General features: G+C 46.5%; 20 protein-coding genes, 2 long non-coding RNA genes and 1 pseudogene across 47 annotated transcripts; 13 read left to right on the top strand and 10 right to left on the bottom strand.

Moving 5' to 3' along the window:
* The first annotated feature begins 3,204 nt into the window (after positions 1-3,204).
* Positions 3,205-4,185, top strand: LOC102092787 (mas-related G-protein coupled receptor member H). The gene has a single exon (XM_021299233.2). The coding sequence runs from the start codon at positions 3,205-3,207 to the stop codon at positions 4,183-4,185; it is 981 nt and encodes a 326-aa protein (XP_021154908.2).
* On the top strand, positions 4,060-8,907 carry LOC102096877 (mas-related G-protein coupled receptor member X1). 2 transcript variants are annotated; one of them, XM_065065595.1, is made up of 3 exons: positions 4,060-4,209; positions 6,189-6,263; positions 6,431-8,907. In XM_065065595.1, the coding sequence occupies exon 3, from the start codon at positions 6,469-6,471 to the stop codon at positions 7,459-7,461; it is 993 nt and encodes a 330-aa protein (XP_064921667.1). In that variant the 5' UTR covers positions 4,060-4,209; positions 6,189-6,263; positions 6,431-6,468; the 3' UTR covers positions 7,462-8,907. The 2 variants fall into 2 exon arrangements, with proteins under 2 accessions (XP_064921667.1, XP_021154907.2); XM_021299232.2 differs by lacking the exon at positions 4,060-4,209 and adding an exon at positions 5,738-5,959.
* A 596-nt stretch (positions 8,908-9,503) lies between these two features.
* Positions 9,504-10,824, bottom strand: LOC135579704 (mas-related G-protein coupled receptor member H-like). Its single transcript, XM_065066528.1, has one exon. It carries the CDS (start codon positions 10,654-10,656, stop codon positions 9,685-9,687), a length of 972 nt encoding a protein of 323 aa, XP_064922600.1. The 5' UTR covers positions 10,657-10,824; the 3' UTR covers positions 9,504-9,684.
* A 968-nt stretch (positions 10,825-11,792) lies between these two features.
* LOC135579703 (mas-related G-protein coupled receptor member H-like) lies at positions 11,793-13,365 on the bottom strand. Its single transcript, XM_065066527.1, has 2 exons — positions 13,206-13,365; positions 11,793-13,007 (listed from the first exon to the last, which is right to left on the bottom strand). Exon 2 carries the CDS (start codon positions 12,955-12,957, stop codon positions 11,983-11,985), a length of 975 nt encoding a protein of 324 aa, XP_064922599.1. The 5' UTR covers positions 12,958-13,007; positions 13,206-13,365; the 3' UTR covers positions 11,793-11,982.
* Positions 13,366-14,001: 636 nt separating this feature from the next.
* Positions 14,002-15,572, bottom strand: LOC110365147 (mas-related G-protein coupled receptor member H). The gene is made up of 2 exons (XM_021299184.2): positions 15,415-15,572; positions 14,002-15,216 (listed from the first exon to the last, which is right to left on the bottom strand). The coding sequence occupies exon 2, from the start codon at positions 15,164-15,166 to the stop codon at positions 14,192-14,194; it is 975 nt and encodes a 324-aa protein (XP_021154859.2). The 5' UTR covers positions 15,167-15,216; positions 15,415-15,572; the 3' UTR covers positions 14,002-14,191.
* Positions 15,573-16,221: 649 nt separating this feature from the next.
* LOC102093330 (mas-related G-protein coupled receptor member H) lies at positions 16,222-17,804 on the bottom strand. Its single transcript, XM_005511092.3, has 2 exons — positions 17,626-17,804; positions 16,222-17,427 (listed from the first exon to the last, which is right to left on the bottom strand). Exon 2 carries the CDS (start codon positions 17,375-17,377, stop codon positions 16,406-16,408), a length of 972 nt encoding a protein of 323 aa, XP_005511149.2. The 5' UTR covers positions 17,378-17,427; positions 17,626-17,804; the 3' UTR covers positions 16,222-16,405.
* A 1,575-nt stretch (positions 17,805-19,379) lies between these two features.
* Positions 19,380-21,349, top strand: LOC135579632 (proto-oncogene Mas-like). Its single transcript, XM_065065593.1, has one exon. The coding sequence runs from the start codon at positions 19,489-19,491 to the stop codon at positions 20,686-20,688; it is 1,200 nt and encodes a 399-aa protein (XP_064921665.1). The 5' UTR covers positions 19,380-19,488; the 3' UTR covers positions 20,689-21,349.
* A 562-nt stretch (positions 21,350-21,911) lies between these two features.
* Positions 21,912-22,891, top strand: LOC102093517 (mas-related G-protein coupled receptor member D-like; annotated as a pseudogene).
* A 623-nt stretch (positions 22,892-23,514) lies between these two features.
* On the bottom strand, positions 23,515-30,327 carry LOC102097000 (proto-oncogene Mas). Its single transcript, XM_005511030.3, has 2 exons — positions 29,889-30,327; positions 23,515-27,657 (listed from the first exon to the last, which is right to left on the bottom strand). Exon 2 carries the CDS (start codon positions 27,634-27,636, stop codon positions 26,680-26,682), a length of 957 nt encoding a protein of 318 aa, XP_005511087.2. The 5' UTR covers positions 27,637-27,657; positions 29,889-30,327; the 3' UTR covers positions 23,515-26,679.
* On the top strand, positions 24,501-41,003 carry LOC102093693 (olfactory receptor 4S2). 2 transcript variants are annotated; one of them, XM_021299222.2, is made up of 3 exons: positions 24,501-24,626; positions 35,093-35,229; positions 36,071-41,003. In XM_021299222.2, the coding sequence occupies exon 3, from the start codon at positions 36,091-36,093 to the stop codon at positions 37,018-37,020; it is 930 nt and encodes a 309-aa protein (XP_021154897.2). In that variant the 5' UTR covers positions 24,501-24,626; positions 35,093-35,229; positions 36,071-36,090; the 3' UTR covers positions 37,021-41,003. The 2 variants fall into 2 exon arrangements, with proteins under 2 accessions (XP_021154897.2, XP_021154896.2); XM_021299221.2 differs by lacking the exon at positions 35,093-35,229 and having other exon boundaries at positions 24,504-24,626.
* Positions 41,004-41,544: 541 nt separating this feature from the next.
* LOC102093875 (olfactory receptor 4E2) lies at positions 41,545-42,682 on the top strand. Its single transcript, XM_005511094.3, has one exon. It carries the CDS (start codon positions 41,651-41,653, stop codon positions 42,596-42,598), a length of 948 nt encoding a protein of 315 aa, XP_005511151.3. The 5' UTR covers positions 41,545-41,650; the 3' UTR covers positions 42,599-42,682.
* Positions 42,683-51,677: 8,995 nt separating this feature from the next.
* Positions 51,678-60,159, top strand: LOC135579630 (olfactory receptor 5F1-like). Its single transcript, XM_065065592.1, has 2 exons — positions 51,678-52,290; positions 58,032-60,159. Exons 1-2 carry the CDS (start codon positions 51,699-51,701, stop codon positions 58,412-58,414), a joined length of 975 nt encoding a protein of 324 aa, XP_064921664.1. The 5' UTR covers positions 51,678-51,698; the 3' UTR covers positions 58,415-60,159.
* LOC135579631 (uncharacterized) lies at positions 52,329-58,051 on the bottom strand. Its single transcript, XR_010473185.1, has 2 exons — positions 57,477-58,051; positions 52,329-53,121 (listed from the first exon to the last, which is right to left on the bottom strand). It is a non-coding gene; the product is annotated as an uncharacterized LOC135579631 (long non-coding RNA).
* A 44-nt stretch (positions 60,160-60,203) lies between the features above and the next one.
* LOC102094069 (proteoglycan 4) lies at positions 60,204-63,818 on the top strand. Of its 2 annotated transcripts, XM_065065591.1 has the most exons (4): positions 60,204-60,570; positions 60,653-60,713; positions 60,841-61,747; positions 62,837-63,818. In XM_065065591.1, the coding sequence occupies exons 1-4, from the start codon at positions 60,463-60,465 to the stop codon at positions 62,964-62,966; spliced, it is 1,206 nt and encodes a 401-aa protein (XP_064921663.1). In that variant the 5' UTR covers positions 60,204-60,462; the 3' UTR covers positions 62,967-63,818. The 2 variants fall into 2 exon arrangements, with proteins under 2 accessions (XP_064921663.1, XP_021154870.2); XM_021299195.2 differs by having other exon boundaries at positions 60,841-63,814.
* Positions 63,819-66,920: 3,102 nt separating this feature from the next.
* On the bottom strand, positions 66,921-67,857 carry LOC102094256 (olfactory receptor 2D3). The gene is given in 2 exon segments (XM_005511096.3): positions 66,921-67,782; positions 67,784-67,857. Coding segments are annotated over 2 exon segments (936 nt in total).
* A 5,325-nt stretch (positions 67,858-73,182) lies between these two features.
* Positions 73,183-74,148, bottom strand: LOC102094437 (olfactory receptor 5AR1). The gene has a single exon (XM_005511097.3). It carries the CDS (start codon positions 74,146-74,148, stop codon positions 73,183-73,185), a length of 966 nt encoding a protein of 321 aa, XP_005511154.2.
* A 4,536-nt stretch (positions 74,149-78,684) lies between these two features.
* LOC102097177 (uncharacterized) lies at positions 78,685-86,453 on the top strand. 4 transcript variants are annotated; one of them, XR_010473182.1, is made up of 3 exons: positions 78,685-79,168; positions 82,404-82,484; positions 86,056-86,453. It is a non-coding gene; the product is annotated as an uncharacterized LOC102097177 (long non-coding RNA). The 4 variants fall into 4 exon arrangements; XR_010473184.1 differs by lacking the exon at positions 86,056-86,453 and adding an exon at positions 83,390-85,206; XR_010473183.1 differs by lacking the exon at positions 86,056-86,453 and adding an exon at positions 85,213-85,372 and having other exon boundaries at positions 78,686-79,168.
* Positions 86,454-89,322: 2,869 nt separating this feature from the next.
* FTH1 (ferritin heavy chain 1) lies at positions 89,323-93,926 on the top strand. Its single transcript, XM_005511031.3, has 4 exons — positions 89,323-89,646; positions 91,369-91,515; positions 92,512-92,637; positions 93,582-93,926. Exons 1-4 carry the CDS (start codon positions 89,536-89,538, stop codon positions 93,744-93,746), a joined length of 549 nt encoding a protein of 182 aa, XP_005511088.1. The 5' UTR covers positions 89,323-89,535; the 3' UTR covers positions 93,747-93,926.
* A 600-nt stretch (positions 93,927-94,526) lies between these two features.
* BEST1 (bestrophin 1) lies at positions 94,527-106,110 on the bottom strand. Its single transcript, XM_005511032.4, has 10 exons — positions 105,835-106,110; positions 103,537-103,696; positions 102,397-102,491; positions 101,679-101,912; positions 100,559-100,713; positions 99,467-99,544; positions 97,953-98,105; positions 97,442-97,522; positions 96,664-96,815; positions 94,527-96,517 (listed from the first exon to the last, which is right to left on the bottom strand). Exons 2-10 carry the CDS (start codon positions 103,686-103,688, stop codon positions 95,320-95,322), a joined length of 2,298 nt encoding a protein of 765 aa, XP_005511089.2. The 5' UTR covers positions 103,689-103,696; positions 105,835-106,110; the 3' UTR covers positions 94,527-95,319.
* Positions 106,111-112,643: 6,533 nt separating this feature from the next.
* On the top strand, positions 112,644-130,600 carry RAB3IL1 (RAB3A interacting protein like 1). Of its 17 annotated transcripts, XM_065065576.1 has the most exons (13): positions 112,674-112,806; positions 114,434-114,515; positions 115,970-116,204; positions 116,648-116,743; positions 118,213-118,290; positions 118,892-119,107; positions 121,695-121,814; positions 123,312-123,440; positions 123,549-123,661; positions 124,976-125,083; positions 126,436-126,535; positions 127,492-127,558; positions 128,187-130,600. In XM_065065576.1, the coding sequence occupies exons 3-13, from the start codon at positions 116,031-116,033 to the stop codon at positions 128,267-128,269; spliced, it is 1,284 nt and encodes a 427-aa protein (XP_064921648.1). In that variant the 5' UTR covers positions 112,674-112,806; positions 114,434-114,515; positions 115,970-116,030; the 3' UTR covers positions 128,270-130,600. The 17 variants fall into 17 exon arrangements, 16 of the variants coding, with proteins under 16 accessions (XP_064921649.1, XP_064921646.1, XP_064921651.1 ...); XM_065065577.1 differs by lacking the exon at positions 114,434-114,515 and having other exon boundaries at positions 112,644-112,806; positions 125,060-125,083; XM_065065574.1 differs by lacking the exon at positions 114,434-114,515 and having other exon boundaries at positions 112,644-112,806.
* A 10,295-nt stretch (positions 130,601-140,895) lies between these two features.
* Positions 140,896-161,951, bottom strand: LOC102098615 (acyl-CoA 6-desaturase). The gene is made up of 12 exons (XM_005511040.3): positions 161,408-161,951; positions 155,994-156,104; positions 154,437-154,634; positions 153,881-153,982; positions 152,847-152,972; positions 150,960-151,020; positions 150,660-150,736; positions 150,374-150,471; positions 149,162-149,258; positions 147,645-147,724; positions 146,753-146,878; positions 140,896-145,417 (listed from the first exon to the last, which is right to left on the bottom strand). The coding sequence occupies exons 1-12, from the start codon at positions 161,612-161,614 to the stop codon at positions 145,366-145,368; spliced, it is 1,335 nt and encodes a 444-aa protein (XP_005511097.1). The 5' UTR covers positions 161,615-161,951; the 3' UTR covers positions 140,896-145,365.
* On the top strand, positions 160,578-184,185 carry LOC102098315 (acyl-CoA (8-3)-desaturase). Of its 2 annotated transcripts, none has more exons than XM_021299199.2 (12): positions 160,578-161,362; positions 175,197-175,307; positions 175,593-175,790; positions 176,814-176,915; positions 177,086-177,214; positions 178,669-178,729; positions 178,847-178,923; positions 179,969-180,066; positions 180,414-180,510; positions 181,097-181,176; positions 181,585-181,710; positions 182,478-184,185. In XM_021299199.2, exons 1-12 carry the CDS (start codon positions 161,303-161,305, stop codon positions 182,527-182,529), a joined length of 1,191 nt encoding a protein of 396 aa, XP_021154874.1. In that variant the 5' UTR covers positions 160,578-161,302; the 3' UTR covers positions 182,530-184,185. The 2 variants fall into 2 exon arrangements, with proteins under 2 accessions (XP_021154874.1, XP_005511095.2); XM_005511038.3 differs by lacking the exon at positions 160,578-161,362 and adding an exon at positions 172,039-172,383.
* An 11,769-nt stretch (positions 184,186-195,954) lies between these two features.
* Positions 195,955-210,650, top strand: LOC102098790 (acyl-CoA (8-3)-desaturase). 3 transcript variants are annotated; one of them, XR_010473179.1, is made up of 13 exons: positions 195,955-197,109; positions 200,235-200,345; positions 200,792-200,989; positions 201,994-202,095; positions 202,711-202,839; positions 204,719-204,776; positions 205,160-205,236; positions 205,700-205,797; positions 206,153-206,249; positions 207,289-207,368; positions 207,540-207,665; positions 208,007-208,108; positions 208,470-210,650. XR_010473179.1 is itself a non-coding variant. In XM_005511041.3 (12 exons), exons 1-12 carry the CDS (start codon positions 196,891-196,893, stop codon positions 208,056-208,058), a joined length of 1,347 nt encoding a protein of 448 aa, XP_005511098.2. In that variant the 5' UTR covers positions 195,962-196,890; the 3' UTR covers positions 208,059-210,650. The 3 variants fall into 3 exon arrangements, 1 of the variants encoding a protein (XP_005511098.2); XR_010473178.1 differs by having other exon boundaries at positions 208,408-210,650; XM_005511041.3 differs by having other exon boundaries at positions 195,962-197,109; positions 208,007-210,650.
* Positions 210,651-213,393: the final 2,743 nt, after the last annotated feature.

Genomic DNA, 213,393 nt, shown 5'->3' with positions numbered 1-213,393 from the left:
CCAACCCCAAATATTCTATAATTCTGTGTCCTTGAGGCTCTATGATTCAATGATTGCCCGTGGCCCTGCAGCCGGTGACTGCTCCCAGCCAGCCCAGCACATTTTTCCACCGGGTGGGGGCTTCCCGAAGGATTCTGCACTGGGACGTCCCGTCCCGCCCTCCAGGACCGGAGCAGATCCCGGGAATGTGCCCAGGGGAAGTTCGGAGCAATCCAGCCCAAAGTGCTTGTGGTGGGGAGGACATTTGGGGCAAAGGCGGCGAGAGAGCTGGAGACAGCCGCGGTAATTATTGCAAGCTTCGTCAGCGGGTTATTCACTTGGACACTTTAAAGCTCATCATCTTGAATTTATCTTAGGCTACTTAAATAATCCTGGGTCAAAGGATTTCCCTTTGTTATCAACCATCTATTTTTGTTACAACCCTGTTAGAACAGTTTATAATTTTGCTCTAATTTCCTGTAATCGCACTGGTTCTTTTAGATCGCTGGGGGGGTTGTAAGGCGATGGGAGATCAGCGTCTCAGCTCGAGCCCTCGCGGCAGCTGCAGGCAGAGGAATGCCGGTTAATCAACTGCAGCTCACCCATATGTTCCTGTGGTTTGGTGATCTGTCCAGCTGGCCCTGGATACAGCAGAGACAGTAAGAGACTCTCTCCAACTCTGCTTTCTGCTTTTTAAAAACAAATCATTATTATTTATTATTTCCTGGAATCATAGCGATCTAAAAGGGGGTAGGAGGCAAATCAGATACTCCAGGCTTAATTAAAAACTGTTTGTTTCTGAATATTGCCCCTTTCACCCCGCATTTACCATAGAGAGAACAAACTTAAACATCTAAAATGATGCCAAAAAGGCGCCTTTAGGGACAATGACATGAGGGAACCTGTCACCTTTGTCCCCAGCACGACTATCACCATATTGGTGGGAGTTATTAACCCACCCAACCAGGTGTGCAACCGCTTGACAGGAGGTGGCTTCCCCAAGAGCAGCTGTCAACATTATTTATGACATTAATGCTAATAACAACTATTATTTATTATTTACTTCTTGCTTAATTTATCTATTTTTCTTTGTATTTGCTATTTATATTTATTATTTGCTCATCTACAGCTTATCATTTGGTGGCATATATTATTTACTCTTTGTTATTTATTTATCACATTAAGATCATTTAACATGTAACAAATCTCTGATGTTATTTACAAACAACTGGAAAACGTAGCCAAATAACTGTCGGCTGCATTTATGCTTATGCGTCCTACTACTCTCTCCTTTAATTGGATTTTGTGTTGAACCTTCCTTTAAATAGGAGGACCAGAGCCTGGAGGCTGCTGAGATGCTCTCCCAGCCATCTGCATCTCCTTCCCCTTGCTCTGGGTGTCTCTGATGATTTCTCCTGAGCTATTTGTTTGAATTTGCTGTACAGCAGACAAGGAAGCGAGACAGATCTGCCTGGCCCCAAAAAGGGTGCGAAGGGATGGAGCCGCTGCCATGAGAAAGCTCCTGTCCTGCAGAGGTCACCTACGAGGAACAGTCCCCTCCTAGGACTCATGTTGTGTCCTGCACCCTCAGCCGGGGTGGGACGTCTGTGTCACCCCTGGGCGTGGTGACCTGATGTGTCACACCATCCTGCTGCCCTCCCCATGACACAGGGTGATTGTAGAATCACAGAATCATTTTGTTTGGAAAAACCCCTTGAGATCATCCAGTCCAACCGTTACCCACCCCCGGCACTGCCCCATGTCCTGAGAACCTCATGTCCGTCTGTCCAGCCCTCCAGGGATGGTGACTCCAGCACTGCCCTGGGCAGCCTGTTCCAATGCCCCACAGCCCTTTGGGGAAGAAAGTGTTCCTAAAATCAACCTCAACCTCCCCTGGTGCAACTTGAGGCCGTTTCCTCTGCTCCTGGCGCTTGTTCCTGGGGAGCAGAGCCCGACCCCCCTGGCTCCAAGCTCCTTTCAGGCAGTTCAGAGATCAGGAGGTCTCCCCTCAGCTCCTGTTCTCCAGCTGAACCCCCAGGTCCCTCAGCCGCTCCATCACACTTGTGCTCCAGCCCCTCACCAGTATGGATGATGGAGGTGTCCAGATCAGCTCTTACAAGCGGGAACGTGACAACTGAGCATCATTTCCCCGGGTTGGTGGAGAGCTGGGGGGCTTTTGTGTGGCAGCGAATTCACGGAAACCACGACACATCTCAGGGACGTCACAGCTGGGCACAGAAGAGAAGCAGCAAAGGAGAAGGAAGATGATAATTTCGGGCTCAACACAACAGGTTTGCAAAGAGGAAGTGTTTGAAGCAACCAGCAGATGGGCCTGCAATGCCTTTCCTGTGAGGGTGACTCTTTGGCAATCCACTTCTGCTGCTCTCAGAAGTGATGACCAAGCCCTGGCACATCTACGTGCCCGCGGCCACCCACCCCAAGCAGAAATCCAGGACCGTGGTCCCAGAGCCCATTTGACCTCTAGCAGAGGAAGAGTCAGGGTGCCGGAGCCCTTGGAGGAACCTCATCATGGAGTTACCTTGTTCCTGGTGGCCGGATCTCTTCTGGGAGGGTTTTGGTATGGCAGCTTTGTAAAATGTCATGTGCAGGTCTGACAGAGAGGACAGGAGTCTGCAGCTCTGGGACACCGAGGCTGTGCAAGGACCTGCCCTCCCTGGACACCCTGTGCCCGGTGAGAGGGGTCTGGGTCTCACCTCCACTCCTGTCTCTGGGACATGCTGCTCTGCTCTTCTGTGCTCTTTCCATTCCCCCAGTCACCTCCTCAGCCCTTTTCAGTCTTTAAAGACCAAACTTCTTTTTCCTTCCACTCCTCTTCCAGTTCACTCTTTGTCTCCTGTCACCCTGGGCCCAGCCTTTTCCTTCCTATTCCTATTCCTATTCCTATTCCTATTCCTATTCCTATTCCTATTCCTATTCCTATTCCTATTCCTATTCCTATTCCTATTCCTATTCCTATTCCTATTCCTATTCCTATTCCTATTCCTATTCCTATTCATCATTTGTCTCTCCTCTCTTATTTTGTTTTCTTTCTCTTTTTCTCTGCTCAGCTCTTCTCCTGCCTGGGTTGCAGATGTTGTTACCTGTGGAGGAGGGGGAAAGACTGAATGACCAGAAGACATTCACAGTGCTGGGGACCTGAGAGCCACTAATTTTACCTTCACCTCTTGCCTTTCCCCAGGTGAGCACTAGAGAGGAAGGAGGAAGATGGATCCATATCCCAACATCACGGTCCGTGGCTCCGTTACAGTGTCCCCAGCGCCTGTGGAGAGCATGGTCTACAAGGATGGACACAACGAGACCACGTGCTTTGCAGAACACATCCCTGAAATCGTCACCGGTGCCATCACGCTGCTCATCTGCCTCTGTGGGCTGGTGGGGAACGGGACCATCCTCTGGCTCCTCGGCTTCCGCATCAAGAGGAACCCTTTCACCGCTTATCTCTTGAACCTGGCCGTGGCCGACGCTTGCCTTCTGCTCTGCACGGCGGCTTTCCTGGTGATATACCACATGCCCATGCTCAGCTGCTTCCAGCCTGCGCTCCTGCGGGTGCTGCCGCTCTTCCACTCCATGGTTCTGCTCACCTACAGCACCAGCCTCTATCTCCTCACGGCCATCAGCGTGGAGAGGTGTGTGGGTGTCCTCTGGCCCTTCTGGTGCCGCTGCCACCGCCCGAAGCTCCTCTCAGCCATCACGTGTAGCCTGCTGTGGGCCCTGGCCGGTGTCCTCGCTGGGCTGGTGTACTTTGTGTGTGACCTGGGTCACTCCGAACACTGCTGGATGGTCCTTGGAACCTTGTGTTTCCTCAATTTCTGCTTCTTCACTCCCTTTATGGTTCTTTCCAATGTGATCGTGTTCATCAAGCTCCGACGTAGCTCTTGGCAACACCACGCAGCGAGGCTCTACACCGTCATCTTCTTCACCGTTCTCTTCTTCCTCCTCTTTGGCATCCCTCTCAGTGTTCAGATCTTCCTCAACTTCTTTGTCTACACGAATTTTGTCTTTGAGATCTGCCTCTTGCTGGCCTCTGTCAACAGCAGCATCAATCCAGTGATTTACGTCCTGGTTGGGAGCTACGGCAAGTCTGAGTCCAGGGGATCCGTCAGAGTGGCTCTTCAGAGGGTCTTTGAAGACAGGCCAGATTTCCAAGAGGCGGGTGAGACCCCTGTGATGGGCATTGCTGCCTAAACCCCTATGGATGCACCTGGAGAGGTGAGTGGGACCAGCAGTGGATGGTTGTTCATCCCCCACGACATGGCCACACTTGAGATTTCCACGGACAGGGCTGGTTCCCACCTCAAACTTATTTTTTAAGTTATTTTAATAAAAACATCTTTCATGTAACTTACTGTTGATTGTAGTTTCTTCCCTTGGGGGTTCCATGAGGTGCCCTTGCTTGGTCTCAAAATGACAGTTGTGACAGTCCCCTTATGCCGCCCGCTGGTTTATAATGCTGAAATGATGTGGTGCAGAAAGTCCTGCACCATTTTTCCTCTGGGCTTAACATGACCACACTCTTGGGCACCAATTTGTGGCTTGGTTGCTTCCCAGCACAGAGATGTCCCAACTCCTCCTGCCTCCACTCTCTTCCTGGGACCTTTGTGCCTGATATTAAAGCACTGATCACTCACCGCCTTGATCCTCAAAAGCCCCCAGGTCAAAGAGCATGATGATGATGGACAGAAATGGTGCTTTCAGCTCCCTCTGGCTTGATGTCCCCTGTGCCACCATCTGACAGAGAAAACCCATCTCAGTCCAACGCATAGAACCAGCAGCATGAAGAACCCAAGAAAAGAGGCAGAAATAGAGGTTGGGAACTCTTGCAGGCAATAGCTGGAGGTTGAGTTCTGCCTGCCAGATGTTTTTATTTGCTTTCCTGACCCACAACAACGGCTACCCGAGCCATAATATTTACAGAACGTAGCACACAAGCCTAACACTATACAAACAAATAACTGATGTCTGTAAATTCCCTGTTGGAAATCAACATTTTAGGTGAATATGCTCAGGATGTTGCCCACAAAAGCAGAAACTAAGAAACCCTGGGTGTTTCTTTACGATGAGGGTGGTGAGAGCCTGGCCCAGGTTGGCCAGAGAGGTGGTGGATGAACCATCCCTGGAGACATCCCAGGCCAGGCTGGACGGGGCTCTGAGCAACCTGAGCTGGTGAAGATGTCCCTGCTCTCATGGGAGAGATTGGAATAGATGAGCTTTGAGGGTCCCTTCGACCCAAACCATTCTATGATTCTATGAAACTATGATTCTATGATTCTAATTCTGCTCTTTGGTCAAGCACATGGGTGGATCAGGCAGCGAGTGTTGTGTTGCATGGCATTATCCTGGTGGACCTTGATGCTTTCCTTATCAAGTGTCTGGTTCATTAAGGTCAGGTATCACTGTGAAACTGCAGTATACAAGCGGCAAACTTAGATCTCAAATCAGAAATAGAAGTTTTGGAGTAACGCCAACTTATAGCGCAGGGTCCTAAAGATACACCCCTGGAATGACAGGAGAAAAGTTCGACCGGTTCAAAGATATGAATATTTTGGGAATGGGGTTGCTTTAAAATGAAATTGAAGAGGAACCTGACTCGGAAAGAATCTTCTTTTCCCATAGGTCTATTCTCTGAGACTCTTTTTTGTTAGTCATTTCCTGTGCAAAACTGAGAATAGATTATAACCAGAACCCTGGTACAGTCAAACGCAATGAAATAGTTCCCTGTTTGTGAGAACCCTGGAGAACAAGACCTGCTTGTCTAACACTGCGAAAAGTGGGTTGTGAAAGGACCCGAGAAAGACCCTGTGCTGGATGCTTCACAGCCTCGCCAAGGCAGAGGTTGGTCCAGTTTTCTTCCAGTAATAATTCCAGGAAACCTGAGGAAGATCCCATCTCGGGGATGGCGAGTGCGAGGTGATGCAGTGTCTGCTCCGGTGAAGTTCCCCAGGCTGTGCGAGGAAAGAAGGTCAGACTTTTCTGGGTGTTCTTTCTTTTTCAGCCTCCCCTCATTGGGATTGAACCTGTTGATGAATTTGCGACAAATCTGATTGAGGAATAGTGGTTTCTAGGATATAAAGAGCTATAAATATTGTGGGAAAAGGTGGCAGGGGAATACTGAAATCAGTGTCCCACTGAAGGAACCCAACAGCTTAGCAATATCAAGTGTATATAATGTCATTATTTTCCTGTTCCAGATCTGTCCTGTCCAAAGCCAGGAAGGAGGCATCTCCCCAGCTTTTGCTGCACCTCTGTACCTGCTCTTGTGCCAGGTGTGTCATAGCCATCTCCCCACACCCTGTCTTCCACCTCTCCTGTCCCTCGTTCCTCCCTGTGCTCCTCCATGTCCAAGCTGGGGCATGGCTGCAAACATCTGAAAAGCTTTGCATGGGGGACAGCAGAGTTGCTGACGTGTCTCTGTGTCATCTTGTCCCTCCAGCTGCGTGAGGGGGAAGGAGAAGCAGCAGAGGTTTCGTAATGAGCACATTGATCTTGGCCATGGAAAGAGCCTGCGCTGCCTGCTGGAGCCAGCTCGGTGGGACGGTGTACAACGGGACTTGGCATTACGGGTTGCTGGGGCCGGCTGGCTCATACAGGGAAGACGACTACAGCAAGACAGACTGTGAAGATGATCATTTGAGCAAAGTCCCTATCACGCTGATCATCTGTTTCTGTGGGCTGGTGGGGAACGGGGTTGTCCTCTGGTTCCTTGGCTCCCGAGACCGCAGGAACGCCATCATCATCTACGTCCTAAACCTGGCCATTGCCGACATCACCTTCCTCCTCTCCATCACCATCGCCCTTGTGATATTTTATGGCTCAGAGACCCTTTGTCACAGGCTGGACTGGCGGGATGTGGCAACTGTGCTGAACATCACCATCCTCTTCAGTTTCACCGCCAGTGTCTACCTCCTGACAGCCTTCAGTGCCATGACGTCCCTGTCCATCCTTCCCCTGGTCCGTGGTCCCTGTCACCGCTCCCAGCACTTGCCAGTGCTTGTGTGTGCCCTGCTCTGGGTCCTCTCCTTCCTGCTCACCATCACCCTGTACTTCTGCCCTGCAGCACTCATCGTCTTTGCCCTGAGCCACCTCCTATCGGTGCTTATCCTGTTTTTTTCTGGTCTAACCCTGCTTGCCAGGCTCTTGTGCTCTTCGTGTCAATATCCTCCAAGGAAGCTCTGTGTTGTGGTCCTGCTGGTTGTCTTCTTCTTCCCCTTCTTCACTGCTGATTTTGGTTACTGGCTCTTGTTAAGACTGTTTGATTTTTCTGTTTTTGTCTCTGACGCCTCTTTCCCGCTCGCCTGTGTGAACAGCACTATCAACCCTGTTATTTACTTCTTGGCTGGGAGCTGTGCAAAGAAGTTCAGGCTCTCTGTCAGGGTTGCTTTCCAGAGGGCTTTTGAAGATGGAACAGAGCCCCAAAACAGAAGTGAAACTCACAGAGAAAACACAGTGGAAGCAGCTGTTTAAACCCCTGCAGCCCCTCCCTGAGAGAAGATGCTCAATGGTTGGGGTTGGAAGGGACCTCTGGAGATCACCCAGTCCAACCCATGCTCAAGGGATGGAGACATCCCATGAGCCAAACGGAGACAAGGAAGATGGCTTTGGTGCAGGTCTGGATGGAGCTGAAGAGCATGAGCTGCAGAACAGCAAAACACACTGGGTGGCATAAGAACTCCTGCCTGGGGTGAACACTGAGAAGTGTGATTAAAAACCCATCAAAGCCTTTGAAATCTCTGCTTTGAATCTGTTCCATCCAACAGTTCAGAGCTTTCAGTGTCTCAAAAATGATCTTGCTCTACCCCGCGCACTGTTAAAACAAAGCCATGGAGGTTGGACTCGATCTTGAGGGTCTCTTCCAACCAAAATGATTCTATGATTCTATGACTCTATGATGCTTAGATCCTGCCAGTGTTTATTTTATTCGATGCCTATGACCACACTGTGGGTAGAGAAGACTTGGCACAGCAAGGCAGAATAATTCGTGGGCAAACCCTTTTGTGGGCATCTCTAGCGGATGCCAGCACATGTGAAGAATATGTGGAGGTTTCCACATCCAGACTTGTTCCCAAGCAAGGAGGCAATGTGTTTTGGATTGCCCCCGGAAGGCTTTCCGTGAAACACATTGCTTCTGCCTCAAAATGAGCTTTGTCCTCACACCACGTGGGCCGCCTGCACGCAAGGGTTTCCGGCTGGAGCCGCCTCTTGTCGTTCCCCCCGCTTTTCTCTCTGTCTGGATGGTTATCCTGAGCAAATGCTATTTCGCAACCATGACCTGAGGTCTGTGTCCATTTCTGGTGTGCCTGTTCGTTCCTCATCTGGAAATAAAAGACGAGGAGCAGAATTAAAACGAAAGACCACCAAAAGCACAGCCCTGCCTGAAGGCTCTGTTAAACGCTGGGTTTTCTCTGTGAAAGAGGATACAGGGAGGGGGGAGGAAAACAGTGGAATTTTTATGGGAAAGACCCTGTTGAGGCCGTGAGGACTGAAAATGAAACATCTTGAAATCCTCTCTCGGTTTTCCTGTGGGGACTGATAGGAGCAGGGCTGGAGCAGATTCCCTGTCCCCTTGCAGGGACATTACTGTGCTGTTGGGTCCCTGAGAGACCCCGCAGGGAGGCCACAGCCTCCAGGATGCGATGTCTCACCATCCAGCTGTCATCTGCTGCACCAAACCGGGTGCGTCTGGAGCACAGCTGGAAAGCAGCACCTCGCGTGAACTTCTTGGCATGAACATGGTTTCAAAGGTCCTTTCCAAACAAAGTGGTTCTGTGATTCTATAATTCTGTCATTCCATGAGCACCGGGAACATGCAACTCATAATCCTCTGCTACTATCGAACTTGTACTTTACTCAGACTGATTTAACCCTGGAATTAAATGGTGTGACACTTGAAGTATAAGAGTATGTTCTTGTTTCTCCTCCAGCTCTGCAGCCCTGCTTGATTTTGGTTTGTTTCTCTTTCCAGCAGTTGGGAGGGCACAGTCGGCTCTACTGACCCACTCTTTAAGCAGAACAAGGATGCTCGGTGCGATCCGCACCGCTCTCCTGCCATCTAGAGGCATCAGCCCCACAGATACGTGTGCAACCATCACCAGCCCCATGCTGGAGGTGTCCCCGCAGCCCTCCGAACCTGGGGTGTGGGTGAGCGCCTTGTTTGGGGGAGGCCACGCAGCCCTGGAGGAGGAGGAGGCAAAGGGGTTCGGATGGGTTGTGAGAGGGGGATTTTGATGGGGGTGAGCTGCCAGAGGGATTCTCTTCAACAGTGTATCCTGCTTGGCTTCCAGGAGTGAGTAGCTCTCCCAGGTGTTCTCACCCTCCACCTCCCATCGGGGCAGGAGCAGATGGAGAGGTACGGACACCTCTGTCATGGCAATGTCCCTGTGCCAAAGGAACATGGGCTGAGGGGGCTGCACTAAACTGAGGATGAGCTCTCCCAGGGACTAACGTGTCAGACCTTCCCCAGGAAAGAGATACCACAAAACACCACAAAACTCATCTGCTGAGCCAAAGGAACCAGAGTTTATTCGCTGGGTTCGGGGCAATGAGGGTCATTACAATGGGAACACAGCCTGGAGAAGGACCCATCCTGGCTGAGCTGGGCTGCACTGGGTCTGTGCCACCAGCCCCCGGGCCTCCATCCCAGCCTGTGTGCCAGGATCCTCAGCTCCAGGCACCATGGACAGCCGGACCTTACAGAGTGGTCACTGCCGTAGTGACCCGAGGCACGTGGATCTTCTCCTCATTCTTCACCTTCTCTTCAAACACTCGTCGGAAGGCGTCGTTCAAAGAGCCATGGAAATGGCACTTCTGGCAACTCCCCACCAGAAAGTAAATGAGCGGGTTGACGCTGCTGTTCAGTGATGACAAGAGGTAAGAAACAGGAAGGTAGAAAGATTGCAGATAAAAAGGACCAAGCAAAATGGCCACATTGAGAGGAAACCCAAAGAGGAACAAGAAGATGGCACTGAGCAGGATGGCAATGTAGAGTCTCCCTGGGCGTCGTCTCTGTGAAACACATCGGAGTTTGATGAAGAGGAAAAGGTTGGAAAACAGTGGCAGTAAAGAGAAAATGAAAGAATTCCCAATGCACACAAAATTTAATACTTCTAAATATGTGTGAACAGAAGTGCGATTACAAATAACAAGCAAAGAAACAAAAAGTCCAGCGAGAGCCCAGAGCACCCCACACACGATGCCTGACAAGTGCCTTGGGCGGCGGTACCGGTACCAGATTGGGAACAAACCAGACAGACACCGCTCAATGCTGATGGCTGTCAGGAGATACATGCTGGCAAAGTACCAGAACAGAAACAGGATTGGCATGACATCAAGAGTCAAATCATATTCGGAAGAGAAAACACAGGAGAAATTTGGAATAATGAATAATGTAAGTATAACAAGAAGGAAGAGGAGCAGAGAGAAGTCAGCGATGGCCAGGTTCAGGACATAAACAGTGAAGGGGCTCTTCTTCATTTGGAAGCCCAGGAACCACACGACCAACATATTCCCCAAAAGTCCAAACAGGCAAATGACAACACATACAAATGCCATTATCAGCCTCGCATCATCTAGTATGAACTGACATGGAGTAAACGGCCAATAGTATGCATATGTATAATCCGTGTAGTCCAGAGAAAGATCTGATCGGTTGGTCTCCTCCATGGCGAGTGAACCTGCTCTGGGTGGGCGACTTCTCCCTCTCCCAGCAGCTCCTAGGAGAGACGAGGGAGGAGAAGGACATGAGGGGCATGGGCGCTCCCAGCACTTGCCATCTTTCCCCACGGCCCCACGCCAGCCCCAGCCTGCACCAGGAAGGTCCCCGTCCCCTGCCGTGCCCAGGACAGGCTGTCACCCCTCATTCCTGTCCCTGCCAGGATCCATCTCCCACCTGCCCGTCCCCAACCTCCTACCTCCTGCTGCTCCTGGGCACGGGGCTGCTGCAGGAGCCCCAGCACACGGGACCAGGCTTGTCAGGAGAAAGGGGCTGGGGATGGCTGCTGGGCCACCCGCTCCGCTTCTGCCTCCTCTCTTGTGCGTGATGAAGCTCAGGTCTTTAGGTCTGGAAACTCCTCTCCCAATCTGATCACGTTGGTCACAGCTTCCCCTCACGTGTCCCATGGTTGGGGATCTTCGCAGAAGGAGTCATCCACGTCACTCCCCCCCTCTCCTCCCACTCTACTCCAGCTCTGTCCCGCCATGCAAGGGGCTTCTGGCACTGGACCAGGAGACCCTTCACACTGGGAAACCACCCATGTGTGGACATGCAGCAGCACAAGGGCTTCACCCGCTGCCTCGGATGAAGCTCCCCAGACGTGTTTATTAGAGATTGTGCCTGTGGTTTACACAGGGCTGCAAATGGGTTTTTCTCTGCAAGATTCTTGTCTCACCAAATCTCATCCATCAGCACCATAGAGACAGCTCACCTTTCTCTGTAATTATTTTGCTTTCCCATTTTCTCTCACTCTTTCTCTTTCTCTCCCTCTTTTTCTTTCTTTCTCTCTTTCTTTCTCTCTTTCTCTCTTTCTCTCTTTCTCTCTTTCTCTCTTTCTCTCTTTCTCTCTTTCTCTCTTTCTCTCTCTCTTTCTCATTCTCCTACTTGTATTTCTATCCAATCTTTTATTCTCTACACCAATAAGGCCCATCACACGTGAGGACCCCTTGTCTTGACCATGTTTGCAATCCTTTTGGCAGAGCCCATCCTTGCTTCGACAACAGAGATGGCCAGAGCTCCCCCAGGGACTAACGTGTCAGACCTTTCCCAGGAAACAGATCCCCACAACACCACAAAAGTCACCTGCTGAGCCAAAGGAACCAGAGTTTATTCGCTGGGTTTGGGGCAATGAGGGTCATTGCAATGGGAACACAGTCCGGGGAAGGACCCATCCTGGCTGAGCTGGGCTGCACTGGGTCTGTGCCACCAGCCCCTGGGCCTCCATCCCAGCCTGTGTGCCAGGATCCTCAGCTCCAGGCACCATGGACAGCCGGACCTTACAGAGTGGTCATCACCCTGGTGTCCCCTTGCATGTGGATCTTCTCCTCATTCTTCACCTTCTCTTCAAACACTCGTCGGAAGGCGACTTTGATGGAACCCTGGAACCGACGCTGCCGCCAGCTCCCCACCAAAAAGTAAATGAGCGGGTTGACGCTGCTGTTCAGTGATGCCAAGAGGTAAGAAACAGGAAGGTACAACGATTGCAGATAAAAAGGACCAAGCAAAATGGCCACATTGAGAGGAAACCCAAAGAGGAACAAGAAGATGGCACTGAGCAGGATGGCAATGTAGAGTCTCCCTGGGCGTCGTCTCTCTGAACCACATCGGAGTTTGATGAGCAGGAAAAGGTTGGAAAATAGTGGCAGTAAAGAGAAAATGAAAGAATTCCCAATGCTTACATATCGTAATAGTTCAAAATATGTCTGAATAGATGTGGGATTATAAGTGACAAGCAAAGAAACCAAAAGTCCATCAAGAGCCCAGAGCACCCCACACACGATGCCTGACAAGTGCCTTGGGCGGTGGCACCGGTACCAGATTGGGAACAAAACAGACAGACACCGCTCAATGCTGATGGCCGTCAGGAGATACATGCTGGCAAAGTACCAGAACAGAAACAGGATTGGCATGATTTCACGGGTCAAATCATATTGAAATGAGTAAATAACACAGTAGAAATTTGGGAAAATGTATACCATAAGTATAGCAAGAAGGAAGAGGAGCAGAGAGAAGTCAGCGATGGCCAAGTTCAGGACATAAACGGTGAAGGGGCTCTTCTTCATGTGGAAGCCCAAGAACCACAAGACCAACATATTCCCCACAATTCCACACAGGCAAATCACAGAACAGACAAATGCCATTATCAGCCTCGCATCATCTAGTATGAACTGACATGGAGTAAACGGCCAATAGTATGCGTATGTATAATCCATGTAGTCCAGAGAGAGATCTGATTGGTTGGTCTGCTCCATGGCGAGTGAGCCTGCTCTGGGTGGCCGACTTCTCCCTCTCCCAGCAGCTCCTAGGAGAGACGAGGGAGCAGAAGGACATGAGGGGCACGGGCGCTCCCAGCACTCGCCATCTTTCCCCACGGCCCCACGCCAGCCCCAGCCTGCACCAGGAAGGTCCCCGTCCCCTGCCGTGCCCAGGACAGGCTGCCACCCCTCAGCTCTGTCCCTGCCAGGACCCATCTCCCACCTGCCCGTCCCCAACCTCCTACCTCCTGCTGCTCCTGGGCACGGGGCTGCTGCAGGAGCCCCAGCACACGGGACCAGGCTTGTCAGGAGAAAGGGGCTGGGGATGGCTGCTGGGCCACCCGCTCCGCTTCTGCCTCCTCTCTCCTACCTGATTAAGCTCATGTCTTTTGGTCTGGAGACTCCTCTCCCAGTCTTATCACATCGGTCACAGCTTCCCCTCACATGTCCTCTAGTTGGTGATCTTGTCAGTAGGAGTTGTCCACGTCACACCCCTCCTCTCCTCCCACTCTCCTCCAGCTCTGTCCCACCATGCGAGGGGCTTCTGGTGGTTTCCTGGTGCTGGACCAGGAGACCCTTCACACTGGGAAAGCACCCATGTGTGGACATGCAGCAGCACAAGGGCTTCACCCGCTGCCTCGGATGGAGCTCCCCAGACATGTTTATTAGAGATTGTGCCTGTGGTTTACACAGGGCTGCAAATGGGTTTTTCTCTGCAAGATTCTTGTCTCACCAAATCTCATCCATCAGCACCATAGAGACAGCTCACCTTTCTCTCTCATTTTTCTTCCCATTCTCACTCTCTCTATCTCATTCTTTTACTTTGTCTTTCTCCAACGTCGATTTCTACCCTATGTTTTATTCTCTACACCACTAATCCCCCCTCACCCACCAGGACCCCTTGTCTTGCCCATATTTACAGTCCTTTTGGCAGAGCCCTGCCCTGCTTGGACAACAGAGATGGCCAGAGCTCCCCCAGGGACTAACATGTCAGACCTTCCCCAGGAAACAGATCCCCACAACACCACAAAAGTCACCTGCTGAGCCAAAGGAACCAGAGTTTATTCGCTGGGTTCGGGGCAATGAGGGTCATTGCAATGGGAACACAGCCCGGGGAAGGACCCAGCCTGGCTGAGCTGGGCTGCACTGGGTCTGTGCCACCAGCCCCTGGGCCTTCATCCCAGCCTGTGTGCCAGGATCCACAGCTCCAGGCACCATGGACAGCCGGACCTTATGGAGTGGTCATCACCCTGGTGTCCCCTTGCATGTGGATCTTCTCCTCATTCTTCACCTTCTCTTCAAACACTCGTCGGAAGGCGACTTTGATGGAACCCTGGAACCGACGCTGCCGCCAGCTCCCCACCAGAAAGTAAATGAGCGGGTTGACGCTGCTGTTCAGTGATGCCAAGATGCAAGAAACAGGAAGGTAGAGCGAATGCAGATAATCAGGACCAAGTAAAATTGACACACTGAGAGGAAACCCAAAGAGGAACAAGAAGATGGCACTGAGCAGGATGGCAATGTACAGTCTCCCTGGGCGTTGTCTCTCTGAACCACATCGGAGTTTGATGAAGAGGAAAAGGTTGGAAAATAGTGGCAGTAAAGAGAAAATGAAAGAATTCCCGATGCATACAAAATTTAATACCTCTAAATATGTGTGAACAGAAGTGCGATTACAAAAAACAAGCAAAGAAACAAAAAGTCCAGCGAGAGCCCAGAGCACCCCACACACGATGCCTGACAAGTGCCTTGGGCGGTGGCACCGGTACCAGATTGGGAACAAAACAGACAGACACCGCTCAATGCTGATGGCCGTCAGGAGATACATGCTGGCAAAGTACCAGAACAGAAACAAGATTGGCATGATTTCACGGGTCAAATCATATTGAAACGAGTAAAAAACACAGGAGAAATTTGGGAAAATGTATACCATAAGTATAGCAAGAAGGAAGAAGAGCAGAGAGAAGTCAGCGATGGCCAGGTTCAGGACATAAACGGTGAAAGGGCTCTTCTTCATGTGGAAGCCCAAGAACCACAAGACCAACATATTCCCCACAATTCCACACAGGCAAATCACAGAACAGACAAATGCCATTATCAGCCTCGCATCATCTAGTATGAACTGACATGGAGTAAATGGCCAATAGTATGCATATATATAATCCACATAGTCCAGAGAGAGATCTGATCGGTTGGTCTGCTCCATGGCAAATGAGCCTGCTCTGGGTGGGTGACTTCTCCCTCTCCCAGCAGCTCCTAGGAGAGACGAGGGAGGAGAAGGACATGAGGGGCATGGGCGCTCCCAGCACTCGCCATCTTTCCCCACGGCCCCACGCCAGCCCCAGCCTGCACCTGGAAGGTCCCCGTCCCCTGCCGTGCCCAGGACAGGCTGCCACCCCTCATTCCTGTCCCTGCCAGGACACATCTCCCACCTGCCCGTCCCCAACCTCCTACCTCCTGCTGCTCCTGGGCACAGGGCTGCTGCAGGAGCCCCAGCACACGGGACCAGGCTTGTCAGGAGAAAGGGGCTTGGGGATGGCTGCTGGGCCACCCGCTCCGCTTCTGCCTCTTCTCTCCTACCTGATTAAGCTCATGTCTTTTGGTCTGGAGACTCCTCTCCCAGTCTTATCACATCAGTCACAGCTTCCCCTCACATGTCCTCTAGTTGGTGATCTTGTCAGTAGGAGTTGTCCACGTCACACCCCTCCTCTCCTCCCACTCTCCTCCAGCTCTGTCCCACCATGCGAGGGGCTTCTGGGGGTTTCCTGGTGCTGGACCAGGAGACCCTTCACACTGGGAATCCGCCCGTGTGTGGACATGCAGCAGCACAAGGGCTTCACCCGCTGCCTTGGATGGAGCTCCCCAGACATGTTTATTAGAGATTGATTCTGTGGTTTACACAGGGCTGCAAATGGGTTTTTCTCTGCAAGATTCTTGTCTCACCAAATCTCATCCATCAGCACCATAGAGACAGCTCACCTTTCTCTCTCATTTTTCTTCCCATTCTCGCTCTCTCTCTCTATCTCATTCTCTTACTTTGTCTTTCTCCAATGTCGATTTCTAGCCTATGTTTTATTCTCTACACCACTAATCCCCCCTCACCCACCAGGACCCCTTGTCTTGCCCATATTTACAGTCCTTTTGGCAGAGCCCTGCCCTGCTTGGACAACAGAGATGGCCAGAGCTCCCCCAGGGACTAACATGTCAGACCTTCCCCAGGAAACAGATCCCCACAACACCACAAAAGTCACCTGCTGAGCCAAAGGAACCAGAGTTTATTCGCTGGGTTCGGGGCAATGAGGGTCATTGCAATGGGAACACAGCCCGGGGAAGGACCCAGCCTGGCTGAGCTGGGCTGCACTGGGTCTGTGCCACCAGCCCCTGGGCCTCCATCCCAGCCTGTGTGCCAGGATCCACAGCTCCAGGCACCATGGACAGCCGGACCTTACGGAGTGGTCACTGCCGTAGTGACCCGAGGTACGTGGATCTTCTCCTCATTCTTCACCTTTTCTTCAAACACTCGTCGGAAGGCACTTTTCATGGAGCCCTGGAACTGGTGCTGTCGCCAACTCCCCACCAGAAAGTAAATGAGCGGGTTGATGCTGCTGTTTAGCGATGCCAAGAGGTAAGAAACAGGAAGGTACAACGATTGCGGATAAAGAGTGCCAAGTAAAAGTGCCACACTGAGAGGAAACCCAAAGAGGAACAAGAAGATGGCACTGAGCAGGATGGCAACGTAGAGTCTCCCTGGGCGTCGTCTCTCTGAACCACATCGGAGTTTGATGAAGAGGAAAAGGTTGGAAAATAGTGGCAGTAAAGAGAAAATGAAAGAATTCCCGATGCTTACATATCGTAATAGTTCAAAATATGTCTGAATAGATGTGGGATTATAAATGACAAGCAAAGAAACAAAAAGTCCAGCGAGAGCCCAGAGCACCCCACACACGATGCCTGACAAGTGCCTTGGGCGGTGGCACCGGTACCAGATTGGGAACAAAACAGACAGACACCGCTCAATGCTGATGGCCGTCAGGAGATACATGCTGGCAAAGTACCAGAACAGAAACAGGATTGGCATGATTGTTCGGGTACAGAAATATTTTGGTGAAAAAAAAAAGTAAAATCGTGGAATAATATATAACGTAAATATAGCAAGAAGGAAGAGGAGCAGAGAGAAGTCAGCGATGGCCAGGTTCAGGACATAAACAGTGAAGGGGGTCTTCTTCATGTGGAAGCCCAGGAACCACAAGACCAATATATTCCCCACAATTCCACACAGGCAAATCACAGTACAGACAAATGCCATTACCAGGCTAGTATCACCTAGTGTAAAATGTCGTTGAATATAATCGCAATAGAACACATATGCATGGTCTGTGTAGTCCAGATAGAGCTCTGTTGTGTTGGTCTCCTCCATGGCGAGTGAGCCTGCTCTGGGTGGCCGACTTCTCCCTCTCCCACCAGCTCCTAGAAGAGACGAGGGAGGAGAAGGACATGAGGGGCATGGGCGCTCCCAGCACTCGCCATCTTTCCCCACGGCCCCACGCCAGCCCCAGCCTGCACCAGGAAGGTCCCCGTCCCCTGCCATGCCCAGGACAGGCTGCCACCCCTCAGCCCTGTCCCTGCCAGCACCCATCTCCCACCTGCCCGTCCCCAACCTCCTACCTCCTGCTGCTCCTGGGAACAGGGCTGCTGCAGGAGCCCCAGCACACGGGACCAGGCTTGTCAGGAGAAAGGGGCTTGGGGATGGCTGCTGGGCCACCCGCTCCGCTTCTGCCTCCTCTCTCCTACCTGATAAAGCTCATGTCTTCTTTTCTGGAGACTGCCCTCCCAATCTTATCACATCTGTGACATCTTCCCCTCACGTGTTCCACGGTCAGCAAACTTGTCGGTAGGAGTCGTCCACGTCACCCCCTTCCTCTCCTCCCCCCAGTTTTTCACCAGGAGGTGCCTGTTTTCTTAAGAAAGGCACTCAGAATCTGTAAAGTATCATTTTAAACAGCGTTTACTAGATTTAAAACTATGGAGGGAGAGGAGAGGAGAGGAGAGGAGAGGAGAGGAGAGGAGAGGAGAGGAGAGGAGAGGAGAGGAGAGGAGAGGAGAGGAGAGGAGAGGAGAGGAGAGGAGAGGAGAGGAGAGGAGAGGGCAGATAATTCTATGCCCCCTCAGGCGCTGGGAACCACAATTCTTGCAGCATTAGACAGGCCTGTGGTTCAAGGCATGTCCCGTCCATGGAAAGGTTACCCCATTACCATCATTTGAGCTACTACAGGCTTTTCTTAAGAAAGAAACCCACTCATTTTACTGTTAAACGAAAAGGATGTTGACATGAGAACCATTGCAGCAGTCTTAGATAAAGGCAAAGACAAGCATGTGGCGCAATCACTAACACCCAGTGTGAGCTGCCAGCAGGGTCCCTTCTCACGGCTAACCGGCCAGGATTATCCCATGGCCAAGAGAGACACACAAGCACCGGCCCGGGTCTACTCTGGTTGAGCCTTTTGTGGATTGCTAACTCCATGATGTGTTACAGTCTTCTGGTCATGCACCCTCCACCTTCAGCTCACCGTGCTGGGGTCTCCTGGGTGTTCCTGTGTGAAGCTGGTGGTGGAAGACTTCCCCTAGCTGACCCTAACTGGAGCCCCAGGTCAAATAAGTGGGATCAAGACAAATAGCACCTGCTGTTGCTTTCAGGACCCTGGAAGAGAGAATCAGAGTGCCCCACATGGACAGTTTGGTGTGCTATGTTTTTCAGCCATGCTTCATGAGATAAAGTCTCTTTATTCCTCTTTTGTACAGATTTGGGCTTATAAAAAACAGCCCATCATTGTCCTCTGGTAACAGCATTTGTTTTTCTTTCTTGACCACCACTGTAAAAAATGTTTCCCTTTATTGATTTCTTCTTCGGCTTTGTAGCATCAAGTTTCTCACAAGTATTATGTCCCACGCTTTGACACGTTAAACCAAAGCCTCTATCTGATGGTAGTGTGTCCCAGAAGAAAGCTGACAAAAGTCTTCGAGGACCAGTTTACATGTCACTAGAGGCACTGAGCAAAGCCCTCACACTGTTGCACGTCTGCACGTCGGTGATTTCCCATGTTTAAAGGTTCTTGGCTTGTTTCTCTCTCACTCTCACCTTTCTGCCACCCTCTGTCCTTGGGAATGATTTACGCACCCTCCTCTGTTGACAAATGGAGCTTTCCTCATGCAGTCAAGTGGTACTTCTGAAAAGTTGACATGGCCAGCTATTATTGACAAAATCGGTGACCATGGGACATGTGAGGGGAAACTGTGATTGATGTGATGAGATTGAGAGGGGAGTCTCCTGACCACGGGAAGTGATCTCTGAGCAGAAATCTTCTCCTCAGGCATGAGGCCAAGGCAGAGTGGGGTGGTCACAACAGCCACCACCAGCCTCTTTCTTCTGGCAAGCCCGGACCCGAGGAGGCACCGTGTGCTGGGGCTCCTGCAGCAGCCCTGTTCCCAGGAGCAGCAGGAGGTAGGAGGTTGGGGACGGGCAGGTGGGAGATGGATCCTGGCAGGGACAGGAATGAGGGGTGGCAGCCTGTCCTGGGCACGGCAGGGGACGGGGACCTTCCTGGTGCAGGCTGGGGCTGGCGTGGGGCCGTGGGGAAAGATGGCGAGTGCTGGGAGCGCCCATGCCCCTCATGTCCTTCTCCTCCCTCGTCTCTCCTAGGAGCTGCTGGGAGAGGGAGAAGTCGCCCACCCAGAGCAGGTTCATTCGCCATGGAGGAGACCAACACAACAGGGCTCTATCTGGACTACATGAGTTTGGGATATGTGGACTATGGGGAAAGTATCGCATATGAATGCTCACCAATACCTTATGGACTTAAGATCTTTGGAGCTGTCTGTATGGGGATTTCTCTCTGTGGACTTGTGGGGAATATGTGGGTTGCATGGTTCCTGGGCTTCCACATGAAGAAGAGCTCCTTCACGGTTTATGTCCTGAACCTGGCCATCGCTGATTTCTCTCTGCTCCTCTTTCTTCTTGCTATACTTCTGTTACATATTATTATAGAATTGCATTGTAATTCCTTATGGAAATTGCTTACTCAGATAATTTTTATTATGTCAATTCTGTTTCTGTTCTGGTACTTTGCCAGCATGTATCTCCTGACGGCCATCAGCATTGAGCGGTGTCTGTCTGTTTTGTTCCCAATCTGGTACCGGTGCCACCGCCCAAGGCACTTGTCAGGCATCGTGTGCGGGGTGCTCTGGGCTCTTGACGGACTTTTGGTTTCTTTGCTTATAAATTCTTTTCTCACTTCTCTTGTAACACATTTAAAACTATTACGACATATAAGCATTTGGAATACTCTCATTTTCTCTTTACTGCCACTATTTTCCAACCTTTTCCTGCTCATCAAACTCCGATGTGGTTCAGAGAGACGACGCCCAGGGAGACTCTACGTTGCCATCCTGCTCAGTGCCATCTTCTTGTTCCTCTTTGGGTTTCCTCTCAGTTTGGTCATTTTGCTTGATAGTTCTTATCATGTTGACGTAATCTACCTTGATATATCTTCACTGTTGGCATTGCTAAACAGCAGCGTCAACCCGTTCATTTACTTTCTGGTGGGGAGCTGGCGGCAGTGCCGGTTCCAGCGCTCTGTCAAAGTCGCGTTCCGACGACTGTTTGAGGAGAGGGTGACAAGTGAGGAGGAGAACCATGAGCCTGGGGACACTACGGCAGTGACCACTCTCTAAGGTCCGGCTGTCCATGGTGCCTGGAGCTGTGGATCCTGGCACACAGGCTGGGATGGAGGCCCAGGGGCTGGTGGCACAGACCCAGCACAGCCCGGCTCAGCCGGGCCGGGTCCGTCCCCGGGCTGTGTTCCCATTGCAATGACCCTCATTGCCCCGAACCCAGCGAATAAACTCTGGTTCCTTTGGCTCAGCAGGTGACTTTTGTGGTGTTGTGGGGATCTGTTTCCTGGGGAAGGTCTGACACGTTAGTCCCTGGGGGAGCTCTGGCCATCTCTGTTGTCCAAGCAGGGCAGGGCTCTGCCAAAAGGACTGTAAATATGGGCAAGACAAGGGGTCCTGGTGGGTGAGGGGGGATTAGTGGTGTAAAGAAGAAGAAAAGAAATGAAAAAGAAAGAAAGAGAGAGAGAATGGGAAAGCAAAAGAAATAGAAAGAAAAGTGAGCTGTCTCCATGGTGCAGATGGATGAGATTTGGTGTGACAAGAATCTTGCAGATAAAAACCCATTTGCAGCCCTGTGTAACCCACAGAATCAATCTCTAATGAACACATCTGGGGAGTTATATCTGAAGCAGTGGGTGAAGCCCTTCTGCTGCTGCATGTCCACACACGGGCAGTTTCCCAGTGTGAAGGGTCTCCTGGTCCAGCACCAGGAAACCCCCAGAAGCCCTTCGCATGGTGGGACAGAGCTGGAGGAGAGTGGGAGGAGAGGAGGGGTGTGACGTGGACGACTCCTACTGACAAATCACCGTCCATGGGACACATGAGGGGAAGCTGCGACCTATGTGATGAGATTGTGAGAGGAGTCTCCTGACCGTGGGACTTGATCTCTGGGCAGAGGTCTGCTGCTCGGGCAGACAGGGGGAGGCAGAAGCAGAGCAAGTGACCCAGCAGCCATCCCCAGCCCCTTTCTCCTGACAAGCCTTGTCCCATGTGCTGGGGCTCCTGCAGCAGCCCCGTGCCCAGGAGCAGCAGGAGGTAGGAGGTTGGGGACGGGCAGGTGGGAGATGGGTCCTGGCAGGGACAGGGCTGCGGGGTGGCAGCCTGTCCTGGGCACGGCAGGGGACGGGGACCTTCCTGGTGCAGGCTGGGGCTGGCGTGGGGCCGTGGGGAAAGATGGCGAGTGCTGGGAGCGCCCATGCCCCTCATGTCCTTCTCCTCCCTCGTCTCTCCTAGGAGCTGCTGGGAGAGGGAGAAATCGCCCACCCAGAGCAGGTTCACTCGCCATGGAGGAGACCAACACAACAGAGCTCTATCTGGACTACATGAGTTTGGGATATGTGGACTATGGGGAAAATATCGCATATGAATGCTCAACAGTACCTTATGGACTGAAGGTCTTTGGAGTTGTCTGTATGGGGATTTCTCTCTGTGGACTTGTGGGGAATGGGGTGGTGCTGTGGTTCCTGGGCTTCCACGTGAAGAGGAGCCCCTTCACAGTCTACATCCTAATTCTAGCTGTTGCTGACTTCTCTCTGCTCCTCCTGTTTGTTTTGCTCACACTGGCATTTTTGAGCTTACCAGCAATTTGTTCTTATTTGTATGAATTTATTTCTTTCTACACAGGTTTTTTATTGTTTGTTAATTCCTGTGCCATGCCTTTGACCGTGGCAGCCTGGGTCTGCTCACAGCCGTCAGCGTGGAGCGCTGTGTCTCTGTCCTCTTCCCAACCTGGCATCGCTCCTCCACCCAAAACATTTATCAGGTCTTGTGAGTGGGATGCTCTGGGCCCTCGCTGGATTATTTGTTTCCTCGGTGCATCTTAGCCTTAAGTTTGCTAAAAGCTCTAAGACCATATTTGCAGACATAGACATCTGCAATTTCCGTCATTTTGTTGTCAATAATGTTGATTTCTGACCCGTCCCTGTTCATCAGGGTCTAACATGGCTCACAGAAACGCTGCCCAGGGAAACTCCATGTTGCTGTCCTGCTCAACGTGACCTTTTTCTTCGGTATTCCTTTCAGTGTAGAGGTTTTCCTCAATCTTCCAAGTTCAGGTGAACAATTTCCCTGAACTACCTCTTTTCTGTTGGCATCGCTGACCTGCAGCTTCAGCCCATTAGTTTATTTTCTGGTGGGGAGCTGCTGGCAGCGCCGGTTCCAGGGCTCTGTCAAAGTCGCCTTCCAATAAGTCTTTGATGAGAAGGCAACAAACGAGGAGGAGAACCATGTGCCTGGGGACAGCGTGGTGGAGACCACCCTGTAAGGATGGGCTGGTGAGGAGGCCTGGAGATGTGGAGCCTCATGGACAGGCTGGGGATGGGGACGCAGGGGCTGGTGGCACAGACCCAGCATTGAGAAAGTGTTACTCACCTGCCACAGAGCAACTGCAGCTGTGAAATACCACACTAACAGCTGGAATTATCTGATCTAAAATGCTTTTCTGTCTTTTTTCAGCCCTACTGACTTGAAGGTTCCTCCGTCTTAAATAAAAAATTATTTACCTGCTCCCATTCCCTTTTTCTGTCTTTATTTTCCATCGTCATTTTCCCCTTTGTGTATTTTTATTATTATTTGCCTTTTACTTAGTGCTGTCTCTGACAGTGATTCAAGTATTATTTCCTCTACCACACATTCTGTACTGAGTATTCCTGGTTCTTCCTGGATCCTTCCTTTTTGTTAGGAGCTTCCCATAAAATGGGCGATGAATATATTGCTGCTCTAATGCAAAGCACAGCTATGATGGAAATGCATCCCAAGGAAGCTCTGGAATAGCAAAATGGGCTGAGGTAACGAAATGTGTTTTAAGATGGAGTAAATCATATTGCCAAATATCGATGGAAGTCGTCAATTAAAACCAGATAACAATAAAAGGAAAACAATTAAGTAGGTGCCAATATTTATACAGTTACCAGGACAGAAAGATTCTCTATAAAATAAGAACATTTGTCAGTGAAAAATGATATTTTCTGTGCTGCTTATCTTCCGAAGGTTCTTTCATTTCCTCTACTCAGAGATTAGGAGTCACGAGTGTCACTGAATGCCCTAAAACTTGGTCTGTGTTCAGAAGAAAATGGACTTAATGAGCTCATTCCTCCTTTGGTTTGAGGTGATGCCAAGACAGCCTCTTTGTAAAAGGTCCCAAGAGATTCACAGGAGACCAAATCCACACATGGTGCAGCTGGGAATTATTAGATTCAAGGTCCCTTCCAACCCAAATCATCCTATGATTGATGTATCATGGCAGATGCTCAGAACACAACAGAAGTCCTCAGTTCTCTTTAAAACTAAGGGAGAAATGTGTCCCTAGGCTCTGCTCCCAAGGAACAAGCACCAGGATGAGAGGAAACAGCCTGAAGTTGCACCAGGGGAGGTTGAGGTTGGATCTTGGGAACAATTTCTTCCCCAAAGGGCTGTGGGGCATTGGAACAGGCTGCCCAGGGCAGTGCTGGAGTCACCATCCCTGGAGGGCTGGACAGACAGACATGAGGTTCTCAGGACATGGGGCAGGGACAGGGGTGGGGGAACAGTTGGACTTGATGTTCTCAAGAGTCTCTTACAAACCAAAATGATTCTATTCATCTAGAACCTTGTATGTTCCCCCTCTGTTCATGGCCAAAAACACCCTTAGGTTGTGTCCCTGTTGTTAGGTACAATAGCCATTTTTCTGTTGGGGCTGATTTCCACCCTCCCATTCCTCTTTTCTTGGTCATCTTTGAAAGGATGAGGTTTCCAGCCTCCCCTCCCCTGCCTTTTTTTGCTGTTGGTTCTCCCTCCGTGCACCTGTTTCCTCTTGCTGGTTAATGCGATCAGCTGCTTCTCGTCTGGTTTCAAAACTGTGAAATCAACGGTGCTACAAAAGTTACGTGTGGCGGCCCTGAGGGGAAATGGCACTTTGGCATCAATAATTCCCCTCTTTGGTCCAGCGTTGAGTCCACCAACCCAAGAAGCCTATTGTCTAATGCTGTGTGGAGCAACGTGTTCTAACAGTGAAGACACAGGTGGGTCCATCTTCACATCAGATTTCCTCATTTGCTTACTTTTACTCCTGATTTTTCTCCATTTTCCCCACATCATCATCTAAAACACACACAGAGCAATATCAGATCTATGTTCTTCCTGCCTAATGTTCTCCTCAGGGAGAGGAGAACCCATATCAAACCCCCCAAATTTTTAGCTTGGTCACCACATGTCGCACCCAGCGGTTTTATTTCTGCAAACAGCGGGATGTTTGTGTTTTACCGCAGATGCTTGAGGGTTTGTACAATGGTGGTTTATGTGCAGACATCACCTTTTAAACGTCCAGGGTTGGACGTAAAGTGTTCACGTTAATGTGATGTGTAATATGCACTCGCATTGAATGCTTGGAGTGTCTTCATGATGGGTCTGTTTAAGGACAAACTGTTGGGATGGGAAGTTTTCCACAGTTTATATTCTGTATATTTTTATCAGTTGATGGCTGCTTCTGAGCACAATAATGTTTTTAAAAACAACACATTTTCCTTTAAAAACAAAAGGCTTTTGACATTTTAAATAATAACGGAAATATTTCAGTTCTTCCCGTGATAAAATCATTACAGATATTAAAACTAAACCATTTTAATGTGTTTTCTGATAAATGGATGCTCTCTTCCCTTCAGCGGTAGAAATTAGAAGGAAAAAAAAATCCTTACTAAATATAATTGATGACAGAGACCTAATCTAAATCAACAATATGTACATTGCAGAACAATAGCATTAAAAATTAAAGAGTAGTAGGAATGCAACTCAAATTTTGGCTTTCAGGAGCTGTAAACAGGAAGGAAAAGGCAAATACAGACACTAAGGTGAATCACAATTTTTGAAGTGATGCTTTTCAAAATTAATTGAAAGACAAATGAACAGGAGAAGAAAACAGATAATAACAGAAGAACGCAGCTTCACTTTAGGAAAATATTTGCAGATGAAAGCATGAAGAGGAAATCTTAAGGTTTCTCTAAGAAAATTACCTGTCTTGGCTTTTTCTATCTATTTAGGTTAGAAGAGCAAATGTTGTGTAGCCTGATCATACAACACTTCCAATAATCACATCTTGCATCTCAAGGGATTTAATCTAGAGAATAATTTGTTGCGTATTGTGATATTTATTTACCCTTCTTCTGTTTCCTACTCTTTCCCCCATCCTTGAATTTATTTCTATTGGTAGAAGAGATGTTGGAAGCCATGGTTCTTATCATTTTTTCTTCTTAAAAGAAGAAATAACAACGCGATGTGTGCTGTAGTTAGATGCAGATACTCTGTCCTGGACTGGAGGAAACTAAAATAATATGTAACTCCAGCCTTGTATTTCTTTGAAACACAAGAAAAGGGAGCATGCAGCTCAGTTCTTAAGGTTGTAAAGCAAGTAAGCAGGGGTTGGAGCCCTTTTCTACTACATCACAACTCTCTGGCCTGGAAACCTCCCTAGTTAATAGAAGAAATGGGCTTCTAGGGCATGAATCATGTCATTATTTGAAATGCACACATTAGGAAGCCGAGAATCATGCAAAAGGCTGCATGTGGTGCTGAGATGCAGGTATTGGAAGCTAAGCGAGATAGATAGGGTCTCCTTCCAGGAGTTTCATGGCTGGTTTTAACAGGAGGAGGATGGGTTCCCATCTCGTCTGCAGAGATCTGAGTAAAAAGCAACAGAGAATTTAGGAATCTGATATTGTGCTCTGAAAGGCAGATTTACTAAGCGAGTAGCATTCTCTGGCTGGGATTCCCTTGATAAAATTCAGACATAAAGACATTTCACCTTGTCAAATCCAAGTCATTTAATGGCCACTGAAAAGAAATAGGCACTTTCAATATGGTCCTGATAGAGGTCAGATAAATTCTGTGGTCCAGGTGCTCATGTGTTTTCACTGACCACAGATGGAGCTTAAAATAACCAGTTGGAGGGTAGAGATCTACCCTGAAGACACCAAACTGTAGGTGAGATAAACCTTCCCCAGTACCTCAGAGTTCTTCAATTCTGTAAACTGTTGTCCCTCAGCCCCAGACCAATGTTCCTGTGTTAGGCACAGCGGGGTGTTAGGAGGACATAGTTATTGTGTCACGGGTTTCCCGTTCGTCTTTGTCATCTGCTGAATCTTCAAAGGCCCTCTGGAATGCCAGCCGGAGGGTGAACTTGATTCTCCGATCCCTGTAGCTTCCCACGAGGAAGTAAACGATGGGGTTGAGAGTGCTGTTCACGCAGGACAGCACAAAGCCGATCTCCGGGGAGTAGAGAAATTTGTAGCCCAAGAAGTCAAAAAGGATCAGGACACTCAGGGGCACGGCGAAAATGATGAAGAAGAGGACGGTGAGCATGATGATGGTGAAGAGCCTGCCAGTTCGGATGTGTTGGGAGCTGCACTTGACTCTGAGGAAGAGGGTCAGGCTGAAGAGCACCATGAGGGGCGTGCAGAAGAGGAAGTCCAGGGTTCCGATGGTGATGAGCAGGACATGGCAAGTCTTGGGAGAGGGGCGAATGGTGCACAAAATGTACCCGAGCATGTTCAGCATCAGGGAGAGACCCCAGAGCAGGCCGGAGATGATGCCGGACAAGAGCTTTGGACGGTGGGTTCGGCACCAGATCGGACAAAGGACAGACAGACACCTCTCAATGCTGATGGCGGTCAGGAGATACAAGCCGGTCCCATACATGAAAAGATCCAGGAAGAGGAATAGCCCAAACTGCACCCCCACGTTGAACTGCATCAGGTACTGAACCGTCTCGATGGCGATGCAGAGGAGGTACCCGAAGTCGGCGACGGCCAGGTTCAGGATGTAGACGGTGAAGTGGTTTCTGCGGATGCGGAATGCGAGGTACCAGATGACCATGCCGTTCCCCACCATCCCGCAGGCCGCGCTGATGAGGCAGAAGCTCTCCATGAACTTGAGGACCGCATACGACGCCTCTGCCTTTCCCACAGCCCCACTTTGGTTAGTCCCATGAGCCTGGCCGGTTATGGTTGGAGGGAAGATTGTTGTAGTTGAAATATTCATAATGAGGGATCTCAGACAGACCTGTAAGGAGAAAGGAGACTTGTGGTGACTCTCCCTCATGGTGACCTGGTGGTGGTTCTGGATTCATTCCAGCTCTTTGTAGGGAATCTTGATTTAGGGAGGGCTTCCTGTGTTTGGACTTGGAGCGCAGAGCTTTGAGACATTGTTCAAAGTACATCTAAGGCCAAATTCTATACAACATGTACGAAAGGTTAGATTGCAGTGCATTTCTCCCTTTTTGAAACTCATTTATAGAGGGTCCTTCTTGCAGTCAGTATAGGGAAATAAATATCTTTAAAAAGTAGCTATGTCTTAGGCTAATCATGTCTGAAAACTACCTGTTCTCTAAATAAAAAGAGAACTGAGGGTTAACCACTGTGAGATAATTTTCTTTGCTTCACGTAGCTGGGATTAGGTGAGACACACCTTGTGAAAAGTGTGTCAGAATTCTAGGTAATCAGCACACAGGTTTAATCGACAGGAAATGCAATTGAGTGTTGTCCTATGCATATGCTCAGAAAGTACGGTAGAGAGTACTCAGAATAAGTGGTGGCTTTTTATGTGGGTGACTGATTTCTATTTTAATAAAGAGTATTTTAATATGGTTGGTTTGTTTCCTTGAGCCCTGTGTACAGACAATATACAATTTTGTCTGACGCAGTCCTTAAAAACTTTATTCTCAGGAAGAAACAGTAAGAACCACATGTGGGACAACATGCCTGACAATCAGAGGATATTGCAATTACAGCTCAAATAGTTATTTCACCCCGTTTCCAGCTCACCCAGTTCTTCCCCCATGACAGTGGGGTCTGAATGAGAATCTTTAAAGAAAGTTGAAAAATAGAATTCACACCTCTTTTTTTGGTCTGATGAGGTCAAACAGCATGACTCCTTTCTCTCCACCAGCTATTAATTTTGACATGGGAAGGCAGAGAAGAGTCTTGAAAGGCAGCAGGAAATTGTTAAAAAGAAGAGAGGAACAAGTACAAACGGGGAGAGAGCGTGGAAGATGTGAATCATAGAACAGTCCAATCAGTAGATCTAATCCTAGTAACCAGTCTAACCATAGAAGAGGCTGTTCTCTCTTTATAAAATGCTGCAGCACGCATGGAGTCAAACTTCCATAAACACGCAAAATGTGACAGACTGAATTATTGTTTCCTCCCAGCGCCCCAGACACACAATATTCTGTGCAAGAAAAATGCATGATACAGGTTATTTCCTTGGCCAGCTGTTGTCCTGGAGCGGTGGAGACAATCTATCTCTATTCCATCGGGGGTACATATGGCAGCAGTGCTTGGTTGGGAATCCAGCTGGGACTGTTACACCGAGCTTTCACCATTAAAAATGCAAATATCTCACTTAAAATTGCCATCCTCCAGAAATGTCTCTCTACCAGCCATCCAGGGAATGACAGGTGATGTGCTGTCTGACTTAAGCTTGTCAATCAGATTTTCTAATGTTAAATGACATTCTCCTGTGCCATTGATCATATATGCATAAAGACCAGGTACAGATATGGCTGCAATGGGTGTCCTGTGGGTAAATGACAAAACATCAATGATTTTGCCTTCCACTGCAATGGAAGTGAAGGGATTCTTCTCCAACTTCTGTAGACTGTGGAAAATAATACCGAGAAATTCACTCACAGTTCTCATATATTTGTTGTGTGATCTAGGAAAGAATGATTTCCTGTCTCCAAGAGACATTCAAGATGCAAGTTTACTTCCTTAATGAAACTAATTAAGGAAAGTTTGCATCAAAGAGCAGCAGACTGAGTCTTAGTGGTCTTTTTCTCTCTTGAAATTAAGTGTCCTTCCCGTGGTTTGTGTGCTGAATACCACATCCTTCTTGTGACAGGTGTCAGTCTAAGCGACCTTGACACCACAAAGACGTTTTAGACTACGAACAGAACGTTATGCTGTTGTATTTTCTTGGCTGATCTTTAGTGATCATCTAAGACCAAAACTGCTATTGTTTGGTCTCTGAATAATGGCATCTTAATATTACAGAAGTGGATTTAGAGCAATTAAATAGCACTTGTTCGTGGAAAAGGGTCCTCAGAATGAAGCTCTCCTTATCTTGAAATGATCAAGACCTATAGCCGGTTTCTAACCAGCAGAAGAAGAGAATGTTTGATCTCTTTTCCTCCTTTTTTCCCCTCCTTGCTTCCCCTCACCGTTTCTCCAAAACCATGACAAAAGGCATTAGACAGAGTGCAAAGGCAAATATACCATCCAGGATTTTCTCACCTTTCTGTGGGTTCCTTGGGATCTCAGTGACTGATCTGCAGCCGCTGCCTGGTGTGGATCCGCTGGGTAAAACTGCCACCGAATTCCGTGACATACAGTCCAGATAAACTCCTCGTGCCGTACTGCAGTTCTGGGCCAGCTAGGCGCTGCTTAAAAAGCCGCAGTCCTTTCAACATGACATCCGACAGCCAATCACTCTCTTGGCGAAATCTCTAGTTTGTTGTGTGTGGTCGCTTAGACTTGAACCACTTCCCCCTTCCCTCTTTGCACAGCACCTGTCGCTGCCGTGGCTCTGGAAATGTTGTTTTTTTAAATTAGTTCTCCCTTTTGCAGCAATATGAAGAAAGCAAGAACTGTCTGTACAAAATGATACCTTGCCTCTTGCACCAGTGCTTTGCTTTCTGCTCGGGTCCCTGCGATGTTGTAGTTTCACAGTTCCTGAAGGGGAGCCCCTACTGCTGCTCACGGTCAAGTAGATTGAGAAATCGTCTGTCCTCTTCCATAGTGTCTGCTGACGATTTCACAACCTCCCTCAGTGCAACTTCTCATTCCCCGAGGGCCTATTGTCCCTGTCAAACTGACTTTAGCATACCCACGGCCACAGAGTGTCCTCTTCTGACCCACAGCCTCTCCCAACACAGGTTACCACCTTACATTGTCCCTACTGCTTCACACAACCTTTCCCGGAGGAGGGTCTACCCAAAGTCCATCACCGCTCAGCAGTCACAGTTGCACAACCTTCACTCATGCTGCCTTCAACATACAAAGCCCATTTTAAGTGACACAAGTTCTTTCAATGCAACTTCACATCCCACAGTGTTACCTGTGGCTTCGTACTGTCTTTCAGCACAGACCTTCACTGCACCTCAGGCCCTTCTGATTCCACAAAATCCCTAAAGAGAGCTTCCAGCCTCATGCCTTCCATCTCCAGCTTCGCAGCTTCCCCCAAAACGGTGTCTCAGCCCCATCCTGCCCACCATCAAATTCCCACCATGTGTCTCCACCAAGATAGCCCCTTGCCACCCACAACACCTCACTCATCTTCCCACCAAGTGCAGACCCTCCATGTGCATGAGCGGCCACCACCGTGGTGTCCAGATCCACGTGCCAAGCGAAGTGGAGTGAACATGGAGAAGCTGCCTTTCTCCTTGCCTGGCAGTAAGCACATCTTTACGGGGAGGTATTTTTCAACAAGAGACACCACCAACTCTTGATTTGGGCTTGTGTGTTAAGTCACTTCTGCTAGTCCGTTTGGCTAGGGAAACAAAGCCAAGTTGCTGCCATGTGTGTCTGGCAGATCTGGCCCAAATAGCTTAACAGGCCAGATACCTGATGGTTCATCTGCAGCTTCTTCTGTCATTTGTTGTTCCTTTTCCTTTCCTAAAGATTTTAAGACTGTTTGTACTTTCTTGCCCAATACTCTGTTTCCTATAGTGACTACTGTTAACCTTTATTAACCTGGCCAGCGTTCCAGGCTACAGTGTAAAATGATATTTAAGTTAGAGGACTATTTTCACCCAGAGCAGTATTTACCCTCCTCATTAATTTGGGATTTCCATCTTTACTGCATGAATTGCTGGTGTTCTGTGTCAGGAGATGGCTACGTTACCTTGTTTGTTATTGGGCCATTCTAAATTTCAAGAAACGTCAACAAAACAAAGCAAAGCTATTTATTGGCACCCACAAGTCACAAGTTAAAAATACAGAGTGGGCTTCAGAGCAGTGATGAGTCTGAGTTGAACTGATGCACAAATTGACATATCCATTTGCTTTATTGTGTTTTGTTTCATAGATTCACCCTTGGCTGCATAAGTTTAATGTTAAGAAAGATGAAGCTCTTCTTGACAGCAAGACTGCGTAGAATCATTGAGGGTCCCTTCCAAACCAAACCATCCTAAGATCGCTTAGTCTGAACCCCCTTTCTCTGCTCAGGGACATCTTCCACTAGACCAGGTTGCTCAAAGCCCCATCCAACCTGACCATGAACACTTCCAATGATGGGGCATCCACAGCTTCTCTGGGCAGCCTATTCCAGAGTCTCACTACCCTCATCATTAAACATTTATTCCTTGTGTCCAATCTAAATCTATTCTCAGTTTATAACTGTTGCACCTTGTCCAGTCTCTACAGACTGTTGAAAAGCCTTTTCCCGTCTTTCTTATGAGTCACCTTTATATATTGAAAGGCCATAAGAAGTTCTTGAGGAACCTTTTCTTCAGGCTGAAGTCTTTCAACCTTTCTCCACAGGAGACGTGTTCCAGCCCTTGGACCACTTGGATCACTTCCATGGTCTCCTCTGGACTCACTCTAACAGGTCCATGTAACAGGTCCGTTTCTTTCCACAGGAAAGCCTAGAGTGACAATGACTCAACTCAGCTGACTTCTATTGGCATAAATTATCTGACTTCCTCCTCCAGTTTCCCCGTTTGTAAAAGAGGAATTTTTTTTACATTGTAATTTGCTGACCTTCACTAAAACGTGCAAGTTCTTGCAAGAGGCTTTATTCACTGGGTTGCCAGTGATGAAACCTCATGCAAAATAGGACTTGAAGCATCATCAAGAGGTAACTCCGGCCATCTTCTACCTCTGTGAAAACTAAAGCACCACCACTACTGAGAGAATTGTGCCCAACCTGCCCTTTAAAAGATTGTCATGAGAGGTGACACTGAGCATGGCACCTCTCTCCTTACCACTAAAAATCTTTTTTAAATGAAGATTCGTGTTTCATGTGTTTTCTTTTTGTAATACACAAAGATGTGAAGTGGTGTTTTATTACTCCCAACTCTCTCAAGCCCAAGTGATGGATCTAAAGGACCCCTATGCTTGGGAAAACCACTAAAAAAGGATTAACAAAGGACTCTGAAAAGGTTTAACTGGACGAGGCCACATCACGTGCTTGTCCAGTTTAATATTCAGCTAATCCACTGGCTGTTATTTCTACCGGACAAATCCTGAAATGCCTTCATAATATCATCATCTGATGGTTATTTCTTTAAAATATGTTTGCTTAAGCTTTTCAGCAAGGACAGAATTAATTTCTCCTCCTTTGCCCCTTCCTTTCATGCCTCCCCTTTGCTAAGGCCCCACACATCCCTCCTCCATCACCAAGAGCCCCTCAGGTGGGAGATTTCCTCAAAGAGCCTTAACAAGAGCTATTTAAACAGTTTTCTTCTCCATTTCTCTCTGGGTTGCGAACACATCCAGGTTCTCTGGATTCCTTGTGTGTGTGTTTGTTTTCTTACTTTAAAAGATAAGACATAATTTGTGGGAATCCTCTACTGAATTGGTCACTCTGGTCATCCTCTTAGAGTCAATAGAAAGAAACAGCAAGTAATTAATCACATTTTTAAGCAGCCACCTTATGCTGGTCATGAATTGCCCCTCAAAGGCAGAAAAAAAGCGCATGTAAGCGGCTCAGATGTAGGTTTCTACATGATGTAAGTCAACAAGATGGAATGAGGCAGATGAACATATTGTAAAATGCAATTTGGTGGTGTTGACAAGGGCCTCGCCAAGAGGGACACAGAGTAAAACTGTCTGTTGTGAATGGGCTGTATCTTTAAAATCCTTTCAGAAATAAACACCTGGTTTTAGCTTAGGAGCTCCCCATCTGCCGGTATTCAGGAATACACTTTTCCTTGATCGTTTATTTCTTGGTCGCTCCTTTCTGAAGAGCTGATTGACTAAATATGACACCGCGACCGGTGGGTTTTGCTTCCAGTTCTGCTCTGGTCTGGATGGGGCGCAGCCGATTCTTTTCCACTGGCTTCTGCACAGCCAGAGATACGTACCCATTCCTGTCCTTTCTGTTTTCTTTAGAAAACTATGTCCGTGCTAAGTGAAAAGAAAACGAATGGGAAGGATCATAACTCCGTAAGACTAGGCAGAAATCAATATCACATTGTTCTTATTGATTTTTTTTTTTTTTTTCTTGGAAGTACATCAGAAAAGAAATTATCCATTTATGTAAATTTTACCCCATTTCTTGAATATCTTTTACCTACTGTTAGTGCAGCTGCAATTACAGGAGAAGTCCCGAGCTTTCCCAACTTCCTCTCTAGGCTTCGCTTTGTGGCTTTGAGAGCAATTCTGGTTTTTCTCCGTTTCACTGTTTCCTGTGGATGCTCGATCAGGTTTTTTTTGCCTGCACAAGAGTGTCTGATTTTGCTGTAATTCTAAACAGACGCCAGATAATTTGGATTGACTGAGACACTCCAGATCTGCTCAGATCACCGGCACAAACAGGGACAACTGCTTGTGTTCCACTGGGCAGGACCTGCAATGGTGGGTTTTAGCAGCAGTTGACTGGGAAATTGTTGGTAATAGGTTGAATCCTATAGAGCTGATAACTTGTTTCTAAGAGGTGAATATTTTAATTAAGTTAACCCTCGATAATATCTCACAGAGAGTATCGCAAATCAGTATAAAGTAAAATTCATACCAAAGTTCTATGACAGAAGATCTGAAGAGATCCTTTATTTCTCCCTTTCTCTCAAAGGAACATTGCTGAGATATAGAGCAAGCTAAATACTAAAGCAAGTCATATATGAAATTGCTTGCTGTTTTCACCCTGATGGATAATGTCCCCAGAACCCATTACTGAGACCGTGAAGCTGCAAATTTATGTTTCTAAATGTATATACACAAAGGATTTTTTTTCCTCTGTGGGTGGTTTCATTTCCACTCTGAACAATTCAAAGAACATTTTTACTTATAAAATAAATCAGCATTCCAAGAAACATTTTCCAGTTCACGAAAATACTAACCCTGTCTATTTCTAATGTTATCTAATATCTACCCAAAGCACAATTTTTAACTCCTTGCCCACTGACAATTTCTGACAAAACTTTGTATGCCCCCGGGATCTCATTACTCCTGATAGTCTTGTGGTTCTGCTGCGTGATTTACTTTAAATATTTCTGCGATGATTTCCCCGTCCTGTGAGAGAAAATTGTTCTTGTGGATGCTCTGGGCAGTTGTTTTTTAATGCAGAATGAGGAATGCAGGTGGAGAGTCAGGCTGATCTTTGCAGCCACTGCAGGTTTCAGGATTGGGGGAGATATGAGCTGCTTTACAGCATCTCAGCAGCAACGTGTGGCCGAGAGATTTTGATGAAAACAGGCATTTCAGGTGGGTGACTTTTGTGAGGTCCATTTTATGAATTAGAATAAACTCTATTACAAACACATTGGTCTTCCCAACAGTGCTTTCCCTTTGCTCGTGGAGAGGTGTGGACATAGGGATGGAGACACCCAAGAGCCTCTTTTCCCCTGCTGCCCTGGTTGGGGAGTAGCCAGACAGAGCGCTCAGGAGGAAGAACGGGCTGTCCTGTGGTTGTCAGGTAAAATTCAGACCCCAAAGGGCTTGTTGGTGTCGCAGACAAGGTCATTGCACATTTGGCACCTCTGTTTTCATGTGTAAATTGAACCCTGGTGATACTCGTGTACTGCACGGGAGTGCTGCAAAGGTGAATTCGTGGGTGTTGGTGAGTAAAGGGTCACCAGCAGTGTATTTGTTACCCCAGTGTCAGTACCAGTGTATTTATGAGGTGTTCCACACTAAGTCCAGCACCTGGGTATGGTGTACGAACCCCTGCTAATGCACCATTAGTGCAAATTAGCTCCAGATTTACTCCTTCATGTGCTGTGAGAAAGGTGGTCCAAGAAAACACTGGCCAGTTCTGTGACTGGACTTACTCAGGTCTATCCCAGTCAGAGAGATAATGAGAGTTCTGTTGCAATCGTTTAGAGGACTGAAACGGAGAATACAGTCACTGCTTGTGCAGAGATCTTCCTCAAGCCATGATCAATGTGTTGAAACTTGAATTACAGCCACACTGACTCCTTTGGTCAACTTTCATTTCCACATTGTAGAGTAAAAGTGGGTCTTGAGGGGACCTGGTAATTAGTCTTCTTTTTTAAAAGAGGCAAAGGTGAGAACTAGGATTTGTGAGGGTATTATTTCTACCACCCTCCTCAAATAAATAATCTGAGCTTGTTGTTATATATGTCAATAATACATTCTGGTTTTAATACCACCTGTTTTTCCTTTATTGACTTTAAATGGAAACTGTCTCAAAAAGACAGTAAAGGGAACATGCTTAATATTTATAACAGTATGTGTGTGTACTGATAATGTCCCATGTCTAATGCCATTGCTGGTGTCTCTTTTCTGTGCTTCAGGTCCTGTCTTCAAGGTGTCTATGGAAGACAAAAACAATGTGACGGAGTTCATCCTCCAGGGACTGACGCAAGATAAGACAGTAGCAAAACTGTGCTTCTCATTATTCTTAGTCTTCTATGCCAGTATCATTCTTGGAAACCTGCTTATCATCGTTACCATAAAGACAAGTCAACAGTTGAACTCTCCCATGTACTTCTTCCTGAGCTACTTGTCTTTTGTAGACATCAGTTACTCTACTGTCACAGCTCCCAAACTCATTCATGACCTCCTTGTTGAGAAGAAGACCATCTCTTTTGTGGGCTGCATAGCTCAACTGCTCGCAGTCCATTTCTTCGGGTGCACAGAGATCTTCCTTCTCACAGCGATGGCCTATGATCGTTGCATCGCCATATGCAAACCGCTTCACTACACAGCTATTGTGAACAAGCGTGTCTGTGGCTGGCTGGTGGCGGCTTCTTGGGTGGGAGGCTTTGTACACTCCCTGGTGCAGACCTTGCTGGTCACTCGGCTACCATTTTGTGGGCCCAATGAGATTGACCACTATTTGTGTGATGTTCACCCCCTACTGAAGCTGGCCTGCACTGAAACCTACATCATTGGTGTCACTGTGGTTGCCAACAGTGGCATGATTTCCCTGAGCTGTTTCGTTGTTCTTGTTGTGTCCTACGCTGTTATCTTGGTCTCCTTGAGGACACACTCTTCCGAAGGGCGTCTCAAAGCGCTCTATACATGCACTTCCCACATCACTGTTGTAGTTCTGTTCCTCGGGCCGTGTATTTTCATCTATATGCGCCCTCCCACCACCTTCTCAGCAGACAAGATGGTCTCTGTGTTTTACACAATCATCACTCCTATGCTCAATCCCTTGATCTACACCCTCCGAAACCAAGAGGTGAAAAATGCCATGAAAAGGTTATGGAGCTTAAAAGTGAAGAGGAGTGAGAAATGAAACAACACGGTGTACGTTTGTAAGACGATGTGAGCTTAAGAAACCATGGGGAGTGAAAGACAAGTGTTCAGGAGAGACCTTCCAGTAATGTTGCTCTGGTTTTAGTGCAGCTGCTCACAATAGGGCTGACACTAAATTCAAGGTTTTATGTAACCCTTCTTTGGAAACTGTCAGTTGTGTGCTTATTGTTAACTACCAAACCCCAGAGTTGGGGTGGCATTTACCTTCAGGCACCTCACAGCTGTATCTTGGGTATTTGAGCTTCTCCTGCCATTATGAGAAACAACCAAGTATTTTGAGCGGTTGTTCTTTCCTACTACCCTGTTTCCCCGAAAATAAGACCTACCCCAAAAATAAGCCCTAGCATAATTTTTCAGGGTGCTCAAAATATAAGGCCTACCCTGAAAATAAGCCCTAGTTACAGTTAATTTTAAAAAGTCAATTTAAATAGTGTCCAGGCAGCTATACATGTAAAAAAAAGGCATCTTTTTGAGCAAAAATTAATACAAGACACTGTCTGATTTTGGGGGAAACAGGGTAGGTCCTAAAAGCCTTGGACAGTAGCATCTCCTTACATTTCTGGATGGTGGTACCAAGCTTCCAAGAGTGCACTAACATTTCAGTATAGCACAGCATTGGCAGCTTTTATCTCAAATATTTTGATGTGCTAACATGAGGTGTCCACAGCTGGGCAAGGAAAACAGCTGGGCAAGGAAAGTCATCAGCCTTTAGGTGGATGGGACTCATTTCATGGCAAAATAGGACCACGAGAGAAGTAGGTGGTTGTATTAGGTCTCTGTGTGACGGGGAGAGATAGCAGATTGTACTGAAACACCCGCAAATGAATAAACGAACACCATTATGTAAACATTTAAGAAGTTTTCCAGGCAGAGCCTCCCATTCAGTCCAACAAACCGCAGCTGCTCTGTGGCCCGTTCAGCTGGGAAATGGTGGCCCAAGGTGGTTGTAAAATAGGTTGTTGCCTGCTGCTGGAAGCAATCACATCATTTCTACTTGTGATAAATGCCTTGCTATGAATACCACATTGTCATATTCTGAATCCATGAGTTAGCTATTAAAAATCTGCTCCTAGGTGCCAGTTCGGTTGTTTGGTAATGCAGATAACAGGAGGGGAATTTTCAGTAATAATAATTACTGTGATTATAGCTCAATGTTAGTACCGTGATTCAAAAGCTCACCAAGCCAATAACTAAAAGTTTTCCTACAATGCTGAATCTGAATGTTCCCATTTCTAGGTATTTGGTACTTTCTGGTGAATGTGCTATCTACTTCAGCTTTCTTACTTCTTCCTCCTGCCCTTGGTTCCTCAAACATTCATAATCTAAGCTGTACACCGACAACAAATGTAAGACATGCAAACTAATGCCCAGGTCCAAAGTTGACACTTTCCTCAGCCATTTCCAGTATGGGAATGCAGAAATGCCCCTAGAATCTTGTGATTCTGGGCAACACTCTTCTACCGCAAATTGACTCTAGTCAAGGCACGAATCTCCTACAAACTTCTCTTGGCACTAATATTCTGGGAAGAGAAGCAGAGGAACAGGATGTCCTTAAAATAGTTGACAGCTCACTCGTTTGCCTCAAGATAATTGATGACGCATGGAAGTAAAATAGAGCAGTGAGTCCTTGTTACTTTACGATGACAGTAAAATTGGAAATAAACCAGCACCACTTAGACAAAGAATTTGTATAATTTCTCCATATTTATGAACAGAATAAGAAGAGAAAGAGGCAGCAGAAGAGGAAGGTTTGTTTTCCCAGCTGTTAGAAGGTAAATACAGGTGTGTAGTCACCAAGATTTCCCTTCTAGATTTCCAGGTTCTTCCTCACCTCCTGAAGATGTAGCAGAAATGGTCCTAAAATTTAGCGATTGCATTTATTCTTTTTCTAGATTGCATGTTTTTGGAGACTGGTTTCTCATCTCTGGAGCTCCTGCCATGTGGTGGGTTTAGCTTGGTGGGCTCTGGGTTCCCACCCAGCCCCTCTCTCACTGTCTGCAGGAGGATATGGGGGAGAATATGAGATTAAAAAGCATGTAGGTTGAGATAAAGATAGGGGGATCTCTTTCCAATTAACATCATGGGCAGAATAATCAGTTCAAGCTGATTTGAACTTGAGCCACAGATCTCAGTGGCGCATCACCACTGACGTTTTGGTCTGCCCAGACCTTCCTTTGTCTTGGGGAATGAACATTTACATTAATTTATCTTTATATCTCATCATTGATCCAGTGTACCCCTGAGGGACGGCAGTTTCCCACCAGTGTTACCGTCCTAGGTCTTCAGCTTCTCTGATCTCAAGCAGCATTTCCTGGTGCCCAACACTTGTCTCACTGCAGGGATTGGTAGCACAACCCTACATTTATGTTTTTATTACTGAAGACTCGTTTTTTTTCATACAAATGGCTTCTGAGTGTTTAGAAGTGTGTGGTGGCTCATCCTCTCTTCATCAGCCTTTGGGACTCCATGCACAGAAGGTGATTGAGCAAATTGATGTGCTGGGATCCAGCCACCAAAACTGTTTAATAAGGCCCTCGGTGGCTGTTTGGAGTTTGGTAATGACACAGTTCTTACAGATCTAACTCCACGAGCGGAAAATTATCTTTTGCCTGCTTTTAATACCCAGTATGTTACATGAGTATTTATAGGTTGTGTGGGATGGGGAGACTTTAGGGAGAAGGAAGATGCAGGAAGCACAGAGATCAGTTCAGAAAGCCTTGGAGATGTTGCCTCATTGGATCTTTCTGTTTAAATGATAGATGGAAAACAGGACATCAATACCATCACCATAAAACGTGTCTGTAACCTATTAGGAAAAGAAAAATCCCGAAGCAAATCTCTATACAACAAGAAACTTAATCAAGAGCAAGGATATGGCAATGACAAGCAGGAGAAAGGAGAGTGGAACAATGTCCAAACCCGTTAGATGAATAACTTCAAACAGGTTTGGAGTGAGTGGTTTAAAATGTTGTCAGACAACAAGTGTTGCAGAGTTCAGAATTCAATGTTGTGTCAACATTTAGTAACTGGGTACAGTAGGAACCATTTTCTCCTCTTCTTTGCTTATGATCTTCGTATCATCCATGGCATATTAAAGCACAAGTGTGTGGTTGTGTATGTTTATGCAAAAGGCAGAGAGAAATGCTTGGAAATCTGTTGAAAAACATACAGAAATATTTTAAAAGTATTGTGACATTTTGGTCATTTGTGTCCTTCAAGGCAGCTTAATTTAATGTGGGTCGCATCATAGACATTTAGCATGGGGCAAGTATCTGCTCTGCAGTTATTCTCAAGGACAGATGTACTATTTTCTATGGTATAAGTCATCTTACTGTAGTGTAATGATCTAAACAGGGTAAATAAAGTGTTTATTCCTCTTTTTTGGGTATACAGGGGGCCAGGATGCCTGTTGTGCAGGTCTCTGTCCAGTACAAGGTCAAGCACAGACATTTCACCCTCTCTGCAGCTGGAAGGGCCCTGAGCCCTTGGGAGAGGCAGAGGCGAAAAAGCAGGATCGTTTCTAAACTGCTGCTGTGATTTGCAGACATATATTCTGAATCATGCATGAAGCAAACCTGTTGGATGGGAAAGAAAAGCAGGCTTTGAGAACTACCAGAAAGTGGCAGAGAATAGAGCAGGACGTGAGGAAAGTGTTCAGCAAGAGGCGTATATGAAAAACAGATACTGCTTTCTTAGTAGTAATCTCCTGCTTGCTGATTTACCAACTCTGAGGCAGAAATTGGTAGCTAAAGAATTTCCTGGCGTGATTGTGAACAGAAGTGAGCATTGAGCATTCCTTCGCTGGTCACATTTTAACCTCCACAAGACAGTGAGTTTATTTGAACTTAAAGAATTCCCTGGAGCTACAAAGAGGTAGAGAAACTGTGCAGAGTTTTGCAGCTTCTGGTATGTTAGAAATCACAGTTTCTTCAGGAGAACACGTTCTGCTGACAGCAGGTCTAAGAGAGCACTCATGTTGCCAGCTCAGTGGAGAGCAATACAGTAAAAACCTCCAGGACCTTGTTTCTGAGCATGTATTTCTAGTTTCAGAGTGGACAAGCTACCTGGAGAACCCTTTAATCAAATTAGAGGTCTGCAATTAGAACATGGCACAGCCCCTGGTGGAGCCACGTATCATAGACACGATGCTTGAGCGTGGCCAGGAGTCGCTTCCACTGCAGCACTTTACACTCCCAGCAGGTAAACAAGGACAGTGTTGTGTCTTTCCAGCACTTGTGGCTCTTGTCCTGTGGGAGTAGGATGTGATTTCTCCATGACATAATGAGAACACACAATTTTTCACAACTACAACGCAGAAAAATAGTGGTCAGAGTGAGTTTGGGGGTGAGGGTCAGTGTGGAGGGACCAGAAGCCTGAGAAGGGGGTGGGAAGGCTGGAGAAGAGGACAGTGGACAGTGGTAGACAGTAGCCAGAAGTGGACAGTGCTCTTTGCAAACACTGCTCACCATTGTTTATGGTGTGACACTGTGCTTTCTGTAGCAGGTGGAACAGCAGTGAATGCATCCTGCTCTCATCGTCCATGAACCCTGGAGCTGCAGCACATCCCCTTCTTGTCCTGGTCAACCAGTGGCTCCCCCCACACTTGTGCTATGGGAGCCCTGTCTGAAGTGATGGCACTGGGAAACTTCTCCCGGGTGACAGAATTCATCCTCCTGGGGCTTTCTGACACAAGGGAGCTGCAAGTCCTCTTCTTCGCCCTCTTCTTCCTGGCCTACACCATGGTTCTGCTGGGGAACCTTCTCATCATTGTGACAGTCAGGACCAACCCCAAGCTGTCCTCACCCATGTACTTTCTCCTCTGCAATTTGTCCTTCATAGACATCTGCTGCATCTCTGTCACCTGTCCCAGGATGCTGGTGGACCTGCTCTCCCAGAGGAAGGCCATTGCCTTTGAAGCCTGTATAGCCCAGCTGTTTTTTCTGCACTTTGCTGGGGCATCAGAGATGTTCCTCCTGACCGTGATGGCCTACGACCGCTACACGGCCATCTGCAAGCCCCTGCACTACACAACCATCATGAGCCGGCGGGCCTGCTGGGTCCTGGTGTCTGCCTGCTGGGCAGGAGGCTTCCTCCACTCCATCGTCCAGACGCTGCTCACAATCCAGCTCCCTTTCTGTGGCCCTAACACCATCAATAACTTCTTCTGCGACGTGCCTCCCGTCATTCGGCTTGCCTGCACAGACATCTGTGTCACCGAGTGGCTCATGGCTTCCAACAGCGGCTTGATATCCCTGGTTTGCTTCCTGGTGCTGGTCACGTCTTACACATTCATCCTGGTCACAATCCGGGTCCGCTTCACCGAGGAGCACTGGAAGGCGCTCTCCACCTGTGCCTCGCACGTGATGGTCGTCACCATCTTCTTTGTACCCTGCATCTTCATCTACCTCCGGCCCTTCTCTACCTTCCCCTCCGACAAGCACATCTGTGTGATCTACACTGTCTTGTCCCCAATGTTGAACCCCCTCATCTATACCCTGAGGAATCACGAGGTGAAGGTGTCCATGTGGAAACTGTGGAAGCGCTGCAGAGTCTTCTGAGACCAGGTGGGCTTGCAGCAAACCCACAGTTACCTTCCTATGGACCCATGGCAAATCGGGCTGTGGGAACAGCGTTGGAATCCAACAATGTCTGAAATCCAAAGGATGTTTAGTTCCATTTAAGGAATTTACCTAACCTGGGTTTCTTCAGAGCCACAGTTTTCATCTGAACAGCTGCTTGGAACTTGGAACAGGCTGCCCAGGGCAGTGCTGGAGTCACCATCCCTGGAGGGCTGGACAGACGGACATGAGGTTCTCAGGACATGGGTGGGTTAATGGTTGGACTTGATGATCTTAAAGGTCTTTTCCAACCAAAAGGATTCTATGACTCCAACTATGGTCTTTGTCAATGTCTTTTTTCCCCTTATTCCCTTTCACTTTTCTGTGTTTGTTTCCGTGATGTTCCTCTGTTTCTCCTCAAAATAAATGGACTCTTCCCGTCGCCACAGCCATTTCTTTGCCACGACGAGTGATTACAACCTGCTCAAAAACATTTCACATCCCTTCTTAAGATATTATCTATTGTTACCACAAAAATGTGGTGTGACAGAATTCTGGAGCCCGCGCGACCCCTCTTTCCACATTGTTAGTGAAAGAAAATAACTTCCTCTACTTCAGCTCCGAAACCCTTAGGTGTGTGGAAAGATACTGTACTGTCCACAGCGACTGCCTTTAGTTTTCAGGCTGCTTCTTGTATGCGTTTTCTGATTCATCTGAAATTACAAACTCAGCTTATATTTAAAACTGGGCTTACATTTAGCAGAGCACCATTTCAGGACAATGTGGTCCCAGCATATTACAGTCTAGGAATCCCGAAATAGCCTTATTGCAGAGGTCTGCAGGGAAATCCAGCCCTTACCAGAGAGAATTACAATCAGTTACACAGCAGCTTCTGCTCGGGTCGTACAAGAACCGCTGAAACGCACACCGGGCTTATTTCCCAATGCAGAAAACAAGCAACTCCGCCTGTGTCGAAATCGGCTGTGACGAACCATTGGTCATAAAGAACAAGCTGCAAATGGGAAATGAGGCTTTCACCACCGATTTCTAAAACCTGAAGGGCACAAGTTTCATACATAAACCAGCGTAACCGCTGAATTCCCTCCGCAAAAGCAGGAATTGGTTGGTTTGGATCGGGGTTTTTTGACCTTAGTATATATTATATGTCAACGACCTTTCTTACCCAAGCCCAGCAGAGCAGCAGGGTTATACCTGACACAATCAGTATTTTGGAATACAGGGGAGAGTAATGGGGTTATGTTTACATTCAAGTCTGATAAATCAATGAGATAAATCAATATGCTTATCCATATTTGCAATAACTTTGGGGCAGCCTCTCCCTAAAACTTATAACTAGAATCATGTTCAGCTATTTGAACTGAGTATGTCTTATTGTCACCACGTTAATATATAATGTAACGGTATGGTGTTCAATACAGTATAACACAAGAGGATAACACATTATCCACAACTAGCAGCAGTAAACAATATATAACACTAAGTCAAGTATCTACAACATATAAGCCCTCCAAATTATGGCGATATATATATATATATATATATAACTGGTAATATTAAAAAGAAATGTTGAAAAATTGAAACTTTCTAAACAGTTTCAGTTGTGTGGGATCATAATTTTCAAAGAAATAAATGCAGAACAGGCATTTCTCCCTGTCTGAGATGCTGTTACGGTGCTTTGTCACCAGATGGCAGAGGCACGGATGTGAAGTGTCCCTAACTGCACACACTGAGGTTTCCAGCTGTGGAGATTTTGGCTGTAGGATTTTCCTTAGACACACGAGGATGTGATTGTTTTAACCTTTCAGGACACAGCAATAATTGTCTCACACAAGTGGATTATTAAATTCATACAAGCGACAATATATAAAGGAAGAAGTGACACGATCCGGCATTCTATGTGGGCGGATAGCAATGGTGTTTGGGGAAGAGGACTAAAGAAAAGACAACAGGATTTTGTTCTGCAAAGTGTTTTTAATAACTGAATTTTCTGTCTTGCAGTAATGAGGTTTCCGTACTCCTTCAGCAAATTTTACCCTTTATGGGGGTATCTAAAGCCAGGACAAACACCCACATCTCCAGCTGGAATGAGTGATCAAAGATCATATATCCAAGGTGTAGGTTAGAGAAAATCACCCCAGAACACACAGAGGCTGGTCACCCAGTTTTGGGGTAAAAACATTGGGTTCCATTGACATTTCCCAGCTCTGGTGAATCACTGCCACCTCTAATGAAATCCCTGGGCTGAATAGTACTCTATTGCATTAAATTTTCCAGAATTGCTTGTGTTGTAGAGTGTTAACGTCTCCACTGAAGGTACCGGGTAAAAACATTTGTGGTAAAAAAATAATAATAAAATAATAATAAAAAACCAACAACGGTTTAAGCACAGTTCTGGGCAACAGGTGGAAAAGGCTTCAGCTGTTGTAAATCAATGTGAGTCTAACCAGACCCCAGTTACTCGGCTGATGTTAATTTGCTTTGCTCCATTGGTTCAGCAGGGATAAATCAGGGACATCAAGAGGCTGGAGCTGATGGAGTAAATTCGTGTCTAAAGCAACCAGGACTGTTCCCAGGAAAAGGTCAGAGCTTTGGGTTTTGGGGTGTGGGTGATAATGGCCCTTGGCCAAATATCTCAAAGTTTGGGAGGCTTCTGTACCCTAGAAATGCTGCTTTTTGCACACAGCTAATGCCAACTGGCAGCGGCTTTTTTCTCAGCTCAGGGACCCATTTTCCCATTTGCAATGTGTCTATACAACTTAAAACCCCGCCACACACACCAAAAAACCACCACCAAAGCAAGCAGTTCACTCCTATCACCATTTGGTCTCTCAACTGGGCAGTTTTAGCAGCTGTGTTAAAACTGCTTCAGGATCAGCAGATTTTTAAAGTTTTGTGTGTTTTTTGAGGTGAATGCAAAGCAACTTTACAGATTGGGCAGCAGGATCAGAGGAGATTGGGATGGGTGACTGTCCTCCCACTCAGAGAGGCAGTAGGGATGTCCCCAGCTGTTTTTGCCACTACTGTTATTCATGAGCCTATTCACAAATGCAGGTTTAGATATTTACGGGATATTTAATTAGTTTTAAGCTCTCCTGCTAGTCAGCTGCTGTGACCTGTATCCTCACAGTGAAACTGGCCTGCAAAGTGCGTGTTCACCTCCCTAAAGACATAGACATTTGGCACGTCCACTCTTAGTGGTAGCATTGCTTTGTGCTGAACTTGCTGCTGGATGCTACAGTAGAAGCAGTAAATCCAATAATGTCTTTTTGTAAAGAGGAAGAACCATGGCAAATGTGAAAGGGGAAAATGTGAAATTTAAGCAGTTGATCTATAAATAATTCTGCATGTATGTCTGCCACGGTGATCTTCAAGCATGCGAGATTTATCACCTGGAAATAATTGGGAATGTAATTCTGTCCCAAGAACGGCTTATGGGAAAGATGTCCCTCTGTCTTCACGGGGGTGAGGGCAGACTCACTTTGGGTCCTTGTTTTGGTTAAACTTTTGCCTTCTCCTCCCCACATGTTGTCACGTCTCCTTTACTCCTCCTTCCCCTCCTCTCCATTCTCCATCCTGAGCCAGGATCCCCCCACACAGTCAAACCCAGACCTGTAGGTTCCATCACCTCCAGCCTTGCAGCAACACTCAGATTATCCTTGTCCCTGAAGCTGTTTGTTTGTTTTTTCAGTCTGAAATATACTGCAATATAATGAGGCCAGAGCTGATGTTTGCTGGTGGGGGCAAGTGGTGTCTCTGTGTGGTCTGTTGTTTTGGGAGTATATTCTGAGCTGCCAAAGCTCTTTTTTGGACGGGGACCCGACCCTTGCATTTCCAAGTATCTAATTAGCAGCCTTCCTTTGGGTCTGTGGGTTGGGAGATGTGATGGAGATGACCTTGGTTGTTGATACCGTAGGGAAAATGGGAGCGGAAATGAGGATTTGGGAGCCTTGACTGAGCTTCGAGGTGTTTGTGGGGCAGGGTTTGAGGTCAGAGCTGGAGGGGCTGTCTGACCAGCTTCTCAGGAGTTGCCTTTGGCTGCTAACCCTGAGGGAGTCATGGTCAACCACTGGAAGAGGTCGCCCAGAGGGGCTATGGAGTCTCCATCCTTGCAGCTACTCAGAATCTGGCTGGACAGCTGCTCTGGTTGATCCCACCTGAGCAGAGGCGTTGGGCCGGGTGATCTCAGGAGGTCCCTGCGGTCCCTGCCAACCTCAATGATTTAGAAGTTCTGTGATGTGTGTAAAGAGCCAGCCCTGAAGAGCTGGAACTCACTGCTCGCTACCAAGGAGACAGGAGGAAAAGGGACACGTTTGCCAGCTTTGGGAGGGGGCTCTTCTTTCCCCTTCCCGTCCCTTCAATAACCACCCCCTACGTTTATCATTGAATCATTTGGGTTGGAAGACACCCTTAAGATCGAGTCCAACCACAACCTAACTCTAGCACCAAACCATGTCCCATTTACCAGGATACATACCGTCCCACTTGAACTATATTACTGTGAAAGTTTTCCTCGTATGGGGCAATCTGTTTCATAGTCCGTGTCAGTGATGGATGATTTTGTCCAACACAGGATTTCTCAATTGCCATTTGTTTTTCTCTCAGCATTACGGCGTGTCCCATTACAAAGGGAGGCAGAAGGGAAAGACGATGCAAAATGTGCACACCAAGCTGGCAACTATTAGTAGATAACTAACAATTTTTGTCGGATAAAGTCTCCCTCAAAACCCATGTTAAATTTCAGCTGTTTCTTCTTTCTATCTGTGATCACAAATCTGTGATTTCTTTAAGTCACACATGTCCTCTAGGGGAAGTGCCTATTTCCTTTGCTTCTCTATCAAAGAAACACTATGCAGATCACGTATAGATTTGAAATAATCCCTTTGATACTTTTTGACAAGGAAGCCGAACGCAAATTCCATAGAGTTTTTGGGAGCCTGTGTCTCAAGACAAGCAATTTAATACAATTGATTTGTCTCTCCAGAAAACAGCTTGGGGTGCTTTTAACAAGGCCTCAGTAGATGCTGTTAAAAAGTTGGTGCCTGACAAGTTGCAGCGGCGCAACTTGGCAGGTGAGTTCATGAGCATGTGTAAATTGGCTCCACTGTGCATCATTAAAACCTCAAGTTCTTCCTCTGCTGGAAATCAGCAGCTCTCTGAGTTCAGAGTTGATTATTGCTCAGGGTTGATTATTGCCGTGGTCTGGAAGATGGTGAAGCACCGCGTCAAAGGGGAAAAGCAAGTTCTCTGAAAACTGGCAGGATGTCTGCAATGCTTTTGCTAAATCCCAAGAGAACTAAGAAATCCTGGTCTAATAATTCTTATTTAAAGACCAGGGGTTAAGCAGAGCTATGTACATTGCAATATTGGGGGGCACAGCTTTAAAACTGCATGGATTAGGCTGGTTTCAAGTCTGTTTTGTGGGTGACATGCTGCAGACTCATTAATTTGGTCTTCACAGCAAAAGAATAAACTCAGAAACGGTTCTTGGCAAAGAGAAGGATAATCCTGAGCCATCCCAGGGCAAACAGGGGACAATGTTTTGAATAAAATTCTGAATTTAATTTTATATGGGCTTATCCCTGTGTCTGAAACACAAACGTGCACAAAAGGAGCATTTTCAGCATCCAACTCTGCGGTCGGTTTGGGCTCACAATAAGCGTTCCTAGCAGGAGAGTTAAGACTTGTCAAAGCTCAGTAATCCCACAGTTGGTCAAAATCAAATCCCTTTGGTTGTGTTACGCTGGGGATGGTCCTGACATGGCACTTTGGGTTTAAACCATCAGGGACTGGGATAACTCTAATCCAGCATATCATCAGCTGGTACATGTTGGTATTCTTCAAATGGATTGCTGAGATTTTTTTTTTGAATTTTGAGTTTATTTGGAGTTTTGTTAGTTGTTTGGGTTTTTTGGGTTTGTTTTCTTTTGACCACGATTATTTTGTTATAAAATATACTGTAAGAACAATAACTTTAAACTGTGCATCCTCAGCAAGGGATTTCTTGCAGAGGCCACAGCAAAATGAGCAAATCGAGTTGTATCAACTGACTTTGGATGACTGAGGTATTTGGGTGAATAAGATACATAATGAGTACTACATTGTACTACATTGTACTACAAATACCAGCATCTTAGGGCTGTGGGGTAGCAACACTTGGAGGATTTACACCAAGTATCTTCAGATTGCTTTGAGGTGTTATCAGGTGAGGAATAATACTACATATATATATATATATATATATATATATATATATATATATCTTGAGACGCAATACCATTTCTACAAGCAATATGTCATGCCTGCAGGTATTTGGGCTTAAGACCTGATTTATTTTATTCTTTAGACATAAAAATGTATCAGAGCTACTGCAATTACTGCACATGAACTGAATATTTCAGTATCTAGTATATGCACAGGCTAGTACAGCTATTCTTATGAAGCATTTACCTGTGTAAAATTCACTAGAACTTGGCAAACATATGGTAAATAAAACTGATCAAAATAACAGCATGACAGGGACAGCTGAGGAAGCTTTTGGCAACTGTTGATGATTTTCTTGAGAGCTTAAAGATTTTATTTGCATCTGACACATGCTAATGGCACGTATAGTTCACAGGCATTATAATCCTGGGGATGAAACCCTTCTAGTGTGGGGCTAACAACATCACAAACAACCTCATTAAATGGGAAGCCTGATTAGATCAGGCTAAAAGCATCTCTTGAATACTGTCCTGTGTTTCTGCCTCTGGTAACCTAACTAGGAATATCCCTGCAAATGCACAGCTTAAAAATCCTGAAAGCAAATAGCAGGAGGGCCCTTTTTGTGGGCAGCGTTAGCACATCATCTCCTGACTGTTGGTACAGCAATGTACATGGGCATTTTGCATCTGTTGCCCTCTTGTGGCTCGGGGAGAAGATGGTAAGAGTCAGTTGAAGCGACTTGAAGCCAGTTTAAGAAGGTGAAAGGGCACGGTCCAAGTTATTCTGGCAGCTATAGATGAGATTGATCTCTTATTGTATCTCTTTCTGGGCTTATTACAAAATGATTAGCTCCGTTCTTCACAAAACTTGCTGGGAAATATGGTCTGGTGGTGCAAGGGCTAACAGCAAACAGGCTTTAAGAATGACCGACAAACAGCGTCATTCAGGTTAAGGGTGTAGAAGTTATGGGCAGGTAATCCTGGAATAAAAACAGGTCTGTTCCTTATCTTGTGCATCAGGTGGAAAGCGGTGCTCCCATAAATAAATGCATAATGCATGGATGCTTTCTGGGACCAGAGGGCAGTATTTGTTAGCTCAAATCAAAGCAGTGCTGGTAATTTATGTTCTTTCTTACGCCATACACATCTGCTTCAACGGTGCACAGATTTCACAAGTGGTTTATCTCCTGTCATTCCTGCAGGGGCTATAAAAATTACAAGGTTGCTCTTGTACGAGAATTAGAGATCACTCATAAAATCAATGTGGAAGAGTAGCGCTTGCCAGATTTATTTTGACCCAGTATGTGTAAGCAACAGATTTCAGGCTCCAGAGCAAGACATATTGGTTCTACAACAACTTGTGATCAAGTTAAGGCTGTAGTTTAAAGAAATCAGAACACTGGAGCCTTGTGAGCTGCAAAATGCAGTAACCTGGAATGGCACAAGGCGGGCAGGACCTGGGGAGAACCACAGCATCTATTTCTTTTTCCTGGGAGTAGGCTCGAGTATCGAACCACAGCCCTCTAAAAATGTCCTACAGCACGAAAGATGTAGGAATCAAAGGATTCAGGGTGAAGAAACAGTTTATCAGGTTTCCAGCCCCGGAGAAAGCCTCATCTATGCAATAAAGGTAGCATCCAAAAAGGCTGAGAGATGCTCCTCCCCAGATACAGCCCTGCATGTCTATAAAACCTCATTAAAGGGAAGCGGCGCTTGCCCTTGCTGTCATGCTGGAGTTTTCCAGTGCTTGCAGATGTCTGTTGATATTCCCATGCTGCTACACCTGGACCCATCGCTTCCTCAATAGATCAGTGCTTCTGAGTCTACAGTGATAAGATTTTTCTATCATGTGTAGATCTTCTGAGTCTACAGTGAAATCACTTTTCTGTCATATTGAAATATTCTTATCGGATGTAGAAAGAAGAAAAAGGACAGTCACATTACCCGGGGATACAGACAACTATATATTACCAGCAATTAATTCTTTGTAGCAGTGAGTACTTTTGTGTTAAGTTTCTGTTGTATTTCACCTGACTAAGTTTCTTATTTTAAGAACAAGCGATGCTGTGATTTAAAGCACCATGTACCTGTTTCTTTCTGGTGACTAAAATATTTGTTATGGTAGTTTAAGCTCTGACTTTGGTCCCTTTCAAGCTTCTGTGGGAACATCAGATGATATATGTGCCTGTCTCAGATGGATAATCATGGTCACCTATTTAATTTATTCTCTATATCTCTTACAAATGAGAACTACAGTATTTACAGCCTCTCATAATCACGCTCTAATCTGCAAACAAGGAGATGCTTGTGCTGAACTTGGCTTTATCTCTCTATGGGGCTGCTATGTAAATCATGACCATAAGTACTGAGTTATGTTATATATAGCAATGGAAAGATCCTTCAATGCCAAGTGCTCCTAGACTTCTTTGAATTGGGAAAAGAGGGCAGAAAGTCCAGCTAGATCCTACAAGTCCTAATACTGTTACGGAGGTCTATAGGGTAAAATGTATAGAAAGGAGGGAGATCTTTAAATGGATACTAGATGATATCTCTTTTTATATCCGGCCGGATAAAGCTGAAAAAAACCTAAATGCATCTGGGGTATACTACCTGTCTGTTGATTATTGGGGATTTAATTCTTCTGCGATAGCATTGCTCACTTAAAAAACATCAGGGCTTCAGCTAGGAATCTAGGACCCTTTCACACCAGGTATATGTGACTAAAATTTAGATTTTGCGTGTGGCAATGTAAACTTGCAAATGTTTTTGAACTGCAAAACAGATTTAAAAAGGATAATCACACTCTTTAGAAAGGAGATGGGATTTTGAGTAAGTTACAACTTCTTTCTTCCAGGTACACCTCTGCAATCATTGCCACAATGAAAGACAAGACGCAGAGGGTCAACCTATCAACAGTATCTGAATTTGTTCTTGTAGGTCTTTCTGATGCCCTGGAAATCCGTTTGCTTCTCTCTGGGCTGTTTTTGATTGTTTATTTAGCCACCATAGCAGGCAACATCACAATCCTTGTTGCCATTAGCACAGACGCTCGTTTGCACAACCCCATGTACTTCTTCCTTGGCAACTTGTCCTTACTGGATGTTCTCTGCCCCACTGTCACCGTGCCCAAGATGCTGGAGGCCTTGTTGCTGGAGAACAAGGTGATTTCCTTCACTGGCTGTGTGGTCCAGCTGTTCTTCCTCGTTGACATTGTGGGCACAGAGATTTTTCTCTTGGCCGTGATGGCGTACGACCGCTACGTCGCAATATGTCATCCGCTGCAGTACGTGAATATCATCAGTATGAAGCTCTGTGCTCACCTCGCCATCGGCACCTGGGTAGTCGGGTTTTTTAACTCTCTGCTACACACATCTTTGGTGTTTACGCTATTGTTTTGTGATTCTAATGAAGTTGACCAATATTACTGCGATATTCCCCCCATGCTGGCTGCCTCCTGCTCACCTACTTATAGTAGAGTGCCGCGATGAAGAGACGGGGACGCAACTTGATGCAAGCAAAGTGTCCACTTTATTGTTCTCTACACAATCCTTTTATACTGTTACATACATTACAACTACTATCGTGGATTATACTGATTGGTATACCAACTAATTAGCTCATACATATTACAAAAGCTGAGCTCATGATAGGTTAGTAAGAAAGCATGCATATCTTATCTTAGGTCCTTGTAACTACATGCCTTTCGTGTTAGGAAAGCTTCGCGCGACTATAACAAGATACTGTTGCCAAACCACCAGCTCCTGTGCTTTGTTCTTACACCCATCGGCTGTAATTTTCCACAACCCCCCAGTAACTTCCCATGCTAACACAGCAGGTCCAATAACTAAAATCAGCACACTGCCCACAAATACAGCCAAGACAACCCACATCTCCCCCTTTTTGTTTTCAAACATTTGCTTCTTCCCAAGGTCGGCGCCCGACCAGTTCGAGGACGTCTTGCTTCACCAACATTTCTGTACTGGGAGTTTTCGGGAGGTCTTGTGCTTGTACAAGAAAAATCTTATTTACTGAAGCGGTTATCGACTTTTGTAAGCACTGCAAAATACATGGAATCGTTAGTAATAATACACAAATTCTACAAATCCACGGATTACATTTTTCACATTGGAGACATTTAAGCTCCCATTTGTTAACCTCTGGAACAGAATTCATTCAATTATTGATCGGTAGGGTCTTCTATATCAGTCGCAGGATCAGGCCCAGGAATGTCTTCAGGAGGCTGCTGCAATGTTTCTCGAAAAGGTCTCACATTCTTGGCTGGGATCCAACGGGGGCCTCTCTCTGTGGAAACACAAGCATAGCCTCTACCCCATGTAACAAGGGGATAGGGTCCCATCACTTTACCTGTTTCGGGGTCCCGGATCAATACTGGCGGCTTAATCTTGGGTTCAAAAAGGGTGTTTGTGCTAAAATGACGAACTACTGGAGGATTGCTGTCTAATAGGGAACAATTCAAAAAATTAAAAACATACAAGGCTTTCTGTAAGCGCTCCTCTGGTGTAGCAGCCCCTATTCCCCCTTTTTGTTTTAATAACAAACGTAAGGCCTGCAGCATTTTGATGAAAAAAGGAGTGGCTGAGTCGAGCTTGCGCTAATCGATCTGGTAACACCTGCACTGGTAGCGTAAGCAAATCCGCTTGTCGGTTCCCTTCTGCAATAAAACCAGGTAGAGAAGTGTGAGATCGGACATGCATAATAAAATAAGGGTGAAGGCGGGAATCTAACAGGAAAATGAGTTCTTGTAACAGATTGAACAGTGCCGCATGAGAAATATCCCGTAGCACAGAAGCTTCTGCTCGGCTAACAATTCCTGCAACATAAGCAGAATCAGTGATTATATTGAGAGGGGCAGACCATTTTCGAAACACTCGAACAACTGCAGATAATTCTACTATTTGAGGAGAACCCTGTACAGTCTCTACATCTGAGCTCCACCATTCCCGATGTTCATCCCACCAAAGGATAACAGACTTGTGAGATTTGCCAGACCCATCTGTGAATACAGTGAGGGCTTGTAAAGGCCGGTCACTCCGCTTTGGAACAGGTAAAAGGTGAAAATCAATGCTTAACAGCTTGTGAGAAGGCGGATGAGAAGTGAGTTGGCCTGCATAGCCAGTCAGGGCTATACCTAGTGCATCTGATTGTTGTTGTAACCATTGCAGGTAAACACTTGTTACCGGCATACATATAAGGATGAAGTCCGTGCCCGCCAGGGTAAGTAATCGCTGTCTGGCCCTGATGATTAAAGATGCAAACATCTCATGTTGGGTAGAAATCGTCTTTGTGGCTTGGTTAGGCAGAAAAATCCATTCAATGATTAGTAAAGGGTCAGCTTTCTGGCAGTCCCATTGAAAGATAAGCGCATAAGGCTGTCTAGCAGGATTAAGGATGATCAATTGAAAAGGCAATTCTGGTTCCCATCGATGCGCTTGTCTGGAGGCAATTGCTGTTGCAGCTTTATGCAAGGAAGCTATGGCTTCAGGACTAAGAGTTCGCGGAGCGTTTAAATCCGAGCTTCCTTTAAGCATTTCGAATAGGGGACGAAGGTCCGCATTACTGATTCCTAACAATGGTCTGACCCAATTGATTGTACCCAGCAGTTTTTGTACATCATGTAAGTTCTTTACATTTGCCTGTATCTGTAAGGGTTGCGGGGTAACAGTCTGAGCCCTTATACGCCATCCTAAGTATTTCCAAGGTGGCACTTTTTGAATTTTTTCTGGTGCAATACAGAGGTCTGCTGATTTTACAGCAGCCACGACAAGGGCTACAGCTTCCTCCATGACTTCATGGTGCTGTGCTGCCACTAGGATGTCATCCATATAATGATATAACAATGCAGCAGGCACTGCAGTTCTAACAGGACTAAGTATCTTTGCTACATACCATTGGCATATTGTAGGGCTATTTTTCATTCCCTGCGGTAGCACAACCCACTGGTATCTTTGCAAAGGAGCTTGCATGTTGACGCTTGGTACAGAAAAGGCAAATTTAGGGGCATCATCTGGATGCAATGGAATGTTGAAAAAACAATCTTTGAGGTCTATGATAGTTAAATGCCAATCTCGAGGGATCATGGTAGGTGATGGAAGCCCAGGCTGCAGGGCCCCCATATCTTCCATAGCGTCATTAATTTTTCTGAGGTCATGGAGCAGGCGCCACTTGCCAGTCAGTTTTTTAATAACAAAGATAGGCGAGTTCCACGGACTCGTTGAGGGTACAATATGTCCCATAGATAGTTGTTCGTTAACTATTTCTTGGAGGGCGTGAAGTTTTTCCAGTGGCAGGGGCCATTGATCAATCCAAATAGGAGTGTCTGTCTTCCAGGTTAACTTTGGGGTTTCACGCCCCTCAATGGCCCCACCTAAAAATGTGTCTGAATAGACACCCCCCACTGAGACAACACATCACGTCCCCACAAGACCATAGGCACTGGTAAGATAAACGGTTTGACTGAGGCAACTTGTCCTTCTGAATTTTGAACTTGTATCATTTCTGCGCTTTGGCGGCTAGCTCCACACCCCCCGATTCCTGCTAATGTCTGAGAGACATCAGCTAAAGGCCACCTTGAAGGCCACTTCGCTTGAGAAATAACGGTAACATCTGCACCTGTATCAATGATTCCACTCAACACGACTTGCTGACCTCTGCAAATGAGGGTACATTGACATATAGGACGCTTTTGTGAGATGGCTTGAGCCCATAAAATTAGTGGTTCTCCCGTAGACCCAAAGCTTCCCTGTCTCTGCGGGAGCATTTGGTCAGGGATTGAGACATAGTCCTCCTTAGGGATCAGTATCAATTGAGCAATACGACTTCCCTCTGGTACTGTGCAAGGAGGAAATGGGGTCCAAGCCATAATTTTGATTTCGGAATTACTGTCAGGATCGATTACTCCAGGCAATACAAAAAGCCCTGACAGGGTGGTGGATGATCTTCCCAATAATAAAGCCTGCGTTTGAGGAGGCAAAGGGCCTGCAACTTTGGTAGGCAGTAAGTGAACAGAGGAATCAAGCAGCGTTACTGTGTGGGCGGTTGCCAGGTCCAGGCCGGCGCTCCCTGCTGTTGCGGGAGAGAGACTGGAAACCCTCCGGTCCCCCGCTCCTCCCCCCGCGCTTGCAGGGGCGTTGAGGCTGGCCGCGAAACTTGTGTCTGCACGCGCCGCGGGTTCGCGCTCCACTGCCGGTTTCCCGGTATGGGATGCCCATTCACATCATATTTAGATTTACATTGGTTTGCAAAATGCCGTCCCTTCTGGCATCTGGGACAAATACCAGGTGCTGGGGGTCTCCTCCCCCCGGCGCTGCGACAATCTCTTTTAAAGTGACCTGGCTTCCCACAACCGAAACAGTTCTGTTGCTTACTGTTTCCCACAGGTCCGCGCATGGCCGCAAAGGCAGCAGCCATCGCTTCATATTTATAATCCATAGTGCCAATTCTGTTACACGCCTCAATCATCTCAGTCAAAGTAGGATTTTGGTTTGGAAGCGATTTTAAAAGTTTTTTGCAATCAGCGTTGGCATTTTCCACTGCTAATTTAAGTAATAGGATATCTCGAGCCTCGGTATTATCTACTTGCCGATCTAAGGCTTGTTTCAAGCGGTCTACAAATTGCATATACGGCTCTCGGGGCTCTTGGGTGATATTAGTAAACGCTTTCTGAGGCTTTTGAGAATCAGGAACTTTCAATAAAGCCTTTTTCGCTTCCTCCCGGACTGCTTCTAAGGCTTCTCGGGGGATATCCCTTGCCTGTCCGGCCGGGTCTGCATGTTGCCCAGTCCCAGTAAGATGTTCTATGGTTAAGGCAGCTAGGGCAGCATTCGCATGTCCCGCATACCCCAACAAAATTGTCTGCAGCCCCGTTCTCCATTGAGACTCCCACATTGTATATTGCGTCGGGGTTAATAACAATCGCGCGAGAGATTTTAAATCATGTGGGGTCATGACATATGTATCGAATACAGAAGATAAAAGGCTTGCAAAATAAGGAGAAGACAACCCGTGCTCGGTAACCGTACGACGCAACTCCTTAATCACTGAGAAGGATAATGCTTCCCATTGAGCCGCCCCCCCCCTTCCTTGATATATAACAGGCGCTACTATAGTCCTTGCTATCTCTAACTCCCCCTCCTTTAAGGCTTGGCGTTTGATCTCTCCCCAGACATTATGAGGATCAGGAGGGAAAAGATCGGGTTCTTTTTCGGGATCAACAGGTCCGGGATCAAAGGGATCATCCTCCGGGGGATACCCCGCTGCACAGGCCAAGGGGGGTGGTGACGGTAATGATGGTGCAGAGGGCTTTGTCTCCCCTTCTGAACCTCGTTGGCTCTGCTCTTGCGCTTTCACAGTCTCAAAAATTTTTCTCCATCGTGGGAGCATACGTTGCGCTTCCTCATCTCCAGAGGTAGCTGCATCCCATGATTTCACCCCTACATCGTCCCAAAGTTCCCGGGTAAAAATCGAAGAAGCAGTAACTGTAGGGATCTTAACCTGGACCCATTTAAGGATCAGCTTGAGGTCCTGACCCGAAAGGGTTTTTTCCCCATGCTTCGTAAGTAAAGCTTTCATTAGCTCATAAACGTCTCTTTCAGGGGAACTCGCCTGATTCCCCATTTTGCTAGTTTCCCGCAGCTCACCTCTCGTTCCAGACGGGGGTGATGACTTCAGTAGCCGGCTTTTCCCTGCTCCTTGTAGCAGCGTTCCCAGTTCTGCGGGACTCGCAGCACGCCACCAGATAGGTGATTATCAGCCTCCGGCGGAGTCTTCACCAAAGATCACGTCGGGGGGCACCATTTGCCGCGATGAAGAGACGGGGACGCAACTTGATGCAAGCAAAGTGTCCACTTTATTGTTCTCTACACAATCCTTTTATACTGTTACATACATTACAACTACTATCGTGGATTATACTGATTGGTATACCAACTAATTAGCTCATACATATTACAAAAGCTGAGCTCATGATAGGTTAGTAAGAAAGCATGCATATCTTATCTTAGGTCCTTGTAACTACATGCCTTTCTTGTTTGGAAAGCTTCGTGCGACTATAACAAGATACTGTTGCCAAACCACCAGCTCCTGTGCTTTGTTCTTACACCCATCGGCTGTAATTTTCCACAACCCCCCAGTAACTTCCCATGCTAACACAGCAGGTCCAATAACTAAAATCAGCACACTGCCCACAAATACAGCCAAGACAACCCACAGTAGAGAGCTGGTAATTCTCACAGTGGCTGGGGTCCTTGGGAGCAGCGCCTTTGCAATCACCCTGATCTCATACATCTACATCCTCTGGGCGATCCTGGGCATGAATTCTTCGGAGAGCAGGCACAAAGCTTTCTCCACTTGTGGGTCTCACCTGACCGTCGTGTGCCTCTTCTACGGGACCACCATTTGTACGTACGTACGGCCTTCCTCCACCTACTCCCCTCATCGGGACAGGATAGTTTCCATGCTCTATGGAATCCTCACCCCCCTGCTAAACCCCATCATCTACAGCCTGAGGAACAAAGAAGTTAAATGTGCCCTAAGAAGAGTGATCAGCCAGGTGAGAGCCGCTTCAACAAGACAATGATGTGTCTTTCAGTCTCTGGAGCCCTAGGAACTGGACAGGCACCATGGTTTGATGGAGCTTCTCTAACTTCAGCCGCCTAAAAGTCAGATGGTGGAATCAAAGCTCCTTCTCTGGGCTCCCTTTACTGTTAAAAAGGGAGGCCAACTGGATGGCACAGCTTTAGGTCATTGTAACAAGAGGAGATGTCTTCAACTGGTAATGTTTTTCTCCACTAAGCATAGAGGAAGGTTGGATGAGACCCTCAGCGTTAGGCACAGGTGTTGGATGTATATCTTAGAGTGTGAATGCTTAGAGTGGGAATTGGTACTATCAGCACACTTAGATACACATTCTTCTGTTTTAAAGCGGTTTGTAGGGCTGGTGCCTCTTACTGACCACATTGCTTCTGCAGAAAATGTGAGCACGTCCTTTGTGGGACATCGACTGGAAGAAAAGCTCCTTTGCCATCACTTAAGGTCATCAGTCTGGGTGTGTTTTCAACCAGCGTGCCAAGAATCCAACTGCAACACCTGCAGTGCCACCAGGCCATGGTTTGCACCATGTATCTCAAAATCAGTCTGCCAGGGTGCAAATCAACTCCCATAAACTAGAGATGTGAGCTGTGCTGGTGTCTGTACATTAAAACTAAACTCTTACAGCTTGAGATGGACCTCAGGCGGCGTTAAAGTGCTGTGTGACATATCATCCCAGCTGTTGCGGCAGGTGTTAAATCACTGATGTAACTTTGTTTGCACGCTGCTCCTTACTAAAAAGCAGATGTGAAGCACGGCTGTTCAGTGTTTGCTGTCCTGGTGTGAGGGATAAGCTGATGGCTTTCCTGCAGGAATTCATCTTAGTGGTAGCAAATGCACGTTCTTCCCATTAAAACAGTGGAAATAATTCAAGCTTCATCCATCCTCAGTTGTTGGTCATGTTGACAATGGGTTCAAAAGTAAACTGTAACAAAGAAAGAGCTTTTCTCCAGCGTAATGCACTCTGCATTTTTTAAGTACATTTCACCAACTTAAGAAAATGCGTGCAAGTCTATTGAAGACCATTTACATTTCAAAGTCAAGCATTAAGAAGGTGGTAAGGCCACTCTTGTAGCTGTAATGCTACAGAGCTTCCCAGAAAGTTCAGGGTTTTTCAAAACACAAGTTTTAATGGCGTGCAAGGTGACCCAAGGTATCCTCTACTGCCAAACAGGGGCTATAGAGCAGCAGAGGAGAGCAGTAGATGTTTGCACAGGGTTTCCTGTGATTCTTGAACTATGACAGTGAAATATATTTTTTAAAAAAGGGCTATTTATTCCAAAGCCAAATGACAAGACGTGCATCAAAGTGGACAAGGTGACAGTCCACACATCAAAAAACCAATGCACACGGAAAACGTGGTAGAGGCTGGAGCACCGTTCTGCTCCCGGGGTCACCAACCGCTCTGCAGGGTCCCAGGAATTACTGCAGATGTTATATGGTGGCGGGGAGCAGGAACCAGCCCAGGGACCTGCCTGTTCTTGCCTGCAACGCAAGGGATGCAGCTGCAGTGACCCAAGGACTGTCCTGTCACCGTGCAGAGGGTGAGCACTGGGGATCAGGACAATCCTCACCCCACAGACATCCCCTCCTTGTTCCTCCTCCCAGCGGGGCTCATGGGACAGGAGGGACACAGCAGGGACAGCTGGTCATATGGGAGGGATGGGACTCTCCTAGGGCTGCCACGAGGGGCCACTCTTGCCATGTGGCTTCCCCAGAGTGATGGAGGGGAAGGAGGAGCTGTGGAGCTGGGGGTCTGGGCAGCTCCTGCTGTCAAAAGCCACCAGGCTGTGGTTTGGGGCTGCAGGTGGGCTGAGCAGGGAGGGCTGGACCAGGTCGGTCCTTGCCAGTCTCAGCCCATCTGTGATTCCAGGACTGGAATTCCCAACCTGCTCCTGAGCCCTGGTGGTCCCCGCAGCAGCGCTGTGACGTCACTGAGGTGTCCCCACGCATGGGGCTGTGACCTCGCAGCAGCACCCTTACAAGACACGTGCCAGCACCCCACATCTCCTGTGTGGCCGTGACAAACGCTGCACCATGAACGATGACTCTCTGCTTGAGCCCAGCACCCTGTACCTGGCTGTTGGGGCCATCCTGTTCCTGGCTGCTGTCACCATCCTGCTCACCAGTAGCCATTGCCGACAGGTATGGGGATGGGGGAACCTCTCGGGGACATCACTGGTCTGGCCCCAGGTGGGTGACTGTGCCAACACTCCTGTGCTCGCAGTGTCGTTGCCGGAGCTGGGAACGCCGGAGATGGAGGCAGCAAGTGGTGGCAGCAGAGCCACGTAAGTCCCCTGTGGGTCGCCCCTGGTGTGTCCCAGGGCAGGTTGGAGCAGCCTGGGTGGAGGGTCCCTGGATGGTCCCAGTGTCCCCTGGCCCTCCATGGCTCAGTCCCCCCTCCCTGGTTTGCAGGTGGCCCCATGGGACCCGTGTACGGGCCCTGGCGCTGCATCCCCGGCTGCACCCACTGCGTCAAGGCTGCCCAGGAGCTGCAGCAGCTGCTGCTGTTGGTGTGGGGTGGACCCGGGGCTTCGGCCACGCTGGATGCCAACACCTGGCAGGAGGCATGGCAGGACCTGGAGGAGCTGGTGGAGCAGGGCTGCCTGCCCTGCCATTGCTGCCGCTCCTCCCACCACCCTGAGAGCCTGAGTCGCGATGGAAGAGCCGCCCTGGAGATGAGTTCCGGCCGCTCCTTCGGACCTGTGCGTTTCGGCAGAGCCTGTTCGGCCCTGAGGACACACGTGGCCAGGAAGGGGCTGCAGATACGGCTGGGGGACCTGCCCACGGTGGTGCGGAGGTCCCATCAGCGAGCAGCGCAGGAGCAGAGCCGACGCGTCCCGCCGGGGCAGAGACAGCCCTTGCCGCGGCATGGGGGGCTCCCCCCACCGCAGCCCAACAGCACTGCTGGAAACATCAGAGAGACAGAAGTCTGGAGGCAGTGGGAAGAATACTACCGCACCGAGGAGCCCCCGGCTCCGCCGGTGCCATGTGCCCCACGGCCACTCGCTCCCCAGGAGCACAGCGTGGGGAGGCCACGGTCAGTGGGGCACCCTGGGCAGGGACAGCGGGACCCTCATGGCTGGTATGGTGGTAAGGAGGAGCTGGCCACCAACCCACAAGGACTGGCCAATGATCTGCGTGAGAGACTCCTTCGCCTGTCTGGGGCCACATCGCCATGGGATGAGGAGTGCCTGTGGCCTTCTGGGTCAGCTGAGGCCACCCCAGCCCTTCCCAGCCAGAACAACAGGGTGGCAAGACCAGCTTCCATCCCACCAGAGAATGATATTGGCCGTCAGAGCAACTTCACCACCCAGGACAGGTATGCGGCCAACCCTGAGGACTGGAGCCAGCGCCGTGCTGCAGAGCCTGGTGTCACCTCAAGGCTGGGGCTGAGCCAGGAGACGCTCAGAAAGCTCTCGATGCACCTGGCAAAAAAATGCATCGAGATACAGATGCAATGGTTCCCAGCACCAGTGGAGCAATCCATGGCAATGATGGATCGGTCGCTGACCAAACGGGGCTGGGCTGAGGCCAAGCCCCTGCGGCCACGCAGCGGCTCCTTCCTCTGGATGAAACTAAGGAACCTCATCCAGCGAGAGCAGGACTCGCTGCCTGGGACACCCAGCGCCTGGCCAGTGCCCTTGATGACACCACCCTCCCACCCAGTGGACCCCAGGACACCATCCTCCCACCCAGATGACCCCAGGACACCCCCCTCCCACCTGGAGGACCCCAGGACACCACCCTCCTATCAGGTGGAACCCAGGACACCACACTCCTACCCAGGGGAGCCCATGACACCACCCTCCCACCTGGAGGACCCCAGGACACCACCATCCTACAAGGTGGAACTCAGGATACCACCCTCCCACCTGGAGGACCCCAGGACACTGCCATCCTATGAGGTGGAACCCAGGACACCACCCTCCTACCCAGGGGAGCCCATGACACCACCCTCCCACCCGGAGGACCCCAGGACACCACCATCCTATAGGGTGGAACTCAGAATACCACCCTCCTACAAGGTGGAGCCCAGGACACCACCTTCCTACCATGTGGAACCCAGGACACCACCCTCCCACCCAGACGACCCCAGGACACCACCCTCTTATGAGGTGGAACCCAGGACACCACCCTCCTACCATGTGGATCCCAGAACACCACCCTCCCACCTGGAGGACCCCAGGACACCGCCATCCTACGAGGCGGAACCCAGGACACCACCCTCCCACCCAGGGGAGCCCAGGACACCACCCTACCACCCGGTGCCTGTCCCCTTCTCCAGCCCCAAGCCCTGGGAGAAGGGCAGGTGGGGGCGCAGAAGCACAGAGGGGTCCACTGGCTCAGAGGGGACCTCCAGTGCGTACAAGCCATACTGGAAGCAGAACCACAGTGCTTCTGCCACCAGGCACGTGGACTCCAGCTACCTGCACCCAGACCAGGATGCCCAGGACAACCAGGACACTGCAGAGCAGCGGTTTGGCAGCACCATCCGCCGAGTGCAGGGCAAGTTTCACCAGTGGCGCAGGATGCTGTAGCCATCTCTGGGGGGCTCTGCTGCTGAGCACCGCGGCCATGTACAACACGGGCCAGGTCCCCTGCAGCTCCTGCTTCTCAAAAGTGCTCAGCTTTTCTAAATAAACATGCTGATTTGCTCTGGAGGGCTGTGTGAGAGGTCCCATCCTTCAGCGGGGCGGGTTGGCTTGGGGACAGGGCAGGGAAGGGGGCTCAGGGACACTTGGGCAGCTGTGGTGTCCTGGCAGGAGGACAAGACCATGAGGATAGTCCTGAGCAAGTTGGCTGCTCCTCCTGGAGCTCCTCAGCCCTGCCCTGGCCGTGGCAGGGCCTCAGCCTCACCCCAAAAGCTGCACTGCCCCATGCACAGAGGGGACGGTGGTTTCCTATGGGGCGGGAACCAGCTCTTCACAGTTGACCTACTGGATAAATTGTGGGGAGCATGACCAAGCTTGATCCTCATACAATTGATTGCAACTGTGAGCAGAGAACATCAAGCAAGCCCATTGCAAACCAGAGGAGCACAGGGAAGCACAGCAGCAGGTGGGACCCCAAATTGAGGACTTGTGAGGAGCCATCATCCTGCCCCAGCCCATCCCAGAGCTGAGCCAGCAGCTCCAGCGTCCAGTTGTGAAACCCATCACCACAAACCATTGGGAGCAGCTCTCCAGATCGGGTGGGTCAGCTCTTGGGACGTGGAAAGTCCTGGCTGGAGAGAGGAGCAGGATGAGGCCGACAGTGCTGTGTTCATGTGGGAGCTCTGTCTGTGATCTGTGTGGCCAGCCATGTATACATGTATATATACATGTAGTGTGTACGCATCTCCTGGAAATACATCTTCAGCATCACCTCTCGCGGGCTGTTGGATCACACACAATATATTTCCCTTTAACAATAGCAAAAACAGACAAGTGAAAATATGATATCAAATTGATTGCTGTATTTTGAATTGCTTTTTCTTTAATATACATGCACTTTAACCAAAACATGCAGTACAAACAAAAGTACGTTTAACCTAACTGGCTACTGCAAAGGTAAACACTGATTTGCCTTAAATTAACCCATTAATAAACAGTCACTGTAGTTTATTCTCCAGAGACACAGGAAGAAAAAGTTGACTTAACCAATGAAACACCTCGGTTGAGAGAAGTTTCTGGACCACTACCATAGATGACCACAGCTCAGATTCAACTGGGGTATCAATGGAGCTGCTGCTGGAGGCCCCTGATGAGTTGATCTTCCTTGAAGCAGCAGGTCTGCAGACTCTCCTCCTTAGGCCATCTAATAAACGTTTCTTGGGGACTGAGACACCTCATCGACCTGGTAAGCAATCTGGGTACCCTTGAGAGTCTTCTCGTTGTGACACAGTGGGAAGATGCGCATTTTGAATCATCGCCCCAGAGTTTTGGGATCCGATCTGTTCAAGTTGGCTGTGTAGTAATTAACCCCTAACCAGTATCTGAACTGGTGTTTTATAACATTGTCAGAGTGCTGAATAATTTTGGATAAACCCTGTTTCTGGTTGATTTTCTGCTAAACAGTTCTGGTTAGAATAAAGTCTCTTTGGAGCTTATTGCCTGCGTAAATTGATTTTGGGGGTGTCTCTGTGACACCAGGTCAACTAGAGAGGCTGCTGAGGATTGTGTTTGCTCTGAACATCTTGAAGGATGGAGACCCCACAGCTTTTCAGGGTTTTCAGTGCTTGATCACCTTCACGGGCATAAAGCTTTATCCTATATTTATGATCTCACCCAACCAAAATGAATCTGTGATTCTATGATATGTACAAGGGATGGAGATGGAGGGTAAGTGTTGGGATGAGCCTTGGATGGCTGCAGATCAAGCCATGCTTTTCCTGATGGAGCTGGCTATGGAGGAGACCACCTCACAGACTTTAACCCCTTTAAGCAACCGAGAGCCACCAGCACAGTCAGCATCTCCTTTCGCTTCTGAGTTGACCCCCTGGATGAAGCCTCAACCTGGTTCATCCTCTGCCATGGCTGTGGCTGTTGATGGACCCCTTGTGATGTCCCAAACACTTGTTGCAAGCTGCTGAGGGACTTCTGCCAACCAGAAGTTGTTGGCCGGGGGCAGCTGCTGGTGGTGTGATGCCCAGATGTTCTGCTTCAAATTCCAGGGGTAACTTCTGGACAAGTGGAGGACTGGAAAGGTCTATGTCAACCCATAACCACCAGCTTCAGGGTGTGGAGCAGTTGTGACAAACTTTAAAGTGCTCATTGTCTTTAACAAAGAGAAAAGTTTCTTTCTCCTTAGTGGCTGTGAAGTTGCCCCCAGGGGCTTGTTAGGAAGAATGAGATGTTTATTCTGAGCTCTCTAAGAAGCTTTCAAGATCACTAGAGGCTTCTTCAGGATGCCCAGAAGGGCTTGTTAAGCTGATGACTCCTGGGTGGCTGCCCTCACTGGGGGAGTTCCTTGTTTTGGGAAGGGGAGAAGTGTAATTTGTGATGGAAACAGATTTAATGACTTGGTTGATGTTGGAGCTCAGGCCTTCCAGAGGCTTCTAGTGGGTCATGCCATCACTATTGCCCCCACCCCCTGCTACACCAGGCCTCTTATTTAGTCTTAAGGGTTAAGAAATACCTTGTTCTTCCTACAGCTCATATGCATTTGTTCATCTTCACTAATCAGATACTTCGTGTTTGCCTTATCTTCCATATCTTTCACTCACGGGAAGAATATATTTTATAAAAGTATAGTCCTTTATGTGTGGTGGGAGCCTGGGCTGGTCCAGGGAAAGGCCGGTGTCTGGCTCTGACTACACTTCCCCTTTCATGCCTTGTTCTGCACTAAATATCTTTACATATATCTCTGTATTTACCTACTAAAGGCTTCGTCTATCCAACACCTCACACTGCCCCAAATGACTTTGCAGGACATGGAGACTTCTCCAGTGTGTAGCCCACCAGGTCCAAACTCAGTTCTGGGCTTGCTCAGCTGATATAATCCATGGCTAACAAATGTTCTCCTGGTAGGAGGATATTTCTTTGAGCAGGACACTTTGAACCACAAAGTTAAAAGGGGAAGGAAAAATTTTGGCTTGAAAGATGTTCCATCTGCTTTGGCTGTACAAGTCTTAGATGACATTGGGATTTTTTTCTCGCTTTCTTTTCAAGCATTGGTTTATTTAGACTTTGGAGTCCATTGTGGAAGGACTTCCAGTGGGTTTCTCTAGGTCTGAGTGATTCCATCTAATTTTAGTCATCAAAACATGTCTACATAAGGAAGGTTGATCAGTCTATGGAGAGGTGTTTTCCTTCTGTAGTCAGTGGGAAATTCAGATATAAAATTGGAGTTACAATGGAATCCAACAGCATCCAGATTTTGGCTATAATGTCACTGAGTAATAATAAACCCACACCACAGAAAGGAGGGTGCAAAGTCATCCATGACTCAGAAAGCTAATGGGTGGGGAACAAAACCACCTGTGAGTACAAAGCACGCCTTTAAAAAGGTTAATTTAATTTTTGATAAGTTCAGAAATACTCTTCATCTTGCCTGGGTTACTTAACACCTAAGGATACATCTTTGAGTTACAGAAAGAAAACCCCTTTCTGATATTCATGTCAGGCTACTCAGAAGAAAAACACATTATTAAGCTTTATACAAACCACTTTATTTTTCTTACAGTTCTTTAACTATTGGGTGTTTTTTTTTTGTCATGATGCTATTGGCATTTTCCACTTCTCTTTTAAATGAATTGCCAGAGTGAGGTGGGATGGAGCGGCAATGTCTTTATTCAGCCTCTGGGTTTTAGGTCAAATCCCAAACATTATGTAGAAATTTATTTGCGTACAAGGTCTTCTTGTTTAGGTGCCGTTGAACTTAGCACATTTATTATTTCATCTCAGTCTTTGTACAAATAACTCTAGGGCAATAGCAGGTAGAGAAATAATCACATTTGAGGGTTGTTTCCACTTGTAGAACTAAATAAAATACTACCAATCCCCGAAAAGCCTTTAAATAAACAGGGACTGGGGTCTGTTCATTGCCCTCCTCAGGGCACACTTTATGTCCTTGCTCCTGAGGCTGTAGATGAGGGGGTTCAGCATTGGGACTACAATGGTGTAAAACACGGCAACCACTTTGTCCTTGTCCTGTGGAGGCCGTGACTTAGGATTCATGTACATGTAGATGGCTGTCCCGTAAAACACGGTCACCACCATCAGGTGGGACCCACAGGTGGAGAAGGTCTTGGACTGCACGCGTGCAGATTGAATCTTTAAGATGGTGGAAAGGATACGGGTGTAGGAGGCGACGATCAGAAGAAAAGGGGTGAAGACTATGAGGATGCTGAAGATGAAGATGACCAGCTTCATGAGGGCCGTGTGGGCACAGGCCAAGGCCAGCACAGCCGGTGCCTCGCAGAAGTAATGGTTCAAGATGTGGGGCCCACAGAAGGGCAGCCACAAGGTGAAGCTGTTGATGACCATGGAGCTCAGCAGGCTGCTGGTCCAGGAAGCCACCACCATGTGAATGCAAACCTTCTTGTTCATGGCCGTGGCGTAGAGCAAGGGGTGACATATCGCCATGTATCGATCATAGGCCATGACCGCGAGCAGAACACACTCCGTCGTGCCAAAAGCAAAATAGAAATACATCTGAGTGGCGCATCCAGAGAAGGAGATGGTCCTTTTCTTGGTTGAGAGGTTCACCAGCATCTGGGGGATGTTGCTGGAGATGTAGCAGATGTCTAAGAAGGACAGGTTGGCAAGGAAAAAGTACATGGGTGACTGCAACTGGTAATCAGCTCTGATCACTGTAATGATCACGATGTTCCCAACAACTGTGAACAGATAAAAAATCAGAAACACTATGAAAAGTCTGTGTCCCTGGCTGGGAGGAAAGGCCCTGAAAGATGAATTCTGTCACTGCGCTTTGGTTTTCCTTGGTCATTATTATTCCAGTGATTTAACTGTCAAGATAAGAAACAGTAGCAAAGTCAACTCAAATCTATTGCAAGATAAGTGTAACATGAACTTATATTTCTTTATTTAGAGGAGAGAATCTGCATGGAAAATAGCATACCAGACACAACAAGCCATCCATTTTATATTCTCTATTATGGCGATCAGAGAAATGAGAAAATGTTGAGAAAGTTTTCTCCTGGTACATTTTGCTGAAATCCTGTTCATGGTTGTTGGGGTCTAATTACATATATTTAACAGAAGAATGCCTAATTGATACACATTTTAATGCCCAACAGAGTTACTATCCTCTTTAGAAAACCATAATTAAATGTTAAATCAAAAGATTATATGTTAAAATCCCCGTTCTCCATATAATTTCTTAACACGTGAGGAAACGCAAAATAGACTTCTGGAGTGAAAAAAGCTCTTCAGATACCCTCCTTATGGAACTGATCTACTCTTTGGGACAAATATCCATAGACCCGGATCCTTTTCCTGCGATAAAGCCAAAATTCAGCACACAGCCCACATCTAACAAATTAAATACATCAAATCAACGTGTATCTAGGATCTTACAGCATTTCTTCACTATAGCTCCTAACACTCATATTGTCTTGATGCTGTATTGCCTAAGATGTTTTAAGGTTTTATTATGACATTAAATTTTTTGAGTAATACATGGTCACAGCTGCTGGATCCTGAGTCTTCGTGAAGTAAAAGGAGAGGAGCGGAATGCCGATGTAATTAATGCTGTGGAAGACGCTCATAAATGTCACTTGATGTGCTGAGACATCTGAAGGCGGCCGTCACGTTTGATGCAGGGAGGTCGGAGGGCTCGTGCTCCTCTGGAATGAAACTGGACAAACAACAGGTCACGCCAGGATGGCTCAGGGGTTCCAGGATTCTGTGGCTGCACGAATTATTTGGATGCCTGGTTGATACAGTCAATGGGCTCCAAAGGGTGGCTGAGATGACGAGCTGGGCGGTGATAACTTTAGCTACCTCAACTTCTCAGCTGTTCCTGAGCGCCTGAGTGGCCTTTTGGACTTAACCTTGACACCTGGTTTATTCCTCACCCGTGCCAGGAATGTAGATGTATAACTTACATACAAATGTTTATATGTAGATGCCTACACCTGACGCTTTAACCTAAAACTGAATCCTATCTTGCGTTTTTAAGACCGAGCGGGCTCTCACAAGCTGAATTAGCAGTTACGCTGTCAAGGGAAAATATTGCAGAATGAAGCATCTTTCCAAATCAGAAACTGGAAGGGGTGTTAAGAAATAATCCTGAAAAGCTTCTCACTGGCACCTGTGCAAACGTGGCCATAAGCTCCTCTGGAAACACCCGAATTTCCATGAGATGGGTCTGATTCCTGCTGTTTAATGAGATTAATCCAATTCTTCTTCAAGACATGAGCTCTCTAGACTAGGTGGACTTTTATCAGCTACGATTTCAACCATAAGAACCTGAATAATATGAAATCCAGCATTTTTGTTAAGATGGACATAGAACTTGAGAGATCTTTCATCTAAGCACATATACGCACAATCATTTTAAAGCCTGCATCAACATAAAGAGCTACATTCAACTTCTGATTCCGCTCAGGCATTTATAATTTACATCACTACACTGCGTAGGCAAAGAACAATTAAATTTTGCCTTCAATAAGCCAGTTGTGATAATGTTTTTGATGAATATCTTACCACATTAAAAAAACATCCTTCAGGGTCTGCAAACTAAACCTCTGGGAGTGAGAAGGGGAATTTATCTATAGTATAGATAACTAGAGTGGGATTTTCTACAGGTTTTAGCTTCCTAAATACTTTGGAGTACCTGAGACCAAGTGGCCCATGAGAAGCTCCATGGACTTGAGATCGGTGTTTCTAGATCACATCTGAAAATCCCCTCCTTATATTATTGACATCAGCAGATAGCACAAGTTCTGAACTTATATATTTTGATTTTGAAGCAATTTGAAGGATGAGCATCATTTAGGTTTTATAGGTGAGAAAAAGTAGACAAAAATAAGGTAAGTAGTTTGCTCAGGGTTAAAGGTGGTTTCTTAGCAAAATCATAAACTTATGATATATCTATAAGCAGGGACAAATGCACTTTTGGACCTATGTCAATTCTCACATAGCCCAAAATAACTTGAAATCATCCTGATATATCTGTGCTCAATTCCGTACAATTAAATGATTATTTTCCTGTACCTGAAAATCTCAAATCTGCAAGAAGGTTGAAATTCATCCAATAATGGGAATACCGATAGCAGAATACGCAAAATCACAGCCACCCCTTGCCCAATCTCCAGAAATGCTGGATATTCGTAGGTAAGAAACAAATGTGGAGTGTCTTCATCCTCCACAAAGACTGAACTCATTTGAAGTGATAGCAAATCGTGGAAGAATTGAAATCACATTTCAAAATCTCCCCTTTGAGACACCGTAACCAATTTTAAACGCCAAAGGGAAGTGGTCCCACAGGCAGCATTGCAATTACTTCTCGCAAGCACAAGCCCAAGTATCACTTTAATTATTTAAGTGATAAACAATTGTCGTTTTGGTAAAAGTTTTTAAATTGCCCGTTCAAGACTTGGTGAGCTATATGTTACACTTCAAACCTTAAGAGGCCAAATACTTCAATGGATTTTTTTTAGAAGATTGTGTGAACATGGAATTTTATCCAGTTATTCCTACTCGGAGCCAAATTACTTCTGTGAGGGTGGAACATATCAATACCCCAATTTTGCTCTGATAACGTCTCTTAAGGTGGAATCTTCCTCCGATGTCCAAAATCCCACACAGGATTCAGCAAATATACGTGGGTTTGGTTGTTGTGGGTTTGGCTTTTTGTTTTTTGAACTGCACAGATTGGGGCTCATTTTCAGGATTGGGGCTCTGTTTCAGGACACATTTTTGACGAGGTGTCAAGTGCTGGACGAGATGTGCCAAACGTTTGCTCAGACTTTTGGAGGTCTGAGAAGTAAGACCTCACCTTGGACCTGTTTCCCTTAGGACTACGAGCATCTTCATCCCAGATAAAGAGGAGAGGTCATCAGCTGTAATCCCCTTTTAGAGCCAGGTGCTCATCCATAAGTGTTCCTCAAAAAATGAGACGTTCTTATTTTTTGTTTATGCCCAATAGCCTATAACACTAGAAAGCAGGAGCTCTATCAGCTGTGATTTTCTTTGCCAGGGCTGGAAAAAACTTAACAGGGAAGGCTTATAATATACTCGTCCACTTTCTCATACTCTTTCTCTGAACATCTATTTTTGGCTGCCACCAGAAATCGATACCCCTGGGCTATTCTCGTGTTCCTAGAAGTAGGGCTGCCCTGCCACTGACTCACGGCCACAACTCAACCCTCTTCTACCACTTCCCAACTCCACCTGGAAGCTGCCAGGGCCTTGAGGGCACTAATGGGACTTGATGGCCCTGACCAGCCCCACCTGGACCACCCCACACACATGCTTATGGACCAAGAGCCCCATTTAAGCTCAGTCTAGGGCTGTTGGTCCTTCTTTGACTACACTGGAGGTCTCTGTGCCTCCTGGATGGGCCCTGGATCAAGAGTGTAGCTTTGTTCCTCTTGGCTCTTTGTTCCCCGTCCCTTGGGGACCAGCTGTCCCCTGGATCTCCATGACAGTGGCCATGGGGACAAGTTGCAGGAATGTGCCTCTACTTCTAAACTTCTATTGACTCTGAAAGAAAACCCCACTCAGCCTGTCTAACCCAGGTATGAAATGTCCCTGAATACCTTCAATATTTAACCCTTTTTCTTCACAAAACTTCTTGGGGTTCTTCACAAAACTTTAGGAGTAGACTCTGATGTTCTGCTCCGTCTCTCCTTAAAGCTCTTTTTCTCTTCATACAGTAGGAGTGACCAAGAGCTCTCATTCTACCATATGTGCATTTTTTGCTGTCTCTGGCCACACAAATAGAAGATTTTCATTCAGTTTGATGTCCTAGCTTAACACACTGAAATAACTGCCCTGCTTACACCTTGCATGGACTTACATCTCCTCCCCAAAAGAACTTCTGAGCTCTAAACCCCGGTTTTGTCAGTAGTCATAAATACATGGCAATATAATTTATTAAGAGGATGGGACGAGCTGTGGTGGTTGGGTATGAGGCCCCTTCTGTCACTGTCCCCTGCTTGCTCTTCCCTCACCAGCCACAATGCCTCAGTTTCTCCACCATTGTCTCCACCCAAATAAAGGGTTCACCCTGATCACTCCCCAGTGTTCGTTCTGGTTTTGCTATGTTCACACCTAAATCTGTTTTTCTAGGTCCTATGTGGTGTTTCTGGCGTGGCTCCTGGGCACTGCTGACCTCGTGAGGCTCTGACCCCAAAGGGTGCCCAGCGCTTCTCCCTAATTTTGTGTATCTAACAGGAAAATCCATATTTACTTGTCTCTGAGCACCTCATTGTCAAAGGGGTGCAGTATCTGTCTCTCAAGGTAACTTTTCCCAAGGAAGAGCTTCCCCACATGTATTTTGATCCTTTTCTCTGCTGTTCCTATGGGCCTCAGTTGATGTGGTGTGCTCTGGCATTGGTTCTGCTGAGGAATAAATATTTGTGAGCAGTGATCCACCCCCTTAGATGATATTTTCTATTTAAATCCACAGTTAGGACTATTTTTTTTGTCTCTTAAAAATAGATGGGTTTTCTGTATCATATAAAGATGTCACATAGAATTGATTGCATCAAGCTATGTCTGATTGCTGAACCTTATCTGGGGAATGCACATATGTAGCATTCGTTTGTTTGATCTTAAAACAGCGCCACTCATTCGTAATGTTAGACCCGGCTTCTGCAAGCTCAGACTACACCGCCAATTGGAAATGTTCCTGGTTTCAAACATGTTACCCCAGATTTATCCTCAGCAAACACCCACGAGGACCTGGATCTCCTCTTCGCCCCATCATTCCCTCTTGAAAACCTGCCAGGAGAACTAAATAACAGGAGGGATGCTTCTCAATTGGAAAAATACAGCTCCTTGTTGGAGGGACACAGGGAATCCCAGGTCTTTGGGGAAAACAAAGGTCTTTAAAGCAGTGGGTGGCACGTGGAAAGGAGTGCACATGAGGCTTTGAGTATAATTAGTGTGTTTAAGGGTAAAATCTGTATAGCTACACCCTGACAGAGGAGAAAGGTGGCAGCGTCTCAATTATCTTGTCGCAATGACCTGCACAAGCACTTGGGTCCTCACAATTACCGTCTCCTGTTCGGTTTTAGTTGTAAATGGTCAGCAACTGAATGGACACTGAGATTCAAGAATGTCCAAGTTTATTTTGCGTAGTTTACGACACCTCTTTACCAGTTTGATTTCTAAAGGAAACAAGAACGTTTCCCAGGAGCCTCTTGAGCGCATCCTTCACCTCTGTGTTCCTCAGGCTGTAGATCAGGGGGTTCAGCATGGGAATCACCAGGGTGTAGACAACAGACACCACTTTGTCCCGGTCCAGGGAGTAGCTAGAGCTGGGACGGAGGTACATGAAGATCATAGTCCCGTAAAACAACGAGACTGATATCAAATGTGAGGCACAGGTGGAGAAAGCTTTGTGCTTGCCCTCTGAGGAGCTGATCCTCAGGACGGTGGTGAGGATATAACCATAAGAGACGAGAATAAACACTAAAGTGCTGAGAGCAATGAAAGCAGCAACAGCAAAAAGCACGTGTTCGCTGCCAGTCGTCCCGGAACAGGAGAGTTTGAGGAGCGGAGGAATGTCACAGAAGAAGTGATTGATGACGTTAGTGCCACAGAAATGTAGGCTGAATGTTGAGCTGACAAGTGCTATTTCATTCACAGTAGCCACCGCGTAGCATCCTACAGCCAGCTGGACACAAAGCTTTCGAGACATGGTGGCCCCGTAGCGCAGAGGGTTGCAGATGGCCACGTACCGGTCGTAGGCCATGGCAGCCAGCAGGTAACACTCGGTGATCATGCAGACGCCGCAAAAATACATCTGGGCTGCACAGCCGGGCACGGAGATGACTTTCCTTTCTTCAAAGAAGCTCAGGAGCATTTTGGGAGCGACTGCTGAGGAATTCCCGAGGTCTACCAGGGAGAGGTGGCTGAGGAAGAAGTACATGGGGGTGCGGAGTCGGGAATCCAGTCTGATTAATGTGATCATGCCGAGGTTCCCCACCAACGAGGTGACAGAGATCAGGAGGAACAGCACAAAGAGAATGACCTGCAGCTCCCAAGTATCTGCGACTCCCAAGAAAACAAACTCATCAACAGTCGTTTTGTTTCTTCTGAACATTCCCTTAATGAACCTGAACCTTTAAGAGGGAGAAAAATCAAAGAACACAAGTTATACCTCTGGATGGAAGAATAAATCGTAGCAATGCTGGGAATGTCAGGCAGGAATGTAGTGGAAGAAAACCGGATGCTGCTTTATTTTAATGGAAACTTAGTTTGCAAGAACTGGACGCTTAACTCAATTTTCTTGCTGTTACCCATTTAAGACATCTGTAATGACAGTGTCAAAGAAGGATTTACTTCTGTTTTGTTGCTGAGATTGTTCCAGGAAAGAGGAGAAACTTGTTATTCATTGTAATTTTTTAAAAAAATACGTCCTGTTTAGTTCTACTGTTAAATTTAATCAAATGCTTATCTGTCCACAGTGCCCGGGAGGGATAACAGGATGATTCTGCTCATCTGCTCCGTTCTTCTTAAATAGTGGAGCAAGAAATTGCTCTTAGCTTCTAAAGATGATAGTTGATGTCTTCCTATGACATTCCTCATGGGAAGATACCCCCAAATTAAAAAAAAATCCATGTACAAAAGCAGTTTGTTTAAAAGCAGATGACAATTCCATTGAAGTTTATTTGCTGATTCCAAAGGGAACAATTGAAAGGAGAAGATGGGGCAGCGTAGTCATTGACCTTGCCCTGCGTTCCTGAACCTCTGTGTGCTAATGCAATTCTGTCTGTCCTGACAAATTGCAAGAAACACAGGAGCTGACACTGAAGACAGAACGTTACCTGCTCGTAGGTGGATGGTTATGGCTGAGGTGCCCGTTCACGGCTTAATTTACAGTCACAGGATAGGAGGCGGCACTTTAGATCACATTAATTTTGTCTTGTTTAAAATATCTGGGGTGAAATGACTTGTCTCCTGGAGGTGCTGGTTTCTCATGGCTCTTATGAAGTGCACACGTTTATTAGAGAGACGGTAAAAGACTCTCGCTGCAGAGGATAATATTTGGTCAGACAAAACCAAAATGGTTTTGTGATTCTGTGAATATCATTTGTTACTCTAAGCGCAAACTCCAGGAGCAAGAGTGCAAAAGTCTCCACATCTTAGAAAAAGAAGCCGCATGGACATTCACAAGTATTTCTTCTCCTGTTTTCCACAATAAGATAAAGAATCCAGAGCAGGTAAAAAATAAGAGATGCTCTCTGACCACATATTTTTGTAGGCTTCACTTTTAGCATTCCTTATATGAAAATCAACTAGTTTTTCTTTTTCTACAGTTGTGTCTCTGAGCATAGACTGCAATGACGTGCATTCTGTGTGCAGGATTAAAGCAGAGCACAAGGGTAGAGAATAAACCAGTGACACAACAATCTGTCCGATTTCATCATATTTCAGGCTATGGATATGTCTCCTACCTCGAAAACTAACATTAAAAAGGTGGTTTTCTTTTCCTCAGGAGCAGATGCTGCTGGAGAGCCGGTCACACGGGCATTTAGAGAAGCTCTGACTATGGGGTGAGGCTGTCGGCACGTTCTGCCTGTCGGGAATGGCAAAGTCTCACAATCAGCTTAAATGCTTTCCTATGTCCCGGGGGGTCCCGCGGGGCGGTGGAGGGTTGCAGCCCACTGAGGTCTTGGGTTCATGGGTACAGAGCTCATTAGGAAAAACAAAAAATAACAGCAATTAAAACCCCTCCAGAACGTAAGCAGAGGATTCACGGTCTTCTCTAGGTAAGGTTATAATTTATTTTGACAATAAGTTGGAGCTTTTTGTGTTGGTTTTATGTAGGTGGTCGCTGGCCCCGTGAAATGATCAGCCTTTCTGTGAGCACTAGCAGGGTGTAATAATTATTTAAAGTTCTTGCTGGTCCTCACAAAACAAAACCAGCACACAAGCTGAATTCCAGCCCACGTTTTCCTGATTCAATGTAAGGAGAGTTTACATCATCAATGTAAGGAGAGTTTACATCACCAGCAGGTTTCCTTGTTGGACCATTGAGATGTATTTTCACTGGTTTACAGTCTGTAGTCATCTGAGACAGCTGATTAATACTGGTGGTTGATTAAATTGGTGCCTGGAAGCACAACTGGATCAAAAGAGTTAATCAGTGCTCTCCTGAGCTCAGACAAGCCCATCTATTCATGTTTGTGCTCTGGTTGTTTTCTACCCCCAAACAGGGTGTTTTTTCCATGTTTCTCTGCTTTCTCACATCACCCCAAACCAGAGCACCCACCACGTCCCTGTCACTTGTCACAGTTTAGCCCCATCCCAGAGGTTTGGAAGGTCCAAACCCCCATCGCTGGCTACTGGGAACCTCTGCGGAGCTTGGCCATGAACGTGTATATGAACCAGATGGAAAGAAGGAGGCAAGAAATGCAACTAAAGCTTGTTAGTCGGAGGATAAAAGCATTGAAAGAGTTACCCAAGTGCCCTCACAGAAAAATAAACCAGCTGCGCACAAAGTTCAACATCTGCTAGTGAAGGGTGGTTGAATTTACAGCTGTTTTTTAATTGTATCTGTCCACATACAGAGTCACTGGGTGTTCTTCATTCACTAATACCTTTAGGTCAGTTAATATCACAGCTCTCCTATGGAAGAACAATGATTAGCTCTTCTTTTTTTTCAAAATGATATTAATGAAAGAGATTAACTGAGTATGAGTAAAATAACAAGTTAAACTGCTCTAAATCTTCCTCTGGGTGTATAATCCTTCTATTACATGGGGGTCTTTAGCTACCAAGAACCTTTTAATTTTATATGGCCTTGACTCCAGACCACAGGTTGAGACACTGTTTTCATGCCTTAAAAAAATACAGTTTATGCATTTCCAGTCAAAGAAAATATTAGAAGCGTTTTCAAGAGTGACGTTTCCACATCGAGACAACACCAGCAGCGTTTTAATTGTTTGTTCTGCTCTTCCCTCCCGTGTCCAAAAGGAAGATGCAAAATCTGTGACATTCCCCCAAATAAACATTTCCTGCATCCAGGAAAACACCCCAAGATTTCCCGAGCAGGTGAGTCTCCTGATGAGTAAAACGTCCTTCCATTGTGGGAGTTGTTTAGAGAGTGTTTTAAGTCAGTTGCCTTCTTTACCGAATGAATTTCAGACGCACTAAAGAGTTGTTGTGTCATTGTGAAAAATGCAGTTGTGATTCGTGCTAAGATGTTTAATGTTTACAGGTATAACCAAATGAGGCGCGGACTCTGAACTTGGAAAAGGGAAAGGTGGTTAAGTTCTATGTAAAAAGTTATGAAACTTGTTTAGGAAGTTATATTGATAGAGTGAACTAACATTTTAAGGGTTAAGCAACTATATAATAAGGGCCTACTAACAAGCTAACATTTTAAACCACATTATTAATATCTAGTTTAGAGTTGTATGTAACTAATTGTGCTAAAAAAAACAAAGCAGGACTTCATTAAATGCCGAGATAAGAAGTTTTACAGAACCAGCTGCAACCTTGAGGAGACAAGATGGCCAAGATTTACAGCAAAAAGGAGGCACCAGTCTGGTTCCAGTCGGTTTGGTAACTTGGGTTCCAGCCAGTTCCTCCTAATGAGCCAAAGGTAAAAAGTCCACTGTGACGAAACTGAAGGAGCTTCATCCAAAGAGCCCTAAAGACCCTTCCTCAAATTCACCAAGTGACATTGCGCAGGCGCAACAGGGGAGGGTCAAGGAGGGGAATATGTAAATGGTTATCTGAGACTAATTTTAATAAAGAGCGGGGAAGGTCATAAATATGTATAGGCATTCCTGGGTCATCATGAATATGTAATACCATACTGTATTTAAGCACACTTCTTATTGTTAAAAGTGTGCATGTTGGGCGGAGTGAATCCCCCGCGCACGCAGCGCTGTTTTGCTTATGCTCTAATGAACACGTGTTTAAGGAATACAAGAAATTGGATTAAATGTTGTTTATCCATAGAAAAAGCGTAAGTTATTTATTTCATCATGATACAACAAAAGAAAACAAAAATAATATTAATATGCCTTTTAAAAGGGGGTGTTTGTTTTTTATTATTTTTTTTGCACCTGAAATATTGATCTGGGCACTGAAATCTCTTGCGGCTCTTCATCAGAGTCCCCTGAACTGTTAGAAGTGTCAAGGGTTTCGTGGAACTTGTCACCTTGTTCTAGGAATGTAACTGGGGGAATGTATGTCAGGACCCGAGTAGCCCAGACATTTTCTGGGGTAAATGGTTACGTGCAGAGGATTATTCTGATTTTAGGATGCACCAGAAATGGGGGATTTTCAAAGAACAAGAGACGAACACCACCCAGTCCCTGCGCTGTGCAGGCCGGGGGAGGTTGAGGTTGGATGTGGGGAGCAATTTCTTCCCCAAAGGGCTGTGGGGCATTGAACAGGCTGCCCAGGGCAGTGCTGGAGTCACCATCCCTGGAGGGCTGGACAGACGGACACGAGGTTCTCAGGACACGGGGACAGTGCCGGGGTGGGGGAACCGCTGGACTCCATGAGCCTGAGCGGCCGCTGCCTCCCCAGCCTACACTTCCCAGCATGCCGCGGTGACGTCATCACCCCGCGACGCTGGCGCCTGATCTCTATGGCAACAGCGGGCATGCCCTGCGGGGCCCGGCGCTTCCCGCACAGCCTGCGGCAGCACTGGGGGAGGCCGGAAAGCACCCCGCAGTGACGCTGAGGAGGGAACTCTACGCGAACCGCCCCGGCCAGCCGGTATCTCCACACAGGCCCCGCTGAGAGCGGCACTTGATGGGGGAGACCACACCGCTCCGCGCTCCCCCAAAACCGCCACGGACTACAGCTCCCAGCATGCCCCGGGGCGGCGGCGCATGCGCCCTGCTCACCAAACCCTCTGATTGGCTCAGCCGGGCGCTCCTCCGCCGACAGCGCCCCCTTGCGGCGGCGGCGCGGCTGGGGCGCCCTCAGGCGGCGGCTCCGCGCAGCCCCGGGACCCCCGGGCGCCCGTCGGCTCCACAGCGCCCTGGCCGAGGCCTGGCCCGAGCTGCCTGGGCTGGTAAGGCGCCCAGGTGCTGTGGGGATTCCCTCGCCTGTTCCCTCTCGCTCCCGGGCCTGCTGGGTGAGGAGGAGCCTGCGAGGTGGGTGCTGGTTTCTGGCCGGGGGGGTGAGCAGCAGGTCTGGGAGGAGGAGAGGGGGGATAGATTTTCATGAGGAAGACGTTTTTACCCCTGAGGGTGGTGAGAGCCTGGCCCAGGTTGGCCAGAGAGGTGGTGGATGAACCATCCCTGGAGACATCCCAGGCCAGGCTGGACGGGGCTCTGAGCAACCTGAGCTGGTGAAGATGTCCCTGCTCATGGCAGGGGGGGCACTGGGGAGCTGGGGAGGTCCCTTCAACCCAAACTATTCTATGATTCTATAAGAGCATTTTAGTGCTGTACCCCGCCTGTCTCTCACTGTTGTTTCCTTCCTCCCTGGAGCTGCACTGGCGCTGAAACCAGAGGCCTAAATCTTGTACAAATACTTAGATGGCCGCCTGGTTCTAACAGCTCTTCACTTGGTGACCTGCACTGTCCCCAGGGTCTGCCCAAGCGCCCCTGCTCGCTGTAATAGCAAGCAGAGGTTGTGCTGAGCTGGAGGGGCTCCGGGTCACCCAGGACTGAGCGCAGAGATGTGCCCTGGTGTTACAATCAGCCTTGGGCAGCCAGGTGAGGTGCAAAGTGCCGCTCGGGCTGGTCCTGCTACGAGTAAGAAGGCTCGGATGAGTTATGACACAGCTGTACGGCTTGAGGAAGCAGAGCTAATGTATATGAAGACCAGCGAAGTGGAAAGCACTTATAGGAAAATGAGCTTTCTTGCTTTACCATGACAGGATTAGGCAGGTGTGGTGCAAATTGTTATGATACTGGAAGGCGCCACTGGCAGTTGGCAGCTTTCTGTTGCCCTTCCTTCCCAAAATTTTTTTAAATTGCTGTGTTTTGGAGGGAAGGGATTGAAATGGGAGGAGGAGGGGTACCAGGAGTCATGACCAGCTTATCAGTGTGCCAGTTATTGACCACAATCCTGGTGCTGTAAACTGGGTGGAAATGTTAACAAAGTTAACCTTCCTAGAAAGAGTTGTAAAGGGCAGCATTCTTCACAAGACAACTGAGCTCTGAAGTTAAAGCCAAGTGCTGTAACCTCTCATATATCTCCAGAGCCGCGGTATAACGCAAGGACAATCTGCTAGTTTTCAAAGGCAAAGAAAGATGCTTTTAAAAACGTGGCCTTGGCGAATGAATGGTGCCTTTCTTAGTTTGGCTGCTGCGGGTATCAGACAAAACGCGTTGCCCGAAAACAAAATGCTGTCTCATTCTGAAGAAGGAAAATGAATCAAGGTCATGTGCTGGTCGAGAAGAGATTGTGTCTGCTTCCCAGTTCCGAGCTCTTGGGATTTGTTTGCTCTCGTACATGCTGTTGCTCCATCCCGATACTCCCCCCTAAGAGGAAAGCAGAAACACACCGAAACAGAGAGATCTGACTGATTAGGGTTGGGGGGTGACGTGGGAAAAGGGGTAGAACTGTCTCCTACCAACTGTTTCTGGCAGGAGGTACTTCTGAAGGACTTAATGTGAGAAAAGAAGTGTCTAGTTGATCTAAAGTAACAATGGTGTCACTTTCCCTTCCCTTTCCTCAGTTTCTCCATGCCCTGCTGTTTGTTACACTGGATGTGGCTGTAGAAAAGAACAGATTCTCAGTTCCCTTCCGTCTGCTTTTTCAGTCTCTTCAGTTTCCAGCTGTGTTCTCACTTGTCAGCTTTGTTACTGTCCATCTCTGCGGGGCTGTGTTACTGCGATGTGAGGCTGGGCCAGTTTAGGAAATACTCCTTTCTCCTGCACTGAGCCCCTTCTGGATTGAGCTGCTTTTCTGGCCTCTAGAGTAGAGCAAGAAGATACTGAACCCTTCCCACCTGAGGAAGTTTGTGATGGTGATGCAAAGGAGAAGACACTGGCAGTGGATGTTCTTCTTTCCTTTACCAAGCTGACAGCCACGGTCCCCCCGGTTCATCATGAAATGTTCATGTTTATGGGGAGAGAGGTAGACCCTAGTGACTCCAGAGTATATGAAAATATGAAGAAAGCAGAGATTAAACACAGGCTTTTCTTAACAAGTGAGCTTCTGGGCAAATAAAGAAGCTAGAGGGATGGTGGGGATCTTTTTCAAAGACTTGTGCTGCCTGAACGCCACTCGATGGCTCAACAGCAGCATCAGCAAATATCACTTATCTACCTTTTAGACCAGTCATAATTGCTGGCAAAGCACATATGGGCAGTTCTGGCTCACTGGGTATCTTAAGTCCAAAATAATGGTTTAACAGGGCAGTGAGACAACCTTTTTTCTTGTCTGCGGATCTGAACTGACTGATCAAAGAGGAGCGGGAGTTAAATAAGCAGGAGGTGTGATGATAAATCTGTTTGTCTCTTGCTTCTGGAAGTGAGGGACTCGGGATAACGGGGGAGCCAGGGCTGGGGTGTGTGTTCCTCGCTGGGCAAGGGCCTGTGCTTGATACAACATCTTCTGCTGTAGTGAGGCTGCAGGGGCAGAGAAAGGAGGAGGAATTGCCCACATCAGGTGGTGTTCACAGCTGGTTAAGTCTTGCTAGTGCTTGGGATGCAGTCACTGATGAATTCTGGTAAAAGGCTGATTTTTTTGTGTGTGTGGTCATGTTAAGCCATCATACAGCTGAACTTTACTGCCAGAGTTTCCTGGATTAAGTAACAATGCTGCAATTCTGGCTTATTTTTCCTTCCCAGTCAGAAGTTATGTTTTCCGTGGTGACCTCAGTAATATCCACATAGTTTACCATCCCAGCCACTCCCTCCACCATCCTGTTATTTTAGCTGATGTCAGCTTGTTGCTCAATCTGCACCTCCTGACTGCAGAACTGCTTCGGGAGAGAACTCGTTACAGCCGCTTCCCTTTTGGGCCTGATTGAACATCTTCACTGCTTCTTAATGTCCAAATCCTATGTTTCAGCCTTTGCCTTTCAGCACGAGTTCCTCTGTGAGGAATGGCTTTCCAGGAGCTTTCTCCTCACTGTGTTTCATCTCCTCAGCTTGCCCAGTGCCCCGCTGCCATCAGACCGTATCAATCCTGCCCCGACGGACCCCTGTGAGCAAGGCTGTGGTTGCCTCCCATATTGGTTTTTTCCTTTCTTGGCTTACACACACACTGGAAACTTTAATTTCATTTGCGAAGGTGTTGAGTTGATCGAGCAACCCACCACCCTCCCACTCAGCACCTGATTCTGGAGCTTGTTAGATCCATCCATTGGCCCAGCAAAGCCTAGAAACTGGCCTAAAAATGGTTGATTTTTCCTCTTCTGTTTTCTCCCAGGTTCCTGAGCTGAACTGGCCCATAGAGACCCTGATGAACACTGAAGCAGAGCGCTGGGGACAGGGAGAAGAGGCAAATAAGGTCTGTGGGGGTGTGTGAGGAGCATAGTCTCCTCTTTTTGACATCTTCATGCTGTGTGATTGTTTCAGCTGCACGGTGTAACTTTACTCTGAGTCTGCTATGTGTTGTGTCCCTCTCATGATGGCCTTTAGAAGCAACCAAGAGCATTAAACAAAAGGCAAGGAGTCCAGCCCGTGCTAAATAAGTACGGAGCGGAAATCTTTATTTTCTTGCTGGACTGGAAAGTTCCTGATTTGACTGGTTTCAGTCTTGGTCATCGCTGCCTATTTACACAGGTTTTGGGCAGCAGGGCCACGCATGACTGAGCAAGCTACTCATAGCACAGAGCGACTGAGGGGAGGGACTGATTCCTTAGGCCAGGCAGAGCATTCTGCTGTCTTCAACCTGAACAGAAGCTGGTGCTGTCCTAGAGGAGTCAGAAAGCAAACGAGACTGATAATGTAACAGCTTTTGGTGGGATTATCCTCCCAGCATGCTGACCAAAAACCACAGGGCGACATGAACCAATAGCCATGGTTTAAGAGGCGGGGGGTCTGCCTGGCTTTAGTGATTCCGCCTAGTCTGTTCAGCAGAACATCTGCCAACATCTGCTACAGTCTGAGCCAGCCAGATGTGATTGCTGCGGAGTTTGTGTACTCTGTTCTAGAGCAGAGTGTCCTGGAGCTGCCCTTCCGTGTTATCTCGCTGGCCTGTTCTGTAGCTGCTTTAGTGGCTGCTGAGATGTCACTATCTGTGGGCACGGGCCAACATCTGTTGAGGTGGAGAAGACAACAAGTCCTTAGATCCCATCCTATGTATTAATATCAAGGTCCAATCTAGCCTGCTGAGTATTTTCCCCACTTTATTTCTCTCTCTGTCCAAATTCATTGCTTTTTATTTGTTTTGGGGTTTTTTTGCTCATCCAGAGGTGACTTTTTGTGGCAAATACTCCGCACCTCAACACCAGCTGGCTGCTCGGTGGGGAGCACACGGCGGAGCAGATCCAACTCGAGCCTCTTGAACTGCTTTTAAATATTTTGACCCTGCTGGCGAAGGGCTGGACACTGTTCAGGAGGAAATGACAGCTCGGGTGTGCAGGTGGCGTGCGTGTGGAGCCCCTGGAGCTGTGGCTGCACGAACCACAGGGGGGTTTTCAGCATCTCTTTACAGCGGAGCAGGAACCAGCTTTTCTGCAGATTCTGAGAAAACTCCCTTTTTCTACTTGCCCTCCCCAACTTTATGCCTCACCCCCATAAAGAAAATCCCTCCAGTTCTTCTAAGCCACTAAAGATTATCTAATCTCTCCACTTCCTCTAAATTAGCCGTGAAATGAGTTCCTGGAGAGACCTGCAGCAGTTTGGAGGTGCCTTCATCAGCACCTCAGAGCCTGAGACATGGGGCACTGTTTGTTTTAGCGGTGGAGCCAGCGCTTTATCGGGCTGGTGCATGTTCGTTAAGCCGGTGTTTAACTGCCAGTTCCCTGTAAAAGCTTGTTTCTTCTCATCATGCCTGAAAGCGTTTGCCTGCTTACCCCTTTTTGGGTGGCTAAATATAAAAGCAACCACCACCTACTCCGAAAGGCTTAATGCCGTAGAACGTCTGTTCAAACCTGATGCTCCGCAAACCGTCAAAACGGCACCTTGGGGATGAGCAATAACTACAAATACGCGCATGTGTTGGCAGATGAATAATCTGGATTATGGGCACAGTTGTGGGGTAGGGAAGCTTTTAAAAACTGCTGTACTGCCTTATTTCTCCCACCAGCCCTTACCGGTGTTTTGCAGGGGAATTAATGATGGAAAGGAAGCGATTTTTGGTGTATTCAGGAATTTCCCTATGGTTGTTGACTTCAGCTGGGTAGTTCTGTTTGCAAGCACCTTTCCCCACCCCAGCTTTTCAGTATCTAAGGAAAAAGATATCAAGTAAAACAGAAATAAGGAATGAGAATCGCACCCACCTCTTTAAGGCTTTGTAAATCTGAAAGGGGGAAAAATGTGGATCACGCTACCAGAGGATGATGACAGTACAGCAGACGCTGTGGATTGTGGCCTGCAGTGGAATGTCAGCATTAGTTGTGGCTTTTGCAACTCGACAAATCCGTCCTGTGAAGGCTGCGCTGTGTCCATTTAGTGCCCAGGCTGTCCCTGGGATTACAGTGAGAGATTTTCAGTCACAGGTCGTGGTGTCAGGCTTGAAATTGGGTTAAATGGGGCTGATAGAGGTGAGTAAATTCACCAAATTCTGCTTCTGGCCATGCCAGGCAGAATTATTGTATTATTAGCATTTTTCTTCCTGGCTGTTCTTGCCTTTAAGCTCATTTTTAGAGGCAAGTCAAAGAAGAAAAATTAAATTAAAGGGACATTTGGAACAAATTAGGGAATCAATCTCCTGGGGCATTTTGTTTAGACTGACTCTGTGCAATACTATTCCAGAGAGAGAAAAAAACCTGTAACACAACTTGGAGTGTGTTTGTCTGTCTAAAGTGAGTTTTCTATTACTTGTCTACAAAATCCTGTAGGACAGAATGTTACTAATTACTTTGTCTTTAAGACTTTTCTCCCTATAGCAGAACAGCTCATTGTTCAGTCGTCTCCTAAGCCAATTTCCTAGAGAAGTTCAAATATCGTTTGACTTTCTGGCTTAGGAGCGTGTTTCCAGGAACAAGCAGTTCTGTGTAACCCAATAATTTGCATTCCGTGCCCTTAGGACTCAGTGAAAACTTGTTGCCTAAACCCTGGATTTCCCACAGGTAGAAAATTGGGCACCTAAAAGAAATGACTGAAAAACGTGCACAATGTTTTACTCAAGGAGCCAGAGGAGGAGTTTGCAGTTAACGGCGTTTCCATTTTTAGGGTATCTTCAGAACAAATGCATCGCAGATGTTTTTAATAAACGGCTTTGAAAACCCACAGTTGAGATTAGTGTCAAATTTCCAGCCACATGATCAGCCTTGGAGCCAAGTTTAGGATTGCTTTTGTGTTTACAGAAAGTCTGGCAGCCCAATGACACTGAAGTTTGGGGGTGGAATGGAAGTTCTCCATAACAAATATTTGACTGGATTCACCATTTATCTTATTTACAGGACTTTGCGCTTTGCAGAAGAGGTGACTGTATTTTTGTTGATATAATACTCGAGGAATATTCAGCTCTCGCTCACTGGATTTGGAACAGTTGTTGCTTTTTAACTCAGATCTGTTGTTTTTCGAGGCATTCAATGAGCACGGCACAAAGCAAGCGTTTTAAAACTCTCTCTACGGATGATAAATGGAACTTTGTGCATTCCTGAACTTTGTGCCTGGTCCAACTACAGCGAGTTCTCTGCTCGCACCAAGGGAGGCCTCTCGTTGAAGGTCTTGCTGGGTGAATAAGTCACATGCTGAGTTTTTGCTCAGGGGCTGGATCAGCAAAAATCTGGCTTCTGTTTTTACAAGCCCAGAATTTCCTTTGTGCAAATATTGTCCAGTATCTGTTTTACAAGTCATGTTTCACTGCCATCATTTGCAAGGCTCACGCACAGGGTCAGTATAACTGATATTACAGTGGGTGGAAGAGCCATGGAAACTTTCCTTTTTTTTTTCTATTTTATTTCTAGCATTCCCCAGGCCTCACCCCGTGCAAAGTCTTTGCCAACATCACCCACTCTTGCTGCCTGACGCTCCGCGTGGCCCTGTCTGCACAAACTTGCTGTAACCACGTGTCACGTCCTCTTACAAACCCACTCTGGGCTCCCAAACTGACAGCTCTTTCCCCTTGGCCCAGGCTGGGACCCCTTTTTCCAGACAGACAGACAGACGCGCGCACACACACACAATGTATGAGATACTCTGCTGAGATACTCTGAGGTGTGTACAAGCGAATCTTGGTGGATTTTCTGCATCCAGGTGTATCTTGACCACATCCACCAGTTCTTTGACTTAATAATTTTCTGTGTATTTATGGAAACATTTCTCAAAGAAGCTCTCATTATTTTTTTCACACTGAAATTGTCCTCTCCAGCTGTCAGATGAAGAAGCTGAGCGTTGCTGCCCCTAAACTGGCTGATGTTCAGGTCTGTAATAGCCAAGCTGTAAACAACAAGAGAGTTTGCTCCAGTGTTTCTGGTGGGATCTTGTCCAAGGGAAAACAACGATTGTCTTCAACAATTTGAAGCTCGTGTAGGCAGACAATACATTGATTTTTGATCGTGGGCATCTACTTCAGACCAATGACGCAGTTGAGCGATGACATAAGTTCAAAATAATGCTGCACATGCAGAGGATGGAGCAGTCCCTGGGCAGCTGTGAGGTTAGTGTGTAAAGTGTACTGAAAAAAAGGTAATTTGGATTACCAGGCTCTTTTTCCTGCATACACTGACACCTTTAATGTACTGGATTTGAATGAGAAAGGCCAGGATCTCCCCTCCGATTCAAATAGTTTAATGAAGAATGGTCAGGCGTGCAATTAACTATTAGCTACTGCAAATACGATAGAAAGTAGCGTGTGAAGCATTTTCAGATGCAAAAAATGACTTGAATGTCATTTGATGCAAAGTCGAGCCTGAGTATGGAAAGGCGTTATTCAGGAAGAAAGGGACTAGAGAAAAGAAGGCTTAAACCACGCCATAAGAAAACAGAATGAAATAAAGTCAAAATTAAAGCACAGTGTGACAGTAGTTGCACAATCAACAGAAAAGGTCTGGGTACAAGCTGGACTTAAACTCTTGCGAGAACAGAGTGTGTTAAACACCCTTTGTGTTGGTCACGAAGTTCTCATGATGCATGGCTGTGCAACCCAGTATTTCCCATTCTGGCCACAGAAATCTGCTGTCATCAAAAATAATGTGCGTGTTTGTGCAACTTGCAGTTGATCTAGGAAGCAAAATGTAGAACTTCCCTGACCTTACAAGCATTTAATCATGAGTGGCACAGACTGTCCAAGCACAGAGGAAATAGTTCTTTTATTCACTGACTTTTTGCTTAATTACTTACAAATTCTGCTGTTGTGCAGCCTTTTCATGAAACAACGTCATGAGGATTTATGCTGGTTTGGTCAGGATGAGATTGGGAAAATTAAAAAGGAGTAGTTTGCAATCTATAAACTGCTGGGCGACTTTATTCTGATAATTCCAAGCGTGGCTTAGTCACGGGCAAAAAGGTTTGGTGGAAAGAGAGAACGAACAGCAAACATATCAAATAAATGGTTTAGTCTTTTGTAGGGTCAAGGACAACGTTCGGCAAACCTCTTCAGCCAAATGGTGGTGAAAACACTACAGAATGAAAACAGGAACGCAAGTCTGCCCAGCAGTTACAAGCTTTTTTCTTTTACATAAGCGTTTATGTGGGAGGGGAACATGAGATTTCAAATGTACCTGGCAGGCTGCCGAAGCGATAGCTATGACCCACATTAACACACAGATCTTAATGACTTGTGACAGTTAACCAACAGAAGCGACAGAAAACAGTAAAACAAGGGAAGCCGAAGGCTGCGTGTTCCCTTCGGGCGCCCCGAAAAGCGCCGTTGTGCTGCAACGAGCCTCGCGCTGCCCTTTACTCACAGCCAGACACCTCTGCGGTCACGCATGGGAAATCCCACATTGCCGAGAAGGTGCAAAGACCAAGTGAAACTTAGTAGAAAAATCTGGTTAGAGGAAAATTGATTTAATCTGAGTTTACAGGCTCAGTAACTTCTAATATTTCAGATGAATTTCAGCGCTAACATTGTCTTAGTTAAAACTTTGGGAGCCCAGTGTTGTGGGATGATCTCAGTTTGAGCCTCAAGGCTGCACTCACCATCTTCCTAAAATTTCAGAAACCAGAAAGTAAATGAATCCAATGTTTATGGAACATAAATGACCACACAAGCTCAATGCCTTTAGCAGTGATAAAAGCTGCTGAAATAATCACCTCGTTATCAGAAGGCTCTTTTTTTCCATTTGGCCTTTGATTTTTCAATTACCTCTTTATTATGATGTTTGAACTGACTATAAGGTCATACCCTAAACCTCACCTTCACACAAATCCAGCATCGGAGGGGCAGAAATGTTGGTTTCTCACCAGCTTTCTTGCGTATGGTGCCTTTAGTCATCACGGGTACTAAAATCCAGTGTTTCCTTCCCGGGGTTCTTATCAAACACCAAGAGCCATCGCTGCCGGTGCCTGTAAATAACGTGGAGCGACTTGGAAGAGTTCAGTTGTGCCTGTTCATTCAGGTTTGCTCGGCTCATCAGGCTAACCGAGGGGTTTGCCCTTTGTTTGCTGTATTTCTTAGGAGCGTTTTAAAGGCAGTTTCCAACGGAGGGGCTGAAAAGAACTCTGACAACCCACCAGGTCTCACCGCTGGGTCACCAGCTGCTTTATTGAGACAGCAAACCAGAGCTGCCGCCGACACCCAGACGAGCTTTTGTACCTAGTACCGCTTGAAGTGAAAGGACAAAAAATACCATCCAGCACGGCATCAGTGTCTTCCTTCCCAATGCTGTATGAGTTAAACAACTCGAATGTTTACTAATAAAGGCTCTAAGGCTGTTTTTATGTGATGAACAAATCGCTTGTGTGTCACGCAGGCCCACGAGGCGCTTCTTTCTCCAGGCCTCTGTCCCTGGCCTGCGCCCTCCCTGCGGGGCCGGCAGCCCCGGGCTGTGGCAGAAGGTCACCCCCGGCTTCCAGCATTACGCTAGGGCGGGGATTAGCTCAACCTGGCGACAATTTTGGGGTGGAAGGCGGGTGGGTAACAGGGCCCCCCCAATAGCCCTGACCCGCCGCCATATTGGAAACTGTCGCTGAGGGAAGGGGCGCGCGCGGGCCACGCCCACTGGGGGGTGTGCTGAGTCACGCTGGGCCAGCAGAAGTGCGGCGGGGAGGCCACGCCCCCTCAGCTCGCGGGTAGGGGCGGGGTCTTGCGTGCGGACGCTGCGTCGGCTATAAAAGGGCCGTCGCGGATCTGCCGTCCGTCAGAGCGCGTCGGCGAGGCGAGCAGAGCGGGTTCCTGCTTCAACAGTGCTTGGACGGAACCGGCCGCGCTCGGGCCCGCCGCCCCCACCACCAACACTTAATCCGCCGTCGAATCTACCGACTCAACACCTTAAGGTAACGCCATGGCAGCGCCCGTTTCCCAGGTGCGTCAGAACTACCATCAGGACTGCGAAGCCGCCGTCAACCGGCAGATCAACCTGGAGCTCTACGCGTCCTACGTGTATCTCAGCATGGTGAGCGGGGGGGCCTGTGGGGGACGGGGATAAGGCGAGGGGGAGGCGTGGGGCCTGTTAGTGGGGAAAGGAGGTGGGAGGTTCGCGATTCGGGCCTGTGGGGCTTTAGGCCAGTGTTGGGGGGGTTAGGCCAGTGTTCGGGGGGTGGGGAGGCTTAGGCCATCGTTTGAGGGGTGGGGTTAGGTCAGGCTCGGGGGGGTTAGGCCAGGCTCGGGGGCGGACGGGCGCACCCCCTGCGGCCTGCCCGGTGTTTGGGCCCCTGTGGGGTTAGCTGGCGCGGCCTGCTTTGCCCCCGGGACCGGGCCGGGCGGTGCCTGCGGGCGCAGCCGCGCTCCCTCCCCTCCTGCTTTCCCCCTTCCCCTCCTCCTCCTTCCCCCCTCGCCTCGGGCCGTTCTGAGCCTTCCCCCGGGGCGGGGCGGCCGCTTGTTTTCTATAGGTGAGACTCTTATCTCGCTGGCGAACTCGAGTTACACGTTAACCGCTCTCTGCCCGTTGCCCTTGGCGGGCTCGTTATCAGCACAGCTCAGCAGCTTCCAGGCGGCTCTGCCCTTGGGGCTGGGCTGGATAGCAGGACCTGACTAACAAAGCCATTGGCACCTTGCCCGCAGGAGCTCGTGTCTCTTGAGGCGAGGTTTTTTCGTTCGTAGTTCACAAAATGAATTCGCGGTATCCTTGGTGCTGCGCTTACATGTTTATCTTGGCACAAAAGTCTTTATTTCAGCCATAAGCAGATGAGTAACTTTGGTCCAAACAGCAGCTCTGACTTCTGCACAGCAATCTTGGTTCTTTAGACATACAGGTAACTTGAGACTTTCTAGTGGCACTTTGGTGTAGAACTTGCTCCTGTGTTACTATGAAGGTCTGAACCTCAGCTACGAGCTGGATGTAATGATGTTGATGGATGATGGTGGCACACAAGCACCAGTGTCTTGCCTTGAACCTCCAGGCTGCTGCTTGAAGAGCAGAGAATTCTGTAGCAGTTTGTCTGGTAAATAACTGGCAGTTGATACAAAGCTTTCCATTGAATCCCGCCTGGTGGCTCTGACCACAGAACAAACCAGCTGTGTGATGGCTTCTGACTGCTGCCACAGGTGTATTTTTTGGCTTTCAAAAAGGATGGCTTTGTGTTTGAGTATATATTTTATTTCAATGTATCTTTTGTCTTTTTAATGTGATTCTACTTTTGGAGAAAAAATAGTAAGTGTGCTTCTTAGTCTAATCCCTGACAAGCCCAGGGAAGCATTGGGAGGTTTATTGCTGAAGTACCTTAAAGTTCTTGGTCACCCTTAACCAACTGTGCAAGTCAGAGCCTTGACTTGTGGTCATTGTAAACAAACTCAGGCAAACAAAGGGAGCAGCGAAGATTTATCCTTGAAGAAGGCTTGTCATGTCTGTTGTGCTTGAGGCATTTGATTGATGCTCAGGTGAACAGGTATCTGAGGTGTGGGCTTTTTGATCTTCAGAGCTGAACCACAAATATTTGTGCCCCTGCTGTCTGTGGTAGGGTAAAGGTTAACATTTAATCCTAGTCAGGAAAATTGTGACTAAGGGAAGAGTTTTGCTACTCTGCCTTGCTGTTGTTGGTGCTGCTGCCAGCCTGAGCGTGGACTCCAGCCACCTCCTCAGATAGGAGACATACCCGAGATCACAGCACAGACTTGGCTTTGTGTGGCTGATGGAGCAAGACCTGAGGGTTTAAACATATGAATTCTTATTTTTCAGTCCTACTATTTTGACCGGGACGATGTGGCCCTGAAGAACTTTGCCAAGTACTTCCTGCATCAGTCCCACGAGGAACGTGAGCATGCTGAGAAACTGATGAAGCTCCAGAATCAGAGGGGTGGGCGCATCTTCTTGCAGGACATCAAGGTGAGGAGCGGAGCTCTGGGTTGTCCTGTCTGTTGCAGAACGGGACTTGTGCTCTGTCTCTGGGCTGGAAGGGGATAAATTTCCCTGTGGCTCCTCTCCCAAAAGGAGCGGTAGCTGACAGTAGGTAAACACATTCCTGTGATTTGTGTGTGGTGCTCAGCCCGAGATCTAGATATGCATAGTAATTTGGTAATTTGTGCTGATTGATTAATAAAAGGTCCTTTCTGTGTAAGAAGATGCCTGGTACTAGGTGGTTCGCTGTGGGGTGAGGGTAGCTACCACACAACCTGTTCATTTGACTTAAGTTCAATGGCAAGAGCCTTCTCTGCTCTCTGTGCTGTTTTGTAGAAAACTCTTGACTTGTTTGCCATGGGAACATGAAATACCAAGTTTCCAATTGCTTGTGGTGGCTCACTGCAAGATTTCATAGCACTGTTTTCTTCAAGTTGCTTAATTAGATTATTTGGAACAGCAGAAAGTAAACAATGTCATAGGGCTGGCTTAAGAGTTAAGGGTTTACAACTCTTCCTGGGGAAAATAGCAAACAATGTGGTGGGCACTTGAGAATAATTCACTTGCTCACTGGTAAGTCTGAGTACTTGTAAACACTGGACTGTACTGGGCAGTTTGAGCTGAAGATCAGACTGTACCTGTGTCTTAACTGCTTAATTTCTAAGATTGTGCCCATTGCCTATTAAACAGACAGGTGTTTAAACCATTAGGTTGTATTTGGAGGAGGAAGACAGCAGCTTTGTTAGCTGTTTTGTCTACCAGAGCTCAGAACATAAAACTAAGAAAACATGGGAAATGGGGAAAGGTCTGGGGCTTGGAGTGTGTGTTCAGTTCTGCTCTGTTCATGTGCTGGGTATCTGCCAAGTTTTTGAAGGTACCTAAGTGGCTGAACTTGATCTAAACAGACTTTGATGTAAAAGACTTTATTCCCTAATGGTCTGTGAGTACTTACAGAAAATGTGGCCACGTGCTTTCTGCTTCTAGAAGCCAGATCGTGATGACTGGGAGAACGGCCTCACTGCAATGGAGTGCGCCCTGCACCTGGAGAAGAACGTGAACCAGTCACTGCTGGAGCTGCACAAACTGGCAACTGAAAAGAATGATCCACACGTAAGTAAATGATGAAGCTGAGGATGTGACTGTGCGGTGAGGGGGCTTGTATGTGTGTAACCGTGTGGGGTAAGGGGTGCAGCCTTTCCAAAGGGACAGACCCAGGTCCCAGGCTGTACCTTTGCCGTTTGGTGAGATGATTGCCATTTTTTTTCCAGGAGGATGAGTTGCAGTGTGTTAGGGTGGCTGAGACCTGCCTTACAGAGCTTTCCTCAAACCCTTCTGTTGTTCTTTGGAGCAGAGAGCACTCATGTGAACGGTGTTTTGACTAAAATAAGTGTATTAAGCTCTATATAGAGAAGGCTTGATTCTGGGTGGGGATGAGTTCTAATTTTAACCCAACACATGCCTGTAAGGCCTTTGTCATAAGATTAAGTTGCTTCTGAATGTTGTAAAAGCCCTGACACTTCAGAGTAAATACAGTGTCTGAAAACACAGGTTTCTTCACAGGTGCGAGTTATTAGCAAGGCTGGATTGAGGCTGCTTAGGATCAGGAAGAGATTGGCACCTGTCTGGATCAAAGTACTTTTGAAAGCATCTTGGATAAGTTAGAGTGACTCTTTAAATAAAAATTGTCATGGCTGGACCATTCTAGACGTGTAAATCCTCAGTCATGAATTAGTGTTGTGCAGTGGGGGCTTCTGATTGTGTTCAGGGACTTTGCTGCTTGTAGTGAGGAGGAAAGGGGACTTGACGTTGATATTGTACTGTGGGGCTCTGAGGCAAGTGTGCCTAGATAAGCCTGCCTCACTTTAGTCTTGGTTCTAGCATTGCTGAGGGAAAAACTAAAGGCTTCTTCCTCTTAGGTATCTCCTGCAGCTTTAAGATTGCTATTTTCTGTATAATCTCCTGAACCTGGAGAGGAGTGGAAGGATTTCAGCCACTGCTTTAGCAGGATACTCTGTGTTTGGCCTAAATTTAAACTTCTTTTGTCTCCCTTTCAGTTGTGTGACTTCATTGAGACTCACTACCTGGATGAGCAGGTGAAAGCCATCAAGGAGCTGGGTGACCACGTTACCAACCTGCGGAAGATGGGGGCCCCCAAGTATGGCATGGCCGAGTACCTGTTCGACAAGCACACCCTTGGGGACTGCGACAACCACAGCTGAAGCCTGGCCAGAGCTGCCCTGCGCCTTGCAGCGGGGCTCCAGTGTTACTGTCCAGCCGTGCATGCATCTTCAGCTATTGAGATTAAACAGTTCTAATACTCTGTACCAAATATCACCCTTCTTTTCTCTTGTGTTTTGTGTATCGCCCTCCATCCAATAAAGTGACTTGGTTCAAGCTGGCTTTTTGTGTTGCTCTTGGATGTGAGAGGATTGTGCTGTTGGCTCTGTTGTGATAGTCAAGATACCTTTAAATGGGATGTGAATGAAGGAATATATTAGGGGAATTGGGGTTTACTTATTTTAATATTTTTTTCTGGTGCAGTGGGTTCTACTGCAGGAGTTGCTTAGTGATTCAAGTTGTGTTTTAAATGCCTTTGCCACCAAAGGTGTTGCTGTAATGTATGTGCAAGGGAAGGAAGGCTTGAGTATCTGGGTTTGCTGGTTTAGTCCCTGAAGTGAGATGAGGCTGCTGAAGGAGGAGGGGGTTAGTGCCTCGCTAGGTGCTGTTCTAACAAATAAAGCCAAGATTCTGGAGCGGTGCTCTGTGAGCAGGGTCGACTGAAGCGGTGGTGCTGCAGGAGCTGCCCCAAGGACGCTATGGGGACATGCAGAAGGGGTGGTGACATCTGCCTGGGTCTAGCAGGACAGCAGAGCAGGCAGGTGGCTGTTGTGAAGGGAGATTTGCAGCTGTTTCTGAAGCCTCTTCCTTAAAACAGGAGAAGTTTTGCTGTTTCTCTAAATTGTTGTGTGGAAACTAAAATGAGGAAACTAAGCAGATGATCCTGGACTTCAGCCTTGCTTTTATTTTCTTAGGGAAGACAGTAAAAACTCAGCTGTGTGGTGTTTGCTGCCATCCAGATGACTTTGAGCACTGTCAAATTAATGGCAGATGTGATGTGGAACTTCAAAAGGGAGCAACGTGCTGGGCAAATAATCTTTGAACTGCAGCTGCTTTTTTAATAGACGCTTGCCCTGCCTTATCCCATCACATTTCCAGAGCTGGACAACACCGGCTCGGTGTGACTTGAGGCAGCACTGTGGCTGTGCACCACAAATGACGTGATTTGCTGCAGTCCCTTCCCTCCCCTGGGGTATCTTGGCAGTGGTGCATGTCCTGCCTGACACTTGTGATGGGCCTTGTGCCAAATGTTACCATAAAGCTCAGGTTCTGGTTCTTGCTGTGGTGATGAGGGGGGAGTGATCATTAATAACTATATTCCTCTTCAGGTTTGGGCTGCACCTGCACTCCAGGTCCTTCAGGCTACTACCTGCTGAGCTATTTCTCTTCTGTTGGGTATCTGCAATACTTAATACTCAGTCTGATTTGTTCTTTGCTACATTGGAGGGTTTTTTATTGGTTCCATTAGTTGTGCCTGCTACCATACCTGAGCCCAGTAGCAGTAGGTCATTAGTGCTGGTTTTAGCCTGGGCTGGGCTTTAGCTGTGTGTTCCAGCAGTAGTTTGGCTGCACTACCCTTCTGTTTGGGTGAGTGCCAGTGTGGCCAGGTGTAAAGATACCGCAATATCGCTAATATGGCAGGTATCTCAACAGAACTGCGTGTCTTGGTCTCCTCTAGCTGCACTGATCTGTCTGTTCCTCACACGTGCTTTCGCTGGTCTCCATGATCACCTCCATCAGCCCCACGTAGTCACCTTCGGCCAGAGAGATGCCGGAGTCGTTGGGGGACGGACTTTCTGCTCTTCTTGCTTCTTTTGTAGACGGTGTATTAGCGCTTCCGTTTCCAGTATCCCTGGTGGTCCTGGAAACCTCTGCTGGATGATGCTCTGGAGGGCTGGCCGCATCTTCTAAACTTAAGCTGTGAGCATCAGGGCCCGTGTTCCCCATGGGGGATCTCTGAAGCACTGGGGATGTCACGGGGGTGAAGGAGAAGCAGAAGGAGGTGCTGCCGCCGGGGGTTTTGTTACTGGGGGTGTGAAAGGCACTCGAATGCTCGGAATTGGGGGTGGCTGATGCTGCGTTCTCCAGGTTTAACCAGGGCGGGTGGGAAGCTTTCAGACTCTTCAGGCTCTTGAAGCTGCCCTGCTTCTCGTGCTCTGGGGACTCTGCCAGGAAGGGGAACTTGGGGCTGTCTGATGCTGTGGACTGAGCTCCCGGACTTGCTGTGATGGCAGCTTCTCTGCTTTTACTGTTAGAGCTGCTCTTTTCTTCTGCTGTTTCAACCAGTGACTCAGGACCTTTGCTCCGATCTGTTGGCCAAATAAACGTTTCCTTTGCGCCAGAGCCGATGGAGCTCTGGCTCTTATATGTATCGCTGGCTCTGGAAGGTGAGGAGTTGACAATGACATCCTTAAGAGAAGTCGAGCACGCAGCGATGCTGGAGAGCGCAGGCGGCTTCTTGCGGCCTTGGCGTCTCGAAGGGAAAATCATGGGGATGGAGCTGATGGGCGTCTGCGGAGCGCTGTAGAAACCCGGTCTTTCGTAAAACGGGGTCGACATGAAGGCGTCGAACTCCCTGAGTTTTCCTTCCTCGCTGTCCCACTGGTCCTGCGAGCTCGAGTCTCCCCTGGGCCGGTTGATGCTGCAAGGGCTCCCGGGCTTGCCCATGTCTTGGTACGTGTAATGGGAGAAGGGGGACGTGGGGTCTCCCCGCCGGCGCAGCAGGTTCATCCGGGACGAGGACCTGGAGAAGCTGGGTGACTGGACACCAAGGAGGCGGCCCAGGTGCCCCAGTAACGGTGTGGAGTGGTTGGCTTCCTCGTTCTCTTTAATTTGCTCCAGGGGCTGGAATTCCATCTCTTCTTTCTGCATGCTGGGGAAAGGCAAAGGGGCTGTTACACAGCTGCAAAAGGTGGTGGTTTCTGGTGGAAAGACTTACTCCTTGAGTATAATACCCTGCGCAAGACTTGATCCGAGGTGTAAATGGGGGTTGTCCTGACACCCTGTGGCTGCACTCACCTGATATCAAAAGTGGAGCCAAGGAACGATGGGCGCTTGTACTCGGCGGTGGCTGCGGTGTAGGGCGGCTGGGGATCAGGCTCGTTCCAGTAAAGATCCTTCTCCAGAATGGGCAAATCTTGATGCATCTCATCCACCGCCATCAGGGACACCTGCAGGGGACAGCAGGAGTGTCACACGGGGTGAGTGGCGTTATATGTGATGGTTATCGGTGGAAAAAGGAAGGCAGGGCAGGAGGAAGCAACGTAGCATGCAAGTGAAGCAAGTGGCTGGGTTTGCTTTGTGGTTTCCTGTCACTTGGGTTGTTTTTCACACAGATTTCATTAATTGAAAGAAAAGTGATGCTGAAGGAGACAGGAAAGCAATGTGCTCAGTGTTAGGAAGGGCCAAAGGTGGGGAGTTCTTGCATGGGAGAAAGAAGAGGAGGCAGTTTTGGATAGAAACAGGGTGGAAAAAGGTCAGGAGAGGCAGGAATGATGCACCATTTAAAGCTAATGAGGGTGTGAAACAGTCTGCATCCATCACATGAGCCTTATGCTCTCCTCCTGCTCTCCTCTCCCCCTGGAGATCCCGAGCTTAACATGCAGGAAACACCTCAGGAAAGCTCAAGGGTACCAAGGGCTGCTCCTCCACCCCATCGCAGGCCTGGGAGGGGGGTGGCAGAGGTTTTGCAGGAGAACTTTGTGACTGTTCCGACCCCCTCAACCCTCCGGTGCGGTCCTGCCTCAGTGTCCCTCTGCAGGTCAGGCCCAGCTGGAGCGTCCCGCCTCGGCTTTACCTGCAGGTTCCTGTCGATCAGCCAGTTGGTTTCAAAGTCATCATCGTCCTCCCCAAAAGGATTGATGAGCTGCTCGGCCACCTGCACGTGGAGAAATGCGTCGCAAAGGTTATCACGGTCATACCTGCCCCTTTCCCTGCAGGGAGAAGTGGGATGTCCCTTCAATTTGCTGCTCCTCCCAAAAAGAGATGGGTTAATGGAGGCTTGGCAGGGTGACATTGCGACACAAAGGCCCCTTGCTCACACAGCCCTAGACCATCACTGCAGGCAGAGCATAGCCCACTGTCTCTCTTTTTCCCCGAACTAGCCAGGACCAAAGCTTTTTAGGAGCTGATCTCCAGGGTGAGATGCTCAGAAACTTGGGGAATTCTCGGCAATACCCTTTTGTCTGCCAGCACCGGGCATGTTGCCCATGGGCCAAAGAATGTAGTTGGGTCCCTGGTGAGTGCTCACTGGGAAAAACCCTTGGCTGGGTCAGATTCCACCTCCTGATGTATTTTCTTAGACTTACCTTTAACCAGCCAGCATAGAAGAAGAACTGCAAAAATGTGAAGACGGGCACGAAGAGATCTAGTTCATGGCCAGGATACGCTTTGTCTGGGTCCAGGAACTGCCGCCCGATCAGACAGGCCAGGAAGAAGCTGTAAACGGCCACGGTCACCACCTGGGAAAGATGCCAGGGGACACACCAGAGTAGCTTGAGTTCCCAGCATCGCTTTTCAGTTCTGCCCCACATGCCTCCAAACAGCAGGGATCTGCTACAGAGATGCCATCCCTCTGGCCTTTTGAAAGCCTTGGGTTTAGTTATGACAGGCTTGTCCGCTTGTTGCAGCAAGATGCGGAAAGCTTTAAATACATCCTTTGCCCTTTAGCTGTTACATACACCATATTTCATTCCCCGCTGCCCATGGAATGACATCTGCGTAGGTGTCACAACGACAGAGGCAGGAGAAAGCATGTGATGTGCTGGATGGAAAGAGCTTAAACAACCCACATGTGGCTGCAGGTTTGTTCTGCTGCTGAACCAAGGGGTCTGTGAGCTCTTTCCATTCCTGCCATCGGCTCTCATGGCTCTGTCTGTGCTGGCAGCCGCTTCCAAGCCGGGGATGGGAACCTCGGCAGCGCTGCCAGCTCTGAGCTGGCTCTCTCCTCATCCTCACGCTGGGCCTTTTTTATATTTGCCTGCTCGCCTGCCCAGATTTCAGCTTACAAAGAGTTTTTTTCTCTGTAATCACGGGACCGGGAACTTCCCCTTTTCAAATGAAAAGCAGCTGCGGCTCTCGTGTGTTTTCTTGATGCAAGGGGGTTCAAAACAAACACCTGGTGTCCCAAGAGCAAGCCTTGCAATGCACAGCGCTGTTTTGTGATGGGCAGGAGATAAAGTGCTTGGAATGACAGAATTTGTGTTGTGGATGGGCACCTATTAAAAAAAAAATGGGTTATGTGCTGCAGAGGGGGCAAAGACACGCTATGATCTTGCTTTTGTGTGCAGGACGCTGGTTTGTGCAGGAATAGAGTTTCCCAAGGTGTTTGTTCCCCATTAACCTTCAGCGCCGCATGAAGGGAAACGGTTCCCGTTTCACAGGGGGTGCGTTGGTGTTATCTGAGCAGCTGGATTGTGCGAGACAAAGGGGCAAGTTGGTGCCGAAGCGTCTGTCTGGGTTTGTATTGGAAGAGTTATTAATATTAAAGAGCTGAATGATATAAATATTAAAGTGGCACAAATCTATCAGAGCTGCTGGAGAGATCTGGGCTCTGCTGAGCAGGGAGAAACCATAAAGCAGTGCAGGGAGTGGATCTGCAAATATCTGTGTTTTCCACATATATAAGTCATGGTTAGTTATCCCTGGGCAGTGTGTTTCTGTAGAGGTGGCTGTGTCTGAGTTGTGGAAATAAGGGATGAGCTCCATATGCAAGAGTGTAGGTGGGTTCAGGGGTCCAGGTGTATCTCGTGTCAGCGTGGTCTGTGTTATGGGTGTAATGGGGTGCTCCTTGTAGCAGGAGGTGTGGGGGATCCCGTCTCACCTGTGTGTAAACCAGGGGGATGCTGATCCAGTCGTAGCCGTAGAGTCGCCCGCACTGGCTGCGCAAGGTGTTCAGCTCCTGCGGCGGGGAAAGGAAACGGGCTCTCAGCACCAGTTTTCGTCTCTTTGGGGACACAGAGCTTCTCCGGCTTTACTGTGCTTCATTTCTCCAGCTCACCCAGGCCTCCTGCTCCCTTGGTGCCCCAGACCACCCTCAGGGTCCCACATTTACCCTGGAGGAGCTGCTGGGTGTCTCCATCCGAGCCCACGATCCCTTTTTGCTCACTTCATAGCAGCATCTTTTCACTTCGCAAAATGAGCAGCCAACAGCTTAGGCAAAGAACCTCTCAGGAGGATTCATTGCTCTCCTCGCCATAAAGTGAGTCTAGATAAGTAGCCCAGATGGAGATTTCTCTCTCTGGGCACATGAATCTCACTCCTGGCAACAGAAACAAAGTGATTTTCTCTGCACATGAATCCGAGGAAGGGCGAGCTGCTCTGAATGGTGTTTCCCTGCAGCTGGGCAGGGCTCATTGCCAGGTTCTGCCTGCAGAGCATGGCCTGCTTCCCAGGATTAAGAGTTTTCAATAGTGAAATTTTCTGCAAGGACCTGGGTGGTTTGGGAGGCTTTTAACCTCTCCTGGTCTCCTCCAGGTACACGCTTCCTCGCAGCTTTTTGTCTGTGTCCCAGAGGGCTCCACTGGCCGCTGTCGTTGGCTGCTCTGGCGGGTGTGAAGGCTGGAGAAACAGGTCCTGGATCAGGCTACATGGGTGTCTCCCATCACTACACCTGGATGTGAGTCCTGTGGTCCCTCCAGTACCACATTTGAGGAAAATGTCACATTCTCCTCGCCTCTAGTAAATGTGACATTGCTACCGAGTCAGTAAGCCATGAAAACCTCTGTTCTGTCCTGATCTGGAGAGTGGCAATGGAGGTATTTCCCATCAAAATTAATGTAATATCCCCAGGGACAAGCCTGGCTCACTGTCCTGCCCCACCATCCCTATTGCCCGACCTATGGAAATGCCTCTATTTCCACCGAGAGGACTGGACAAGGATGTCAAACAGGTGCCCATCGCCTCTGCCACTCACGTTGAGGATGCCTTGGAGCAGCACGCTGTCCCGGATCCTGCCCTCGTTCCTCGCCTTCACAGCCAGGTTGGAGAACCACACACACGGGATCCAGAACTTGTTGTGGGGGGAATTCAAGCTCTCGAACTTCTTGTGCTCCTCTGGTGTCATGAGGCCTGGGTGGAAGAGAGGAGGTGGGAGAGGGACGGCCATGGAGGGCAGAAATGAACCGGTCTGATAAGACCTAAATCTCAGGTGGTCACCTTAGCTCTCCTTAAAAATCATAGGAAAGACTAAGGCATTCAGGCTTTGGAAGACACGTAAGGGGAGAGTGAGTCTTCTGGTTAAAACATTGAGTTATAGAAGTGTGAGAGGCAGGTTTTATCTCATTTAATGTTGGATGTCTGCAGCTTATCTGATCAGATCACAGTCAGCAGGGAGATAAAGTGCAATTACCTGGTGCACTTAGACATGTGTTGAGAACGGGGTAAGTTGTGCCCTGGAAGTGCCTGTTTCTCCCTCTGGCTTGCAAAGGGAACCCAGTTGATTACGGCAGGTGCAGGCGTTTCCTTTTGGGCAGACTGGGAAATGTTGTACCCTGGGGAGCATCTCCAGGGAGGATTTAGGAGTCCCAGAGTTAAGGTTGGTCTGAGGCTCCAGTTCCCACCTGCCCAGTGGAAAACTGTTGTTCTGAAGGAGGACAAACACACCACTGGGCAGGGATCTGCTTGTGCTCTGCTACAGATCTGTGCACAGAGTTATTTATTAATACTACAGAGAGCTTTTCTCTTCCCATGCAGGGCGAGCAGTTACTTCCCAGTTATCCTCCTCTGATCAGCCAGTGACATGCAGCGTATCTGCATTCACAAACTAGACTGTGATACTTTCCTTACATAAAAAATTTGGGCAGAGACCCTTCATCTTTGAAACAAGCCTTCCAAACATTAGTAGCAACAAGCCATGGGGAAACAAACAGTTGATTATCTCAGAAAAGCAGAGCAGATGCGCAGCACCCACTGCAGACATCAGCTGAGCACCTTGCAGCGCTACCCCATCTGCACTCTGGAGGTCATCTGGCCATTTCCAGGGCTCTTTACCCCCCAAAACCAGCAGCAAGGTGCTGCTGTGTGCAGGTACTGACCTGCCCTCACGACGTGCTCCATGCTGGGGAAGCGCTTGTAGACGGCGGTGCTGACGGAGCGCAGGATGAGCACGCTGCACAGGTTGCTGTAGCGCATGAGGGTGCGCCGCAGGAGCCGCCCGTACTCGTCCTCCCCGTCCACGTTGCAGGAGACCAAGTTCATGATGCGGTCGGGCCAGGGGATGCTCTCGTACTGAGCCCACCAGCGGGACACCACCAGAGCCACGTAGAAACCTGGAGGTGAGCCGGACAGGTTAGCCATCCTGTTCCTATATTCCTATAAAGGAGTATTTTGAGGACAAGCTGAGAGGATTGGGGTTGTTCAGCCTGGAGAAGGCTCCAGGGAGACATTATTGTGGCAGTTCCATACTTAAAAGGGGCTGATAAGAAAGATGGGGGCAGGCTTTTTGGCAGGACCTGTTGTGACAGGACAAGGGGTGATGGTTTTAAATGGAAAGAGGGGAGATTCCAGTTGGACATGAGGAAGAAATTCTTTACTCTGAAGCTGGTGGGAGCCTGGCCCAGGTTGGCCAGACAGGTGGTGGATGAACCATCCCAGGCCAGGCTGGACGGGGCTCTGAGCACTCTGAGCTGGTGAAGATGTCCCTGCTCATGGCAGGGGGGGCACTGGAGGAGCTGGGAAGGTCCCTTCAACCCAAACCATCCTGTGATTCTATGAATGCAAAACCTATGTGTGTTTGCAGACAGAGCTCCTTACCCAGCACAAAGGACACGGGGATCAGCTCAGCGTAGCTGTTGCAGTAGAGCGCCAGCTTCTCAAACATCAGCCTTTGACTCTCAGTCAGGATCAGCCTAAAAGGGAAAAACAGCAGCATCAGCCTCAGGGAAGTGTAGTGAGCGATAGGATGAGAGGAAACAGCCCCAAGTTGTGCCAGCGGAGGTTGAGGTTGGATCTGGGGAACAATTTCTTCCCCAAAGGGCTGTGGGGCATTGGAACAGGCTGCCCAGGGCAGTGCTGGAGTCACCAGCCCTGGAGGGCTGGACAGACGGACGTGAGGTTCTCAGGACATGGGGCAGTGCCAGTGGTGGGTTAATGACTGAACTCGATCTTTAGGGTCTTTTCCAACTAAAATGATCCTATTATTCTATCAGGGTTTGCCACAGAGCTTGGATGTGCATCACAATTCATTTAATGTCCTGCAAAATCTCAGTCTAAGCTCTGCTCTTATGGTGTGGGTTCCTGCCTCGTTCTTAGAGCTTCTTTCCTACCTCTGTGCTGCATCTGAGATTAAACCAGCTCAAGGGACTCCCTGTTTTTCCTCACCAAAACAGCCACAGAGCTGCCTTATCAAAGATCTGTGGTCTCAGAGCTCATGTCTGCTCCCAAAAATGTACCCAGAGAGGTGGTGGATGAACCATCCCTGGAGACATCCCAGGCCAGGCTGGACGGGGCTCTGAGCAACCTGAGCTGCTGAAGATGTCCCTGCTCATGGCAGGGGGGGCACTGGGCGGGCTGGGAAGGTCCCTTCAACCCAAACCGTTCTATGATTCTACCCAAGGCATTGCCTGTTGTGTAACAAGGGAAACTCTCTCCTAAAGCTCCCCATGGTGGGACATCTCCAGGACTTGATCTGCATGCTGTTCTTCTGTAGACAATCATCAACCGCACCTCTTCATCCCAAAGAAGAGAAACTGTGCTGCTTCCCAGGACAGAACAAGGAGATTTATCAACTGCTAAGCCATAGCGGAGCGGTGAGGAAGGACCTTTGTTTTCCTCCTGCAAACAGGAGGAAGCTCCTCTTCACCAGGATCACTCTCCCAATGCTGTGTTGCTCAGTTGTTCTGCTCCAGGACAGCCTGAGAGTGATGGTGTGTGTAAGGATGTCATGATGCTTACCTGTAGACAAGGCTGATGGTGAAGTAGAGGGAGATGAAAATAAGGAACTCGGAGTAGAGAAGTTTGTAGATGCTTCCTTTCCACTGGAGCAGGAGCTGGGAGAAGGTGCCCAGGCGGGCGTCAGCCACCCGGTTGGTGTATGTCACCGTCATCACAGGTCCTCATGGGGACACAAAATGAGAAGATGTTGAAGCTGCTGGCAAGATTGCGCAGAGGGAGGAGACAGGAACACCACAAGTGAGGGAGGAAGGGAGGGAGGGAGGGAGGGAGGGAGGGAGGGAGGGAGGGAGGAAGGAAGGAAGGAAGGAAGGAAGGAAGGAAGGAAGGAAGGAAGGAAGGAAGGAAGGTTGGTTGAGATCAAAAGACAGGTTAAGATGAAGTCATTGACACAGCAAACCAGTAGGAACTTCATGGCAGGCAATTAATTTGATGAGCTCGCCCTTTTTTTGCTGTCTTCGAGCTGCATGTGAGCTGGTTACAATGGCAGAGGACACACGTTCTGGTGGAGCCCCCTTGGTTTCTGGTGTTTGATTCACAGTGTTCAGTGGAGCCGGTTGGTCGGAATGGACAGAGCCCACGTGCCTTCCCACAGAATAGTTGTTCAGGAATAATTAAGGAAAGGAAAAAACCCAGGAAGGAGAGATTTCTTGGTACTGGTCCAGATGAAGGTACCCCTGGAGATTTGAGTTTTGGTAGCGCTTGCCCATCAAATACAGTTGTCTTTAAATCTGGGCTGAGGGCCATTTGCCGGGCTCACAGAGCACAAGTTCCAGCAACTCCACCTCCCTCTCCAACCATATATTGCACAATAAATCACGCTGGGTGGAAAAAAAAAGGCATTCAGGCTTGTTAAATGTTTCCCAGCAGCGCAGCATTCCCATTGCCACTTCTTCTAGCATAACCCTGGATGAATTATTCTTTACCATCCATTAATAGGCAGACTGGCATGTGTACTAAACTAAACTTGTCAACAAACAAACAAACAAAAAGCAGAGCAGTGTAATCCATGCCAGGTAGATAAGCGAGCGATCCCTTGTTTTATAAATGATTATCCAGTGTGAAACTATTGGTATTTCGAAATCTTACCCTGTGACCAGGATGCTACAGACACTGTCTAACAGAGGCAATAATGTTAATAATTATGGGGCCTTGGGCTCCTCCCTGAATGATGGAGATGCAGAAGCACTTCAAGGGACAATTCAAACCTTCCCGCTCTGCAGGTAAGTTTGTGTCTATGCTTCTGTTTTAAACATCTCAGTGAGGTGGGGACAACTCGGGTCCCAGTCTGCAAATAAAACCAGCAAACACTGTCTTGTTGGCCTCCGCAACTAAATAGCATCTTTGTCCTGGCTTTGGCTTTTCGGTGCTGCTCCTCCTTTGGGTTTCCCTGTCATAACCTGTGAGAAGGGATTTGGGGAGAGTCATATTGGAGGAGTAAAGCTGGTACCTGCCCTGCCACGGGCTCCCCAGCTGCACAAATGCATTTTCATTAGAGCTTCATGCACATTGATGCGATTTCTGTGTGTATTTCTGGCCAGTGCACAGGACTTAAGGTGCATTTTTTAACTGCCCTAGAGCCTGCACACGTTTGGGTTCTGCAGGTGGGAAGCGTATGCAAACACCCAGAAATTTGTTGAGGGCAGCATACAGAAAACCATCTGTTTTCTCGATCCTTTGGATCTTGAAAGCTCTTAGGGAGATACTTCGTTGCGTAATTCAAATACACATTCACTTTTTACCAAACATGGAAAACTCCAGCTCTTGTCCGTGTAAATAATGGATGTCACCCACCTCTATGCGTTTCTGCTCCGGTGCGGGATATGGGGCTTTTCCCACTGCTTTTTCCTCCAGCTTGGAATGGTTACAGCACTTCCGTGCCCACCGGTGCCGGACGGCCCCGGGATGTCCCTCAGCAGCTGGGACACTCAAAGTACCATTTGGGGAGGAGGTACGTGGTGGGAGGTGATGCACCGGAGCCGGTGTGCGCAGGGAGAGCCACCCCCTGTGCGATGCCCGCGCATCCCCTGCCTGGTCCATCCGCACAAACCATCGCGCTCGGAGGTCGACTGATTCATCACACCGTGGGAATTCACAGCAACCAAGATCCCACAAGGACACACCTGCGTCGGGCGCATCACCCGCCGCAGAAAACGGGCAAACAGACATGAACAGCCATTGCAAAGACGGAGAAGAAGCAGGTGGAGCGGATGGACGGACGGACAGAGCGAGAGAAGTTCACGGATAGGAAGGGAGATCTTTGGAGGAATCTATCTGCTTCTGGGAGGATGAGATACTCACAGTCATGGGCTCCTGCGCTGCGCTGGGGCTGTGGAGGTTTGGTCCCACATGTGCCCTCGCTGGCTCCTTTGTGGCCCCCGCCACGGTCCACCTCCCCGTGCCCCCTTGGCTGATGGAGGGATTGAACCTGACAGGCACGGTGCGCTAAGGAGCCTGAAACCCACTCGGGAGCTGCAGCCGGTCACTTGATGCCGTAATCCCTCCCCACTACAAAAGAGACTCTGTTGTCTTTTGCCCCGTTTCCCTTCTAATCTTCTGAGTAAGCCCTGCGTGTTTATAGAGGCGGCCGGAGGAGGGGGAGGCAGGGCTGGCTGCTCCGCAACTGCTGCTGCAAACTCCTGGCACAGCCATGGTGGCTGCCAGCAGAGAGGCATTTTTCCTTCTAATTCTTTCCTGTTTTGTCCCTTTCTCCCCGTCACAATCTTACAGGAACCCCAGGAGATTAAGTAGGGCTGGAATTTTCCACCAAGGCTGGAAAATGGGTCGCCCTTGGGTGGGTGAAGCACCTGGCTGGTGCTCTGCCTGGCTCTTGGATGTTTCTCTCTACCTCCTCACCATCTCTGCTGTCCCTGGATGAGTTTGCCATCTCTTCCAGCTGTGGTTTGGATGCTGGGGACTTCTACTCTGCCACCCGTTTCCTGAGACTCATTCTGTATGTTTGCTTTCTTTCCCTCTTGCTTCTCCAGCAGCACTGGGGGCTGTCCCTGCTCTTTCTTGCATCCCGCTCTGGGAAACACCGCTTGCCCTTGTCCTCAAGCCTCCACCAAACCAGACACCTCCTTTTCTCTGTCTCTCCAAGGTCTCCAGTCCCTTTTCTGCTGCCAAGCTGTCCCTTGCAATCGTGACCCCCCATCCCTTCCATTGCAATCTCTCCTGTTTAATCTTTTCCCTTCCATGACGCTCTGAATCAAGATTCTTTCTTACCAAATTCATCTCCAACTCTTCACTCACAGAGGGCTCCTGGGTGGCCACTGTGTCCCCACCAGCACAGGGCTTGGTACAGCCCACGGCTCTCCAGGGGGACATCAGTGTCCTCCCATCTCCTTTGGGAAGCGGTTTCTATTGCCCAAAGTAACAGCATCTGCCCCCTAAACACCAATGTTTCTTGCAAAGCTGCTCTGAACTTTAAGCCAAGCCATGGCCCTGTCTCAGCACCTGGACCCAGCTTTGTGAGTGGGTTCTAAGCAGTGGGACACCGTGGAGGGTCAACTCAGGTCTGATTGCTGCAGGTAAGAGCAGGAGGAGATCTGGGCTCCTCGATGGAGCTCTGTGGGGTTGCCACGTGTGGTTTTTCCACTGCTCTTTCCAGCAAGCAGGCAGCAAAGTCTCCAGTGAAATTAAGCTAAGAGCCAGTTCTTTTAATAACCTCCTTTCTCTTGTGGTCTTTGACACTTGTTTATCAGCAGCAGCGGGGATTCATTTGTCCAAATGAAGTTTTTCCTTTCTGTGAGGCTGAGCACAGACAAGCAGAGGGTGTTGTTTGACTCTTCTGAAGCAGATGCTGCCTGGCATGTGTCTAATGCTGAGTTTCTGGTAGAGTTCTGGGAATTGCTGTCAATGGTGGGAAGATGATAATTTAAAACACGGGATTCAGTGCCAGCATCTGAGGTGTTAATCCTGGTGTGGGCTGTAGTGTGTTGGATTACCTCCGGTCCTCATTCATTTTGACAATAAATGAATGCTTCTTCTAGTTACCACATCTGTCCATGCAATTGGGAGGCTGCCACACTATATGTTAGAATGGGAATAATTGCAGGGGAAACAGATGGACTTGGAGCACTTGGACTTACCAGGGACCTTCCTGCATGGACTTTCTGCATCCCTGGGTTGACTTGCTCTGGGTAGATGGCAGGGCAGCACAGAGAAAAGGCAGCACAATGCTCCTGCAGTGTGAGATACAGACCCGAGAGAAGCACAGCACATGGAGGCTCCTGGGGGAGACCCATATTCAAGGTGTGGAACTAGATAAGGGTTCTTATCAACGGCTGGAGGCTAGTGAGTATGGGGTTGCAAACCCATCGTACTGACTGAAGGAGCACGTAGCTTTGTTGCATGGAAGGGGTTGGTCTCTGCTCCCAAGTAACAAGGGATAGGATGAGAGTAAACAGCCTCAAGTTGTGTCAGGGGAGGTTGAGGTTGGATCTGGGGAACAATTTCTTCCCCAAAGGGCTGTGGGTCATTGGAACAGGCTGCCCAGGGCAGTGCTGGAGTCACCATCCCTGGAGGGTTGGACAGACGGACATGAGGTTCTCAGGACATGGGGCAGTGCCAGGGATATGTGAATGCTTGGACTTGATGATCTTGAGGGTCTCTTCCAGCTAAAACGATTCTATGATTCTACTGTGTCATCTGCTCTGTTATGGGGCTGTTCTTGCTATGAGCTCCCTGAAACTTTGCTCCTAGGTTGCAGCTGCTCGCAAAAAGCCCTTTTATGGCCAGGACTGCAAGGCTGGGCCAGGGTCCCCAAGTGATTCAGGATCATAATGATGTCTTGAAACACCGAAGAGATCTGCAAGTGGGGGTAAGAGCTGGGAGAGCACAGGGGTGGACCCTCTGAAGGTGAGGTGGTCCACACAAGGGCTCTGCTCCATGGTTTGGTCCTCCCCTTTGGGAAGGTATCCAGAATTAGCGGACAGGCAGGCTGAGACAGTTCTTGAGCGTCTCAGTTCCTGAGTCCTCATCCCAATAAGTGTCAGCGGGACACAAATGGTTTGGGAGAGACATTTGTTGGGGCTGTTCAGGTGTCTCCTGGGGACTAACACGAAGCGACAAAACCTCAAGTGTCCTGCTCATTGTGGTGGCATCTGGGGGACTCTGCTGCCCTCCTCTGAGAGCAGCTCCTCTGGCAGCTCCTGCAGCTCAGAGCTGCTGTTGGGACAGCCTGACATATTTGTGCAATTTAATATGAAAGTAGATAATTCAAGGTCTAGCAGCATGGATCTCTTTTCATGTCCCCTGTGGCCTCAGTCCCTGTGGAAGATGTCAGTCTGAAAGCCCGACCTTGTGCAGAAACATGGAATAGTTTGGGTTGGAAGAGACTTTCAAAAGTCATAAGGAGGTGCTGACATCCATCCTCAGCCTCTCAGCCCTGGAACCATGCTCATTTTCCCCATTTTACAGATGCAGAGATGGAGTTAGCATGAGGGGAAGCAAATCCCCACTTTGGGAAGCCCAAAGGGCCACTCCCTGTGCTGAGTTATCTCCAGGTGTCTCTGGGAAGACACGCTGCCCTTCTTCTGTTCTCCAAGAAAATAACAAGTGAATACCTGAATAGGATGCGGTGACCATCAGTGCTCCTGTGAGGATGCCCAGATTTCTTTCCCTTATGTTGTGGGATTCATCACTAATTCTGCACATCCTGGGGGGGACCGGAGAGCTGGGTTCACACTAAGGGTGCTGCCTGCCCCCTGCATAGCACTTGCCTTGGTGCGGTAGTTAGTTTTAATTATTATTTTTAATTATCATTAATTTACTTAAGTGCTGTTCTGACATAGGGAGGGGGTAACTTGCTGCCAGCTCTACCTCTTTTTTAAAAGTGTCTTTGTTTGTGTTGTTTTTCCAGTTCTGTGGCAAATCAAGAGCCATCTGGTACCTGTAAGCTCCAGCTCTGAGGTGGAACTGGCACGTGTGTGTATTCACACAGCGTTCATTTGGGATGGCACGGACCAAGCACAGGATGTCTGCGAATCCTGCCCAGACAGCTCAGAAAATGGACAAACTGACCGTACATCACTGGATTCTATTGTTTTTATTTTTGCCATCACTTCCTGACACATCTTTGCCCAGGAGAGATGAGCAGAACGGGAGCGTGACACGTCTCTATTGCTCTGATGTTTCCATATCTCCCTGCGACCCAAGTGCCAATCTCTGCCTGACCCTCCGCATTTCCACTCCCAGGAGCCTGGAGGATCACATATCTCTCTTTTTCCCTCTGATATTGCTCAGTTCAGTTCGTACCAACACAAAAAGGAGGGCAGAATCCTCACTGAGGTCCTCTTTTTTATGCTTTAGCCACTATGGTGGGGATTAGGTTCCAAAGCAAGGGCCAAATATGTTGGTCCTAGATGTCATCTGTAGGTACCACCTGCTGCCTCACTACAGATGTTGCGGGAGGGCTGCGGGGCTGAGAAGCTTCTGGTTGGACAAAGTGACCAAATCAGCCAGGAGAAAGGAAGATCATCCTAAAAAACCGAGGGAGCTCATTTCCCTCGGAGTTTCCCAGCTGCTCTTCTCCCTTTTCCATCTGGGTTCAGGCTGAGCCCTTTTTTCCAAGGATCATAGAACAGTTTGGGTTGGAAGGGACCTTCCGAGCTCATCTAGGTCGCTCTCTGCTGTCTGTCCGCAGCTGAGAACCAGCATGAACAGCCGCGTTTCTGCTGGGTCTCTGCCCAGTGATGCGATCGCTCTCAGCAGCATCCACCCCAGCGACCCAGCGCTGCCGCCCCAGGAGCACAGAATTACGCTTTATCAGTGTTTTCCTTCCAACCTCTTGCCCTGGAGGAGGAGCTGCACTTTGTTGGGGGGTCAGGGCAGATCCCCTCCATGAATCGCAGCTTTGAGATCCCAGAGGGCGGTTGCTGAAGCTGTTGCAGCCGGTTCGGTAACGCGGCACAGCTGGCGGAGCCGGGGCACAGGAGGGGAGCGAGTGGGTGGATGGAGCCCGGGGTTTTAGGCCATTTGTTTTCATTCTCATTTTCATGGCAATAACATCCGCTCTGGGCAATTTGCTGGGTCAGGGCTGCAGCCCTGCTTTCCAAGATCTGAGATAAGCTCTGTTACTCCTTCCCTTCCCTTCCCAGCCTGGGTCTGGATTGGCTTTTTATTTTCTTTCTTTTGTCTTTTCCTTTTTTCTTTGTTTTTCTTTCCTCCTTTTTTCTTTGTTTTGCTTTCCCCCCTTTTTCCCCCCTTTTTTCCCCCTTCCGCCCCCTTTTTTTCTCCCCTTTTTCCCCCCCCTTTCCCCCCCCTTTTTCCTTCCCTTCCCCCCCCCTTTTTCTTCCCTTCCCCCCCCTCTTTTTCCTTCCTTTTTTCCCCCCTTTTCCCCTTTTTTCCTTTCTTCTCTTTTTCTCTCCCTTCCCCCCTTTTTCTGTCTTTTTTTTAAATCCTTTTTTCTTTTTCTTTCTCCCTCCATTTTTTTGTTTGTTTGTTTTGCTTGTGGGTTCTTTTTGGATTGTTTTTTTTTGTGTGTTTGTTTTATTTTGTGTGTGTTTGTGTGTGTTGGTTTGTGTGTGTGTGTTTGTGTGTGTGTGTGTGTGTGTTTGTGGTTTGTTTCAATTGCAGCAGGGTCTGGACCCCTGAGCAGCCAGGGCACCCAGGGCAGGGCTGAGCCCCCTCCCATGACCGGTACCACCCATGTGTGCTGGGCAGGGTGTCCCAGCTGAGCGCCGCTTTTGCTCCGCAGCTCAGTCTTGCACCTTGTTTGAACCAAACTCGGGATTCTGAGTCCTGCTCGGGATCTAGAGGAGGGGAGTGAGCAGGTCCCTCCCAACACAAACTGTTCTATGATTTTATGATTCTATGGCCTGGGGGACAAGTAGTGTTGTGCAGAGGGCACGGAGAAGGCAGCAGCTTGCATGGTAACCCTCCACTTGTGATGTGTGCTGAGCCCATCCATCCATCAGGTTATGAAGACACCTCAGGGTCTGCCCAGGTTTCCTCAATCGTTCTGCCTGTCCTTCCGGCTGGGAGCAAGGGGGAACATGTGCCCCTCTCACCTTGTGACCAGTTATTTTTTGCAGGCGACTGGGGTTCAGCATCCCCACCACATCCTCTCTTAATGCTTCCTGTCTGCATTATCGGGTGTCTTTTCTTCCTGCCTTTGTTGGATCCTGGAAGTTCTACCTTTCTTATCTGAGGACCCTCTGTCCCTGCCAGCTGGGACTTGGGAGTTAATAATTACAAAGACTAATGACTTTCTGGTGCTGTCTTGCAAACCTGAAGGTCTTTCCCCTCCTCCCAAAAGCTCCTTGAAGATAACCAAGGTTACAGCCATCGACACAAACCCCTCTGAGACTTCAGGGCATGGGGTCAGCCGCTGTTGTCACTGTGGGTCCTGGCCATGGGGCAGAGCAGGGCTGTAGATGACGTGGATACCCAGGAGAAGCTGAGACAGGGCTTGGGATCTGCAATGGGTACAAGGATCACCCGCTCCAATTTCCCTGCTTTTGGCATTGTGTCTGGCACTGAGGAAGAGGATGGGGCAGCTGAGACTGGGGTTGGAGCTGTCCTGGTGTGTGAAGGCTCGGGGGGGACAGCGCTGCCTGGAGCAAACCCCAGGGCAAGGTAGGAAAATGGGAAATATGGGGAAGGACTGATCTGGAAAACATATCTGAGGGTGGCCTGCAAGGCAAGAGGCTGGTTTTGGTCCAGTGTGGTGGGCTGTGGAGTGGATCAGTCATTTCCAAACACCCCGGGAATTACCTGGGGCTGATGCTTTTTGCCCCCATTGTGCTAGCAGAGCAAAACAAGCAAGGAAAAAGTTTTCAGGATGAGTATGCACCTTTTAATCACGGAAAGGCTGCAGTAAGGTCTCCCCGCAGCCTTCTCTTCTCCAGGCTGAACAGCCCCAGCACGAAGCACCATCAGGCTGATCAAACCATCGCACCGGGGGACCGGCCGAGGGGACGGGACACCGGGTCCGGGGGTCACGGGTGGCCCCGCGGGTACGAACCCACCCCGTGTTCCGTCACCCTCCCAGCACCGGGCTGCGGGAGAGGGACCGCGTCCCGGGACACGGTGAGATGGGTCGCGGTCTCGAACCCGGGTCCCGAACCGCGGTCCCGAACCGGCCGTTCGCTCCGCGCATGCGCGTCCCCCGCTGCTCCGGGATCACGTGGCGCCCCCGCCGTTCCCCCCGCGGGCGGCGGGATCGCGTCCTTGCGGCGCCGCCCCGGCAGCGGCTCCGGCTCCGGTCATGGGGGCGGCGGCGGCGGCTCCTCCGCACTGAGCAGCAGCGGGACCCAGCATGCGGCGGGGGTAGGTCCGGCAGCGCGGCTCCCCGGGCGGGGAGGCAGCGGTAGCGGCGGGGTCTGGCCGGTGGCGGGGCGACCGGGTGATACCGGGACCTGGACCGGGAGAGCGGGGGGAACGGGCTGGGCGGCCCCCGAGCCTCGGCGGGGGCGGGGATGGGGGTGTCTGGCCGGGAGCAGCCCGGGCTGAGCCTCCCCTTGGGCTCCCGTTGCTTTTGCTTCTTTTCCTTCTTTTTATTTTTTTTCCCTTTTCTTTGATTTTTAACACCTTGAGTCCCCGCAGCTGCAAACCCCGGTCCCCACACCTGTATTTGTCCTATCAATTAAGGATCTATAAGGTTGTCTGTCCCGTGTCCTCCAGCAGACATCAGGACACGGCGGCTGATGGAGATGCATACAAGAGTCAGGAGCTGTGATTTACATTATAATGGAGCAGACCAAACAAGCTGTGATTTATGTTATAATAGAGCAGACAAAACGCTTTGCAGGAAAGTTTTGCGAGCAGTGCCGTACGACGGGGATTCTGTCGCCATCGGGATGGAGAAGCAGGGTCCTCTTTGCTAATCTGAGCTCAAGGGATGAACCTGGAGAGACCCGCAGGCTGTCGCTACGGGAAATAACTCTGCGGCATCAGCCCTGCGGGAAACTTGTGGGGCCTGCTGGAAAAAGTGCCGATCCTGCACATTTTTTTGCTTTTTCTACAGAATCCAACTTTAGAAAGTTGGTTTGTTTTTGTGTAGGTTTGCATTTCTCACGTCAGCGTTGGGACCTTTAGGATATGATGTGTTTTCCTGAGAAAGTCGCCGGTCAGAGCAGCGATAGCAAGAGTGTGCGAGCGAATGTGGTGGCATTTTAGTCTTTGGGGGGGTTTATTTCAAACCCCAGCTTTGAGATTGGGGTTTTTCTGGGCAGAAGCCAGCACAGCCGAGGCATTTGCGGGGATTCTATTTGCACGGCTTGGAGAATGTACTATTCCGTCATGAAAAATGGGATGATTTTTAGGATGGGTTTTGAGGTCCCTTGGCTCTAAGGAGTGTGGGTGGGACTGTTCCATTCCTCCGTGTCCTCCAGTTTTCTTGCGCAGTGTGTGGAAATACCCTGGAATACCTGTCCCGAGACAAACAGCTTTCATCTGAGAACTTGAGAATCATAAAGAAACAACACTGTGGGTTTTTTTCCTGTTACATACAGATTAGATTGGCTGTCTTAATAGTTTAGTGGACTGTTGAAATGTTCCTTTTCCTTGCTGCTGCTTTATTACATTTTTTTACTAGCTGCCTGTTTTGAATCTGGATTTTACTTTACGCTTGGGTTTGGTTTTTGTGCTGATGACAGAAGCTGGAGGTGCTCAGACTGGCCAGGGCCCTTCTGCTGTTTTTTCCCCTCTAATGCAGGAGAACCTGGAGAAATGTGTCCTCTGCGACTTTATCTCATCTCAAAAGTCACAGCGGAGAGGGCACCCACTCTGCCACCTGGAAAACGCTTTGGCTGTTGAACAAACCTCTCTGTTTGGTGTTTTTCCCCTGCTCCGTGGCAAATCCATTGCAGAGAACTTCCCCTGATCCCAGTGACAGGGATGAACTGGTCTCATTATGTGCCCACCTACCTGCTATGGGTTTAATTCCTTCCTTTAGGTCATTCTCTTGCATGATCCCCTTCCTTAGTGTTTGGAGCCCTTGGAGACCTCCTCGTCCTGTTAGCGATCTCACTGTTTAGGTAAGCGAGCTGTGTTAGCTATTCTTGACCTTTCTTAACCATTTCATTTCTTCTGTGCACTTGTGCCTTTGCTGTGCTTAACCAGACAGAGCAGCCTGGCTGGATGGAGCGATCCTGGCACACTCAGGACACCGTGGGGGTTCACGCTTGGAACACCATGGGGTTCACACTTGGAACACCGTGTAGTTCACACTCGGAACACCGTGTGGTTCACACTTGTGTGTTCTCCTCCAGCTGTAGATGTCCGGGGGTTCCCGTTGGTCCTGGCTCGCTCGCTCAGGCGTGTCCCTCCGTGTTTGTGCAAATGGCTTTTTATCAAGCAGTCCCAGCGTGCTGAGTAGCTCAAGACGAATTATCTTTGCTTGGAGGCACCATCTGTCCTTTTTACCTCTGGCCAAACTGAATTTTATTTTTTTGCCCTTTCCCCTTTTATGTTATTTCTCCCACTTCCAAATTTAATTGTGTCACCAAGAGTTTGCCCCGTGTGATTTTCCACCTGCTTTCCTATGCTACCTGACCTAAATTAACTGCTAAATGCTGCTTCTTTCCCTCTTAGAGAGACGACTGTGGACAACTGTTGCTCATGGCAGCTTTGGTGGGCTGGAAAGAGGCAATTTGAGTGGGAAAAGTGTAATAGCACCAGGCTGTTGCTGGGTTGTGTAGCCTAGGAGAAGGTCTGTCCGTTGTTGGTTTGGCTGTTTTTTGTGCTTGGGTGAGATGGGGGAGGAGACCAAGGCTCTTCTGAACTGGACGTGGCTGAGGAGATAAGCCCAGTGTGGGGCTGGAGTCAGGGCAAGGCTGGAACACAGGACGCAGGCTGCATTTGGGAGAGGAAAACGCAGAGGTTGGGGAAAGAGAAGAACAGAGAGTGACCCTAACCGGAGGAAGGTGATGGATTCTCTGCAGGAGAAGGTAGAGGCAAGAAGCAGGAGGCAGAAGGAGCGTGTGGGACGAGGGGTTGGTGCTGTGGGTTCAAGGGGGCAGCCCCACGGCTCAGCCCAGGCTGCTGACCCAGAGATAACCTGCAGCAGGTTAATCCGTAGCGCTGTGTGTGTCCCATGGGGTGGCTGGACGCAATAAGAAGCTTCCACTTGATCATTCTCCTGCTGACTTCAAATGGCGAGTGACCACATGGGGACAGTTTGCATGAATAAAGGACGATGCACGCGCTCCAGGATGTTGCAATGTCCTACCATGCAGGCTCTCAAGCCTCTGTTTTCTTCTCTTAAGATCCCAACGGCTGCAAAGCCTCCTAAATTCATCAGCCTCTTCCAGGGGCTGTGTTGGTCTGTGGAGAGGGGCCACAGAAATGATCTGAGGCTGGAACAGCTCTGCTGTGAGGACAGGGGCTGTTCATCCTGGAGAAGAGAGGTTGGACGTGGATTTGTTGTGAATGTTAGGGGAAAGCTGTGAATCACCACCATATAGAGTTTCACTGTGCTGGTTCCCCACAGCCAGGTCAGTTTTGAAGAAGACACCCAGAAGCAACCGGCCGTGGGACCCTGGAAGACACTGATGCCATCCAAAGGCAGCAAGGAGGAGCCCGAGACGGGGAGCCAAGATGCTGGAGGTGCGGATGAGACCCCGTCCACCGAGCAGCTCAACGTGTCCCGCCTGCGCAGCTCTTCCGTGGAGATCCGTGAGAAGGGCTCTGAATTCCTGAAGGAGGAGCTGCACAAAGCACAAAAGGTAAAGCCCCGGGTTTGTGAGAACACCTGAGGGTGGTGGCTCGGGTTTGAGCAGGGAGGGGGGATTCTTAGAGGCGCTGCTGAGGGAAGCAGGGTCTGAAATTGGTTGTCCTGCAGTCTGGAGCAGCCAGAACAGGGGAGAGATTGAGCTGAGGTGGCCATAAAGTGCTTTGGAGCAGGACATCGCTTGCTAGGTTGACCCAGACATGTGCCAACATCCAAATTAGTCCTGGAAACGCTGCAGCAAACAGCTTGAGGCAGCAGTGCTTACTGTGAAGCCTCCTTGCTAATGGCAAATGAGCAGTTCCAGCCTGAAAAGCTGGATACAGCTTGTGGAGGGATGGCTTTGGTGACACGATCCGTGCTGTGATGGGGGGGAAGGGTGGTTATTGCCGGGTGGGGGTCTGCTCCGAGCTCACGTGTCCCTCTCCGTTTCCTCAACAGGAGCTGAAGCTGAAGGACAAAGAATGTGAGAGATTGTCCAAAGTCAGAGAACAACTGGAGCAGGAGCTCGAGGAGTTAACAGCCAGCCTGTTTGAGGTACCACCCTCTTCCTTTTCCCATCCTTTCTTAAGCTAAGCTCGCATCCAACTCCTTTAAGACAGGCTTTCCCTGAACTTCCAGCCATCCCCTCCCACATTTTCCTCCTTTTCCCTGTTCTTTCCCCCTTGGGGAAGCAGAGCTGGGCAGTGTAGCAGGCAGAGCCGCGAGCAGGGGCTCGTACCTGCTCCTGGGGAGCAATTTACGTGCTTTTCTTTCCCCTTTAGCAGCCGTGGGATGGCATAAAGAGCACAGCAGTTATGGGTCTGCACATCTGGCAGCAAAAACATGTGGGGATGCCTGTAGCTGGAGCTAAGCTTAGTTCCCGGTCCCTCTCCCGTGCCAGTTCTGTAATAGAGATGATTCCCTGGCTTGTGTCAGCCCTTGCTTGGGTAGGAACAAGCTGGATACTCCTCTGCTCCAGTGAGTGTTCAGAAGGTTGTTTGGGTTTTTTTGTTTTTTTTTTCCTAAAGTGATTCTTGCCAAACTCTATCCTGGCAAAATCCCATTTACCAGCAGCTCTGATGTCTGGATCACACTGGGCAGTGAGAAAAGCCAGAGCCCGTCTGTGCCTTTGAAATGCAGGCTGGTGCTGGGCGCCAGGGCCCAGAGAGCATCCCCCTCCTGGAGATTTGGCTGTACAAAGATAAACTGAACCTAGAGATAACGCAGCCGAGGGCTGTCCCCTTCCTTTGGTGGCCTTGGGCAGACGGTTTCCAGACAGCGCTGCGGGGAGGCCCATGTTGGGTCTCTCACACTTCTCTCTTCCATGGGAGATATTTTTTAAGCCAGGCTCTACCATTTGGTCCCCGCCTGAGCTGCGGCTCCTGCTGTGTCACAGGGAGGGCTGGCTGCTCCTCCAGAGAAGTGGGAGCAAAGTGCAATAACAAAGTCAGGCAAGAGCAGTGACCTCACCGGTGAGGAACCAAGATGCCCAGGCAGCAAGTCTGGATCAGGATCTCTGCCACAGGGGTCAGAAAACAGTCCCATGATCAACCAGCGAGTCTGCAGCGACAGCACAGGACTGAGATCAGGTCGGGAAGGCAGCGTAGTGAGGCTGAGTCGAGGTCAGAGTCCAGAGGTGTTGGACTGGGCGCTTTGATGTAGCACAGGTGGGTGCTCGTGTTCAAACCTCCGCTTTAAAGTGATTCCTAAGGGCAAGGAGAGGCAGGCCCTGGCTTCTGGCTTTCTCCACAGCAGCCCCTATCAGTGGAAGAGGTGACCTTGGACTCGGCCAGCTAAGCTCTTTAATGTAGCCAACTCCACTCCTAGAAGGCGGATGCGCTCCAGGCTCTGGCGCTCAGAGCCTTCTCTGGGCAATCCTGGGGGAAAGCTCTCCCCAGCTGGCAGAGTTAAACCCCGGGATGTGGCAGTGGTGTCTGTCCCCCTGCCCGGAGCCTGTGGTACGGCAGAGCTCTGGCCTGGAGTGATGTGCTAGAACAGGCAAACTGAAGTTCTCTCTGGTGCAGGAAGCGCACAAGATGGTGAGAGAAGCAAACACTAAACAGGCAGCGTCGGAGAAGCAGCTGAGGGAGGCACGAGGGAAGGTGAGAAACGCACTTTCTGTGACTTTATTTTTGTGTTAATTGGGTACCATCCCTGCCCAGCCTGGCCCCGGTGCTGTGTGGTGGCTGGAGGAGGGTAAAGCGCCTGCAGCTCAGTTGCTCTATGGTGCTGCGTTCACTCTGTTCCCGCTCCAGTGGACACTGAGTGAGGGGGAAAAGGCATTTGATCCAGCTCCCCTTTGAGAAATGGATGCCAGGGAAACCACAGAGAAGCAATTCGCTGTTTAATTGCCCCAGTTGTGGGGGTGGATAGAGCAGAGCTGGGGTTTCCTGACGAGGCTGCGTCACAGGGCTGCTCAGCTGGTTCCTTCTTGAGGAGAGAGGAATTTCCTCTGGGTTTTGGGGTCTAAAAAGAGCCTGGGGCAAAATGTGCTCAGACAGAGGAGCAGAGGGACGGGTTCCCAAACAGCTGCTGTTCAGCCCTGTTTAAAATTCTGGGTGATGGTGGGTGTTTGGGAGAGTGGGGTGAAGGATTCATGACTGTGCTTGCAGCTGGTTCCCCATGGCTTTAGTGTTTGGGGTGCAGCAAGCTCGAGCTCAGCAGGTTCTGATGGCGCTGTTGGCTCTGGCCTTGTCTCCTCAGATCGACATGCTGCAGGCAGAGGTGACGGCTCTGAAGACGCTGGTGATCACATCCACACCTTCCTCCCCGAACCGGGAGCTGCACCCTCAGCTCCAGAGCCCTTCTAAAGCCGTTTTCAGGAAGGGCCACGGGCGAAACAAGAGCACCAGCAGCGCCATGGTCTCGGCCATCAGCCAGAACGTGACCCCAGAGCCCGTCAGTCATGAGCGCAAGGAGGTGGGTGAGCACCATTCCCAGCACCAGCCCTGGAGCCGCCACCGTCACCGGGAGCTGAGTCTGACTTGGGGTTCCTGGAGAGCTCTGAGGTTTCAGTGTTAGGAGAAGCTGTTTGTGCAGCAATGTGGCTTGTTCCCTAAATTTGTGCTGAGGCAGGCGCTGGAGGGTTTCCGTTTGGGGGGGTTCTGGGGAGCACATTGAAGGCTGTGTCAGGACAAGGGCCAGAGGAAGCAGTTGGGGGATCCCTGTGGTGCATGGACGGGTCCGGGAGTGCTGGGGGTGGATGTGTCAGGAGCTGGTTCTCTGCTGCACCTTGGCAGTTGAGTCTTGGCGTGATTTGCTGTTGTTTCTTTCTTCTCTGCCTGGTTTGGCTTGGGCGTCAGGGCATCACATCGACCTGCAGTCTCTGTCGCTTGCTCTGTGTTCTTGGGCATGTTGCTGTTACACAGTATCCCAGTATGTTTGGGATTGGAAGGGACCTCAGAAGATCATCCAGTCCAATCCCCCTGCTGGAGCAGGAACACCTAAGTGAGGTCACACAGGAGCAGGTCCAGGCGGGTTTGAATGTCTCCAGGGAAGGAGACTCCACAACCCCCCTGGGCAGCCTGTTCAGTGCTCCGTCACCCTCACTGAGAAGAAGTTTCTTCTCAAATTTAAGTGGAACCTCTTGTGTTCCATCTTCATCCCATTACCTCTTGTCCTATCATTGTTTGCCACCGAGAAGAGCCTGGCTCCATCCTCATGGCACTAACCTTTTATATGCTTATAGACATTAATAAGGTCCCCCCTTAGCCTCCTCTTCTCCAAACTAAAGAGACCCAGCTCCCTCAGGCTTTCTTCATAAAGGAGATGCTCCACTCCCTTCATCATCTTTGTTGCCCTGCGCTGGACCCTCTCCAGCAGTTCCCTGTCCTGCTGGAACTGAGGGGCCCAGAACTGGACACAATATTCCAGGTGTGGTCTCCCCAGGGCAGAGCAGAGGGGCAGGAGAACCTCTCTGACCTACTGACCACCCCCTTCTAACCCACCCCAGGTACCATTGGCTTCCTGGCCACAAGGGCCCAGTGCTGGCTCATGGTCATCCTGCTGTCCACCAGGACCCCCAGGTCCCTTTCCCCCTGTTGTTCTTTTTGCAGAGCGCATGGTTAATTAATTACATTTAATTCCTTCGTCATTGGAGGGAACTGAGCAGGGAAACACCCTGAGCATTTCTGAATATCTTTCAGACAAACCCTGCTTGATTCCCTTTGGTTGATCTTTTGATATATCCCGCTGTGCTGTGACCATGGTATAAGAAACGCTTCTCCCTGCTTGCACAACCTTTCTGTCTGGGAACATTCTCCATGCCAGATGTGTGCACAGCTGTCCTGGGGAGCAAAAAGGAGGGAGCTTATGGCACTTGTTCAGGAAGAATGAAAACGCCTGAGGGAATACATCTCCTTAGTGATTTTTCTGGGAGCTGCAGCCTCTGTGATGAAGAATTATTGAGGAAACACGAAGGTACCTGGTCACTTGGCTTGTGTGAGAACATATGCAGGAATTGTGAGATCAATGCTCTGACTGAACAGGGCTGTGCTGGAAACACCAGTACCATCTGCTTTTGGCAGTGGATTCAATGAATGTGCCTTGTCAGCTTCTGCACAGTGTTCTTGCCAGAGTTTGGACCAAATGCTTCAGGCAATGTTGGCTGTAGCCATTGTCCTGAGACAGCAACAGCGACGAGAGATGAAGTTGTGTAGCTCTGTTTGCAGCCAGAGAGGAGCAAAGGATGTGTCAAAAACAAAGCCAAAGGAAAAAATCAGTAACCTGGAAGGCCTGGTGCTCCGGTTTCTCCTGGCCAAGCAGGGAACAGTCCAGATGCTCTGCAAGTTGGAGTCAAGTGCAGTCAGCTGGGAGCTGCTTTGAGGGCCAGGGAGAAAAAGGTTTGGATCTTTTTAAGGTGACCTCTCCAACGTTGACCATTCCTCCAGTCACAGCAGGGAAGCTCCAGACTGGGAGCCCGGTTTGGTGGAGCCCTGACCACCCTCTAGAAGTCGCCCTCTGCCTACAATAAACCTTTCCCTCGTTTTGCTGTTCTGGGCTCAGTCTCAGCAAAGCTCGTGTTGACGATCTTTAGAGAAGCGCTGGCTCTTGTAAGTGACTCACTTGTTAAGGAGTTGGACCTGGCATTTCTTTGTGTGGGTGCAGATATCCCAGGGCTTAAAATCCTGGGGCTACAGCTTCCAAAGTGACCAGTAATTTTATATTATCAAGGGTTAAGTTGTTAATTTCCGCCTTGAATTCCTTAGTGGCTCGTGTGGGAGGTGATGAAAGGGAACCTGGCGTTTAGAGACTCTGTGGAAAAAAATGTGCCCATCCTGAACTGAGCCTAAAACGCCAGGATTTCTGTTCCCTTTCTGCGCCTCAAGCTGAAGCGTCGCTTGTGGCCCTGGGATGTCTTGAGCAGCAGGTTTAGTAGCTCCCTGCAAGGGAGGACTTGGGCCTTTCTTTGTACCTTCTGTTTTGTCTCATGGTTTTTTACCTCCCTTTCTTGCTCGTCTCTCTAAACCTTTTCCTTCCCTGTCTGTCTCTTCCTCTGCCCTCCAAGTCTGGGTTCCCCGCTCTCCTCTCTCTGCTCCTCTGTCTCCTCCCTGGGAAGTCCATCCACATCACCTATGAACCCGGCTGGCAGGACGTGGGGGCAGATGCTTCCTCCTCCTTGCGGCAGGTAACGGGGGTGGGGTGGGACCCGGCCGCCTCTCGCACTCCCTGCCTTTCAGTCCTGGCTTCCTTTTATGCTAACCTCCATTTCTTAATTTATTTTGGTTTTGTGGGTTTTCTTTTTCTTTCTCAATTTGTTTTCCCATCTTGAAGCCATGTCCTGGTACCAGGTGAGCAGTCTCCATAGCTCGAACCCAAACCTTCACTCACATTCTTTGTGTCACTCCGGGGGGTTTCTTTTAGTTCTGTTTTTCCTTTTGGCAGCTTTACCAGGAGATGCCCCATCCGTCAGGTTGGTGCTTTGGCTAATGATCCATCCAGGTTTAATCGTTAAGTCTCCAGGGCTGCAGTATTTTCAGCCAGACAGGGATGGGAACAATCTCTGTCCCCAAGTCCCTTTTTGCCGAGCAGCGATAACACTTGTGTGCCCAGCTGGAAAAGGCTACGAGTAGATGTTGTTAACAGGAAAGGCTGCTCCTACTCTTGGAGTTCCCTTTGAGAGACCTCCTTCCCTCACCCCACCTTACCTCTGCAAGCCTGTGGGGCTGCCCAGCCTTCCATTACATCTGCTACTCTGAATACATTTTACCTTTTGCTCTCTTTACAATTGCTGCATCTGGGTCTGAGTTCGCCTAGTTAAAAAACATGTTTAGTGAATTCTATTATATCAGGTTTATCTGAAACTGGTTTTGTATTTGCGCTTATATTCCTATTTATAGTAAATTTGAATTTGCGCTTAAATCATACCACATCACAACTAGACTTTAAAGGCAGCATCCTACAAAATAAGTAGGAGAACTCCAGTTACTAGAGCTGTTGCTCTTTTAGTTTGAAGAATTAGCAAAATAACAGTATACTGTTTTATACAGTGAAAACTATAACACTTAGAAGCTGTTCTGAGAACTTCCTTTGTCACAATCCATATGTTAGTTCCAAAAAGATAGATTTTTTTTTAATAATTATCCTAAACTGGCATAATCCCCAGGTTTTAAAAACAAGATTTTATTTCCCACTGAAACAAAATGGAATGTTTTCCAATGCAGGTTAATAAAAATCTTCTCTTGTTTCTTTCCTAATATGTACGTTGGCATTTAAACCAATAAACATCTTCCCGCTTTACAAAATGTGAAACACCAGAGTTCTGGGCTTGGAGTGGGTTTTAAGGGGCTGGGTAATGCTGTGAGCTCACACTCGGGCTCACTGAAGGTGGTTCTGCTGCTGGCTGTTTATTGATGGCTATTTATTAGTGGCTTTTTCCAATTCATCATATTTTGGAGCAATCCTTTCCTTGCAGAATGAGCCCAGAAGGGCTGTGTCGGTGGCACAGAACTGCTATGGGTGGGAGAGGAAACGTCCTTGGAGAGCCAGCTTCCCGCAGACACTTCTGTGCTGTCTGAGCCTTCCAGATGTTTCATGGTTAGGTTACCGGCACGCTATCAGATATTTTCTGATATAGTATCTCTCCCTCCACCTACATTCCCTCTTCCCGCTCCTCTTGCCGCAGGTCGACTCCATTTTATTTGCCGAGTTCCAAGCCTGGAAGGAATCTCCAACTTTGGATAAATCCTGCTCTTTCCTGGACAGAATTTATCGAGAAGACGTAGGACCTTGTCTGGACTTCACTAAGCAGGAGGTGAGCGCAGCAAAAAGAGAACGCAAACCCACGCGGTCTGGCAGCACCCAAGTCGCGCTTTTCTATAGGTGACCTTTGCGTATCCATCATAATTTGTCTTTGGCGCAGCTGTCAGAGCTGGTGCGAGTGGCCGTGGAGCAGAACACGCTCACCATCGAGCCGGTGGCTTCCCAGACGCTGCCTGTGGTGAAGGTGTCGGCAGAGGAGTGCGGCGGACCAAAGTAAGGCGCTCACAGCATTCAAATTTGATATGTCTAGAATACCTCTATACATCACTAAACAAACATTAACCATTCAAGTTCAAGCTTTGCGTGTGTTACTTGTTTACTGGGGTGTATATTAAACTGGAACAGCATAAAACCAGAAGCGGTGTGCTTAGAATAAATTCAATAGTATGGACTCAATCTATAAATTTGAACAATTCATTATACCAAATGCCAAGAAATTCAGGTTATGGATAGTTTATGTTGAATAACCTAACAAGGTGCTTTCAAAACTGAAACAATGTATTCCAGTTTTATTGTAAATGTATCAACATTTCTGATTCTGGAATACAAAAGTCAGCTTCAGTTACCCATTAACAGTCTCGCCTGAATTGAAATGCAAACAAAGAGCTTGTTACGGCCTTATTCACACCGCAGTAGATATCCTAATAGCACCAGAAAAGCAGAGGTGCTGTGCATGAAGCCTTATTCCTGCCGCATATACTTCTGGTCGTATAGTTAATAAATTAAATTTATTTCCAGAGCCATCATTAAGATTACAAATCCCCTCTAAATTAATTCAATACATATTTCTGCTCTCTTTTGGTTCTTGTACCATCTGGCAGAGCTCAGCCAGGCCTCGCTCAGTCGAGTTGAACTGTTCCGGCGGCTTAGCTGAGCGTTTTCTTAACATCTGACCTGTGCTGGTTCAGCTCAACTCGTTAGCTGAGAAGGGGAATTAGCTCAGCTCAGCTGATGCACTAGGGTTGATTATTTTGGGGAATAACCCAGTGATGTGTTAGTGCGCCTGCCTTGGAAAGGTTGTTATTTTTCTTTCTCCCTCAAGGTGGCAACTTGTTTAATGTTCTCTGAAGGTGTGTTTGTACATAACCCAGGTTAAAGGATTAAGTCGGAGCTGCGTTATCTCATGTTCTTTCAGCTTGGAAGCTCACCTTGCACTGCGACCTTGCTGGTGCGCCGGGTGGGTTTGAGTCTAGGCCAGAAGGGATGTCCTGTTGCTGTGTGTCACCTTCCCCACCCCACGCTGTCCCTTTGCCATCAGAATCGGGGCTATCGCTGCTCCAGAGCTTGTCCAACAACTTGAGGTGGCCTCAGAGATGAGGAGCACAAGCAGGAGCAACATGACATTCCAGACAAAGACAGGGGATTTTTATCCAGCTGTTGAATTTAAGCTCAATCAGGGTTTTCTCTCTTTGTTCTTCCTCCCTTGCCTTCAAGCAGAGCACCTTCTGAGCGGTGTTCCTGTGACAGTAAAAGCTGCTCACGTACAGGTTTCCTACCACTCTCTTGTGCTTTTTGTCTCATTTCTAGGCAGATTGTTCCAAGAACAACCCATCCTGTGTTTATCCTTACCAGTTTCCTTTTGATTTTTATTTGTTTTTTATGTCTTCACAGTGGGTTCCGGTCACAAATTGTAATGTAAGTGAGATATTTATTTTTCAGTCAGTGATCAAAGATCCCTAATCCATTAACAAGTTACTAACTTAGCGTAATTCAGCAGCTTTGAGGCTAGAGCTGAACTAGACTAACTTTTAACCCACGCAGACAGGATGGTAAGGAAATCTTGCTCTTGGCAATAAAGGACCCAAAAGGAGTTTGCTCCCCTTTGTTTCCCAGATGCAAAACAATGATTTTTGCAACAGTTTGAGGACTCTAGACAGGCAGGGACTGAGTTGACCGCTAAGTGATGTTACCTATAGAGAATCAGAGCAAAATGCTGGCCAGGAGGTGCTGGGGACATCTGATATTCACAATGACATGTCTGGAAGAGCGCCCTGCGGTATGTGGAGTGTTGAGGGCAGGTGTCCAAGCACTGTGGTTTAGATTACTTCTACCTATGGTTGTAATAACTAGGGTTACACCAAGTGGTGCCAACCAAGCCAAGAGCAACCAGCAGGAGTCTGTTTTTCCCCGATGTACTCAAATTCAGGACCCCTTAAAGGCATCTTGTTGACAAAAGCATTGCTTATCCTGCACCTTCTGAGGATTTGATCCCCATAAGGTGTGTTAACATTCGGGCAATGATTACTTCTCCTTGCATCTGAACACTTCCAGCCCGTGCTTCCACTCTTAGCTGATATTTGCCTTGGTAACAGTGGAAAACAAGCACTATTCGGCTTGCAAATAATGGAAGGAAATGGCAAGAAATGAGAGACATGCCGCACCCTTTACTTATTATGTCTTTTGGTGGATTTCCTGGGGGCTGAGCTGTCTTGAAAAGTCTGTTTTCTTCAATCTCCGTACAGTTGTGAAGCCAAATTTCTTCCCTGTCTGCATAAAAAGGGGTCGGTTCTGAGGAGCTGCCACACTTCTCCAAAGCCCCCTGAAGTCAGTACAAAGCCACTCCGTGTGGCCTCAACTAGGTGAGCTTCAAATCAGGCTCAAATTAATTAATAGGAGCCTAAAAAGGCTGCAGTGCGGCTTGGTTTGAGCTCTCAGCATCAGCAAATCTGCTCAGATGCTGGATTTACCTGTTTTGAGCCCAGGTTTGGTCAGGGGAAGGGTACAGCCTTGGTTTGCTTGGGCGTGGAGTGATTACTGGGTCCAGATATTTAGCCTGAGGTCTCCTAGACGTGCCGTTTATGGGATCTTTTGAGAAGAAGCTCATACAAGCCAAGGTTTTTCCCTCTTCGTGCTGAAATGACACAGCATCTGGCTTCTGAGGTCCCCCTTCCATCTCTTGGGGACAGTCTTGAGGTCGTTGGATTGCTTGTGCTCTGCTCTGTCATTAGATTGCTGAGGGTTTAAGTGTTTCTTTTCATTTTCTGCAGGAAATGTGCTCTGAGCGGCCTCCCCAGGACCTGCAAGCACCGCATCATGCTGGGGGACTCGGGGAATTACTACTACATTTCACCATCCTGCAGGGCCAGGGTGAGTCTTCCACCTTCCCAGGGTGCCTCAGCCCTCCAAAATCATTCCCAAACCCCGAGGTGGAGGAGCCTTTGGGTCAGCCCTCAAACACACAGAGACCTGTGGGACTTGGGTTTGTTCCTGAAGTCAAGGTGGCTCTTCACTGATGATCTCCAGCTCTGCCTTACGTTCCTTCAGAGCGTTCGCTTTCCATGGTCCGATTCAGTACAGGGCTTTGATTGTTTTGCTTTATTATTATTTTTTAACCCTCCTTTGTAAAACACAGTAGTTTTCTGCTCTTTAAGTGCTGGCTCTGGTTACCGTTCCGGTACAGATCAGTAACTCGGGTGGCTCTGAGAACAAGCTGTCCTTTCTTTGGAGGGAAGGGAGAAGGTGAATGATCTGTTAATGTTGCTGTTGGGGCTCTGATTCAATGGAGCATTGTAGAAGCTTATTCTTTCCCCAGTTGCACATCAGGAGAGCTGATCCTGCAATGTGTGACTATTCTGAGACAAAAAGTTGGGTTTGGGCATGAACTTAAGTTGACTGATTTTTGCTACTTGCACTGAATTACTCTAATGTGTCGTGAACCCTTTTACCTCCCTGCACACACGTTTTCTGCACAAACCTTTAACTTCAGAGACTTTAATGCAGTCAGGGAACTGTGCTCCTTGAAGGAAGACCATGGACTTTGCTCCCACATTTAGTGGCGATCACTCACGTCTCAGATCTCCGTTAGGCTGCAGTTCTTCCACAGTGTAATATCTTGCAATGGGCTTGCAAATGTCTAGAATTTTGATTTTTATTATGTTTAACCCGCTTTCTTCCTGTTTCTTTCCAGCTGGTGGTACGTGGTACTATAATAATTCATTTCTCGGGTGCTGAACGCTGAGCTCTCCTGCTGGGTGCTGTGGGAGCCTCTTGACAGGCAAAGCAGGTTATATAGCTGATTCCTTGATTTTCCTTCCCTCCCTCAGATCACAGCAGTGTGCAACTTCTTCACCTACATTCGCTATATCCAGCAGGGCTTGGTGCGGCAGGATGGTAAGAGGGAATGCTTTCTGTGGGACGTTTGGGAGGAATTAAGAGGTTCTGTTCAACATGACAGGCTTGGGGTATTCCCTGTGTCTTTGAGAAATGGTTAAATGACAAAAAAGGCATGAATTGATGCGCTTATTCTTTGCTTATCAGCCTGTTGGGAGGTTTTTCCCTGGGGTGAAGCTGGTAAGGGGTGACCTGATGGGCTTGTCCTGCTGGACCCTCCATGTCTTCCTCTAGACATGAGAAACTTTTTACAGTGAGGGTGAATTTTTTACAATGAGGGTAAAATACTGGAACAAAAGCCCTGGCCCAGGTTGGATGAACCATCCCTGGAGACATCCCAGGCCAGGCTGGATGGGGCTCTGAGCAACCTGAGCTGGTGAAGAGGTCCCTGCTCATGGCAGGGGTTGGAATAGATGAAATAGATGAGTTCTGAAGGTCCCTTCAACCCAAAATATTCCATGATTCTGCAATTCTATCTCTGTTTCCCCCACTTGGGGATGCACCTGGCTGGGCCGCACTGAGCGCACAGCCCAACATGAGGGGGTGTCCAGCTGCGCCTTGCTTACCCATTCATTTTATTTTGTGGTTTTTTTCTCCTCTTCTTCTCTCCCCCCTTCTTGTTTTGCAGTGGAGCTGATGTTCTGGGAGGTCATGCGGCTCCGGAGGGAGATGTCCTTGGCCAAACTTGGGTTTTATCCCAGCGAGATGTAAGCGTGGAGGGAAACTGCTCCTGGATGAACGGCTGGTCAAAGGCTGTTTGCCAAGCAGCTGAACGCGGCGCCTCTCCCGCCATGGGCTGCGCTCGCTCCTCATCCTCCCTCTGCCTGACGCTGATCAAGGAGCGAGCAGCACAAGTTCCACCTTCAGCTGTCCCGCTTGTCCAACTGTGACTGGACCGGAGCTGCCCTGGCAGCTGGGCTGGCCTGGATGCGCTGGGGTGGCCGCCAATGGACTCTGCTCTACGGAGTCTCCTATATGCAGTGTATATCCATTTAATTTTTTTTTAAACCTTTTGTTTTTATATGCACTCTGCTTTGGCGTAGTCTGAGGCCAGCCCTGTGCAAGGCAGGCGTCCTGGAGCCTTCTCTTTGTAAGCAACTCTTTCATGACAGACGCTGGCTGTCTGTCCAGCCATACACAAGGTCCTGCTGGCCACTTATTCCCCTAACAACCCTTTAATCACCAGCAGAACACAATAATCTTCTGGAGAGACATAAGCAGCCTGTTTGCAGGTACTCGCTCCTTTTAAAGGAGTCTGCAAGAGAAGCTTTCTGCCAACCAAGTCACAAAGAGGGATTTGTTTCTGTGTTTTTTAGCTTGCGATTTGGCACTGGGGGAATCCAGGCCGGGGGAACAGCCGGAGCAGAGGTCGGAGCTTTGCACCTGGGGCCTTGGGCAGAAGAAAATGAGTGGGGATATTGCAAAACTCACAGCTGGCTGCAGGATGTTTTCTCCTGGTCTAGAGATTCTGACAGTCCTTGGTGCAGAAGTCCATCCCTGTGGTGCTCTCACATCCAAACCTCACCCACAAACAGATGCTTCTGAGCTGTTTCTGCTCAGAAGGAGCTTTGGGCAGTATTGTTCTGAGTGTTTAGATAGAAACCGTGATCCCAGGCTGGGTCCTTTGTCTCCAGAAGGAGCGTGCCCAGCCTGGGCAGTCTTAAAGCCCCGAGATTTCTTCCCCAGTGTTAGACCAGACCTAGAGATGCACATCCGCTGGGAAACCCAGTGTCTCCTGGGCTGCTGTGGTTCCTGTCGGCTTCAAAACGCGCTGGGAAGGATGTCCCTAAAGCTGAGGTCAGCTCTAGCTTGAGCTCAGGCTTTTCTACCAAACTGTGTTAAAGCCATGACAGTGTTTTATAGCCAATTTAGCCCCTGTGAATTCAGCTGAGCCACAAGGCACCCTGGAGGTTTCACCTCGTGTGACATTTCTGTGCTCTTGACTGGCCTGTCACCCTGTCCCTCTGCCATCATCTTAGCAAGTCAGTGCCCAGAACCCCATCCCCATCTCCATTAAGTTTCATCCTCTCCTGGGAGATGCTGCAGTAGGAGCTCTGTGTCTTCAGTGGAAGGAAACCAACAGAGCTGCTGGGTTCTTGTCCAGGGGAGGGAGGAATAGATGGGGGAAACAGAGGTTTTTTGGTTGGGAACCTAATACAAGGACAGTTCCACAGCAGATCTAAGAACCTTCTGTGGAAGACCCCAATGAGCACAAGCTTTCCTGACCCTGAGCACACTTAAAATATCCTTTCCTTATGACTATATGGGCACGTGATATTGTTTGCTGAGGGTTAGTAGCTACGTGAAGTATGAGTTATCATCCCCGGAGCTGGGAGAACACATTCCTGATGACACAAAAGCTTTGAATCCACCTCAGAAAGGGCTGAGCCACGAGTCCCAGTCGTTAACACCCCAGTTCTGCCTTTACTTCCCACAGCTGAGTGATGCTGCTCCCCCTAAATAGAGAGGTATGTACATCTGCTGCTTTTCACCAAAGGAGTATGTTTCCAATGGGGAGTAAAAACCTGGACAGTGAGTCTTTGGGTAAGAGTCTGTTTGGGTCTTGAGCTGGTGATAAACCTGCATCTCTTGTGGTGGTGGCTGCGGAATTGTGGCAATTTGACACCAATTTTTCCAGAGGGGAAAACAGAAGTATCTTTTCCCAGTTGCAAATTTCAACTCAGGTAAATTTGATTCCGTGGCAGTTTATCCTTGTATCTGTTCCCCCTGATCTACATGTCCTGTGCCATCAGCTGCAACATTGCACAACAGAGGTGGCTGCATCGCAGCGCTGGGAATGAGATGGTCTCTCTGTGGATGAGATGGTTTGGTTTGTGGGTTTTTATTTCCCCGCCCCAGTGTCACTTTGTAAAGCACTTTGAGATGGAAGGAATTAGAGAAGTGTGTTGTATAAGGTCATCTTGCATTTCAAACAAAGCAGAGAGAATAATTTGTAAGTGAATATGAAGTCAGTCCGTTAGCAGCGGGATGGTTGCACCCTGCTCTTTATTAAAAGGAAAATAAACATTTGTTATTAACCTCTTCAAAGGTCTGGTTGCTGTTCTGGGGTTGGGTTGGTTGGGGGGTGTGGGTTCAGTAGCCAAGAGAAAAGTTTGACTGATACCGTGCTCTGTGCTCCTCTTGCCACTGCGTGTCCTAAGGGTTTTTAAAGCTTTAAGGGATTTTTAATGCTTTTCTTGCTCAGTCTGTCCCTTCTGTAACTCCCTGCCTTTGCAAGGGGACTAAGTGACGGTGTTTTGGTAGCAAACAGAGTTTTATCCCAAGCGTTTCTTGGGACAAGTTGGACCTTGAAGAGTGTCCTGCCAAACTCACCCCTCTGTCTCCATATCCCTTCCCTGGTGCGTCCGGCATTGGCTGCTTTCTGTGCTCAGATGATTCTAAAGTTGCTTTGTGCTTTTCAGCTCCTCTGCTTTCCTGCACTAAGCAACTAAATTTTGTCTGGAGAGCTGTCTCCGGAGTGGGATGTCAGTTTTATTTGTATCTTTAGGACCCTACAGAGCCCGTAGTAGTTCTTCACAGAAGCTTCATCCTGCCATGTGCAGCATGTCTGGCAGCCACAAGAGGGCACAAAGAGACCAGGCAGGGACTGTCCACCCTGCGAGAATGAAGCATCTCCAGGGTCCCCTACCTGGCATCACAGCTGCCCTGGCTCCTGCAGCCCCTTGCAGGCAATGGGAACTGGGGTTAGATGGGTACCAGTCTCCTTGGGCGACTGGGCAACTAGTCTGATGTGGAAAGAAAAGGAAGAATTTGGATTTCTCGAAGGGATTCTTGGTTAAGCCTGAGGAACATTGCAGAGGGATGAGGCTGTGAATGTCTCGTTGCGTCTGGGTCTGTAGGTGTCACCTCCTCACTGTCGTTCATACGGACTGTGGTTTAGAAGCTTCTCTGTGGCTGGTAAAAGAACGATGTTGTTGGCTCTAAAGCTTCTATGGTCTGAGAAGACATCAGCCCTGTCCGTTATCATCGTCTGCCCACCTTGGCCACCAGAGCTTTTTCTGCTGTCCTCCCTCTCACCAATAAACCATGGTCCAGTTTCCAGAACCTCTCCATGTTCTTTGAACAGATTCTCTGCGTTTTTTGGTCTGTGCTGCTGGATGAAGAGCATTTCTCCATGGATTTGTCCCACAACGTAGTACCTGCTAGCTTGTCCTAGGCCAAAAAAAGAGCTTCAAAGAGGTGGTGGTTCAAACATCTGCCTTCCTAGATGTGTTTGTCTTGCCTGAAGGACAATGAGCAAAACCATCAGAGAAGATTTTAGGTACTTAGATGTTAATAGATGTTTAAGTGCAGGATCTAGGAGACTTTGAATGGCAAGAAGAGAGAAACCAGGATAAGGGACCTAGAGATTTGGTTGCTCATGGCAATTCCCTGGGTCTGCTGGTCCCAGCCTTTGCCCTGCCTTCAGCGTTACTCCAGGTTTGCACAGGGTTGTAAATCAGGCTGTCTTTGCACAGTTGGTCAGGCTGCCCCCACATGCACAAAGAGATACAAAGGCAGTGCTGGGGAAATTCCAGTCCTTTCAGAAATTCGGGGAGCGTGGCCCTGCCAGGACCAAGTCAACGTCCTGGCACAAGTCACCACGCGCACGTGTCACCGCGAGCCGGGGCTGGGCAGCTCTGCCAAGCCCGCACGTTCCTTATAGGAGCAGCCCCAGTGGTGCCACCGGTGCCGGCAGCCAAGTGGCCCGTTTTGCTGTTTATCAGGTCAATATTTCCACATTTGTACGAGGGCAATTGGGCTCAAGCTGAAAGGAGCTGAAACGTTGACTTTAGCCAGTCTGTTAAGGTGGGTGGACTTTGTACCAGTCAACGTAACATTTGCAGGACTGTCAGAAGCCAGGACAGGTCCCTAGGGAGTCCTGCTTGCACGAGATGAGTTGGGTAGACACCAAAGTGCCTTCTAGCCCTGCTGTGATGATACTCTTCAAGTTGTGGCCAGCAGCAAAACGCTATAGTTGCCTGCCTGTTGCTGGGGGTTAAGCCAAGCAGAAGGGGTGTCGGTGCCTTCTTTGCGTTGAAGTCAAGTGTGATGGGAGCGGCTGAGGGACCTGGGGGGTTCAGCCTGGAGAACAGGAGCTGAGGGGAGTCCTTATCTCCTTATGAAAGGAGGTTGTAGTGAGGAGGGTGTTGCTCTCTTCTCCCAAGTAACAAGTGATGGGATGAGAAGAAATGGCCTCAGGTTGCACCAGGGGAGGTTGAGGTTGGATCTGGGGAACAATTTCTTCCCCAAAGGGCTGTGGGGCATTGGAACAGGCTGCGCAGGGCAGTGCTGGAGTCACCATCCCTGGAGGGTTGGACAGACGGACATGAGGTTCTCAGGGACATGAGGTAGAGGTGGACTTGGCAGTGTTAGTTTAATGGTTGGACTCCATAATCCTGAAGGTCTTTTCCAACCAGCTCTATGAAATTGGAGAGAAGAAGGAAGACTGAGTGGCCCAGACCCTTGGAGAGGAATTTGTGCTGGATCTCTGGTGTGATAGGAGGTGATGGGACAATTCAGAGGAGCTCAGGATGATTTCATTGGTGAGATGACAGGTGCACAACGTGAGGAAGAGAGAAGTGAAAGAGCTCCTTTGGGGGTGGATTAGAAGGGAAAGAAAACATAGAGAAAATGAGGCTTGGTCTAGTTGTGGGCTGGATGTGATGGGAAGAAAGACAAATCTGAATTGGCAGTGATACCATTAGCTCGGATGATGGAGCAGAGACAGCAGGGCAAGCTTGGGAAGGAAAAGATAATTCTTCACTTCCTTTGGGCCAGGTTGAACTTGAAACACTTCACCTTGGAGGAGGAGATACCAGACTGGGTTAGCTGAGCAGGGTGAGTTGAGTCATTGGTACATGTCTGGTTACACACAAGTAACTTCAGTGATGGAAACACAGTTCACAGCAATTTGTGCTGGAGTTATATTAATAGTAAGTGACAAAACAGTCCCTATGGGGCTGTGAAAAGGAAGCTGACAGAGAAATGGGAGGTGGTCTCTAGAAAGCTTTGCAGGGAAAGCTCTAGCACTCATTCATGTGCTGCTTTGAAAGCTTTTGGTGATACTTGTTTGGGCACACAGAACCTCATGAGCTTTTTAACTCAATGTACAACACCAGACACTTCAATTTTTTCCTATTTATGCTTCCATTTGAGTCTGGAGCGGCAGGTTTTCCTCTGGCAGACGTAGATGTGGTATTGGTTCAAGGACAGCTCTTTGTCCTTAATTCCCCTGGCTCATTGTGCTAATTCTGCCCTGTTAATCACCTTAGAGTCAAGTTGAGATGCCTCATGCCAATGTACATGTATGTCAGTCACGGTTCAAAGACACCTTTGCTCCTCCTGCGTCAGAATTGCAGCTGGGGCTGGAAGAGGTGACCTGTCCATTGCCTTTGGTGACCTTCCCCTTTGCCAGGCCACCCGCTCAATGCCAGACGACTAAGATGATAAGGAATGAAGCCCTAATCCAACTTTCAGTCAAATTGGGCTTGAGAAATAACATTTTGGTGGGAATTGCAGCAGTGCCCGATGGTCCCACGGGGGGATGACGTGAGTTCTTTGGGGCTGGTGAAGCGTTGGGACCACACAAAAAGCCTGATAGCTCTGGTTTGCATTAAACCTAAGACTTCTCTACGCTAGGAACACTAACAGAGGGGTCATGAGGACCAAATTGTGTTGGTCTAGCACTAAAATATGAATGTACCTGAGAGAAAACCTCATGTTTAACCACCTGTTTAGGTTGTTTTTCCAGCTCTTCATTCTTCTGACCAGACCGTTGCACGTCCATGAATTTCACTCCTGGTTTGCAAAGGGTCTCTTGGTCTGACAACTCATTTGGACACCTCAGACACTACAACAAGCTCTTTAAAATCCTCAGTGACTCTGTGAGGTTATGGGAATTTCCTTGTGGCTCATAGTCCTCCAAATGTCATGGCTTAGGGCTGGTGTTACTGCACCCATGACTGATGGTTGTTTCATTCCACAGGATATTTGCAAAGAAGGAAGAAAATTCTGGAGGTAATTTAGTCCAACTTCCTGGGCTACATGTGAGGTCAGGCCGGTCAGTGCCTTATCCGACTCGGTTTTTAAAATCCAGAAATAACTTTGCTGTTGTCAGGAGTTGTGTCACTGGCTTCTCTTCATTATGCTGATTTTTAGAAGCCTGGTTTTACACGTTCAAAATGCACAAGTATCTTGAACCCTCTTACTGCAGCACGTGTGCTGCCACACTCCCACTTGCCCTCTTGCTGTCTTGGCAACAGCACATCTGAAACTTGGGTACATTTACAAAATATTTCAGTTGAGACCTTGAAAGTTGCCCCTTTCTGCTCAGAGGTGGTTACAGAGACGTTGGAAAGGAAATTGCTTCTTAATCTCTGTCCCCCGTTCTGTGTGTGATTCATTTGTGCATCACAGAGCCGACTGATGCAACATCTCTTTGCTTTTTATTTATGGATTTTTTTCAGTTATGCAGACATAACATTTCATAGAGTCATAGAATGGTTTGGGTTGGAAGGGACTTTTAAAGACCTTCTAGTTCCTGACTTGTGCAAGATGAGAGACAGAATCTCATGTTGTAATATTCAAGCCCAGACATTTTGTTATTAGAAAAATTGTTGATTATTTTCTCAGGGATGTGAAAGGAATCATGACGTTGGAATGCTGCTACACAACACGAATATCGTAGCCTTAAAGTCATCCTAACGATACCTTGCCCTCTAGTGATGTTGGATTGCATTTCGGCTACATACCTTTACCAAATAAGATATTTAATTTTAGCACTTTGTGAGTTTCAGCATGACTGGGAGACAAGAATGAGCAAGGGACTGCAATTGGTATTGGCAGCAGCACCTTCGTTTATATTAAACTTGGTATTTTCTTTTCCCTCCTGGGTGATGGTGAAGAACAGGTTTTGCTCATTAGGTCCATTTGGGGCCATGAGTGTGGCCTAAAGGTCAGTTGACTTGCAAAAGGCGATAATTGCAATTGGAAGTGATTGATCTGGAGTTACCCATAGGACCAGGCAGAAGGAGGAACTGGCTCCAGTTGAGAAACCAACAGCATCTTCTGCAGACTCAGAAACCAAGTTTTCAGGCTTTCTGAGGCATCTGTAAGTAAGGATGTTTTTGTTTTTAATAAGTTGTTGGTTTTTTTCAGGGCTAATTCTCATGGTATTATCATCAGTTTAATTACTCTGCTGAGCATGTTCTTTTGGTCTGACACTTTTATCTCTTCATGGGCAGGGACTCCCAAAATCTCCCAAACACCCTTTCCTGACCCAGGATGTTGTTTGGAACAGAAGGGACCTGAAACGTTTTCCGAAGCTGCTATATCAACATCTGGTCGAAGGGCAGTGAAACGGCACAAACAAGGGCTGACGTGAAACTCATGAAGAAAGTTGGTTTGAGCTGGACCTAAAGACTCTCAGGCATTCTTTACAATTAGACCCATGCGTGTGGGCTCTGGCTTTGTGCTGGTCATTGTGAAAATAGGAGAAAAATCACAGAGGAGAAAGTGCAGGCTGGTTCCTGTGGTTTATATAAAACGGGTCACTGCTTAATACAGCAGAGGAACACAGATCTGAGCACAAGATAATTGAATTAAATTAATCAGACAAGGAAACCAGCCCCACCCATTTCAATTAGGATGTGTGCAATCACAAGCAATTACCGTGATTAATCTTCTCATTGTCATCTACAAATTCAGCACCTGGCCAATGAGTTGCATAGTTGTCTAATTGTGCTAAGAACGATGCTTCGGGCAAGGGTGGCGCTTCCATGTGAGGATCCTGCTCGTTGACTTTTTTCCCCACTAATTTCCTGATAATTAGGAATTTCTGCTGAATTCTTGCTTGGTTTTTTTTTGGCTTGACCTGAGTAACCTGTGTGTGATATTTAAATACCAGTTGTAAGAGCTCTCTTACAAAAAATAAAACAGTCATAATTAGCATCAGCGAGGCTCATATTTGTGACCTCCATGGGGGTTAATTAGCACTTTTATTTATAACACAGCTCGCTGGCTTGGGTGGAGTCCCCAAGTGTAGGTACAGACTAAAAACTACATATTTGTCTCAGGAACAGTGTAGTTGTAGCAGGATATTGCTGTTTGTGTTGGCATCCTGAGTACCTGGTGCCCGTATCTTTTGGTAGCTCACAATTAACCCAGGCTGAAAAAAAACCCGGAAACTAATACAAAAATACACAAACTGAAATAAACCCAAACAACCAAACCAACCCCACACCAAACCAACCCCACACCAAACCAACCCCACACCAAACCAACCCCACACCAAACCAACCCCACACCAAACCAACCCCACACCAAACCAACCCCACACCAAACCAACCCCACACCAAACCAACCCCACCTTTCATCCCAAACCGACTGGCTGATTCTAACCAAGCAATGCAAGAGAAAGCATTGCGAGTTTCTGCAGACATTTCCCCAACAAAACTGGGCTTCTCACCAGACATCTGGAACTGGGTCCGCACGCTGGTGAATTCTGCAGGGGGCTGATGGACAGTTTGTCTCCTTGGGGTGCTAGAAAAGGCATTTTAATACAGAGGAAAGCTGTAATTCGGGACTTGTTCAGCAACTAGAGGAGGCTTTGAATGTAATGCCTGGTTGACAAGGAGCCCATCCTCTCACTGAGGCTAGAAAAACAGCGCCTTGAAGGTAAAAAGTATAAACATTTTAATTTGATGGTTCAATTTGATATAGCTGTCGACACTCCTTACCACGAAACTCAATTTATCATCAATAATCCATAATGCACAATCCATAGTCATCCCACTTGCACCGTGATACGTCAGGAAATAACTTTAAGTTTCCAGGTACATCATTCCCTGTATATCATAGAATAGCACCCCAGAGCTGAGGATTGCTCTGCATTTCATCTCGCTGGTCACAGCTGGGTGTTTGCGGTTTGTTTGTGCTGGAGTGCACTTGGGTACTTGTTTCCCTTGCCAACAGGCTTTTCCGCCTCTGTTCGCATTTTCAGGCGTTAATTTTACTGTTCAGCAGCAATATTTCTAACGCTGGTTCTTAGCACAGGGCTGAATGTTCTTCTGCGAGGAGCTGGAGAAGCTTTATCCAAAAAATGCATTTAAAAAAATACCCTGTTTGACAATACTCACAAGTAGATTTATGTGTTGGTTATTCTAATATACAGTAATAATTGGACTGACACTTTGGTCATTTTGCTTTACATTTATAGGGAAAATATAAGTATGTGGTAAATATATTGAAGCTGTTTTTCTGGATCTGTGAACTTTTGGGCTACTAGCACTGTGTTTTCCTATAAACCCCCATTGAAATGGGTATTTGCTACATATCTTTATTTGGAATTACAGAAGGCTGGTTTTAAATTAATTCTTTTCTCCGATTCTCAGCTTGAGTTGCTCATAGAAATAAGGTGAATTTAGACAATTCATCAACCAGTCCATAATCCATGTAGGGAAGATTCCTTTATAGGAAAGATATATAAATATGCAGCCTCCATAGAATATTTGTATTCAGACCCAGTGGATTTCTCAGTCTGAGCTGGGAAATAAATGAGCTTGTTCTGTAGCTCTGATTGGAATAATAGTTTTCATGTTGTTTCTGGGCAGTGTTTGGGAAACAAAATCCACACCCATCCTAATTCTGTCAGCAGGCGGACTGTGTAAATAATAACTTCTGTACACAAAGGAGACCTTTTCACCATTATCCCCTCCTCCCCATCTCATTCTTCAGCAAGCGGCCGGGCAGCATCGTAAAACTTGGGTTCTTTGAAAGGCTTCTCATGGCCTTTCTGAAAGGACTTTGCAATGTCTTTTCTCTTCCTCTTCTTGCTTCTTCTTCTCTCTTCCTCTTCTCTCTTCCTCTTCTTGTTTCCTCTTCTCAATTCCTCTTCTTGCTTCCTCTTCTCTGGTCAGAATTCTGCAAAATATTCCTCGTGTGTCTTGTCCTTCAGACGGCGTCTCCTTCCATCGCTGGATTCCTGCACTGCCCGGGGATTGCGGTCCTTCTAAAATCACCCGCTTTCACCAAAAAGTGACTTCAGGTTGCTTAACAACGCACGTTTCAGGAGATCCTGGTGGATCTTAATGTCTTTGTTTTGTTTCGGACCTTAGGATGCTTGAACAGTGAAATTTCTGGGATGCTGGAAGGGTTGGGTGTGTTTCTTGCCACCGCCAGGCCACACAAAGGAAGATGATGTTTTATTAAATATTAATAGATCTGCCCCAGGATAGCATTAGGGTTGCCATGGGGAATGATTCACCTTCCGGCTTGCTTTTGACTTCTGGAATTTTGTATTATTCTCTTAATACTGTTTATAACATGGGTTTCAAATAGATGATTCTCTGTCTGCGAATGCGAATGAAATATCTGCTTTACAAGAGGCTCGCACCTTCACCTGTACCCTGTAGAACATCAATATAATGAATGTAGAACATGGTACAGGTCCCAGGAAGAGGGACAGTATAAGCAAGACGCACTATGAAAATGTTTCTATATTATGCTTGAGGAATTCAGACAGATTTGTCAAGCTGCCCAATAAAATATAAGGTAATACGATGTAACCCCAGCACAAACACTGAGCTAAAAACTGAGTTTTTTCAGAGGCTTAACTTGTCATTGACTTTTCCAAACAGAATTTAAACCCCTGTTGCAAGGAAGGAGCTACTTTCTGGCACTATCTGGGAAAAACTGTGTATATGGGCATCATGAACACATTTCCTATCATGTTGATGCTGCATCCCAGGTGTGTTGTGAAACATAGAGTTTCCTGAGACATCTGCAATTGGGCCATTGCAGAGTAAGTAAAACAGATTTTATATTCTTTGTTTTTTTAAGCAATATTGCTCATGGATGAAGGCTTTTTTCTAGAGCTTGCCAATCAGAAATCTCGGCTTTTTAGACCATTAAGTAGCTAAAAATAGAGTTGGACCTGATGAGTTCCATGGCTGGTATATAAGTATTTAACATAAGAATATTAGGTGTATTTTATGTTGTTTTCATGCCTTTAATTCGTTACCATCCTTGTGCTAATTTCAAGGGAAGGAATTGAATTGGCTTAATTTCAACTACCCCATGGGAGATTTAGTCTGTCACGACTCACTGACACTTCAAGTCAGGTAAATAAAAAATGGATGAGCTGGACTTTGGATAAGCTGAGCCTAAGTTTGTGGAAGATAAAACTGGGAAAACTGACTGATTTGCCCCATTTCAGCTAATACCTGTGGATTCCCAGCAGAGTGTTTCAGCACAGCTGTGAGATGTGGCTGGAGCATTGGCATCTTAATCCACGTGGACTCAGAACTATCAGGTCCTTCCTCCCTTTTGAACCACGTTGCGTTGGGATGCTCAGATATTCTGGGAAGAGTTGTGCTCCCAGGGAAGGAAGCCAGGTGATATATCAATTTCCAACAGTTTGTTTTTGTGTAAGAGCTTCCTGTGTTTGTATTAGGGGAATGTGTTTATTCTAGGATCAAATAAAAGTCCTAATAATGGGGCAAGGTAGGGTCATTTTTTTGTTCTGTGACTTCTCATGGAGCATTTTCTGTGCAGGATGACTTCACCTATGAAGCTATTAATGCGTACTCTGAAAAACTGCAGTATTGGTTTAAGGTACCAGATAACCATCAACCAGCCTTTCCTGACTGTCATTTTGTCTGCTGACCTGGGACAGCCTATGTGCTTCCCACCCCCAGCCTCTGTCCATTGTTGTGTGCTCCTCTAACTGGTGATATGGGGCAAATGGGTTTATTTGCCAGAGCTAACAGCCTCCTGGCTCTGTTAAAGCCTATGGGCTGACCTCCATTTCACTGGTGGTGGTGACCTCGATCCACTGGTGTTGGTGACCTCAAGCCTGCTGAAGTGCTGGGTCAAGTTGTTGGTTAGAAAAGCTGCTGCTTTTCTACTGCTCACCACACCTCTGGATGAGCAACAAATCGGCAGAAAACTGAGGTCTAGGCAAATTCTAAGAGGCTTCATCAAGTCTGATCCCAAATCCTTTTCTAGAGCTTCTTCCACTATGTTCTTACAGTTCTTGCTATAGGATCTGATTTTGAACTGATGAGAGCAGCAATTCCAAGACTAAAGCTGAAATTCAGACTCGAGTCACCCTTTTTGCCAAATCTTACCCTGATCCTTTAAGAATTCTGAATTTGAACACTTGTTCTTGGTCTCAGGGCCAGACCTGGATGGTGACATGTCCTCGCTATAACAGCTTGGTTGGCTTCTCCATGCTACCTGCTAGTGGGGTTGCATTGCAGAAGATGCTCCAAGAGAAACAGGTTCTTTGAGCACCATGGTGGCTCTGAGTGCGACTGGAAAAAATACAAAGAGCATTTTTATGGTCAACAAATAGTTATGGTTTTATTGAGCAGCAGAATACACAAAACTGTTCTTTTTGAGTTACTGAAACATATATATATATTGTAAGAACGAGATAATCAGGAGCTTGTCATACAATGAATGTGTTTTTGATGTTTTAGCAACTCCTAGAAAACATTTGAAATGTTAGGGCTCTGTTAGGAAGGCTTTCTTAGGAAAGCATCTAGTAGAAGAGGCCATGGCTAGGACATGGCAACTTGTTACAGAAAAAAAAGGGTGTCTTTGCCCTAATGAAGGCCTAAAATCCAGCCAGTAATCAGCACCTGTAGCAAGGAGATGTCCTGATGAGGCTCTGTTGATGCTCTGAGCTTCCCAGGCCCTATTTCAGTGAGCAGTTTGGACCCTAGACTCCCCAAATCTGTGCTTAGAGGCAAAAAATCTCCGTGTTTAAATGCCCTAATTCCTGTTGTGCCTCTGCCTGGAAACACAGGGTTAGATTTCGTGTTAGCTCCCAAACCTAGCACAGACCCACGGCCTTCAGTAAAGTTAATTTTTGTCGCTGAAGGTCTGGGCTGCAGCTTTAACCTACTTAAGCCAGCAAGCAGGACCAGCACGAGCTTTGCAGGGGGTGGAGATGCTCTATTGAAGGGGACTGTGTGTGTCACCCTGCCCCATCCCTGCTCCCAGAGCTGGGTAGGACCAGCTCAGCGCAAGATCCAGCTCAACGCAAGATCCAGCTCCCCAGGACGTGTCCAACCTCAGCCATCACCTGCGAGCCCACGCTCTGCCCTTTCCTGCCTCCTGTCTCTGGCACAAGCTGTTGTCCAGGCAGATATTAATAACAGCCATTAAGGGGAGAATATGGGACACCTGATTTCAAGCTGCTTTTTCTTCTCTCCACCCCCATGGTATTTTTTCTCCATCCCTCCCCAGCTGGTTCTGTTCTCACGTTTTTCCCGTCTCTGTACTCCTCCCAAAACACATGCCCATCTCTCTCCTGCTTCAGCTCGACTCTCTTTGCCCATCCTGGTCCTCCAGTTTTCACTCCAGCCTGCGATAACAAATGACTGAAAAGCAGCAAATCCGGTACTTTCCTGCCTATTGTTTTATTATCTGCCCTGAAACGAACTCTGTGTTTCCAGCTCGTGGCCTCTCGCCGTTGCCAAGTGCTCACGGAGCCAATGACGTGGTTTAGACACCGGGTTAAATAAACCCTGGCAGGCTCCCAGCATGTGTTACGGATTGTTTTTTTCTGTGTTTGTGTCTCAATACAGCGCAAATGAATGACCTTTATTGAGAGGCAATGCATGCAAGATTTCACCTCATTATTTTCAGAGAAATTAGTTAATTGCGGTCCTCAGAAAGCTGGGCAAAGCTCTGCTTGAATTTTGGTGTTTGAACTATTTTGATGGCTAATTGTAACCTGCAAGGGATGCTGGTGTGTGATGGATTGGCTGTGTTTTGACCAGGTTGGAGATAAGGCCAAACAAGGTCATGTGAATTTTATATCCACTTAAGTTCACAGTTTTACTGAAAGGTCTGGAATATCTCCTGTAAACCTAATTGCACTTTGGTGCTTCTTAAAATTGTAACAGGTTGCTCCAGGCTTTGAGGGCTTTTTCTCAGGGATCTGTTTGACCTGCTCTGGTTTAATGATGGACTTGTACATCAAGGAGTGTACGAAACAGTTTGAATTCCAAAATACAGAGTGGGATGTTTTGGAGGGAGGGGAAGAAACTATATGAACCAGAGAGGCTTCGCTTGAAAAAGTAACCAGCATCTTACATTTTCACCAGGCAAACCTTTTGTGCATGGAAGTACAATGAGTAAGAAAAATACACTGCAGGTTACAAAAGGCTGGTGACCTATTCTTTGCGGAACAGACCTTTTTTGCCTCGCAACAGCAAGGACAATGCATGACACTTGGAAATCGGTTCTGACTACTGCATTGCACAGTTTTTATTTCTGGGTTTGAACAACTGAACATTTTTCATGAAAAGGGAATTTTTTGGGAGTCTGAAAGAAGCAAGTCCCTGGGGAAGAGTTAATATCAAGATCTCTCCTGTCCTTCCTTTCTTCCCTTTTGTATATTCCGCCAAGATCTTGGGGGAAAAAAATGCCCATTTGCCTAAGAGCTGGTCTTTCCTTCTGCAGGTCTTGTAGCGTGGTTGTTCTCCTTGAATGTTTCAAGTTCACCATCAGTAGTAGCTGCTGTCTCCTGTTAGGCCAGGCTGTTGTGTTGGCAGTACTTTGGGTTTTTAGCAGAAAAACAGTCCTTCCAGTAGGCCAGTCAGTGACAAGCAGGAAAGCCAAGCTGCTAAACCTGGACTATTTACCTAGGCTGAGCTGTCAGTCTGCTGCAGTTTCTCTAGGTGTTAAAAAGCAAACAGTTTCCCAAGATGATAGGTAAGACAGAGAAGAGGGGACAGCTCTAAGGAGGAAGAGGCATCTGTAGTTGTGGAAATATTTGCTCTGGAAATGAGAACTGGAGGGGTGAAAATATACAAACTGTCAGAAAAATAAGCTGGGTATTGAAAAGGTTGCAGTGCTGATGCTACTGAGTGCTTGTGGTCGTCCTTGCTGGAGCAGAGACAGCCAGATACATTCAAGGAGTCAGAAAAAGAGATGCACGTATTAAGGCAGTTTCACAATGTTAGCCACAGCCCCGTTACTACCTGGCTGGAAGGACGTTATTCTTTATGCTATTAGAAACCAACTATAAAATTTGCTCAAAGTCCATTTGAGCTTCAGACACCCCGGAGACAGTAGCTTTTCATCCTAACCATTCATAGTGATATTCAGGTGTTGCCATCTTAATGATGGGCATGAACACCAGAATAAGCCCTTTACAAACCTTAAGTATTACTCGCTGGCTTAAACTGCAGTCCTGCCTATGACTTTCCCATCTGTAAGCAAAGAAACATTCTCATTCTCCAAAGAGGGCGTGGGGTGGTGGGATACATTGATTTTTTTAAGTCCTAGGGTTGTCTCTGTGCATGAAGAACCTCGTTGGTTCTGTGACATTCTACGAGCATTCAAGGATTTTCCAGAGAGGATCCAGTTTCAGAGCAGAGCAGAGTAACAAGACATGCAAAGTCATTGCCTAATAACCAGAGTATTGAGTGTGCTGAGCGAGCAGCGAGGCAGCTGCTGCAACCAGAGGCTGCTTTGGAAACCACAGCCCTTTAGCATGAACTAAAAGGTAGGTAGGTCTCTTCGGTTGTATTACAACTGAATCTAAAGCCCTTGATTTATTTGGGATCAGGTTGCCTGATACAGGAGCACCTGGAAGCTGTTCAACTGTATCTCCCAATAAGCCATTAATGGATTTCGGTAATTAGGTGTTAGGCAGAAAAATGGAGTTTTAGAAAACTTGTAAGAGAGTTCTCCAGAAGGTTTCATAGCACCAGCACTGCCTGGTTAATTCTGTTTTCAGCTGCCCCCTCGAAGGTCCAGGGGACCAAGTCAAATGGTCGGGCAGCTCCTCCTTTTGCAGGGAGAACCCCTTTTCTTTGCCGATTGTTCCCAAGAGAAGGGTAAACAGTCCCATTGCTCCTGGCCTCTGACAAACAGAAAGAGGTTTGGTTTCTGCCAGGCGTGTGCAAACAGGCAGAAATGCCATTTTCCTGCAGCAGGCGGCCCAACCGCTCTGCTGGAAAGACCGTTTGTGGTTACACGGGAGCACTCAGAGCAATTAGTAAGTTTTGCTTATGTGCCTTATTTTGGTCTTTCGTGGAATTTACTGACAATCACATTGCTATGCCAGACCTGCTGCTCATTAAAAATAGACCCTCTCCTAAAGGAGATATTGTGCTCTTTAAGCCCAAAGATCTTCCACGGACCCTTGGAAATAGGGGCTGCTCAGAAAAATACAGCTATATTAACCCTCCTGAGAGGCGATTACACATTAGTTGTCCAGGGTCAGTATCACAGCTTTTCCTAAAGTGATGCTATGACTAGAGAAAGGAAGGAGGGAGGGAAAGGAGGGAGCCACGTTATTTTTTTTGCTTGATAACAAAATGAAACTCAAACATGGGAAAGAGGCATAAACCGACTGGGGTGTCCTTGGATTGTAAATAGTCACTGAAGCCTAACAAGTCTGTTGTGTCTGGGAATCAGGGCCTTGAGGGGTTTAGGTAGGACTAGACTGAATCTTGAGAAGAGAAGGTCAAGGTGGGATATTAATGCCCCTTTTTTTAAACACTCCTCCTCTCCATCCTCTCCCAACCTTCTGTTTTGTGCAAGACTGGCATCGCTTCTCATCCTCAGAAGCACATTTAAAATCTGTCTGGATTTAACAGGTTGCCTGAGCCCATACCAGTAGCAGTTCAGAAGAGAGGAAGGTCCCCTCCAACTGTGCCCGTAGATAGAGACCGAAATCTGTATAGACTGAAATCTGAGAGTAAAAGACACGCGTGTGATTTCCCCCCCACGCACCCCCCCGTCCCTCCCTGTCACTCACACCTCCCCATTAAGATTCACGTTCATTTATGGAGGTAAGCATCCAGCCATAGATCTCCAGATTTCTTTAAGGACCTGTAGAAAGAAAATAAACATAAGGGGCTTTTTTTGGCTGTGAATCTTCCCTCTGTCAATTTTTTCCTATATAGAAACACATTACTGAATTTCAATACAAATCCTTAGGACACTGAGTGTCTTTCCCCAGTATAGTAAATACAGCAAGAGCTATTTTGCTCTTTAAGCGCCCAAAATGACCAGTTTGGGACTCAGTGAGTGAGAACTTCATTTGTGTAGCCCCTCTGGCCATGAATAAGAGCAGAGCAGAATTGCCTGGGCTCCCCACTTCCCCCCCCGGGAATTCTCAAGCAGAATTTCCCCATCTGTATCACCTCCCCAAATATTCTGTGTCAGATCCGAGCTGGTTTGGGGCCCAAAAGTCTCCTGACAAATACAATGTGATCTGGAGCTTTATATTGTTTACAGGAGATGATCCTTCTATTGAGAGGGCAAATAATTGCCAAGATGGTTCCTGAGAACTTATGATGGGTACCACATGGTGGGATGTTGGGCAGCAAGCCCTGGGTCTCAGTATTGTGTTTATTTTCCTGTGCTGAGAGGACTAAAGGAGGTTTTGAGCCAGTTTTCAGCCTTTTCTGCATGTTGGGGAAAACCTGCTTTAATTTGCATTTGCTTAGGATGGTTTGAGAGTGGAGATCTCTTGACTGTACAATACTTTCTCATGTTCCCTGTCATGAATTATTCCCCTTGGAGTAACTGAGACAGAAACATTAACACAGAGGCTGCCTGACAAGGATTATTAGACCAGTCTTGAACTAAACCCACAGGGAACAACCTTTTTCTGCTGGCAGGGCTCAAATGGGAACCCGCACATGCTGCAACCTGACTTGTTCTCTTGATTGATCTGTTTACAGACTGAATATATGCTGCCAGCTCCTGAAAGCAAGAACCATCAGCATTCAAAAAAGGTAATCTTAAATAGAGCATATTAAAAAAGGTATGATAAAAAAGATCCCTATTAGATCAAGTTAGTACCCATCTAGGTGCTCGCTAAGTACTTTGGTACTTGGATAGCGGTGCTGTGGTTGCAGAAGCTGCTCTGGGGGAGAGTTATTTCTTCCCCCATGATGTAGCGAAACACTTTCCCATCGGTTGTCACCTGGCATTATTGTACTACATTAGTGGAGCTCTGTCATTTCTGCTGCGGGTCAACATTTCTGTAGGTGTTCCTTGGGCTGCGACATGAAGATTATTAATGTGGTCACACCAGATTACAACACATCGATGTGGTACTCCTGAAGGGCCTATAGTATCCTGAATTCTCTGTGCTAGAAAATACAGGATGTTCATCTAACAATGAATTGCAAGGCATAGATGATACAAAGACCTTACCCAACGATGTCTACGAATGCTTTTCCAAGAGGCTTCTCTTCGTATTGGACTCCATACTTGGCACATAATGACTTCACCAAAGGTTTCACCTTCCAGAAATTGTGCCGTGGCATCGTTGGAAACAGGCTGGAGCAGAGGAAGAGAAAACAAACCTGAGAAAACTCCGGAGACTAACCCCAAGGGATGAGCATCTCTGTCTGCCTCCTCACGGGGGGTAATTATTGAAGCCTCCTCCTCAAGATCTACAAGCAGACAAAAGCAAGAGAGGCACAGAGAGGTGTCTGCGATTCACAGTCCTCTGCTTCAAGAAGGCTTGCGAAAACGCATTGATTTCCCATCTCTTGAAGCTCAGGGAACACAGCAAAGCAGGTAAAGAAGAATTTGGGATCACCTTGCCCTGTGCTGTTTCATGGAGGTTTCCCAAGCTGACTCCCAAACCAGTCAGCTTTACCCTTCAACCTCTTCTACATTTCTTGTTGTCACTGAAAACTAATGGTCCATATGGCCCTGGTTTTAATATCTTTCCTGGAACACGGTACCCACACAGTGTCCCGAGCTTCAGGGAGAGACTTCTGCAATGGCTACTCAAGTTCAAGTCGTTAGCTGAGGATATGAGTCCGTAGCCATCGTAACTGGTAGATTTGTACCACTGACTCCTAATTAAACCCCAAGTTAAAATTGTGGGAGTGAAAGCTGAAGTATTCGGTAGCAAGAGAGATGCCATGCCTGTAGTAGAAGCAAGACTATGACTCCCAATAGTCTGGGACCCTTATTGCAGAGCTCCAAAAATCCTGCCCCCTCCCACACATGTGCCTTTAGAAACTTTCCCTGCCCTCAAGTCCAGTCTTGTGACAACTTGGTAAGAGCCAAATGATTCTGGGTCCATACTCACTGGTGCTCGATCTGAAAGTTCAGGTGCCCGGTGAACCAGTCGTTGAAAAAGGACTGCTCGATATTGCACGTGGCTGCCAGCTGTGGGGAAGGGAAAGCAGCAGTGAAAATGAGTTAAGTCTCACCCTACAGATCAGAACGAAGCTCCTCTTGCCGCTGGCAGGGGCTGATGTGCATCTTGCTGCGCTACCGTGTGGAAAACTGCTGCGCTGAGATGGGTGGCTGCAGCAAAAGGAACTTTAATCCTCCTTCAGGGCTTAAGGGGACAATATAAGGAGGCAGTTTGGACATTTGGTGACAAGTCACACGTCAGTCCAAGTACAGACTAAATCTCAGCTCTCCTGTTGAAGATCAGGTGGTTAACAATGGTATCAAGGTGGAAAATGGGGGAGGAAAAATGTACGGACAGAGCAAACCTGCTTTCCCCATCCCACCCGGTTGGTGCCCGGTTTGCCTGAAGTGCAAGATATGAATATTCTGGAAATATTTCTTAGCTATTCTTGCTATTGATAATTGTAAAATTAGGTAGTCTTGCTTAAAATCCCCTTCCACTGTGATTTCTGCATAGTAACCATAGGAGAGACACTCTCCTCACCCCCTCAAGATGCATCATAAAACCACATCAGTGTCAAAGAGATTTACCTCTATATCACACACATTTTCTTCTGTCTCTCCCTCCCACCCAATATATGCCCCCCTCCCCAACCCTCTCATTCTCACAACCTCTCCCTGGCTACAAATTCCAGTTGCGTAAAGTGCTTAAGCAAAAGCTTAAGGTGAACATCTGAACCCTCCCATGGCTTCAGTGACTCTATTCACATGTTACGTTTAAAACAGGTGCTTTCCCAATGGTGCTTTTAGCACAAAGAAATGGTTTTAGCACTTTTTTTTAAGTCCTTTCGTGCTTTTAGCAAAAGGTAGAGAAATTGACCACCAGACTTTGAAAGCTCACTTCAAGGACTCATTACAACTCCAGATACTAATTATATTAATTAACACATGAGATGATTTCTTCTCTCAGATCAGTTATAACAAATTCATATGGCCTGTGTCAAAGTTGCTCTCATTATCCTCTAGGGTTGGACCACTGTAAATAAAAGGCGGATTTGTCTGACCAGGCATTAAAAAGATGTAGAAAGGAGCTTTTTTTAAAAAATTTCAGTCCTTATTGCTGAAATATAAACTTTAGAAATATATTAAGCTCTCTTTTCAGCTTTGATTTTCATTGGGGTTCTTCTATTTGCTTGTAAGTATAAGCCAAAATAGACCACATAGGAAAGCAGCTTGAACCTGATACTGCCTCAAATCTGAATGAATCTTTTTATTGTAAAATTAATTAACAGAGTTTGGACTTCCATGTCTTAACTCAGCATTGCTGGCTCTGGGGAGAACGTCTTTATGGGAAAGGTCATGGACAGAGTCCATATACCCGGGGATAGTGGTAACCCACCCACTCTTGAAGTAAATTTGTGATTGGTTTGGGGCTGAGTCAGGGGTTTTCTCTCCCTCCCAGGTTACCTGAGAGCTAAGCCAGTCTCTGTGCTTCTCAGAGTCAATCTCCATTGGGATGTGATTCATCTGGGTGACCCACACAAACCAGTGACTCTCCAGAAACCTTCAAAAACAAACAGGTAAAAAGCGCAATAATTGATACAGCGGATTGGGATACAAGGTGAATAGACTCAGATTTTCCAGGAGCAATAGGAGATGCAACCTGTGAGGAAAGTATTTTTCCAAGGTATGGAATTAAATACCTCTCTTAGTACCTTTACCATAAGTCTCAACTCTGCACTGGGCTGGGTATTGCTTTGGAGTGGCTTATTTATTGCTTACGGTATATAACTGCATTTTCAGCACCTGTACGATAGCCTACAGAAATTCACTTCCTTCTCTTTATTTACCCAAAGTAGTTTCTCTGTGCTGAGACTTAGATGGGTGTTGACAAGGCAGTTGTGCAGAAGCATCCTCCATCTAGCCTTTAGGCTTGTTTTCTGAAAGAACAGATGGTCTGAATTTGCAATTTTGCCTTATTTCACTTTTAGTTTAATATATGGAAGTGTTGGAAATAACAGGTTGGTTGTTGGGATTCTGAGCAACCCAATCTAGTTGGAGACGCCTCTGCTCATTGCAAGCGGTTTGGACTAGGTGACCTTTGAAGGTCCCTTCCAACCCAAACTATTCTATGATTCTATAAGTTTTTCAACATGATTTCAGACAGAAAAGGTTGGCTAGGCTCTTAGACAAATAAGTCTTTTGAATCTCTTGTTTTCCTCAGGTCCAAAGTGTTTTGAAACTATGCAAACCGAAATAATGAACGGCAACGTTAAATTTTGTGGAGGCAAAAGTTCTAATATTGTGAAGGTTTTTGTACATCTGATGCCTTTTCTTTTTGAGCAAAAAAGGTCCAATACTGCCCAAAGTGGGAAAAACAAAAGCATAAATGTGTTGGGATCAGGCAGCATGTGAGAACAGGGAATGAGGGAAGAAAGGAGGATCCTGGCTGAGCCATCACCAGGGCCAGGGATGATGCTGAGCACCAGAACCAGCTCTGCAGAGGGGAGCTGGAACTGGGAGATGATCAGAGGAGAGTGAAGCAGTGGGAATAGCCAAGGTAACGCACAATGAGTTCAATGACTGCAGAGAACCTAAAAGATGGAAGGCCAAGCTGACGCTTGGTTCCTCTGGCTCTGGAGGGAGTGGACAGCAACGGGGATGCCCTTTATCTCCTACCTGACGAAAGTGAGGAGAGACAGGGATCCCAGAACGCCATAGAATGGGATGTATGTGATGAAGTAACGCATGTAGTAGCTGATGGCCCAGGCGAGGTCCTAGGGGAAGAGAGGAGACATCAGGCATCACTTTGGCTGTCTCATAGAACGTGTCCTTGCTGGTCGTGTTAGGGATGCTGGATAACTGGTAGAGCAGTGTGACCCCTGCCCACCCTCCCTCCCTGCTCAAGTGTGAACTCTTATGAGCCAGCCGGACCCCATAGAGATCGAGGGAACATTTCACTCACCGCCCAGAACCTGCGCCTGATCATGGTGGAGATAATTTGGATTTGGAAATACACGGGGATGAGCAGAGGCGGGAAGACTGCAAAGCAAAGGGAAACGTTTTGGCCATCAGAGGGCTGGAAAGAGGAGCCGGTGACTTAGGACTGGTTCTAGGGAAAGAATCTGTGGAATCGATTTTGGGGCTTGCACAGGGGATGGTGGTCCTGATGAAGGGGAGGATGAGTTGAGACTTAAGGAGCTGATCTCCTGAAAAGGTCGAGTGGCATTCAGGGAAGAAGGAAAAGTGCAGGGCAGATACTCACTGAGGAAGAAGTATTCGTGCTGGTGGTTGTAGGGCAGGTACTTCAGCTTCTTCTTGCCGTACTGCAGGACACAGAGAAAACTCAGGCTTGGACTATGATACTCACATGTAAGAGAAGATTCCCTGCAATATTTATTGACTGTGGAGTTTTAACTATATACCCTCACCAGTAAAGGTACAAAGTGGTTTGGTGTGGTTAAATACCTTGACTTTGTAATTGTGCTACATGTAAATTCTGTTTTGAAGTCTTCTTGCTTGATATTCAGATAACTTCCATTTACTTGAGAGCTGTTCTGCACCGATTCCCGTGTTACTATTCCTGTTACAGCAGATGCAGAGGAGTTTCTCCAAACACAGGTTTGGACCTTGAGTTGCTGCATTTTTGCAGGTGCCCATTCCTTTTCAGCGCAAAGGAGCCATGAACACCCAGTCCCTTAACCTCATCTCCTTAGTGAAATATCTAGAGCTATACACAAGTGTCTTCTTTTTGAGTTCCAGGAATGTTCGCACAGGGAGGTAACGCATGGGGAATCTGGATTGCTGTGAACTTGCATTTTTTGCTTCTAGCACAGCAACTTCCCAATGAAGGTAACTCTTGTAGCACCGGTAAATCAGCTACATCATTCCCTCTGGTCTGAGCTCTGACACTGTGCTTAGCATCACTCAGAAAAGGATTATATACCAGTGTGTATGAGGATTGAGAGAAACTGACACCGGCCTAACATTTCAGATATTTTGGAGCAGGGAGATTCAGTTTTCCTTGTTGTCAGAAATATCTACATTCTCAGTTTTCCCTGTAAGTGGTAGGACCACTGTCTGCTTTTAAACTCAGTCATCAGGCAGAAGATTTTCCGCAATGAAGAGCATGATATTGATTTATATCTTCTAGATAATGGCTTTTTTAGACTCCTGGAGGTTTACACTTTAGTCAAATATAAGAGCCCTTCTGCCTCTTGAAACTTCTGTGTGTGCAAGGTGTTGTCTATACATGTGCATATACCAGCATGTATGTCCCCTACATGTGTCTGGAGTTACTTTTTAGTAGTACAAAAGCTGGCTGAGAAACCATTAACTTTTTAACGTTGTATTCCCTTATATTGTATTTACTGCAGATTATATATATATATATATTTATTATTATTATTGTTTTTAAACTAGAACTACTTGTTCCTTTGTAAAAAAAGACTAAGGATGGTGCATGGTTTATGTCCTTTGTGTAGGTGGTTATACAATAGACAGTAAATATTTTGGCTCTAGCAGGACAAATTGAATTAAAACACCTTAAGATAGCCTGGTATCTCATGTGCAGCATCACAATATATAGATAATGTAAAAAGGTGTTGCTTATGCGAGCAATATCCCCTCAGCTGCATGGCAAGGGCTCCAGTGGAGAGAACCGTGTCCAGGTTGTCTGGAGCACAGCTGGACTAAGGTTGAAATACATTTTTCAGTGGAAACAGAAGATCAGTTTTGAAATGTTTGTGATGAATTACTGAGGAACGCCATATTTTCTCCTCTTTCTATTTCAAGCCAGTTGGATGAAGTTGTCATAAACAGCTTTCTGCCTTCTTTCCAGTCCCATCTTCATCGCTTTTCCCAAGCCACCCCCAAATTCTTTTCTCCTGCGGTCAACACAGCAAATGGATAGGGAAATACACAACAAATCCTGCTCTGCAGCCCAAGATTTGGGAGGGTGTGATGGCCAAACTCCTGTCAGACAACACAGACAGATGAAATCCTTGGATGAAACATTTCCTTTTTCAGCATTCCTGGAAGTCTTGGCTGTGTAATTCCCGTCTACCAATACAGCCAACTCTTGTTTTCTCGCAAGCATTCTCTGAAGCCCTTTAGGACAACCGTTTTCCACTTTTTCCCCACTTTTCCTTACCTCAACAGGCTGCGTATCTCCGAGGACAAACACATGCAGCATGTTCACATCTGGGTCCTTCTTGAATATGTTGGGCTTGGCGTGGTGTTGGAAGTGACGATGGTTCCACCAGTTTGCTGAGGCACCCTGGGTAGATACAGGGATAAGGAGTTAACCCATGGAAAAGTACAGTTCCTCTGACGGTAGGATTACTCGTTCATTTATACAAAGTAAACCAGCAAAACTCTGATTATGGCCAAGCCGTTATTTGCTTTTGAAATAGCAATGAGCAGTAAGTGTGTAAGCTGCCGGTTGCTATGAGACTGCTGGTTTCAGAGGGCTGGTTTGCCCTCGCTGAGGATCATCCATATGGAAAGATCAGGGAACAAGTATATCTTGAGTGAGCTGCATGTCCCCATGTCTTCCCACATGTGAAGTTGTTGTTAGTAGCTGAATCATAAAATCATTTAGGTTGGAAAAGACTCTTAAGATCGTTGAGTCTAACGCTACCAGGTCCATCCCTGAACCCTCCTGCTGCTTTATTGATTATTATAGCAATTTGCATCTGCTACCTGTGCCCATAAGGAGGCAGGCAAGATGAAATAGATTTGGGAGAATGGATGAAGTTATGTCCCAACCTCTATAGGTTCCTACTGCAGGTGGATGCCGAGATGCCTGGACTGCTCTGGACCTTGCCCAGGATAGAAGTTCTGAAGGCATCTTGAATGGATGGGATGTAGCAGGATGGGACATTTGAAAGACTAATATACCTCAATGTGAAGGAGGTGAAGGGCATGGCAAAAATGTGATGTGAAGATTGGGTTTTATGCAATTTAATAAGCTTTGTCCTCAGCTGCTATAAACTGGCGTGGTTCCACTGAAGCTTGCGGAACTGCTGCGTTCTCTACCAGCTATGGTTGTGCTCTCTTCAGCACAACATCTCCATGTGCAATGGCCACTAACTTCTCCTCTGTGCATCTGCTCGCTGTGGAAATGCTGCAGTTTGCTATGTCGACATAGTTGCCACAGTGCCCTGGGCCCATTACCCCCTTTACCTTCAGGTGTCCTATGACAAACTTGTGGAGGATGTGGTTCCAAGAAGACTTCTTGAAGACAGAGAGGTGTCCAAAATCATGTTGCAGCCACCCTGCCTGCGCCTGGGATGAAGGGAAATAAAGTAGTTAGGAAGGTGTTTGAAATCAGAGTTAAGCACAAAATGAAATTGAGATAGAAGGCAAATTGTGAGCGTGAGGAAGAGAGGGAATTAATCGAAGTGAGAAGGCGAAGATCTCTGTTTTCATTCTGAGAGGGGAACATAAAATCATAGAATCATCTAGTTTGGAAAAGACCCTCAAGATCGAGTTCAACTGCAAACCTAACACTACCAAATCCACCAAGGAAAGGTCAAAGAGGTGAGGAAAATACATGAGCCACAATCAGCGGTGGGCAGGGGTGGCCAGAAAGCACCACAGTGGCAGGTATGTCATGAATATTTTTCACTGGCATTAATGTTTCGCACTGGTAATTAATGTAATATGAAAAGTTTAGCACACACTGGCCTTCTCCTGAGTGATTTGTGTAGCCAGTACGGTCCAAGCCTACCACTCTCACCTGGGAAGTTGTAAGGATGCAGGCGAGGATGAGAGTTGTGATCCAGCCGGTACCGAAGTACAAAAGCATCAGCCAAGCCAAAACTTCCATCACAATTATATGGCCCAGGTAAAGAGAGAAGAACAAGGGACTTGCTCTGAACAAGTTCATGTCCTCCACCGTCTTCCTCAGGGTTCGGAAATCCTCCACCAGCTGGGACTGCAAAATAGACGCACAAGACGCAGCGTGCAGCTCGTGAGTCTGAATCTGTCTGAGGAAAGAAGGTTAAGTTCCATACCAGTTCTTGCATTAGTTGACCACTCCAGAAATTCCTCCATGTTTTCATAGCACTTTGCTATGAATAAACATCCCGAGCCCACGTCCTGACCTTTTGCACCTTGAGCTAGGAGAGTAATTCAAGCTCGCTGCTGTGAATCAGCGGCACGACCTGGCTCCGTTGAGAGTTACATCAGCTGATGACTCTCCTCTGAATGAGCTTTACAGGTATCAAAAAGGCAGCTGGAGAAAGAGAGAATTCAGTCCTATTACTTATGCATCATTCTGAAGCTCACCCAATACCAGAGCTCCCGTCGTCTATTTAATACTTGGGTCAGCTACCGTGCGATCATTCACGAGGAGCATTCCTGGGTTAATGCGGGTTGGAGTCATCTCCTCTATTGTGAGTGATGCAGATATATCATAATCACGGCCAGGCACAAACAACGCGACGGGATTGAGTTTCGTGGCAAGAGCTCGTCATGCCGTGCACAACGCCTGAATAATGGATGAGCGGAGTGACTGGGAGGGATGCGGAGCTGCCCTGAGGATGCTGGGCAGGTGGAAAAGGAACTTGTTGGGTTGCTGCTCCTTAAATACAGCCACCAAAACAAGACGTCTGGTTCACCTTGCCCATAGGTACCTACTGCTCGTGGCACAAATGTGACTGCTCTCCAGAGCTTTGCTCCTACTGGGCTTAGCAGGATAAGCCAGTTTGAGCCTCAAAGAGGAATTTTCCCTGGGAGTTAATCTGTCAAAGGAAGCTGCAGAGCAGTGAAAGAGATTCAGGTCTCACTGAGGTGGTGAGGAACTTTCAGACTTCTTCGCCTACTCCTTTCAGTCCCCCCACAACAGACATGCAATGATGTGTTTTAGAGGTTGGTCACCAGTGCAGGAATAGCAGGAGGGACACCGTTCCCAAGAGCTGGTGCACATGTCCCAGCCCACGCGTCTCAGTTGACATTTCCCACCAGGATGGGACCCGTCCATCCCAAGCACATGGAATGGGCTGCTACAGATGGGACACAAGGACCATGACAGAGCTGTTGGTGGCTCTGGGGGAAAGGAAAGGCTTGTACAGCCAGTTTGAATGTGCCACCCTGTCCCACATGCATTTTCATCTACACTGGGATGTGCACATTGCTAGACAGAGGTGGTCACTCACTGAGCACTTTTCTCCCTCTCTGGAGAAGTGAAGAGACCTTTATAATCTGCTTGTCTGTGGCCTGGAGGTCACCCCAAGAGGGGAAAAAATGATGGGATATACCCATCATAAGCCCCAACTCAGAAAGAAATACTCACATTTTTATCTCGGTCGTGGCTGGGTTCCCCCGGAGCAAGCTCCCCAATAAGTAACGGCTTGAGAAACTTCTGCACCAAGGTGGGATTGATGTGGAAGGCCTGGAACGCATCCTGGAGTGGAAATACGAGTAACAGCATGAGATTCAGAAATAAACTGTTGCTTCCCGTTCCTTGGGTCGTTCCCATCCATCTCCAGCACTGTCCTACTGTGTATTTGTCCCCGCGTGTCGCTGTGAAAGAGGGTGCCAGCCTGACTTCCATCTCCGTGGTCACTGGTCAGTACTGGAGAATTATGATTTCTTTTTTTGATCTATAGGAAGCGAATGGTGAGACGAGGGATGCTGTCGAGACATATGGTGAAAGGCACCTCAAGAAATGTTTTTCTCCTAAGCAACTAAATACCTCAATCCTGTTAATTCACTTAGAAGGCAGGCAGAGAGGAGTCTGTGCAAATCCCCAGCAGGATATAAATACCCTTTGGGAGTCTGCTGGCTGGAGGCAGTTCAGGAGAGGGGGTGACTGAACCCAGACATGACTGCAGATACAAAAAATAGGTCTTCTGGCCAGACCTGTAGATGCCAGCACTAACACAGCTGGGCAGAAAGTGGTGACTCTTCATTTTGGAGACTGTTTTTCTCCTTTTTTTTTTAACTGAGTGCTATCTTGATGCTTCTTGATTCTACAACCAGGCAATTCTACTTCCATGCAAGTCCAGGAAACATGTCTTAGAAAGGAACCAAACCAAAAACTGGGTTGGATATTAGAACTTGAAGCAATTGCTTTGAAGTGCTAACTATCAAACTCTCTAGTGGCTAAAAAAGCAGTTATACCAAAAAGCAACTTTATTCATTACCCTGAAATATGCTACTGTGTTTAACAGCCTCCAAGACCTGATAGTTACCAATACCTCTGATAAGACTAATTGTAATTTCTATTGTGTTGTGTTATGTGGCTGCTTGTCCTTGTAAGAGCTTTGTGAGCTTGTTTGTGTATTTTTTGTGTATTTTTTGTTCAGTACACGCTGTGAGCATTGGCTACATTTTCTGTATCCTCTCAAACATGTGGTAATAGACATAAATAGCTTGTTAAGTTTCAGCAACAGACTCTATCACATCCACTCCTGAGGCTGGGAAAGCAGGAAACCCATCTGGAATAATCATTTTCTTACATATTTTCAAGCCTTCTTCCACTAAGGAAGCACAAAGCCTCGTTTGTAGAATATTTTTTGATCCTGGCGTCCATGGCTTTGCCTGGCTCTACTGTTATCTGGACTCCTTTCCTGTTGCACGTGTTTTTCTCTACCCATGTCCTACAGATGCCTGGTGGGACCATATATTTGATGCTGGGATGTTGCACACCCCTCCTTTTGCATGGCATGGCTTGAATTTAAACCCCAAAATAGTGGTAGGGACAGAAAGTTGATAAAGGTCAGGAACTTTTACTCTGTCCTTGCCCTTTTCTTACTGCACAGAGCTGGAATTAACTCTAGGAAATCACCTAGGAGAGCTGTAAAGATATAAATAATTACATGAAGTGCTAAGGCTGGTAGAGAAAGAATAGTCAAAAATAGAAGTCATGAGTACCATACTTGAACCTTTCCACCTTTGTCCCATTGCCTAACAATGGTAAGGACCAACTAAAACCTCATTTCTGGCCCAAACAGAAAGGGCAGCCTGGGAAGTGCTCAATGACCCTTCTGGGAGTTGACCTGCATCAAAAGTCTAGTGCTGGTGTTCAAAAATACCAGCCAACAACCTTGGCCCCAAAGTCCACCAGAATCAACACAAACTTTCACCTGATTCCAAGACTTTGGATTGAGCTTCAAAGGAATACTCTGACCATAGAGGCTTCGCTGTGGGAGGCAAAGGAGGAGAGTGAAAGCTGATCTGAGCCATTTAACTTAAAGAAATGATATGTGAGACGTTAGAGATACAGCATTGGCAGAGGGGCTGGGGGAGAGAAGAGTTACAGGGGCAGGAGAGAAACAAAACTCTGTGGGATGACTTGAAGATTATAAAAGCCATAGAACGCCAGAGGCTACAGGGGAAGAAGTAAGGGGGGTGGGGAAAAAAGGTCATTTCTTCATTCCTTAATTTGAGGAATTTGCTTTCCTATGATTTCTGCATACCTCACCCTCTCTCATGTTATCTTCCCAGCACATCTAAGCTTAAAAAAATACCATTCTTTCCCTTGTACAGACAGGGAAGGATGCACTAAAGAGCTGATTTGCCCAAGGTTACAGTGGAGGGCTATAGCAGAACTGGTAGCAGACCAGTCTTAAAACTTTTTTCCCGGTGCTTTAGTTTTTGTAGCATTTTCTGCTCTGGGGTCCATAAAAGCGTCCCTGAAATGTTAGGTCTGGTTTCTAGTTTCCTTCCCTGGCACAATTTGCAGGTGGTGTGAAAGAAGAGGGGAGAGCAGGACGAGTGGGGAAGCAAAGAGTATTGAGTATCAACTCAGTATTATTTAAACTAATAGGGGAAACAAGTCTTTGGAGGTCTGACCGGGTACCACCTGAGCTCTGTGCTGGAGATCTCGCTGATTTGTGTTGTATTAATTGGGGGGTGACTCACAACAGCAGCTTCTGCCTGGTCACCTAAAAGGTATTTTCATCTCGTCTACCTGGGGCTTCCCTGCCAGAAGCCTCTCTGTTTTCTAAACATGCTTGTAATGACTTTTCCATGAGTTGTTCTCTGCTTCTGAACTTACTAGCTTCACTTCTTACCTGATGGGATGAAAAGTAAAGGCAGGAACAGGTCAGAAATGCAAACACATGTCAAAACACGGTTGTTACTTAAAAACCCACACCACCTGTCTTCCACTCCACCGCTCTTGCAAGGTTGCACCATGAAGAAAATACTGGCAGCAGGGAAGTTTTACATTCATTTGAGAAATAATACATATATATGTCATTGGCATATGTAGAGCATGTTTTTTTCAGGATAACTGCCAAGCAGGAGAGGGAATAACATCTCCTGGATACTCTTACCACCATCAGACAGAAAGCTATAGTAATAGAAGGATTATTTTATTAGCTATATCTTATGCATCTCCTTTACTAATAGGTCCTGAATGTAAGATACTGCTTGAATTTTGGAGTTGTCTTCAGTTCTGTATTAGAGATAAAAAGCAAAAGATGAGATGTATTGTGTGATAGTCACACCTGACGTCCCAGCTTTGTCACCTACTGGCCAAATAAGCTGAAGTGTCCTATGAGGATTGGGCAAGTGGGAATTATTTTGGCTGCTTTTGGTGAAAAAAGCTTCGTATTACTGAGGCATGAGCAGTATCTGATCACTGAAGTGCTTAGTGCCATTAGCCCAGGATGTTCTTTCACATCCTTGAACATCTCTGCAACATTTTGTGAAGGCGACCGTGCATGATGTGACACCAGAACAGGTTGTCTCAGACTAGGATGTTGTCTCAGCATGTTAAAGTATGGCCTAAAATTAATAAATGCTCAGTATTGTTAGAACCTGTGGGGAAAATTTGTGCATCAGCAAGCCTGGGTGCTCCTAACCTGATGAGCTGAGCATGCTCAACTTAACAGATGCCGTGGAAGCTTCTCAGTTAGATGTCTTGTGAGCATCCTGAGCTGAATTAGCTCACACATGGCCAAAAAGGTATCTTTAGGGTGGCCTGGCAGAGCTGAGGAGTGTGGTGGTAGATGGACACACATGGTCCTCTAGAGGACTGGTCCAGGATAAATGGACAAGCTGCTGAGGTTCCTTCGGTGCATGTTTGCTGGGCTGGAGCTCCTAAATACACGTGGTGCTAAGGACAACCTGAGAAAAACGGAAGCCACGTACAAACTAGGAATGAAAACACGTTAAACTGAATTTTTATCATCACCTTTTCCCCCTGAGCTCCCCCAGTTGAGATATCTTGCAACACAGAACAAAACGTGGTAGTTAAACCTTGACAGTGTCAAGCCCGAGGCTTTTCTCACCCTGAATGAGAGAGATATTTTTGGCAATAAATTGTTATTCACCACAGGGGAAGCTGGAAACCAGATGCCAATTCTGTTTGAGTGCTCAGAGTGGTGATGAGCAATTTCAGAGCATTCATGGAGATAAGTCCATAAGAGGATAGTGGGATGCAATGGGAGGTGGGAGGAGGACAAGCAGTAGAATCCCAAACCCACGTTTCACTCTCCCCTGTAAAGATTTGTGACAAATGCAAGAGCAGATGCTTTTTGGTTTCTAGTGGAAATATTTGAGTTAAATTCTTCGGGACAGGAGTCAAATTCCTCTGGTTTCAGCAGGCCTGTGTTTAAGCAGCTAAAAGTAAAACCTGGCCCATCTTTTTGACAGAGAAACCCATTCATTCAGAGGATTTATTGGAAGGGGACAGGAACACCAAAACGCAACTCAGTGCTTCAAGGAAAGGAATGGAAAATAGCCATGGCCCGCAGACAAATGGAGACGGATGGAAAAGGAAAGGTTAGTAATTCTTGCCAGAGGATTGTGCCACACGCAGAGCGTCCTCCTCGCTAAGGTGTTAAAAGCCGTGGGAGACAAAGAGTTAAAGTTACAGCTTGGTCTCTCCTGCCTCTTCCCATGCACATATTCGGAAAAGCTCTGAAGCAGTTTAAATTTATTTACTATGGGCTAATGCCCCGGGGGTGAGAACGTGCTCTCGTCTTCCAAAGACGATGGCTTGGGGGGAAACTGCACATAACAAACTTCAGGTAACAATCTCCGAGGCAATTTGTTCCTTTTTCGAGGTTTGGTTTTATTTTGCTTCTTTTGTTTATTTATTTATATTTTAAAGCTGCTGAAACATGAGCGGCAGCTGAACCAGCAATGAAGTGCGGGAGCAGCTGGAGCTGCAGCAAATGGGTTTCTTTCTTAGTTTAAATTTTCTGTAGCAACCTGTAACTAAATTCTCTAGAGAATTCTCTCCTGGGGGAAGAAAAAAAAAAAACCCAAAGGCTAAAAAGCTCCTTGTTTTAAAGACTCAGGCTCACTCTCCTCACTGAAGCAACTTTGAACCACAGAGAGGCCTCTCGTTAACCCTTTCTTGTGCTTGGCTGCCGGGACGTGTCACAAGCTACACGCTGCACAAGGGAAGATTTGGCACATTTTGCCCATGGATTCGCAGCTCCAGGCACAGCACAAACAAGAGACAAAGACAAAAAACAGCCGGATTTAAGCCGAGCAATCTCCACCAACCCATCTTCCAGATGCCGCGAATTGCCATGGCTCAATGGAATTGATCACCAAGGAGCTGCATCAAATTTGGATCAACCCTTTTTCTTCTAAAAAGCAGCGAAAAGGAGCTGGGTGTGCAGCAGGTGTTAGCGAGAGATGGGGAGAGGCTGCCCAAAAGCTGGCTCGTTTCTCAGGAACCACCAGGACCTGCCAGAGGTTGGTGATGACAGCGTGGGTGTGTGTCTGTGTGTCTGTCCTTACCGTGGCATCTTCGCCGGCGCAGTGGCTGATCACTCGCTGACCCCCCGGGTGTCTATTTGCCCATGTGGTGACATTATACACCTTGCGCTCTATCACCAGCCACTTGTCCGTCCTCAGGTTGTGCTTCTGGATCTCCTCCCAGGTGTAGAAGCGGATCTGCGCCTCCGGCTCGCCCGACTCCCCTCCTTTCTCACCCCCTTTCCCCATGGGGCCAACTCGCTTCTTTGTCTTCTTGCCCAAAGCAGGGGAAGGGGGGGGACCTGTCGCTGCGCTTCTTCGGGATGTGCCGGAGGGGAAGAGCTTTTTAATTTCCGTGATTTAACTCAGCTGATCCCTTTGCCTTCGCTCATGTCCTCCCTGCTCTTTGTCTCCCGCTGCCTGGCCCTTGCGATCGCTCCGTCGCTTGCTCGGAAGTGCCCCCTAGGTTGGTTTTTCCCCGCACTGATGCATTTTCTCCACGCACATAGCCCTGTTTTGTGAGAAGCTCGGCCCCTTCCCACCCCTCCCTCTCCCCCCCGGCGTCCCCCCCCCCCCCCAGCATCCTCCCCCCCCCCAGCATCCTCCTCCATTCAGTCCCGCCGAGGTTTCCGCCGGGATCAGCAGAGCTCCTGCACCAATCCCGCCGCTGCCCCCGCCGCCACGGCCGCTGCCATTGGGCCGCCGCGATCTTGCGAAGCGCAAAGCCGGGCCCGGCGGGGCCGCCGCTCCGCCCGCTCCCCCCGCCGCGGGGCCCGCTCCGGGCGGGCATCCCCTCGGCTGCCCCGCCGGCTCCGTGCCTTGGCCTCGGCGTTCTGGCTCCTGCTTTCAAAAGCTGCTCCACTTCCCCCTCTTTTTTTTTTCTTTCTCCTTTATTATTTTTTACTCTTTTTTTAATTTACCCCATTCCTCCACTTTTCCCCCCCTTCTCCCCCCCTTTCCTTCCCTTTTCCCCCCCCTTTTCCCTCCTTTTTTCCCTTTTCCCCTCCCCTTTTTCCTCCCTTCTCCCCTTTCCTGCCTTTTCCCCCTTTTTCTCCTCTTTCCCCCTTTTGCCTCCTTTTTCCCCACTTCCCCCCCCTTTCCACACTTCCCCCCCTTTCCTCTCCCTTCCCCCCCTTTTTTCCCTCTTTCTCCACTTACCCCCTTTTCCTTTTTTCTTCTCTTTTTTTTCCCTTTCCCCTTTTCCCACACTCTCCTCCCTTCCCCATCTTTCCCCATCTTTCCACCTTTTTCCTGTTTTTTCTTTTTTATTTTTTTTTCTAATTTTTTCTTCCCCCTTTTCCTTTTCTCCTTTTCTCCTTTTCTCCTTTTCTCCTTTTCTCCTTTTCTCCTTTTCTCCTTTTCTCCTTTTCTCCTTTTCTCCTTTTCTCCTTTTCTCCTTTTCTCCTTTTCTCCTTTTCTCCTTTTCTCCTTTTCTCCTTTTCTCCTTTCCTCCTTTCCTCCTTTCCTCCTTTCCTCCTTTTTCCTTTTTTTTTTTCCTTTTTTCTTTTTGCCTGTTTCTTTTTCCCCCTTTTTCCTTTTTAAATTCCCCCCCCGTTTTTTCTTTTCCTTCCCCCCCACCCCCTTTCATCATTTTCTCTTTCCCTTCTTAGTGGTGGGTTTCAAAAGGAGATTTTGACACTGCTGAGATGAGCCCGGTTCTGCTCTATCTGGTCCCGCTGAACTCCCCCCGTCAGCCCTTTGTCTGCCAGCGGGCTCAGCCACAGGGCAAGGCTTTTGCTTTCTTCCCAGGTGGGATGGTGCCACCATCCCTTTGCCATGGGGCACTTCATAATAAAATAATCCCCGTCATTAAGTTATGCAAATCGTTGCAGTGCAAGCGCGTAACAATAGCAGAGCGTTTTCACCACTGTCTCTCTGTGTCTGAGGGTATCTGTCACCCACAGCTTTCCTGAGGATGTATCTGGGTATCTTTTCTTGTGACCGTTTTGCATTAAAAAGTGGAAGGTTTATTAACCCGTTCTGCAGTGGCGCTGGCTGAGCCGGAGCAAATTCAATAGACAAGTAGTTCAAATGTTTTAGGGTGCAGACTGCACTCCCTAAAATACAGAATTCATTTTAGGATTGGAGCAACACTGGCTTCCCGTAGCTCAGCCCTTTATTCATCTCATCTTTCCATAGCTCTGTGTTCTGACTCCCTGGGGAAGGAACCCCTATGGTTCACCATCAAATGTTTTAATGCCCAACGCTTGTTTGCTATCTTGTTGTTGGAGGAGGGGGGTTATACATGGGATAAGAGACCATGTCGTTCAGTGAAAGCAAGAAATGCCTCCAGTCCTATAGGTGCTATAGGTTTCCTCTGTTTCTCCCCAGCCTTATGGCTGCACAAGGACTCGAGGCTATTAACCAGCCTTTCCCTGTGGTGTGGGATGACGGAAGTCAGAAACGAAAGGAATGTTTTCCTAAGACTTGCTAGTTTTATTTAGTTCGGTTCAAAATAGACCTTCGACAAGGATAATAATAAATGCCAGCAGGACACTCCATTAAGGTGGACCTGAAGCTCGTTGCTCGTGGTGTGGGAAAAGTTCACCGTAACACTTTCTGTGCTCAGTTCTTTGCATTTCAGGATTTTCAACCTTGTTGGCGTGTCTGTGTAGCATGTTGGATGCTCTAAACTTTGTAATGCCAAGGGTGTCCCCCTATATCCTGCATTTATCTGTACCCACTCACCTGGAGCTGCTGTCCGGGTGCTTTTACTGTGGTACCCAAGTGCCTTTATCCTCAGGGCCTTGCAGAGATGCACTTGGATGTGTTTTTCTGTCTATTATGCCCAGTTTCTCCTAATATATATATATGTAATTTAGTGCTAGAGTTAGATTCTGGTTGGAATCAATGATCCTGAGGGTCTCCTCCAACTGAAATGATTCCATGATTCTATTCTATGATTCTAATCAATATATTAAATATTGATTGCCATGGGTAAGCGAATCATCCTTTCTTACTCTATTGTTTTTACCCTTTGCCTTGTAGCTTTTCATTTATAACTTAGCTAAAAAAATAAAAAAAAACCAAAAGAGTGATGGAATTTGTCTGTTGAAAATGGAGCTGAATGAGAGGGACAAAACGGAGCAGCTCGGATGTGCTCATTTTGCATTTGGACATTACCATACTCAGAAGATTTTTGTTTAATAAAAGGAAATACATCAAACAGAGAAAACTATGTCAGGGTAATGACATATATAATAAAGATTTGGGCGTGTTAACCTGGCCTGTGTGCTGGCAGCACATCTCCTTGAGACATCAGGAAAAACAACAGGAGCCTGAAGTGTGAATTTAGGCATTTCAGAGCATCTTGTCTGAGTCAAAGATGTGACTTCTTTTGTCCTGTAGAGATAAAATACCTAAAATACCTACTCACAGTATTAGCTGACGGTCCTAGTCCATCAGGCGACTACTCCACAAAGGGAATATATTTGTGTTATTGAATTTAGGGGTTATTTTGTACACATGGAAGTTCATAATTCAGAGCTGATAACTTTAAGCAGCGGATAATCCAAGCAGGGCTGGTTATGTATGCAAACATTGGGTTTCAATGGTATATTTGCTTGAGCAAATCCTCCCTCCTGAGAAACGAACTGTTGAAGAGAGGGATCAACTTTGGTATTGGCTTTTATACCTGCAAGATAGACGCAAAAGCTGCGCATAGAACTCCGCATCTGGATATTTCACATAGAGAATTGTGTAATAACTTAACGACCAGTCATTGAAAGGTTCCTATATAAAGAGAAGAGCGTTATTCTCTTGCAGCACAGCCTGTAATCCCGTCAAGGCTTTCTGCGGCTCTTTTTCTAGGTTTTTTTTGGCTCCTGCAGCGCAACCCAGCCATGGCAATGAGAGAAGAACAGACTCTTTTCTGTGGCCAAGTAGGTGAAAGGCTGCGCTTGTTGCGTGGTGTAGATTTAACGGCACAAAGAGCTTGTGTGAGGGACAGAAAAGTCCTGACTTTAATCGAGTAGTCATGAGATGGTGGGGGGAAAAAGGTGAGAAACATGACAGGAAAGAAAGCACAGAAAAGGGGATATATATATATAAAGAAATGCAAAGCAGGAGAGTTTTTGTAGGGGGGTATGCCTGCTCTCAAAATGAAATACGTGCCATAACTTGGGCTAAGTGAAGGATATCTTGCTGGGTTAGCGTGGAACAGGGAAAATACGGGGAGAATTGGTAGTTCAGGTACCTTTACACTGTGTCATGCATTGATTTGTTAATGTAAAAGAAAAAAAAATGAGACCCCGAGAAAAGTGTTTTAAAAATGTGTTAGAAATCACAGTTTTTGAGTTTGTTGTCTTCTCCCTGTGGAATCTGGTAAGATCACGTAGAATTATTTTAATTTGCCTTTCAGAAAGGATTAGTGTCTCCATTAATACCTGGATGACGTTGATAGCAGCACCCAGGTTGGCACCAGCACATGGAAATCACTTCAGCTGTGGGGAAAATCCTCCTTCTCCCCAGTTTAACAAGCACTTTAGGCTTTTAACTCCCTTTAGTTACTCTGCTAAGGAAAAACTCATGTAAGGAAAGAAAGGAGCGCAGGGTGTCCCTTGCGTTCACTAGAAGGAAAGGCTGAGGAGCTCTGGATGTTCACTAGAAGGAAAGGTTGAGGAGCTATGGACGTTCACTAGAAGAAAAGGCTGAGGAGCTTCAGATGCTGGTTGAGATGGAATAATTAATTGAAATACAATGGGAAATAGATACATGAGATCCTGAGAGCAAGGGAGCCTGGGGTGAGGAACCCAATGGTTGGGTAGAGATGTCATTGAGCATCACTTTAATAACCAAAGTAAACTTTTCCTCCACCCCTCAGGGGCAGACATGAACTTTGTTCTCTTTTTATTTCCTAACTTTAATCATAAAAATGTCCATTGAAACGCATAGTTTTCAATATAAATCTTGTTTTCAGTTAGTCTGTATAATACTGGCCATTTTGCTTCCTCTGTTACATGTGCTGCTAGAGCTGGCTAATTAATTGATCTATTTCAACGCTATTTAAAATTGAGGATGTGTTTGATATTTTCCGCTGACACATTCTGGTATTTTGAAGGAAGTTGGCAATGCTTTTTCTGTTTCATGGGAGAGCTGACTTAACTTTACAAGGCAACCAACCAACCAACAAACAGCGATTCCCATTGTGTTTCTGTCGCTGGCACGAATGGCACATTCCACAGTGGGTCTTGGGTTGGTTGTGTGGGATTATCAGGGTCAGGGCACAAACTGCTCTGGATGCCAAGGAACCCGAGTACATAATCCCACTTGTTTAGCAGAGAAAGGAGAAGACATTGTGAGCACCCATCAGGATAAAAATAAGGAGGGTAAGGCTCTGTTCTTAATGGTGCCTTGTCAGTATAATCTGATTTGTAGTAATTTGTAATGAAAAGTCACTAATCTTAATTTGCATACCAAAAAATACACTTGTTTTCATCTCAACAACTCCATCCCTTATGTGCAGTGATTTCTTCTTGTTTTTTTCTGGCAAGATGTAAACTCCTCCCAAATCACAATCATCTTCCTCCAGTAGCCTGTAATATATTAATTCTTTCCATCTGTCATCTAGTACAATTATTGCATCTAACTTTTAACAGACAGTTGTTAGGGCAGAGAACAAGAGCAAATACTCCACACAGTTAATGTGGGCCAAAGAAACACCATTTATATGCAAACCCAAGAATTTATAGTCAGTATAATTAAAGTGCTAGCAACCTAAACAGTTGCAGGTACAATATTAACTTGTCTAGTCTAAATTATTCGACTATTGCAGCTCGTTCCCAATAACACAACAGTTGATAAGAATAAAGGAAATATTTCTAGTATCTATTCCTTTTCCTGGTGTTAGGCTGACCCTTCCAGTGCACCTTCCTAAACCTGAGATTAGGAACTGAGCTCGCAAGAGCTAAAATTAGTGGTTTCCTCTTGCATTTGCTTCATCAGCGAAACGGTTTTAATTGCACTGGTGACATCCTCTTGTAAATCCTCACACCGCAGTTCCCATGCACTCTGCATCTGAGGCTTCTCTGAAGCTGAACAAAAGCCAAGAACTGCTTCTTCTTTCAGACTTCTCTGTTTTAAACTGTGTTTTGTTGTTTGTTTGTTTAGGTTTTTTTTTTCAGCGTTTGTTTTTCTTTAAAATCTCCTGTTTTCTGTGGGTTCAGACTTCACCATCCATTATTCTAACTCATTTTCTCCTGCTTCAAGATGATAAAATAAAGGCTGCCCCCCTTTCAGCCCATCTCCTCTATTCCTGATTTGGTCACCAGGTGCTTGGGTACTTAGTGATCCCTCACCACCTGGGTCACTTAATGTATTTTAAAGTAAGTTACAGCCCAATCATGGTAGTGACCTAAGGAGCTCTAATATGTTTTCTCTGACTTTTGGTGATCCCGAGTCATCTCAGATGCTAAGAATGAATTGCAGCTGCATCAGAAGACTGAATCAAAGAGCACCTCTTATCTCTCCTCTGATTTTTGATGATTTTTGCTAATCTAGGAAGCTGGGTCACAGCCAGATCATGACAATAAAGAGAAATGGACACGAGAGTACTGGAGGTAAAACAAGGAGTCAAACACTGCAAAGAAACAATACTGTTGGAAGAGCAGAGTGGCCAGGTCTGGGTTTATAATAGCTAATTATGCTGATTGTCTTCCAGCAAGGATCGCTCCCTGTTAACGGCAGCAGTCACAGCTGGATGTGGGGTGGTGGTGAGTGTATAACAACAGCTGTTTCCTCTTGCAATCTTTACTACAAAGATCTCGTTCTCTGTGAGACCCTTTGAGATCCTGAGCATGGTGAGTGCAGGAGAAGTTGGTGTTGAAAACTGGTGGTTTATAGCAGGACATGAAAATTCTTCACTGCTTGGAATTGGGTGATTCAAGGAGCCTCCGTGATGTCTTACCCTGGGTTAAATCACCTACTGAGAGGAAAAGGAACAGAGCACAGATTTTCTATCAGAAGCAGCTTTGAAGGTAATTCCAAGGACTGTTGTATAATTTGTTCGGGGGAATATGTTAATAATGTGTTAACATTCCTTATAGCTTCTGGTCCTGGTGAAATCATGAGGGGAACAAGGCTGCGGTTTGGCAAGCTCGGTGATGCTCTTTGGCTTTTGTTACCATCCCCTAAAACAAGTTTCCAAATGTGTTTTTTAATGTGGTGTATAGGAAAAGGAAACCTGAACAGTGCCTCTCATATCAATGGTGAAAAGTCAAACTAAAAATATCAACTAAATTCACGACAATTATTCTTTTGTGCAACAATCAGAAAAAAAAAATAGAAATGGAAATAATTACTGCATTGTTACAATTATGGTTAAATTAAAAAATATGCAAAACATTATTTATGTCTTTTATAGTTATGTTTGTGAGATGGCCAGCAGTCAAAATACAAAGCAATTTGTGTTTTTTTTGCTGAGATTAGGAGAAAACCTTTTATTTCATGGGTGACGGTGCCCATGTGTCTAAGCAGAGATTTGATGTATTAGCTGTGGCACTGCTAAAGGAAGGGAAATAAAAGGTGTTCAATACAGCGTTTCAGAGAATTCCAATGCAGCGATACGTGATGTAGCATCAGGTGATGTTCAGAATGAGAAGGGATGCAGCCTGGTCTGGCGGTTTCTTGTTTCTATGGTTACATTCAACCGGAATTGCTGGAACTGGGTCAGATTGGAAGGTGTGAATGAAAACAAAGGAATTTGGAACTGGTGATGAGAGCTCAGAGAGAAGACTCTTGCTACTAGGGAAAGCAAGAAGGGAGCTGAAGGTGGAGACAGGCATTTTAAAGTATGTTTAATGTATGTGTATGAAGTCCCACGCAGATGAATCTGTCTGGTTTAGCATCGTTAGCTCCTTATATCATTATTCTGTGGTCTAGTGTAAGGATAATCCGCAGACCACCCTCAACAATGTGATTTACCTGCGGTGCCACCTTCCCTCCCTCTGGTTGCACATCAGGCAGCAGCAGCCACGCGTCACCACAGCAGCAGAAGATGCTGTGGGAGCTGAGAGGAAGAGGCAGGAGAGATGGAAAAGTGGGAGAAATTGCTTGGAAAGGGGATAAAAAAGCCAAGGGCAGGGAAGATGAGGCAACCTCAGCCCAGAAGCGAGGAGAAACAGGTTGTAAATTGGTCTAGAAATAAGCAGTTTGGGTGTGAACTGCACTGCTTTTTTGTTCCTTGGGCTTTTCTGCTTCCTCCAAATTGTATATCTGGTTCACAATCTAATTTTCCAGGCTGTGTTTTCACCTGACATATAACACTGACCACCAAGCCTCTGTCCTTCCCACATAACAAGTCATCTAGGACCAGCCACTCGATGTTTTCACCCCGTTCCTGCGTTCTTTACCTCCTCAGCGCAGGACTTGGCGCTTGCTCAAGCTGATCTACTTGATGTTCTTGTCAGCCTGCCCATCTCTCTTGCCCTCCGGCGTATCAAACCCACAGTGTGATACAATCAGCAAATCTATATAAAGCTGCATTTATCCCATTTCCCCTGGTAGGAAGTGAAGGCGTTTAAATAACTCTGGCACCTGCACCGACTACTTTAGGAATGTATCTTGTAACCAGCTACTTTATGAGCAAGCCAAGATGATGAGGGCTGTCGGTTGCCCTCAAATATGTTTGAAATAAATTTATCCTGTGCCTATGGCTGCACCGACAGTATAGAATCCTAAAATTATAGAATATCCTGATTTGGGAGGGCCTCACGAGTGTCACAGTATCACAGTATGTTTGGGATTGGAAGGGACCTCAGATCATCATCTAGTCCAATCCCCCTGCTGGAGCAGGAACACCCAGATGAGGTCACACAGGAACATGTCCAGGTGGGTTTTGAATGTCTCCAGAGGAGGAGACTCCACAACCCCCCTGGGCAGCCTGTTCCAGTGTCTGTCACCCTCACTGAGAAGAAGTTTCTTCTCAAATTTAAGTGGAACCTCTTATGTTCCAGCTTGATCCCATTACCCCTTGTCCTATCATTGTTTGCCACTGAGAAGAGCCTGGCTCCATCCTTGTGGCACTCACCCTTTATATATTTGTAAACATTAACAAGGTCACCCCTCAGTCTCCTCTTCTCCAAAGTAAAGAGCCCCAGCTCCCTCAGCCTTTTCTCACACGGGAGATGCTCCACTCCCTTCAGCATCTTTGTTGCCCTGCGCTGGACCCTCTCCAGCAGTTCCCTGTCCTTCTGGAACTGAGGGACCCAGAACTGGACACAATATTCCAGATGTGGTCTCACCAAGGCAGAGTAGAGGGGCAGGAGAACCTCTCTGACCTACTGACCACCCCCTTCTAACCCACCCCAGGTACCATTGGCCTTCCTGGCCACAAGGGCACAGTGCTGGCTCATGGTCATCCTGCTGTCCCCAGGACCCCCAGGTCCCTTTCCCCTACACTGCTCTCTAATATGTAATTTCCCAACCGATACTGGAACCTGGGGTTGTTCCTGCCCAGATGCAGGACTCTACACTTGCCCTTGTTAAATTTCATCAGGTTATTCCCCGCCCAACTCTCCAGCCTGTCCAGGTCTCTGATGGCAGCACAGCCTTCTGGCGTGTCAGCCACTCCTCCCAGCTTGGTGTCACCAGCAAACTTGCTGATAGTACACTCAATTCCCTCGTCCAAATCGTTAATGAGTATATTGAATAATATTGGCCCCAGTACTGACCCCTGAGGCACTCCACTAGATACTGGTCTCCAACTAGACTCCGCACCATTGACTACCACTCTCTGGCTTCTCTCCTTAAGCCAGTTTGCAACCCACCTCACTACTCTATTGTCTAGACCACACTTCCTCAACTTAGCTGTGAGGATGCTGTGGGAGACTGTGTCAAAGTGTCATCGAGTCCAACTCCTGTCCCTGCATAAGACATTTGTGAGTCTGATATTTGTCCTTTCAAAGCTGACTCCTCTAAAACCAAATTAATGAGTTACTTATTTTATGTTAAACTATGCATTTTTTGTTTGTTTTCTGATATTATACCAGGCAACTGCAAATTTTTTTACTTTTTAAAACTAAACTTATATACTTCCTTCTAAAATGAATGTCTTTGTTAGCAATAAAATGGTTTGCGCAACAGTGGAATAACTCTGAGTGTCGATGCTACTGCTTCTGTGTCTTGTAGTGGGGGTTTGTTTGGGTCTTTGTGTTTTCCTCCCTCCTACTTTTGTCTGTTGACGTCACTTCAGTCGGCATTTTACGGATCCTGATTTCTTATGTGACGTTTCAGGGGCCATTTGTTTGGTGGATCAGAAGTGGCGTTTGCTATGTTTTTATGGGAAAAAGCCTTCAGAATGTGTTCTAAATGCTAAACTCACAGTGTGTGGATACCTCAAATATATAAGGTTGTAGTATTAGAAACCTGAAAGTCGATTTTAAGCTCTCAGTGTTATCATAAGCTTTGGTATTTTGCTATTGTTTTGGTTGTAGTATCAATCGTATACGTGAAAACAATTGGAAAAAAACCCCAAACTTTAAGTATATCACAGCCCATCATTTATTACAGCCTGAACAGCTGAAAATGCCAAGCTGGAGGCCGAAGTTTCCTCCTTTTCCCCGATTTCCACCACCAAACCGAGCTCCCGCAGCCCCGAGCCGCGCTCCATAACGTGTCCCTCCAGGGGGCGGGCACAACGCGAGTGAGGACCAATGAGAATGCGGGAATGGAGGGGGAGGCGGGGCTTGAGGGAGCAGGGAGCCAATAGGAGGCAAGCCAGCGGGCCGGTTTTCAAGGGGTTGGAAAGGAGCGAGGAGGGCCGAGCCGAGCCCAGCTAAGCGGAGCCGAGCCGAGCCGAACCGAACCGAGCCCAGCCCAGCCCAAGCATGGAGGACTCCAAACCGGGCCGGGGGCTGCGGCGCTTTACCTGGGAGGAGATCGGGCAGCGGAACGGGCGGGGGCCGGGGACGCAGGAGCGGTGGCTGGTGATCGAGAGGAAGGTGTACGACATCAGCCATTTCTGCCGGAGGCACCCGGGAGGATCCCGGGTCATCAGCCACTACGCCGGGCAGGACGCCACGGTGAGCGGCGGGGGGGTGTCCGTCCCCCGGGGCTTCATCCCTGGCGTGTCCGTCTCCCGGTGCTCCATCCACCGAGGGCTCCATCCCCTGGGGTGTCCGTCCCTGGAGTGTCCGTATCCGGGGGCTCCATCCCCGGGGCTCCATCTCCCGGAGGGTCGGTCCCCGGGGCTCCATCCCCTGGGGTGTCCGTCCCTGGAGTGTCGGTATCCGGGGGCTCCGTCCCAAGGAGGGTCCGTCCCCGGTTCTTTCGGGGCATCCCGGGGAGGGATGGATGGAGGAGGAACGGTCGGGGCAGAGGCACAAGTGTCATTGTCCCCTATCCCCAAGCAGCGTGAGGGGCGACACGCGTGGAGTGGGGGGGATCACCAGGGACCAAAACACGAGCAGGGGGCGAGTGGCAAGTGGGGGCGGGCAAGGGGCTGTTCACTGAAGAGACGCTGGGCTGTGTTCTGCACAGTGTGACCTCTTATGTGCAAAGATATCTACTGAATTTTATAGATTTTTACAAGGAAACATTTTTGCGGGAGTAACAAAAGCATCCCACAAATAGCACATCTCCAAACGGCCGTAAATCTGGGAAAAAAAACCCCAAACAAAACAGCAGCAACAACAACAAAACCCAACCAACAATAATTTTTGCATGCATGTAGCAAATAGGAATTCTCTTGTTTTTCTACATGGTGAGCCACAGGCCAGAACTGAACAGAAGCACATGAGGTATTTGTAGCGACACTGTGTGCGCACATAGACTTACTATTTTCTTTTTTGCAAGTATTTGGGTGAATTTGGCTTCCTCTGACTTTAAAAACTCAGCACCACTTATCCAAGAGATGCAAAATATTGCTGAAAATTGCATTTCCATCATTGTAATAGAAAAAAATCATTCATGTCTGCATGCCAATTACTATTGCAATGCGGAGGAAACATTGTTTGAATTGACAAGCAGGGTGTGGGGTAATTTTGTCGCTGTGTTTCCTTCCTTTGTCTGCTTATGTCTTTCGCAAAAGAAAATGTGTTTTTTTCTAAATGTAAATATTTAGACCCAAGGGCAGGTGTGGGATGGTGAAGCTACCACGAGAATGTTTTTAATGGGCGATGTTTCAGTCCAGTTTTGTCCCTACCCAGAAAGGATGGACCTCAAGATCTAACGCTTTCCTTCACTTCATCATATGCATATAATGTAAAGCTGGAGATAACATACAAATTTGCGCCCATTTCGTGCACAGAGGCATTTTTGAAGCCCCGTTGCTGTTGGGCGATCAGGAACGAGCCAGTGGCAGTGACCAGCACGTAGGGCTGAGCGCAGTTAGATGGTCACATTGCAGCTGCATTTTTCAGGCGTTATCGTCTCTGTCGCTGCTGGCTGCAGCCGAACTGCTGACCGCTCAGGAACCTGAGCCAACTCAGTTCCCATTTTTCCCATAGTTTTGTCCTGGAAAAAAAAAAAAGTAATAAATCAGGCTTCTCAAAACGAGGAAAAAAGAAAGAAGTAAGGAAAGAACACCTTTAGTTTGCTAAATGCCACTAGAGTGCTGTGATTTGTAGAAGGTGCAATCAGTGGTCCCTTAAGCTCCCCTTAGCGTTGCTCTGCCAGGTTTTACAGCCTCCATGGGAAAGATTGGTCTAAACGTGTGGTACCATCATCCTCTGATTGGCCCGCATACTCCTCCCCATTTTGTTCTTCCTTTTTCAATGAGAAAATGCAAATGTACATTCCCTTCTCCTCTTCCCCTAGTTCACATAAACCTTAGCAGAGGGGATGCTACAACTAAGATACAACAGGCCTGACCCAGAGCTGGCAACATCAGCTGTTTTTTTAACCCCTTTCTTCACTAGGGATCTTTCAAAAGGACGATTTATTTTAAAGCATGCAATGATAAATTAGTAACTATAGCCCTGAACAGCGCGTGGTGTGGGAAGTTTACAAACTGGTGTGCAGTGGGCAAATATAGTCTCAAAAAAAGCATCCTTAGGCTGGGGGAGATGGTAAAATATGTGCTGGTTTGGATGCCAGGAGAGAAATATGTAAAAGGAGGTAAATGGGAGATCTTTGGTAGGAAGCAGATGTCAAACTGCCATGTGTGCTCAGGGGATTTGTAATCTAAGTATAGTGGGAGAGTCGACAGTGGTAACAACCCCTAATGATTTTTTCAGCTGGCTGCCTGGTCACCATGGAGATTGCCGTGAGATTGAAATGATAAAAGTAACTGATGTCTCTAATAGGGATCTTTGGAATTGTCAGAGAAAATAAAACAGGAGGAAATAAAACTATCCTAGGCAGATGTGGCAGGGTGGGCATTGGAGATTGCTGAGGGTGCGTGTTTGGGAAAACATGGGGATTTTAAGAGAGTCTCTGGGAGCTGCTGTCACCTGTGTCCTGCTTGTCCTGGTATTTTTCCCAGTTCGGCCAGGTTTTTGTGCTAATATCCTGCCCTTCGCCCCAGTCAGACTCTCATTTCAGGATATGGAGCACGAGGAAAAATAAGATGGAAACTAAAGATAAAAACAGAGGAGTACGTGGCTGAGAATACATCTTGTGGTTCAGCAGGAGATGTAATTTTCAGACTTGGAAGAGGGAAGTGAGCCTGTAGTTCTTGGGAACATGCACTTATCAGCATCCAGATAAGAAATTGTACAGAGAATTCAGCTTCAAATGGTGTGAAGAGAACAGCAGGATTTGTGGCAGTAAAATCTGTTTCAGCTCCATTAGTAGGGTTGTTTTCTGCTGAGCCCAGGATATTGTGAAATGTATTTATTTTCCTGCCACCTGAATGATCATTTGTCTTCACCCTGTCCCTGTATCTGTATTTCAGGATCCTTTCATAGCGTTTCATCTTGACAAGGCACTAGTAAGAAAGTACATGGGCCCGCTCTTAATTGGGGAACTGGCACCGGATCAGCCCAGCTTTGAGCCCAGCAAGAATGTAAGTATTTAAAAGCTTAGTATTTGGGATGAAAATGTGCAATTTAACTTCTCTTACTGGCAGTCAGAATTCCCCGTACATACAACGAGAGGATCTCCTGGATCACTATGTTAGTCTGAAGCTTCCCCTTCACCTCATTATTTATAGTCTTAGTGAAGATTTGTCTCCAGGTGACCCTCAGCTTTTCCCCATTGCTACAGAAGCTCCTTGAAAGGAGAAACCGAGCTCCTCCTTGGGTTCCCGAGCCATTTTCACACCAGCAGATACTCTTGGGTCTCCCCACAGAAAAAGCTGGTAGAAGATTTCCGTGAACTCCGTGCAGCCGTGGAGAAGATGGGGCTTCTCAGCCCCAACCCTGCCTTTTTCATCCTGTATCTCTGCCACATCTTGCTGTTGGATGTTGCCGCTTGGCTCGTCATCTGGTATTTCGGAGCATCCACGGTGCCTTTCCTCTGCTCGGCGCTGCTCCTCGGCACTGTCCAGGTACAAAACCAGCCGAGACATGAGGAAGAAATTGTTGGCCCTGAGGGTGGTGGGAGCCTGGCCCAGGTTGCCCAGAGAGGTGGTAGATGAACCATCCCTGGAGACATCCCAGGCCAGGCTGGACGGGTCTCTGAGCAACATGAGCTGGTGAAGATGTCCCTGCTCATGGCAGGGGGGGAACTGGGGGAGCTTTGGATGTCTCTTCCAACCCAAACCATTCTATGAAAAAGAAGCCCTAGAAGCACCAAGAGCCAGCCCTTTGAAACTTAGATGCTCATTGCCATAAGCACAGGAGAAACCTGATCTTTGTGGACTTCCCCAAATCCTTCCTCTCCCCAAAGGGCACAATGACAGTGCCACGACACTCTCCTTTGCTCGAGCAGGCTTTGCCCTGCTTTTTCCTTCCCGTAGCCCATCAAAGCCCTCCTTATTCCCAGCCTTCTTCCCACAATGAGAGCCACACTACGCCTCGGAGGTCCCCGGTGCCAGAACTCCAGAGCTGTGGCCAAGCCACCGAAGTTCCCATGGGAACCCGCAGCGAGTCAGAGGAGACGGCAGAGCCGCTCTCAAAGCCCCGGCTATTCCTCCCTGCCTGCCCCATCCCCTTGGAATTACAAGTACTTGGAGGAGGCAGCAGCAAGCTGCTCCTTAAAGGAGACTTTGTTGCCGACTTCAGTGCAGTTTTGTGAAAGAATAAATGCTGTTTCTGCGCTCTACGACCTTTTTTTTTTTTTCCGTCCCCCCCGCAATGATATTTTTTGATTCCTTGTGAAAACAACTATCTGGGACTAAAAGTCATTAGGCAAGGTCTGGGCTGCAGCGGTACATAGTGAAAGAGAAGTGTTTGGACTGGGTTTTAGTGGAAATTAGCGCAAATTAGTGGAAATGTCCTTGCTGTCCAGGGTTATGTTGTGAAGAGCGTGGGAGTGGGAGGACTGAAAGCCCTTTTCACATGCGGACTCCTGACTCTTCTTTTTATCCCCAGCAGCGCTGATCTTTTTAAAATCTATTCTTTAATTGCAGGCCCAGGCTGGCTGGCTCCAGCACGATTTTGGACACCTTTCAGTCTTTAGCAAGTCCAGGTGGAACCACTGGGTGCACAAGTTCGTCATCGGCCACCTGAAGGTGGGCATTGGGTGTTGAAAGGGACGGCGAGTCCTTGCCCAGGATGCTCTGTGGTCAAAACCAAGCTCAGTTACAAGAAGAAACCAAATTCAAGGAAATACTGGGGTGGGAGGACTAAGGGCAGAAGATACAACTTCTTTACAACGCTCTCTTCTCGTTCCTTCCTCCAGGGAGCACCAGCCAGCTGGTGGAATCACCTCCACTTCCAACACCATGCCAAACCCAACTGCTTCCGAAAGGACCCCGATGTTAACATGCACCCCTTATTCTTTGCTTTGGGAAAAACACTCTCGGTAGAGGTGAGACCTGGCGAAGGTTGGGAGGGTGCAGAATTAGGGTTTAAACTGGGAAAGCTGCGGAGAGCTTGGAGACTTGTTGGTTCGGTCATTGAGATCTCTCGGTAATTCAGAAATTTGGAGAAAGTGCAGCGTGGCATTAATGACCTTTGAAAAACAAGAAGAAAAAAGATCCTGATGCATCACTAGCTTCCATATACTTCATGTCACACTGTTTTGTTTGTTTGTTTTTCCTTAATACAATCTTGCTGTGGATTGAAATTATCCAAATTTATTCTGAAGGTTTAAAGAAAAACACCAAAACTGCTTCTGTAAAGTGAGAAGTACATCCAGAAAATGGTTTGATTTGCTATTTTATATAGTGCTACTTTACTTTCCACTAGTCCCTAGTATTCCTTAATTATACTTCAATACTTGTGGGGTTTTTCTTAAAATTTCAACTGAAGTTATTTTTGCTGTGTTTTAAAATAAGGATGAAATATTTGTCACAGTTCCAAGTTCATATGTCTCTGAAGAGATATTTGCATAAAGATAAGGTTCCAAATTCTATTTGCCAAGATCAGCTTTGACTAATTGTAACGTTTTGGGAAATGAAGCAGTGGGTGATAAGCAAGGACTATCCGGAAAATTTACAATTGCTGATCAAAAGAACTATTTCAGGGGTCTCAATCTGACAGGGGGTGTCAGACCGGAGTCCAACTCTATTTCTGATACAACACTGAAATTAATGGAATGGCTTTAGCGTTTTCCGGTCCTTTAAAAAAAATAGTTACATAAATTCATAGCGTCACCTGGCTTACATGCTGTGATTTGCATTGAAATTAAGGAAGGGCTGCGATTCGGAAATGGTTTGGACGTGCACAGGAATATAATGGAGTTCCTCAAGGAAGCCAGTGACGTGATCTGTTATATTTATACAGCAAACATTGACAAATTAGTGGCCTCGGGAGGAGGATAATCTGTTCACCCCTCTTCCTGTGGACATAGTTTAGTGTCTAGATGCTCATTTCTCCGCTGTGGGGATTAATTGTGAGTAGGTGGGAGTTCTGCACACTGTTATCTTTATTTATAGCATTGTAGGTGTTTCTTTTCTCTGAGGCTATATTGGCAGCAAACTGTTCTCAGTGCCTTAGGTGGGTTTGGGTTTAAGTGTTAGGCAACTGTGCCCTCTGTAGGGAAAGGGCCTCCAGTGCATGCTGCTTTTTGTGGTGCAAGGGACTATCCAGCCTCTTGTGCACCTAAAGCAGGGCTGAGAACTTATGGTAGCAATCAGAGGCTGGAATTCCAGGGCATGATGAAGCCAGTGGTGTGGTGGAAGCTGGCGTGGTTTGGTAGGACATCTCTTTGAAAGGTTAGGAGGTATCTAAGCATGCATTTCTTTGCAAGCGTAAGTAGGAGTGTATGCACGGATGTTTCTAGCTGTTTTCACAACCTGAGTAATTTGCTTATTTTAACAGCTTGGTGTGCAAAAGAAGAAATTCATGCCTTATAACCACCAGCACAAGTACTTCTTCATCAGTGAGTAACCCAACCCTTTCGCGGTTGTATGGACAACATTGACTCAACCCTTTCCTTTCCCAGTTCACCTCCCTGGGGTAAAAGGACATGGTTAATGTCTCTGTTTCTCCACTCTAGTTGGTCCTCCAGCTCTGGTGCCTCTTTACTTCCAGTGGTATGTCTTCTACTTTGTGGTCCAGCGGAAACAGTGGGTGGTAAGTTGGCTGCGCTTTGCCAGCGGTGGCTTCTACTTCTTTAATGGATGCTTTTCAGTGCAAGAAATTACTGGAAGGAATGCTGAGCTGTGAGTCTCGTTGGCAATATATGATCTTGGAAATAGTATCTCATGTTCTGGCTCAGTCCAGGGTGTGTGAGTGTCTAGAAATGTTCCTTCTGCAGATTTGATGTTCATACAGAGCTTGTCCTTCAGGTGGCATGAGTGTCTATTTTAAAGGAGAAGTGCTCATTCTGGCCATTGGTTTTTGTTTTCTAAAAGCAGTACAATAGAATCTTTTGGGCACAGAAAAAGGGGAAAAGTAGCAGAATTCAAGGGGGTTTGGAGGAGTATGAAGTACACCTCCATTTTGAAAAATGATGTATTAAAAATCAAGAAGGTTTCAGGGAGCTAAAGCTGAATGGTTGCAGTTCAGTGTGAAGTGGAATAGGGGATGTGTAGCGGACTTTTGGAGTTAGGAAGGTGGTTTGTTAGGGGAAAACTTAGGACCTTGAGGAATAACGTGGTCTCTAGTGACTTTAGAAAAAAATGCAGCAAAAGCTGGCTTTGTTTTGAGATGTGGGGGTTGGAGACAAGGCGGCTTGGCTGCTTTATTCTTGCCTGGGAGGTGGGACAGCCAGGAGAAAATAAACGTGAGGGGAATAAGAGATTCCAAGAAATGTGAAGAGGGACAAAAAAGGATGAGGTGGAGGTAAAGCAGAGCTCTTCATTCTTTTCACTGCCTGGGTTTTTACTTTTCTCACTGCTTGCTTTATCTTTGTAGCCAGAGGAAAATGTGATGCTTTAGAATATGTCCTCTCTAGTGTTTGTCCTGTGCCTGGCTCATAAAACCAGGATAATTCCTGAGCACAGAAATGTCTGTGACTGTGTGTCAGATCGCTTTGTCATGGGGCCAGGGAGGATAAATCTGTTAGTAGAAGATATTACGGGAGGTTTTGAAAGGAGTGCCATGTAGAGTGGATGGCAGATTCAGAAGCCAATAATTCTTCCTCTTAATGAAGTTGTATCTGTTCCCTGCACTGCAGGACCTGGCCTGGATGCTGACCTTCTACATCCGATTTTTTCTCACCTACTTGCCCTTGCTGGGGGTGAAGGGTATCCTGGGGCTTCACCTCTTAGTCAGGTATCATGCAACTTATAATTCCTCCATTTCTCTACTGTTCTCAATATCCTATTGGTCTTTTGTGTCAGCTTTTCTTCAACCTCTGGTTATCTTTCTCATCTGCTCCCTATCCCTCTATCTCTTTATGCATTTCCACAAGACAGACGTGGTTGCCTGTCCACTGTGTGTCTTTAGAAGGTTGAAAGTATCTTTGTAGAGAATAAAAATAGTCTATAGGTTTGATCTTCTGAGCAGATGTTCGGGGTTCTTGGCATCCATTTTATCAAATAATTACTAGCTTATACATGTACGAGTGTTTTGTAGCATAGGTGTGAAATATTGTTCTTTGTGTGTCTTTGTATGCACAGGTTTATAGAGAGTAACTGGTTTGTCTGGGTTACACAAATGAATCACATCCCGATGCACATTGATTATGATAAGAACGTGGACTGGTTCTCCACCCAGGTGAGACCATCTTTCTGTGTGACTTTGGAGGTGAAAAGTTATAGTTTTGTGTATGTAACACCCATGAGAGCTGATCATAGAAATGATAGGAACTGAGAGAGGAAAACAGAAGGACCTTGTCCTCACTGTGCGGAGTGATTAGTGCAAAGAAAGAAGGTGCAGAAGTGGGCTGGAGGCTTCAAATGCTGAGCACAGATGCCTCAAATTAAATAATTAGAGATGCTACAGTGCTTTTCAGGTAGAAAAGAGCTTTTTGTGCGTGAAGGATGCAGATCTCTTGTGTGCTCCGTCTTATTTTAGTTCTGAAGCCATTACACGGGTTTTTAAGTGAGAGAGTTGAAAGTTATGGTTGTTATGGCTTATCTCATTGGGGAATCAAGTCTGTTCTGAATTCTGTTGCTAACAATCATATATCGCAACACGGCCATCTCATGTTGACTGGAGATAGCTCTTGGAGTTGCTGTATTCAGCCAGAAGACACGTGCTGATGAGGATCTTGTCCCTGCTTACTGTTGTGTTTGGCACATGTGAGAGAAGGGACATTGCTAAAACAACACTTACATATCACTTTTTTTTCTCCTCCCAGCTCCAGGCAACGTGTAACGTTCATCAGTCCTTTTTCAATGATTGGTTTAGTGGACATCTGAACTTCCAAATCGAGCACCAGTGAGTTGGAGCGTGGGTTGGGGGTGCGAGGGAATTTCAAGTGCTAGTTACACCAGGTCTGAAGCGCCTACGTGGTCCCTGTCTCTCTGTCAGCTAATACAAGAACGAAAGATAACACGGATAAGTTCTCTGTTCTTTATATGGTGATGGAACGGGAACTCCAAGAAACTTTTCAGAGTGCCTGTGAGCACCAGCACCACTTCAGATATGAGTAGCATGGCACAGAGTGAGAACTATGAGCCTCCTTGTTATTACGATGGTGACTAAAGTGACACGAGAGGGACCACGATGGAGCGCTGATGGCCACGGGCACAAGGGGAGGTTGGGCATTCTCAGGTTTAGAAGAGGGCCAGGAATTCTCTGGGGTGACAATGAATGCCATTGAATCACCACGTGCTTTTTCCGCAGCCTTTTTCCTACGATGCCTCGGCACAACTACTGGAAGGTGGCCCCGCTGGTGAAGTCCCTGTGTGCCAAACACGGCATTGAGTACCAGTGCAAGCCGTTGCTCACCGCCTTCGCGGACATCGTGCAGTACGTATCCACCCCTGGCCTTCCCTGGGTGGAGGGTTTCCAACATTACAGGGTCAACAAGTGAGGAACATGGGGGAGAGGCAGCCAGCTTGGATCACAGGACTTCTGTGAAGAGTTGTAGGTAGTGCAGATGACTGTGAAAGGGAGTGGAACACTGTTCAGCTATGGGGCTGGTTTCAGTCGTAGCAGGTGAATTAAGAATGCAGAGGTGTCAGTAGAAAGGACCCAGTGGAGAGTTCCTTGTCTTCAGCCTGGAAGAGTCGGAGGTCAGAAGGATGACAGGTCTGGCACCTCTGTCTCCAGTTATGCTCCAGGGAAAGAGGTGTTTTCCTAAGCTTCAACTGTCGTTTATTCTTTCTTTTTCCTTCCTTTCTTCCCCTCTTTGACCCCCAGATATTTCTTATTCCATTGAAAAGTCACATGGTTCGCTTCTGCCGTGCTCGCTCCTTTGTTTCCATTCTTATCAAGTTGTTTGTTTGACCCTTCCAGTCTTTGAGGTAGCCCTGGTGGTGTGGTTCTTCTCCATCTTTGTCTGCATTACCTTGCCTCTGAAGATCTCTGAGCAACCCAGTCTGGTTGAAGATGTCCCTGCTTATTGCAGGGGGGTTGAGACTAGCTGAGCTTTAAAGGTCCATTCCAACCCAAACCATTCCATGATTTTATCGTCTCTTTAATCTCTAGATGGGAATTCTTCACACAAGGCTCTGTTCCTGGATGCTGTATTTTATTACCTGGTGTCTAAGGAAATGTCGTTCTTCTCTTGGCAGCTCTTTGAAGGATTCAGGGGAGCTCTGGCTCGATGCCTACCTACATAAATAAGCAGCAGTGGATCCTTACAGAGGAATTCCCCACCCTTGTTGTCTCCTGTGGGGAAGACCATGAAGATACAGCACAGAGGAGAGAGCTGGCTAAGCCAGAGGTGGGGAGGTGGTGCAGCTTATTCCAGTGATGAATGTGATTAATATGATCTTTTTTTTTTTTTTTTTTTTTAAACGACATGTTCTTAATTCTTCTTGTGCTTCTTTCATTCCTCTTCTCTGGTGCTGAGTTATGGGGAAAAGGTGAATGGAGGAGGTTACGTTCCATCAGGCTGGAGGCAACTTTGGAACTGGGGGCAGATTCCTTTCTGTCTGCTGATACTTCATTTGCTGAGTATATAGGTGGGAAATCTCTTCTCTAACATAGACTTTTCTGAGGTGGCTCTCGTGATGAATGTAGTAAGAAAGTTGAGACAGCATGAAATCAAAGCACATGGCAATTATTGAAATGTGGAAGCAACAGGGAGTTGTGTAGGTACAGTATGTTCAAATACCTATATCTAATTAACAACAGCAATAGAAGTTCAAAACCGAGGGGCAGCGAGGAGCATGTGAGAGCCCAAACCAATTTGTATATATGTGGGTGAGGTGGAGAAGGTGCTGGCAGCAGTTCTGTAGGAAATAATCATGGGGAAAAAGATCTAATTAGAGCCCTAATCAACAGGAAAGAGGAGGTTCTTCCCCAGGCACATAGATGTGAGAGCTCAGCCATGTTCTGTGCAAATGCTGCCCTCTACATCTCCTCTGTGGTGAAGACCTCTGGGTTATTTGCCCATTTGTAACCTCCCATGGAGTCTCTGCACGTGGTTTCCACTTCTGGGTGTTATTGAACCCATTCCTGAAAGACAGAAGAGGCAGAAATATGGCACGTCCGTGCTTGGGATCCCTACAAGGGTTATTAAGGTGGTAAAAGGGTCACCTGAAGCTTCACTCTTTTTGAGTGATTAGTTAAGCAGAGAACTTGTGGCCCACGGAGCAGGAGGTATTCCCATCCGAGCTGCAGTCAAATTTAATGAAGATAGAAAAGTGTCAGGGGTTAGGGTGCTGGTTAAATGCATTTAACTCTTCAACCAGCAGAAGTCAGCAGGCTGCATAACCCCGTAGGTACGTGTCAACCAACACATTGCTGGTCTTTCTCCTTTGGATGATGTGCCTTCAAAACACACCCTAAAAGGTCACATGCTATGCGATTTTTGGGGTGTGAATTAGCCTTACAGTATTTTCCTGGGGTCTTTTCATTCACTACACCAACGTTACAGATGCCAAACCAGGATATGACACCTGGTGTAGCACTAATGAAGATGGTTCCATCACCCTGTTACCTCAGTGATGGGTGGTTTAGTCTCCAGAAGGGGTGAGTTGATTTTGGGGAATATATGGTGCTTTTTCTGATTAATATCCAAAAGGAGGATGGCTCGTGAGGTAATAGAAGAAACGCATCTTCCCAAGCCAAGTGTGTTGTTAAGCACAGAGTAAAAATGTGATGGGAATAATAAGATAATCGTTAAATCATTGATACCTGTTGATAACAACTATAAAGGAAATGGGCCTTAGTTGCTCTTTTACCTTGTTTTTTTTTTTCCTGCATTTCTTTCCCTCTTATTATTAGAATTGTTGATGGAGGAAAGTCTAATAATAAAATTCCTTATCTCACCAATTATTGCTGTCATCAGAGTAAAATATGTCTGCGCATGAGTCTGCACTCTCTGAAATGTGGAACAAACGTGGAGAGAGAACTGCCATAAACCTCAGCATTCATATATCGGAGGAAGGGAATTGGCTTGCGTGAAGTACACGGTATAAACAATTAACCGAAATCCTACCAAAATAAACAATACACTATTTTTTAACTCCAGAATGAGGAAAGGAGAAAAAAATGTACCCCTGACTTCTGGAAGTTATATTGCTTTACATGTAGGAAGCTGCATATGTTTGATGGAATCAAGAGCTGTTCCATAAGGACTTAAATTCAACAGGTAATTGGGTCTCAGATGAAATTTGGTGGTTTTGATAGGGTTGATAGCCTTCCACAAAGGGCCAGAAGTCTTGTTATGCTGGTCAGGAAAGTAATTGAGCATCTCAGGTCCATCAGGAGAAAGCTGGGCATGCGATGAACTACCTAAGGTGGGCAAGAGAAAACACCAAAGGCAAGGAAGTCTTTGAAAATTCTCTGGGGACATTCCATCTCCTTAACTTAAGCTTCACAACTCTGAATTTTGTCTGTTGGATAAAACCACACAGGCTGTCCCAGTAGCAAGAATTCTTCCATCTTGTGTTTTGGCTATAATTGTGGGTTTGAGAATAAAGTTCGCTCCCATGCGCTGTGGCCCAGTGAACCTTTAATTTAAGGTTGTGTTTTACTGCAAGTAGAATGGTTTCGACAGGCAAGAAAGGCGCCGTTCTTCTTTTATCAGGACAAGTTTTTAGCCATCTCTGACAAAAGAGGGAACTGAGCTTCTCGGTTTGACAGATACTAGTGCTTGAGTCCTGAAAATCCTATGAAAGTGCAAATACTTCCAATGTGTTTTGGGGGAAGACGACTGAACTTCAGTTCGTGAAGCTTTGAAGGTACTTACCGGGTGGATTATGGCGAATGAGGTAAGTAGAAAAAACACTGTTTAGGTCAAACGAGCTGTAAGTTTTCAGCAACATTGAAGTGCTTGGTACTGAACAAGTGGCTTTTATTATCTGCATGTTTAATTTTGAAAATGCAAATAAATTGGAGCTGCCCCCTGGGCCAGGATGATCTAGGAGTTAATGGCTTTGATAAAAAATGATGTGCTACTTTAGTGCCTAAGACTCTGGAGACTCTTGTTGTGTTTTCTGTGCAATACACTAAACCCGTTGCCTGAATAACCAGGAAAAATAATGTCTATGAACTGATTCACAGTCCTGAAGAGTAAGACCGAAAGGGGACCTGAATTAACATTAGCAGATCTGAGTGTGCTGAGTTTGCTTGTTCTCCAGGCATATGACAGCTCAGGAGGAGAAGTGAAATGTATGGCAACATCAGTTTTTGGGGATTACTCTGGGCTGTTTAGAGTCCACAGTGGCAACTTACTCTGAGACTTTTAGAATTTTTACAGCTGTATTCCAAGTCCAAAACCTCTTTCGGGTTCTCTGGATGTTCATTTGGATAAACCTTTTTGGAACAACACTGGCCTCAAATTTGCCATTTCGTGGAAGCCCTTTGGCTTTACAGTTCAGCCTTGAAAGATGGAACCTGAACATCAGGAAATAGCCAGAGGGTGGCAGTCGGGCCTCGGGAGGGAAGAACATCCCAACCTCGCTGGGAACTGAAGCCGGAGGGTTTAAAGGCTCTGGTCTTGCTATTATCCTACTTTAATTTTCACTTGAAGGAGGTAAATATGAAACTAATGCAGGGCTGAAAGTGACTTTTGGCTGATGTGAGAATGGAACTCTTAAAATTAATTCTCTAAACCAAAGCTTTATATCCCCATCTCACCCTCTCTAAGAGGTAAGATGGTGTTAAAATAACATTTGCCTGTAAGCAGGAGTAGCTTGTGGGGCCTCTTGCTTTTGGGTATTTTAGTTCAGCCTAAACACTAGGAAATGAAAGGGGTGCTAAATATCTAGTAGAGATTTAATAAACATAAATAAAATTCATTCTCTGAAGATCTCTGTGATGAATCAGATCACGAGGTAGCAGGGACACTCATTTTCTGCTGTTGGTAATTGTTCAAAGCCAGGTGACCACTAAGATGGTAGTTGGAAGTTTCGTGTGTTGTGTTTGTATATCCTGGACTGAGATGTTATTTTTCTGCCATAGTTGCGGCAGGTCAAGCAATTAAGTACTTGAGTTAGGTGGTGTAAGGAGGGATTAAATGAATAGGATAATTGGTTTGTTTGGGTTCTTGTTTGTTTGGGTTTGGTTTGGTTTTGTTTTTTAAACCAAAACAACAATGACAAAAACAAAACACCTCCCACACATACACACAGAAAAACAAAACCCCATAGCACTGGAGCAAAGCTTATTTAGGGATAAAGACAGAGCATTTACACCCAAGGTGAAACCTGTTAGTCTTCAGCCTCTCCATGGGAGATGGTGGCACAAAATGGGATGATGGCAGAAAATATAGTCCCCAAAAATGTTCAAGGAGAACAAATTAATCAGGTGTTTGCATGGGGTCTTAAAAACTGAGGTTCTCAAGGCTTTGAAGATCATCCGGTTAAGTGGGATATCATTGGACAAAGATAATAGAATAAATTACTTTTTATTTTAAATCAGGGAGGAACATTTTCAGCAATGGAGCGGTTGGAGTTATCAAAACATTAGGGTGATGTTATTATAAAACAGTTAAGGGCAATGGGGCAACTGGTAGAGGAAGATGCTGTAGTTTTGCCCTTCCCAGCACCCACTCGTTTTGACTTGTTAATAATCCGGATTTGCAGCCCTTGCCAAACCCACGTGTGTTCGCTGCCATTACCCTGAATTCCTCAAGAGGTGAACTGTGTTGTTTATGGGATTTTCTCCATCTTTAGAAAAGAAGGAGAAATCTAGATGATTGTAGATCCACATAGAACAGATGATGGAGGCAGCTGAGCTGCTCAGGAGCAGCCTGACTTCTTGTTTCCCAGGATAGTTTATTTTATAAGGAATATAAAGAGATTTCTTAACAGGTCAGGTGTAGAAGACTGGTGTATTAATGCGACGCTACTCCTGGGTGGGGAAAGAAAGAGGATTACATTAGACTGGGAGTTCATTGGCATGAACATGGCTTCTGTGCGATTTACATCTGCCATAGAGACTGCTATCAAATATCCGCAAAAGAGGTAAGGAATTTCTACAATGAAAGTTTTGAAGTAGCAGTAAAAAATAGTGCACTGATGGATGAAATACAGATGTATGAAAGGCCGGTTATGATGGTGCCCTTTAGGCAAAATAGTTTCTTCTGCGAAAAGCAGTATTTTTATAGAGCTGGAGGATCAAATAGCGCAATGCACCTTTCTTTTCAGGAAAATTAGTTTATAAATATACCACAATAAATCAAATATCCTCTAACAGTGCAATTTTAACCACTGGAATACTTGTCTAAGGGCAGAAGAGTCGTTAGAACATCAAGTTTAGGTGTGTCTGACGTCTCCGATAGATGTTCTAGGAATACTGTGGAGACATATGGTGAAAATTGCTGTTGGAAGCCTCATTTTATGGGTTCTGCAAGACAATGGTAGCAAATGCGTGATGCTTGCCAGTCAGCAACAAAGTCTTTCAGGTCTTGTTGAGATGGAAAACTGGAAAACGTCTCACCTGTTGCATGCAAAACATTTGATTCCCAGAGGCCAAGAAATTGAAGTGAAATCGCTGATACAGAGGGAGCTGTTAGGCCATTTCCAGAGATCTCATTGATCCCTAGTAGTTTAGTTTACCTTGTCTTTGGTCATATGAGCTAGCTTGGCTTTTTGATTTTTGCAGCTAATCATTCGGTGTCCTGCCAGTTTTGTGGGGTTTTATTTGTGTGTGTGTGTGTGGTTTGTTTGGTTTGGTTTTTTGGGGGATTATGTTTTTAGTGTATATATACATACATCCCCCTACAGCCATTGGAGGTAAAGGGGGGCTGATCCAGACACTGTTTTGGTTAAAAAACTAGCATAAATACGGTGAATTGCCTCTGGAGGTGCCTGCTGCTCTTCAGGCTCTATAGGAAGAACGTACACAACTAGTGCAGATTAGATGCCTCACTTTGTATTAAACTGCTATGGTTTGGTGACCATCACTGCCAGAACTCCATTCTATGGGAAGGAGATTGTTTTCACTGAAATATGTTTCTTGGTGTACAAGAGATGTTGCTAATTCCTACAGCTACTGAAGGTGAGGTCTGGACATCCCAAATATGTCTTGTACAGATGCCAAAGGCGGTGACTTTTTGGACAGAGCCTCGGGACCTATGAATCATAGCATTGTTCAGGTTAAAAGGGATATCACTTATTTATATATCATATATCAGGGTTTATAGCCTGACCTTATGCTCAATTCAGTAAATACTGAATTCAGGCCATTGCTTAGGGCTTCGTTCAGCTGAGTCCTGAAAACCCACAGGAGCACAGGTCCTGTAGGCTTTTTGGGCAGCATCTTCCGAAGCTTAATTATCTTTGTAGGGAAAAAGCTGGTCAAGACCTCCCTTGTTTCATTATATTACCTGCTGGTTTCCCCGCATGGCTCAAGCCACAGAAGAACCAGGATTTTGGCCTCAGTGACAGACACAGGCTCTGGTCAAAAGCACATAAAGGTAAATGAAGTGTCTGTGTCTCCTTGGAGCGGCCCCATGAAGAATCTTGTCTGCAGGGCTTGTTACTGAAATATAACATTTTATTTCTCCTAAAAGACAGAATAACAAGATACCCATTCTAATGGGTATCTCAAACTCGATTCAAGGAGAATCAGCCACTGCCAAGAAATGTAATTCATTTTGCTTTTCTGTCCCTTCCTAATCATCTTTGTTCTGTTCTCATTATCTCAAAGACATGGAAGTTTTTTATAGTTTATATTGTCTGTTGTGCATGATCTCCCAGCTGACTGATGCTTTCTGAAACATCCGAAAAAAGACCTGTATGTACAAAACCTATAAGCGGAAAGGATGGGAGAAGGGTTCCTGCCTTCTACATGGGTATGTCTGCTATCAGGATATTTTATTGGGGTGTGGTGTCTGCAATACAAAAACGTTGTTGAAGAGATAAAGAGAATATAGGGCAGAGCTGCAGGAGAAACTAAAGCCTTAGGAAAGTTCCTTATTGTAGAAGAATAAATTTGTTGGAGCTCCCTGAGCCAAATAAAAGAAGAGGTGGTGACTTGATGATAAAATGAGAAGTTTTATAGCATAGAGTACTTCAATTTGGGAGTGATAAAGAAATACTTAGCAGCTGAAATGTGAATCAATATCAGTTCAAGCTATGCAAATGGTGCAGATTCCTAGTACCAAGGTAAATTAGCGCAAAGTTCAATACAGCAGGAGCAGTGATAGATTGTCTGCTAAGCAAAATATCTTAATTCATTAATGACTTAATTTTCTAGAAGATGATTCCTTGTAAACTGTAGCTGTTGTTTGGTTTGGCTCAGAAAGAGATCAGGGCAGTCCTTTGGGCAGTATTATCATAATTAGGTCACCCCCTGCACCGTAGACCTTTTGGGATGAACATGAGTGCTTTTACAACAATCGTTTGCATACATGGCCAGGTAGAATGATAACTTCTTTTAGCAAGAAAAGATGCAAATGTCCTAACAAGTGAGTCTGAATTCCTCTCCAGGATTATCTTACAGTTAGTTACGAAAAAGGAACAAGATGAAGCAATAAATGCTGGATGTTGCAAACGAAAAGGTGAATAAGATGCTGCCAGTAAGCTTAGGTTACGTCTTGATTATTTTGAGGATCTCTCTATTTTATTCTCTCTTCTCCCCTCATCCAAGAGGAAGATCAGAAATGTGTGACTTCATTTGAAGCTAAAAAGCTACAAATATTCCTGTCTTGAGGAAATATTCCAGAGTTACTGAAACAGAGGAATAAATAAGGGGAAAAGGCCTGCTGGAGTCTTAATTCAGATTCTGAGTAGCTGGTTCAATGTTATAGTCTCTGTCTTATAGACAACTTCTAATTCTCGAAGAAACCTTTTCTTCTGAGAGAACAACAACATCTCTTTAACAAAGGCAGTCACCACCCACAACTGCTATGAGGCAGGACATGTCGAGGCAGAGACAGACTAGAATAGATTCCTAAACTTTGTGTCATCAGATGCAAGACTACAGGCAGAACGTGTGGATTTTTTTTTTTTTTTTTCTCCTGAAAATAAAAAAGAGAGACTTTGCAGAATTACTGAAGTCATATCAGAGCAATAGGACTCGTTGGGATTCTCTTCTGTCCTAGTTTGTTCAAGGTTTTTGGACTGGAGAAGCTGTAGCCATGTTGCACTCCAGCCTGTTGTACCTGGCAGTGAAGAACTTTGCAGGAAGAACCAGGCCAGGAGCAGAAGGAGCTGGGACTTCATGTAATCTGGGAAGAAATTAGGATTGCCTTGGTGATGCCTCAGCCTTCAAAGACCCTTTTAGGGGAGTAAAATTCTTATTCATGCTTTTGCAGCATAAATAAGACTCATGCAACCATTGGCTGTAGAGTTAACTATCCTTGGGGATGTTGACTCCCTGACAGAAGGGTGTTTTAGTTTCAGAGTTAAAATGTGATGTAGTGTGATGTTGTCTTGGTTAAAATGGGTAGCAACTTTGCAAAAATTAGAAAATTAAGCTTTGCAAAAGAAATGAAAGCAAGTATCAAGTCTTCTTCAGCCACATGAGTGAAAAATATGACCGACCTCCTTGTGGAGAGGATAGGATGTAGAAGTTGAAGGTTGATGCACACCTCTGAGTCAAAATGCATATAGAATATACCCTGTAGTATATGCCTGAGGAAGGACGGTGTAGGAGGCAGATGGTGAAGGGCAGAGAATTGAATTATGGTCAAATAAGTGCAGGAGACAAGTTGTTGCAGGATCTGGGCCTCATGCATTGCAGAAGTTGGAAGGTGGCCCAAGACCCACAGGAAGGACAGAAGAACTGAGATGTTCTGTGTGTAGGCTGTGGAACCACCGTGGGTGTTTAATCCAAGCTCATGCCACATTGTTCCTAATTGGTGTTGCACAAGCTGTGTATTTTAAAAAAAGCTTTCAAGCTTGGTTACCTTTTTTAGAGTTTTTCTCTTGCAAATGCACAATTGCAGAGAACCGGAGCTTTCAGAAGTGCATCTGCAATCAGTGGGTGCTCTGCACTTAATATAGAAAATGCTATAAAAATGCTGACTAGTCTGAAAAACCCAACCCCAAATACATGACAGTGGGAAAACAAAATGGGTTTGTTACAAGCATTTAATAGTTTTAGCTTGAATCATTCTGTGTCTTATTTAGTCTTTGTAACAATATCTAATGCTGCCCATGTGCTTGAGAGAGGGGCTTTTTAACAGCTGTTAAATTGCAAATGTATAGTTTTATTTAGATCAACTGAATTTAGATCTTAAAGCCACAGAAGAGCACCTGGGGTTTTGACTTCTGTGAAGTCGGAGGGTGTATTTCATAGAAATTGCAGGTTAAATAAGATACACAGGACAGAAAAGTACATGGTGAATGTTGAAGAGATTAATATCAGCCCTGTTTAAAAAGAATTTAGGGTGTGTAATTACAGGTGGTGTGTGGATGAGAAGGTCACATCAGAATTGCAATAGCAACTCGGGTCAAGTTGTGCAGCATCTTCTCTGTCGGGGTCTTAGTAACTCACTTAGAAGTACCAAAAAATTGTATTATATAGTTCAATGCCTCAATGCAACGGATTGTTCCATGGGAAGTTTCAGGTGAGAAGGTTCACAGTGCTTATTACAGAACCTAATTTTACACCTCATTATAATTAACATGGCATCTGTCTTTTGTTTTTTATTGTTTACCCACAATAGGACACCCAAAACTAGGAGTGAAAGCACTCTCTGCCACAACCCAAATGGAAGTATTTCACATGTGTTTTTTCCTCTTTTACAAAAGTTATAAAGATTGCTTTCACAGAGGAAAAAAAAACATGTGTTGGCTTACTAGTGATATCTGGATTAAGGAATGAAACAAAGTTAATCAAGACTTTGAATATCTGAGCAAACTAAACCCCTCAAGATAGTGAAAAAGGCTTCAATTGCAAACTTGACTCTGTGCCCTATAGAAAAAAAGGCGACTTGGTTTTGCTTTTGGTTTTTCGTCCCATTTCTGAAAATACATGATGTTCCTGAAAAGTGGCACCATCTGAAATACATGGTGGTATCTTGTTTATTCAGAATATATTAAAAGAAAAGGAAAACCTGCTTCTCCTCCTGATTGACATGGTGTTGTTTAATGTTCTTATCAAGAAAGTAATTACTGTTGTTTGGTTTTTTTCTCCAAAATGTCTTCAAAACAAGATTTTGCAGTCTGCAAAAGTTGGTGTGTCTTGAAAAGACGGAGGAGCTGTTTCAGAATCAAGCCTTGCCCCCAATTATGGATTCCAAATTAAGTTTTGTGCCTCGGAGAAAATAATTTTAATGATTTCAGTTTCCTTGCTGTGTTTGGGAAGAGTTATAGTCACAGAAGAAAGAGTCTTGGAGGAGGGTCCATGAAGGAACAAGGAGTGGAAGCAGATGGATGCAGGTCAGGTCCCTGCCAGATGTTGGAGCCACTTTAGGGCAGAACATCCTCCATGAACCCTCCACTAAGGTAAGGTGCTGTTCCACCACAGCTTCAGACCAACCAGGGCAGGGCAGAGACACTCAGGTATGTCTACATAGATAAGCACAACTGGAATTGTAGATGCCTATCTCTAAGTTCACGCTTCTCAAACTCTCTGTGCTGTTGATACCTAACCCAGGAGACGGGTACAACCCATAGTTATCTGTCTTATATCTAAGTTCTCCTTCTGGGTGAGACTATACAGCTCATAAATTAGATGTTCTTCATGCAGCCTTGCCCAGGAGCCTCACTGGGTAGGCATTCTCACAGCACGTGTGACACGCTCCATGCAAAGTTTAGTTTCTGTAGAAATCGTGGAATGGTAGAATCATAGAATAGTTTTGATTAGAAGGGACCTTCAAAGATCATGCAGTCCAATGCCCCTGCCATGAGCAGGGACATCTTCACCCAGATCAGGTTGCTCAGAGCCTGAAATGGCCAGGAGAACCATGGGTGGCATCCTGTATGACAAAATTATTCAGAGAACTTCTCTGGAACAAGAGATTCTCTAAGTGACAAGATACTTCAGTGTATCTTAGTAGTAGATTTGTTAAAATTTATTTTCTGGACCACTCTGTGCAGTGCCAGTGGATTAAGGGTGCACTGCAAACATTGATGTGATACTAGAGAAAAATCGTTGGTGCAATAACTACCAGTTCAGTAGTCACAGACTGGCTTTCTGGAAAACTGGAAAACTATGTCAAGTGCCTGTGCAAGGAAAATCTTAGTCACAAAACCAACTATGTAGAACAATAGCTCAGCGCACGTGTACGAGCTCCCAGAGGCATACGACATGGATTTTGACAGGTGCGTGGGTAGTTGTTGCAGAACACCGAGTATGGTGTAAATTAACTGCGACTGGTTTCTCAATGTTTTATCTGGGTGAGCATGACTGTGGCTTTCACTACCTACCTGGGCTTTTCTGTGTAATTCTGAGATTTGTTGGGTGACCTGGATAATGTAGACAGAGACAGCTTCTGCTTTCAGATTGGGAAAGGACTTGCTTGAGGCTTTTTCATGTAGTGTAACATCAATTGGCATTACAGGACCCTTTGGATGGGACCGGATGCTCGATAAATTCAGACATAAAATACTATGCATGCTGTTCATATGGAAGGCAAGTATCTTAGAGTTCCCAAATTGCCTAACTAATAACAGTGGTTTGATGGATACTGGCACCCACAATAGGCAGAGACATCCTGCATTTATTTCTTTATTCACTCCAATATGTTCCTGGTTCTGTATTCTCCAGGTCTTCGTAGACCGGAATCTAAACTCAGATTTTTATCTACTCCTCTCCAGGTAGCTGCTACATTGACAAGTCCAAACAAAGGGCAGTGGGAGGTTTTCATGTATTTTCAGCCAGTTTTGGAGTAACTTGAAATTTTTTGTGTGTATATACAGAAAACGCACATATGCAGAAATTTGCAACTACTATTGCATAGTTTATTACAACCACCTTAAGTACTGAACATGATTTATGTAAGACTCTACACATATTCCACACTAGAACACGAACACATCGTTATTGTCGACAGTCTTCACTTTTATTTAGAGCAAGATAAAGGGTTATGAAATGCAATGTGACAGCACAGTGAAAATTATTCCTCTCATTCTTTTATCACTGCCTCTTAATGAATACTAATAGTCACATTTCTCTTTTTACCTAGGGTGGTGCCACCGTTGCCACATGTCAGGAGCTTTTAAACGGTTGTTTTGGGCTTGACTGATTAATTTGCCAGATGCTGTTACACGATTTAATTAGAATTGCATAATTCACAATTCTCTGTCAGCCAGCAAGGCTGCCCACTCCATGCAAGGCTGAGGGCAAGGCAGGGATTTCAGCTGTCTGTATCCAACTGGTTTTTAGGCTACTGTTAACTCACTGGGAAACACAAGGAAGAAAGAAACCAAACCAAACAAACCACCAAAACTCCACGTTTTGACTGTATTTGCATTCTGAGGCTTGTGCAGAGTGTGCTAAGAAAACATAATGGTAAGCTGAGAATCTTTATCATCGCTTATAGCACAAGTACTGTGTAAACTCCATTCCAGAGTCCCTTAAGGACAAACTTTTAAAAATAAAGTTGTTGTATGTAAATTAAAGGGTATTTTTCTCGCGATGCGGAGGCCTATCAGATCATCTCTGCTTTGATCAGCTCTTCCCTAAGTTTCCTGCATGCCATGTGCTCGGGAGGCAGGGAATGCAGCCAGTATTCCACCTCACCCTCAATCAAGAACGTAGTTTAGTTTTCTTATCTTTCTGTCTTCCCTGCAGTCTGCAAATTCATTTTGTTCAGTGCTTCTCAGAACTGGGAGCTCGTCACAACCATCAGTTTTCTTTGAATCACAATATGTGGAATTATCTGTGAAACTCCATGTCACCAGAGGTAGTTGAGACCTAGAACTTGTCAGGTTTTAGGCAGGGACTGGGCCCTGTTGTTGCCAATATTCGTGCTTATAAACAAAAAGAACAAATTGGGGTAAGGTGGAAAACATGTGATTAGGGACTTAGCTCAATATGGCCTTATAAAGGGTTAGGATGAAAACCTAATGAGGACAGACTATAACATACCTGCCTGCTGCTTGTAGCATCCTCAAAAGTACCCAGGGCTAGTAAATTTGAATTAAAAGAAAAAATTAAGAGAATCCTAAATGTGAAGTAGGACAGTATTTCATGTATGCCAGCTTATTTTCTTTTCTGGGTCACCCGCAAAATTGATGTGACTTCATAGGAAACATGGCATTGCTTTATCTTTGCTATTTATTACAGCTGAGGGCTCTAACCCCTTTATTTTGTAGCAGATCCTCTCTAAACGGCACAGATATTTTGACTTCAGCTCTGCAAGACTAATATTTAAGCAAGGTTAGTTATGTAAGCCGTGATATTAAACATAGTTTTAGAAGCTCCTAATCTACAGCCAAAATGGATGTTAACGTTGTTGTTGTTGTTGTTATTACTATTATTATTAATTATTATTATTCTCAACCCCCATATCTTTTAATTACTGTTGTTGAGTTATGAATGAATTACTTGAACAAAGAGGTGTTTGAGTGAGTGGAGCACACACACAGAGAAAACTCTGCAAACAACTGTATGCAAAGTACTGTCAACGTCCAAGGTCAGTTAACTGGAGACAGATGTTTTCTTAAGCTGTCCTTTCTTTGATTTGGTGATATTTTGATCAACGATGCTTTTAGTTAAGAAAACACACGAATTTAGCATGTCAGGGACAACGTGGAAAATTTCAAGGACCAAGGACAACCTGAAGTTTGGGTAGTGATGGGACCATGAGGATGAACCTTATGGGGAGATCGCAGACCCTGGAGCATTCTGCTGTTTTCACTGGGGTACAGTAGGAGTTGGCTCCATGACTTGAAGGCAGGAATTACAGCTTGATGAGAGACGTTAGCAAATGTATTTAATAGCAGCTCTTGGCTCTATTCTCAAGCTGCTTTACAGCTTTATATTTTGGCACTGCAGGACATGACTGAGGTCCACTGTATGGCAAATGCACAATTTCCTGAGGTTAATGACTGATTAAAGGATCACAGGATGCTGATAGTGGTACTGTTTTCTAAGAAAGTCACTGAATATTTGCTGCAGAAGAGCTGCCCACAACCTTCCTTGGGTTTCTCTTCTGGATAACCCCCATATTGACTCAGTGGCCGTGGACACAAATTAACAGCTTACTTTACACAGTTCCTAATGGCCTATTAAGGTGTTCAATTATTAGGCCTTTCCATTATTTTGCCATCTCATTTAACCGAATGATGATCTTGCTAAGTCTTTCTTTCTGTTTATGTATATTTGTATTCACTGAAGTTAAGAAACAGCTCTCACAGGTAACCAGACCTTCCAAAGGCAGCTCAGAAAAGCCAAGAAGGACCAGGGCTTTTATTTAAGGGTGTGTTGAAGCATCTGATGTCAACGTGGAAGAGGAGGGAGCTATGGAAGGGTGTGTTCGGGCAAGGGGAGCCAACCAGCCCTAGAAGCACAGGGCGTGGCTTGGAGTAGGATGGTATAACGGGTAGGCTGAGATGGTTCACACTCTGTCTGGACATAGACCTGCCGAGCTTGGACTAGCAAATCTCAGCGCTGACTGCACACCTACTGGAACCAATGGCTCCACAGACTGGCTCCACCGGAAAGGAGACACAACCTGTTTCCACCTTTCCACGGCTTTTCACTTGGGAAGAGATCAGAACCCACAACGGCCGTGGCCAAGATCAGGAGCAATGGCTGGTGATCGACAGGAAGGTTTACGATGTCAGCAAGTTTGCCAAGCGACACCCTGGAGGCAGCCGAGTTATCAAGCACTACGCTGGGCAAGATGCTACGGTAAGATGTGGGAGGACGGTGGAGGGATGTGGGTCTGTCGTCAGGGCAGGATGACATGGTGGGACTCCAGTGGAGAGTCCTGGTGGTAGTTGGCACCGTGCTTGATGAGATAATGCAGTGGATGTGCCTGTGCTGTTCGTAAAATTGATCTTCTGGTTACCGTCAAGGTCAGAGTTACCTGTTATGTAGATTGTAAAGCTCTGTCTGGGCTCGTTACACCCTGTTGTAAGCAGTAATATCCACAGGCAAATGGAGGAGAAGAGGTCTTGAGCAAAAACGCAATTTGAAAGGAGGGAGGAAGAAATAAAATACAGGAATAATGAGAAAGCAGCAATATGACATTTGGCTGCAGAAGAGGAGGGAAAATTCTACAAACTATCACTATTTGAAAATAGGTTTTCCGGAGATTCCTGCAAAATTCTTTGATTTATAGATTTTCTCTAAAATAATTTGTTGCTTGTTGACAAAAGTAATAAATTCTAAGCAGGTCTCACAGGCTATTTGCTGAAAGCAGATACTGGATTTCTGAATAGTCAGAAATACGAGCATTGGAAACGTGAACAAGATTAGGGCATGAGCTAGTGATGTGGGAAACGCCGATTTAATTCTTGTCACGACAAGACTTTTTGACTTCAAAGAAGTTGCTTAACCTGCCTAATTTCTCAGGTTTCAGTTTGTGAAATGGGGTAGCGCTTCCCAACACACGGCCCAAAATGGGTCAGATGAGTTGTTTTTCACGTTTCGTTCCTTTCACCCCACTGGAAACTGAGGCAGAAAAATACCCGGTGTTCTCAAATGAAGGAAGACAACCTTTCTGAGTCTTGCTGGTTTTCTTCTCTAGCTTTTTAACTGGTAGATACAGCCTTGATGTAAAGAGAGGGTTGTGTGTCCGTTATGTAGTATCTACATAATGTGATGTGAGGTTGCAAACAGATAATTGAAGAAGGGATATTAATCCTGCCCATAATCTCCTGCAGTTTCCACTACTGGACTTTTATGAAATGAGTCAAGGAATACAGAGTTTATGGAATTATTTGTCCCCAAGCTGTGTCCTCCCAGCTTCTACACCCACCAGTGTAAGGAATTCTGGATCAAGATTGCGTTTAGATTATTGCACTTTATAGACACTGAGGAGTTTTAACCACAGTGAATTTGTCTGGTATGAATGAGCTGAAAGAATGAGCTTTGATCTTAGCTGTCTTTATTATTATTACAATAATATTACAATCTGTTTTTCCTCATTAAGCCTCATTATTACTTCTGTACATTTTCAACCTACTTCCTCATAATTTCATTCTTGTGTTATGAAAACAATGAATAATTTTCCCATCATTTTCTCAATGCTACTTATGATCTTTTAAAACTCTTTAAGCTGTTACCTCTTTCCCAAGGCAGTCTTCTATCATGAAACCTGTGCCAGAACTCTCTTTTTTGCTATGTATAGTTATACCACATCCCTTTGAAGACAGAAGGACCAGAACCACATGCGGTAGTCAAGATTGTGGGTACACTGTGGGTTTATGTTGCATTATAATGACATTCTTCTGTCTTACTCTCAAGTTTTATTCTGCTAATCTTTACCATTTCCCCCCCCAAGTACTCTTGACTACTCTAGAACTCATAATTATATAAATGTGGTAAGAATTTTTTAACTCTAGACTGCTTAATTATATATTTATGATGAGAAATGCTGCTTCTGTGTGGATCACATCGTAAATATAGACAATATGCATAGCAGAACATTACACTGATGTCAAATATTGGATGTTAGGTATGTTGCAGATGGTGGTCATTAAAGTTAATCTCTTGTAAGGTATAATCAGGTAGCAGGGAGGAGAAAGGCCAGGTTGCAGGACTGGGAGGCTTGTGTTTCTGTGATAAAAATCTGTGGTAGTGATATTGTGGATAGGAAATTCTGTTCAAAAGGGTTCTGGCTTCTGTTTCTAAGCTGCAATATGGATATTTACAACTTGAGTCAGCTTTAGAGCTCCTGGCAAGAGGGAGCTACGCAAAAATGTATAGAAAACTGTCGGCTGAGGGGCACAGGACCATCATGGAAAGGTTTCCCCAGTTCTCTGTGTCTGAACAGAGACACTGATTTGTCACTGTGACAAAGGGCCACTAGATACCTGTAGAAAGATCATCTGTCCAAGAAGCCACCTTAGCTCTGAGCTCCTCTAGACCAAAGTGCTCGGAGATAGACTGTGTCTGAAGAGAGACTCCAGGGGAATGTCAGACTGCACAAGGCAAGTCCTCTGTCCTCTTCCAGGGACTTAATCCAGTCCTGATGTGTGCAGAATTTTTTTGTATGTCATGATCCTTGATTTTCAAAGTCAAAATCAGCAAGTACTTCGCTGCTCCAACATTGAGGTTTTTGATATATCTGCTCTTTCTAAGAGACAAAAGAGTGTAGTCAGCCTCTTTACCTTTCCTCTGGAAAACTCAGTGAGGACATAAGCTAAAGGAGAGTCTTGGTTCTTCTGGGGTTTCATCCTTTACTCCAGAGTTGATATTTAATTTTGAATGATTCTTGGACAGACTTGTTTGTGTCACTAATGTTACCTGGTTCCCCAAAACATCCATCAGACTGAAAATGTACAGGGATGTAAGCGATGCCCAGTTAGCCCTTCTGTGTATGGACCTTCGGCATTTATTTCCCATGGCCCTTGTGTAATAAATGCAGGATTTTAAAATGTAATCCTTTTCTCCAAAGCATAGCAAAGAGAAACCTCATTCATTGGTGTGTTTTGCTGCTCCTGGGTCCCATCCATAGGGCAGGGCTGCTGGCTGGAGCCTTCTAGGGAAGGACTGCGCTGAAACAAGCCGATGAAAGAGCACGTTTGTCTCTGCAAAGAGTTTTCGTCAAACACTTTGATGTTTGTTACCAGCCTCGCCCAGGTACTTTTATGAAATCTAGTTTCTTGAAACCTCTCCAGCTTCCTTGGGCCAAGCTCCAGCTGATGACGAAGAACTACAGCAGCAACCGAGGGGGCTAAAATCCAGAACTCTCTGGACAAAGGAAACTGGGTTATGTATTATATCAAAGACCTGTAAAAAGTAGAGCTTCAGCATCTGGTGTTTAGTTACATACCCTTTCTTACCCCATTCCTTTGTGTGTTTCTCAGGATGCCTTCATAGCATTTCACAATGATAAGTCCCTGGTGAAAAAATACTTGAAATCTCTGCTGATCGGGGAGTTGGCACCAGATCAACCCAGCTTTGAGTCTAATAAAAAAGTGAGTGTCCTACAATCCAGCTGTGGGAATGGCTTGGGGTTTGGCATGGGAGGAGATGGATAAGAGACATAGCAGAAATAATTTTGGATCCAGCGTGCCTGACATTGTGCCATAGGCTGGGTGCTGGGGAGGCAGCTGGTAGCAGTCACGCATGGAAACATGCAATGTCCCAGAATCACTACAGCCACACCTGGCCGTGAGGAATGAGCCCCAGAGCCCCACATTCTGCTCAGTTCTTCCCACTGAGATGTCTCAGTTAGCAGAGCCTATCAGCAACTTGTTTTCCAGTGGCAAATAACCAAGATCTGTTATCTCGTGCTCATTTCTGCATAGAGACCCCTCTGATAGAATATCTCCACTGAGTTCTGTGGCAACACTGGAGTTCCTGGGTCTGCTATGTTGCATTTTCAAAGTAAACAGTCCATTAATACTCACTTTACCCACAGCAATCACTTCTAGAGGATTTTCGTGAGCTGCGCTGCACCATTGAGAAGATGGGACTTCTGATGCCAAATTACGTCTTTTTCTCCCTGATTTTCCTTCACTTTCTGGTACTGGATGCTGCATCCTGGCTCGTCGTCTGGTACTTTGGGATATCCCTGGTGCCTTTCCTGGTTGGCATTGCGTTCTTCACCATCGCTCAGGTAAACTGCTGACAGCTGTTTGACACTGCAGATGCATTTGGTTCTTCCAGATGGAGAGGACTGATGACATGTTCATATCCCAGTCATTGCTCTACTGCCTCTTCTTAGATCCTGTTATCTGTCTGAAGGCAACAAGCACGTTCCACATCATGATTTTGTTGGCTCCAGCAAATCTAGTTTTGCTGACAAGCTGCTCCCTGGGGTTGGTGAGGTGTTGTGGAGCTGGCAGTTTCACAAGATGGGATGAGCTGATCTAATCGCTTACCCCAGCAAAAGGCAGAATATTTCATTATCTACTCCACTTCTGGCTCCATGTTCCTTTTGTTCACTGTCTGGTGGCTCCGATGTGTTTCAGGTCCTTTATGAGCCAGTTACACTCACTAACCCTGAATAACTATCTGCTGGTTTAGTAAACTGAACCACAGAAGGGCGAAATACATGTCAGGGTTGATATAGGGAAGGAGGGAACAGGATTTTGTGGCCCTTAGGTGGGAGAAATTGGAGGGTGAGGGGAGGAAGAAAGCAAGAATTTTTAGTAGCACTGGAACCTTGGGTTTGCTCAGACATCCACGGAACAAGCACGAAGAAACCAGTTTTAAAATTATCTGTTCTATTTGCCTAATATCTGCAAACCATATACCCCTCAAAGAGAATCCTTGTATTTCCATGAGAATATGAAATGCAACGAAGCTATGGATTTGGAAATTCTTATGCTTTCTAGCTGGTTCCTTGGAAATTACATATTTGCGGTGGGAGCAAATGCAGTAACAGTCAAATTAATTGTGATGATGCTTTACTGCTTTCCCTTCAGCTGCTACAATAACATCAATATCTGACATTGAGTGGTTTTAGAGGACTGAAAGGAGGTTCTCAGTGTTGAGCACATAGTGTTTCTTCCCCAAACCAAAAGATGCACTCGCACCATGAAGTTACAGAGACTTTTGAGGCAAATCCATGCAATGCTGCTGTGATTCTGATTCCTCAGTGATCCTTTTGTCTTCCAGATCCAGATGGGCTGGTTCCAACATGATCTTGGGCACTGTTCTGTCTTCAGGAAGCCTCGATGGAATCGATTTCTGCAGATCGTTGTGATAACTGCTCTGAAGGTGATTGACTCATGGTGTGAATATTCTCCGAGGCTAATCTGGCCTATGCAATGAATGGGAGTGTCCCTACACAAAAATGATCAGGGTAACACCTCTGCTATGAGGACAGGCTGAGAGGGTTGGGGTTGTTCAGCCTGGAGAAGAGAAGGCTCCAGGGAGACCTTATTGCGGCCTTTCGATACTTAAAAGTGGCCGATAAGAAAGATGGGGATGGACTTTTTAGCAGGGCTTGTTGCAATAGGACAAGGGGTAATGGTTTTATACTAAAGGATGGGAGATTCAGGCTGGACACAAGGAAGAAATTGTTGACAATGAGGGTGGCGAGAGCCTGGCCCAGGTTGGCCAGAGAGGTGGTGGATGAACCATCCCTGGAGACATCCCAGGCCAGGCTGGACGGGGCTCTGAGCAACCTGAGCTGGTGAAGATGTCCCTGCTCATGGCAGGGGTGGCACTGGATAATTTCGAAGGTCTCTTCCAACCCAAACTATTCAGTGACTCTATCTTCATGCAGTATCACCTGTGAGGGAAGTGTAAGTGCGACCATGGTGGATAAATAGTGATGTAATCGTTGCTATTGTTCTGGTTTGAATGCCTGGTCTTCAACTTTTCCCGCAGGGAGCACCAGCCAGCTGGTGGAATCACCTGCACAACCAGCACCACGCCAAACCCAACTGCTTCCGCAAAGACCCCGACCTCAACATGCACCCTCTCCTGTTCAGCCTGGGAAAGTCACTCTCCGTGGAGGTGAGCATGGAGATATCCAGAGAAGCAAAGGTTTTATTGACAGAGAGCTACATCGTGAGGTATAATAATAACCCAGACCATGCCATTCTGCATGGAACTCATGATAATCCCCAAAGTGTTCTATTCTCTAACACAAGGTCTGCGAGTCTCATGTACCAGTTGGTTATTATAGTGCTTAGGCGCCAGCTCTTGAGAAGCAAAGTCTTAAAACCTGTGCTTAAGCGCTCTGTGTTGTTAGAAGAGCAGGGTAAGCACCTTGAAGGCAGGCCAAAGAGTGAGTCAGTCCACTTGCAGGAGTGCTAGATGTTGTTAGTGATCCTATAGACAGTGAGTCAGACATTCCCTCTCGGGCCTTTTGGCTGCGGGAGCTGTTTGGCACCTAAATCCCTCAGGACCAGTATAGCTGCTATGCATGAAACACGAGCGTAGCACATTACTTCTTAATGACAAATGTTGTGGCTTTCATAAAAATAAAAACCATGAACAGACCCTCCCTGATGACTTCTGCTATCATTAGGATAAATAAGACCTCTCTTGCTTTGTGTTTCCCTGGCATTTTACTCTTGGGGTGACGAAACGGCCTCTTTGTTAGATAACCAACCCCTTAAAATAACATCTCTCTTTTAACTGGTAATAAACAAAGAAACTACAGCTCTCTGAGGCATGTGGAAAATTCCAGCTCTGCTGTCTCAGAAAGACACCTGCAAAGATTGTTTATACAAAATACTTATTCATAGCAAACAGCTGCAACTGGGAAGGATTTTGTCGGTGGTCTTCTGAAAGATTATAAATATTATATATTAACAGGAGCATCTAGAGCAAGCTGGCTGTGATATATTGGGTTTGATAGAAATGAAAATGTAGGAATGAGCTCTCATGTCCTAATTTTAACAGAAAAGAGTCAGGGACACTGGGGCTTGGCAAAATGGATTTCAATGGTTTCGTTTAGTCCAGTTCATCTGTTTTGTTGTTTCAGTTTTGATCCAACGGAGATATCTTTGAGATGTTAAAGGTGTTTTGTTTTTCTCAGTAATAAGGGAGATACTTTGCTTTACCTGGAGATACTTTGCTTTACCTCCTTATTATTTTGTCCTTTGGAGAATCATGAGTACAAAATTTGCAGATAATACTAAGAACTCTGCTGTGCAAATAGTGAACAAATACACTGTGAAGAACTAAATGTATTGTTCTTTTTGTGAATATTTCATCTCTTTGTTGTTTCGTGCACTTGAAGGCAAAATATTCAGGAACAAAAAAGGTAGATGTCTTTATAGTGTATTTACTACTTGGATCTTGCAGTCATTTTAGGATAGCATCCAAATGCTTAGGTCATTTCTGGCCACTGTCTCCTCTATTACGCAAAAATTTGGGATGTTTGCATCATATCTCATCTGATAAAGGAATTCAGGTGTAGCACTCAGACCAAACACATCCTGCATTCATCACCCATCAAGTTTCTCGTCATAAGTTTTCATGTTAATAACCTGTCCCTGCCTGAGCACCGATAGTCTCAGAGCTCTGTGTTGAATATGTGGAATTGGTTAGGCTGGACTTCCATTACCATCACTGGAAACTTCCCATACAAAATTCTAATGACTTGTGAGCATTTTTGTGTCCTGCTGTGAGTTTGGGATCTCTTGGAAAAATAAGGCTCTGTTCTGACATCAGCAAAATGTTGCTATGTGGGTACAGGGGCTCAAATGAAATCTCTGCTTCTCTCTGTTGGTTTGGAACTCTCTTGAGTTCTTGCTTGAACATTTCAAGAATTAGAGACATTAAGAGGTAGTTCTTGATGTGCTCATTAGGCAGGAATAAGAAACATCTTATGAAGTGTCTCAGATCTCCAACTGTCTCATTACAACAACTTCTCATTTTTCAGCTTGGAAAAAAGAAGAAGAAGTTCATGCCTTACAATTACCAGCATAAATATTTCTTCTGTGAGTATCCCCGTTTCCTTGTAGCGCTGTAGAATTTTCACTTAAAAACCGTGACTGCATCTCCTCCCCAAAATCAAGGTTTTGTAGATGCTCCCATTGAAGTCACAGCTTCAGGAAGGTTCCTTCATGTTAAAGAAGGTTCACATGAGCAGGAATTACCCCTCGTTGCCTCTGTGAGGATTATGTAATGTTAGGTTAGATGGGATGAATCAAGTGCGAGCAGGAAAGGGATGGGAAAGAAATGAAGGAGAGATAGGTGAAAAGAACAACAGATTATGTGGACACATGAAAAGTCAGTGTAAATGGAAGATGTCAATGTTTTTATTCCACTGTAAGGTTTACAATGCAATGAAGTTATAAATATATTTGTTTTCAATTTTCAGTATTGGCCCCACTTGCACTGATACCCTTCTTCCAGCTCTCTGTATTCTACTTTGCAATCAAGAGGAAAAAGTGGTTGGTAAGCATTACTTTTATTGGCTAGACTCTCAAAAAATGTCCTTGCTGTGGCTTTATTTACCTTCACCTCAAGTGACTGTGGAATTTAAGGCAGAAAACACTGATTCTAGGCTTGCTGCAGCAGGAATGTAATCAATGGGTCCAGGGTGAATTTCTTTGGGAGAGGCTTTTTAGCCTCTTAGCAGCTGAATATTAATAAAAGTTAATAGAAAACTATCAGAGCTAGATATAGAAGGTGGGAGGGCTGTTTGCTGGTCTTTATTTACTGATGGTAAAGTGGGCACTGTGGGAATATTTCAGAGATAACACTCAACTTGGGGCAGAATGATGGTGTGGAGCTTTCTCTTCATAAATAAGAGATCAATAAATAAGAACATTTTCTATGCTGCAGTTCAAGTAAAGAGAAGCGGAGGAAGTTCATTAACAAAGGCTGATTTTGGTTTATTTTATTTTTGTTTTTACAGGAGCTGTTTTTGACAGTGTTGTTCAACATCCGAGTCTGTCTGATGTATGTTCCTTTGATGGGATTTAACAATTTCATGGTGTACTACTGGCTGGCCAGGTAACGTGCAGCACCCCCAGAGTCCCCTGAGCTAATATTTGTAAACAACATTCAGCTTTAACAGGAATAAATTAAAACTGGTCATATTTGCTAGTTTTATCAGAAATAAGCAGTCAGACCAAAAGGAAGAGCATAATTTTGGGGAGTGGTGGTGGTTGTTCAGGGCCATTCACAGCTACAAATTTAGTAGTTCTCAAAAGAAACTCCAAAAGTTATGAGGTAAAGGAATGGAACAGAACATCCTGAGTTATGTAAAAATGCTCTTTTGCTTAAGATGAGACTCAGTAAAGTGTTTTAATGGCAAATCTGGATGGGATTAGAGATATGAGAAGTGATTTTCTGTTTATCTGCCCAGGTACCTAGAGAGTAACTGGTTTATTTGGGTGACACAGATGAATCACATTCCAATGCACATTGATTATGATAAGAACAAAGACTGGGTATCTACACAGGTGAGAACCTTCTTTCTTCTCCAAGAGTGAGTTTGCTGTCCTGTAAAGATGACATCGTTCTTCTCTTAGCTTTAATGCCATGTTAATGAGGTTTATCCTTGCCATTCATTAAATAGGCATGCAATTCAGTAGTAGTCAAAACACTTCAAACTTTAGTTGGAAAACTGGATATCTAGATTTAAAAAACTCATTTTTTCACTGAAGAGTTTTGACACATTTTTGACACCACTTTTCCCTTCACGGTGTGAAAAAATACTGAGGGCTTAACAGTCAATCTCCTTTTTATGCCAACTAAAGAGAAGCAAAGTGGGACTGATACCTTTATTTTTTTACCCTATATGTTATAGGTTTACTGCAGATAAGAGAAAACTGGCAAAAGCTAGGTCTGATAAAAATGAGTCTATAAATACAATTTGACTCCCATCTATACAAGAGCTGGATGTCTGCATCTGAACACCTGCTACATTCATGGCAGAGAAAAAGCCATTTCTAGACCACGATTCATCTCACTCTAAAAAAGGCATCTAAATCAGTTCAGATGAACGGCACCAGGAAAATGTCCATTTTTCTCTATTGACACTGAAGTGATGAGCGCAGATGCAGATTTCAAACAAAAGGTGCCTAAATTAGGTGAGATGAAGCCCGTGGACCCAAATGTTTGTCACCACGTTTTGCATCTGACTCCACTGGTTGGAGAATACCAGAAGAATGTTTTTTTGTTTATTTATTGGGCATCTTCTCTTTCAATTCAAGCTAAAGATGTGAGGAAAATCTCTTCAAAGAATCCCAGTTGTGGATATGTGCACACCAGAGAAGAAATTGTTCTTTCTTGCTTAATTAACTTATATCCCAACAACCCATTTCAATCTAGACCTTGTTTAATTATTCAAGGCAATGATGGCTATAATTCCTGACACTAAACTGTCTTCTATGCTGTACAAGTGTGGGTAATAATTGCTGGAGTTTAATTATCAGACTTCCAGAAAGATAGATGCTAAATCATGTGTTTCTTAGGTCTTCTATTTTTTTGCCCTCTCAGCTCCACGCAACATGCAACGTGAACCAATCTTTGTTCAATGACTGGTTCACCGGGCACCTGAACTTTCAAATTGAGCACCAGTGAGTATGATTATGGGGAAAAGAGTGGGAATAACATGGGGCACTTAAAAGTGAGAAAGACCATGTGGTTTCACATGAAACCATCTCAGGAGCCCCTTTGTTCTCAGGGAGGGCAGGGAAATATTTTGGTGCTAGCAAAGCCTAACAATAAGTCTCTCATTCAATTTGCAGCCTTTTCCCCACGATGCCCCGACACAACTACTGGAAAGCAGCTCCTCTAGTGAAATCCCTTTGTGATAAGCATGGCATTGAGTATAAAAGCAAAACTTTACTGACAGCCTTTGTAGATATTTTGCAGTAAGTATCAATTAACAATATAGTTTTGCACTGTAATAACATGTGGGGGACATAAGCAGCCATTTCAAATCAACATCCATGGAGAGATCATACATGGACTTCATTTACATTTTTCTAAAGTTACTTGGAAATTTTAAAAAATTTCCGTTTCAAAGATTTGTTTTTCTTCCTTAAATCATCTCAACTCATTCTCTGTAGTCAGACTTTGCTATGAGATGCCCATGCAGTTCTTAATCAATTTTTTCCATTTACTTCTTTTTGCATCTAAACTAGAGTTTACTTGCCATGAAGGTGAACACTGTCTCCCCATAAGTGATGGTTTTAACTTTCTGTTCTTGCAGTTCACTGAAGGATTCTGGGGAGCACTGGCTTGAAGCATATCTGCATGGGTAGGCACTGGCAACTCTCCAAGGGAACCTCTTCACCAGACGACTGAATCATAGGTTGGTGTGGGCTGGAAGGGACCTTAAAGGTCATCTAGTTCAACCCCTTGCCATGAGCAGGGACATCTTCAACCAGATCACATTGCTCAAAGTCCCATCCAACCCGGTCCTTGAACACTTCCGCAGACGAAGCATTTACAACTCCTCTGGGGAACCCGTTCAAGCATCTCAGCACCTTCATAGTAAAGAATTTCTTCCTTATATCTAATTTAAATCTACCCTCATTCAGTTTAAAAATGTTGCCCCTTGTTCTGTCACTACAAGCCCTGGTAAAAAGTCTCTCTCCATCTTTCTTGTAGCCATCTTTCAAGTACTGAAAGGCTCCAATAAGATCTCCTCCTTACTGTTTTTGGCTCAGCAGATCAATGAAAATGGGATAGGACAAAGCAATTCAGGATACATTAGGACAGGGAGGATCTTTAAGGAATATTCCAGAATAGAAAACATAAGTATGTGAAGAACAAGATGGCCTGGAGTGTGTCCCCAACGCTATTGTACAAGTATGTGCACTGTTCGTGGATCGCATAGGGAGGCAGGTAACTAGATGCTACGTGTTGCACCTGTAATAGCTGGTTTGAATACAGTCCAGAGAGTCTGTATAGCATGTATTATTTATATGCATAAATATATGTACATATTTTAATTGAGTGGTGTCTGGGCTGAGTCACTTTCTAATGTAGACCAGCTATGCATAAGACCGAGAAGCCAAGGCACTGAGGAAGGATCTTTAGGGTGCTCTTGTTTTATTGGATTTTTTATACATTAATTTTTGTCTAAATGCTTACTTCCTCGTGATTCCAGGGACCTGTGAATACCTATTGGTTGTTAAGTAACTAATTACATTAATGGCTCTGTTCCTATATCTGGAAAATGAAATAAATCATACCTAATTCTATCATCCCATGTGGACCACTTCAACCCTTGCAAGCTTTCTCTTCCAGCATCCCCAAGAACCAGCTCCTTTCCTGGAACTCCGTCTAACCAGTTTTGTACCTGGAATTTAACTGTTTGACCCCAAGAAGGACCTAATCCCCCTCTGCTTGTGGTCAAGGACAGTTTTTGCCAGTGGAAAGTCTAATGACCACATGTCTAGAAGGCACAGGAGCTCTCCAAGAACTCTATAGGGTTTTGAGAGAGCCAACAAAATGAAGAAGCTAGGAGTAGGCCTATAGTAGGATATTTTCAAAGAAAGTGCTTTAAACTGTATGGAAAAGGTAAACTGTAAATGAGGAGACATGAACATGGAATAGCAGACAGAAGGAATAGAGAATGTGTGAAAGAACAAGGAGATGTGTGGGTATCAATTAACAGCAGGAAAAAAAAGAAGAGGAAAAAAAGCTGAGTGGTGATAAGATGGTTATTTGGAAAAACCGGAACACAGGAAAACCAAGAAATAATATCAATAACTATCAATGAAGCTTCTTGTCATGATTTTTAGATTGAAAGTCAATACCTGTATTAGAGTGTATGACCTCTGATTAATCTTACTGATTTTGCAAAGGAATGATGATTCAATGACAACATTTTCTAAAATCATTTATAGTTAATATGGTCCATTATGAGACAGCTGAGCCATACTGGCAAAACTTCTACTATATTCAGCTAACTGACCTAAAACCATGAAGGCAGCATTAATGGCAAATAAGTATATAATTTGCCTATGAAAGCAAAGACCACGTGGAAGAAAAGTGGTTCTTCTCCTCCACCATTCACATCCAGAACACTCTGCCCCAGCTTTCAGGACAAACCACCCAAAGGAGGAAAATGTGAAAGGTTTTGAAGTGAGATACCACCTTGAACAACATGGCCCATGAACAACATGACCCATCCGCAACCCACTGATGAGCAACTTCCACGTTTTATAAGCTACAGACAACAACACTCTTCTAGATAACAAATTCTATCAAGCCTAATGCACAAGGCAGAAGGAGTTTGAACTTTTTACTTTTGCCTTTTTTTTTTTTAAGAACATCCCCCTTTAATCTATTTATTTGTATTTTATGTGTAAGTGCAGGTACTAATAACACCGTCCTAGCTCTTTCCTAATAATAACTGACAGATGTCATTGAAACGGATGCTGATTAAACAAGTAGTTATTAAAAACCGCTTTGAATGTAATTTGAAAATCCCTTCCAACTAGTACCTGAAATGATTCTGTGCTCCCAAATCCAAGGTTGATTAGAATGGTGATATCCACAATGATGTGCAACAGTCATAACATTATAAGCATTTAAGTGTCTTAAGGTGAATGCAGGGATTTCTCTATATGCTCTATTTGGTAATATGAGACATATCTCAGTGAAGGTAATAATACAATTAAGGATTCCTGTTTTTTTACTGGTGAGACTTGAAACCTGTGCTGATTATATCCTGAGCCCCACTGAAACCCTCTATATACAAGAATGACACAAATGGTCCTTTCGGGTGTCAGTCGCATAAATCAAACTGATTACTTGTTGCATTCTACTCATTTGAATGTAGTAATTTATTGAGTCTGTCTTCTTGCAACTTCGTTTTAATTAAAAGGTTTCTAACTCTCTAATTGGTTCAATACTCCTCTGTGCTAATATTCATTTCTTTATCTATTTCATAAAGGTTATTATCAATTAATCTGCTTCTAACACTGTTTGAACTTCAAGGGTTCAGGGTAACACCCGATGAGAAGTTGGCAAACCACTTCATTTTGCATTTGCACTAATACCGAGGTCTCTAAAAACCCGATCTTAATGAATAATAATTGGAAATTGCCCCAACTATAACACTGGTATAGGAGGAGAAGAAAACGTGCCCAGTGAAAGCTTGTTCAACAGAAACATACATGGCAGAGACTAAGAACATTGAAATCCAGGCTTTGTACTTACACAGTCACCTGGAGACTGCAAACTTATTCATCATGTTTTTCAAAACCTAATGTTCCCTGAAATATAATATAGGCAATCTGGAATGCTTGGAAGAAACAAGGAAATACTTTGCAGAATCCTGCTTGTTTCAGGACTTTATACTGAGATTCTGTTAGTAGTGGTTTTACAAAAAGAGCAAAATAAATGTGGCAAAGTCACTGACAGTCATTTGGAATAGAATTCTGCTCATGTAAATACATTAATAGCGTGTCACACGTAGTAATGCAGAATGCTTTTTATTCTGCAGTAATCCTACGCCCAGCTTCTCACAGTCACTCAATGTTTCATTCTAATTGAAATAATGGAAACTAAACCCCTTGATCTTGTCCAGCTCGTACACCCAACTGTATCTGCATCCTTAAGGTTCCATTGCCTCACAGCAGCGATTTAATGTAACTTTAAATTCATAGTTAGTCAGCCTATCAGACAAAAATGTTGGTTTCAAAGGCATTACCTTTCTGAATGCTCAAGAGACTTTTGAGAAAGAAATACAATTAAAAGCCTACTAAAATACAGTCTTGAAGAAAGAAAATCAAAGCAAAACCACCCTCCTGGATCCTCCATTTCAATAATCTTACAGATAGGAGTAAATTTGAGAATGTGCAAGTCTACATCTTATGTCTGGAAATCTGTCTGGTTTTACACGACCAGAGTGAAATGCAATATTCCAGAGGATTCTTAAAATTGATGTGCAGAGGGAACTAAGTCACTTTTATTCATTCTCTTTCTATCCCAAACACCAAATCACTTCTTCAAGCCACTGTTTCCTTAATCTCTTCTTTCTAATTGGCTGATCGGGGTCACTTCTCACAAGTTTCTATCTCAAACTGGTAATGGACACTCCATCATCAAACACTTTACATACCTGATGATGTTTAGGTTTTTTTAATAAGAAATATAGGCAATATTTACAGTAAAAGGAGGAAGAACGCCATAAGTCGGTTATTTCTTCTTCCACTTCTTTGTTCTAATATTACACAACTCCAGTATTTTCCTCCCACCTCTCAGCTTTTCTCTCACTCACCCCTTGGCTAATTTTAATCATTGCCCCTTTAACTCTTTTGCAAAGGCATTTCCATCAACCTCTTTCCCACCTTCAACTAGTCAATATTTCCTCTCTCCTCACGATTACGTGGACTCCAGGCTTTTTACCCTGTAGGTTTGCTGAAAGATTGGAGTGATGCTGACTTGGTGGCTGTTTCTATGTATAAGTAATGTCAGTGCTGCTGCAGCAAATATTCTTCCACAAATCAAAAAGGATTCTGAAGCTTCGGGGTTATGGATAAGCTTGGCTGAACAAAGCTTATTTCATGGTGAAGGGAGGCATGTAAGGTTACATTTCCCTCTCCAAAATTTGTATCTTTGCTTTTGTTCTTCACTCAGCTTCTGTGTTTAGGGAGGCAATTGGATAAGATGGTGTGGGTGGAAGCTGACTGAAAGAATTTAGAAATGGAAAGAGCAACTCAATTTTCTACTGATGCCTCATTCTGTGGCAGGACCTCAGTTTAGCACCTGCCCTCTCTCCTTCCACCAAAGAATAAAGTTATTCCCATGAAAGACTCTTTCACTGATTCCACTTAACACCCACCCCTGCAAAAAACTTGCTGGAGTTCTTCAGTGTTACTGCATAAACTCTTCAATAATTGATTGATGGTCAACTTGTTGTCGACCAACATGAAGGCAATTACAATGCATACATATAATGCATATCCATTAACACAGTCAACCAGAAATAGAGATGATATCTACAATGAAGACCGATGACACAGGTGACTATATTTCATCTTACCACCTAAAATGCCATTTCTTCAGGTGTTGCCTATAGCTGGCTCCGTAGGTGTGTTCTGCTATTATTCTAAAGCTGTTTAAATGCTGAGCTGTGCTGCCGTGCATGTACAGAACCGCCTCAGCCTGAGCAATTTCATCTTATCACCCACCTAAGGGTGGGGTGTATTGGGTTTTCCTGCCTGCCATGTCCCCCAAGGGGCCTGATCCCACAGGAACACGACTGATATATGGACAGGACCGTGCTTTTCAGAGAACCTTGATGTTTGTTTTCTTTTGATTATAAAATAGAGCTGGAAGAGGTTGATCCTCCACTTTTTCATAATACAGTGATCATGTCACTGCACCAATATGGTTGTTTTGGCAGCGTAGTTGCTGAGCTTCAATTTTCTCCCTAGCAAAAGCAATTCAAAGCCATAATTCCCATCTCTCACCCACATATGGACAGGATGGGGACACGTTCCCCTCCCACAGTGCAACAAAGAGCTCAAGACTGGCAAAACTGGTCTCTCATTTATGGCATTTCTTGTCTGGTTCTCGGAATACTTCTGGGGCAGGAATTCAATCCCCGTTTTAGATGCTTTCTGCACCTTAGATTCA

This window comes from Columba livia, chromosome 5 (assembly GCF_036013475.1).
Source record: "Columba livia isolate bColLiv1 breed racing homer chromosome 5, bColLiv1.pat.W.v2, whole genome shotgun sequence".
In the NCBI taxonomy this organism is placed as follows: Eukaryota; Metazoa; Chordata; class Aves; order Columbiformes; family Columbidae; genus Columba; species Columba livia.
This window is presented reverse-complemented; position numbering and strand designations above follow the sequence as displayed.

Coding starts and splice junctions, on each gene's coding strand:
- LOC102093693 (XM_021299221.2), top strand. CDS start 24,587: ATGCTGTGTGGAGCAACGTGTTCTAACAGTGAAGACACAG. Junction 24,627..36,070: donor TTCTAACAGTGAAGACACAG/GTGGGTCCATCT, acceptor TCTGTGCTTCAG/GTCCTGTCTTCAAGGTGTCT.
- LOC102097000 (XM_005511030.3), bottom strand. CDS start 27,636: ATGAATATTTCAACTACAACAATCTTCCCTCCAACCATAACCGGCCAG.
- LOC135579703 (XM_065066527.1), bottom strand. CDS start 12,957: ATGGAGCAGACCAACCAATCAGATCTCTCTCTGGACTACATGGATTAT.
- FTH1 (XM_005511031.3), top strand. CDS start 89,536: ATGGCAGCGCCCGTTTCCCAGGTGCGTCAGAACTACCATCAGGACTGC. Junction 91,516..92,511: donor TCTTCTTGCAGGACATCAAG/GTGAGGAGCGGA, acceptor TTCTGCTTCTAG/AAGCCAGATCGTGATGACTG. Junction 92,638..93,581: donor CTGAAAAGAATGATCCACAC/GTAAGTAAATGA, acceptor TCTCCCTTTCAG/TTGTGTGACTTCATTGAGAC.
- BEST1 (XM_005511032.4), bottom strand. CDS start 103,688: ATGACGGTGACATACACCAACCGGGTGGCTGACGCCCGCCTGGGCACC. Junction 99,545..100,558: donor TGCTCCAAGGCATCCTCAAC/GTGAGTGGCAGA, acceptor TCCCCGCCGCAG/GAGCTGAACACCTTGCGCAG. Junction 97,523..97,952: donor TCTATGCTGGCTGGTTAAAG/GTAAGTCTAAGA, acceptor CTCCACGTGCAG/GTGGCCGAGCAGCTCATCAA.
- LOC102094069 (XM_021299195.2), top strand. CDS start 60,463: ATGAACGATGACTCTCTGCTTGAGCCCAGCACCCTGTACCTGGCTGTT. Junction 60,571..60,652: donor CCAGTAGCCATTGCCGACAG/GTATGGGGATGG, acceptor CTGTGCTCGCAG/TGTCGTTGCCGGAGCTGGGA. Junction 60,714..60,840: donor AGTGGTGGCAGCAGAGCCAC/GTAAGTCCCCTG, acceptor CCTGGTTTGCAG/GTGGCCCCATGGGACCCGTG.
- LOC102094437 (XM_005511097.3), bottom strand. CDS start 74,148: ATGTTCAGAAGAAACAAAACGACTGTTGATGAGTTTGTTTTCTTGGGA.
- LOC102098615 (XM_005511040.3), bottom strand. CDS start 161,614: ATGGGGAAAGGGGGTGAGAAAGGAGGGGAGTCGGGCGAGCCGGAGGCG. Junction 151,021..152,846: donor GAGATACGCAGCCTGTTGAG/GTAAGGAAAAGT, acceptor TGTGTCCTGCAG/TACGGCAAGAAGAAGCTGAA. Junction 149,259..150,373: donor TCTCTCCTCACTTTCGTCAG/GTAGGAGATAAA, acceptor TTGTTTTTGAAG/GTTTCTGGAGAGTCACTGGT.
- LOC102092787 (XM_021299233.2), top strand. CDS start 3,205: ATGGATCCATATCCCAACATCACGGTCCGTGGCTCCGTTACAGTGTCC.
- LOC110365147 (XM_021299184.2), bottom strand. CDS start 15,166: ATGGAGCAGACCAACCGATCAGATCTCTCTCTGGACTATGTGGATTAT.
- RAB3IL1 (XM_065065574.1), top strand. Junction 118,291..118,891: donor TGAGGGAGGCACGAGGGAAG/GTGAGAAACGCA, acceptor TTGTCTCCTCAG/ATCGACATGCTGCAGGCAGA. Junction 126,536..127,491: donor CACCATCCTGCAGGGCCAGG/GTGAGTCTTCCA, acceptor TCCCTCCCTCAG/ATCACAGCAGTGTGCAACTT.
- LOC135579630 (XM_065065592.1), top strand. CDS start 51,699: ATGAAAGACAAGACGCAGAGGGTCAACCTATCAACAGTATCTGAATTT. Junction 52,291..58,031: donor CTCCTGCTCACCTACTTATA/GTAGAGTGCCGC, acceptor CCACAAATACAG/CCAAGACAACCCACAGTAGA.
- LOC102096877 (XM_065065595.1), top strand. CDS start 6,469: ATGAGCACATTGATCTTGGCCATGGAAAGAGCCTGCGCTGCCTGCTGG.
- LOC135579704 (XM_065066528.1), bottom strand. CDS start 10,656: ATGGAGGAGACCAACCGATCAGATCTTTCTCTGGACTACACGGATTAT.
- LOC102093330 (XM_005511092.3), bottom strand. CDS start 17,377: ATGGAGGAGACCAACACAACAGAGCTCTATCTGGACTACACAGACCAT.
- LOC102093875 (XM_005511094.3), top strand. CDS start 41,651: ATGGGAGCCCTGTCTGAAGTGATGGCACTGGGAAACTTCTCCCGGGTG.
- LOC102098790 (XM_005511041.3), top strand. CDS start 196,891: ATGGCTCCACAGACTGGCTCCACCGGAAAGGAGACACAACCTGTTTCC. Junction 202,840..204,718: donor GAAAGTCACTCTCCGTGGAG/GTGAGCATGGAG, acceptor CTCATTTTTCAG/CTTGGAAAAAAGAAGAAGAA. Junction 205,798..206,152: donor GTGTACTACTGGCTGGCCAG/GTAACGTGCAGC, acceptor TTATCTGCCCAG/GTACCTAGAGAGTAACTGGT.
- LOC135579632 (XM_065065593.1), top strand. CDS start 19,489: ATGGATCCTGGCAGGGACAGGAATGAGGGGTGGCAGCCTGTCCTGGGC.
- LOC102098315 (XM_005511038.3), top strand. CDS start 172,189: ATGGAGGACTCCAAACCGGGCCGGGGGCTGCGGCGCTTTACCTGGGAG. Junction 175,308..175,592: donor GCTTTGAGCCCAGCAAGAAT/GTAAGTATTTAA, acceptor GTCTCCCCACAG/AAAAAGCTGGTAGAAGATTT. Junction 181,711..182,477: donor GCCTTCGCGGACATCGTGCA/GTACGTATCCAC, acceptor TTCTCTTGGCAG/CTCTTTGAAGGATTCAGGGG.